Genomic DNA, 288,358 nt, shown 5'->3' on the forward strand with positions numbered 1-288,358 from the left:
GATGCGTCTCATGCCAATCCACCTGATGGGTACTAAAGTGTAATGGATTTTCTAATTTTGTTGATGGGTGAAAATGGAATAGGTTGCCCTTTAGAGGGTGAGAGTCATTTGTTAAGTTTTATTTCAAGAAAGAAAAAGGAATCTGTTAATTGTATGAGCTTAGGTTTGGCATTGACAAGTGAGAGGCATTTACTGTAAAATTACTTGTGAATATATAGTGACATTTATCGGTACTGGTGGTGGGTTGTGGAGTTAGGAGATATACATTTGTAATACCTCACTTCCTGAATAAATCCAAAACTAACTGAAGACTGACTTCCAGTCTCATCCTTCACCAACTGGCTGTAAAAAGTCTATCAAATGCAATACAATATTCAAATCTCCAACAGGCAGATAATTATTTGGTAGATTTTATGCCTTGGGCTACAAAGTAATCAGATTTAATAAGCAGTAAAATTAAACAGAAGCAGGAGTAACTTATTAAATTTCAAATCTAAAAGTATGGAATGTTGATCAAACTTGATATTCCACATATGCTGCCTTTAAACTGTCCCTTAAATTTACAACCATCAAAATCAAATTAAAATGTTTATGTACTCTGTATATTAAATACTGTGCACTGACATTGCTGAGTGAGCAATTGACTTAATACTCTCTGCTTACAAAGAAGAGGCTTTCAGATAATCTCCATGAGAATCGCATCTTTTTTTATTATTCATTCATGGGACATGGGCGTTGTTGGCTGGTCGGCATTTATTGCTCATCCCTAGTTGCTCTTGGAGTGCAGTTGAGAGTCGACTACATTGCTCCGGGCACAATCTTACCGGCCATTCATGCCACGCTCCTGCTGCAGCAAGGTCGGAGAATTTGGCACCCAGCCAAATCTCTGCTCATCGCAGCGGGATAGGAAAGTCCTGTCAGCATGAATGGTCATAACATTCCAGCCTCCATGTTTGAAGAATTCACCTTGGAATTCTCTCTGAACCATTGCTCCCACTGAGACAGCTTCAACAAGAATCCAGCTCCAGGGTTTCAATCTCACCTTCCAAAACTCCTTAGCCAGCTCTGTGTGTTAAAGTAAAGTTTATTTATTAGTCACAGGTATGCTTACAGTCACACTGCAATGAAGTTACTGTGAAAATCCCCTAGTCACCACACTCTGGCGCCTGTTTGGGTACACTGAGGGAGAATTTAGCATGGCCAATGCACCTAACCTGTACTTTGTCTGTGGGAGGAAACTGGAGCAACCAAAGGAGACCCACGCAGACACAGGGAGAATATGCACACTCCACACAGACAGTGACACAATCTGGAAATTGAACCCGGGTCCCTGACACTGTGAGGCAGCAGTGCTAACCACTGTGCCACCGTGCCATGCCTTGTGCCACAGTGCTGCCCCTAGTGTGTGAGTGCTGGAGTGCGTTCATTCAAGCTTCACGTTCCAAGCAAAATTTCAGATCTTTGGCCTTGTCAAGCAGAACACCTGGTGCTCTAAAAGGGTACTTCTACCCCTATAGCCTGCAAGAACAAGTTATCAACCTTTAGTTGCCCTCTTCAGTCTTCAGGGCTTCTCTTGAGCCCATTAGCTTCAAGTTTGCTCCCCACAGCTCTCTCTCTTTAAGGTGGAGTGTATTGCTCTGCTCCTTTTCTCAACTTTGCTTAACAGGATGTGTTTCTGATCTCTGTCCTTGTCCCTCACTGAGATTGGCTTCTGGGACCTCTTTCTGTCCCACTCTGGTTTCGGACCTTCTTCTTCATTTGGAACCTCTGCCTGTCCCCCTCCCCATGTCCTGATTACCTGGGACACTTGTTCTGCAAAGGTGTTCCTCTTCAGCTCACCTTATCTCCAGTTTCATTTCTTTTTTAAAATCTTCTGCATATGTGCACGGTACAGCCCGAAGATGTGAAAATGAATGAACTGTGCATGTGTGGCCCTCTCCCCGCCCGCAATTGCACAGAGATGCGGAGGCTCACCGGTAGTTCCTAAATTTCCATCTCCTGATCATAAACTCAAGGGTTTATTGGGGTTTCTCAAATGGAGTTTGTTCCAGTTCTCATTTGATGGAGGAACCATTCCTCAATGGACTCAATGTGACCTTCTCGTTGGATGTTCCCCATTCACCTGAGTGTGAGAAGATTCTGAGGGGGTTTGATAGGGTCGATGCCCAGAGGGTGTCACCCCTCATGGGGAAATCTAGAATTAGGTAACAGAGTTTAAGGTGTGCGTGAGGAAAAATTTCTTCTTCCTGAAATTTCAGCTTCTTTGGGATTCTGTGGAGAACAGTAGAGGCTCACCGGATGTATTTGAGGCTGAGATAAACAGAGGTTTGACCTACAAGAGAGTCAAGGGTCATGGGACAAGTGGGAAAATGAAAGTGAGGTCACAATCAGCTTCGCCATGATTGTATTGAATGGCAGAGTAGGTTCGAGGGGTGGAATAGCCTATTTCGTATGTTCCCTTAGAACAGGAATGATTCGTCCATCAATCTTTGTTCCTCCCAATGTGATGAGAAGATTTCACCCTTCTGAGTGGCGTGTTTGGAATCAGAAATCATCATGTGAGGGGATCAAGATTTCCTGAAAGCTGCTCACCTCATGAGGCGATAGTCGACACAGTGGGGCATCAGCTGGGAAACTTCTGCTCAAAGCTCCACCCTCCAACCTGAAAAAATAGAGATAGCATACAACAACAACTTGCATTTATATGACATCTTTACCATAGTGAAACCTTCAAAGGCAGCCTCACAATCAGAGTGAAGGGACTGCAGCATACGTCACTTCCCAGCTTTCTAATCAGTTTGAGACACATCTCACATTCTCTTCACTCTAGACGTAGGAATTTGCTTACACTGTGGGACCAAAATGTGGAAATCTACACTGACTGACTATTCAAAAGATCTTTGTTTTTACAGGTGAAAGTAAAGATCAGGATCATATTCTGCAGGAAAAATGGAAAACAGATGCTGGCAATGACAGGGCTGCACTGGTATGTAACGCTATTGTCTAATCTCCCCATCTTCACTGATAGATCATTATCTTCCACTTTTAACATTACAGCACAGAAATCGGTGGGAATGGGGCTTTGAACAGTCACATCTCTTTACTCTTCATCCCTTAAAGACATCAGTAATTGAAGTTGGGCATAGGAATCAAATGGATACAGGTGATCTTATGTTTCTGACGGTGTTCTGACCAGAAAGGACCTGTCCGTCACACTCCCTCGGAATGTTCCCAAGCCCTTAAGAAACAGCCCCAAACTTACTTGCAGCATACTAATCCTTGAGCAGCTCCAGAGCTTCTTATCCAGAGCTTACATGGATTAAGAGATATATGAAATGCTGAGGGATTTTAATAAGTATAACTGGAGATGAACTGTTTCCAGTGGAGGTAGTCAGAGGAAGCAACTCGAAGTATTTGGAAAAAGGGCCAAAGGTGAGATGATGAGAAGTTTGGTGATACGGTGGCACAGTGGTTGGCACTGCTGCCTTCACAGCGCCAGGGATCCGAATTCAATTCCCGGCTTGGGACACTCTCTGTGTGAGGTTTGTACATTCTCCCCATGTCTGTGTGGGTTTCCTCCGGGTGATCCGGTTTCCTCCCACACTCCAATGATGTGTAGGTTAGGTGGATTAACCATACTAAATTGCACCTTAGTGTTTAAATGTGTAGGTATTTAGCCATGCTAAATATGTGGGGTTACAGAGATAGGGCAGGAGGAAGGAACTACATGGGATGCTTTTTTTGGAGAGGGTGCAGATTCAATAGGCCAGGTGGTCTCTTTCTGCACTGTAGGGAATCTATGATTAATTGATTCTATGAACCTTTCCTCACAAGATAATTTGCTTGATAACCTGCTTATTCCAGGTATTAATCTGATAAACCTCTTCTGAACCATCCCCAATGCATTTACATCCTTCCTTAAATAAGGAGAACAAAACTGCACACAGTATTCAAGATGTGGTTTCACCAATGCCCTGCATAACTGAAGCATGACATCAAAAAGTCATGAATCTGTGGAATTCGCTACCCCAGAGTGCAGTGGATGCCAGAACTCAAAACAAACTGAAGGAGGAGATAGATAGGATTTTAATTAGTAGAGGGGTGAAGGGTTATGGGGAATGGGAAGGAATGTGGAAATGAGGCCGAGATGAGATCAGCCATGATCCTATTGAATGGCGGAGCAGGCTCGAGAGGCTGAATTGCCGAGAGTAATAGAGTCATGGAGTTGTACAATGCGGAAAAGGCCCTTTGGCCCATCATGTCTGCACTGACAATAACTACCACTAAAGTCACGCTCCTACTTCTGCACCTGGTTCTCATGGTCTTATCATTAATATTATGTTCAGTTCCTCTTGTAAGGAAGAATTGCATTCCATTAGTTTTCTTAATTACTTGCTGTACCTGCAAACTAACCTTTTCTGACTCATGCACTAGAACACCTAGATCCCACTGCACTTTGAAAAGAGAATTAGACCTCTAATTGAAGAGGATACATAGATGCAAATATGGTGGAAGAGCAGGGGAAATTGGATAGTTTTCAAAGAGCCAGCATTGGCGTGAAGGACCAATGGTCACACTTTTATATTTTTTATTCTTTCATGGGATGTGGGCATCACTGCCAAGGCCAGCATTTGTTGCCCATCCCTAATTACCCTTGAACTGAATGGCTTTCTAGGACATTTCAGGGAATATTTAAAGGTGAACCACATTGCTGAAGGTCTGGAGTCACATATAGGCCAGATCTAATGGGCGTTTGTGAATCAGACGGGTTTACACAATGATAGTTTAATGGTTGCCATGACAGAAACTACCTTTAAATACCAGATTTATTTATTAAATTCAAATTTCAGCAGCTGCCATGGTGGGATTTGAATCCCTGTCCCCAGAGCATTAGCCTGGGATCTGGATGACTAGTCCAGTTACATCACCACTACATCACTATCTCCCATTGTAGGGGCTGGAGAAGGTTATAGTCATAGAACGCGCTGCAATTATTGCTAACGGTGACAGGGTGAGAGAATGGGGGGGTTGAGGAGGTTACAGAGAAAGGGATTTCGGAGTTGGATAAGGTTAAAAAGCTAAGGAGCATTGTAGGGACTGGAGGAGGTTACAGAGATTGAGAGCACTTTAAGGGTTGAAGGATGTTACAGAGTTTGGGAGGATTATAGGGAATGGAGGACGTTCCAGAGATAGGAAGGATTATAGGAAATAGAGGAGGTTACAAAGAGAGGGGGGGTTGTCGGGGCTGGAGAAGATTACAGAGAGTGGGAGGGTTGTAGGGCTGGAGGAGGTTGCAGAGAGTGGGAGGGTTGTAGGGCTGGAGGAGGTTGCAGTGGGCAGCAAGTTTTTCGGGGTTGTAGGAGCTTACAGAGAGAGAGGAAAGGTTGTCGGGCATGAGAAGGTTACAGAATGTGGGAGGTTATTAGGGCAGTTGGAGTTTGCAGAGATAATGAGGACTGTAGAGCCTGGATGAGGTTATAGAGATTGGGAGAACTGTAGGGCTGGAAGAGGTTTACAGACCTGGGAGAGTTATTGGGGCTGGAGGAGGTTATAGAGAGTGGGAGGGTTGTAGGGGCTGGGGGAAGTTACAGAGATGGAGAGGTGAAATATTCTGTGTGGAATGTTAACTGTAATTTTAACCCCCATTATATGCTGTGAGCTGTGCAATTTCCATTTATTTTAGCAGTGGAGATAAAAAATTTATTTATTAGTCACAAGTAAGTGACTAATACTAATACATTAATACTGCAATGATGTTATAGACATAGAACATAGAACAGTACAGCACAGAACAGGCCCTTCGGCCCACGATGTTGTGCCGAGCTTTATCTGAAACCAAGATCAAGCTATCCCACTCCCTATCATCCTGGTGTGCTCCATGTGCCTATCCAATAACCACTTAAATGTTCCTAAAGTGTCTGACTCCACTATTACTGCAGGCAGTCCATTCCACACCCCAACCACTCGCTGCGTAAAGAACCTACCTCTGATATCCTTCCTGTATCTCCCACCATGAACTCGATAGTTATGCCCCCTTGTAATAGCTCCATCCACCCGAGGAAATAGTCTTTGAATGTTCACTCTATCTATCCCCTTCATCATTTTATAAACCTCTATTAAGTCTCCCCTCAGCCTCCTCCGCTCCAGAGAGAACAGCCCTAGCTCCCGCAACCTTTCCTCATAAGACCTACCCTCCAAACCAGGCAGCATCCTGGTAAATCTCCTCTGCACTCTTTCCAGCACTTCCACATCCTTCTTATAGTGAGGTGACCAGAACTGCACACAATATTCCAAATGTGGTCTCACCAACGTCCTGTACAGTTGCAGCATAACCCCACGGCTCTTAAACTCAAACCCCCTGTTAATAAAAGCTAACACACTATAGGCCTTCTTCACAGCTCTCTCCACTTGAGTGGCAACCTTCAGAGATCTGTGGATATGGACCCCAAGATCTCTCTGTTCCTCCACAGTCTTCAGAACCCTACCTTTGACCCTGTAATCCACATTTAAATTAGTCCTACCAAAATGAATCACCTCACATTTATCAGGGTTAAACTCCATTTGCCATTTTTCAGCCCAGCTTTGCATCCTATTTATGTCTCTTTGCAGCCTGCAACAGACCTCCACCTCATCCACTACTCCACCAATCTTGGTGTCATCAGCAAATTTACTGATCCACCCTTCAGCCCCCTCCTCTAAGTCATTAATAAAAATCACAAAGAGCAGAGGACCAAGCACTGATCCCTGTGGCACTCTGCTAGCAACCTGCCTCCAATCCGAAAATTTTCCATCCACCACCACCTTCTGTCTTCGATCAGACAGCCAGTTACCTATCCAATCGGCCAACTTTCCCTCTATCCCACACCTCCTCACTTTCATCATAAGCCGACCATGGGGGACCTTATCAAACGCCTTACTAAAATCCATGTATATGACATCAACTGCCCTACCTTCATCAACACACTTAGTTACCTCCTCAAAAAATTCAATCAAATTTGTGAGGCAAGACTTGCCCTTCACGAATCCGTGCTGACTATCCCGGATTAATCCGCATCTTTCTAAATGGTCGTAAATCCCATCCCTAAGGACCTTTTCCATCAATTTACCAACCACCGTGGTAAGACCAACCAGTCTATAATTACCAGGGTCATTTCTATTCCCTTTCTTAAACAGAGGAACAACATTCTCCATTCTCCAGTCCTCTGGCACCATCCCCGTGGACAGCGAGGACCCAAAGATCAAAGCCAAAGGCTCTGCAATCTCATCCCTTGCCTCCCAAAGAATCCTAGGATATATTTCATCAGGCCCAGGAGACATATCGACCTTCAGTTTATTCAAAACTGCCAGGACATCCTCCCTTCGAACATCTATTTCCTCCAGCCTATTAGCCTGTAACACCTTCTCTTCCTCAAAAACATGGCCCCTCTCCTTGGTGAACACTGAAGAAAAGTATTCATTCATCACCTCGCCTATCTCTACTGACTCCATACACAAGTTCCCACTACTGTCCTTGACCGGCCCTAACCTCACCCTGGTCATTCTTTTATTCCTCACATAAGAGTAAAAAGCCTTGGGGTTTTCCTTGATCCGACCCGCCAAGGACTTCTCATGTCCCCTTCTAGCTCGCCTGAGCCCCTTTTTCAGCTCGTTCCTTGCTAACTTGTAACCCTCAATCGAGCCATCTGAACCTTGTTTCCTCATCCCTACATAAGCTTCCCTCTTCCTTTTCACAAGACATTCCACCTCTTTCGTGAACCATGGTTCCCTCACTCGGCCATTTCCTCCCTGCCTGACAGGGACATACCTATCTAGGACACCCAGTATTTGTTCCTTGAAAAAGTTCCACTTTTCATTGGTGCCTTTCCCTGACAGTTTCATGTTACTGTGAAAATCTCCTAGTTGCCGCACTCCAGCACCTGTTTGGGTCAATGCACCTAACCAGCACGTCTTTCGGACTGTGGGAGGAAACTGAGCACCCGGAGGAAACGCACGCAGATACAGGGAGAATGTGCAAACTCCACACAGACAGTGACCCAAGCTGGGAATTGAACCTGGCGTTGTGAGGCAGCAGTGCTAACCACAGTGCCACCCCATGTGAAGCATATTGTTGGGATCTGCTCCTTCACCCTGGCAACTCCACTGTTCCCTGGCATCTGAGGTCATTGTTAGGTTGAGGATGATGTTAGCTGATCCTGCCAAACCAGTTAAGTGGCAGAGTGAACCGATAGCAGCATCCTGTTTATAGCAGGGATTGAGACCTGAATCTTCCTCGTCCATCCAGCAGTCTGCAGCTCAGTGGTAACACTCAGGTCTTTGATTCAGGCATTCAAATCCCTCCCCAGGCAGTACCAATGAGTGGGGATTGGAGCTTGGATCTGAATACTGGGCTGACATTGCAGCAACTAGTGGGTGTGGGTGATTCCTTCATCCTCTCATTGTCTTTGTTGCGTGAGCTTATCAAACCTCCCACTGCCCAAGACTAAGTCTGTCTTGATGCTCTCTCCACTCACATTGTTTTGTTTCTTAAAGACTTGATTAGTTGTAAGTATTCGCATTCCAACCATTATTCATGTAAATTGAGTCTGTGTCTTTATATGCTCTGTTTGTGAACAGAATTCCCACTCACCTGAAGAAGGGGCTTAGAGCTCCGAAAGCTTGTGTGGCTTTTGCTATCAAATAAACCTGTTGGACTTTAACCTGGTGTTGTTAAACTTCTTACTGTGTTTACCCCAGTCCAACGCCGGCATCTCCACATCAAGACTAAGTAGGCATGGCCTGTCGGTGAGGAGTCTTTACAGCGTGAAAGGAGAGTTCACGTTCTGGCCTGTCAGAAGTTCCCATTCACACCATCCCCAGGGAAGCGTGTGAACAGTTATTTATTCATTTCCTTTAGTGAGGTAGATGTCTAATGTGTGCGCTTTGCAGGAATGCTGTTTAGACTGAGTTCCAATGGGATTGCCCCTGTCTTTGTTCAGCATCGTGGGTAAGGGTTATAGAAGCTGTCTATGCTAATGTAACATACAACCAATGAAATGAGATCTTTAATGTTGTCAGGGTCAGCTGATCCCCTTCCCGCCCAACCCTACACCCCCACCCTCCACCTCTGCTGTGATTGGTCTGCAGACGAGGAAATGGCTGTGAAGAGATGGCATTGGAGTCTCTATCTGCAGGATCTCAACCCCATTTTCCTGCCTAAGCTCCAAATCCTTTGATACTGGCTTTCCGTAAGATTTCCGTTGCTTTCCTCCTGAATGGCCTGGGTCGGATTTTAAGATCACATTACTTTGTTCTAGATTGGGAAATATTTTTTCCTTATCCACTCCACCAAAACTTTTTAACATTTTATACCCCTCTATTTGATCATCCCTGGATCTTCTAAACTCTAGCGAATACTTGCCTAGAAATACAAAGGGACTTGGGAGTCATTGTTCAAGATTATCTTAAGATTAACATGCAGGTTCAGTTGGCAGTTAGGAAGGCAAATGCAATGTTAGCATTCATGTCAAGAGAGCTAGAATACAAGAGCTGGGATGTACTTCTGAGGCTGTATAAGGCTCTGGTCATACCCCATTTGGAGTATTGTGAGCAGTTTTGGGCCCCATATCTAAGGAAGGATGTGCTGGCCTTGGAAAGAGTCCAGAGAAGGTTCACAAGAATGATCCATGAAACGAAGAGCTTGTATATGAGGAACGGTTGAGGACTCTGGATCTGAACTCGTTGGAATTTAGAAGGATGAGGGGGGATCTCATAGAAACTTACAGGATACTGCAAGGCCTGGATAGAGTGGGTGTGGAGAGGAGGTTTCCACTAGGAGGAAAAACTAGAACCAGAGGGCACAATCTCAGGCCGAAGGGACGAACCTTTAAAACAGAGATGAGGAAAACAAAGATCATGGGCGGCACGGTAGCACAGTGGTTAGCACTGCTGATTCACAGCTCCAGGGACCTGGGTTCGAATCCTGGCTCGGGTCATTGTCTGTGTGGAGTTTGCACATTCTCCCTGTGTGTACGTGGGTTTCCTCCGGGTACTCTGGTTTCCTCCCACTGTCCAAAGATGTGCGGGCTAGGTTGATTGGCCATTCTACAAATTGCCCCTTAGTGTCCCGGGATGCATAGGCTAGAGGGATTAGTGGGTAAATATGTAGGGATATGGGGATAGCGCCTGGGTGGGATTGTGGTTGGTGCAGACTCGATGGGCCGAATGGCCAATTTCTGCACTGTAGGATTCTATGATTCTATGAGGAGGAATTTCTTCAGCCAGAGAGTGGTGAATCTGTGGAACTCTTTGCTGCAGAAGGCTGTGGAAGCCTGGTCATTGAGTGTCTTTAAGACAGAGATAGATAGATTCTTGATTAATACGGGGATCAGGGGTTATGGGGAAAAGGCAGGAGAATGGGGATGAGAAAAATAGCAGCCATGATTGAATGGCAGAGCAAACTCGATTGGTCAAGTGGCCTAATTCTGCTCCTATGTCTTATGGTCTTAAGTCTATGCACCCTGATGAATCTGTGCTGCACCAGACTCCTGATGTTCTGTGTCCAGAACTGAATACAGATTTTCACAAGAGGGTCTAAACAATCCCGACTGTAAATCAGCAACAGAATGTCCTTGCCTTTATATTCCAGTTCTTGAGACACAGGAAACATTCCACTGGGCTGATCTGCTGGAGGAACCCTGGAGAAAAGAATTGTTCTTTTCCTTTATTTCCACCATTTTCTTTAGACGGTGCAGTGAGGATCATCTTTATTCTACGTTCTGGGGCAGGTGAAGCAGCAAACTATATGCCACCCCACGCCGCCCTGTTTTTTTGTGGCCTGTTAGATATGCCTCATTGGTATCTAAACTCTGAGACTGATCCCCATTCTCAACCCTTGCACCCCCATTCTACCCCTGAGCCCCTCTTCTCACATTCTCACCCCCTACATCTTACCCTCCAGCTGCCCCGACCCCTCCCCATCAACGGGACCCTTTCTCGTCCCAGCATTCTCATCCTTCAGGAACATAGAAGAATCATATAATCATAGAATCCCTACAGTACAGAAGGGGGTCATTCGGCCCATCGAGTCTGTACCGGACACAATCCCACCCAGGCCCTATTCCTGTAACCCCACACATTTACCCTGCTAGTCCCCCTGACACTAAGAGGTAATTTAGCATGACCAATCCACCTAACCCGCACATCTTTGGAATGTGGGAGGAAACTGAAGCAACCGGAGGAAACCCACACAGACACGGGGAGAATGTGCAAACTCCACACAGACAGTGACCCGAGCCAGGAATTGAACCCGGGTCCCTGGCGCTGTAAGGCCAGGGGGGAGATTGGGGGTGAGAATGGGGTAGGTTGGGGGTGAGAATCTGGGTAATCAGTTGTGAGAATGGGGGAGATTGGGAGTGAGAATCTGGGTAATCGGTTGTGAGAATGGGGGGATTGGGGGTTAGAATGGGGGGGAATCTGGGGTAAGAATGGGGGAATTAGAGGTTAGCATGGTGAGACATCGGGGTGAGAATACGATCGTGCCACCCAATTCTCACCAATCTCCCCCCCCCCACCCTCTCCTACTTCCCCCACCCACCCCGTTCTCAACTGCCCAGGTCTCCCATTCTCAACCCTGTGGACACACCCCACCTAACACCCTCATCCCCGATCACCACCATCCTCACCCCCAGCCCCAACCATCCTCACCCCTGATCCCCACCATCCTCACCCCTAATCCCCCCATTCTCACGCCTAACCCCCACCATCTTCACCCCCAATCCTCACCATCCTCACCCCCGATCCCCTTATTCTCACCCCCTAGCCCCCACCATTCTCACCCCCAGCATCCTCACTCCCGATCCTCACCCCCGATACCCCTATTCTCACCCCCAGCCCTCACCATCCTCACACCCGATTTCCACATCCTCACCCTCACAGCCCTACCATTCTCACCCTGAGCTTCCCACCCTCACCATTGATATCCCTCCATTCTCACAACCGATCTCCCCAATCTTACCCTAGATCTCCCCTATTCTCACCCCAATGTCTCACCATTCTAACCTCTAATTCCCCCATTCGTACCCCAGATTCCCCCCCATTCTAACCCCCAATCCCCCCCATTCTCACAACCGATTACCCAGATTCTCACTCCCAATCTCCCCCATTCTCACAACCGATTACCCAGATTCTCACCCCCAATCTCCCCCATTCTCATTCCTGATCCCCCTCATTCTCACCTCCCATTCCCCCCATTCTCACCCACGATCACTCCCCCATTCTCTCCCCGATGTCCCTCATTTTCATCCTCATTCTCACCCCCAATCCTTCCCAATAGAACCATAGAACCATAGGAAAGTTACAGCACAGAAGGAGGTCATTCAGCCCATCGCTCATGCCAGCCTGAGGACACCAAGGCGCCCTTTCTACATTCCTTCCTGCACCCGGCCCATAGCCCTGTAGCTTACAGCACTTAAGGTGCAGATCCAGATACTTTTTAAAAGATTTTAGGTCTGCCTCCACCACCAACCCAGACAGCGAATTCCAGACACCCAACACCCTCTGCATAAAAGCAGTTTTTCCTCATGTTCCCTCTACACCTACTGCCCTGATCCCCCACTATTCTCATCCCCAATCTCCCCCACTCTCACCCCTGTCCTCTCCCTCTCTGAGTAATTGAGGCTGAAGCAGGATGGAGGCCATTCAGCCCATTGTCTATGCTAGCTCTTTAATGAACTTCCTGCTCCTTTCCCATCAGCTCCATTCTTTTTCTCATTAAGTAGGGGTCTAAATCTTTTTCTTAAAGTTTTTTGTTGAATCAGTTTCTACCCTCATTTCAGGCTGCACATTCCAGATCATAACACAGGAAGTCTGATGGTTAGATTAGAAATGGTCTGTCGAATGTTTCCTCTGATACTCTCCACCCAGTCTGACATTAAAATTTAATCTCAGTCTCATTTGTGTGTTAGGAAATCTCAATACTCACTCCCCGTGGGTATCAGACTTTCTAGTGAACTCGAATATTGCTGTAGTCCCCAAAGCAGGGGGATTTTACACAGCACATTGCACGTTCCAAAGTCCAAAATTGAATAAAGTCCGACTTACTTTCTGATCATTTCCAGTTGCCCCACTGGTTGATTTGACTGACTTAGTTTATTGATTAGTGTCACAAATAGGCTTACATTAACACTGTAATGAAGTTACTGTGAAAATCCCCCCACACTCCGGCACCTGTTCAGGTACACTGTGGGAGAATTTAGCATGGCCAATACACTTAACCAGCACATCTTTCGGAGGAAGCCGGAGCACCCGGAGGAAACCCACGCAGACACGGGATAATGTGCAGACTCCGCACAGTCACCCAAACTGGGAATCGAACCCGGGCTCCTGGTGCTGTGAGATAGCAGTGCTAACCACTGTGCCACCGTGCTGCCCTAAACTAATCTGGGGTACAGTTAAAGGTATTGTTTAAAGTTAAAGGCAGCAAACTACTACTTTCCTGAGGGCAATTAGGGATGGGCAATAAACGCTGGCCTAGCCAGCGATGCCCACATCCCATGAATGAATGAAAAACAAACTCCCAAAATAAAGGTTGGTGGGTCGTAATCGTGTAAACTACCAACAGTGTCATCATGAGATTGGGTCTGTCCCTCAGGTTCTGGCAAACATTTAAGACGACGTGATTGTATGTGAAGACGAACAAGGTGTTCTCTCAGTGTCACTGAGTCAAGACCACCAAACTAATTTCTTTTCCTAGTGCTTCTTGTGGGATCTTGCCATGCATGAGTTGGCAGCCAGTGAGTACATTTCAGAAGTACCTTGAGCAATGCGCTGAGCTGTTCCTCAGCGATGGGATGAGGGGTTTCATTGATGCAAGTTTCGTATCCAGTGTCATGCCATCATGTCTTCCACAGCTGTAGGCCCAATACTGATTCTCTGCACCATTTGGGCCTGATAATTGTCCCAGATGGAAAGGGAAGTGTGTAATTTTCAGGACATTTTGAAAATGTCAAGCTGTTTCACTTATCCTTACTTTGCCATCTTCAAATTATGCTTTCTGTTTCAGCTCGTTCCATCAGAGTCTGTAGTTTCATCACCATAGAACATAGAACATAGAACAGTACAGCACAGAACAGGCCCTTCGGCCCACGATGTTGTGCCGAGCTTTATCTGAAACCAAGATCAAGCTATCCCACTCCCTATCATCCTGGTGTGCTCCATGTGCCTATCCAATAACCGCTTAAATGTTTCTAAAGTGTCTGACTCCACTATCACTGCAGGCAGTCCATTCCACACCCCAACCACTCTCTGCGTAAAGAACCTACCTCTGATATCCGTCCTGTATCTCCCACCACGAACCCTATAGTTATGCCCCCTTGTAATAGCTCCATCCACCCGAGGAAATAGTCTTTGAACGTTCACTCTATCTATCCCCTTCATCATTTTATACACCTCTATTAAGTCTCCCCTCAGCCTCCTCCGCTCCAGAGAGAACAGCCCTAGCTCCCTCAACCTTTCCTCATATGACCTACCCTCCAAACCAGGCAGCATCCTGGTAAATCTCCTCTGCACTCTTTCCAGCGCTTCCACATCCTTCTTATAGTGAGGTGACCAGAACTGCACACAATATTCCAAATGTGGTCTCACCAAGGTCCTGTACAGTTGCAGCATAACCCCACGGCTCTTAAACTCCAGCCCCCTGTTAATAAAAGCTAACACACTATAGGCCTTCTTCACAGCTCTATCCACTTGAGTGGCAACCTTTAGAGATCTGTGGATATGGACCGCAAGATCTCTCTGTTCCTCCACAGTCTTCAGAACCCTACCTTTGACCCTGTAATCCACATTTAAATTTGTCCTACCAAAATGAATCACCTCACATTTATCAGGGTTAAACTCCATTTGCCATTTTTCAGCCCAGCTTTGCATCCTATCTATGTCTCTTTGCAGCCTACAACAGCCCTCCACCTCATCCACTACTCCACCAATCTTGGTGTCATCAGCAAATTTACTGATCCACCCTTCAGCCCCCTCCTCTAAGTCATTCATAAAAATCACAAAGAGCAGAGGACCAAGCACTGATCCCTGCGGCACACCGCTAGCAACCTGCCTCCAATCCGAAAATTTTCCATCGACCACCACCCTCTGTCTTCGGTCAGACAGCCAGTTACCTATCCAATCGGCCAACTTTCCCTCTATCCCACACCTCCTCACTTTCATCATAAGCCGACCATGGGGGACCTTATCAAACGCCTTACTAAAATCCATGTATATGATATCAACTGCCCTACCTTCATCAACACACTTAGTTACCTCCTCAAAAAATTCTATCAAATTTGTGAGGCACGACTTGCCCTTCACGAATCCGTGCTGACTATCTCGGATTAATCCGCATCTTTCTAAATGGTCGTAAATCCCATCCCTAAGGACCCTTTCCATCAATTTACCAACCACCGAAGTAAGACTAACCGGTCTATAATTACCAGGGTCATTTCTATTCCCTTTCTTAAACAGAGGAACAACATTCGCCATTCTCCAGTCCTCTGGCACCATCCCCGTGGACAGCGAGGACCCAAAGATCAACGCCAAAGGCTCTGCAATCTCATCCCTTGCCTCCCACAGAATCCTAGGATACATTTCATCAGGCCCAGGGGACTTATCGACCTTCAGTTTATTCAAAACTGCCAAGACATCCTCCCTCCGAACATCTATTTCCTCCAGCCTATTAGCCTGTAACACCTTCTCTTCCTCAAAAACATGGCCCCTCTCCTTGGTGAACACTGAAGAAAAGTATTCATTCATCACCTCGCCTATCTCTACTGACTCCATACACAAGTTCCCACTACTGTCCTTGACCGGCCCTAACCTCACCCTGGTCATTCTTTTATTCCTCACATAAGAGTAAAAAGCCTTGGGGTTTTCCTTGATCCGACCCGCCAAGGACTTCTCATGTCCCCTCCTAGCTCTCCTAAGCCCCTTTTTCAGCTCATTCCTTGCTAACTTGTAACCCTCAATCGAGCCATCTGAACCTTGTTTCCTCATCCCTACATAAGCTTCCCTCTTCCTTTTCACAAGACATTCCACCTCTTTTGTGAACCATGGTTCCCTCACTCGGCCATTTCCTCCCTGCCTGACAGGAACATACCTATCAAGGACATCCAGTATTTGTTCCTTGAAAAAGTTCCACTTTTCATTAGTTCCTTTCTCTGACAGTTTCTGTTCCCAACTTATGCCCCCTAATTCTTGCCTAATCGCATCATAATTACCCCTCCCCCAATTGTAAACCTTGCCCTGCCGTACGGCCCTATTCCTCTCCATTGCAATAACAAAAGACACCGAATTGTGGTCACTATCTCCAAATTGCTCTCCCACAACCAAATCTAACACTTGGCCCGGTTCATTTCCCAGTACCAAATCCAATGTGGCCTCACCTCTAGTCGGCCCATCCACATATTGTGTCAGGAAACCCTCCCGCACACACTGCACAAAAACTGCCCCATCCAAACTATTTGACCTACAAAGGTTCCAATCAATATTTGGAAAGTTAAAGTCCCCCATGACAACTACCCTGTGACCCCCACACATATCCATAATCTGCTTAGCAATTTCTTCCTCCACATCTCTATTACTATTTGGGGGCCTATAGTAAACTCCTAGCAACGTGACCGCTCCTTTCCTATTTCTAACTTCAGCCCATATTACCTCAGTGTGCAGATCCCCCACGAAGTGCCTTTCCGCAGCCGTTAAACTATCCTTGATTAACAATGCCACTCCTCTACCTCTTTTACCAGCTTCCCTACACTTAGTGAAACATCTATACCCCGGAACGTCCAACAACCATTCCTGTCCTTGTTCTACCCACGTCTCCGTAATGGCCACAACATCGTAGTCCCAAGTACCAATCCACGCCCCAAGTTCATCTACCTTGTTCCGGATGCTCCTTGCATTGAAGTAGACACACTTCAACCCACCTTCCTGTCTACCAGTACCCACCCTTGACCCTGATACCTTCCCCAATACCTCACCACCCTCACTGACTTCTGGACTACAACTCCCTTTCCCACTCCCCTGACAAATTAGTTTAAACCCCCCTGAAGAGCCGTAACAAATTTCCCTCCGAGGATATTGGTGCCCCTCTGGTTCAGGTGCACCCCGTCCTGTTTGTACAGGTCCCACCTTCCCCAGAACGTGTTCCAATTATCCACGTATCTGAAACCCTCCCTCCTACACCATCCCTGCAACCACATATTTAACTGCACTCTCTCCCTGTTCCTCAACTCGCTATCACGTGGTACCGGCAACGTACCAGAGATGACCACATGTTTCGTCTTGGCTCTCAGCTTCCAGCCCAGCTCCAGAAATTCCTGCTTTAAATCCCCGTCCCTTCTCTTACCTGTGTCATTGGTACCAATGTGCACCACGACTTGTGACTGTTTCCCCTCCCCCTTCAGAATCTGGAAAACACGGTCTGAGACATCACGGACCTTGGCATCCGGTAGGCAACATACCATCCGTGAGTCTCTTTTGCTGCCACAGAACCTCCTATCTATCCCTCTAACTAACGAGTACCCAATAACTATCGCCCTCCCGCTCTCCCCCTTTCCCTCCCGAGCCACAGAGACGGACACAGTGCTGGAGATCCTCTCACTGCGGCTCCCCACTGGTATGTCATCCCCCTCAACCGTATCCAAAGCGGAATACTTGTTGCTAAGGGGAACGACCACCGGGGATCCCTGCACGGACTGCTTCCTCCCAGCCCCTCTCACCGTCACCCATCTGTTTTCAATCCTCGGAGTAACTGTATTCCTAAAGCTTGTGTCTATGGCCATCTCTGCATCCCTGATGATCCTAAGTTCATCCAACTCCAGCTCCAGTTCCCTAACACGGTTTTGGAGGAGCTGCAGATGGGTGCACTTCCCACAGGTGTAATCAGTAGGGACACTGTCGTCGTCCCTCACCTCAAACATAGTGCAAGAGGAACATTGCACTGCCTGCACACCCATCCCCTCTAGATACCTTGCCAGTACCAGGTAGAAAGTGCAAAAATGAATTCAACTCACCCCTACTCGCCCTTTCAGCCTAAGCCCTGTGAGCCAAAGTCTTATAGCTCACACTCTGCTTCCCACACACTACACTGACCGCTCCCGACGCTGCCCGCTGTATACTGCAGCCTACCTTTTATACTTCACGCGCTTAAAAAACCCTTCCCAGACTCCTTTGCTGCCCACTTCTAGTTTTCACTTTAAACTTGAAAAACTGCTGTTAAAGTAAAGGCCAAAAAAATACACACACTAGCTGACTAATTAAATAAATAAACAATTCAATTAATCTCTCACCAGCACTGCTGCCTTCAATCACCCCTCTCAGCTTGCTCCAGTGGATCAATAACAGAATGAAAATCCAAAACAGTTACTGATCAAATTTGGTTTGCCCACTTCTCTGAAGAATAGTCACCACTTGGAACTGTTTACTGATAACCTATCTGTTGATGAAGGTGTTGTCCATTTGCAAAAATTGGTTTTGGAGTTAGATAAGAGATTCCAGTCAATGTGAATCTCTGTCACCAGATCAGACAAGGTCTTCTGCTTCGAGAAATGACTCCTCCAACAATGCAGCACTCCAACAGTAATGCACTGTGTATTAATTTACACATATCAGTTACTGCATGGACAGCACTCATGTCTCGGAGTCACACTCCAGGCCTTGAACAAAGAAATCCAGGCCAATAGCAGAGTGCACAGTACCAAGGGAGTATTGTACTATCGGCTGTCTTTCAGATGAGACATTAAAGAGGAGATCCCTCTTGCCTGCTTGGGTAGATCTAAAAGATCCCAACAAACTATTTAGAAGAACAGGGGGTGTTCTTCATGGTGTCCTGGTCAATATTTACTCCATACCAACATCACAAAAACAGATTATTTGGGCATATCACATTGCACAGTAGCACAGTGGTTAGCACTGCTGCTTCGCTGTGCCAGGGACCTGGGTTCAATTCCTGTGTTGGGTCACTGTCTGTGTAGAGTCTGCACGTTCTCCCTGTGTCTGCGTGGGTTTCCTCCAGGTGCCCCGGTTTCCTCCCACATTCTGAAAGACGTGCTGGTTAGGTGCATTGACCCGAACAGGCGCTGGACTGTGGCAACTAGAAGAATTTCACAGTAACTTCATTGCAGTGTTAATGTATGCCTTACTTGTGACTAATAAATAAACTTTTATTTTTTCTGTTTGTGGGATCTTGCTATGCACAGATGTGCTGTCATTTTTCTCACATCACAACAGTGACTTAATTGACTCTGGGACATCCAGTGATTGTGAAAGATGTTATCTGATTGGGCCAACAGCTCTCGGGGGTGGGGTAGGGCTCTGTATCTGGTTGGAAACTCCAGCAATGATTGGCTCTTCATCTTTACTCTATCAAAATCATAGAACCCCGACAGTGCAGAAGGAGGCCATTTGGCCCATTGGATCTGCACCAACTCACCAAAAGAGCATCTTACCCAGGCCCACGCCATCACGTAACCCCACATCCTGGGATACTAAGGGGCTATTTAGCATGGCTGATCCACCTAACCTGCACATCTTTGGAAACCGGAGCACCCGGAGGAAACCCATAAAGACACAAGGGAGAACGTGCAAACTGTACACAGTCATCCAAGACCAGAATTGAACCCGGGTCCCTGGCGCTGTAAGGTAGCAATGCTAACCACTGTGCCACTGTGCTGGTTAATCTTTCACAAATGAACAAAGAACAAAGAACAGTACAGCACAGGAAACAGGCCCTTCGGCCCTCCAAGCCTGTGCCGCTCCTTGGTCCAACTAGACCAATCGTTTGTAGCCCTCCATTCCCAGGCTGCTCATGTGACTATCCAGGTAAGTCTTAAACGATGTCAGCGTGCCTGCCTCCACCACCCTACTTGGCAGCGCATTCCAGGCCCCCAACACCCTCTGTGTAAAAAACGTCCCTCTGATGTCTGAGTTATACTTCGCCCCTCTCACCTTGAGCCCGTGACCCCTCGTGATCGTCACCTCCGACCTGGGAAAAAGCTTCCCACTGTTCACCCTATCTATACCCTTCATAATCTTGTATACCTCTATTAGATCTCCCCTCATTCTCCGTCTTTCCAAGGAGAACAACCCCAGTCTACCCAATCTCTCCTCATAGCTAAGACCCTCCATACCAGGCAACATCCTGGTAAACCTTCTCTGCACTCTCTCCAATGCCTCCATGTCCTTCTGGTAGTGCGGCGACCAGAACTGGACGCAGTACTCCAAATGTGGCCTAACCAGCGTTCTATACAGCTGCATCATCAGACTCCAGCTTTTATACTCTATACCCCGTCCTATAAAGGCAAGCATACCATATGCCTTCTTCACCACTTTCTCCACCTGTGTTGCCACCTTCAAGGATTTGTGGACTTGCACACCTAGGTCCCTCTGTGTTTCTATACTCCTGATGACTCTGCCATTTATTGTATAACTGCTCCCTACATTATTTCTTCCAAAATGCATCACTTCACATTTATCCGGATTAAATTCCATCTGCCACCTCTCCGCCCAATTTTCCAGCCTATCTATATCCTGCTGTATTGCCCGACAATGCTCTTCGCTATCCGCAATTCCAGCCATCTTCGTGTCATCCGCAAACTTGCTGATTACACCAGTTACACCTTCTTCCAAATCATTTATATATATCACAAATAGCAGAGGTCCCAGTACAGAGCCCTGCGGAACACCACTGGTCACAGACCTCCAGCCGGAAAAAGACCCTTCGACCACTACCCTCTGTCTCCTATGGCCAAGCCAGTTCTCCACCCATCGAGCCACTTCTCCTTGTATCCCATGAGCCTTAACCTTCTTAACCAACCTGCCATGTGGGACTTTGTCAAATGCCTTACTGAAATCCATATAGACGACATCCACGGCCCTTCCTTCATTAACCGTTTTTGTCACTTCCTCAAAAAACTCCACCAAATTTGTAAGGCACGACCTCCCTCTTACAAAACCATGCTGTCTGTCACTAATGAGATTGTTCCGTTCTAAATACACATACATCCTGTCTCTAAGAATGTAAAGACCTCTAAAGTCCAAAAATGTGCGGGTTAGGTTGATTGGTGCTAAACAGCTCTTTAGTGTTAGGGGGATGGCAGGGAGATTAGCAGGGTAAATATGTGGGGTTATGGAGAAAGAGCCTGGGGGAGATTGTTGTCGGTGCAGGCTCAATGGGCCAAATGGTCTCCTTCTGCACTGTGAGGATTCCCTGGTTCTATGTTTCTATGATTAGGTCACCCCTCAGCCTTCGCTTTTCCAGAAAAGGGACTCAGACTGTTTACCTTTTCCTGATATGTATAAACTTAACATCTGATATCATCCTGGTGGATATTTTTTGCATTCTCTCTAGTGCCTCTCTGTCCTTTTACTAATATGGTGATTAGAACTGCAGACAGTGCTCCATGTATGTTCTAATCAAGGTGAGATGCAAAATTAGTCACTATAAACTTTAATTATTAAACTGTGTCATAGCTTTTAGAGATTTGTGTATTTGTATTCCTAGTCCTTGTACTCCATTTAGATTTCCATTTTCCAAGTAATACATGATCTCATTTTTCTTATTGAAACATATGTCAAAATGCAGAACGAGAGAAAGTTAGAGATGTAACAATCAGGTCGAGAAACACAGGAAGGGAGGGAAAAGTTGAGTGGAAGGAAGGGTGGATGAAGCGAAAGGTGAGAGTGGTGCTTAACAAAATGGGGTGGCAATGGGACAAGAAATAAAGAGGAGGCTTAATTGGGCAGAACTATTGCTAACAGCTAACATGGACACACCACCAGTAATGGACACCAGGGGCTGGATTTCCCTAACCACACTGTGGGCGTGCCTACACCACATGGACTTCAGCGGTTCGAGAAGGCAGATCACCACCTTCACAAGGGCAGTGGTGGCAACAATTGTTGGTTTAAGCAGTGATGTCCACATCCTGATAATGAATTTTTTTTTAATTCTAAAGTTTAACATCATTGTAAACTTTTGGTAAATCCATACGACACTTAACTAAGGTAGCCATTAAGGCACGGTGGCACAGTGGTTGGCACGGCTGCCTCACAGCGCCAGGGACCCGGATTCGATTCCACTTATGGGTGATTGACTGTGTGGAATTTGCACATTCTCCCCATGTCTGCATGGGTTTCCTCCGGGTGCTCCGGTTTTCTCTCACGATCCAAAAATGTGTGGGTTAGGTGGATTGGCTATGCTAAATTGCCCTTTAGTGTCAGCGGGGTTAAGGGAATAGGGCCTGGGTGGGATTCTTGACGGTATAGGCTGATTGGGCTGAATGGCCTCCTTCTGCATTGTAGGGATTCTATGATTTACATGAAATTATTTTGCATATTTGAAACAGTTTCAATTAAAGGAAGATTGTGTGTTTATCTCTCTGTTCTCAATATATTTTTTTGCCCAACATTCAGCCACCTCCAGCCCTTCCATCTGATGTGGTTAAAATATAAATATCGTATTTCGTGAGGCTACGATTGCAGCATGCGTCTCTCCATTTGCATTTGATGCCATAAGTTAATATTACCATGCATGGTCTTGTCAGGTCTATAAATAGCTGACATGAAACCTGTGGCTATCTATAACTGATACGTGTCTGCTGCAAATGGCAGATGGCAAATGCTAGGAGTCTCACTTGAGTTAGTTTTAAGGGGGTGAACTTTGCAAGACTCTTTATCCTGTGCCTTCGATTGTCCAATTGACAACACCCTCTGATATTCCAATTTCCACCTCATGCTACTTAGTTACTCTGCTCACCCTCCACATTCGCCATGTCAGGGTTAGGTAATGATAAGTGGGAACACTGACCCAGCAGGCGGTGAGTTCTGTCAGTGGCAGCTGTTGCTCGATGGGTAAGCCCGAGTCAGAAGATCGTGGAGTTAAATCCCATTCCAGAAACTTGAGCATTCAATCTAGGCTGGCAGTCCAGATTCAGTACTGAGGGATTGCTACACTGTTGGAGGTAGTGTCTTTTGGGTAAGACATTAAGACATTAGGGTGGAACGGTGGCACAGTGGTTAGCACTGCTGCCTCACAGTGCCAGGGACCCGGGTTCAATTCCCGGCTTGGATCACTGTCTGTGCGGAGTCTGCACATTCTCCCCATGTCTGTGTGGGTTTCCTCCGGGTTCCAACCACAGTCCGAAAGATGTGCTGGTTAGGTGCATTGGCCATTCTAAATTCTCCCTCAGTGTAGCCGAACAGGCGCCAGAGTGTGGCGACGCGGGGATTTTCAGTGACTTCATTGCAGTGTTAATGTAAGCCGACTTGTGACATTAATAAATAAACTAAAAAGGTGCTCTCAGTCTTCATTGGTGGGTTTAAAAGATTCCAAAACATTATTTCGAAGAAGAGCTGGCAAGTTACCCGTGATATCAGGGCCAATAATCCACAATTAGCATTGCTTAAAGATAGATTACCTGGTCCTTACTATTGTGGGATAGTGCTGTCACAAATCTTATAACCCAATCGAGACTGAACTTCAGAAGTACTTGGCTCTGAAGCACTTTAGGGAATACTGAGGTTAGGAAAGGTGTGATAGAAATGCAAATCTTTCCTTTTGAACAAGCTCCCATCGTTGTATCAACAGACTCTCAGTAATGTGCCACGGTTGCTTTTCCAATTACAACTTGCCATGTTGTGGACCAGTGCCCACCAGGAAAATGCTTGGGTCTGTAGCAGAGAGAGGGTGAAATCCTTTATCCGGGCAGTTTGCTCAGCTTTCTAGTCTGAAATACAGCACAGGGAGGCCACTCTGTCATCATTGCCTCCTCTTCTTGCTTCTCCCCTCTGCCCAATCCTGAAAGCATTGCCTCTTGCTTCATTCACTTCCAAGATCTTCAGCTTGGAATTCCTCATCCAATTGGAAACCTTGTTGGTGACTTAATGGATGTTTCTCATTTTTTAAGTTCCTCCACATATTACACTAACTCCTGATTAAGCAACGCCTTCACACAAAAAAAAGCTTGCATTTTAAAAGCATCTTTCATGAATCACAGGACATTCCAACGTGCTTTAAACCCAATGAAGTAATTTTTAAATGTAGTCACTGTTGTTCTATAGGAAATAAGACCGCCAATTTGTATATATAAACTCCCACAAAATCCTACATGACAATATCGAAAATATTTGTTTTTGGTGATTTGGGTTAAAGGATGAATATTGGCCAGGACACCATGGGGAACTCCCCTGATCTTCTCTGAATAGTGCCACAGGATTTTTATATCCACCTCACAGGGCAGAAAGGATCTTGGTTTAATTTTGCATGCACTCTTGCAGTACTGCACAAATTATTTTCTAAGAGTCTGCAGTTGGATTTAACTGCACAACCTTCTGACTCCAAGATCGGATTGCCACATGTCCCACATCATACGCAATGTTGTTCTTCAATCAGCATTAACAGCAATGTCCACCTCAGTCAACATTTTCCTTTTCCCATCTAAAGACCCGGTTGTCTTTCACCCTAATCCCTCTGGGTATGTCTGAGGATTCATCACACACACAACTGGTTCGAGTTTATTGCCCTGTTCACTTTAAATAACTATATCGCACTGAGCTAAAGTCCAAATGCTGCTTACAGCTGCAGCTCTGATCTGCACTAAGACTGGATAAGTCAAACAAATTCAATTAATAAAAATTTTAACACAGTATGTAACGCCAAGAGAAACTTGTCATGAAACATGATACAAATGAACTGAAGAGATTCAGCTAGTTCAGAACTGACGACAGTGGAAGAAATTCATTTGACCCGAGTGTCAATGTTGAAAGGACAGAGCAGCATTTAGTCAGTTAAACGTTACAGATCAAAATGAGTTAGTCCAGCCTCAGCAAAGCCAAGTTACCAAACATGCACTGCAACATGTGCTGAGATTGGGTGAAAAGGAAAAGGCACAAATATTGTTACAGCCAGGATATGTGAGCCCACCCAGTCCATAATCAGAATGACTCAAGAAGTTTCTTCCCTGCTGCCATCAGACTTTTGAATGGACCTACCATATATTAAGCTGATCTATCTCCACACCCTAGCTATGACTGTAACACTACATTCTGCACCCTCCCCTTTCCCCCTCCCCTATGTACTCTATGAACGGTATGCTTTCTCTGTAATGCACGCAAGAAACAATACTTTTCACTGTACACCATTGTATGTGACAATAATAAATCAAATCAATCAAATGTTTGTGTGTAAGCTTTGTGTATTTCTTTACCCTCTGACTGATTTTTCCTAATTTAAGTTAAATTCCAATAGCAGGCTTTTGATGATTTAAAAATAAAGATTATTTATCATCACATATTTACTCCGATGTCTGAAACACAACAGCTAAAATCTCCTGTCCTTGTTTATGGCTGGCATTTTCCGGTTCCGCTGAGACTGAATGGAGTTTTGGCTGGAACGCCAAATTTTCCGTTCTCTCTTGCAACGGGTCACGCCACGGAGGAGAGCAGAGAATCCCACCCTGCCACTCGATCATTCACCTCACTCACATTATAACACACACAAAGATCGGATGCAAATAAAGTGAAAGCTGTAATTATAAAAAAATATAATTTAGAACTCAGTGTTCATGTCGGTGCAGACCTCATGACTTCTTGGTCGAGTTGATACTTTAGTTGGAGCGAAGGCCTTTTAGAAATAATGGATTCTCGTGTAGCCATGAAGCCTCGTGTAGACAAATAGCCAGGAGACTGGTTCTCAGGCGGTCTTAGAAGCCGGACGAAGTACAGTACTTTGGCTACAATTGAAGACTTGCAGCTATAATGGTTCAGCTGTTTTTGGTGTTTCTCTGGATTTGCTTTGTTCAATTATCTTAAGCTGCAGTCCCTGAAAGCTAGTTTCAGCCACAATACAATGACAGCTGACAATTGTCATTGTTAAATATCTGAGCACTGAGGGATCTCCTCAATAACTACTCCACAGCCAGGCAGAGGGGAACACAGATCTTTACTCAGTCTCCACACTCCAAACATTCTCGGCCCACTCAAGGCAGATCCCAAAAGCTCACCCCACATCCCAGGTCACCTGACCCATTCCCTTAAAGGGGCTTTGCCCCAACATGCATAAAACCCCTCCCCTCTAAATAACAATCACACATAACAACAACATACTAAAATTATTTACATACAATTGTACATTTTTTTCTATTTACATAATACAGGCACTCAGTGAAGAACCCACAGTATATCTATGGTACAGTCCATAGATAGTTCCCCATCCTGACATCCATCTAATGTCATCAGGGGGACGATGATCCTGTGGGCGTTGTTTCCTAGGAACTGGAACCGGCCTTAGGTTCCTCTCTGGCGAGTGTAGTCTTGATGAAACCACCTATGGTGGTTCCTCTTCCCGCACAGTGTCGACTTCCCTGTTCCCTCAGTGAATGGAGGAGTTGTCGAATCCAGGCCCCCCTCTCCTGGTACCTCTGCTTACACCGTTCAAAAGGCCTCCGTACTTGTAGGTGGAGTCCCTGACCCTTGGTGTGGGGCTACCAACAATTGATCTGCATGTTGGTGCCACACCAACTCATCCTGAGCTTCCACTGTGTGATACAAGGCCCTGTCTTGGCTACAATTGCAGTCGGAACCCACTTTTCCCCTGAAGCCTAGTACCAGGTCTCCCTTCTGAAACGCCCTCATCTGGGCATGTTGAGCTCGACACTCTATCTGCGCCTCCTGGTTCCTCTCCGCCACTCATCTCGTCTCATCAGGCCTCATTCGATCAAACATTGTCCGCAATTGTCTCCCAAACATCAGCGCCACTGGGAAGCATTTTGTTGTTGCATGCGGGAGTGTTCTTGTAAACGTTCAAGAAATGATTCGATCTTTCCACCAATGACTCCTCCCCCCATGAAGCCTCCAAGGAGTGTTTAACAGATTGTACAAAAAGCTCCGCTGACCCATTCATCTCTGGGTGGCAGGGCACAGACTTCACATGGCGAATGCCGCACAGTGCTGCAAAGTCCCCTGACATGAACTGTGGCCCATTGTCACTGACAACCTGGTTTGGATATCCAAATCTGGCAAACATGTCACTAAGCTTGGCCACGGTCGCTTCTGTGGTTGTTGATTTCACTTCTGGCCACTTCAAATGTGCATCAACAGCCATCAGCAGCATCTGGCCTTCTACAGGTCGCACTAAATCTATGTGGACACACTCTCAAGGCCCTTTGGTCATTCCCATGTATGCAATGATGACGCAGGAGGTGCCTTTCGAATCTTGGCACATGAATCGTACGAACCTGCTGTTTCCTCAATGCAGGCCTCGACTTTTGGCCACCATACATAACTGTGGGCTGCCTCTTTCATCCGCACCCTCCTGGGTGCCCTTGCTGCAATTGCCCCAACACTTTATTCCTCAAGGACTGGGGAATGATGACCCGCATGCCCCACAACAAACAACCGTCCCACACTGACAGTTCCCACTGCTGACTTAAATATGATCTCAGTTCTGGATCCTTCAGTCGATCTTTCTGCCCCTCGCAGATCAGATTGACTACTTGACTCAATATGGGATCCCTCCTTGTAGCTTGTTTAACCTTAGCAGCTGTAATGGGTACCTTATCCTCCTGTGAGAAGTACATGCTCTGGATAACTTTGTCTGGAACCTCTCCTTGACATGGCAATGATAATCTGGATAACACATCCACATTAGTATGTTGTTCTAACTGTTGATAATGGATATTATACGAGTGGCCCGACAATATCAATGCCCACCTCTGCAACAGAGCTGGGGCTATAGATGGAATCCCCGAGTGAGGTCCCAAAATATCGGTCAGCGTCTATGGTCTTTCAGCAAAACAAACTTCCTGCCGTACAGGTAGTGGTGAAACTTGGAAATGCCAAAAATGATGTCTCATGCCTTCCTTCTTCCGCTTTAGTGGGTAACCCAGATGCGAATGCAAAGGGCCTCTCTTCTCCATTGGGCATCACATGGGGATATCACCACTCCAACACCATGCGGCAACACATCACAGGTCAGCTGCAGAGGTAACTTGGGATTGAAATGGATTAGGAGCCCGGACCCCTTCAATGCCTTCTTCGCTGCTTGGTCCTCTCACACTCCGGCACCACTGCCACACCATTCCCTTCACCAACAACCAATGCAGGGGTTTCAACATTGTCATCAAGTCAGGCACAAGCTTGCCATAATAGTTTATGAGTCCCAGAAAAGACCTCAGCTGGGACACCTTTTCCCATCTTGGCACCTTCACTATGGCTCCCAGCTTCTCTGGTGCTTTATGTAACCCTTCACCATCGATAACATGACCTAAGTGTTCGAACATGTCCTTAAAAAGCTCACACTTGTCTTTCCTAATCTGAAACCTACATTTCTACAGTCTCTTCCATGTCTCTTCTAAATTCTGCCAATGCTCCTCATTGGTGGAACCCGTCACCAGGATGTCACCCAAGTAACTCTGGACTCCTGGAAGACCATTCAAAATCTGGTCCATTGCTCTGTGAAAAATGGCCGGGACCAATGTGATCCCAAAAGACAGTCATTTCTAATGGGTGATAATGGGTAAAATGGTGGCTGAGAGTCTTCAGCCATCCCCACCTGCAAATACACTTGTGAAAAATCTATTTTGATAAATCTCTGACCACCAGCAAGGCCAATAAACAGGTCTTCAGTAATGGGGAAACGGATATTGATCGGCACATAAATCAGGGTTCACTGTAACTTTAAAATTCCAACATAGCCTCACTGAGCCTTCGGTCTTCATTACAGGAATGATGGGTATGACTCACTCACTCATGGCCACTGGCTCCAATACCCCCAACATTACTAATCTCTCGAGTTTGGCCTCCACTTTGGGTTTAATTGCATACGGCACAGGACAAGCCTTCGTACCCTTCCCTGTCTCCAGTCGTAAACTCACTTTAACTCTTTTCATCTCCCCCAGGGTTCCATTAGATGAGTGGAAAGGAACTTAAGAGGGGAATTAGAAGAGCAAGAAGGGGTCATGAGAAGGCCTTGGCAGACAGGATAAAGGAAAACCCCAAGGCATTCTACAATTATGTTAAGAGCAAGAAGATAAGATCTGAAGGAGTAGGACCTATCAAATGTGACGGTGGGAAAGTCTGTATAGAACCGGTAAAAATAGCAGAGGTACTCAATGAATATTTTACTTCAGTATTCACAGTGGAAAAGGATCTTGGTAGTTGCAGTGCAGACTTGCAGTGGACTGAGAAGATTGAGCATGTGTGGACATTAAGGGAGAGGATGTGTTGGAGCTTTTGAAAAGCATCAAGTTAGTTGTACCCCAGGTTACTGTGGGAGGCGAGGGAAGAGATTGCTGAGCCTCTGGCAATGACCTTTGCGTCATCAATGGAGATGGGAGAGTTTCCGGAGGATTGGAGGATTGCGGATGTGGTTCCGTTATTCAAGAAAGGGAGAAGAGATAGCCTGGGAAATTATAGACCAGTGAGTCTAACCTCAGTGGTTGGTAAGTTGATGGAGAAGATCCTGAGAGGCAGGATTTATGAACAGCTGGAGAGGAATAGTATGATCAGAAATAGCCAGCACGGCTTTGTCCAAGGCAGATCATGCCTTACGAGCCTAATTGAATTTTTTGAAGATGTAACTAGACAGGAAGAGTGGTAGATGTAGTTTATATGGATTTCAGCAAGGCGTTTGATAAAGTGCCCCATGCAAGCCTTATTGAGAAAGTGAAGGGGCATGGGATACAAGGGGACAGTGCCTTGTGGATTCAGAACTGGCTTGCCCACAAGAAGGCAAAGAGTGGTTGTAGATGGGTCTTTTTCAGAGTGGAGGTCGGTCACCAGTGGAGTGCCCCAGGGATCTGTTCTGGGACCCTTGCTCTTTGTGATTTTTATAAATGGCCTGGATGAGGAAGTGGAAGGATGAGTTGGCAAGTTTGCTGATGACACAAAGGTTGGTGGTGTTGTGGATAGTGTAGAGGGATGTCAGCAGTTGCAATGAGACATAGATAAGATGCAAGACTGGACGGAGAAGTGGTAGATGGACTTCAACCCAGATAAGTGTGTGGTGGTTCATTTTGGCAGGTCGAATAGGATGAAAGAATATAATATTAAGGGTAAGACGCTTGGCAGTGTGGAAGATCAGAAGGATCTTGAGGTCCGGGTTCATAGGACGCTCAAAGCAGCGTTGCAGGTAGAGGCTGTGGTTAAGAAGGCGTATTGAATACTGGCCTTCATCAATAGAGGAATTGAGTTTAGAAATCGGGAGATAATGCTGCACCTGGAGTACCTGTGCCCAATTCTGGTCGCCTCATTACAGAAAGCCATAGAAAGGGTGCAAAGGAGATTTACAAGGATGTTGCCTGGATTAGGTGGCATGCCTTATGAGGATAGGTTGAGAGAGCTAGGTCTTTTCTCCTTGGAGAGGCGAAGGATGAGAGGTGACCTGATAGAGGTGTATAAGATGCTGAGAGGTATTGATAGAGTGGATTCTCAGAGGCTTTTACCCAGGGCTGAAATGGTTGCCACAAGAGGTCACAGGTTTAGGGTGCTGGGGAGTAGGTACAGAGGAGATGTCAGGGATAAGTTTTTCACTCAGAGGGTGGTGGGTGCGTGGAATCGGCTGCCGGTAGTGGTGGTGGAGACAGATTCGATAGGGTCTTTTAAGAGACTTTTGGATAAGTTCATGGAAGTTAGTAAGATAGAGGGTTATAGGTAAGCCTAGTAAGTAGGGACATGTTCGGCGCATCTTGTGGGCCGAAGGGCCTGTTTGTGCTGTAGCATTTCTATGTTCTATGTTCTATGATCTATGTTCTATGTTCTATTAACCTTGGGTAGAATTTTACGGTTTCAGGATGAGCGAGGCCGTAAAATCCCGCATCTTCTTACATTTCTCCAAAATATCATTCAGACTCGAACAAGACTCCATGAGTCGATTCACCACTTCCCAGTTCAATTCCGATTGCTTCAACCAAGATCATCCAAACAATGCGGGATTATCACCCTTCGCACATACAGAGGCAGCCACGCACACTGGTCCCTCAGCTATACCTTGGCTGAGACATAGCCCTTCGGGGACACTAACTGTTCTATATATATCCTGAGAATAGTGTTTTTAGGCTCCAAGGGAAGACGATTTAACTTTGCATTGGATATTGACTCTGGGATCAATGACATTGCCGCCCCCGTGTCCACTTACACCTTCACCAGCTTGCCCACAACTCGCCCAGAACCTCATATTGACAGGATATTTAACTTCAACTGTGTCTTCTCAGTCTGCTCCGTTCCATTTGCAGACTCCTTGTCCTCATCTATATTGGCCACTTGTCACTTCCTCCTGCGTTTGAACCCTGACCTCTGGAAGTTGGGTTCTCAATCGCCTTTTCATTAACACCTCTGATGGTGAGAAAGCATTTTGTAGCAGTGAGTTTCAGGAATTCAGAAGAACTGAATTTAGATCTTCATTCTTCTTCATCGAGATGGTTTGTATACCTCTCTCAGTTTCTCCATTTGTTTGAGCTGGTTACACAAATGAATCCATATTTCATTGCAAAATTTTGAAATTATTGACAAATTGTGGACCATTGTCTGCCACCATAATGTCCGTAATGCCATGTGTTATATTAAATCTTTTCAATGCTTGTGTGACTGCTTCCGCGGTGATGCTGTGCAATCTGTTCACATCAATGCACCTTGAGTGGTAAGCAGTGAGTGACTAATGACTTATGGTCTGTTCCAGTTCGAACCTCAATCTCATCACATCATCCAAAAATTTCTCACACGCCCATGTTGCTGCCAATATTTCCTTCTCAATTGTTGCAAATCTTTTCTCTTCGTCTGTGGATGACTGAGGTATAGTAAACTGGTCTACTGTCTCTCTCTGTACCTGAAATAATACTGCACCCAGACCTGTTTGTAACCCTGAGTGTTAATGTGCTAAAATTTCACAGGAAATTAAAAGATTTTTAAGTTTCTTGAAAACATTTTACTGGTCCACATTTCAGCAGCACGGTTGACTCTGTCTGAAAGGTTTATTCAGCATCCTGAGTAATCTCTGAAGTTCAGTAATGTTGAATACAGGATTGTCTCTCATCACCTTTCTTATGGGTCCACATTATTTCACAGATTGTGACCTACAAATTTAACCATGAGTTCGGCAAACTTATATTTTTCATTCAATGTTCGGCCTGCATCCTGACAGACTCTCAGGACTGTTCTGCGATCATGCTCCTCTCTGGGGGAGCCTTGTGTAAATATGTTGCCCACATGGCATATTGCTCCGTCCATGCCTTCTTAGAGTGTGAGACATTGTTCTCTGGAAAATTTCAGAAGTAAGCTGCCACAATTCCAAATGATAATCTATTTCAGTAATAACAACTGAGTGATGTTATAAAAGTAAACAGCAATGTGGATTCCTTGTCCAGAGGGAACTACCAAAATCCACCGTTTGCATCTAATTTGGATTCTATGATTTCGTGAACTGAGCACTCTTGGCCAGTTTGGAAAGACTCTCATGCACTGAGTCCATGGAGTCGACCTCACATTCCACTGATTTGTTTTGTTGAGTTAAATCCACACCGATTCTTATTGAGCCATTTGGTTTTGGAATGTGACCATCCCTGAACAATACTTCTGTTGATAAGGTTACTGATGATAAAATCCCTTGCTATAGCATATTCTTAATTTCATCCTTGACTTTGTCCAAGTGTAGGTGAGGGAATTCCCTTGGTGTAAAGGGGAAAATAGGTTCAGCATTAGCTCATACAGTGATCCGGTACATGGCTTCAGTCTTCCCAAGCCTGCAAATTATCTCGGAAATACATTCAAAGAACAAAGAACAAAGAACAGTACAGCACAGGAAACAGGCCCTTCGGCCCTCCAAGCCTGTGCCGCTCCTTGGTCCAACTAGACCAATCGTTTGTATCCCTCCATTCCCAGGCTGCTCATGTGACTATCCAGGTAAGTCTTAAACGATGTCAGCGTGCCTGCCTCCACCACCCTACTTGGCAGCGCATTCCAGGCCCCCACCACCCTCTGTGTAAAAAACGTCCCTCTGATGTCTGAGTTATACTTCGCCCCTCTCAGCTTGAGCCCGTGACCCCACGTGATCGTCACCTCCGACCTGGGAAAAAGCTTCCCACTGTTCACCCTATCTATACCCTTCATAATCTTGTACACCTCTATTAGATCTCCCCTCATTCTCCGTCTTTCCAAGGAGAACAACCCCAGTCTACCCAATCTCTCCTCATAGCTAAGACCCTCCATACCAGGCAACATCCTGGTAAACCTTCTCTGCACTCTCTCCAATGCCTCCACGTCCTTCTGGTAGTGCGGCGACCAGAACTGGACGCAGTACTCCAAATGTGGCCTAACCAGCGTTCTATACAGCTGCATCATCAGACTCCAGCTTTTATACTCTATACCCCGTCCTATAAAGGCAAGCATACCATATGCCTTCTTCACCACCTTCTCCACCTGTGTTGCCACCTTCAAGGATTTGTGGACTTGCACACCTAGGTCCCTCTGTGTTTCTATACTCCTGATGACTCTGCCATTTATTGTATAACTCCTCCCTACATTATTTCTTCCAAAATGCATCACTTCGCATTTATCCGGATTAAATTCCATCTGCCACCTCTCCGCCCAATTTTCCAGCCTATCTATATCCTGCTGTATTGCCCGACAATGCTCTTCGCTATCCGCAATTCCAGCCATCTTCGTGTCATCCGCAAACTTGCTGATTACACCAGTTACACCTTCTTCCAAATCATTTATATATATCACAAATAGCAGAGGTCCCAGTACAGAGCCCTGCGGAACACCACTGGTCACAGACCTCCAGCCGGAAAAAGACCCTTCGACCACTATCCTCTGTCTCCTATGGCCAAGCCAGTTCTCCACCCATTGAGCCACTTCTCCTTGTATCCCATGAGCCTTAACCTTCTTAACCAACCTGCCATGTGGGACTTTGTCAAATGCCTTACTGAAATCCATATAGACGACATCCACGGCCCTTCCTTCATCAACTGTTTTTGTCACTTCCTCAAAAAACTCCACCAAATTTGTAAGGCACGACCTCCCTCTTACAAAACCATGCTGTCTGTCACTAATGAGATTGTTCCGTTCTAAATGCACATACATCCTGTCTCTAAGAATCCTCTCCAACAACTTCCCTACCACGGACGTCAAGCTCACCGGCCTATAATTTCCTGGGTTATCCCTGCTACCCTTCTTAAACAACGGGACCACATTCGCTATCCTCCAATCCTCAGGGACCTCACCCGTGTCCAAAGAAGCGACAAAGATTTCCGTCAGAGGCCCAGCAATTTCACCTCTCATCTCCCTGAGCAGTCGAGGATAGATGCCATCAGGCCCTGGGGCTTTGTCAGTTTTAATGTTCCCTAAAAAACCTAACACTTCCTCTCTTGTAATGGAGATTTTCTCTAACGGGTCAACACCTCCCTCCGAGACACTCCCGGTTAACACGCCCCTCTCCTTCGTGAATTCCTTAATTTACTGCTGTGTTTTCAGCACCTTCATAGAAAAACTTCAATTTTAAGCATGCTTTCCTGCTTTTGTAAAGAAGATTCTTGAATCTGGATGACATACAGTGCTTCAATGATTTCTCTATCTCTGTACTACAACTTTGCCATGTGTTGGTCTATGACTTTCAGTGTGGTCCAGCCTAGACCCCATCATTTGACAGATAAAGCCTGTAGTGTGATGTGTTTAAACCGTTTTACTTTGTTGGATAAGGCAGAAACTCCTGCCGCTGTGTCTAATTTAAACTCTATGGAGTGTCCATCCACTTAAAATTTAATGCTCAAGTATTTATTTTTCATGTCATTTACTTTCCCGAGGAAAAATATTTCCATTTTCTATGATTCGTCCACTTCTTGTATGTGGTTTCATGTTTTCCCTTTTTTTCAGGCTGTATTGTAGATCAGCAGACAATTTTAAAATGTACTATTTTTCCATTGTAGTGGTTCCCCTTGTTGGGCATTCTTCCTGCTTGTGCAGCTTTTTCCCACCACATTAAGAGCATTTCAAGATGGTTGTTGGCATGCTTTTCCACCTTTATGTGGGCTTCTGTTTTGGTGCACGTTCCCTCTCCTAGTCTACATACTAAATGGCCTCACTCATTCTTTCCCATAGGACCTCATCTATCTCGCTAAAAACAGGGTTGGTTACCCATGCAAAATTGCCCCCTAGTGTCAGGGGTATTAGCAGAATAAATACATGGGATTACGGGGATAGGGCCTGGGTGGAATTGTTGTTCAATGCAGGCTCAATGGGCTGAATGGCCTCCTTCTGCACTGTAGGGATTCTATAAATAAATTGAATAGTTGGATAAAAGAAAAGGCTCTGATGGTATATAGGATCAGGGAGGATAGTTGCGATTAGAATGATCTAAATGCCAAGATGGATGAGTTGGCTAGTTCATGTGTTGTAACTGCTTTGTATAAAACTCTGCTTTTTTTAATAGCTTTTATTGGTTTAGCAAAATAGTTTTCACATTCTGTAAAATTTCAAAATGAGACCAATTTAATACAATCTTGGCCAATGGTTAAGGTTAGTCCATACCAAGAACCACTAAAAAAACACAGCACTCATTTTTGTGGTCAGCTGTACAATATTTGCTGAAACTATCTGAGAAACATCCAGTTCAGTTTCCTATCTGGAAAATGTAGCACCATAAATTATTTTTATTACTCCTTTTCAGGATGTGATCGTCACTGGCACAGTTCCAATTACTTTATCCAACGGCCTTTGAGAATATGGTGGCGAACTATTTCGGCAGTCCGTATGGTAAATGCTGACCTAGGTAGATTGTAGGTAGCACAGTGGCACAGCGGTTAGCACTGCTGCCTCATAGTGCCAGGGACCAGGATTCAATTCTGGCCTTGGATGACTGTCTGTGTGGAATTTGTATGTTCCCCCTGTGTCTGCGTGGGTTTCCTCCGGGTGCTCCGGTTTCCTCCCACAATCCAAAGATTTGCAGGGTAGATGGATTGGCCATACTAAATTGCCCCTTAGTGTCAGAGGAATTAGCAGCGTAAGTACGGGGATAAGGCTTGGGTGGGATTGTTGTCGGTGCAAACTCGACAGGATGAATGGCCTCCTTCTGCACTATAGGAATTCCATGTCACTAGAGGTGACAATGAAGATGGTGGTACTCCAATGTGTCCTTCCAAGTTTCAGAAAATGTGGGAATTGCAGATGGTGGCAAAATCCGGAGGCTAACTGTGGTGGCAGGCTGGCATCACAGTGCATTTCCTTGTGAGTGGGAAATCACACCCAGGCCGGAATTCTCCCAGTCCGTCTGCCACTGGAATTCCAGCGGGCGGTGGGGCAGACGATGTAAAGTTCCATTGAAGTCGAGCGGAATCTCCGGTTTTCAGGTGAGCGCGGTGAGAAAATCCCACCCCGATTTCACACTGAGAAGCTCATTAATATTGACATCAAGGCTGCGTTTGACTGAGTGTGGCATCAAAGAACCCTAGCAAAGCTGGAGTCAATGGGAATCAGGGGGAAAGCTCTCCGCTGGTTGAAGTCATACCTGATGAAGGAGCAGCGCTCCGAAAGCTCATGTTTCCAAATAAATCTGTTGGACTTTACCCTGGTGTTGTGAGACTTCTTACTGTGCCCACCCCAGTCCAACGTCAGCATCTCCACATCATGGAGTCATACCTGGCACAAAGGAAGATGGTTGTGGTGATTGGAGGTCAATCATCTCAGCTCCAGGGCATCACTGCAGGAGTTTCTCAGTATAGTGTCCTAGGCCCAAACATCTTCAGCTGCTTCATCAATGACCTTCCTTCCACAAAATCACAGAAACATTACAGTGCAGAAGGAGGCCATTCAGACCATCAAGTCTACACTGGCTCTCTGAAAAAGCCTTCTACCCAGTCCCACTCTCCTGCCTTACCCCCGTAACCTTGCACATTCTTTCTTTTCAGACAACAATCTCATTCCATTCTGAATACCTCAATTGAACTTGCCTCCACCACCCTCTCAGGAAGCTCATTCCAGACTCCAACCACCCTCTGGGTGAAAACAATCTCACTCACTTCATTTTTTAAAGTTTATTAATATCACAAGTAGGCTTACAGTAACGCTGCAATGAAGTTTCTATTCCTCTCGCTCATCATTTTCAATCTGTCAAGGTCAGAAGTTCGCTGATGACTGCATAATGTTCAGCACTATTCATGACTCCTCAGATACTGAAACAGTCCATAACAATGCAACAAGACCTGGATAATATCCAGGTTTGGGCTGACAAGTGGCAAGTAACATTCACGCCACATAAATGCCAGCAATTACCATCTCCATTCAATGGATTTACCAATGCTGAATCCCCCACTAAATCATCATAGGGTGTTACCATTGACCAGAAATTGAACAGAAGCCATAATACTGTGACTACAAGAGCAGCTCAAAGGCTGGGAATCCTGCGGTAAGTAACTCATCTCCTCACTCCCTAAAGCCTGTCCACCATCCACAAGGTACAAGTCAAGAGTGTGATGGAATACTCTCCACTTGCCTGGATGGGTGCAGCTCCAACAACACTCAAAAAGTTCAACACCATCCAAGACAAAGCAGCCCCACTTGATTGGCACCACAGCCACAAACATTCAATCCTTCCACTACTGATGAACAGTGGCAGCAGTGTGCACCATCTACAAGATGCACTGCAGTAACTCACCAAGGCTTCATAGACAGCATCTTCCAATATCATGACTGCTACAATCTAGAAGGATATGGGCAGCAGATAATTGGGAACATCACCACCGTAGGCCCCCCTCCAAGATCGAGAGTAGAATGATGGGGTGGTAATTGGCTGGGTTAGATTTGTCCTGTTTCTTGTGTACAGGAAATAGCTGGGCAACGTTCCACATTGCTGGCTGGATGCCAGTGTTGTAGCTGTACTGGAACAGCTTGGCTAGGGGAATGGCAAATTCTGCAGCACAAGTCTTCAGTACTACCGGGCGGCATGGTGGCACAGTGGTTAGCACTGCTGCTGCGCAGTGCCAGGGACCCGGTTTCAACTCCGGCTTGGGTCACGGTCTGTGTGGAGTTTGCACATTCTCTCCATGTCTGCGCGGGTTTCCACCAGATGCTCCGGCTTACTCCCACTGTCCAAAGATGTGTGGGTTAGGTTGATTGGCCATGCTGAATTGTCCCTTAGTGTCAGGGAGATTAGCAGGGTAAATATGTGGGTGTTACCGGGATAGTGCCTGGGTGGGATTGTGGTCGGTGCAGACTCGATGGGCCAAATGGACTCCTTCCGCACTGTAGGGATTCTATGATTCTCTATGGTTCTATGACTATTGCTAGAATATTGTCAGGGCCCATAGCCTTTGCAGTATCCAGTGCTTTCAGCCATTTCTTGATATCACGCAGAGTGAATCGAATTAGCTGAAGACTGACATCTGTAATGCTGGGGACCTCCGGACGAGGCTGAGATGGATCATCCACTCGGCACTTCTGGCTGAAGATTGTTGCAAATGATGCAGCCTTATCTTTTGCGCTTTGGGAGGGGTATATATTGGGTGGGGTGTATTTAGTGGGTCTTCGTTGGCCACCTATGAGGTACCAGAGGGATTGGAGGATAGCCAATGTTATTCCATTATTTAAGAAGGGTAGCAAGAATAACCTGGGTAATTATAGGCCAGTGAGCTTGATGTCAGTGATAGTGAAATTGTTGGAGAAGATTCTTAGGAATAGGATCTATACACATTTGTTACTGAATGGTCTTATTAGCGACAGACAGCATGGTTTTGTACATGGGAGGTCATGTCTCACTAATTTAATTGGGTTTTTTGAGGAGGTGACGTAAATGATTGATGAGGGAAGGGCTGTAAATGTTATCTACATGGACTTTAGTAAAGCATTTGACAAGATCCTTCATGGCAGGCTGGTGCAAAAGATTAAATCTCACGGGATCAGTAGTGAACTAGCTAGATGGACTCAAAACTGGCTTGGCCATAGAAGACAGAGGGTAGTAGTGAAAGGGTGTTTTTCTGAATGGAGGTCTCTAACTAGTGGTGTTCCGCAGGGATCAGTGCTGGGACCTTTGCTGTCTGTAATATATATAAATGCTTGGAAGAAACCGTAGCTGGTCTGATTAGCAAGTTTGCAGATGGTACTAAGATTGGCGGAGTTGTGGATAGTGATGAAAATTGTCAGAGAATACAGCAGGATATAGATAGGCTGGAAAATTGGGTGGAGAAATGGCAGATGGAATTTAATCTGGACAAACACAAGGTGATGCATTTTGGTAGATCCAATTCAGGTGGGAGCTATAAAATAAATGGCAGAACCAACAAGAGCGTAGACACACAGAGAGATCTGGGAGTACAGGTCCACAGATCCTTAAAAGTGGCAGCATAGGTGGAAAAGGTGGTGAAGAAAGCATATGGCATGTTTGCCTTCATCGGACAGGGCATTGAGTATAAAAGTTGGCAAATTATGTTACAGTTGTATAAAGCGCTGGTTCAGCCACATTTGGAATACTGCGTCCAATTCTGGTCGCCACACTGCCAGAAGGAAGTGGAAGCTTTGGAGAGAGTGCAGAAAAGGTTTACCAGGATGCTATGAGGAGAAATTGAATAAACTGGAATTGTTCTCCCTGGAAAGACGGAGGTTGAGGGGGCGACCTGATAGAAGTTTATAAAATTATGAGAGATATAGATAGGGTGAACAGTTGGAAACTTTTTCCCAGGGCAGAAATGACAATCAAAGGGGGCACAAGTTCAAGATAAGGGAGGAAAGGTTCAATGGTAATGTGCGGGGAAGTTTTTTACACAGAGAGTGGGAGGAATGCCAAGTTGAGGTAGTTGCGTTAGCCACATTTAAGACTTATCTTGATAGGCATATGAACAGAGGGATATAAGCGGTTGGTTTAGATAGGTAAGCGTGATCGGCACAGGCTTGGAGGGCCGAAGGGCCTGTTCCTGTGCTCTACTGTTCATTGTTCTTTGTTCTTTGAAGTAGGTGGGGTGTAAATTAGGCAGCCGGGTCCAATGACACCCCCCCCCCCCCCCCCCCCCCCCGACCACATTCTTGCAGAGCACAATCCGAACACTGCCTTTGAACATATTTAAACAGTAGCTGCAGACAATGCCTAATGTCCTAATAATCCTAACTGCTCTGTGCCAGAATGCACACATTGCTGATATCCTGGATGTGTTAAATTCCTCTGTTATACTGCAATCGACATTCAACCTGGCACAGCTAGTAGTGGCTCTGTATTGGCATCACTTTAATAGGCACATCATTACACATATCCCTGTGATACGTGCTATGGATTTATTGCAGCCTTTTTAATGAGAGAGGTGTTTCAACTTGTTTTACTTGGCCCGTGCCAGGATTTCAGTTCATTTTGTGTCAGTTTCCTTGTCTCATATTAACACAATTTCTGTAGCATCTTTCGCAACCACAGGATGTCCTAAAGCACTTTAGAGTTAATAAGACCATAAGATGGAGGAGCAGAATTAGATTATTTCGCCCATCTTTTGGCTCCGCCATTCGATCATAGCTGATAAGTTTCTCAACCCCATTCTCCCCCCATTTCCCCATAAACTTGATCCCCTTACCAATCAAGAACCTATCTATCTCTGTCTTAAATACACTCAATGACCCGGCCTCCACAGCCTTCTGTGACAACGAATTCCATAGATTCACCACCCTGCGGCTGAAGGAATTCCTCTTCATCTCGGTTCTGAAGGGTCATTCCTTTACTCTGTGGCTGTGCCCTTGGATCCTAGTCTCTTCTACAAATGGAAACATCTTTGATTTGATTTGATTGAGGTCTGAGGTCTGAGGTCACGTGCCAACCGACTCAAGAACAGCTTCTTCCCTGCTGCCATCAGGCTTTTGAATGGATCTTTCTCTACACTCTAGCTAAGACTGTAACATTACATTCTGCACCCTCTCATTTCCTTCTCTATGAACAGTATGCTTTGTCTGCATACTGTGCAAGAAACAATACCTTACACTGTATACTAATAGATGTGACAATAACTAATCAAATTGAATCAAAGATTTTGTGATGTTGATTGAAGGTATTGGCACAGGGGATAACACCACTGATCTTCTTTGAATGACGGATCTTTTACATCCATTTCAGAGGGCAGACGGAGGCTGTGGAGGATGGTTCCTCTGACTGACTCCAATCCTTGTTTAGAGAGTGAGAAAATGGCCTCATGATTTTGAAAGGCTGCGACCTGTGGGTAAGAAGGCAGCAATAGAAATCATAGAAACCCTACAGTGTAGAAGGAGGCCATTTGGCCCATCGAGTCTGCACCGACCACAATCCCACCCAGGCCCTACCCCCACATATTTACCCACTAATCCCTCTAACCTACACATTTCAGGACTCTAAGGGGCAATTTTTTTTTTTAACCTGGCCAATCAACCTAACCCACACATCTTTGGACTGTGGGAGGAAACCGGAGCACCCGGAGGAAACCCATGCAGACACGAGGAGAATGTGCAAACTCCACACAGACAGTGACCCGAGCCGGGAATCGAACCCAGGACCACTGGAGCTGTGAAGCAGCAGTGCTAACCACTGTGCTACCGTGCCGCCCATGATCTTTGGACATTGCTCTCACAACTTAAAAAGATCAAAGAGATACTGATAAGCAAAGAATGACTGGTTGAAAGAATTATGCAAACCTCTCTCAACGAACAGATAGTAGGACAGCTGCTCTTGAGCTGCCTCAGAGATAGACTCTAAATATGTATATCGTAATCATTTAACATGTTCATTCACGTTTTTGAGCTCAAGCCTCACTCCAATGGTTTGAGCATACAATCTGGGCTGACCCATCCAGTTCTGTACCGAGGGAGTGATGTCCACTCTCAGATGTGATATTAAACCAGGGCCTCTCCATCCTGTCGGTTGGATGTAATTGATCCCATGATTCACAGAAAACAAGGACATCCTCTGGGCATCCTGGCCAATATTTATCCTTCAAGCAACATCACACTACTGTTACTGGGAGCCTGCTGTGCACAAACTTTCTGCTGAGTTTCCTACATTCCATCAGTGACTACATTTCAAAAGTGCTTCATTGATCATAAAGCACTTTGGGACACCCTAAGTCTGTGAAAGGCAGTATAAGAATGCAAGAATTTATTTAGAATCATAGAATCCCTAGTGCAGAAGGAGGTCATTTGACCCATCAAGTCTGCACCAGCCACACAATCCCACCCAGGTCCTATCCCCTTAACCCCACATAATTACCCTGCTAATCCCCCTGGCACTAAGGGACAATTTAGCATGGCCAATCAACCTAACCCGCACATCTTTGGAGTGTGGGAGGAAACCGGAGCACAGGAGGAAACCCACACAGACATGGGGAGAACATGCAGACTCCGCACATGCAGTGACCCGATGCCGGAATTGAACCCGGATCCCTGGCACTATGAGGCAGTAGTGTTAGCCACTGTGCTACCCTGTTTCAAATGAAACAGAGTTAGTATACTAGTCTAGTTTTCATAGAGAAATTCCAGGATTCCGGGAGCTGGAGCAGCTCCCGGCTTCAGCTAACAGAAATTCCATCTTACAGTTTGTCTTGTTGAAACAGTGCCCTTTCTGATGGAATTCTCTCTAATTTTCCCACTGAAACCAATCCATAAAGTTGACAAAGTAAGAAAAGCTGTCTAAACGTTAAGCTCTATGGTAACCAGGTGATTTGACTCTGTGCTCCTATTCAATGCATTTCACTGGGCCATGCTGGAGAGACGGGAAATTTCACCTTTACATAGAATCATAGAATCAAATGGCAAAAGGAAGCCATTTGGCCCATCGAGTCTGCACCAACTACAATCCCAACCAGGCCCTATCCCTGTAACACGACTTATTTACCCTGCTAATGCTTTGACACTGTGGTCAATTTAGCATGGCCAATCAACCTAACCCACGCATCTTTGGACTGTGGGAGGAAACCAGAGCACCCGGAGGAAACCCACACAGACATGGGGAGAACATGCAAACTCCACACCGACAGTGACCCAAGCAAGGAATCGAACTTGAGTCCTTGGTGCTGAGAGGCAACAGTGCTAACCACTTTGCCACCACGCTGCCCTGTTCTAGGGATTTCCAAAAGTGCTTCAAACCAAATGAATTATGTTTGAATTATACTGTCATTATCTGGAGAACCACGAGAGTCAATTTGCACACAGCACCAACAAACCACAATGCAATATTTAACCAGAAAAACTGTTTTTTTAAAATGATGTTGATTGAAGGATAAATATTGGCCAGGATGCCCAGAGGATGTCCTTGTTTTCTGTGAATCATGGGATCAATTACATCCAACCGACAGGACGGAGAGGCCCTGGTTTAATATCACATCTGAGAGTGGACATCACTCCCTCGGTACAGAACTGGATGGGTCAGCCCAGATTGTATGCTCAAACCATCGGAGTGAGGCTTGAGCTCAAAAACGTGAATGAACATGTTAAATGATTACGATATACATATTTAGAGTCTATCTCTGAGGCAGCTCAAGAGCAGCTGTCCTACTATCTGTTCGTTGAGAGAGGTTTGCATAATTCTTTCAACCAGTCATTCTTTGTTTATCAGTATCTCTTTGATCTTTTTAAGTTGTGAGAGCAATGTTCATGTTTTGAACTTGCTCTTGAACTAAGATAGATCAAAAGAACTAATTCCATCTACACAAGCTGCAACAAGGGAGAGTCTGACCATTTCCCTTGAGCATCGCTGAATTCCCCACATCCTGGGGGGTTACCATTGATCAGAAATTGATCTGGACTCGCCATATATAAACTGTGGCTACAAGAGCAGGTCAGAGACTGGAAATCCTGTGGCCAGTAACTCACTTTCCAAAGCATGTCATACAAGCATACAGATTATGAGCAGGAGGAGGCCATTCAGCCCCTCACGCCTGCTCCATCATTCAGTAAGATCGTGGCTGATCTGACTGTGGTCTCAACAATCAGATCAGCCATTCAAACAATCAATTGATCAAATAACCAATTGCCTATCCCTGGGTAACCTTTGACTCCTTTATTAGTCAGGCATCTTTGCCTTAAATATATTCAATGACCCTGCCTCTACCACTTCCTGGGGGAAGAGAGTCCCAAAGATTCACAATCCCTTGAGAGAAAAAAACTCTTCTCATCTCCGGATTAAATGGGAGATCCTATATTTCTAAGCTGTGTCCCATCATTCTAGTCTCTCCCACAGGGGGAAACACCCTCTCAGCATCCACACTGTCAAGTCTCCATCAGGATCTTATAAGTTTCAATAAGATCACCTCTCATTCTTCTAAACTCCAATGGATTCAGGCCCAGCCTGCCTAACCTTTCCTCATAAGATAACCCCCTCATTCTAGGTATCAGTTGAGTGAACATTTTCTGAGCCACTTCCAATGCTTTAATATCCTTTCTCAAATAACAGGACCAAAACTGTATACAGTACCCAAGATGCTATCTCACCAACACTCTGTACAACTGTAGCAAAACATCCCTATTTTTATATTCCATTCCCCTTGCAATTAATATCTGCCAGACACAAATCATGAATGTGATACTCCACCTGCCTGGAGAGTGTAGCTCCAACAACACTCACCATCCAGGACAAAGCAGCCCACCTGATTGGCACCCCCGATCCCACACACAAACATTCAATCCCTCCACCACCCATGTACAGTGGCATCCGTGTGTACCATCTACAAGATGCACTGCAGGCACTCACCAAGGCTCCTTCGACAGCCTTCCAAAATCACAGCTACCATTTAGAAGGACATGAGAACACCTGGAGGTTCCCCTCCAAGCCACTGACCATCCTGACTTGGGAACACATTGGCCGTTCTTCACCGCCGCTGGGTATAAATCCTGGAACTCCCTCCCTAACAGCACTGTGGTTGTACCTACACCACCCGGACTGCAGCAATTCAGGAAGGCAGCTCACCACCACCTTCTCAAGGGGCAATTAGGAATGGGCAAGAAATGTTGGCCCAGCCAGTGACACCCACATCTCAAGAATGAATATGAGAGAAAAGCAGATCTTGGGCATGCTTAGTTGTGAAGCTGACATTTGCTGGCTGCATAATCTGATATATTTATAGCTCTGTTCTTTTCAATTAGTTGTCGGTCCAAAGACTTGATAAAAGGGCTAATCAAAAGGAACTCAATTGAAACAAAAACAGAAAATGCTGGAAAACTCATCAGGTCTGGCATTTTCTGCTTTGATTTCAGATTTCCAGCATCCGCAGCATTTTATTTTTAGTTTTGAAGCAATTTGAATCCCGCACACTCATTCAAATTCTGCTCTCCAAGGAAAATAAAAATTCTTCCATTTTTATCGTGTTTTTCATCATCTCAGGATTTCTCAAAGAGCATTACAGCGAATGAAATGCTTCACTGAAGTGCGTTCAATGTTGTCATTGAGGAAATTCTGCAGCTAATTTGTGCACAGCAAGCTCCCACAAGCGGCCATGTGATCATGATCAAATCACTTGTAGTTGAAGCGTAAAATATTTACATCTATCTGATAAAGCGGATGATTGAAGGTCTCATCTGAAAGGCTAAACCACAAGTCAGAAATGTTTTTCATTTAAGGAATGACAACTGAGTGAAAATAAGATAAAAACTTTGAAAATAAAAAGTAGATCCAGGTGATTTTATTTGGATCGAGTTTTGGACTGGGGATGTGAGCGCCGAACCCTTAAATTGCATCAGTGATCAGATGGGCCGCACGGTGACACAGTGCTTAGCACTGCTGCCTCACAGCACCAGAGACCCGGGTTCAATTCCCAGCTTGGGTCACTGTCTGTGTGGAGTCTGCACATTCTCCCCGTGTCTGTGTGGGTTTCCTCCGGGTGCTCCGGTTTCCTCCCACAGTCCAAAGATGTGCAGGTTAGGTGGATTGGCCATGCTAAATTACCCCTTAGTGTCAGGGGGACTAGCTAGGGTAAATGCATGGGGTTATGGGGATAGGGTGGGATTGTGGTTGGTGCAGGCTTGATGAGCTGAATGGCCTCCTTCTGCACTGTAGGGGTTCTATGATTCTATGACGGCACTGGTGCCAGCCTAGATTTGGACTCCAGCCTTTGGACTGGGACTTTAACCATAATTGAACCACTCCTGATTTCACCTCCTTGATCACCAAGTACACCTAGTACCAGCGTGAGCTGGTCATGGGACATTCACAATCATGAAGAGGAGATGAGGTTTTGGTAATAATTCCTTCTTCTCAGGCAATCCCTTAGAATCAAGGGTGACTCGCTCCTGCACTCAGGTGGCTGAGGAGTCCAATGCACGGCGTACAGTCTCTGTCACAGATGGGGCTGAGAGTGGTTGGAGGAGCGAGTTGACACGTGTCCCTTTACGCTCCTTTTCCACCACAGCAGCGAGCCCCAGGAGGGCGGAGGAAATGTTTCAAGGACACCTGCAAAGCGTCCTTGAAAAAGTGCAACATTCCCACTAGCACCTGGGGATCCCTGGCCCAAGACTGTCTGAAGCGGAGGAGAAGCTTCTGGAGTAGGAAGGAGTTGCATTGCTAAGAGCAAGCTGAAGCCAAGCGTCAACAGCAGAAGAAGCGCCTTCATATTTCCAACAGGTGAAACGATCATCCAGTCACTTACTCCACTGCTGTTTGTGGGAGCTTGCTGTGCACATTGCATTACAATGACTACAATTCAAAAGTATTTTGTGGCTGTAAAACTATTTGGAATGTCCTGTGATCATGGAAGATGAATAGAATAGAGTCCCTACAGTGCAGAAGGAGGCCATTCGGCCATCAAGTCTGCACCGACAACAATTCCACCCAGGCCCTATCCCTGTAACCCCACATATTTACCCTGCTGATCCCTCTAACCTACACATCATGGGACACTAAAGGGCAATTTAGCATGGCCAATACACCTAACTCACACATCTTTGGACGTGGGAGGAAACCGGAGCACCCGGAGGAAAACCACGCAGACACGGGAAGAATGTGCAAACTCCAGACAGACAGTGACCCAAGCTGGGAATCGAACCCAGGTCCCTAGAGATGTGAGGCAGCAGTGCTGACCACTGTGCCGCCCTGATGTGACAGAAATATGAACCTTACACCATAGAAGCAGATTGGTCCAACCCCATTTCCACCCACTCGAAACTCTGGAACTCAGGCCCCATTCATGGCAGCTTCTTTGTGTCTGAAGATTGAGTATAACCAATCAGCTTTGAGTTTCTTAGTTTCTGTGGGAACTCTGTCACCACAATAACCAATCAACACTCAAGAAAAGCAACTCCCTGGGACAAGGAAAGCTGAAAATGCTGGAAATTTAAGTAAGGACAAAAAATAATTTTTAAAAAGACAGATTTTGAAATTCATGTTCCATAAACTGAGCATCTCACGGCGAGAATGTATTTTGGGAATTTAAAGGCAGAATCAGGCGTCCCATATCATTTTCCAGGTGGTACTGAGTTGAACCTGATGCCCCAGCATCACTTTCCTCTTGGCATTACATTTTGAGAATAACCTATCAGGCAGAGGGCTGATTTATTATTGATATAAGAATATCATATTGTCAATCACTTCACACAGCACAGCCTGCTAACCACATCACTAGGATGCTGGGTAATTATCTCAAGGCTACACATGTTATACCCTGCCAATGTTATCCTGCCATTCAGAGCATTCGGACTGTGTGAGTTATGTTTAGAATGGGCACACACTCGGGTTCCAGTTTGAATCATCTGTATATTACAGCTTTCTAAAGTTATTTCAGTGGGCATGGCTCCACAGTGGCCTGGTATTTAGCACAACCTGGCACTCTGCCAGTCATCATTCAGTAACAAAGAGTGTACAGATTCACACTAGGATGGAAATCCTATCCAAATGCACCAAGCAAGCTAACTGAAGGCTAAGACAGATGGGCGTGTTGGCCACTGCCACATGTGTGTACTTTCACTGAGGAAAGCCTTGGTTATAATGACCTGGGAACTGATTCCTGGCACTCAGACTGTTTGGATCTGTACCTTTGGGGAATTATCAGTTAGCTTTCCTTCAGAGAAAGAAATAAGTGACAAAGACAATTGGATAATTGGCTTGGGGGAAAGACCAGCCTTATCTCTGCCCCTTTTATTATAATAAAGGTGACAACTGAGTGAACAGTGACTCAGTAACCACATCGACATTGTCAAAGCCAAAACTCTCAACAAATTTTGCTATCCTGGCATCACCTTGGCAGTTATGTGATTGGAGTTACAGAGACTGCGAAATTCCACGGGCACAGTCCCAGTGACATTCTGCGCCCAATAGGGACCTCCAGTGCTGACCCTGCCAGAGATTGCAGGGGCACTGGGAGGTCACTCCATGAACACTGGGCTGATGTGCACGTCACCAAACAGAATCTTGACTCTTCATATATATTCCTCAGTCGGTAGAAATGAGGTCAGTTTCCACATAGACATAAAAAATTTAAACCCCTCGAACTTGCTCTGCCACTCAATCTGTTCAAAGCCAATCTTCTGTCTCAACTCCACTTTTTTACCCACTCCAGAGATATCCAGATTCCCTGAAAGGCCGGATCTATTTCAGCCTTAATATATTCCACCATGCAACATCTACAGTACTCTGGGATAGATAATTCCAAAAATTAACAACCTTCTGAGTGAGGAGATTTCTCCTAAATGATTAGCCAAATGCTGTGTCCTGTGATCGGGATTCCCCAGCCAAGGGAAACAACCTCTGTGCCCATCCTGTAAATACCCTTCAGAATCATGTATGTTCCAATGAGATCTCCTCTCATTTTTCTAAACTCCAGAGAGTATCGGCCCCATTTACTCAGCCTCTCGACCTTTCATTCCAGGGACCAATCAAGTGAACCAGTTTTTGCTGCCTCCAATGCAAGTATTTGTTTCCTTAAATATGGAGATCAAACTGTGCACAATATTTCATCTCTGCTCTCACCAAAGCAAGATATCATTCCTGTACTCCAGCCCATTGTAATAAAGGCCAACATGCCACCTGCCTTTGTACATTGCTGCATGTGTTCCTTGTACAAGTACACCCAACTCTCTCTCAACATCAATATTTAAAAGTTTAATGCCTTTAAGAAGTTTTCTCCTTTTCTATCCTTACAAGCAAAGTGAATAACGTCACTCTCCCCTACATCATACTCCAACTTATGACTCTTCTTTAGAGATCTGTAAAAGGCCTTTCAGCCCATTGAGTCTGCACTGTCTAGCTGAAAGAGCATTCTACCAATCCCCGCTCCCTGTCTTCTCCCCATAACTTTACATGTTCTTTCTTTTCAGTTAGTAAAGCAACTCCCTTTTGGATACCTTGATCGAACCTGCCTCCACCACCCTCTCAGAAAGTTTGTTCCAGACTCCAGCCACCCTCTGGGTGAAAACATTTCCTTCACATCACTTCTAACCCTTCTGCCAATTATTTTAAATCTGTGTCCTCTGGTTCCTGATGCTTGCTTAAGTGGGACCAGTATCTCAGTCTTTACCCTATCCATACTCCTCAGCATTATGAATATCTCCATTAAGTCTCTGCTCAGCCTTCAGCCTTCTCTTCTCCAAAGGGCGGCAGCAAGATTCGATTCCGGCCTTGAGTGACTGTCTGTGTAGTTTGCACATTCGACCAGTGACTGCGTGGGTTTCCTCTGGGTGCTCCAGTTTCCTCCCACACTTGGAAAGATGTGCTGGTTAGGTGGATTGGCCGTGCTAAATTGCCCCTTAATGTCCAAAGGTGCGTAGGTTAGAGGGATTAGCAGGATAAGTACATGGGGTTATGGGGATATGGTATGGGTAAGATGCCCTCTGAGAGTCGGTGCAAACTTGATGGGCTGAAAGGCCTCCTTCTGCACTGTAGCCATTCTATGATTCTTTCCCCTTCAAGGGAACATACCTTGACATTTTCTGCAATATTATCACTTTGAAGATGACCCATTGTTCAGTTACCATCTATTCTGCCAACATTTGATTCCAACTCCAAAGAACAAAGAACAGTACAGCACAGGAAACAGGCCCTTCGGCCCTCCAAGCCTGCGCCGCTCCTTGGTCCAACTAGACCAATCGTTTGTATCCCTCCATTCCCAGGCTGCTCATGTGACTATCCAGGTACGTCTTAAACGATGTCAGCGTGCCTGCCTCCACCACCCTACTTGGCAGCGCATTCCAGGCCCCCACCACCCTCTGTGTAAAACACGTCCCTCTGATATCTGAGTTATACTTCGCCCCTCTCACCTTGAGCCCGTGACCCCTCGTCATCGTCACCTCCGACCTGGGAAAAAGCTTCCCACTGTTCACCCTATCTATACCCTTCATAATCTTGTACACCTCTATTAGATCTCCCCTCATTCTCCGTCTTTCCAGGGAGAACAACCCCAGTTTACCCAATCTCTCCTCATAGCTAAGACCCTCCATACCAGGCAACATCCTGGTAAACCTTCTCTGCACTCTCTCTAACGCCTCCACGTCCTTCTGGTAGTGCGGCGACCAGAACTGGACGCAGTACGCCAAATGTGGTCTAACCAGCGTTCTATACAGCTGCATCATCAGACTCCAGCTTTTATACTCTATACCCCGTCCTATAAAGGCAAGCATACCATATGCCTTCTTCACCACCTTCTCCACCTGTGTTGCCACCTTCAAGGATTTGTGGACTTGCACACCTAGGTCCCTCTGTGTTTCTATACTCCTGATGACTCTGCCATTTATTGTATAACTCCTCCCTACATTATTTCTTCCAAAATGCATCACTTCGCATTTATCCGGATTAAACTCCATCTGCCACCTCTCTGCCCAATTTTCCAGCCTATCTATATCCTGCTGTATTGCCCGACAATGCTCTTCGCTATCCGCAATTCCAGCCATCTTCGTGTCATCCGCAAACTTGCTGATTACACCAGTTACACCTTCTTCCAAATCATTTATATATATCACAAATAGCAGAGGTTCCAGTACAGAGCCCTGCGGAACACCACTGGTCACAGACTTCCAGCCGGAAAAAGACCCTTCGACCACTACCCTCTGTCTCCTATGGCCAAGCCAGTTCTCCACCCATCGAGCCACTTCTCCTTGTATCCCATGAGCCTTAACCTTCTTAACCAACCTGCCATGTGGGACTTTGTCAAATGCCTTACTGAAATCCATATAGACGACATCCACGGCCCTTCCTTCGTCAACCGTTTTTGTCCCTCGATTCTGATGCATTCTCATCCCATTGAAGTTGGCTTTCCCCTAATTAATTATCCCTGCTCTGGATTGTTCCTTGTCCTTTTCCATGGCCAACCTAAGCTCATGATACAATGGTCACTGTCCCAGAAATGCTCTCCCAGTGCTATTTGATTCACTGGGCTGTCTCAATCCCCGAGGTTCATTTGGTAGTAATGTGTGGCTTTTGCTACCAAGTAAACCTGTTGGACTTTAACCTGGTGTTGTTAAACTTCTTACTGTGTTTACCCCAGTCCAACGCCGGCATCTCCACATCATCAATCCCCAGAACCAGGTCCAACAGTACCTGCCCTCTCATTGGACCAGAAACATATTGCTGCAGAAAATTATGTGTCCTTCTCACAGTTTACATTCCCAACCAGCTTTGGATCAGCAGAACACCTAGATACATTCCTGACAATATCCGATTTCACCTCTCCATTACCTCTCTCCAGTGCCTCCGTCAGACTGCTGCTCCAATAGAATCATAGAATCATACAGCGCAGAGGAGGCCCATCGAGTCCGCATCGACACATTAGAAACTCCCACCTAATCCCATCTGCCAGCACTTGGCCCATAGCCCTGAATGTTATGATGTGCCAAGTGCTCATCCAGATACTTTTTAAAGGAGGTGAGGCAACCCGTCTCTACCACCCTCCCAGGCAGCGCATAATCCTCTCTGTCCATGTCCCTCATAATCTTGTACACCGCAGGTCGCCCTTTGTCTTCTCTGCTCCAATGAAAACAATCCAAGCCTACCCAATCTCTCTTCATAACTTAAATGTTCCATCCCAGGCAACATCCTGGTGAATCTCCTCTGCACTCCTTCCAGTGCAATCACATCCTTCCTATAAAGTGGCGACCAGAACGGCACACAATACTCTAGCTGTGGCCTCGCCAAAGTTCGATACAACTCCAATATGAGGTGTCTTTTTTTGTAATCTATGCCTCGATTGATAAACATGGTGTGGAGATGCCGGCGTTGGACTGGGGTGAACACAGTAAGAAGTCTCACAACACCAGGTTAAAGTCCAACAGGTTTATTTGGTAGAAAATACCGTAAGCTTTCGGAGCGCTGCTCCTTCGTCTGTTTGAGAGCACATTTCCACTCCATCTGACGAAGGAGCAGCGCTCTGAAAGCTTATGGTATTTGCTACCAAGTAAACCTGTTGGACTTTAACCTGGTGTTGTGAGACTTCTTACTCGATTGATAAACACAGTAAGAAGTCTCACAACAACAGGTTAAAGTCCAACAGGTTTATTTGGTAGCACAAGCCACTAGCTTTCGGAGCGCTGCCCCTTCATCAGGTGAGTGGGAGTTCTGTTCACAAACAGGGCAGAGAAAGACACAAACTCAATTTACAAAATAATGGTTGGAATGCGAGTCTTTACAGGTAACCAAGTCTTCAAGGTACAGACAATGTGAACGGAGAGAGGGTTAAGTACAGGTTAAAGAGATGTGTATTGTCTCCAGCCAGGACAGTTTCCACTCGTAGGAGAGACTAGAACTCAAGGGCACAACCTCGGAGTGAAGAAACTCTCCTTCAAAACTGAGATGAGGAGGAATTTCTTCAGCCAGAGGGTGGTGAATCAGTGGAACTCCTTGCCACAGAGGGCTGTGGAAGCCAGATCATTGAGTGTCTTCAAGACAGAGATAGATAGGTTCTAGATCAATAAGGGGATCAAGGGTTAGGGGGAGAAGGCAAGAGAATGGGGATGAGAATCATATCAGCCATGGCAGAGCAGACTAATGAATCATGAATGGTGGAAGATCATGAATGGCGGAGCAGACTCGATGGCCTAATTCTGCTTCGATATCTTTTGTATGTGTGTGTGCAAAAACGTGTGTGTGTGTGTACAAAAGAGTGTATATGTGTGTGTGCAAGAAAGTGTATGTTTGTGTGTGTGCAAGAGAGTATGTGCAAGATATGTGCAAGAGTGTGTGCAAGAGAGTATGCGCATTTAGAAAGGAATAAACTCATTAACGATAGTCAGCATGGTTTTGTGAGAGGGAGGTCATGCCTCACTAACCTGGTGGAGTTTTTTGAAGAAGTGACTAGAATGGTTGACGAGGGAAGGGCCATGGATGTCGTCTATATGGACTTTAGTAAAGCGTTTGACAAAGTCCCTCATGGTAGGCTGGTGAAAAAGGTTGGATCTCATGGGATAAAGGGGGAGGAGGCTAGATGGGTGGAGAACTGGCTTGGTCACAGAAGACAGAGGGTGGTAGTGGAGGGGTCTTTTTCCGGCTGGAGGCCTGTGACTAGTGGTGTTCATGATGTGGAGATGCCGGCGTTGGACTGGGGTAAACACAGTAAGAAGTTTAACAATACCAGGTTAACGATAGTCAGCATGGTTTTAGCATGGTATGCTAAGTTATGCTAAGTATTTAAGTTATGAAGAGAGATTTTAGCATGGTATGTGTATCTGGAGACAATACACATCTTTTTAGCCTGTCTTGATGCTCTCTCCACTCACGTTGTTTTGTTTCTTAAAGACTTGATTAGTTGTAAGTATTCGCATTCCAACCATTATTCATGTAAATTGAGTTTGTGTCTTTATATGCTCTGTTTGTGAACAGAATTCCCACTCACCTGAAGAAGGGGCTTGCAGCTCCGAAAGCTTGTGTGGCTTTTGTTACCAAATAAACCTGTTGGACTTTAACCTGGTGTTGTTAAACTTCTTACTAGTGGTGTTCCGCAGGGCTCTGTATTGGGACCTCTGCTGTTTGTGATTTATATAAACGATCTGGAAGAAGGTGTAACTGGGGTGATCAGTAAGTTTGCGGCCGACACAAAATTGGCAGGACTTGCAGATAGTGAGGAGCATTGTCAGAAGCTACAGAATGATATAGATAGGCTGGAAATTTGGGCAAAGAAATGGCAGATGGAGTTCAATGCTGATAAATGCGAAGTGATGCATTTTGGTAGAAATAATGTAGGGAGGAGCTATACGATAAATGGCAGAACCATAAAGGGTGTCGATACGCAGAGGGACCTGGGTGTGCAAGTCCACAGATCCTTGAAGGTGACGTCACAGGTGGAGAAGGTGGTGAAGAAGGCATATGGCATGCTTGCCTTTATAGGACGGGGCATAGAGTATAAAAGTTGGGGTCTGATGTTGCAGATGTATAGAACGTTGGTTTGGCTGCATTTGGAATACTGCGTCCAGTTCTGGTCGCCACACTACCAGAAGGACGTGGAGGCTTTGGAGAGAGTACAGAGGAGGTTTACCAGGATGTTGCCTGGTATGGAGGGGCTTAGTTATGAGGAGAGATTGGGTAAACTGGGGTTGTTCTCCCTGGAAAGACGGAGAATGAGGGGAGACTTAATAGAGGTGTATAAAATTATGAAAGGCATAGATAGGGTGAACGGTGGGAAGCTTTTTCCCAGGTCGGTGGTGACGTTCACGAGGGGTCATAGGTTCAAGGTGAAGGGGGGGGGAGGTTTAACACAGATATCAGAAGGACATATTTTACACAGAGGGTGGTGGGGGCCTGGAATGCGCTGCCAGGCAAGGTGGTGGAGGCGGACACACTGGGAACGTTTAAGACTTATCTAGACAGCCATATGAACGGAGTGGGAATGGAGGGATACAAAAGAATGGTCTAGTTTGGACCAGGGAGCGGCATGGGCTTGGAGGGCCGAAGGGCCTGTTCCTGTGCTGTATTGTTCTTTGTTCTATGTGTGTGTGTGAATGTGTGTGTGTGTGCAAGAGAGTCTATGTGCGTGTGTGCAAGAGAGTGTGTCTGTGTGTGTGTGCAAGAGAGTGTATGTGGGTGTGTGAGTGGGTGCAAGAGAGTGTGTGTGTGTGTATATGCATGCAAGAGTGAGTGTGTATGTGTACAAAGAGTGTGTGACTGTGTAAATGAGTGGAAATATGTGTGTATGTGTGCAAAGAGTGTGTGATTGTATATATGTGTGCAAATGTGTATGTATATATATATATATATATATATATATATATATATGTGTGTGTGTGTGTGTGTTATGAAACTCCACTGATGTTATGTGTGAGAATGTTCCAACTGGTTTGGTGTTGTATTATTTTCGGATATTAGTGAGAAATACTTACGGAAACAGTGAGAACAGGGAGGATGTACTGGCAGTTTTGAATAAACTGAAGGTCGATAAGTCCCCTGGGCCTGATGAAATATATCCTAGGATTCTTTGGGAGGCAAGGGATGAGATTGCAGAGCCTTTCGCTTTGATCTTTGGGTCCTCACTGTCCACGGGGATGGTGCCAGAGGACTGGAGAGTGGCGAATGTTGTTCCTCTGTTTAAGAAAGGGAATAGAAATGACCCTGGTAATTATAGACCGGTTAGTCTTACTTCGGTGGTTGGTAAATTGATGGAAAAGGTCCTTAGGGATGGGATTTACGACCATTTAGAACGATGAGGATTAATCCGGGATAGTCAGCACGGATTCGTGAAGGGCAAGTCGTGCTTCACAAATTTGATTGAATTTTTTGAGGAGGTAACTAAATGTGTTGATGAAGGTAGGGCAGTTGATGTCATATACATGGATTTTAGAAAGTCGTTTGATAAGGTCCCCCATGGTCAGCTTATGATGAAAGTAAGGAGGTGTGGGATAGAGGGAAAGTTGGCCGATTGGAAAAGTAATTGGCTATTTGATCGAAGACAGAGGGTGGTGGTGGATGGAAAATTTTCTGACTGGAGGCAGGTTGCTAGCGGAGTGCCACAGGGATCAGTGCTTGGTCCTCTGCTATTTGTAATTTTTATTAATGACTTAGAGGAGGGGGCTGAAGGGTGGATCAGTAAATTTGCAGATGACACCAAGATTGGTGGAGTAGTGGATGAGGTGGAGGGCCGTTGTAGCCTGCAAAGAGACATAGATAGGATGCAAAGCTGGGCTGAAAAATGGCAAATGGAGTTTAACCCTGATAAATGTGAGGTGATTCATTTTGGTAGGACTAATTTAAATGTGGATTACAGGGTGAAAGGTAGGGTTCTGAAGACTGTGGAGGAACAGAGAGATCTTGGGGTCCATATCCACAGATCTCTAAAGGTTGCCACTCAAGTGGATAGAGCTGTGAAGAAGGCCTATAGTGTGTTAGCTTTTATTAACAGGGGGTTAGAGTTTAAGAGCCGTGGGGTTATGCTGCAACTGTACAGGACCTTGGTGAGACCACATTTGGAATATTGTGTGCAGTTCTGGTCACCTCACTATAAGAAGGATGTGGAAGCGCTGGAAAGAGTGCAGAGGAGCTTTACCAGGATTCTGCCCGGTTTGGAGGGTAGGTCTTATGAGGAAAGGTTGAGGGAGCTAGGGCTGTTCTCTCTGGAGCGGAGGAGGCTGAGGGGAGACTTAATAGAGGTTTATAAAATGATGAAGGGGATAGATAGAGTGAACGTTCAAAGACTATTTCCTCGGGTGGATGGAGCTATTACAAGTGTGCATAACTATAGGGTTCATGGTGGGAGATATAGGAAGTGGTAGGTTCTTTACGCAGAGAGTGGTTGGGGTGTGGAATGGACTGCCTGCAGTGATAGTGGAGTCAGACACTTTAGGAACATTTAAGCGGTTATTGGATAGGCACATGGAGCACACCAGGATGATAGGGAGTGGGATAGCTTGATCTTGGTTTCAGATAAAGCTCGGCACAACATCGTGGGTCGAAGGGCCTGTTCTGTGCTGTACTGTTCTATGTTCTATGTTCTAACTTAGACCTCTCTTTCATTAAGCAACAAATAAAGAGTATTTATTAAAAGAGAAAAAAGATAATAAAACACCACAAAGAACAACCTTACACTTCGGAAAATTAACAGTAAATACTTAATCCCTCAAAGACTGAACCCAAAAGTATCTGCTTTCCCTGTAATTCTAAACTCTGCTGAGACGCCCATTTCCAAACAACAACCATAAACCTGTTGGTCAAATCTAGCCAATGATTACCACACCGTAAAGGTTAACTGATAAGGACTTGGGAATGGTCTTTGGTTCAGCAAAGAAAAAATCTTTTGCACAAACTGGCTTTTTCCTTTCGCAATTCATCTTTCGCTGAGCTGTTTCCTGAAGATGGCTGCCTCTCTCCCTTTCTTGCTGCTGTTTCTTCAACACCTCATCTATGACTAAACTGCTTCCTAGATCACAGCACTCTTGACTGTGAATTGTATCAATTGCAAAGAACACCCTGCGCAAAGAACAAAGAAAATTACAGCACAGGAACAGGCCCTTCGGCCCTCCAAGCCTGCACCGACCATGCTGCCTGTCTGAACTAAAACCCCTCCCCTTCCGGGGACCATGTCCCTCTATTCCCATCCTATTCATGTATTTGTCAAGACGCCCCTTAAAAGTCACTACCGCATCCGCTTCCACTCCCTCCCCCGGCAGTGAGTTCCAGGCACCCACCACCCTCTGTGTAAAACATCTGCCTCGTACATCTCCTTTAAACCTTGCTCCTCGCACTTTAAACCTATGGCCCCTAGTGATTGACTCTTCCATCCTGGGAAAAAGCTTCTGACTATCCACTCTGTCCATGCCTCTCATAATCTTGCAGACTTTTATCAGGTCGCCCCTCAATCTTCATCGTTCCAGCGAGAAGAAACCAAGTTTCTCCAACCTCTCCTCATAGCTAATGCCCTCCATACCAGGCAACATCCTGGTAAATCTTTTCTGTCCCCTCTCCAAAGCCTCCACATCCTTCTGGTAGTGTGGCGACCAGAATTGAACACTATATTCCAAGTGCAGCCTAACTAAGGGTCTATAAAGCTGCAACATGACTTGCCAATTTTTAAACTCAATGCCCTAGCCAATGAAGGCAAGCATGCCGTACGTCTTCTTGACTATCTTCTCCACTTGCATTGCCACTGTCAGTGACCTGTGTACCTGTACACCCAGACCCCTTTGCCTATCAATACTCTTAAGGTTTCTGCCATCTACTGTATATTTCCTATCTGTATTAGACCTTCCAAAATGCATTACCTCACATTTGTCCAGATTAAACTCCATCTGCCATCTCTCCGCCCAAGTCTCCAACCGATCTGTATCCTGCTGTATCCTCTGATGGTCCTCATCGCTATCTGCAAACCCACCAACCTTTGTGTCGTCCGCAAACTCACTGTTCCCATATTATTTCCTTTCTCTTAGGTGCTGTCCAGACATGGTTTACAAAAAACATGACAGTTTGCTTTCACTTGTGATGATAGCAGTTGCCATAGATATAAATATTTATATTGTTTTTTGTTGTTGAAGGGGAACATTTTAAAGTTCAGTTTGTTCTACAGGTAGTTGGTATGCCTGGAGAGAATGCAACTCATATGCTGGGAAAGCAGGATAATTACTTATTTTTAGCCATGTAATATTTACTTAGGAGAGAGCTAATGGACTTTTGTTTACAAAAAGAAAAGGTCCCCTGAGATTTCAATTAAAGGAATGGAAAGTGGGTATATGTATACAGGGTTGTGTGATACTGTGGTTAATGGAAGGCGTTAATGTGTAGTAGAGAAAAAAACAGTTTTTGAGTTCTGGCTGGTGTTTGTTTAAAGACAGAGGTCTGTAAGCTGTGCTTTCCACAAAACCTCTCTGAAAGCTTCAAGGCTGATTACATTCATTATAATAAGTTTGTTTATGGTTGCTAACTGTGGTGGTTTTCGAGTCGTGAAGAAGAATGTTGTTTATTTGGAACTGAAACAGTGATAAGTTAGAAATTAGAGTTGTTTCTTTTCATCTTTAAACATTGTTCAACAGGTAATAGTTACACTGCTTCATTTGTTAAAATTGTAGGTAAACTGTGTTATTAAATAAAGTTTGTTTTATGGTAAAGATCCCTAATTTGTCGGTGGAATTACTCCTGGAATGAAGCATCCTCTCCTCACATTTATGCTAAAATAGAAAAATTGTTGGGGTCTAGCCTGGTTTCATAATGTAGTTTTGGATTCTGGTCCAGGGCCCCAACATTGTGCAAAATAAAACTATCTTTATTTTAACAATGTGTGTGTGTGTGTGTATACACGCATGTGTGTGCACGCATGTGTGTGCACACATGTGTGTGCTTATGTGTTTGTGAGTGCAGGAGGGTGTGTATGTGTGCAAGAGTGTGTGTGCGTGTCTATGTGAATGTGTATGTGTGCGTGTGTGAGGGGAATGTATGTGTGCGTGTGTGTGAGTGTATGTATGTGTGTGTGAGAAAGTGTTTGTGTGTTTGCACGTATGTGTGAGGGTGCGGGTGTGAATGTGTGTGTGAATGCGCGCGTGTGTGTGTGTGCGTGTGTGTGTGTGTGCGTGTGTGTATGTGTGTGTGTGTATGTTTGCCTTAAATGTGTGTACACAATAATACCTACGCTTGTATCTATGTGTCTATGCTCAAGTGAAATCTGTCAGGTCTGAACAATTGGACATCAGTCACCATTTGCCATCAATCATTGAGTACAGATAGGGAGTAATCTGTTGGACACAGGCTCTGGGAGTATTTAACAATCACTGAATTCCCTTTGCCCTCTCTGGGTGTTTCAGCTTTCACTGTTATGTAGCTCCGAGCTAGGAGTTATTGTTGGACACGCATGCTTCAAACATTCTTCTGGCATTCTGTTCTCCAGTATTTTAATGGAGGTGTTAACCCATTTAAGCCAAATGCCTTGTTGGAACAGTGGACCGGGGAATGTCATCTGGTCATATTAATCATTCATTGACTAATGTCATCAGCTGTGTTTCGAGGCCCAGTTTCCTTTGTCAGGTCCAAGAATCACGTCGTTACTTTTAGAGTCAGGTTTCAAGCTTTGTACAGATGATGCTGGTGGCATGCAGAAAGTGGCTCCCCGACACTGCGCTCTGGCAGGCTGTATAGTGCACAGGACGATCCCATCACCAACAATGACAGAACTCACCAAAACAAAGACAGATAAAGGATATTTGAATTCATCATATGAGCCTCTTTTACCCTCACGGAGAATATAAAACTCACTATTGGTTTTTACCTCACTGAATTCTGACCATTCCCAGAGCTACTGTCAGGGCAGAATCTGACTCCCCTCTCCAGGAACAACCTTGGAGGCAGAGCAGGGGGTAGAACAGGGTGGGAAGGCTCGGGATGGAGAGCCGGTCACCTTTCTGCCTCCCCTTGCTAAGTCCGGGCATAAATGATTGAGAACGTCCTTCCCACCTGGAGACCAATTGAGGACATTAGGTGGTCACTGAAGGACCTCATCCTGTTGCCTCTGGTGTACCACTGGTTGGAGAGGGGATACACCATGTGTGGTATGGCCGACTGAGCATGTCTGCAGTCTGCTGTGAGGGGATTCCTCTTATTCAGGAACGCTGACCAAAGGACTGACCAGTTGGCAGAAAGAGCTGCCCTTGGAGGAAGACACTCACCCCTCCAACCCTACCCTTTAGTCATTCCTCCGTTTCCTCCTAGCCTGAGGTGCCTGACTGGCTCCAGTGAGCCCACCTAATCTACCCATCGTCCATTTCTCCTGTGATGATGCCTCCTTTTGGGCCTGTTGCATTACCAGATGCCGCCACCACTCTCAGTGGTGCTGTTGGTACTGGACAGCTGCTGGCCCCGATCGGCTTGGAAATGGGATCTCCATGCTATAGGATCCCCAACGGCAACCAGCTTGATTGGAATTGGGTCCAGAAATGCCCACAGTGGGTTAGCCACAGTCCCTCATCCAGTAGCCCATTAAATTCTGCCCTCACAACTGACCACAGGCTCACTCTTACCCTGCCCCACATTCACACTCACATACATATACACATACACAGTCCACACACACACACACACACACACAGCCCACACGCACTCGCGCACACACTGTCCACACAGACACTGTCCACACACACACACACATGCATGTGCACACACACTCGCACACACACTGCCCACACACTGTCCACATGTACTTGCACACACACTGTCCACACACACTCACACACATTGTCCACATGCACGGACATACTGACACACACATATACACACACTGTCCACATATACACTGTCCACGCGCGCACACACAAACACTGTCCATACACACACACACACATACACACAGCATCCACAGGCACTCGCGCACATACTGTCCACATGCAGACACGCTCACACACAGACACACACACAGTCCACACGCACGCGTGCACACACTGTCCACACAGGCACTATCCACACGCACACACACACACACACAGTCCACACACACTGTCCACATGCACACACACACACTGTCCACACAAACTCACACACACACTGTCCACACAAACTCACACACACACTGTCCATACACTCACTGCCCACACACACTCGCACACATTGTCCACACGCACACACACGCAGACACACACACACACATATACACACACTGTCCACACATACACTGTCCGCACACACACACACATACACACAGCATCCACATCCATCGCGCACACACTTTCCACATGCAGACACACTCACACACAGACACACACACACACAGTCCACACGCACACGTGCACACACTGTCTACACAGGCACTGTCCACACACATTCACACACACTGCCCACACACACTCACACACATTGTCCACACGCACACACACGCAGACACACACACACATATACACACACTGTCCACACGCGCACACACAAACACTGTCCACACACACACACACATACACACAGCATCCACATCCATCGCGCACACACTTTCCACATGCAGACACACTCACACACAGACACACACACACACAGTCCACACACACTGTCCACATGCACACACATACACACTGTCCACACACACATACACATACACACTGTCCACACACACTGTCCACATGCACACTGTCCACACACACACACACTCTCCACACACACTCTACACACATTCACACACACTGTCCACACACACTCGTGCACACACACTGTCCACACACTTGCACACACACTGTCCACATGCACTTGCACACACTGTCCACATGCAGTCGTACACACTGTCTACACACACTTGCACACACACTGTCCACACGCACACAGATTATCCACACGCACTCGTGTGCACGCTGTCCACATACACTCACGCACACACTGTCCACATGCACACACACACTGTCCACGTGCATTCGCATGCACACTGTCCACACGCACCCACACAAACACTGTCCACGTGCACACACACACACACACACACACACGCACATACTGTCCACACACACACGCACACACACAGTCCACACGCACATGCACAGACTGTCCACACACACACGCACACATATTCTCATCCTCTCCAAATGCTGCCTCTCCTTACACGTATTTCACTCTTATAAGTCAGTTCACAGTTCCGCCCACAACACACACCCAGCGTACATTCACATCCCACCCATCTCCGCACTCACCCATACACACGTAAACTGGCGAAACCCTCTTTCCAGTCGAATGGAATGGTACAAACATTCTGTGAGCACAATGGGCCGGGAGCTGTATGAAATACACCATCGATAACAGAGTGAGTGTAATGATGACCCAGGGGAATCACAGGCCTTCAATCTTAGAACAAATAAACAAGGCTAGTTAATGTCCTCTAATCATTGGCCCTCCTTAACCAGTGTAATTTCTTCCTGCTATTCCGGGCAGATTTTTGTTCTCAGACATGAGGGTGGAAAATGTTTATTGACATTGTGCAAGAGCATTTTGATGCCAGTATTCTGAGCTCCTAATATACGATCACGTTATCTGTGTTGGTCAGTTTGACTGTGCATTTTCTCTGCTATGTTTACAAGTCACTGAGCTAAACAATAGATAAATTCACCAATGCGCAGGTGCTGTTTGCTGAATGTGTAGTTTGCTGTCACTCCTCACAAACCCAGACAATAACTAACACAGACAGAGCAAATGTTAAAGGGGCAAATTCACCCAAACTGTGCACAAAACACAGAACCTGCACTTCTGTAACACCTTTCCCAATCTCAGGACGTCTCAATGCACTTTTCAACCAATAAAATACTCGTTAAGTGCTGTGACTATTGTTATGTAGGATAACGTGGCATTCAATTTGTGCACAGCAAGATTCCACAAACAACAAGGAACACATTTTGGTAGTTTTGTTTAAGGTCTAATTATTTGTCAGGTTACCACAGACCCTGGTACATCCTCTCCCGTGGATTCACAAAACTTTCGAACTTTAGAACAAAGAACAGTTCAGCACAAGTACAGGCCCTTTGGCCCACCAAGTCTGTGCCGACACAGATGCCTCTCTAATCCAATATTTTCTTGCCTCTACATGGTCCATATCCCTCTATTCCCTGCCTATTCATGTATCTATCCAAATGCCTCTTGAACGTTGTTATAGAATCTGCTTCCACCACTCCTCCGGCAGCGCGTTCCAGGCATTCACCACCCTCTGTGTGAAAAACCAGCCCCTTACATCTCTTTTAAACATTTCCGCTCTCACTCTCAACCTGTGCCCCCGAGGAATTGACCCTTCGACCCTGGGAAAAAGACTGACTAACCACTCTATCCAAGCCTGTCATAATCTTGTAAACCTCTATCAGGTCCCCTCTCATCCTCCAACACCCTAATGAAAACAATTCAAGTTTGTTCAACCTTTCTTCATAGTCCATATCCTCCAAACCAGGCAACATCCTGGTAAATCTCTTCTGCATGCTTTCCAGTGCATCAACATCCTTCTGGTAGTGGGCAACCAGGATTGTACACAATACTCCAAATGCGGCCTAACTAAAGTGTTATACTGCTGCAACATGATTTTCCAATTCCTACATTCAACGCCCCCACTGATGAAGGCGAGCATGCCATAAGCCTTCTTGACCACCTTATCCACCTGAGTTGCCACCTTCAGGGAACTGTGGATCTGCACTCCTAGATCCTTCTGTATGCTAATATTTCTAAGGGCTCTACCATTTACTGTAAACTTTCCTTCTGCAGTAGACCTTCCAAATCGCAACACCTCACATTTGTCCGGGTTAAATTCCATCTGCCATCTTTCGGCCCAGGTCTCCAGCCAATTTTTATCCTGCTGTATCCTCTGACAATCCTCCTCACTATCCGCTACTCCCCCAACTTTTGTGTCATCTGCAAATTTACTAATCAGACTACCTACATTTTCCTCCAAATCATTTATATCATATTTTAAACAGCAGAGGCCCCAGCACTGATCCTTGTGGAACACTGCTTGTCACAGACCTCCAGTTAGAAAAGTATCCTTCCACTGCTACTCTCAGCTTTCTATGCCCAAGATGTGGAGATGCCAGCGTTGGACTGGGGTAAACACAGTAAGAATTCTCACAACACCAGGTTAAAGTCCAACAGGTTTATTTGTAGCAAACGCCACTAGCTTTCGGAACTGGCTGTTCCTTCGTCAGGTGGGTGGGAGTTCTGATCACAAACAGAGCACACAAAGGCACAAACTCAATTTACATAAATGATGATTGGAATGTGAGTCTTTACTCACGTGAGAACACCATCCACCAGATACACGGTACATACTCTTGCAACTCGGCCAATGTTGTCTACCTGATACGCTGCAGGAAAGGATGTCCCGAGGCATGGTACATCGGGGAGACCATGCAGACGCTACGACAACGGATGAATGAACATTGCTCGACAATCACCATGCAAGACTGTTCTCTTCCTGTTGGGGAACACTTCAACGGTCACGGGCATTCGGCCTCTGATCTTCAGGTAAGCGTTCTCCAAGGCGGCCTTCACGACACACAATAGCGCAGTCGCTGAGCAGAGTCTGATAGCCAGGTTCCGCACACATGAGGACGGCCTCAACCGGGATCTTGGGTTCATGTCACACTATCTGTAACCCCCACAACTTGCCTGGACTTGCAAAATCTCACTAACTTTCCTGTCTGGAAACAATACACATCTCTTTAACCTGTGCTTAATGTTCTCTCGACTCACATTGTCTGTACCTTTAAGACTTGATTAGCTGTAAAGATCACATTCCAATCATTATTCTTGTAAATTGAGTTTGTGTCTTTGTATGCCCTGTTTGTGATCAGAACTCCCACCCACCTGATGAAGGAACAGCCAGTTCCGAAAGCTAGTGGCGTTTGCTACAAATAAGCCTGTTGGACTCTAACCTGATGTTGTGAGAATTCTTACTGTGTTCTATGCCCAAGCCAGTTTTGTATCCATCTTACCAGCTCACCTCGGATCCCATATGGTCTCCTGTATCAGACTGCCATGAGAAACCTTATCGAAGGCTTTACTAAAATCCATGTATGCAATATCCACTGCCCTGACCTGGTCAATTTTTCTCGTCACGTCCTTAAAGAACTCAATCAGGTTTGTGAGACACGACCTCCCCTTCACAAAACCATGCTGCCTATCGCTAATAAGCTATTCTCTTCCAGATGTGAATACATCCCGTTCCTAAGAATCTTTTCCAATAATTTCCCCACCGCTGACGTAAGGCTCACAGGCCTGTAATTCCCCGGATTGTCTCTTCTGCCCTTCTTAAACAGAGAAAGGTCTTGTCTGAAATGTTAAAAGCCCTTGGTACTGAACTGGAAGTGTCAGCATTTCCTTGTGCTTTCAGAACTTTTCCTATATTTTGGCACCTTCTGATTCAAGCTGCTTGCAGCATTTGATGTTTTCACCTCTTCTCAAACCTCTCCTTAACTGTTGAAACACTGAGATAGAATCTTTCAAAAATGTGACCAAGTGTGTGGATGAGGGAAGTTCAGTTGATGTAGTTTATATGAATTTTAGCAAAGCCTTTGACAAGGGTCCCACATGGGAGACTAATTGAGAACATTGAAGTACATGGATTTCAGGGAAACCTGGCGAGATGGATCCGAAACTGGCTCAGTAATAGGACACAGAGGGTGGTGGTAGAAGGCTGTTTGAATGTCTGAAGGCTTGTGTCCGGTGACATACCACAAGGTTCAGTGCTAGGACCCTTATTGTTATATACAGAAAATGATGTAGATGATAATGTAGGGGGAATGATAAGCAAGTTTGTAGATGACACCAAGATTAATAGGGCGGTTAATATTGAAGAAGAAGGTTGTAGATTATAGTAAAATCCAGATGGGTTGGTCAGATGGACAGAGAAGCGGCAGATGGTATTTAACCCTGATAAGTGTGAGGTGATGTATTTTGGAGAAGGTAACAAGACAAGGGAGTATTTAATGAATGGCGGAACAGAGGAATAGATGGATCTTGGAGTATTCATTCACAGATCCCTGAAGGCAGCAGAGCAAGTGAATAGGGTAGTGAAGAAGGCATTTGGGACACTTGCTTTTATCAGTGGCAGAGAGTATAAGAGCAAGGAGGTAATGTTGGAGCTGTACAGAACATTGGTTAGGCCACAGCTGGAGTACTGTGTGCAGATCTACTCACCTCATTATAGGAAGGATGTGATTGCACTGGAGAGGGTACAGAGGAGATTCACCAAGATTTTGCCTGGGATGGAGCATTTGAGCTATAAGGCGAGACTGGATAGGCTTGGATTGTTTTCTTTAGAGCAGAAAAGGCTGAGGGAGAAAATGATTGCGGTGTATAAGATTATGAGGAGTATGGACAGGATGAGTAGGTAGCAGCTGTTCCCCTTGGTTGAAGAGTCAATCACGAGGGGGCATAGTTTTAGGATAAAGGGCAGTAGATTCAGAGGGGATTTGAGCAACTCTTTTTCACCCAGAGGATGGTGGCAGTCTGGAATGCACTGCCTGGGAAGGTAGTGAAGGCTGGAAATCTTACAATCTTTAAAAAGTATTTGGATGAGCACTTGAAACATCATAACATTCAAAGACATGGAACAAGTGCTGGAAAATGGGATTAGCGCGACTCTAGTAGTTATTATTGTCGGTGCAGGCTCGATGGGCCGAAGGGCCTTTTCTGCGCTGTACAACTCTATGATTCATAGAAATTCTTACTGTCTTGTTTCTCAGCTATGTGCTTTCCCATGTCTCTCTCTCTGTTCCTGATCAACCAATGAATGTATTCCCAGATGTTAAAAGCAAAATACTGTGGATGCTGGAATCTGAAACAGAAACCCCTGAAAATGCTGGAAAATCTCAGCAGGTCTGACAGCATCTCTGGAGAGAGAATAGAGCCAACGTTTTGAGTCTGGATGAGCCTTCATCAGAGCTAAGAGCAAAGAGAATCAGATAATATTTATACTATGAGAGTGGGGGGGCTGTAATTGGACAAAGGGAATGTAAATGAGGATGAAAAAGGTGCTAATAGTGTCCATTCAGTGATCAGAATGTGTAAATGGCAGAACAGAGGTACAGATGGTTAAGGCAGTTGCCCTGAAGGGGGTGGGGGTGGGGGTGGGGAGGGGTGGGGGGGGGGGGGGGGCAAGACGGAGAGCGGGAATGGAGATGTGGAAAAATGCAAGTGAGAGTGAAGGATGATAAAAATGGATGAATAAGATGAAAAGAAGAAACAAAATGAAATAAAATGAATGGAAGTGGGGTGAATGTGGGGGAGTGAGGACTTAGAACTTCAGAGCTTGAACTCTCTCCCCCACCTTAACCCCATTTCCATCAATTGTATTTCATTTTGTTTCTTCTTTTCATCTCATTCATCCCTTTTGCATGCACTGGGGTGGGGGTGGGGGGCCGGAGACTGTGAAGAGTATGGGGACAGAGCTAGTGACCGGGAGTGGGGGAGGTGCCAATGGTGCGGGGGGCTATGCTAGTGAGGGAGAGGGGGATGCCCTAATGCTGGGGGATGGGGGTTAGGTCACCATCAGCATCAGGGCGTTGTGGATTGGGGCTACCCCAATATTTGCATCTGGGTATCATAGAATCATAGAATCTCTAGAGTGCGGAAGGAAGCCATTCAGCCTTTCGAGTCTGCATTTTCTCTGTCAGAGCATCCCACGCAGGCCCTCTCTCCCACCTTATCCCCGTAACTCCACACATTTTATCATGGTTAACTCATCTAACCTGCACATCTTGGGACACTAAGGGGCAATTTAGCATGGCCAATCTACCTAACCTACACATCTTTGGAGTGTGGGAGGAAACTGGAGCACCTGAAGGAAACCCACGCAGACAGGGGGAGAACATGCAAACTGTACACAGCCACCCAAGGCTGGAATTATACCCGGGGCAGCAGTGCGAAACTGCCATTGTGCCACTCATCTGGATGTCCCATTGGCTGTGGGAGAGGGGTCCTAATCTCCATGGCGAATGGGGAGGGGCGGGAGGCGATCTCTGTAGGGGTAGTTCACATCTCCGTGGTGGGGGTTTCCCGATCTCAGTGGAGGGTCCCACTCTTCGTGGTGTTGGGGTTCGGGGTCCCTTGGTGGTGGGGGCTGGGAAGGGAGCTATTAATTTAACTTTGCCAGCATGTTTAAAACCTCACTCTCCAGCTGGCTGTGTAATCCTCAATGTGGAGATGCCAGTGTTGGACTAGGGTAAGCACAGTAAGAAGTCTCACAATACTATAGCCCTATTTGTGAACACAGTTCCCACTCACCTGATGAAGGGGCAGCGCTCCGAAAGCTTGTGGGCTTGTGCTGCCAAATAAACCTGTTGGACTTTAACCTGGTGTTGTGAGACTTCTTACTGTGTGATCCTCACCAGCACTTGGGAAATGCACTGAACGCTATTAAATCAGGTGACTTTCACAGCTTTCTTCACCTGATCTGCGCAACTGATGAAAATTACACCCAATGTTTCGAGTCCATATCAATCTTTTTCAGAATGTTTGTTCCCCAATCTTAGCTGCTCTTCATTTCTATGAGACCAATTCTTTTGATGTTAGATGGTTGTCACCCAATCATGGTATTGTATACATTCAGTGTAAGGAAATACTTGCTGTGCTTTGTCCCAGTTCTTAAACAATTCCCCTCTGGATGTGCCTGTTCTGGCGAGGCCACAGTTATTGGGCATCCTGAGTTTCTCGGGTAAGTGATGTGGACTTTTAACTCCCGCACTCCATGTGGTGATATGGCTTCGACATTAAATGGAAAATTCCCGAATTTTGACAATGAAGGAATGTGGCAAATACCCAAGTTTGGATACTGTGTAACTGTATGGGGCATTTTCAGGAGAAATTATCTCTTTTGTCTTTCCTTTTGGTGGTGTTAAGAATTTGAATTTTGGATTAACATGGACAATGGCTTCAGTCCTGCCTGAATTCCAAGGATGAATTCTTAGACATGGAGTCAAATAGCTGCTGTTTATTAAGGATTAAATGCTGCACACTCATGACCAAATAAAGGATGCCTTTCCACAGAAGATACACACATTACACCCCATTGAACATAAACCTCAGAGTGTCGCGTCTTCAACACCACAACTCCGTGCTATGATTTTATAATCTTTTACTGCTCCATACTCTCTGCATCTGTTGCTATCGTGAACTCCTGAGGCCTGTTAAACCTGTTTGGGTTAACAGGAAAATTGAGTCTCCGGTTGTTGCGATAAAGTGAATCTCAATGTAAACATTGTGTGACCCAGCCTAGAATCATTTTGCAACAACCACTGAACAGACACATCTTCAGCACTTGCACAATCTTTCCATTTTAGGTTTTATGTAAATACAGCAATTATCTAAAAATGGAATAGAATGTAGGAATCATTTGGAGTAAACTGGTTTATTTGACTATTTCTCTTGGCCTATAGAACAAAGAACAAAGAACAATACAGCACAGGAACAGACCCTTCGGCCCTCCAAGCCCGCGCCGCTCCCCGGTCCAGGATTGAATCCTGAATCCAGGATCCCCGCCCAATTTTCCAGCCTATCTACATACCAATATCCTATCCACCGAGCTGTCCCTCACAGCTACGATGCTTTGTTCATTACAACCTATTAACTCACCCCCACTCCCCCATTCCAGACCATGTGATCTCCAGGGAGAGGCGAAAACCCAGAGTGAAAAACCCCAGGGCCAATATGGGGAAAAAAAAAATCTGGGAAATTCCTCTCCGACCCCCTGAGGCGATCGAAACGAGTCCAGGAGATCACAATGGCCCTGATCGGAAAATGCTTCCCAACCCTAGTCATTTCCACTTCCACAAACACCATATGAATTCCCTGCCCCTGAGACAGGTTCCCAACTATCCGCAGTCTCGCTCTGTATTGGCACCAGCAAGATGATCATAGAATGAAGCCTTGAAACGAGAAACAAGGAACAATTAGCCCGCGCCGCTCCCTGGTCCAAACTAGACCACTCTTTTGTATCCCTCCATTCCCACTCCGGTCATATAGCTGTCTAGATAAGTCTTAAACGTTCCCAGTGTGTCTGCCTCCACCACCTTGCCCGGCAACACATTCCAGGCCCCCACGACCCTCTGTGTGAAATATGTCCTTCTGATATCTGTGTTAAACCTCCCCCCCTTCACCTTGAACCTATGACCCCTCGTGAACGTCACCACCGACCCGGGGAAAAGCTTCCCACCGTTCACCCTATCCATGCCTTTCATAATTTTATACACCTCTATTAAGTCTCCCCTCATCCTCCGTCTTTCCAAGGAGAACAACCCCAGTTTCCCCAATCTCTCCTCATAACCAAGCCCCTCCATACCAGGCAACATCCTGGTAAACCTCCTCTGTACTCTCTCCAAAGCCTCCACATCCTTCTGGTAGTGTGGCGACCAGAACTGGACGCAGTATTCCAAATGCGGCCGAACCAACGTTCTATACATCTGCAACATCAGACCCCAACTTTTATACTCTATGCCCCGTCCTATAAAGGCAAGCATGCCATATGCCTTCTTCACCACCTTCTCCACCTGTGACGTCACCTTCAAGGATCTGTGGACTTGCACACCCAGGTCCCTCTGCGTCTCTACACCCTTTATGGTTCTTCCATTTATCGTGTAGCTCCTCCCTACATTATTCCCACCAAAATGCATCACTTCGCATTTATCAGGATTGAACTCCATCTGCCATTTCCTTGCCCAAATTTCCAGCCTATCTATATCTTTCTGTAGCCTCTGACTATGTTCCTCACTGTCTGCAAGTCCTGCCAGTTTTGTGTCATCCGCAAACTTACTGATCACCCCAGTTACTCCTTCTTCCAGATCATTTATATAAATCACAAACAGCAGAGGTCCCAATACAGAGCCCTGCGGTACACCACTAGTCACAGGCCTCCAGCCGGAAAAAGACCCTTCCACTACCACCCTCTGTCTTCTATGACCAAGCCAGTTCTCCACCCATCTAGCCAACTCCCCCTTTATCCCATGGGATCCAACCTTTTTCACTAGCCTACCATGAGGGACTTTGTCAAACGCTTTACTAAAGTCCATATAGACCATATAGGAGTGATGGTTGCAGGGGAGGGAGTTGCTCCTGAGATTAAAAGGAATAAAAGCAGGAGTCACTCATTCAGCTCATTGAGTTTACTCTGCCATTCGATAAGATCATTGCTAATCTGATTGTGGCGTGTATTCAAGAGGCGGCTGGATATAGCACTTGGGGCGAATGGGATCAAAGGTTATGGGGAGAAAGCAGGATTAGGCTATTGAGTTGGACAATCAACCATGACCGTGATGAATGGTGGAGCAGGCTCGAAGGGCCAAATGGCCTCCTCCTGCTCCTATCTCCTATGTTTCTATGTAACTCCACTTTCCTGCCTGCTCCAGTAATCCTGGACTCCCTTGTCAATCAAATGATCTGTCTAACTCAGCCTTACATATATTCAGTGACTTTCTTGGGAGAGGCTGGAACATGGGCACACAGTTTCGGAATAGTGTGCCCATTTAAGGTGGGAATGAGGTGGAATTTCTTCTCTCGGAGAATTCTCACCCCCAGTGAGCTGTGGAGACTGGCTCACTGGATGTACTTGAGGGGGAAAGAGAGGTGCATGGGGGGAGGGGGTAATTGGAAGAGGGGGTGATCAGGGAAATGGCTATGGGGAGGCGGAGGGAGAAATTGGGAGAGGGTGTGATGGAGAAAATGGTTGCTCAGGGTTGATCAGCGAGGGCGGGGGGGTGGTGACTGGGGAGCGTGTGATCCAGAGGAGGATGATCCGGATGAGAGTGATCGGAGTGGGAGTCCTCAGGTGGGGCTGATCGCAGGGGGTTATTGGGGTGGGGGTAGGGGATCATTGGGAGAGGGGTATAATCACAGAGGATAAATGGAGGGGGGTGATCGGGATGGGGGGTGATTGGGATGGGGGGGTGATCGGGATGGGGAGGTGATCGGGATGGGGGTGATCGGGATGGGGGGCTGATCGAGATGGGGGGGTGATCGGGATGGGGGCCAATCAGGATGGGGGGTGATCGGGATGGGGGGGTGATCAGGATGGGGGGGGTGATCGGGAGGGGCAGTGATCGGGATGGGGGGTGATCGGGATGGGCGGGTGATCGGGATGGGGGGTGATCGGGATGGGGACCAATCGGGATGGGGGGTGATCGGGATGGGGGGTGATCAGGATGGGGGGTGATCGGGAGGGGGAGTGATCGGGATGGTGTGATCGGAATGGGGGGGTGATCCGGATGGGGGGTGATCGGGATGGGGGGTGATCGGAGTGGGGGTGATCGGGATGGGGGGTGATCGGGATGGGGGAGTGATCGGGATGGGGGGTGATCGGGATGGGGGAGTGATCGGGATGGGGGGGTGATCGGGATGGGGGGTGATCGGAATGGGGGAGTGATCGGGATGGGGTGATCGGGATGGGGGGGTGATCGGGATGGGGGGGTGATCGGGATGGGGGGTGATCGGGATGGGGGGTGATCGGAGTGGGGGTGATCAGGATGGGGGGTGATCGGGATGGGGGGTGATCGGGATGGGGTGATCGGGATGGGGGAGTGATCGGGATGGGGGGTGATCGGGATGGGGGGTGATCGGGATGGGGGGGTGATCGGGATGGGGGGGTGATCGGAATGGGGGAGTGATCGGGATGGGGTGATCGGGATGGGGGGGTGATCGGGATGGGGGGGTGATCGGGATGGGGGGGTGATCGGGATGGGGGCCGATCGGGATGGGGGGTGATCGGGATGGGGGGTGATCGGGATGGGGGGGTGATCGGGATGGGGGGGTGATCGGGATGGGGGGGTGATCGGGATGGGGGGGTGATCAGGATGGGGAGGTGATCGGGAGGGGGAGTGATCGGGATGGTATGATCGGGATGGGGGGGTGATCGGGATGGGGTAATCGGGATGGGGTGATTGGCATGGGGTGATCAGGGGGATTATCGGGATGTGGGGGGTGAGTTTGCTGACGACACCACCGTAGTGGGTCAGATCTCAAACAATGACGAGACAGAGTACAGGAATGAGATAGAGAATCTGGTGAACTGGTGCGGCAACAATAATCTCTCCCTCAATGTCAGTAAAACGAAGGAGATTGTCATCGACTTCAGGAAGCGTAAGGAGAACATGCCCCTGTCTACATCAACGGGAATGAAGTAGAAAGGGTCGAGAGCTTCATGTTTTTAGCTGTCCAGATCACCAACAACCTGCCCTGGTTCCCCGCCCCACCCGCCCCATGCCGACACTACAGTTAAGAAAGCCCACCAATGCCTCTACTTTCTCAAAAGACGAAGGAAATTTGGCATGTCAGCTACGACTCTCACCAACTTTTACAGATGCACCTTAGAAAGCATTCTTTCTGGTTGTATCACAGCTTGGTATGGCTCCTGCTCTGCCCAAGACCTCAAGAAACTACAAAAGATCGTGAATGTAGCCCAATCCATCATGCAAACCAGCCTCCCATCCATTGACTCTGTCTACACTGCCTCGGAAAAGCAGCCAGCATAATTAAGGACCCCACGCACCCCAGACATTCTCTCTTCCACCTTCTTCCGTCGGGAAAAAGATACAAAAGTCTGAGGTCACATACCAGCCGACTCAAAAACAGCTTCTTCCCTACTGCTGTCAGACTTCTGAATGGACCTACCTTGCATTAAGTTGATCTTTCTCTACACCCTAGCTATGACTGGAGCACTATGTTGTGCACTCTCTCGTTTCCTTCTCTATGAACGGTATGCTTTGTCTGTATAGCGTGCAAGAAACAATACTTTTCACTGTAAATTAATACATTGACAATAATAAATCAAATCAAATTAGACGTGGGTGATTGGGAGGGTGTAATCGGGAGGGGGGATGATTGGGAGGGAGGTAACTGGGACTGGGTGTTCAGGAGTGGTGATCATGAGGAGCGAGGGTCAGGAGCGAGGATGATCATGAGGGTGTTAATTGGGGGGCTGGTCAGGCGGGTGGGTGATCGGGAGGGGGGTGATCGGGAGGGGGGTAATCGGGAGGGGGTGTGATGATTGGGGGGTCTAATCAGGAGGGGGTGATCGGTAGGGGGGTAATTGGGAGAAGGTTTGATGAAGGAAGGTGGACCTTCTGAAGGGGGGTAATTGGGAGGTGGGAAGGGATTGGTAAACAGATAGTCAGTTGTGGCTTGTGGATTTAATGAGGGGGTTTTTCCTATACCTCCCAGATACACATTCAGATTTATTTTCATAAATCTTTTTGGTAATGGATGGGGAGGCTCATTTTCTGACCCTTTGACTGTCTGCATGGAGACCTGGTCCTTTCTGTTCCTTTCTTGTCAGATTCTATTCCCATATTTTCGCTTCCAACTTTTCATACCTATGACCAGTTCCAATATCTTTTTTAATATTCATTATGGGATGTGGGCCTCAGTGGCCCTAATTGCCCCTTGGGAAGATGGTAGTGAGCCGCCTTCTTGAATGGCTGCAATCCCTGAGGAGCGCTTTTAGGGAGTTGGTCATTATTTTACTCCACAAAAATTAGATTTAGAAATTGTTTCTATTGCATTATGACAGTAATGACAAATCTTTAAACAATACTCAGTGACAACTAGAATATGAATGAGGGAGCTCTCAATCACCAAGAGAATGTTCATATGGTGCCTTTGAAATTCTTCCTCTCCAATCTGATAGGAGTGATGAGTGATGAGGTTGAGGGAGCTAGGGCTGTTCTCTCTGGAGCGGAGGAGGCTGAGGGGAGACTTACTAGAGGTTTATAAAATGATGAAGGGGATAGATAGAGTGAACGTTCAAAGACTATTTCCTCAGGTGGATGGAGCTATTACAAGGGGGCATAACTATAGGGTTCGTGGTGGGAGATATAGGAAGGATATCAGAGGTAGGTTCTTTACGCAGAGAGTGGTTGGGGTGTGGAATGGACTGCCTGCAGTGATAGTGGAGTCAGACACTTTAGGAACATTTAAGCGGTTATTGGATAGGCACATGGAGCACACCAGGATGATAGGGAGTGAGATAGCTTGATCTTGGTTTCAGATAAAGCTCGGCACAACATCGTGGGCCGAAGGGTCTGTTCTGTGCTGTACTGTTCTATGTTCTATGTTCTAATCTCTGATCTATGGGATGTGCAGCTGTCTCTGCAAAAGGCCTTAGAGTCGTCACAGAAATACGAACACAACAAATTGAATTGTGTATATGATCTCGACCTGATGAAGGACTGAGTGTTTCCTGAAAGATCAAGGAGTGAATTCTTTGCATTTTTCTGTGCTGGAAAGAATTTGGTTGCTATTGTTGATTCAGTTGGGTAGATTTTTATCAGCTGGTTCTCTGCTTGGGAAGTTTCACCTGATGAGAATGAATATTTTCTTTCAGGTTGAATAAACCTAGGATAGGATCGGAGGAAGCACAGATCTGACAGGGCAGGTGCATCCAAATGTCCAAGCAGTGAAAGGACTAAATTTAATACACAGTACGTATGCCGAGGAAATAAGCCCAACACAGTTACTCCTTGTTGAAATAGAACCAGAGAATGCTGGACAAACTCAGCAGCTCTGGCAGCGTCTGTGGACAGGGAAAGAGAGTTCACGTTTTGAGTCCATATGATTCTTCTTCAGAATTGGAATAAAGCTTATGAGGTTTGATGCCTTTTGATAAATGTGGATAGTAAACTTTGGCAGGAAGAATAGGTAAATCATTTTTTATTTGGAAGTTGCAAGGTGGGGTAGAGGAACAAAAGGATCTCGGAGTACAAATATATCAATTATTAAAAGTTACTGCACAGATTAGAAACACCATAAAAACAGACTAAGCACTGGGCTTAATTTCTAGAGGGATAGAATTGAGAAAGTGAAGTTATGCTGAACCTGTATCAAACCTGCTTTAGACCACACTCAGTGCAGCACACAGTTCCATATTACAACAAAGATTCGGAGACACTGGAGAGGCCGCAGAGAGGATTTACATGATGATACCAGAAATGTGTGGGTTTACATATCAAGAATCATATTTGGATCCATTGGGATAAAGGGGGAGGTGGCTAGATGGGTGGAGAACTGGCTTGGTCACAGAAGACAGAGGGTGGTAGTGGAAGGGTCTTTTTCCGGCTGGATGCCTGTGACTAGTGGTGTTCCGCAGGGCTCTGTATTGGGACCTCTGCTGTTTGTGATTTATATAAACGATCTGGAAGAAGGTGTAACTGGGGTGATCAGTAAGTTTGCGGACAACACGAAAATGGCTGGACTTGCAGATAGTGAGGAACATTGTCAGAGGCTACAGAAGGATATAGATAGGCTGGAAATTTGGGCAAAGAAATGGCAGATGGAGTTCAATCCAGATCAATGCGAAGTGATGCATTTTGGTAGAACTAACGTAGGGGGGAGCTATACGATAAATGGCAGAACCATAAAGGGTGTAGATACGCAGAGGGACCTGGGTGTGCAAGTCCACAGATCCTTGAAGGTGACGTCACAGGTGGAGAAGGTAGTGAATAAGGCATATGGCATGCTTGCCTTTATAGGACGGGGCATAGAGTATAAAAGTTGGGGTTTGATGTTGCAGTTGTATAGAACGTTGGTTCGGCCGCATTTGGAATACTGCGCCCAGTTCTGGTCGCCACACTACCAGAAGGATGTAGAGGCTTTCGAGAGTGCAGAGGGGGTTTACCAGGATGTTGCCTGGTATGGAAGGGCTTAGTTATGAGGAAAGATTGGGTAAACTGGGGTTGTTCTCACTGGAAAGACAGAGGATGAGGGGTGACCTAATAGAGGTGTATAAAATTATGAAAGGCACAGATAGGGTGAACGGTGGGAAGCTTTTTCCCAGGTCGGTGGTGACGTTCACGAGGGGTCATAGGTTCAAGGTGAGGGGGGGAGGTTTAACACGGATATCAGAAGGACATATTTTACACAGAGGGTGGTGGGGGCCTGGAATGCGCTGCCGGGCAAGGTGGTGGAGGCGGACACACTGGGAACATTTAAGACTTATCTAGATAGCCACATGAACAGAGTGGGAATGGAGGGATACAAAAGAATGGTCTAGTTTGGACCAGGGAGCAGCGTGGGCTTGGAGGGCCGAAGGGCCTGTTCCCGTGCTGTATTGTTCTTTGTTCTTTGTTCTTTAAGACCGAGCTGACAGTCTGGGTCACTTTTCTTTTCAAAAAGGTTGAGAGATATTCTAATAGAGGCCTTTCCATGAAAATTAATTGTGAAAGGTTTTGACAGAGAATGTTTCCTTTTGTGAGCAAGAAGAGATCATCAATATAAGATAGTCATCAAACATTAAAAATAGGAGCAGAAGTAAGCCATTCGGCCCTTCAAACCTGCTCCACTATTCATTATGATCATAGCTGATCATCCAACTCAATAGCCTGATCCCACCTTCCCCCCATATCCTTTGATCCCCTTCACCCCAAATGCTATATCAAACTCCTTCTTGACAACATACAATGTTTTGGCCTCAACTGCTTTCTCTAGTAGAGAATTCCACAGGCTCACCACTCTCTACGTGAAGAAATTTCTCCTCACCTCAGTCCTAAAAAGTAGTCACCAAGAAATCCAACCAGAAATGCAAGTGAAACAATCAGCGTAAAGCAAGCTCCTACAAAAGGCAATGGAACAGATGAGCAGATAACTCCTTTTAGTGAGTTTGGGTTGAGGAATACATAATGGCACTAGAGAAAATTCCCTGCTCTTTGCAACACAATGGGGCCTTTTACATCCACCTGGAAGAGCAGAGGGGTCTCATTTTAACATTTCACCTAAAACGCAGCACCCCTGACAGAGCAGCACTCACTCAGTACTGCACACGAGTGTCAAGACAGTTTAGTGCCAGGACCCTCACATGGCCCTAATGCCAGAGACCCAAAACCTAAGCCCAGAGTCATGGTAATGGACAAACTAAGGGCAAATATCAGAAACTTGCCCTTTGCACAAATCAGCACATGAATTGGAGTCCCAGATGGAGTATAGGAAACAAAGATACTGAAATATTTAAGAAACAAGCTGATAAGAACAAAAGAACTAGGAACAGAAATAGGCCATCTGGCCCCTCGAGCCTGCTCCATCATTCAATAAGATCATGGCTGATCTTCTCGTGGATTCAGATCCACTTACCCGCCCGCTCACCATAACCCTTAATTCCTTTATTGATCAAAAATCTGTCTATTTTTGCCTTAAAAACATTCAATGAAGTAGCCCCAACTGTTTCACTGGGCAGGGAATTCCATAGATTCATAACCCTTTGGGTGAAGAAGTTCCTCCTTAACTCAGTCCTAAATCTGCTCCCCCTTATTTTGATGCCCCCTCGTCCCGGTTTCACCCGCCAGTGGAAACAACCTTCCTGCTTCTATCTTATCTGTTCCCCTCATAATTTTATATGTTTCTATAGGAAGCCTCCTCATTCTTCTAAATTCCAATGAATATAGTCCCAGTCTACTCAGTCTTTCCTCATAAGCCAACCCTCTCAACTCCGGAATCAATCTAGAATCTCATCTGCACCCCCTCCAGTGCCAGTATATCCTTTCTCAAGTAAGGAGACCAAAACTGTACATAGCATTCCAGGTGTGGTCTCACCAGCACCTTATACAGGTGCAACATAACCTCGCTGTTTTTAAACTCCATCCCTCTAGCAATGAAGAACAAAATTCCATTTGCCTTCTTAATCACCTGCAGCACCTGCAAACCAACTTTTTGCGATTCATGCACAAGGACACCCGGGTTCCTCTGCACAGATGCAGCAAAACAGAATACATTGGATTGTTCTGGATGAATAAAGATGGATTGAATGATCTCCCGCTCCACCTCATGGTCTCTTCTGAGGCTGGGAATAGTGGCTCAGCTGAGAAGATACCGCAGACCAAATACAGAGTCGATTTGTAGAAAACTGGGCTGAACACAAGAACACAATACAAGAATAGCAGCAGGAGTGGCCACCAGGCCCTTCAAGCCTGCCCCACTACTCAATACCATCATGGCTGATCTATGCCGGCCTCAACTCCTTTTCTGTGCCATTCCCCCACAGTCCTCTATTCCTCGATCGATCAAATATTTATCCACCTCCACTTTTAATACTTCCAAAGATCCAGCCTGAAATTAGACATTTAAAGATCAAGAAAACTGAACGTGCGATTAATGAAAATCTGTTTGGATAATTTGTCAATACTCAGGCTGGGCACTAAGGTGAGATCGCACAGTGACAGGCCAGGGAAAGAGGCTCTTCCTATACAACCTCAATACCCAAATCAGTAGCTTCTGTTCATTCTCCTCCCAACCTTTCAAATCACGCTCCTCCGGTTTCCTCCCACAGTCCAAAGGTATGTAGGTTAGGTGAATTGGCAATGCTAAATTGTCCCTTAGTGTCCTAAGAAGTGTAGGTTAGGTGGATTAGCCATGCTAAATTGCCCCTTAGTATTCCAAGATGCGTAGGTTAGGTGGATTGGCCATGCTAAATTGTCCCTTCGTGTCCCAAGAAGTGTAGGTTAGGTGGATTAGCCACGCTAGATTGCCCCTTAGTGTCGCAAGATGTGTAGGTTATGGGGATTAGTGGGGCAAATGCATGGCTTTGCAGGGATGGGACATGAGGTGGACCTGGATTTCGGACAGTTGGAGCAGACTCAATGGGCTGAATGGCCTCCTTCTATGATTCTATGATACATAACAGGCAGTATTATCACCCAATTTCACACTATCACACCAGGTCAAGTCTAACCGCTCGTTACAAGTAGGTGATGTATGGAGTTGTTTATAAAGTTACATTGTGATTACAACACAGAAACAGGCAATCAGTCCAACATGTCATACGTCAATACTTCATCTCACTGCATTACCACATTGTTCAATTCCTGTCTCCTTCGTGTTTATCTAGCTTTCCTTTAACTGTATCTATTCACCTCAACTCCATATGGAGGTAAATTCCGCATTCTAACTACACTCTAAATGATTTTAAACTTTTTTTGTGGGGTAGTTACAGTGTGCTCAGTTTGTGTTCAGCACTGCTTGATGCCGTGAAAAAGGTGAAGTTCTTAAGGATGCGTTGGATAAAGTGAGTCATCTTGTTGGCAGAACACCTTTTAGAATCAGGGAACATGATGTATAAACAGTCCACATTCTCAGAAACATAAATTAATCAGAATAAATCATAATGTATGACTTTAATAGGGATCATGGCCTTCCTCAGTATATGTGCATCTCTGCGGAGTTGGCAACAGATCTGCTTTTATTGCAGACATACAGGGATTAGAAGTGAAGAGATTTCCAGTCTTAGTTTAATATCCCAGTGGATCAGGTCCCAGAGGATGTGCTATCCAACTGGAACCCACAGCGACTCCTGATACACTGAAGAAGCCAGTTGGATGGCAATTTGAGTTCTAATGTTGGAAATAGTAATAAATATTTTAGAGAGCGTCAACTTCATAGTCTTTTGAAGACCTCAATGAGAGACAGCATAATTATCCAATCATGAAATTGAATCATAGAATGGTTACAGTGTAAAAACTGGCCATTCAGCCCTCTGGGAGTGTACCAATTCGTCGCAAGAGAAACTTTGCTAGCCCCCATCCTTATTCCCCATAACCCGTCAATGTTTTTCTCTTCAGATAATTATTACTCTTTTGAAGACCACGATTGAATCTACCTCCACCACACTCTCAGAGAGTACATTCCAGATCCTAACCACTCACTGTGTGAATCTGTCTCCACCGCACTCTCAGACAGTGCATTCCAGATCCTAACCACTCACTGTATGAATCTACCTCCACCACACTCTCAGAGAGTACATTCCAGATCCTAACCACTCACTGTGTGAATCTGTCTCCACCGCACTCTCAGACAGTGCATTCCAGATCCTAACCACTCACTGTATGAATCTACCTCCACCACACTCTCAGAGAGTACATTCCAGATCCTAACCACTCGCTGTGTGAATCTACCTCCACCACACTCTCAGAGAGTACATTCCAGATCCTAACCACTCACTGTGTGAATCTACCTCCACCACACTCTCAGAGAGTACATTCCAGATCCAAACCACTCGCTGTGTGAATCTGTCTCCACCACACTCTCAAGCAGTGCATTCCAGATCCTAACCACTCGCTGTATGAATCTACCTCCACCACACTCTCAGAGAGTACATTCCAGATCCTAACCACTCGCTGTGTGAATCTACCTCCGCCACACTCTCAGACAGTACATTCCAGATCCGAACCACTCACTGTGTGAATCTGTCTCCACCACACTCTCAGACAGTGCATTCCAGATCCTAACCACTCACTGTATGAATCTGTCTCCACCACACTCTCAGACAGTGCATTCCAGATCCTAACCACTCGCTGTGTGAATCTACCTCCACCACACTCTCAGAGAGTGCATTCCTGATCCCAGCCACTCACTGTATGAATCTGTCTCCACCACACTCTCAGACAGTGCATTCCAGATCCTAACCACTCACTGTGTGAATCTGTCTCCACCGCACTCTCAGACAGTGCATTCCAGATCCTAACCACTCACTGTGTGAATCTGTCTCCACCACACTCTCAGACAGTGCATTCCAGATCCTAACCACTCGCTGTATGAATCTACCTCCACCACACTCTCAGAGAGTACATTCCAGATCCTAACCACTCGCTGTGTGAATCTACCTCCGCCACACTCTCAGACAGTACATTCCAGATCCGAACCACTCACTGTGTGAATCTGTCTCCACCACACTCTCAGACAGTGCATTCCAGATCCTAACCACTCACTGTATGAATCTGTCTCCACCACACTCTCAGACAGTGCATTCCAGATCCTAACCACTCACTGTGTGAATCTGTCTCCACCGCACTCTCAGACAGTGCATTCCAGATCCTAACCACTCACTGTGTGAATCTGTCTCCACCACACTCTCAGACAGTGCATTCCAGATCCTAACCACTCACTGTATGAATCTGTCTCCACCACACTCTCAGACAGTGCATTCCAAATCCTAACCACTCACTGTGTGAATCTGTCTCCACCGCACTCTCAGACAGTGCATTCCAGATCCTAACCACTCACTGTATGAATCTGTCTTCACCACACTCTCAGACAGTGCATTCCAGATCCTAACCACTCGCTGTGTGAATCTACCTCCACCACACTCTCAGAGAGTGCATTCCTGATCCCAGCCACTCACTGTATGAATCTGTCTCCACCACACTCTCAGACAGTGCATTCCAGATCCTAACCACTCACTGTGTGAATCTGTCTCCACCGCACTCTCAGACAGTGCATTCCAGATCCTAACCACTCACTGTGTGAATCTGTCTCCACCACACTCTCAGACAGTGCATTCCAGATCCTAACCACTCACTGTATGAATCTGTCTCCACCACACTCTCAGACAGTGCATTCCAGATCCTAACCACTCACTGTGTGAATCTGTCTCCACCGCACTCTCAGACAGTGCATTCCAGATCCTAACCACTCACTGTGTGAATCTGTCTCCACCACACTCTCAGACAGTGCATTCCAGATCCTAACCACTCACTGTATGAATCTGTCTCCACCACACTCTCAGACAGTGCATTCCAGATCCTAACCACTCGCTGTGTGAATCTACCTCCACCACACTCTCAGAGAGTACATTCCAGATCCTAACCACTCGCTGTGTGAATCTACCTCCGCCACACTCTCAGACAGTACATTCCAGATCCGAACCACTCACTGTGTGAATCTGTCTCCACCACACTCTCAGACAGTGCATTCCAGATCCTAACCACTCACTGTATGAATCTGTCTCCACCACACTCTCAGACAGTGCATTCCAGATCCTAACCACTCACTGTGTGAATCTGTCTCCACCGCACTCTCAGACAGTGCATTCCAGATCCTAACCACTCACTGTGTGAATCTGTCTCCACCACACTCTCAGACAGTGCATTCCAGATCCTAACCACTCACTGTATGAATCTGTCTCCACCACACTCTCAGACAGTGCATTCCAAATCCTAACCACTCACTGTGTGAATCTGTCTCCACCGCACTCTCAGACAGTGCATTCCAGATCCTAACCACTCACTGTATGAATCTGTCTTCACCACACTCTCAGACAGTGCATTCCAGATCCTAACCACTCGCTGTGTGAATCTACCTCCACCACACTCTCAGAGAGTGCATTCCTGATCCCAGCCACTCACTGTATGAATCTGTCTCCACCACACTCTCAGACAGTGCATTCCAGATCCTAACCACTCACTGTGTGAATCTGTCTCCACCGCACTCTCAGACAGTGCATTCCAGATCCTAACCACTCACTGTGTGAATCTGTCTCCACCACACTCTCAGACAGTGCATTCCAGATCCTAACCACTCACTGTATGAATCTGTCTCCACCACACTCTCAGACAGTGCATTCCAGATCCTAACCACTCACTGTGTGAATCTGTCTCCACCGCACTCTCAGACAGTGCATTCCAGATCCTAACCACTCACTGTGTGAATCTGTCTCCACCACACTCTCAGACAGTGCATTCCAGATCCTAACCACTCACTGTATGAATCTGTCTCCACCACACTCTCAGACAGTGCATTCCAGATCCTAACCACTCGCTGTGTGAATCTACCTCCACCACACTCTCAGAGAGTGCATTCCTGATCCCAGCCACTCACTGCGTGAAAAGGTTTCTTGTTATGTTGCTGTTTGATTCTTTGTCAATCACCTTAAATCTGTGCCTCTGGTTCTCGATCCTCCCACCAATGGGAACAGTTTTGCCCTATCCACCCTGTCCAGACCCCTCACAATCTTGAACACGTCGATCAAATCTTCTCTCAACCTTCTCTTCTCCAGGGAAAATGACTTCAGCTTCTCCAATCTATCCATGTAACTGAAGCTCCACATCCCAAGAACCAATTTGGGAAATCTTTTCTGTGCTCTCTCCATAAAGCATTCACATCCTTCCTCAGAATTGGACACCTCCAGTTGGGGCTGAACCAATGATTTATAAAGGTGCACCATAGAAACTAGAAGCAGGAGTAGGCCATCCAGCCCTTCGAGACTACTCTGTCATTCATTATGATCATGGCTGATCATCAAATTCAGTCTCCTGATCCCCCTCTTCCCCCCATAGCCCTTGATTCTTTTAGCCAAGAGCTATGTCTAATTTCCTCTTGAACTCACACAATGTTTTGGCACCAACTACTTTCTGTAGGAGTGAATTCCACACATACACCACTCCCTGGGTGAAGAAATTTCTCCTCACCTCAGTCCTAAAAGGTCTATCCCTGATCCTCAAACTATGACCCGCTAGTTCTGGACTCCCCCCAATGAATCGGGAACATTCATTCATCATACTTTATGCCTCTGTTTATAAAACCTAGAATCTCATATGCTTTATTAACCAATTTCACAACCAGATTTGTGTACAGACACAGCCAGATCACTCTGCTCCTGCACCCCTTTAGGGTTCTAACCATTATTTTATAGCGACCTGTAACTTCCTCGCAGTGTCAATAAGTGGTAGTTTGCCACTCCGTATGACTTACTCACACTCAAATTCCAAAACACCTGTCTCGTCCGACTTTCTTCATTCAGGGAGTGTGTCCCTGGCTCCAGTGGTGAAGTGTGAAAAGAACGGCATGAAGAAGGACATGCCCGCTTTTACAGCACCAGCTGCCATTAAGGAGGTGAGTTCAAAAGGTAAGTTTCAAAGGCAAGTGCATGGGGAAAAGCTGGAGTTCAGATATCAGGGGTGTCCGGATATCAGTGGGAGAGGGTGTAGTGTAGGGCGGCAGGAATTGTCCGGAGATCGGCTGGGGGGCGGGGGGGGGAGTGCGGAAACAGGACAGTGTAGCATGTAGCCACACTACCGGAAGGACGTGGAAGCTTTAGAGAGAGTGCAGAGGAGGTTTACCAGGATGTTGCCTGGTATGGAAGGACTTAGTTATGAGGAGAGATTGGGTAAACTGGGGTTGTTCTCACTGGAAAGACGGAGGATGAGGGGTGACCTAATAGAGGTGTATAAAATTATGAAAGGCATAAATAGGGTGAACGGTGGGAAGCTTTTTCCCAGATCGGTGGCGACGTTCACGAAGGGTCATAGGTTCAAGGTGAGGGGGGGGAGGTTTAACACAGATATCAGAAGGATGTATTTTACACAGAGGGTGGTGGGAGCCTGGAATGCACTGTCGGGCAAGGTGGTGGAGGCGGACACACTGGGAATGTTTAAGACTTATCTAGATAGCCACATGAACGGAGTGGGAATGGAGGGATACAAAAGAATGGTCTAGGGAGCGGCGTGGGCTTGGAGGGCCGAAGGGCTTGTTCCTGTGCTGTATTGTTCTTTGTTCTTTGTTCTTTGGGTCAGGGAGTATCGGGTGGGGTCCAGGCATGGGGTTGGGTGCCAGGTGGGGAGTATTCCATGTGGTTTGCGAATACCATGGGGGTGGAGTGTTTGATTGGGACATGTGGGGAATATACTGTGCAGAGCTCAGTCTGGGTCTTATGAATGGTTGGTCTGACATCAGATGTGCTTTTTCTCCTTCTAACTATGAGAGTAGATAAAGAAACAAAGAAAATAGGAGCAGGTGGAGGCCATTCGGCCCTTTGAGCCTGCTCCACCAATTTTATGCTTATGGCTGATCATCCAATAACCTGATCCTGCCTTTCCCCCAATATCGTATAATCCCAAGTGCTGTATCGAACTGCTTCTTGAAAATATTCAATGTTTTGGCCTCAACTATTTTCTGTGGTAGCAAATTCCACAGGCTGACCACTCTCTGGGTGAAGGAATTTCTCCTCATTTCTGTCCTAACAGTCTACCTTGTATCCTCAGACTGTGACCCCTGGTTCTGCTGGACTGCTCCACCAACAGGAACATCCTTCCTGCATCTACCCTGTCTATTCTTATTAGAGTTTCATAAGTTTCTCTGAGATCCCTCCTCATTCTTCTCAATTCCAGCGAATATAAGTCAAGCTGACGCAATCCCTCCTCATACATCAGTCCCGCCATCCCAGGAACAGCCTGGTAAACCTTCTGTGCACTCCCTCTAGAGCAAAAACATTCTTCCTCAGATAAGGAGACTAAAACTGCACACAATACTCCAGGATAGCCTCACCAAGGCCCTGTATAATTAACTGTAGCAAAACATCCCTGCTCCTGTATTCGAATCCTCTTGCTATGAAGGCCAACATACCATTTGACATCTTTACCGCCTGCTGCACTTGCATGCTCACCTTCAGTGACTGGTGTACAAGGACACCCAGGTCTCTTTGCACATTCTATCACTTTATAGCTATTCAGATAAATATCTGCCTTCCTGTGTTTGCTACCAAAGTGGATAACCTCACATTTACCTACATTATACTGCATCTGCCATGTATTTGCCCGCTCACTCAACTTGTTCAAATCACAGTGAAGGATCTCTGCATCCTCCTCACAGCTCACCTTCCCACCCAGCTTTGTGTTATCTGCAAATTTGGAGATATTACATTTAGTTCCCTTATCTAAGTCATTAATGTGTGTCATGAATAGCTGGGGTCCCAGCACTGATCCCTGAGCTACCCCATTAGTCACTGCCTGCCATTTGGAAAAAGACCCGTTTATTCCTACTCTTTGTTCTTGTCTGCCAGCCTGTTTTCTATCGATGTCAAGACACTACCGCCAATCCCATACGCTTTAATTTTACATGCTAATCTTTTATTTGGATCTTATCAAAAGTCTTCTGAAAATCCAAATAAACCACATCCACTGACTGGCTCCCCCTCATCAACTCTACTAGTTACATCCTTAAATAATTCCAGTAGATTTGTCAAGCATGATTTCCCTTTCATAAATCCGTTCTAATTCTGTCCAATTCTGCCACTGTTTTCCAAGTGACTTGCTATTAAATCTTTGGATTCTAACATTTTCCCCAAAACAGGCGTCAGGCCATCTGATCTAAAATTCCCCGTTTTCTCTCTACCTCCCTTTTTAAATAGTGGCATTACATTAGCTACCCTCCAATCTGTAGGAACTGTTCCAGAGTCTATAGAATCTTGGAAGATGACCACCAATGCAGCCACTATTTCTAGGGCCGCTTCCTTAAATATTCTGCGTTGTAGATTATCAGGTCCTGGGGACTTATGGGCCTTGAATCCCTTCAGTTTCCCCAACACGCTTTCTTTACTAATTCTGATCTCCTTCAGTTTCTCCCTCTCACTGAACCCTATGTACATTTCTGGTATGTTATTTATGTCCTCCTTTGAGGGACAGAACCAAAGTATGAACTTAGTTGGTCAGCCATTTATTTGTTCCCCATTATAAATTCCCCTATTTCTGACTGTAAGGGACCTACACTTGTCTTCACCAATGTTTTTCTCTTCACAGACCTATAGAAACTTTTACAGTCCGTTTTTATGTTCCCTCCAAGCTTACTCTCATACTTCTTTTCCCCTTCTTAATCTGTCCCTTTGTCCTCCTTTGCTAAATTCTAAACTGCTCCCAATCCTTAGCTCTGTTGTTTTTTCTGGCCAATTTGTATGCCTCTTCCTTGGATGTAATACTATTGCCAATTTCCCTTGTAAGCCATTGTTGGGCCGCCTTTCCTGTTTCACTTTTGTGCCAGACAGAAATAAACAAATGTTGCAGTTCACCCATGCATTCCTTGAATGTTTGCCATTGCCTATCCACCGTCATCCCTTTAAGTAACATTTCCCGTTCTATCATAGCCAAGTTGCATCTCATACCATTGTAGCTTCGTTTATTAAGATTCAGGACCCTAATCTCAGAATCAGCTACGTCACTCTCCATCATGTTATGGTCGTTCATCCCAAGGGATCTCGCACAGCTAGATTGCCAGTTATTCGTTGGCTCTATTCTCTCCCCACAGATGCTATCAGACCTGCTGAGATTTTCAAGCATTTTCTGTTTTTGTGCCAGCTATTCCTTTCACATTTCACAATACCCAGTCTGAGATGGCCTGCTCTCTAGTTGTCTCCTCAATGTATTGCTCCAGAAAACCGTCCATTACACTCCAGGAATTCCTCCTCCACGGTATTTTGACTACTTTGATTTGTCCAATCTATATGCAGATAAAAGTCACCCAAAAGTGCTGCTCGGGCTGCAGTGGAGAGTGACAGTTGGGGAAGTGTGGGGAAGTTTTTTGTTTTCTTTTTTTCTTGCTGGTAATGGCTTCAGGGATGGCAGTTCAGGCAGTATGCTGCATCTCCTGTGGGATGTATGTGGTGAGGAAATCCAGTAGTGTTTCAGGAGATTTTAGTTGTAAGAAGTGCATTAGATTGCAGCTTCTGGAGGAGCGTGTAAAGGAGCTGGAGGGGGAGGTAGAGGAACTCCGCATAATTCGGGAGGCGGAGGTGGAAGTTGATAGGAGTTATAGAGAAATAGTAACTCCTAGAAATGAGGCTTGGGTCAATGCCAGGAGGAGGGGTAAGAAGCAATCGGGAAGACAATCCCCTGGGGCGGTTCCCCTCCATAATAGGTTTTCGGTGCTGGAGGCTACAGTTGAGGAGGAATCAACTGAGCATAGAGAGCAGATCTCTGGGGGTGAGCCGAGTGAGAAAGCTCAGGTGGTTAGGGGCTGTAAAAGACTGGGCCTTGTGATTGGGGACTCCACAATTAAGGAGACAGATAGGAGGGTCGGAACTAAAGGTAGGGACTCAGGGTTGGTGTGTTGCCTACCAGGGGCTGGGGTCCGGGATGTGTCTGACAGGGTATTCAGGACTCTTAGGGGGGAGGGAGATAAACCACAAGTTATTGTACATGTGGGGACACACGACATAGGGAGGATAGGGGAAGGGGATATTAGGCAGGGATTTATGGAGTTGGGGTGGAAACTAAAGGCCAAGACTGACAGAGTGGTTATCTCTGGACTCTTGCCTGTACCACGGGATAGTTTAGAGAGGAATAGGGAGAGGGAAGGTTTGAATTCATGGCTGAGGGGATGGTGCAGGAGGGAGGGGTTCAGGTACTTAAGCAATTGGGGCTCGTACTGGGGAAGGTGTGACCTCTATGAGAAGGATGGTCTACACCTTAATCAGAAGGGGACCAATATCCTGGGGGGTAAATTTGCTAAGGCCATGCAGGGAGGTTTAAACTGATTCGGGGGGGGGGAGGGATCCTGAGTAGTGGGGCTGAAAGTGAGGGATGCATGGATGGGGACTGCAATGCACGGCATTGCAGAGGTGGGGTGGAGCAGGGTTTGAAATGTGTATACTTCAATGCCAGGAGTATTCGCAATAAAGTGGGTGAACTTGCAGCGTGGATCAGTACCTGGGACTTCGATGTTGTGGCTATTTCAGAGACATGGATAGAGCAGGGGCAGGAATGGATGCTGCAGGTCCCGGGGTTCAAATGTTTTAGTCGAAGTAGGGAAGGAGGTAGAAGAGGGGGAGGGGTAGCATTATTGGTCAGAGATTGTATCACAGTGTCAGAGAGGAGGTTTGATGAGGACTTATCTGTTGAGGTAGTATGGGCGGAGATTAGAAATAGGAGAGGAGAGGTCACCCTGTTGGGAGTCTTTTATAGACCTCCTAAAAGTTCTAGAGAGGTTGAGGAAAGGATTGCGGAGTCAATCCTGCTTAGGAGTGAAAGTAATAGGGCAATTGTTATGGGGGATTTTAACTTGACTAATATTGACTGGAATTGTTATAGCTCTAGCTCGTTAGAGGGGTCAGTTTTTGTTCAAAGCGTGCAGGAAGGTTTTTTGACTCAGTATGTAGACAGGCCAACTAGAGGTGAGGCTATATTGGATCTGGTGCTGGGAAATGAGCCAGACCAGGTGCTAGACTTGGAAGTTGGTGTGCATTTTGGTGATAGTGACCACAATTCGGTTACGTTCACCTTAGTGATGGAAAGGGATAGGCATGAACCTCGGGCCAATGGTTTTAGCTGGGGGAAGGGTAATTATGAGGCTATTAGGAGAGAATTAGGAAACATAGGTTGGACTAGGAGATTACAGGGACTGGGAACGTCCGACATGTGGAGTTTTTTCAAGGAGCAGCTACTGCGAGTCTGTGATAGGTATGTCCCTGTCAGGCAAGGAGGAATTGGTAGGGCTAGGGAACCGTGGTGCACCAAAAAAGTTTCTTTGTTGGTTAAAAAGAAAAAGGAGGCTTATGTTCGGATGAGGGTATAGTTGGGTGGATTAGCAAATTTGCTGATGACACCAAAGTCGGTGGTGTGGTAGACAGTGAGGAAGGGTGTCGTAGTTTGCAGGAAGACTTAGACAGGTTGCAAAGTTGGGCCGAGAGGTGGCGGATGGAGTTTAATGCGGAGAAGTGTGAGGTAATTCACTTTGGTAGGAATAACAGATGTGTTGAGTATAGGGCTAACGGGAGGACTTTGAATAGTGTGGAGGAGCAGAGGGATCTAGGTGTATGTGTGCATAGATCCCTGAAAGTTGGGAATCAAGTAGATAAGGTTGTTAAGAAGGCATATGGTGTCTTGGCGTTTATTGGTAGGGGGATTGAATTTAGGAGTCGTAGCGTTATGTTGCAACTGTACACAACTCTGGTGCGGCCGCACTTGGAGTACTGTGTGCAGTTCTGGTCCCCACATTACAGGAAGGATGTGGAGGCTTTGGAGAGGGTGCAGAGGAGGTTTACCAGGATGTTGCCTGGTATGGAGGGGAGATCCTATGAGGAGAGGCTGAGGGATTTGGGATTGTTTTCGCTGGAAAGGCGGCGGCTAAGAGGGGATCTTATTGAAACATATAAGATGATTAGAGGTTTAGATAGGGTGGATAGTGATAGCCTTTTTCCTCTGATGGAGAAATCCAGCACGAGGGGGCATGGCTTTAAATTGAGGGGGGGTAGTTATAGAACCGATGTCAGGGGTAGGTTCTTTACCCAGAGGGTGGTGAGGGATTGGAATGCCCTGCCAGCATCAGTAGTAAATGCGCCTAGTTTGGGGGCGTTTAAGAGATCCGTAGATAGGTTCATGGATGAAAAGAAATTGGTTTAGGTTGGAGGGTCACAGTTTTTTTTTTTAACTGGTCGGTGCAACATCGTGGGCCGAAGGGCCTGTTCTGCGCTGTAATGTTCTATGTTCTATGTTCTATGAGACGTGAGCACTCGGGTAGTGCACTAGAAAGCTTTAGATTGGCTAAGAGGGAGTTGAAGAGCGAGCTTAGAAGGGCTAAAAGGGGACATGAGAAGACTTTGGCGGATAGGGTTAAAGAGAATCCTAAGGCGTTCTATAGGTATGTCAAGAACAGAAGGTTGGTTAGGGCAAGTTTAGGGCCAGTTATAGATGGCAGAGGGAAGTTATGTGTGGAACCGGAGGAGATTGGTGAAGCATTGAACCAATATTTCTCTTCGGTGTTCACGCAAGGGGACATGAATATAGCTGAGGAGGACACTGGGTTGCAAGGGAGTAGAATAGACAGTATTACAGTTGATAAGGAGGATGTGCAGGATATTCTGGAGGGTCTGAAAATAGATAAATCCCCTGGTCCGGATGGGATTTATCCAAGGATTCTCTGGGAGGCAAGAGAAGTGATTGCAGAGCCTCTGGCTCTGATCTTCAGGTCGTCGTTGGCCTCTGGTATAGTACCAGAAGATTGGAGGTTAGCGAATGTTGTCCCATTGTTTAAGAAGGGGAACAGAGACTTCCCCGGGAATTATAGACCGGTGAGTCTCACTTCTGTTGTCGGCAAGATGTTGGAAAAAATTATAAGGGATAGGATTTATAGTTATTTGGAGAGTAATGAATTGATAGGTGATAGTCAGCATGGTTTTGTGGCAGGTAGGTCGTGCCTTACTAACCTTATTGAGTTTTTTGAGAAAGTGACCAAGGAGGTGGATGGGGGCAAGGCAGTGGACGTGGTATATATGGATTTTAGTAAGGCGTTTGATAAGGTTCACCATGGTAGGCTTCTGCAGAAAATGCAGATGTATGGGATTGGGGGTGATCTAGGAAATTGGATCAGGAATTGGCTAGCGGATAGGAAACAGAGGGTGGTGGTTGATAGTAAATATTCATCATGGAGTGCGGTTACAAGTGGTGTACCTCAGGGATCTGTTTTGGGGCCACTGCTGTTTGTAATATTTATTAATGATCTGGATGAGGGTATAGTTGGGTGGATTAGCAAATTTGCTGATGACACCAAAGTCGGTGGTGTGGTAGACAGTGAGGAAGGGTGTCGTAGTTTGCAGGAAGACTTAGACAGGTTGCAAAGTTGGGCCGAGAGGTGGCGGATGGAGTTTAATGCGGAGAAGTGTGAGGTAATTCACTTTGGTAGGAATAACAGATGTGTTGAGTATAGGGCTAACGGGAGGACTTTGAATAGTGTGGAGGAGCAGAGGGATCTAGGTGTATGTGTGCATAGATCCCTGAAAGTTGGGAATCAAGTAGATAAGGTTGTTAAGAAGGCATATGGTGTCTTGGCGTTTATTGGTAGGGGGATTGAATTTAGGAGTCGTAGCGTTATGTTGCAACTGTACACAACTCTGGTGCGGCCGCACTTGGAGTACTGTGTGCAGTTCTGGTCCCCACATTACAGGAAGGATGTGGAGGCTTTGGAGAGGGTGCAGAGGAGGTTTACCAGGATGTTGCCTGGTATGGAGGGGAGATCCTATGAGGAGAGGCTGAGGGATTTGGGATTGTTTTCGCTGGAAAGGCGGCGGCTAAGAGGGGATCTTATTGAAACATATAAGATGATTAGAGGTTTAGATAGGGTGGATAGTGATAGCCTTTTTCCTCTGATGGAGAAATCCAGCACGAGGGGGCATGGCTTTAAATTGAGGGGGGGTAGTTATAGAACCGATGTCAGGGGTAGGTTCTTTACCCAGAGGGTGGTGAGGGATTGGAATGCCTTGCCAGCATCAGTAGTAAATGCGCCTAGTTTGGGGGCGTTTAAGAGATCCGTAGATAGGTTCATGGACGAAAAGAAATTGGTTTAGGTTGGAGGGTCACAGTTTTTTTTTTTTTTAACTGGTCGGTGCAACATCGTGGGCCGAAGGGCCTGTTCTGCGCTGTAATGTTCTATGTTCTATGTTCTATGTTCTATAATTATAAATGTTCCTTTATCACGTGCACCTCTAATTTCCTGTTTAAAGCCATTTCCAACAGCGCCACTACAGGTTTGGAGTCTAATATTTTTTGTCCCTTAGTGCTTCTCAGCTTCACCCATGTAGATTCCACATCATCAGAGCTAATATCTTTTCTCACTATTGCGTTAATTTCCTCTTTAACCAGCAATGCAGCTCCATCACCTTTTCCTTTTTGTCTCATCCTTTCTAAATACTGAAGACCCCTGGATGTTCAGTTCCCATCCTGGTCACCCTGCAGTCATGTCTCCATAATCCCGACTGTATCATACCCATTTTCATCTATTTGCGCGACTAATTCATCCACTTTATTGCGAATGCTATGCGTGGCCTCATTTGATTCTGGTCCTTGGTTTCTCTGCCTATCACTTTTCTTGTTCTCCTTATTATTTTTTGTTCTTGTCCTTGATTCCACCTCCTCTGACTCCTTGCATAGGTTCCCATCCCCCTGCCATTTTAGTTTAAACCCTCCCCAATCACTCCAGCAATACTCCTCCTAGGATATCAGTCCTGGTCCTGCCCAGGTATAACACATCTTGTTTGTACCAGTCCCACCTCCCCCAGAACCAGTCCCAATGTCCCAGGAATCTGAAACCCTCCCCATGACACCTTCTCTTCAGCCATGTATTCATCCGATATATCCTGCTGTTTCTACTCTGACTAGCACATGGCACTGGTAGTAATCCTGAGATCGCTACCTTTGAGGTCCGACTTTTCAACTTACTGCTCAACTCCCATATACTGCTTTTAGGACTTCATTTATTTTTTACCTATGTCATTGGCACCAATGTGTACCACAATCACTAGCTGTTCACCCTCCCCCTCCAGAAAGTCCTGTAACTGCTCCGAGACATCCTTGACCCTACCACCAAGGAGGCAAGTTACCATCGTAGATTCTTATTTGTGGCCACAGAAATGCCTATCTATCCCCCTATATAACTAACGTATTCTCTCACCTTTTACTCCTCCCCTGTGCAGCAGAGCCAACCATGGTGCAACGAATTGGGCTGCTACTGCTTTCCCCTGCTAGCCATTCCCCCCTAACAGTATCCAAAACGGTCTGTCTGTTTTGTAGGGGAATAGCCATAGGAGATTCCTGCACTGCCTGCTTCGTCCTCTTGCTCTGTCTGGTGGTCACCAATTCCAGAATCATTTGAAATTAGAAATTTGAATCGCTTTGTCAGATGGTTCCCAGCCCAGCGCAATTGCCCAGGTGAAGTTAACACTGCTGGACAATTGTTAGATAAACCCTGATGTGGGAACTTGTAGGAATTTCCCAGCACATCTTTGGGGTACACCCCCAAATCCTTTGTTGGGGAGCCACAAAATTATGGCCCATTGCCTCTCTGTCTGTTGACAACTCTGTGTCAGCCAATGACTTGAAGGTAGAGCGGGGGAGTGGGGGGGACATAGGGAAGAACTCACATCAAACAGTCCAAAGATGTGCAAGGTAGGTGGATTAGCCATGGTAAATACGCAGGGTTACGGGGATAGGGCAGAGGGGAGGGCCTAGGTGGGATGAGTTAGTGCAAACTTGATGGGCTGAATGGCCTCTTTCTGCACTGTAGGGACTCTATGGTTCTATCATAAAAAACAAAAGATATTTATTCAGTAAACATGACTTCTATAAACAGCAAACAGTATACAGAGTCTACTTTTTAAGAAGTCTTTACAACCTAGGGTAACAGAACTTGTGATGGAAACTACAGCAGAGTCCCCTGATAAAAGCAGAATTAGTTCCCCAGAAAAATGCAGTTAGTGGAGGATAGTTACATACAAATGATTTACCTAAAATCAATCCCAATTATTTACAGCAGTGTAGTCTGCAGCATTGATGGTGGAATTAACCAACCAGCTCCATCCTGGACAGGAATAATGGTGGCTTTGTATACAACTCATTGCAGCTTTATCCCTCCTCTTCCCAACCCAATGGGAAACTGGCAGGCTCAGGCTATTTTACACCCTGCCTGGTTTTTAAAGTTAGGTGACACTTTAGGCATTTGATCGTTACTACTGACAACAGTATAGTCAAATTTGCTATGTTTAAACCTGCTGTCTCTTGGTGATATCAAAATTTGTTTTTTCCATTGTATTTAAGAATGAGTTTTCCTCAGGTTCCGCTGAAGTGGCATTTAACAGCACAACCTGCTTCACATTGGTTTTGCTAGCCTGCAATAGTGAGCTAGATTGAGAGGCTGGCAGGAAGGTACGCTTTTGGAACCAGGCCAGAGATGGAGAATGGAGAGCAGTGAGAACAAAGAACAAAGAACAATACAGCACAGGAACAGGCCCTTCGGCCCTCCAAGCCTGTGCCGCACATGTGCCCAACTAGACCATTCATTTGTATCCCTCTATTCCCAGTCTGTTCATGTGGCTATCTAGATAAGTCTTAAACGATCCCAGCGTGTCCGCCTCAATCATCTTGCTTGGCAGCGCATTCCAGGCCCCCACCACCCTCTGTGTAAAATACGTCCCCCTGACATCTGTGTTGAACCTTGCCCCCCTCACCTTGAACCCGTGACCCCTTGTGTTCATCACCTCCGACTTGGGAAAAAGCTTCCCACTGTTCACCCTATCTATGCCATTCATAATTTATATGCCTCTATTAGGTCACCCTTCATCCTCCGTCTTTCCAGGGAGAACAACCCCAGTTTACCCAATCTCTCCTCATAGCTAAGACCCTTCATACCAGGCAACATCCTGGTAAACCTTTTCTGTACTCTCCCCAAAGCCTCCACGTCCTTCTGGCTGTGTGGCGACCAGAACTGGACGCAGTATTCCAAATGTGGCCTAACCAACGTTCTATACATCCGCAACATCATATGCCAACTTTTATATTCTATGCCCCGTCCAATAAAGGCAAGCATGCCATATGCCTTCTTAACCACCCTCTCCACCTGTGCTGCCATTAAGGATCTGTGGACTTGTACACCCAGGTCCCTCTGTGTGTCTATACTCCTGATGGTTCTGCCATTTATTGTATGGCTCCCCTTTACATTAGATCCACTGAAATGCATCACTTCGCATTTATCTGGATTAAATTCCATCTGCCATTTCTCCGCCCAATGTTCCAGCCTATCTATATCCTGCTGTATTCTCTGACAATGTTCAGCACTATCCGCAACTCCAGCAATCTTTGTGTCGTCCGCAAACTTACTGATCACACCAGCTACATCTTCCTCCAAATCATTTATATATATCACAAACAGCAGAGGTCCCAGTACAGAGCCCTGCGGAACACCACTAGTCACAGACCTCCAACCGGAAAAAGACCCCTCCACTGTTACCCTCTGTCTTCTATGGCTAACACAGTAAGAGTTTTAACAACACCAGGTTAAAGTCCAACAGGTTTATTTGGTAGCAAATGCCATAAGCTTTCGGAGCGCTGCTCCTTCGTCAGATGGAGTGGAAATGTGCTCTCCCTCGACGAAGGAGCAGCGCTCCGAAAGCTTATAGTATTTGCTACTAAATAAACCTGTTGGACTTTAACCTGGTGTTGATAAAACTCTTACTGTGTTCACCCCAGTCCAACGCCGGCATCTCCACATCATGACTTCTATGGCTAAGCCAGTTCTCCACCCATCTAGCTAGCTCACCTTTTATCCCATGAGATTTAACCTTTTGCACCAGCCTGCCATGAGGGACCTTGTCAAACGCTTTACTAAAATCTATATAGGTGACATCCATGGCCCTTCCCTCGTCAATCGTTTTTGTCACCTCCTCAAAAAACTCAACCAAATTTTTGAGGTATGACCTCCCTCATACAAAACCGTGCTGTCTATTGCGAATGAGATTATTCAGTTCTAAATGCACATATATCCTATCTCTAAGAATCTTCTCCAACAATTTCCCTACCATGGACGTCAAGCTCACCGGCCTATAATTACCCAGGTTATCCTTGCTACCCTTCTTAAATAACGGGACCACATTTGCTATCCTCCAATCCTCTGGGACCTCACCTGTGTCCAGTGAAGAGACAAAGATTTCTGTTAGAGGCCCAGCAATTTCATCTCTTGCCTCCCTGAGGAGTCTAGGATAGATGCCATCTGGGCCTGGGGATTTGTCTGTCTTAATGTTTCCTAAAAAACCTAACCCTTCCTCCCTTGTAATTGAGATTTTTTCTGACGGGTCAACACATCTCTCTGAGACACTACCAGTCAACATGTCCCTCTCCTTTGTGAATACTGATGCAAAGTATTCGTTTAGGATCTCTCCTACTTCCTTTGGTTCTAAGCATAATTTCCCTCCTTTGTCCCTGAGAGGTCCGATTCTTTCCCTAACAACCCTCTTGTTCCTAACGTATGTATAAAATGCCTTAGGATTCTCCTTAATCCTGTCTGCCAAGGACATTTTGTGACCCATTTTTGCCCTTCTAACTCCCTGTTTGAGTTCTTTTCTACTTTCTCTGTATTCCTACTGTGCTCCATCTGTTTTTAGCTGCCTGGACCTCATGTATGCCTCTTTTCCTTTTTGATTAGACCCACAATTTCACTGGTTATCCACGGCTCTCGAATCCTACCTTTCCTATCCTTCCTCTTTACAGGCACATGCCTGTCCTGCAGTCCTATCAACTGCTCCTTAAAAGATTCCCACATGCCAGATGTGGATTTACCCTCGAACAGCCTCTCCCAATCAACAGCCACCAAATCCTGCCTAACCCGGCTGTAGTTAGCCTTCCCCCAATTCAGCACCTTACCCATAGGGGAAACACTCATCTTTTTCCATCACTATCCTAAAGTTTACAGAATTGTGGTCACTATTTGCCACATGTTCCCCTACTGAAACTTTGATGACCTGACCGAGCTCATTCCCCAGTACTAGGTCCAGAATAGCCCCCTCTCTAGTTGGACTGTCAACATATTGTTCCAAAGAACCTTCCTGTACGCATTTTATAAATTCTTCCCCGTTCAGGCCCCCAGCCCTAAGCGATTTCCAGTCTATACAAGGGAAATTAAAGTCTCCCACTACAACAACCCTATTTTTTCTGCACCTGTCCAGAGTCTCCTTACATATCCGTTCCTCAACTTCCTGTGGGCTGTTGGGAGGCCTGTAGTATACCCCCAGCATAGTGACTGCGCCCTTCCTGTTTCCGAGCTCCACCCACAGTGACTCGTTACCTGACCCTTCTAAATTGTCCACCCTCCGTACTACTGTAATATGCTCTCTAACCAGCATTGCGACTCCCCGACCACTCCTAGCCCCTCCTCTGTCTCGCCTAAAACACTTATACCCCGGAATATTCAGCTGCCAGTCCTGTCCTTCTTTTAACCAAGTCTCCGTCACTGCAACCACATCTAAGTTCCGTGCAAGCATTAAGGCTCTAAGCTCGCCTGTCTTGCCCGTGACGCTCCTTGCATTGAAGCAGATGCACTCCAGACCTCCAGGCCCACTGAGGTCATCCTCCCCAGAATGCTCTTCCTCTTAGATAGCCTTGTCTTGGCCCCAACCTCGTCCCCAACCTCTATGCTTATTGACCTATTGTTCTGATCCCCACCCCCCTGCCACATTAGTTTAAACCCACCCGAATCACACTAGCAATACTCCCAGCTAGGATATTTGTGCCCCTCCAGTTTAGGTGTAACCCGTCCTTCTTGTACAGGTGCAATCCTCTCTTGAAGACTTCCCAGTGATCCACGAATTTGAAACCCTCCCTCCTGCACCAGTCCTTTAGCCACGCGTTCAGCTGTACAATCTCCCTGTTCCTAGCCTCACTAACACGTGGCACTGGGAGTAGTCCAGAGATCGCTACCCTAGAGGGAGGGTTCAGAAGGGTTGGGTGATGGGAGGAGTGATGGAAAGGTTGATGGTGGAGGATTCTGGCCAGAGGAAGATCAGAATGAAGAGAGCAGGTCTGACCACAGGGATTGGTTTAGATGGCAAACTGGACACAGCAGGTGAGAGGACCCTGGTGGTAACAATTCTCTCTCTCTCTCACCTCATCCCCACCCTCACTTCCCCCGATCCTCCATTAGACAATTGCGTCTAATAGCTTAAAGAACAAAGAAAGACCAGAAAAATTACAGCACAGTAACAGGATCTTCGGCTTCCAACCCTGCACCGACCATGCTGCCCGACTGAACTAGAACCGTCTACCCTTCCAGGGAGTGCACCCATCTTTTCCCATCCTATTCATGTATTTGTCAAGACGCCCCTTAAAAGTCACTATCGTTTCTGCTTCCACTACCTCCCCCAGCAGCGAGTTCCAGACATCCACCACCCTTTGTGTAAAAAAACTTGCCTTGTACATCTCCTTTAAACCTTGTCCCTCAGGAGTGGAGCCAGAAGTTGCTGATCCATGTGTTTCAGGGTCAGAGACCCGCCCATTGCAACTAAACAAAAAGAATTCAGCCCAGTGACTGAATAGTCTGTTTCAGTGATGTTGATTAAGGGTTGAATATTGGCTAGGACACTGGGAGACTGCCCTGTGTTTCTCTGAATTGACCCATGGGATATTTTCCATCTATCTGAGAGGGAGGACAGTGTTTCTTTGGAAAGATGTCAACTCCCACAATGCAGGAGTGTCAGCCTAGATAATGTGATCAAACCTCTGGAGTGAGGCTTGAATGCACCATCTTACATCCCAGAGGTGAATGCTCTATCCACTGACACTCAGTTCAATAGCAAGAACTGAACTGATAAGATCAGACAACAATAAATAAGATTGTACCCAGATTTCCCAATGAGTAAAACGCAATTTACAACTAACAGGATCGATTGAAAAATATTGATTAAGAGGTAGGACTTGGCTTAGATTGTCCAACAATATTATAGTTCAATTGGCATATTTGAAGTACTGAACTTGTGTCTCTGTTGTCTCAGTTAACTTAAATAAAAAAATAGCAGTGCCAGGCTGCCAAAGAGGTTCTCTCTGGTTAAGTTTATTTTGGTAAGTTCTTTTTTCTGGATGACTCAGATTTTCCGGAATGCTTGCCTGGGACAAGGCTCCATTTCAGCATTGTGAAAGAGAGGAGTTTTTGTGAAATCTGTATTGCGATGGCAAGTTTAGAAAGGGGTTGATTTGGTGTCCCTCTAACCCATACCATGGGACTTCAAAAAGATGACTTCATTTATTTGAACATTTTTCAAACTCGCTGGTATAAAAACAAATCGGGTCGATTGCTAACCACATCTGACAGCAACTTGATCAGAGGCTCCAAGCAGTTCTGCTGACTACTAGTTCCCTCCTTTCACTTTATATATCTATCCAGTGGGTCAGAGGCAGTTTCAGAGCCAGGACATATGCAGCCTGTGTAAAGAACTGACTCTTAAAGCTCCTGTTCAGATTATTACACCCAAGAGAGCCCTGTACACGGAGTCAAATACCCTCCAAGAAGTATCCTGTATCCACTCTCTCTGCATAAGATGGAAACTCACTTGTAGACCATGGAGATTGCCTCTCAGTTAATATTACGAGATGTGTTGATGTCGTTCTGTGTCAGTACCAGCTCACAGGGGAAGTCAAACAGCTTGAAAGTACTTGAGAAATGCATTAAGCAATGAAAAGGTCATTGCAGTCTCAGTACACCCAACAACATTGATACAACGCATTGCTAAAATTCAACTTGGTCATTTGGTCGCTGTGAACTATATATTCTACATGGATGTGTGTGTTATAAGACATGGAACTGTTGCTGAAATTATGTTTATTTCAGAAACTTTACCATAGTGCACAAGGGGTTCAGTCTGTACCTGGGGCACAGAGGGTTCGGTCTGTACCGGAGACACACAGGGTCCAGTCTGTACTCAGGGCACAGAGTGATCTGTATGTACTCAGGGCACAGAGGGATCTGTCTGTATTCGGGGCACAGAGGGATCTGTCTGTACTCAGGGCACAGAGGGATCTGTCCGTACTTGAGGCACAGAGTGATCTGTCTGTACTCAGGGCACAGAGGGATCTGTCCGTACTTGAGGCACAGAGTGATCTGTCTGTACTCAGGGCACAGAGGGATCTGTCCGTACTTGAGGCACAGAGGGATCTGTCTGTATTCGGGGCACAGAAGAATCTGTCTGTACTTAGGGCACAGAGGGATCTGTCTGTACTCGGGGCACAGAGGGATCTGTCCGTACTTGAGGCACAGAGGGATCTGTCTGTATTCGGGGCACAGAAGAATCTGTCTGTACTTAGGGCACAGAGGGATCTGTCTGTACTCGGGGCACAGAGGGATCTGTCCGTACTTGAGGCACAGAGGGATCGGTCTATATTTGGGGCACAGAGGGATCTGTGTGTACTTGGGGCACAGAGTGATCTGTCTGTATTCGGGGCACAGAGGAATCTGTCTGTACTTAGGGCACAGAGGGATCTGTCTGCACTCGGGGCACAGAGTGATCTGTCTGTATTCGGGGCACAGAGGGATCTGTCTGTACTCGGGGCACAGAGGGATCTGTCCGTACTTGAGGCACAGAGTGATCTGTCTGTATTTGGGCACAGAGGGATCTGTCTGTACTTAGGGCACAGTGGATTGAGTCTGTACCAGGGACACAGAGTGTCTATTCTGTAAACAGAGCAGAGAGGGTCCAGTCTGTTCCTTTGGGTAGAGGAGATACAGTCTGTTCCCCCGAATAGATGGGGTGCAGTCTGTACCCTCGAGTAGAGGGGATGAGGCAACCGGTGCCCAAGGCTGAACAGACACTTCCTGTAACTTGTGGGCTAGTGGGCACAGACAGCACAGTGATGGGTGGGGGGAGAGTTTTTTTGCTGCTTTACTGGGATGTGGGGACTGCAATGGCCCTGGGGAGTGATTGAGGTTCTGGGCACTAAAATCCATTTTATATACCATTGGGAGAGGGTAATTGGGGTGAGTGTGAGTTACGTCCAATTTTGAGATGCGAGGCTCCTGGGTATGGAGCAGGGAGGGGCTGGGGTGGCAAGAGGTGACTCAGTGGTGTTGGGAAATGGGGGTGGGGATGGGCATTGGGTTTCAGGGCACATGAGATGATATTGGGGATGGGGGTAGTGAGATGGGTTGGGTGATGGAACTGATGGGAATAATTGGGGTGCCTCGGAAAAACAGCCAGCATAATCAAAAGTCCCACGCACCCCGGACATTCTCTCTTCAACCTTCTTCCATCGGGAAAAAGAAACAAAAGTCTGAGGACACACACCAACTGACTCAAGAACAGCTTCTTCCCTGCTGCCATCAGACTTTTGAATGGATCTATCTTATATTAAGTTGATCTTTCTCTACACCCTGGCTATGACTGTAACACTACATTCTGCACTTTCTCCTTTCCTTCTCCTAAATGTACTCTATGAACAGTATGTTTTGTCTGTATAGCGCACAAGAAACAATACTTTTCACTGTACACTTGTGATAATAATAATTAAAAGTCAAATCAAATCAAATAGGTGGGTAATGTGGTGGACGTTGGGGGTGATGGAGGTATTGGAAAGGGGAATTGGGGTGATGGAAGGGTATTGGGGAGCGGTATTGGGGAGAGGTATTGGGGAGATATATTGGGGAAGGGTAACAGGGAGGGGTATTGGGGAGAGATATTGTGGAGGGGTATTGGGGAGGGGTATCAGGGATGGGTATTGGGGAAGGGTATCAGGGAGGGATATTGGGGAGGGGTATCAGGAAGGGTTATTGTGGAGGGGTGTCAGGGTATTGGGGAGGGTGGCAGTGGGGGCCTGGCTGTCTTTGCTCTCTCTATGTCTGGGGTGAAGTTGGGAGGGTGATCGGGCTGATGGGGTGGGTGTTGGAGGTTTTGGGTGGGTGTTGGGAAGGGTGCTGTGTTGGGTGCTGCGGTGGGTGTTGGGGAGGGTGTTGGGGTGGGTGCTGGGGTGGGTTTGGGGTGGATGTTGGGGAGGGTGTTGGAGTGGATGTTGGGGAGGGTGTTGGGGTGGGTGTCGGGGGTGGGGGTTGGGTTGGATGTTGGGGTCGGTGTTGTGGTGGATGTGGGATGGGTGTTGGGGTAGGAGTTGGGGTGGGTGTCAGGGTGGGTGTTAGGGTGAGTATTGGAATGGGTGCTGGGGTGGGTGTTGGGGTGGGTGCTGGGGTGGGTGCTAGGTTGGGTGGTGGGGAGGGTATTGGGGAGGGTGTTGGGGTGGGTGTTGGGGTGGGTGTTGGGGAGGGTGTTGGGGAAGGTGTTGAGGTGGGTGTTAAGGTGGATGCTGGGGTGGATGTTGTGGAGGGTGCTGAGGTGGGTGCTGGTTGGGTGTTGAGGAAGGTGTTGGGGAGGGTGTGGGGTGGGTGCTTGGTTGGGTGCTGGGGAGGGTGTTGGGGTCGGTATTGGGTGGGTGCTGAGGTGGGTATTGGGATGGGTGCTGGTGTGGGTGCTGGGGTGGGTATTGGGGTGGGTGTTGGGGTGGGTGCTCTGCAGGGTGCTGTGGTGGGTGTTTTGGTGGTTGTTGGGGTGAGTGTTGGGGAGGGTGTTGGGTTGGGTGTTGGGAGGGTGTTGGGGTGGGTGTTAGGGTGGATGTTGGGGTGGATGTTGGGGTGGGTGCTGGATGGGTGCTTGGTTGGGTGTTGAGGAAGGTGTTGGGGAGGGTGTGGGGCGGGTGCTTGGTTGGGTGCTGGGGAAGGTGCTGGGGAGGGTGTTGGGTGGGTGCTGGGGTGGGTGTAGGGATGGGTGCTGGGGTGGGTGTTGGGGAGGGTGTTGGGGAGGGTTTTGGGGAGGGTGTTGGGGTGGGTATTGGGGTGGGTGTTGGGGAGGGTTTTGGGGTGGTTTTTGGGGTGGGTGTTGGGGAGGGTGTTGGGGAGGGTGTTGGGGAGGGTTTTGTAGAGGGTGTTGGGGAGGGTGCTGGGGAGGGTATTGGGGTGGGTGTTGGGTTGGGTGTTGGGAGGGTATTGGGGAGGGTGTTAGGGGTGGGTGTTAGAACATAGAACATAGAACATTACAGCGCAGTACAGTCCCTTCAGCCCTCGATGTTGCGCCGACCAATGAAACCGATCTAAAGCCCCTCTAATCTACACTATTCCAATATCATCCATATGTTTATCCAATAACCATTTGAATGTTCTTAATGTTGACGAGTTCACTACTGCTGCAGGCAGGGCATTCCACGCCCTTACTACTCTCTGAGTAAAGAATCTACCTCTAACATCTGTCCTATATCTCTCACCCCTCAATTTAAAGCTATGTCCCCTCGTGTTAGCCATCACCATCCGAGGAAAAAGGCTCTCACTATTCACCCTATCTAATCCTCTGATCATCTTGTATGCCTCTATTAAGTCACCTCTTAACCTTCTTCTCTCTAACGAAAACAACCTCAAGCCCCTCAGCCTTTCCTCATACGATTTTCCCACCATACCAGGCAACATCCTGGTAAATCTCCTCTGCACCCTTTCCAACAGTTCCACATCTTTCCTATAATATGGCGACCAGAACTGTACGCAATACTCCAAGTGCGGCCGCACCAGAGTTTTGTACAGTTGCAGCATGACCTCCTGGCTCCGAAACTCAATCCCTCTACCAATAAAAGCTAACACACCCTACGCCTTCTTAACAATCCTATCAACCTGGGTGCCAACTTTCAGGGATCTATGCACATGGACACCCAGATTCCTCTGTTCATCCACACTACCAAGTATCTTACCATTAGCCCAGTACTTTGTATTCCTGTTACTCCTTCCAAAGTGAATCACCTCACACTTTTCCACATTAAACTCCATTTGCCACCTCTCAGCCCAGCTCTGCAGCTTATCTATGTCCCTCTGTAACCTACCACTTCCCTCCGCACTGTCTTCAACTCCACCGACTTTAGTGTCATCCGCAAATTTACTAACCCATCCTTCTACACCCTCATCCAGGTCATTAATAAAAATGACAAACAGCAGTGGCCCCAAAACAGATCCTTGCGGTACACCACTAGTAACTGAACTCCAGGATGAATATTTCCCATCAACCACCACCCTCTGTTTTCTTACAGCTAGCCAATTCCTGATCCAAACCACTAAATCACCCTCAATCCCATGTGTCCGTATTTTCTGCAAAAGCTTACCATGGGGAACGTTATCAAACGTTTTGCTGAAATCCATATACACCACATCAACCGCGTTACCCTCATCCACCTCTTTGGTCACCTTCTCAAAGCACTCGATAAGGTTTGTCAGGCACGACCTACCCTTCACAAAACCGTGCTGACTATCCCTAATCAAATTATTCCTTTCTCGTAAAATCCTTTCCAAAATTTGCCCACAACAAAAGTAAGGCTCACCGGTCTATAATTACCAGGGTTGTCCCTACTCCCCTTCTTGAACAAGGGGACAACGTTTGCTATCCTCCAGTCTCCTGGCACTGTTCCTGTGGCGGCCTTCGCGACACACGACAGCGCAGAGTCGCTGAGCAGAAACTGATAGCCAAGTTCCGCACACACGCAGACGGCCTCAACCGGGATATTGGGTTCATGTCACACTATTTGTAACGCCCACAGTTGCGTGGACCTGCAGAGTTTCACTGGCTGTCTTGTCTGGAGACAATACACATCTTTTTAGCCTGTCTTGATGCTCTCTCCACTCCCATTGTTTTGTTTCTTAAAGACTTGATTAGTTGTAAGTATTCGCATTTCAACCATTATTCATGTAAATTGAGTCTGTGTCTTTATAAACTCTGTTTGTGAACAGAATTCCCACTCACCTGAAGAAGGGGCTTAGAGCTTCAAAAGCTTGTGCGGCTTTTGCTACCAAATAAACCTGTTGGACTTTAACCTGGTGTTGTTAAACTTCTTACTGTGTTTACCCCAGTCCAACGCCGGCATCTCCACATCATGACTGTTCCTGTGGACAATGACGACACAAAGATCAAAGCCAAAGGCTCGGCAATCTCCATGTTGGCATGGGTGTTGGGATGGGTGTTTTGGTGGGTGCTGGGGTGGGTGTTTTGGTGGGTGCTGGGGTGGGTGTTGGGATGGGTGTTGGGATGGGTGAAAAGGTGGGTGTTGGGGTGAGTGCTGGGGTGGGTGTTTTGGTGGGTGTTGGGGTGGGTAGTGGGGTGGGTGTTGGGTGGGTTCTGGGGTGGGTTTTGGGGAGGGTGTTGGGGAGGGTGTTGGGCTGGGTGCTGGGGTGGTTGTTGGAGTGGGTATTGGGGAGGGTGTTGGGGGTGGGTGCTGGGTGGGTGTTGGTGTGGGTGCTGGCATGGGTGCCAGTGTAGGTGTTGGGGTGGGTGTTAGGATGAGTTTGGTGTGGGTGTTGGGTTGGATGTTGAGGTGGGTGTTGGGGAGGGTGTTGAGAAGGATGTTGGGATGGGTGTTGGGGAGGGTGTTGGGCTGGGTGTTTTGGAGGGTGTTGGGGTGTATGTTGGGAGGTGTTGGGGTGGGTGTTGGGTTGGGTGCTGGGGTGGGTATTGGACAGGGTGTTGGGTGGGTGGTTTGGTGGGTGTTGGGGTGGGTGTTGGGAAGGGTGTTGGGGTGAGTGCTGGGGAGGATGTTGGGGTGGGCGTTGGGGTGTGTGTTGGGATGGATGCTGGGATGGGTGCTGAGGTGGGTGCTGGTGTGGGTGTTGGTGTGGGTGCCGGGGTGGGTGTTGGGGTGGGTTTTGGGGCGGGTGTTGGAGAGGGTGTTGGGTTGTGTGTTAGGGTGGGTTTGGGGTGGGTGTTGGGGTGGATGTTGGGGTGGGTGTTGGGAAGGGTGTTGTGGTGGGTGCTCGGGAGGGTATTGGGGTGGTTGTTGGGATGGGTGTTGGGGTGGGTGTTGGGGTGGGTGTTGCGGTGGATGTCGTGGTTTTATGTTTGGGAGGGTGTTGGGGTGGGTGCTTGGGTGGATGTTGAGGTGGGTGCTGTGTTCGGTGCTGGGGTTGGTGTTCGGGTGTGCTTTTTTACACAGAGGATGGTGGGGGCCTGGAATGCGCTGCCAAGTAGGGTGGTGGAGGCAGGCACGCTGACATCGTTTAAGACTTACCTGGATAGTCACATGAGCAGCCTGGGAATGGAGGGATACAAACGATTGGTCTAGTTGGACCAAGGAGCGGCACAGGCTTGGAGGGCCAAAGGGCCTGTTTCCTATGCTGTACTGTTCTTTGTTCTTTCAGTGTGCTGGGGAGGGTGTTGGGCTGGGTGCCTGGGTGGTTGTTGGGGTGGGTGTTTTGGTGGGTGTTTAGGTGGGTGCTGGGTTTTATGTTGGGTTGGTGCTGGGGTGGGTGTTGGGATGGGTGCTGGGGTCGGTGTTGGGGTGGATGTTGCGATGGGTGTTGGGGTGGGTGCTGGGGTGGGTGTTGGGGTGGGTGCTGGGGTGGGTGCTGGGGTGGATGTTGGTGTGGGTGCCGGGGTGGGTGCTGGGGTGGGTGTTGGGGTTGGTGTTGGGAAGGCTGTTGGGGTGGGTGATGGGGTGGGTGTTGGGGTGGGTGATGGGGTGGGTGCTGGGGTGGGTGTTGGACTGGGTGCTGGGGTGGGTGTTGGGGTGGGTATTGGCGAAGGTGTTGGGGTGGGTGTTGGGGTAGGTGTTGGGGTGGGTGTTGGGGTGGGTGTTGGGGTGGGTGTTGGGCTGGGTGCTGGGGTGGGTATTGGCGAAGGTGTTGAGGATGGGTGTTGGGGAGGTTGTTGGGGTGGGTGCTGGGGTGGGTGTTGGAGTGGGTGTTGGGGAGGGTGTTGGAGTGGGTGTTGGTTGGGTGTTGGGGAGGGTGTTGGGGAGGTTGTTGGGGTGGGTGCTGGGGTGGGTGTTGGGGTGGGTGCTGTGTTGGGTGCTGGAATGGGTGTTGGAGTGGGTGTTGGGGAGGGTGTTGGGGTGGGTGTTGGGGAGGGTGTTGGGGAGGGTGTTGGGGTGGGTGTTGGGGAGGTTGTTGGGGTGGGTGTTGGGGTGAGTCTTGGAGTGGATGCTGGGGACGGTGTTGGTGTGGGTTTTGGGATGGGCGCTGGGCTGGGTGCTGGTGTGGGAGCTGGGGAGGGTGCTGTGTTGGATGCTGGGGTGGGTGTTGTGTTGTGTGCTGGGGTGGGTGCTGTGTTGGGTGCTGGGGTGGGTGTTTGGGTGGGTGCTATGTTGGGTGCTGTGTTGGGTGCTGGGGTGGGTGTTTGGGTGGGTGCTGTGTTGAGTGCTGGGGAGGGTGTTGGGGTGTGTGCCGGGAGGGTGTTGGGGTGGGTGCTGTGTTGGTGTGGGGTGGGTTCTGTGTTGGGTGCTGTGTTGGGTGCTGGGGAGGATGTTGGGGTGTGTGCCGGGAGGGTGTTGGGGTGGGTGCTGTGTTGGTGTGGGGTGGGTTATCTCTCTCTCTGTCCCGGGTGAAGCTGCTCCGCACACTGAAAGCTGATGGAATTGTGCTGACGGATGAACGTGTCCGCACTAACTCCCCATATACGGTGATGCTGCAAGTCAAATGTTCCCCAGCAACGAATCAAAGGGCTGATGCAGGAGCAAGATTGGCCATAGGGTAGGGAGAAACTCCGACTGCTTCCAAAAAAGTATTAAATGTCCCAAGGAATTCAATCTGCCCTGAGAGGAACATATTTCTCAGGCCGGGACTCGATTCGGTGCACTTCAGCTTAACTCCTGGATCAGCTCGGTCTCTCTCCCTCCTCGCAGCCTTTCCGCACTCCCTCTCTCCTCACTTTTGATATATATTTTGTCTTAGCCCTCTGCAAACAAAGCAGCAGCCATGGACGCCATCAAGAAGAAGATGCAGATGTTGAAGCTGGACAAGGAGAATGCCTTGGACCGAGCTGAACAAGCTGAGGCGGATAAGAAAGCGGCGGAGGACCGGAGCAAACAGGTTGGCCACTTCAACCCCCATCCCCCCCGCCTCAAAACCAGTCCCCCTGAGCCGGCTCCGCTCCCTGCCAGGGAGCCGGCTCCTGTACCAGGAGCACAGGCTCCAGATGTTCCTACCTCACTGGAACAGGCTGTAAATGTACAACAGTTAATGAGTAGAAATTGAAACTCTGCTTTTAGAAAGGGGCTGCTTTGTAGATATTTCCCTGTTTGGGATTCCAGCAATGTTAAATTCTTCCTTATCAATTTCGAGAATCAAACACTGTGGGGATAATTTGAACACAGCGTTTTGGAGTTTAAAATATGTTTTAATACATTTTACAATCTCTGATAGTTTGAGGATGATGCTTTGCAATTGGAAAAGAAGCTGCGTGCGGTGGAGGATGAGAGGGATAAATTCCTGGAAGATTTTAACAAGGCTGAGGAGAGACAGCTGCTCGCGGAGGAGAATGCTGCGAAGGTATTTGTGCCCAGTGAATGGATCTCTCTTAACTTCTTCTGCTTTCTTTTCTCTTTCTCTCCATCTCTCTCTCAAACACTCGACTCCCGATCTGCGCCGAGCACGCCGTCTCTCTCTGCTCTCTCTCTCTCTCTCTGTCTCTGCGCTACCTGCCAACGCCTTGGTGCTGTGCACAACCCCACACACTGTAGTTGGAGGATGAGCTGGTGACCTTACAGAAAAAGCTAAAAGGCACAGAGGACGAACTCGACAAATATTCTGAAGCTCTGAAAGATGCGCAGGAGAAGCTGGAACTGGCTGAGAAGAAAGCTACTGATGTGAGTATAGTGCACAGCTTCATATCTGCAGAAACTGAACTTACACTTCAGTCTTGTCTGATTTCCCTTCACAAATCTCGGTGCATGACAAAGCTCAAAAGTCACAGCGGCTAACCGCACTGTACACTTTGTTTTCTATTGTTTGTGAAGATTTTTCCTCCACTTGTGTAGACAGCGAAACCCCCAAGTTTGCACCTAAAAATACCCCTTGGAGATTTAAGACAAGCTGAGATGTATGTGCATACTATCCTGAGTGGGGTGTGTGTGTATTAATAGCCCAGTACTTTATATGGCATTGAGCTATCTATGTAGGCTAGGGACCTGCCCCCGTGGAGAGGTGAGAGTTGTCCGACAAGGATGTTTAATGTGTTTAACAAACAGGAAAGCTCACTTGTCCCTCACTATTAGCCCACAACTATGCAAATGAGTGGGAATAAAACTGCCTTAGACAGCGAGCACATCACAGAGCTGTCGCCTCCAATGGACGGCCACAAAGATCCGTCCCCCCTAACCTCCCCCCCCCCTCATCTATTTTGAATACGAGTTGAGATTACGTTAGTGAGGGATATTCCTTAAAAGGAAAAGTATGCGGAGTATTCCGAATAGCACTTATATCTCTGGCATTCTGTACAACAAATAACTCGGTTTAACCAGATCACCGCAGCTTTGACACAGCCAAGTTAAATCATTCGAGGGAGCTGTATTAACAAGTGCCACGTGTTAATCCCACTCTAAGTTAGAAGTTATTTACACTATTTTATGTGCTGCCCATGTCCCGAGTATTTCTCAGTTACTCTCCGGTTGGACAGAATGTACAGCAAGATCCCAGCCACTTTATCGCTCTGCCAAGTCCGAGCTGCGGTGGAAATCCTATTTCACACCATCCGGAATCTTTAAAATGTTACAGATTATTTTCAACTCGAGGAGATTGTAGTCAGAAAAATATTTTATTTTAATGTAAGTTCCAAATTGTTGAAATTCGTGTAACAAGGGGAACTCTCTGCTCCTCTCCCAACCACTGTCCACTGTGCCAAGAGTGTGAGCAGACTGTGTGAGATAGGGGAATAGTCTAGATTGGGATGGGAATAAATGTATTGATGGCTGGATGCTGGGATTTTCTGGACGATATCAATCCCTCAATGAAAAAGTCATCAAATGAAGAGGTGGAAAGAAGGCCTTTTTCTCCCATTCTCTTTCACTGGTAATGTTGGCTTCTCTGTTGAAGGATTTAACTCCTTGCTGGTTTGGGACTGAGTGGATCCCAAAACTCCAGCCAAGTGCCCCTTATTCATGTCTTAATCTTGGCTGCAGGCAGCATCAGCCGGACAGGATCATCCCCATCCTTCCCTCACCCATGTGTACGGTTTCAGAACAAGTGGATAAGTTTGTAGCTACCAATTAGTAATTAGAACGGGGGTTGATTCACCCCTCCCCAATTCAGATGGATTATGTTGCTCTCTTGTTTCCTCCTCTCCTAAAGGGAAGAATGGAATGCGGCACGGCATGGTAGCACAGTGGTAGCACTGCTGCTTCACAGCTCCAGGGACCTGGGTTCGATTCCCGGCTTGGGTCACTGTCTGTGTGGAGTTTGCACATTCTTCTCGTGTCTGCGTGGGTTTCCTCCGGGTGCTCCGGTTTCCTCCCACAGTCCAAAGATGTGCGGGTTAGGTTGATTGGCCATGCTAAAAATTGCCCTTAGTGTCCTGAGATGCGTAGGTTAGAGGGATTAGTAGGTACATATGTAGGGATATGGGGGTAAGGCCTGGGTGGGATTGTGGTCGGTGCAGACTCGATGGGCCGAATGGCCTCTTTCTGTACTGTAGGGTTTCTATGACTTCTATGAATGGAATGTTGGTGTTTATTGCAAAGGGAATAGATTACAAAACTGGGAAGTTTTACTCCAGCTGTACAGGACTTTGGCAGGACTACTTGTGGAAGGAATACTGTGCATCTTTTTGCTCTCCTTATTTGGAAAGGGATATAAATGTGACTTATTCCTGAGATGAAGGTGATATCTTATGAAGAAAGATTGAACAAGTTGGGCCTATACCAATTGGAGTTTAGAAGAATGAGAGATGATCTTACTGAAACATATAGGATCCTGAGGGGACTTGTTAGGATTAAGGAGGCTGGTTCCTTTTTCAGGAGGAAGTTAGAAGTGGGGTTTAATAAGAGGTCTCCTTTTTAAGACCGAGATGAGGTTTTTTTTTCTCAGCAGGTCCTTTGTCTATGAAATTCTCTTCCCAGAAAGCAGTGGGGGCTGTGTCATTGAATATATTCAAGGCTGAGTTACACACATTTTTGAGGGTTCAATGGTGATGGGGGGTGGCACAGACAGGAAAGTGAAGTTGAGACCACAACCAGATCTTTAGAGCGAGTACAGCGAAGGTTTACCAGGTTGATTCCTGGGATGGCAGGTCTGTCATATCAGGAGAGACTCAGTTGGTTAGGATTATATTCACTGGAGTTTAGAAGAGTGAGAGGGGATCTCATACAAACTTATAAAATTCTAACAAGCTTAGACAGGGTAGATTCAGAAAGAATGTTCCAAATGGTGGGCAGTCCAGGTGGGTTATAGTTTGAGGATGAGGGGTAAACATTTTAGGACTGAGGTGAGGAGAAATTTCTTCACCCAGAGAGTGGTGAATGTGTGGAACTCACTACCATAGAAAGTAGTTGAGTGATTTCAAGAAGAAATTAGATATAGCTCTTGGGGCTGAAGGAATCAAGGGATATGGGGAAGGGGGAATCAGGATATTGAATTTGGTGCTGAGCCATAATGAATGGGCAGAAGGGTCGAATGGCCTACTCCTGTTTCTAGTTTCTAAGCTTCTATGTTTATTGAATGATGGAGCAGGCTTGAAGGGCCAGTTGGCCTGTTCCTATTCATGTTCTATGTCTTACTTGTGGAGCAATAACTGAATCAGATGGGGGTCTCATTCAAATTGTCACTGTTCATGGGCAGCTAGCATTGGGGCTTATCAAACATAACTGCTTCCAGACCATAACCATAACCAATATTGCAGAAAGGAGTAAGCTGGAAAGTAATCAAGAGTCCTGGCTAATTCGACCCCCAACCCTTCCTTTTCTCACTCTCCTGTTCTCATACTTGGAGTCACTGTGTACTGAATCCATGCAGATTTTCATAAACATTTGTGTCTGTCTAGTTGCCAGATGTCAATTTGATGATGAAACATGCCTTGCATGGTATGTGCTCAATGCCATCTGTCAGCCCTTGTGGGAACAAGTTAAATGTGCTTGTTTCAAAGCACGTTACAGTAAATCACTTCTGAAGCACTGTTGAAATGTCGAAAGCACGGCAAAAAATTTTCACGCAGCAAAATCCCACAAATAGCAATCCAATTATGACCAGATAACATGTTTTGTGACATTTAAGGGATAATTATTGGCCAGGACACAAGACAGAACTCCCCGGCCCCTCTTCACAATAGTGTGATATCCAGCTGAGAGCAGACTGGGTTTCACATCTCATCTGAAAGATGGCATCTCTGACAGTGTAGTACTCCCTCAGTACCACAGTGTAAGTGTTAGTTGAGAATTGTTGCAGAGTGCTACTGCTCCTTCATCAGGTGAAGTCAAAATTTCACCTCTCCAGTCAAGACTTCACCTGATGAAGGAGCAGCGCTCTGAAAGCTTGTGATTTCCAATAAACATGTTGGACTATAATCTGGTATCGTGTGACCTCTCATCTTGTCCACCCCAGTCCAACACCAGCATCTCCACATCCTGAGCTAAAGGCAGTTTAAGGAAGTTACCAATGAGATTGGAATATATGTACCTTATTGAAAGATGGTGCAAGCTTCCTTACAATCCAGGGAGAGAGCATTCACTGCACCATTCCAGGCTACATTCAAACTAAAGGCCTAGATTTGAGAAGACAATTTCCTCACCAGTATATTTCCTTTATTAAATAGTTCATTAAATTATGTTTATAAATAAGAGGCAATGGCAAATCACAGGTATTCCCATCCCTCAAACTTGGCACCACTGGGACTGAGGCTCCCCAAGTGTAATTCAATGCATCCAAAAATTGGCTCCATGCTACAAGTTTACATGTGATGTGGAGATACCGGCATTGGACTGGGGTGGGCTCAGTAAGAAGTTTCACAACACCAGGTTAAAGTCCAACAGGTTTATTTGGTAGCACGAGCTTTTGGAGCGCTGCCCCTTCATCAGGACTCATCTGATGAAGGGACAGCGCTCTGAAAGCTGGTGCTACCAAATAAACCTGCTGGACTTTAACCTGGTGTTACAAGTTTAGTAAGAGTTTTAACAACACCAGGTTAAAGTCCAAGAGTTAAAAGGTTAAAACTCTTACTGTGTTTACCCCAGTCCAACGCCGGCATCTCCACATTGTTACAAGTTTACCCAGAAGAGGTGAGATTGTAAAATTACCCGTTATGAATGAGGCTGAGATTCATCCTACAGAAACAAAATTGGTCATTCTACCACATTGCTCATTGTAGGATCTTGCTGTGCACGATTCGCTTACTGCGCAAAGATGTGCGGGTTAGGTGGATTGTGCATGATAAATTGTCCATTAGTGTCAAGGGGATTAGCGGGGTAAATATATGGGGATACAGGGATAGGGCCTGGATGGGATTGTTGTCGGTGCAGGCTCGATGGGCCTAATGGCCTCCTTCTGCATTGCAGGGATTCTATGATTCGGCTCCCACGTTCCCTACATTACAACAGCATTTCAGAAGTACTTCTGCGTAAGGCGTTATATACATTTCAAATGCTTTGCTTTTTCATTTACCAAAGGATTAATGCTCGGACGGATCTTCCCCCAAGAGATAGTGCAGACACAACAGGCTTTGAGTGTGTCCGAATATTTGCAGCATTTGCTGACCCGCTCTTCAGCAGAGAAATGTCTTCCTCAGGTTGTTGGCAGTGTTTGAATTTGATCAGATCCCATCCTGTACTCCTGTAGGTGGCGCGTTCCGGTGTGAAACACCTTGGAATGTGAAACCTCCCAGAATGTTAATTTCAAGGTGTGGCGTCTGCAACCAAAAATCTACAGCAAGGACAAAAATCCAATACATCAATGCAGAGAGGTTCTAATCCGAATTTGCTATGCAAGAATTTGTACATTTCCCCTCCCCCATGTGCGGTTAATTTTCAGTCTGGGCAGGAGAGGGTTAAAAGCTGGGTTACTTCCGGTGCTAAGTGCATTCGAAGCCGGGAGAGTAGTGATTTTTTTCTCTAAAGGGATTTTTCCCCCCCCACGTTCCTGGAGGTTCAGCTTGATATTTTTCTCTTTGGGAGGAGGGAGAGGAAGAGTGAAAGGGGGGCAGGTGAAGAAGAATAGGATGGCCAGCGCGATGTCGGTGGATGCAGTGAGGAGGAAAATTAAGAGTTTACAGGACCAGGCAGATGTGGCGGAGGAGAAAGCGGAGAGACTGCAGAGAGAAGTGGATACAGAGCGACAGTGCCGAGAGCAAGTGAGAGCCAGTAACCTTGAAAGGCTGGGGACTGGGAGCAGGCGGCGGTAACAATGTGATCCTGGCGGGTGGGGATATTGTAACCAGCCTCCTTCCCTGTCCTTCCTCTCTTCGCCCCCCCCCCCCCCTTGCCCTCCTGCGGGGGGGGGGGGGGGTGGGGGCAAGGGGTGGAGGAGAGAGAGAGAGGGAGGGTTGCCATTGAAGATTAAAGAGCAGGCACAAAGATGTCCATTTCTTAAACGTGGATAAGCCAGTCTGGAAATGCAAGTTTCAAAGCAGCTTTTCTCCTAATTACAGATTGGCATTTAATTGTAGGTTTCTTTTCCCCCCGCTCGACTAAATGTTTACTGTGCCTTGTGCCCTAGTTTCCTGGGTTTTGAAGATTGCATTTAGTTCAGGAAATTCGTTTTCGGGTTCCTGTGTGCCATGGATGCATCATTTAGTCGCACTAATGAGTTCATTCAAAGGTTAAACCTTTTTTTTATTTAAGCTGTGCATTCAGTTATGGTTCTGAACTTGGGTATGAAATGAATTGGGAGATGAATCCGTACTAAACTTCTGGTAAGTCTTTGCTTCCCTCCCTTTGATGTGGTTTGTACTGTCCGGCATTTGGCAGGCTGGCTTGATTTAATCAACCGCCTTACTTGAAGCTGATTTTCCGGTTTTGTCGGTGGACAGAACAAAGGAGAGGCTGCCGCAGGGTTTAATCAGCTCAATCCAGGGCTGTCTGTTTAAAGATTTCGAATCGAAGAGTTTATCGAGAACATCTCTCCTTGGGCAGTCCCTCGAGATTTGAGGGTGACTGCTTCCATGCTGCTGTGATGGGTTCTGAGATGGCTGATAAAAACCAATGTGCAATCTGGACTCTGCCACATGTTGGGCAGGTGGTGTTTGAAGGGTTGGGTAGACAGGCTGTGCATTCCCTCTAAACATTCCCCACAAAGTCTCTGGATGTGTTGGGCACCTTTCTGCAGTTCAATCAGTCACAAGTCAGCGTTCCCCATGAGTCGGGGGGGATATGTTTGACCTCTTAAGGGATGTCCTCAAATGCACCCTGACGTGTTTCCCTGTCCTCCTGGGAGTCTCTGCTGTGATTCAGAGAAGAGGGGTTGCTTAAGGAGTCTGATGTTAGGCATGTGAGCCACATGTCTGATCCAGCAGAACTGGTTTTGAGTGATTAGCATCTCATTGCTGGGTAAATTGGCTTGGGAGAAGATGCTGCTGTTGGATTGCCTTTCTTACCCCTGGATTTGGAGCATCTTGTGAAGGCACTACCGTTGCTACTATTTTAGTGCTTTGAGGTGCCTGCTGTAGGTCTAAGTCCCCAAAGTGTTAGGATTATTGCTGCCCATTGACCTTCGTCTTTGGTTTGAGATCCTCCTGTTCTCAGTTGGCCAATGACTGTGCTGGCACATTGGAGGCAATGATAAATGTAATCATCTGTCTGCCTTTGTTGAGGAGCGTCACAAATTTTCACAGGGCAGCACAGTGGATAGCACTGCTGCCTCACAGCACCAGGGACCTGGGTTTGATTCCAAACGTGGGTCACTCTATGGAGTTTGCACATTCTCCCCATGTCTGCGTGGGTTTCCTTCAGTTTTCTCCCACAGTCCAAAGATGTGTGGGTTAGGTTGATTGGACATGGTAAATTGACTCTTAGTGTCCCGGGATGTAATAGAGGGATTAGCAGGGTAACTAGGTGGGGATAGGGCTTGGGTGGGATTGTGGTCAGTGCAGGCTCAATGGGCCAAATGGCCTCCTTCTGCACTGTAGGGTTTCTATGGTTCTAAAACAAGGAAAATAGTCCAGGATCTAGTGGGTGGGGTAGATGTTGTGCTTTGGGAGCTGGTTGGATGAGGATCTTGGTTTTCTGGGTGTCTAGTGAAACTCCCTTTTCCCCATTTGCTTCAGAGGCATCAACTTCTGTGTGAGCGCAGACAGTGTCCCTCGATGCCCCATCTCTCTCGGCCTCAGCACTCCAATCCAAAGCAAAGTTGAGAAAAGTCAATCGGTAAACATTAGCAAAGCCCCTGAGGAAGGTGGAATCCTGCTGAAATTCGGAAACACAGCTAACATGGCGGCACAACCTCCTATCCCTCATTTGGGAAGAGAGCATGCTGGGGGACACTGACTGAGACAATATTTGGGAAGCAAGATATGGCTACAGAGGAGCCTGTCTGCTGTCTGTCACAAGAAGGATCCAGATCTTCCTCAACCACCACCTCCCAGTGACTGAGGAACTTAGAATCATAGAATAGAATCACTACAGTACAGAAAGAGGCCATTCGGCCCATCGAGTCTGCACCGACCATAATCCCACCCAGGCCCCACGCCCATATCCCTACATATTTACCCACTAATCCCTCTAACCTACGCATCTCAGGACACTAAGGGCAATTTTTAGCATGGCCAATCAACCTAACCTGCACATCTTTGGACTGTGGGAGGAAACCGGAGCACCCGGAGGAAACCCACGCAGACACAAGGAGAATGTGCAAACTCCACACAGACAGTGACCCAAGCCGGGAATCAAACCCAGGTCCCTTCCAGAGTCTTCCCTTCTTCCAGAGTCACAGTCTATGCTCATTAGGATGATCTTCACTGCGCAACGAGTTCAAGAAAAGTACAAGGACCTGTAAATGGTCTTTTGTTTTGACCTCATGAGAGCCATTTATTCTGTTGACCACAAAAGTTTATAGAGTATCCTCAAATTTGGCTGCCCTCAGGAATTTGTAGCCATTCTCCACCCACGCCATGATGACATGCAAGCCATGATCCTCACCAATGGAACCACTACAAGATCTAACACTCTGAACTAAGGCTGTGTCATTGCAACAGGTCTTCATTTTCTTCACTGTATAGCATCTATCTCCACTTGGAGAGGCAAGACTTGATCAGGGATAGTCAGCATGGCTTTGTCAGAGGGAGGTCATGCCTAACATTTGATTGAATTTTTTTGAGGAAATTACCAGGTGTGGAGACGAGGGTAGTGCAGTCGATGTGGTTTATATGGATTTCAGCAAAGCCTTTGACAAGGTCCCACATGGGAGACTTGTAAAGAAGATAAATGCACATGGGATACGTGGTAATTTGATAAAGTGGATTCAAAATTGGCTCAGTTGTAGGAGACACTGGGTGATGACAGAAGGCTGCTTTATCGGCTGGAAGCCAGTGTCCAGTGACGTATCACAGGGAACATAGAACATTACAGCGCAGTACAGGCCCTTTGGCCCACGATGTTGCGCCGACCAGTGGTTCCAATCTAAAGCCCCTCTAATCTACACTATTCCAATATCATCCATATGTTTATCCAATAACCACTTGAACGCTCTCAACGTTGACGAGTCCACCACTGCTGCAGGCAGGGCATTCCACGCCCTTGCTACTCTGAGTAAAGAACCTACCTCTAACATCTGTCCTATTTCTCTCACCCCTCAATTTAAAGCTATGTCCCCTCGTGCTAGCCAACACCATCCGAGGAAAAAGGCTCTCACTATCCACCCTATCTAATCCTCTGATCATCTTGTATGCCTCTATTAAGTCACCTCTTAACCTTCTCTCTAACGAAAACAACCTCAAGCCCCTCAGCCTTTCCTCGTACGATTTTCCCACCATACCAGGCAACATCCTGGTAAATCTCCTCTGCACCCTTTCCAACAGTTCCACATCTTTCCTATAATACGGCGACCAGAACTGTACGCAATGCTCCAAATGCGGCCGCACCAGAGTTTTGTACAGTTGCAGCATGACCTCCTGGCTCTGAAGCTCAATCCCTCTCCCAATAAAAGCTAACACACCGTACGCCTTCTTAACAACCCTATCAACCTGGGTGCCAACTTTCAGGGATCTATGCACATGGACACCCAGATCCCTCTGTTCATCCACACTACCAAGTATCTTACCATTAGCCCAGTACTCTGTATTCCTGTTACTCCTTCCAAAGTGAATCACCTCACATTTTTCCGCATTAAACTCCATTTGCCACCTCTCAGCCCAGCTCTGCAGCTTATCTATGTCCCTCTGTAACCTGCCACTTCCCTCCGCACTGTCTACAACTCCACTGACTTGAATGTCATCCGCAAATTTACTAATCCATCCTTCCACGCCCTCATCCAGGTCATTAATAAAAATGGCAAACAGCAGTGGCCCCAAAACAGATCCTTACGGTACACCACTAGTAGCTGAACTCCAGGATGAATATTTCCCATCAACCACCACCCTTTTTTCTTACCGCTAGCCAATTCCTGATCCAAACCACTAAATCACCCTCAATCCCATGTGTCCGTGCTAGGTCCCCTATTATTCTGCAATTGTATAAACAATATAGATGACTATGTGGGAGGTAGGGTTAGCAAGTTTGCAGATTACATAAAGAATGGCCGGGTGGTTAATAGTGAGGTGGAGTGTCTGGGGCTACAGGAAGATATAGACGGAATGGTCAAGTGGCAGATGGAATTTAATCCTGAAAAGTGAGAGGTGATGCACTTTGGAAGGAATAATTTGACAAGGAAACATTCAATGAATGGCATGACACTAGGAAGTTCTGTTGAACAAAGGGACCTTGCTGTTTGTCCATAAATCTCAAAGTGGAAGGGTGTGTTAGTAGATAGTGAAAAAGGCATTTGGGACACTTGCCTTTATCAATCAAGGCATAGATTACCAAAGCATGGAAGTCAAGTAATTTGGTGAGGCCACAGCTAGAGATCTGTGTATAGTTCTGGTCGCCACGGAAGGATGTGATTGCACTGGAGGGGGTGCAGAGGAGATTCACCAGGATGCTGCCTGGGTGGAACATTTAAGTTATAAAAGAGAGGTTGGATGGGCTTAGGTTGTTTTCATTGGAGCAAAAGAGATTGAGGGGCATGGACAGAGTGGATAAGAAGCAGCTGTTCCCCTTAGTTGAAGGGTAAGTCACAAAGGGACATGGGTTCAGGTTGAGGGGGGGGGGGATGTAAAAAAAAAAACTTTTTATCCAGAGGGTGGTGATGGTCTGGAATGCACTGCCTGGGAGGGTGGTGGAGGTGGGTCGCCTCGCATCCTTTTATAAAGTACGTGGATGAGCACTTGGCAAATAACATTCAGGGCGATGGACTGGTAGATGGGATTGGGTGGGAGGTCAGATGTTTCTTGTGTTTCAGTGCAGACTCGATGGGCTGAAGGGCCTCTTCTGCACTCTGATTCTAATATGGCACCTCACTTCCAGCAAATTGCCCATGGTACATGGAGGCAATCTATAGAACAGACGGGACAGTTCTGATTTTTTGCAACAGGGTTACTTTGAGTACAATAGTACCCTGCCTTTTGTGAACAGCCAATGGGAAGTGCTGCTTGATACAATCCACTGGTCATTGGGGCATACAGCCGATGAACTTGGCAGCATAATGTCTAACATTAGGTCTGATTCTGTGAATGGGCAGCATTTGTTGAACAATCCTAAATTTGCTAGGAATTATGCTAGCAACCATTTTAAGATTATCATTTGGGCTCATAATGGAGCTCACTTGTGCTTTCTGCAAGCTACATCTGTCAATGAGCATGGACCCATCCTCTGCTTTTTTTTGGGAACAGTAACTCACTGATACATTCACCATGGCAACATCTTGACCAATTGGAGCTGACTCACAAACCAATTAGTGCCCCTTTTCAAGCAAAATAAATTGTTTATTTATTTGAAATTTGACGTTCTTGCCTGTTCTGATGAGTCTTTTGACAGCATGGCCAGAACTTACTGGACATGCACATTCAGTGGGTCGAGAAGTTGGCATGAAATGTGCTTCCGGCACTGGAATGTCATTTCATGCTTGCTAGCCAATTAATGGCAGCCAACAGGCTGGGAAAGGTGTTGCAGGGGAGGGTGGGCACTGTGAGGGAGGGTGTGAGCTATTGCTTCTAATGTGCTCTATCTGGGACAGTTGCTGCAGAGCTGTCTCAAGGAACTGCAGATCCATGAAAAGTAAAGAGCCACCAGAAAAACTAAGCAGAATGTCGAGGCAGTGCATTCAAACAAACCTCAGTCCCTAGACACCTGTTAATTTTATTTCAGCCCTGACAATTCATCCCACCCTGGATCGAGGTTTAAGCTAAAATACAAAGGCCTGGTCTATTGGCCCATCCACCAACTGTAAATGCAGATGGGCCACATAGAATTACATTCACGTGGCCCCTTGACGGGCTAAATTGTCTGCTTGATTGTTGGAGGGCGCACTTCCAGCTCCCGTGTGCCCCTGCCTACCAAAATATTGCTCAAGTGGGAGATGATTTTGGGTTGTGCACCCAATGTCGTCTTGAACAATTTTGCATGTTTCCAGGTTGGCGTGCACAACGTAAATTTAATGGCCCATCTTTTCCGCCCCCCCCCCCCCAGCAGTAGTCAAGTACTGTGCTACCAAGCAGCTAAAGGAGACATATTTATGTAATATTTGTGAAACAGCTTGGCCTTTTAAGTGAAAATTTGAAAGATAATTGGATCCCATTTATTATTCCCATTCAGTGATCTTGCAGAATGGCAGTTATGTAATGGTAACAATATACAGTTAACAATTCATCTGTTGACACTTTGCCACATGGGGAGGTGCTGAGCAGAATTCTTATGGCGCAGGAGGAGGCCATTCGGCCCATTGTGTCTGGATTAGCTCTCCGAATGAGGATTATAACTCAGTGCCCCTGTCTTTCCCCCTAGCCCTGCACGTTGAACCTTTCTTCACCTGACTTGCAGGCGGTGCATTCCAGACCTGAACACCTGTTGTGTGAAGACATTTTTTTCTATCACATTTGCTTCTTTTGCAAATTGTTTGAATCTCTCATGCCCGCTTGTTCTTGATGTTTTATGAGTGGGAATAGCTTCCCCTCCAACCCCCCCTCCCCCTCCCCTACTCTGTCTAGCCCCCTCATGATTTTGAATATCTCTATCAAATCTCCTCTTCCCTCCAATACGAGCATTGCTGGTATTAGGGAACTTTCCACTATGGGTATTGTAAATGCTGACAGAAACTATAACCTTTAGCCCCTCAGAATGATAAACTTCCAAGAATCAGAGTAGAATAGGGTGTGGTCTCGGTGTTGAACCTTGTCTGATTCACCTTTGTGTGAAATAGAATCTAAATGTATCTTGGATTGGAGTTTTCTAGGTGTGTATTGAGCTTTTTATTGTTCTGTAAAATAAAAGGACTCTAGCTTGCTGAACAAGATGGATTTTTACGTTCTGACTTAAAGGGTCAGCTGTTTCATTCAGTGATTTTTGTAACGTAATGATAGGCGAATACAAATTAAAGGACCCAGGAAAAAGTTAGTTATTTTAAAAAAAACATATGGGCCTTTATAAATAGGCCTGAGCTAGGGTATTGTCTGATTGTGGGCACCACACTTTAGGAAGGTTGTCACGGCGTTGCAAAGGGAGATTTCTTAAAATTTTACCGGGGATAAAGTGCTGGCGAAACATCTTGAAGCAGAGATCAAAAGATCATACAGAACAGGCATAGGCCACCATTCAGCCCAACTTTTAATAAGATTATGGCTGATCTGATTGTGATCTGAACTCCCTCTTTTCTGCCTGTTCCCTAAAATCCTTCATTCCTGAGTCTAACTCCGCTTTGCATTTATTCAATGATCCAGCCTCCACTACTGCATGTGGAAGAGAATTCCAAAGACTAGCCACCCTTTTGGGAGCAGAGATTCCTCCTCTGTCTTAAATGGGAGGTCCTTTGACTGTCTCCTAGTTCTTGATTTCTTCACCAATGGAAACATTTGCCCAGCATCTGCCCTGTTGAGCCTCCTCAGAATTCAATAAGATTGCGCCTCAATCTTTTAAACTTCAATGAATATAGGCCCAACCTACTTAATCTTTCCTCAGGAATCTCCTGTGAACTGCTTTCAACGCTAGTGTATCCCTCCTTAGGCAAGGAGACCAAAACTGTATGCCATACTCTAGCTGTGGTCTCACCAATGCCCTCCACAGACTTCCCTACTCCATCTCCCTTGCAATAAAGGCCAACACTTTAATTGCTGTACTTGCATGCTAACTTTCTATGATTCATATATAAGGATCCTCAGATTCCTCTGTACCACAGCATTCTACAATCTCTCTTGATTGAAATAATATTCTATTCTTCCTGTCAAAGTGGACGTTTTCACAATTTCCCACATTATGCCCCATCTGCCATTTTTCTTCGACCACTTACTTATCCCTTTACAGACTGTCCTCTTCACAACTTGTTTTCCTTCCTATCTTTGTATCCTTGGCAAATTTGGCTGCAAGAACATTTTGGCCAATTAAATAGAGAAGCTGTTTCTGCCAGCAGGATAACTGCTGAATGAATCTGAGGAGATGAGAATTTTTACAGAACAATCTGTGACCTGGAACGCGCTGCCTGAGTGAGTGGTGAAAGTAAATTTGATAAATAAATTGGGTAAATATTTGAAGGAGAAAATATACAGAGGTATGGAGAAAGAATGGTGTGAAGTGGAACTCTTACAAAGGCCCTATTCGTGCATGATGGGCCAAATGGTCACCATCATGCTATAATTTCTTTTATTGGAGAATATGGGAATTGCAAATACATCAAATCAATTCCTTATGTCAGGCAGGATAAGGGCTGATTGTTTAGGATTGAGATAAGGTAAGATTTCTCCACTAAGGGTTGTGAATCTTTGGAAATATCTGCTCTGTCATTTTAAGGTCCTGAGGGCCATTGTCAGTGGATGTGGAGAGGGTGTTTCCTTTTGTCGGAGAATCTAGAATTAGTGGTCAAACTTTAAAAATAAGGGATCACTCATTTAAGACAAGATGAGTAGAAATTTTTCCTCTTGAGTATCATGAGTCTCCTGAAGTCCCTCAAAAGGCAGTGGAAGCAGTCTTTGAATGTTTTTAAGGTAGAGCTAGATAGATTCTTGATTAACAAGGGGAGAGATGGGCGGGAATGTGGGGTTGAGGTTACAATCAGATCACCATGATCTTACTGAAAGGTGGAGCAGGCCCCAGGGGACGAGTGGCCTCCTCTTGCCCCTAATTCATATGTATGTATGGGATAGACCGATTTTTAAATCTCTCAGGGAATGGAGTGCATGGGAGAGTAGAGTTGGAAACTGATCTGCCATATGGTCTACTGCTCCTATTTCTTGTCATCCCTTGTTTCTTGGTTCAGTCTTTCCAAATGAAGACTGACTCAGAATCATAGTGAGATTGAAATGTGGGTGATGCTGCTGTGAATTGTTCTAATGTGCTGATTTAATAAAAATCACACTCATCAGGGAGTGCTGTTCCCCCACACCAAGTGCAATGAATCAGGAGGCATGGGTCTCTAAACCACTGAACCCCAAAAGTAGGGGAAGTTCAGAACAGATGGAGGAATGTTCGTAGAATCCCTACAGTGCAGAAGGAGGCCATTCATCCCATCGAGTCTGCACCGACTACAATCCCACCAGGCCCTATTCCCGTAACCCCACATATTTACCCTGCTAATCCCCCAGACACTAAGGGTCGATTGAGCATGGCCAATCAACCTAACCTGCACATCTTTGGACTGTGGGAGGAAACCAGAGCACCGGAGGGAACCCACGCAGACATGGGGAGAATGTGCAGACTCTGCCCAGACAGTGACCCGAGGCCGGAATTGAACCCGGGTTCCTGTTGCTGTGAGGCAGCAGTGCTAAGCACTGTGTTGCCCCTAATTTATTCTGGAATCTTTTTTTTTCTCTGAGAATCTTGTACAATTTTCCATTCAGTTAATTGAGGTTGGGTGGAGCAGAAAATGGAACTGTTGTCTGCACAGCTAGTCCATCTGCTGCTAAGAACTCTCAGCCATGCTTTTGCGACCCTCAGGGTTGACAATTCCATTGCTTTCCATGTGACCTTCCTCCTCATCAGTTTGATGTTTGTAATTTTACCCACATCAGCCGGTGCCCACACACTGACATTGTCCTGTAGTCTGGCAGCACCTCCGATTGAAAATTCTCATCTGTGTTTTCAAGTTCCTCCCATGACCTGGCCCAGCTCTGATGTCTCAACTGTCTGAGATATTTCCACTCCCCTAATTCTGGCTGTCTGAGTGTCTCCAACTTTGACCATCGTGCTTTGAATTGCCAATAGCCCAAGCTCTAGAATTCCCTCCCAACCCCTAGCTGCCTCTTTACATTGCTTTCCTCTTTTGAGATGCTCCTCAGAGCCTACCTTTTAGTCACCTTGCCTAATTGTCAAATGCATGCACACTTGTAGAGCCCTCTGGGATGTTTTACTGCTTCCTGGGGCTATATAAATGAGTTGTCCATGTTCTCATAAGGAAAAGGATTACAGCTTTGATCACATGATCTACATCCAGCTGTCGAGTCCAAAGGGTCACCTTGACTCCTGCACTAATTGGAAAGCAAGCAAACTCTTAGTTGCCTGAAAGTGTTCTTAACCAGCTCAGATTTAGTTTTCTTTGTGCCCTAATGATTTTTCTCTCAGCTTCTTGAGGCTGATCTTTAATTCATAGAATCCCTACGGTGTAGAAGAGGCCACTTGGCCATCAAGTCTGCACCAACACAGTATTTTACCCAGGTCTGATCCCCTGCCATATCCTGATAACCAATTGGCTAATCCATCTAACCTACACATCTTGGGACTGAGAGGAAACCGGAGCACCCGGAGGAAACCCACGCCAACATGGGGAGAATGTGCAAACTGCACACAGACAATCACCAAGGCCAGAATTGAACCTGGGTCTCTGGTGCTAAGAGGCAGCAGTGCTCACCACTGCTGCCCCAGTGCCACCACAACTGGGCAGAATGATTGGAGAAGGATGGCTAGCCCTGGAAGGAGGTTAAGGTGTAATTAGTGATGGGGCAGATTGTTCATGGGCCGTGGTTAGAGATTGAATGGGGGCTAAGGTTGGGCTGGGGTTAGTGTGTGTAGACTTTCCATGTCTTTATTCATACTGATTTACAATGAACCTGACCTCATTATATTTGGGGCAGTTTGTAACATTAGGTTTGTAGTTTATTTTAAAGTAATGCTTGAACAAGAGGTTTCCTCCTGCTCAAGTACAGCATTGTTTGTATGCTCTTCAAGAATGTGTAATCTTTCAGATCCCAGACCACCAAAAATCAACCGGGTTTTCTCTGGAATGTCTGCTCATTCACGTTCTTCCCCCTGTGGGTGAGAACTGAGGTTCAATTTCTGGTGTTCTTTACTGAATGCAGAAAGAAAAAGTTCATTGCCAATAGGGCCTTTTAATATATGTTAGAAACATAGAAATACTACAGCACAAAACAGGCCCTTCGGCCCCACAAGTTGTGCTGAAAATATCCCTACCTTCTAGGCCTACCTATAACCCTCCATCCTATTAAGTCCCATGTACTCATCCAGGAGTCTCTTAAAAGACCCTATTGAGTTTGCCTCCACCACCACTGACTGCAGCCGATTCCACTCGCCCACCACCCTCTGTGTGAAAAACTTCCCCTTAACATTTAGCCACTAATAAATTCAATCAAAAACTCCAAAGGGTGTCCTACATGTGCAGTGAGTCCCACATTCTCACCACTCCGGGTAGTTGTGGCAAAGAGCATAGATGAGTTTAAGAGGATGAGTTTGAATAAAGACGAGGGTTAAAAAATGTGGTAATTGGGCAAAATAAAGTCAATGTGAGGCGGCGTTAAATAAAGACATTAACCTTTTATGTCGGCTGGCCTGTTCCTGTGTACAAACTGACAACTAGCTTAGAAATTGGGGTGGCAAGTTAGCACTGCTGCTTCACAGCGCCAGGGACCCGGGTTCGACTCCTGGCTTGGATCACTGCCTGTGTGGAGTTTGCACGTTCTCCCCGTGTCTGCGTGGGTTTCCTCCCACAGTCTGAAAGACGTGCTGGTTAGGTGCATTGACCCGAACAGGTGCTGGAGTGTGGCGACTAGGGGGAATTTCACAGTAACTTCACTGCCATGTTAATGTAAGCCTTACTTGTGACTAACAAATAAATAAACTTTAAATTTTGAGAGTTAATGATTACAAGCAGTTTCCTGTGAATTTCCTCTGCAGAGACTGATCTGCTATTACTTTTTATGGTCTGCTTTTCATTTTATGCAAAACTCCAGAAGTGTACCACACTGGGATAGTGTGACCTTTATCTAAATGGCCCCTTTAGTTCAGATGATCTTGGCATGTAATAACTAGAAGTGACTGATCAAAAGGTTGTTCAGTTGGGTCAGCTCTAAATCTATCTTGAGGCATCATGTTTGGAAACCTCTTGCGTGTGTAGTGCTTCCCATTGAGTTAACTTCTTGCTGAAGTGTTTCTTTGATAAATAAGTTGCAAATCCAATTGTTTGTAGAATAATTTCTCTATTCTAGTAACTGCAGATAATTTAAAGGGAACTTGAAGGGCAGGGTTACTGTGGGCTGTGCTAAATATATACTTTATTTTTCCATTCCGAGCAAGTGCATGGGAAGATCCCAGTAAAACATTTAGGACAGAAAGGATGTTGCAGCAACCAGTAAAGGTGAACCATGTCTGTGAGCAGCTCAACTTGTCGAAGTCGACTCATTCTGGTGTGGTTGTGCCACCTTGTGTTTGTCATGGAGTTTGAGTGTGTGTTGTTCTGTCCCAGGCTGAAGCAGATGTCGCCTCGCTGAACAGACGCATCCAGCTGGTTGAGGAAGAGTTGGACAGGGCCCAAGAACGTCTGGCTACTGCTCTCCAGAAACTGGAGGAGGCTGAGAAGGCTGCTGATGAGAGTGAAAGGTGAGGAACCTTGCTGCTGATTAAAGCATTTGATCCCTTTGCTAGTCCAGATTTTGTCTCCAGGTTATTAATACCTTGTATAGATCTCTTCCCTCAATATTTTAAAGCTGAATGTTTAATGACAAACCTTATTCTTTTTAGAACTCTGGCGGTAAGAATCAATGAAAACTGAAACTAATTGTTTTGATATGAAAGCATACTTGTATTTAACATAGTAAAGCATCCTCGGATGCTGCACTGGAGTGTTATCAAGTATCGCCTCCAGCAAGTAGTTAGTGTTAATATTTTAAATCCAATTCTGTTCTTTTACTAAGTAATCCAGTGCTCCAAGTAGAATAGATATAATTTGTTCCAATTCTTCCCCCTGCTATTGAATTGCAATTCGACACCCAGCTGGGCACTGACATTCTCTGGCTGATGGACATTGATGTTTTGCTGAGTTGCTCGAGATGGGATGGAGAGGGACCATCTTATTCCAATGCAGACGGATGACCTGGAAATCAGAAGATGTCCAGGAAATTTGATCCTGTTTTACAATTCCTCAAAAGAAGGTTATTGGGGGTGGAAATGGGCACAGGATTGAGATGTCTTCCTGTATGTTGTGGTCACATGCTCACAGTTGTTGGATATCATCTCTGGCTTCTAATATGAAGACCCATCCATTTCCCCCCACAGATAGTCGGGCCTGGATGCCTGCTCATGCTAGAAGTTGCATGGATGTTGTAACAACAGGATTGGGCTGGGTTGGAATTCCCCATTGTTTTTTTATGCAAGCTTAAAACCAAGAATGATCAATCTGGTATCAGTCCAGCTTTTGGAAGTGGGTGTAATGTTGAAGGAGTGGGAAGGATGGTGTATTGTAATTGTATTACTCAGTGTGCTTAGAAATGGAACTTGATCTACAAATGCGATACTCAAAGATAGCATTGTTGACTAAATCATTGGAAATGATCTTTTATTCATTCCAATCCTTCCCAACTCAATTTGTCTCAGAACATAGCACCTACTAGTCTTGGCAGCTGAGGCCATTTTCAAATCAAGATATTTACTTTCTCCCCTGTTCTATCCTTGCTTAAGTAAAGATGCACAATCTGGGATGCAGGACTATGATTTTCATTCAAACACATCAGCATAGTTCACCTTGTCTAATCATTGTTATTTCCAAGGGATTAATTACATTTTAAAGAGAAACCACTTTGTTCTGTAGAGGTCCTTGGGACAATGAAGTGTTGCCCCTGTCTCCTGGTGGCATTACTGCGGAGACCTGGCGTGAATGAAGTCTCCGCTCCACTCTGAAAACTGATTTTTAAATTTGACTTGTTGCTGAACGAGGAAATAGCTTGAGTAGAAAATATTGTTGACTTGGACCTTTCTTCTCCTTTAATAGAATGTCATTGGTGGGTGAAGTGTGAAGGGAAGGGGAGAACCAGGGAAAGAGTAGGGACCAAAAGGGCATCTGTGGGTTGAGCCAGAGGACATTGGTAAGGTGCTGACCGTATACTTCACATCTATTTTCACCCAAGAGAATGAGGACGATGGTATGGAATTCAGGGAGAGAGACTGGGGGGTTCTTGACCCAGTTGACATAGGAAAGGACATGGTATTGGAGGTTTGGGCAGACTTAAAAGTGGACAAATCTCCAGGTCCAGATAAGTTGTGTTCCAGACTGCTGGGAGGCAAGGGAGGAGATTACAGTGGCTCTAACCCAAATTTTAATTCCTCTTGCCAGAGACCTGGAGAAAAGCTAGCATGATTCTGCTATTTAAGGGTTGTAGAGATAAGCCAGGGAACTACAGACCAATAAGTCTCCTGTCAGTGGTAGGGAAACTATTGGAGAAAGTTCTGAAGCAGAATGTCTATTTCCACTTGGAGAGGCAAAGTTTGATCAGGGAACATCAGTGTGGCTTCATTAGAGGGAGGTTCTGCTTAACAAACTTCACTGAGTATTTTGAGGAGGTGATCAGGTGTGTAGATGAGGGTAATGCAGTTGGGTGTAATTTACATGGATCTCAGCAAGGTCCCACATGGGAGACTGAAGGCAAATGCACATGAGATGCCAGGTATGTTTCATAAAGTGGATTCAAAATTGGCTCAGTTTTAGGAGACAGAGGGTGATGACAGAAGGCTGCTTTAGTGACTGGAAGCCAGTGTCCAATGCTGTACCACAGAGATGTGTGCTATTATTCTTTATTGATATAAACAATATAGATGGCTATGGGTGGGGGGGAAAATAGGATTAGTAAGTTTGCGGATGACACAAAGATTGGCCAAATGGTTAACAGTGAGGTTGAGTGCTTTGAGTTATAAAAAGATATAGACTGGATGGATAAGTGGCAGATGGAATTCAACCCTGAAAAGTGTGAGGTGAGACACTTTGGAAGGAGTAATTTAAAAATGAATGGCATGACACTAGGAGGTTCTGTGGAACAGAGACCTTTGTGTGAATGTCTATAGATCTCTGAAGGTGGAAGGAGATGTTAGGGTGGTGAAAAAGCCATATGGGACTTTGTAAATCTATGCCCCAATTAACAAAAGCAGGGAAGTCACGTTGGAGTTGTCTAGAACTTTGGTGAGGCCATAGCTAGAGTACTGTGTGCAGTTCTGCCCACCACATTATCGGAAAGATGATTCCACTAGAGAGGGTGCAGAGGAGATTCACCAGGATGTTGCCTGGGATGGAACATTTAAGTTATAAAGAGGTTGGATTGGCTTGGATTGTTTTCATTGGAGCAGAGAAGACAATAAGGGGCGACATAATCATGGTGCAGAAGATTGAGGGGCATGGACAGAGTGGATAAAGAGCAGCTGAATCGAAAGATCAGTCACGAGGGGACACCAGTTCAAGGTGAGGGGCAGGAGGTTTAAGGGGGAAATGTGAGGAAACCCAGAGGGTGGTGACGGTCTGGAATGCGCTGTCTGGGAGGTTGATAGAGGTGGATTGCCTCTCATCCTTTAAAAAGTACCTGGAGCACTTAGCCCTAAATGTTATGCCATGCCGTGTGTCATGTGCTGGTAAATGGAATTAGGTGGGAGGTCAGGTGTTTTTCGTGTCAGTACAGGCTTGATGGGCTGACTGGTCTCTTCTGCACTCTGTTGCCAATCATATCATAGGCCTGATCCCTTTATGGTTCTATGTTTCACTAACTATGCATGCCAGGGACCAGGTTAGGGAATGCTCATATCCCTGGTCCAAAGGCCAAGCCAGGAATCTCTCAGGGCTGTGCAGGTGAAATCAAAAGGGTGGTAATGAGAGGTCCTGGGAATGAAATGGAGGCAGTCTTCCAAAGCCACATTGGCAAGATGATGGGGCAGGGGGTTGTTATGACCTGCTAGTGACTTGTCTCTGCATGATTGTGGCTTTGTGCTCATCTCTTTGCTTTCCTTTCTCAGAGGCATGAAGGTGATTGAGAACAGAGCCCAGAAGGATGAGGAGAAGATGGAGCTGCAGGAGATCCAGCTTAAGGAGGCCAAGCACATTGCAGAGGAGGCTGACCGCAAATATGAAGAGGTTGGTCCTTCATGTGACACAAATTTTGTCTGAAAGATAGGTCGAAAGCTTCATAAGTTTTCAATTTTCTTAATTTTAGGGTTTTTTTTAGTTTGTCCTCAAGATGTGAAAATTACGGGAAGGCCAACATTTATTGCCCATCCCCAAATCCAGCAGGAAGGACATATTTCCATTTCCCACATCAGATCTTGTGCAGAGATTGATTTGTGGTGAATTGTGGATTGTCGGGGAGGGGGGTTGGTGGTGGCAGCTTTGAGTTCTGGGTTGATACACTAAGTTCTGGCTGTTCAAACTGCATTTCACTCCATTACCTTTTAACAGTAAGCAGACAGGTGGAAATTTCATCCTAATAATCTGCTTTAGAAATTAACCCTAGTCCCAGAGTTAGAACGCCTGGTGGCGGACTTGTTAATCCTTTTCACATTTTGTGTAGCCAATGTGCTTTTGGTTATGCTGTGTGACTTGTATTTTGTGTATCTAGTAGATGCAAGTGAGTGAGCAGTTAGCAAAATACGCATCTACCTTTTCAGAAAGAACCAATGGGAAGATGAGATTTTCCTGTAGTGAGTTTTTGTGATCTGGAATGTGCTGCCTGAAAGGGTAATTCAATAGGAACTTTCTGAAGGGTAATGGATAGATTTTTCAGAGTTACGGAAAATGAGATGGGTTAGATAGCCCTTTCAATGAACCAGCATGGGCCTGTTGGGCCAGATGGCTGCCTCCTGTGCTTTTATATTTCTATAGATAATCGTGGGGAGGCAGTGGCATAGGGCTATTGTACTAGTAATCCAGAGGCCCAGGGTAATGCTCTGGGCACCTGGGTTCGAATCCCACCATAGCAGATGGTGAAATTTGATAAAACTCTGGAATTAAAAGTCTAATGATGACCATTAAACCATTATCAATTGTCATTAGTGAACCAGATGAAGGTTTTATTAATGTCCTTTAGGAAAATAAATCTGTCATCCTTACCTGGTCTAGCTACATGTGACACCAGAGCCACAGCAATGTGGTTGACTCTTAAATGTCCTCCGGGATGGACAATAAATGCTGGCACAGCCAGCAATGCCTACATCCCATGAATTCATTAATTAAAATGTGCAGGCATCTATATAAGCTTTTGTTTCACAAAAGCTGTGTATCCTGTCACCAAGGAGGGAAATACATCTCTGAATGTCTTGTGACCTAGGCTGAAGCTGAGTTGCCTTCGGAAAGGTCTCTGAAGCCTTTGGATCACTCTTGTATTGTTTCTTCAGGTAGCACGTAAACTGGTGATCATTGAAAGTGACCTGGAGAGGACTGAGGAGCGAGCAGAACTCTCTGAATCGTATGTATTGTATTTATGGCTGTGCATTGTCTGTCAGCTAAAGCCAACCTGCTTATAAATGTGAAATGCAAAGCAACTTGGAAAAAAATTAAGTCTTTGAGTACAATGATTGTAAATCTTAGCTTGCTTTTATTAAAAAAAACTAATTTTTAATGATGTAACTTGTTGGCTATGAAAATGATCAATTATTGGAAAACTTGATTGTATTCCACTGAATCCTGTACTCAAAGAATTAAGGCACTAGTGAAACTCATCCAGATATGAAATGTCTTGGCTACATCTAATTTGGTTTTTTTTTAACGTGTTATCTCTTCTTCACTGCATGCTTTCATTGCACACTGTTTTGTGGCCATGTGCATTTCTCGTGATCTGTTAGTCGAGCTCGTCGAGTGGAAGAGGAGGTTAGAATAATGGACCAAACCTTGAAATCTTTAGAGGCAGCAGAAGGCAAGGTACTGGAACTAATACACACTCTGGCCTCGCTCATATCACAATGTGCTGTCATGCGCTATCTAAACACTCTCTGGCGGCTGGGGGGAGGCTTTGTGCGGAATGAGAAGTGCCATTGGTGTTTAGGAAGGATTAGCTCATTCCCCTCCTTGCTGCCTACTCTGCATTCTGCAACTTTTTGGTGTTGGACTTTCAGTCTTGATGTTTTATTTCCTTCAGCAGTGGCCTAAAAGCAGTTGATTCTTTCCATTTTGAAAGAGAATTTACAAACTAATTTTCCTTGATTCCGGGATTCTTAATTTGTTTCCTAATTGAGATCTCATTGATTTAAACTGGATGTGATTCTGAAGGAGTTAGCTGCTTCAAGGCTACTTTTTGTGCTCTTAGAGCTATTTCGTTAAATCGCCTCTATTTTTCTTTCTTGCTTTCTCTTTCACTCTGTCTTGCTCTCTTCATTCTCTTGCTTGTTCTTGTGCTCTCTGTCTCATGTTTTCTCTTTTTCTGCCCCCTCTATCCCTTTATCTTTCTGCTCCCCTCACTGTGCCCCTCCCTTTATTTATCTCTTGTTCTCTACCTCCCTCACTCTGTCCCATGCACACACCACACTTTTTTTTTTGTCTTTGCTTTCCCCTCTTTTCTGCTCTGACTTAAAACAGTAAATCTGCTGAGCTTGAAGAAGAGTTGAAAACTGTGACCAACAACCTGAAGTCACTGGAGGCTCAGGCTGAGAAGGTAGGAGAGAGCAGAACCTCTGCTTTGATATTGTCCATGTTAAATATTATAAAAAATGATGATTATAGATTGCTTAGTTGCAAATATTCACACTTTCCTCTGCTTAAAGCAAAGTGAAGGAATCAAACAAAGAACAAGACAGGAACAGGCCCTTCAGCCCTCCAAGCCTGCGCCCATCACGTTTACCTATTTAGACCAACCACTTATATCCCTCTATTCCTTGTTTGTTCATATGCCTATCAAGATAAGTCTTAAATGTGGCTAACGTAACTGCCTCAACCACCTCACTTGGCAGCGCATTCCAGGACCCCCCCCCCTCCTCCCCAATCCTCTGTGTGTATAAGAAAAAAACTTCGCCCGCACATCTCTGCTGAACCTGCCCCCCCCATCTTGAACTTGTGCCCCATTGTAATTGTGATTTCTGCCCTGCCCCCTTGTAACTGTCATTTCTGCCCTGGGAAGAAGCTTCCACTGTTCACCCTATCTATACCACTCATAATTTTATAAACTTCTATCAGGTCCCCCCTCAGCCTCCGTCTATCCAGGGAGAACAATCCCAGTTTATTCAATCTCTCCTCATAGCTAATGCCCACCATACCAGGCAACATCCTGGTCAACCTTTTCTGTACTCCCTCCAAAGCCTCCATGTCCTTCTGGTAGTGTGGCGACCAGAATTGGACACAGTATTCCAAATGTGGCCTAACCAACATTTTATACAACTGTAACATAATTTGCCAACTTTTATACTCGATGCCCGTCCGATGAAGGCAAGCATGTCATATGCTTTCTTCACCACTTTTGCCACCTGTGCAGCCACTTTTCAGGATCTGAGATTTTGAGAATCAATTAATGTGGTTAATCTAATTTTTAAATAGTCCACAATACAACCTAGTGCCACTTTTATAATCCAGTAATTTCTGGCTAATTGTACGTAGATTCTACGCTCTGATAGATTGAAGGAATTGAACAACAAGAACAAAGGCAATAAATGCTGATGAATTATGAATAATACTTTTCGGGTTGGAGAAAGAAACAATTTTTGAATTGTTCCATGGTGAACAATTTTAAAATAAATATTGACAAATGATGCTTTAGATTACCAATAGCCTTTCCAAATAATACAAGGTATTTAAGAATATTGTATGTATATGTGCCTATATATAAATAAATTCTTCCTGTTCCAGCTGAGAAGGGAAGGGGTGGGGGGAGGTAACGAGAAACCTCTGATTTGAGATGTTGATTTGGGTATTCTTCTCACTCCCCCACACTTCTCACAGTACTCACAAAAGGAAGACAAGTATGAGGAGGAAATCAAAATTCTGACTGACAGACTGAAGGAGGTGAGTGGCACTTTTCTATTGGATTTTGTGATTTCAATGTTGTCCTTGATCTTCTGGTTCCAAAACTCTGAAATCTTTGTTGATGTTTTCAGGCTGAAACTCGTGCTGAGTTTGCAGAGAGATCTGTTACCAAGTTGGAAAAATCCATTGATGATCTGGAAGGTATGATTGTAAATCACTCCTCCCATATCCCCTGGCTACTGATGTCCGTTTGTACTGTTAGTTATGATCAGAAGCATACATGAAAGGCAGGTGATGTTCTGTGTTCCAAGTAGCCTGGAGTAGAAACGTTATTGTGTAGGTAACCTGTGTGTGTCTCTCTCTCTCCTTTTTCCATCCACTGTGATCCAAGTGGCCTGGTGTAGAAACGTTATTGTGTCAGTAACTTGTGATCAGTTCTGTGTCTCTCCCGCTCTCTCACTTTTTCCATATTAACGTAACTGAATGATTAAAAACTAGTGAGAGCAAAAAGGGGACATGAGATGGTAGATAAGGCAAAAGAGAATCCAAAGTGCTTCTACAAATACTTAGGGCAAAAGAGTAACTCAAAAGAATAGGACCTCCTGAGGATCAACAAGGTCATCTTTGTGTGCATTTACAAGAGATGGGTGAGATCCTAAATGAATATTTCTCATCAGTATTCACTGTTGAGAAAGACATGGATGTTAGGAAACTTGGGGAAATAAATAGTGATGTCTTGAGGAGTGTACATATTACAGAGAAGGAAGTACTGGAAGTCTTAAAAGTGCATCAAGGTAGTTAAATCCCTGGGACCTGATGAAGTGTATCTCAGGACATTGTGGGAGGCTGGGGAGGAAATTGTGGATCCCCAGGAGAGATTTTTGAATCATCAAGAGCCACAGGTGAGGTGACTGAAGATAGGAGGGTAGCAAATGGCATGCCCTTCTTTAAGAAGGGCTGCAGGGAAAAGCCTGGCAACTACAGGTTGGTGAGACTAACGTCTGTGGTGGGTAAGTTGTTAGAAGGTATTCAGAGAGACAGGATCTACAGGCATTTAGAGACACAAGTACTGATTAGGGACAGTCAGCATGGCTTTGAGAGTGGAAAATCATGCCTTACAAATTTGATTGAGTGTTTTGAAGGGGTAACCAAGAAAGTAGATGAGGGCAATGCAGTCGGCATTGTCTACATGGACCTTAGCAAGGTCTTTGACAAGGTACCGCATGGTAGGTGGTTGCATAAGGTTAAATTTCTCGGGATCCAGGGTGAAGTAGCAGCCAATTGGATACAAAATTGGTTTGATGACAGAAGACAGGGTGGTTGTAGAGGGTTGTTTTTCAAACTGAGGGTCTGTGACCAGCAGTGTGCCTCAGTGATTGGTGCTGGGTCCACTGTTACTTGTCATTTATATTAATGATTTGGATGAGAATTTAGGAGGCATGGTTAGTAAGTTTACAGATGACACCAAAATTTGTGCCATAGTAAACAGTGAAGATGGTTATTTCAGATTGTAACAGGATCTTGTTCAATTGGGCCAGTGGGCTGACGAATGGCAGATGGAGTTTAATTTAGATAAATGTGAGGTGATGCATTTTGGTAGATCGAACCAGAGCCGGACATACTCAGTTAATGGTAGGGCGTTGGAAAGAGATCTAGTGGTACAGGTTCATAGCTCTTTGAAAGTGAAGTCACAGATGGACAGGGTGGTGAAGAAGACATTCCGCATGCTTGGTTTCATTGGTCAGAACATTGAATACAGGAGTTGGGATGTCTTGTTGAAGATGTACAAGACATTGGTAAGGCCACACTTGGAATACTATGTACAATTCTAGTCACCCTATTATAGAAAGGATATTATTAAACTACATAAGAGTGCAGAAAAGATTAACCAGGATCTCGCTGGGACTTGATGGTTTGAATTATAAGGAGAGGCTGGATAGACTGGGACTTTTTTCCCTGTGGCATAGGAGACTTGGGGGTGACCGAATAGAGGTCTTTAAAATAATGAGGGGCATAAATCAGCTAGACAGTCAACATCCTATCCCAACGGTAAGGGAGTCTAAAATTAGAGGGCACAGGTTTACGGTGAGAGGGAAGAGATGCAAAAGGGCCAGAGGGGCAATTTTTTCACACTGAGGCTGGTGATTGTCTGGAACGAGTTGCCAGAGGTAGTAGTAGAGGCAGGTACAACTTTTGTCTTTTAAAAAGCATTTAGATAGTTACATAAGATTGGTGTAGAGATATGGGCCAAACGCAGGCAATTGGAACTAGCTTAATGGTAAAAACTGGGCAGCATGAACAACTTGGACTGAAGGGCCTGGTTCCATGCTGTAAACCTCTGACTCTATTTAGTGAAGATCATTTAATTTGAAAATTGGTGGAATTAAAATAATTCTGGTTATTCTAGTTGCCTATCATAACTTTGATTCTTCATGTCAGCAACAATTCTTATACTGTTTAGATGTTAACGTAGTACTTGGTGAACTGCAAGGAGGTTGTTACCTTCCTCTTGGATGGCAGGAATGCGTGAGATTTTTATTTAAATTGTAGATTTACATATGAAAGGAGGACATCTTTAAACTGTTGACTTGTTCACAAAGGACAGGGTGTTTGCATGAAATAGCAGATTGGCTCATTTCCCTCTTGTTTGTTTTTCCTCCCATTTTGTTTTTTGTACCTGGCTCTCTTTTTTGCTCTCCTCTGTACTGGATGCTTTGGCCTTTCATCATTCTCGCAACTATCATCACATCATCATACTCTCTTCTTCCTATGTCCTTGTAGATGAGTTGTATGCTCAGAAGTTGAAGTATAAGGCGATCAGTGAGGAATTGGACCATGCTCTCAACGATATGACATCAATGTAAATCTTTTCCTTTGTGCCTGCTCTCTTGTACTTACTGCATCTCTTTTCTTTTCTGTCCATGTAACTGATTCTGACTCCTTTCTTTATTTCTTTTGCACTATTGTTTACATATTTAATGCACTGATTTAACATCTCGTTCTTTGAACGAGAATGGCTATGCTTAAACATGGAAGTACAACGGTGTAGTTCCTGCATAATAATACCTGTTTAAATCAGGATTCCAGCATAACACGAGTGTGCTGTGTTTGAATTTTCAATTCCGTTTTTCTAACTCTGTTTAATTCCTGGAGTTCATTTGTTTTGTTTGGGAGAAAAGAAAGGATTGAATCTTGCCCAAAACAAATGTTCAGACTTACCAAAACAGGAATGCAAACCTGCAGCCCTGAAACTTTTTGGTTCGTTCTACCTGTGTGCCTCAATGGACTAACTGCTGTTTCAATACCCGAGATTCATTTACTTTGGAAGAGATGTGTGTTCTCACCCAGAGCTAATGAGTCCTGGACGTAATTAACCTTGTGTCGGATGTGGGCATCTCTTGTATTCTTACGATTTTGGTCACATCTGTACACTGGCGTGCAGGTGTGTATGTGCATAAAGTAACTTGTAACTTCAGCGGATTTCCATCTCTTAAACTAATCAATAAGTGATTAGAAACTTTGTCCCTTTTTACTATTCTCATCCCACTGACTGCACCTCCATGCCCTTGCGTGCCTTTAATTTCCTATCCTTCAAGTTATTAATGCATCTTTCTTGCACGAACAGTTGTATTGCAAATGTTGACATCCGATTCATTTTTCTCACTGGTGTACACCTGGAATTCGGGGCAGAATTTCCAGTTGATTTTCTTCCAACATCCTTGCACTTTTCATTTTTTTGAAAAGTACTCTGGCTCCATTTGCTAACATTAATGTTGGTTATCTAGCTAATTTGAAATGAAGCACATTGTCTGGCTGGTTTCATTACAGTTTGAATGTTCAGTAGGTCGTAGATTTTTATTTTTAGTCCATTTTCACTGATGGGAAAGTATGGTATTGATATCGCTGATTTCTTACGAGCTAATCACAGGAGACTAGATTATGATTTTTCGAGCATATTCAGAGGGGTTACTAGTCACTCAAAGATCCTGAAGTCAAATCCCATGTTGATAGGTTCATAGAATCATAGATTTCCTGCAGAAAGAGGCCACTCAGCCCATCAAGGCTGCACTGATTCTCCAACAGAGCGTCTGACCCAGGCCCAATCCACACAACCCCATGTATTTATCCTAGTCCCCTAGCCTACCCTTCTTTGGACACTAAGGCAATTTAGCATGGCCAATCCACCCAACCTGCACAAAGAATCAATAAGTGCAGAAGAGGCCCTTTGGCCCATCGAGTCCGCACCAACACATTAGAAACACCTGAACTCCCACCTAATTCCATCTACTAGCACTTGGCCCATAGCCCTGAATGTTATGATGTGCCAAGTGCTCATCCAGGTACTTTTTAAAGGACGCAAGGCAACCCGTCTCTACCACCCTCCCAGGCAGTGCATTCCAGATGTCACCACCCTCTGGGTAAAAAAAGTATTTCCTCACATCTCCCCGAAACCTCCTGCCCCTCACCTTGGAGCTATGTCCCCTTGTGACTAACCCTTTGACTAAAGGGAATAGCTGTTCCTTATTCACTCTGTCCATATCACTCATAATCTTGTACACCTTGATCCAGTCGCCTCTCGAGTCTTCTCTGCAACAACAAAAACAACCCAAGCCGACCTAACTTGAGTGTTCCATCCCAGGCAGCATCCTGGTGAATCTCCTCTGCACCCTCTCCAAAGAACAGTACAGCACAGGAAACAGGCCCTTCGGCCCTCCAAGCCTGTGCCGCTCATTGGTCCAACTAGACCATTCGTTTGTATCCCTCCATTCCCAGACTGCTCATGTGACTATCCATAATGCCAGCGTGTCTGCCTCCACCACCCTACTTGGCATCGCATTCCAGGCCCCCACCACCCTCTCTGTAAAAAAAAAAGTCCCTCTGATATCTGAGTTATACCTTGCCCCTCTCGCCTTGAACCCGTGACCCCTCATGATTGTCACCTCCGACCTGGGAAAAAGCTTCTCACTGTTCACCCTATCTATACCCTTCATAATTTTGTACACCTCTATTAGGTCTCCCCTCATTCTCCGTCTTTCCAGGGAGAACAAGCCCAGTTTACCCAATCTCTCCTCATAGCTAAGACCCTCCATACCAGGCAACATCCTGGTAAACCACCTCTGCACTCTAACGCCTCCATGTCCTTCTGTAGTGCGGCGACCAGAACTGGACACAGTACTCCAAATGTGGCCTAACCAGCGTTCTATACAGCTGCAACATCAGACTCCAGCTTTTATACTCTATACCCCATCCTATAAAGGCAAGCATACCATATGCCGTCTTCACCACCTTCTCCACCTGTGCTGCCACCTTCAAGGATTTGTGGACTTGCACACCTAGGTCCCTCTGTGTTTCTATACTCTTGATGGCTCTGCCATTTATTGTATAACCCCCCCTATATAATTTCTTCCAAAATGCATCACTTCGCATTTATCTGGATTAAATTCCATCTGACATTTCTCCGCCTAATTTTCTAGCCTATCTATATCCTGCTGTATTGTCCGACAATGTTCATCGCTATCCGCAAGTCCAGCCATCTTCGTGTCATCCGCAAACTTGCTGATAAGACCAGTTACACCACCTCAAAAAAACTCCACCAAATTTGTAAGGCACGACCTCCCTCTTACAAAACCATGCTTCTGTCACGAATGAGATTGTTCCGTTCTAAATGCGCGTACATCCTGTCTCTAAGAATCCTCTCCAACAACTTCCCTACCATGGACGTCAAGCTCACTGGCCTATAATTACCCGGGTTATCTCCAGTATAATGTGGTGACTAGAACTGCACACAGTACTCTGTGGCCTCACCAAAGTTCTATTTAACTCCAACATGACTTCCTACTTTTGTAATCTATGCTTCGATTGATGAAGGCAAGTGTCCCATGTACCTTTTTCACCACCCTACTGACCTGCCCTTCAGCTTTCAAAGATCTGTGGACAAACATGCCACGGTCCCTTTGTTCCACAGAACTTCCTCGTGTCCTACCATTCATTGAGTATTTCCTTGTCAATCTTTGGGAAAAAACCGAGCAAACACAGGGCAAATGTGAAAACTCGGACAGTCACCCAAGACTATCATTGAACCCGGGTCACTGGTGCTGTGCTGCCCATGTGGACAAAGAATTCCACAAATCTGGACAAATTGATACCAAGGAAAATTATGATGATGGTTGTAAAGGAGGTCCATACCATTTTGGAGTGCCCAGTAATGGACCCAAATTGAGGCCTTGCAGCACCCACACCTTGAACAAAACAGATGGTGGATGGTTTAAACTATTTGCTTTTGTTCGGAGACGCTTGTTCTTGACAATCCAAGTTGGTGATGCAGCTTATAAACACGAGCAGTCAACCTTGGCCTTTCCAGTGATTACAAGGAGAATGAGTATAGTATCCAATACGAGACAGAAACATAAAGGCCAGTGAATCCTGCACCACCTTGGTCCACCACCTTCACGCACAGCATCAAGTGAAGCAGAGAATGCTATTGCAGGATGAGCTCCTGAGCCACACCAAACAATGTTTAACAGAGTTGTCTCCAAAGATGGAAGGCTGCCTTAAAGAGAAGAGACTATTCCTAGAACAGCTCAGTGCTCCTTCCATCAGCCCAACATGCCTTTACTAGCTTATTGAAAGAGCTATCCAATTAGTCCCACTCCTCTACGCTGAGTAACATTGAAAGAAGAGTAACCTTTTCAGCTTGAAGAACAAGGCAAACATTTGGCCTATTGTGCCATGCTAGTTTTTCAACTGGAGCAACTTTTCTATTTATTCTACTTTCAGTTGTAGTGTTCGTGAATTTTAAAATTTATTTTTTAGTGTCACAAGTAGGCTTACATTAACACTGCAATGAAGTTACTCTGTGCTTGTTCGGGTACACTGAGGGAGAATTTAGCATGGCCAATGCACCTAACCAGCATGTCTTTCGGACTGTGGGAGGAAACCGGAGCATCCGGAGGAAACCCACACAGACACTGGGAGAACGTGCAGATTCCGCACAGACAGTGACCCAAGCTGAGAATCGAATCCAGTCCCTGGTGCTGTAAGGCAGCAGTGCTAACCACTACACCGTGCTGCCATTAATCATAGAATCCCTACAGTGCAGAAGGAGGCCATTCAGACCATTGAGTCTGCACTAACAGCAATCCCACCCAGGCCCCATCCCTGTAACCTGACGCATTTACCCTGCTAATTCCCTGATGCTAAGGGGCAATTTTAGTATGGCCAATCAACCCGACCTGCTCATCTTTGGATGAAGGTATTTGGTGAACGATCATATGGGACTGCTAGTATTTTATTTTTCAGCCTGTCTTTAGTCAGAGCTGTAGTATAAGGTTCTACAATGGATTACTGCTGTTCCAAGTTGGCATTGATGAACAACTGAATTATACAAAAACGGATAATGCTGGAAAATCTCAGCAGGTCTGACAGCATCTGTGACGAGAGAACAGAGCCGATGTTTCAAGTCTGGATGATTCTTCATCAGAACTCTGAATCATACCTCTATTTGCAGTTTACACTGTAGGAATGATGCAACTCTAATATGTGGCAAAACTTGCACTGTTTGAAAGCCTGTTAGAGAGAACAAATTGATCTATGGATGAGGAATGGCTCTCCCTTTGGTTTTCCTACTCATTCTGCAACTCTCGGAGGAAGGTTAGTGGGAAACATAAGGAGGGACAGGGAATGTGTGAAGGTGAGGGAAAGTGATGGAATTAGTAAGTCTGATTTGTTTCTTCTTTGTCTGTTTCATTATGGAACGGTCTATAATGAAGAGATTTTGTTAAAGTTAAAAGTTTGAGTCACAAGTAAGGCTTACATTAACACTGCAATGAAGTTACTGTGAAATTCCCCTAGTCGTCACAGTCCAGCGCCTGATCATGTCAATGCACCTAACCAGCGCGTCTTTCAGAATGTGTGAGGAAAGCGGAGCACCTGGAAGAAACCCACGCGGACACGGGGCGAATGTGCGAACTCCACACAGTGACTCAAGCCGGGAATCGAACCTGGGTCCCTGGCGCTGTGAGGCAGCAGTGTTGGCTGCCGTGCTGTGTATTCTTAGACCATATTGAGCTGAGAATGAGCCTTGTGGAAATACTTAATTAGATGCTACAAGTAGCTCAATTAGTTAGCAACAACTGACGGGCAGTAATTCCAAACTCATGCAAAATGAGATCCAGCTAATTCACTCTTCATCTGGTTAACATTTTTTCAAAAACCCTTCAGTTTGGTATGATTTTTGCACTGGACTTCAAACTGGAAACCAGCCAAAGTTGTTCAAATTCTTTGTTCATTTGTTTTTTTTAAATTCTCCTTCAGCTTTCATCCATTTCTGTCATTCATTTTTGTTCTGTACCTTTTTTCGCGCAGATAAACTGCTTCACTGCAATGCCAAAGACATCTCCAATCCGCTGGCTTTTGTTTCTGAATTCTTCACTCAAGTTCTAAATGGGCTGAATCTCTTGCTCTACCTATCATAGCAGCTAATTCAGGCTTTCAGTAACATCAGTCACTCTCCTTATTGTACAGTGTCTCTTCATAGCCTAAATGTAAAATAAACACCGTTCTAGATGAACTGCATCCTTCTGCTATTTCTTTAATTTATTACTGAACAGCAACTTGAACAATAAAGCCAAGGTTATGCTTCACACTGGAACAAAATGCTTTTGTGGCAGTTGCTTTATTTCTCTCTCCGTGCGTGTGCGTGATCAGATATAGACAGTACTGTACGGAGTTGCCTGAGTTGGTACAATGTTAGCTTCAGTTGATGACCATTGTCTGTTTTATGAGCATTCTACCCGAGTTGCCCACAATTGGAAGGTTAAGCTGTGACCTTTGTAAGATGAAGGTATAAAGAGTAGTGGACTAAATTTGGAAATGTTGCTTCAAATGAGAGAAGTGTGAATAACAGCCTGAAGAAATGGACTTCCCACGACAAAACAACTGCAGCTGCAACTAAATGCAAACCTGTATTTAACAAAAAACATCTTAATAGACATATCTGTGGAAAGTTTCAAGCTAGACTATTTCCACTGAACGTTCTGAATGAAGTTAGTCTTTTTCAAATGTATAATTTTTTTTCAGAATATGAAGAAAATTCCTCCTTTTTAACGAAGCTTTCAAAGTAGTAGAATTACCTGAATTGTAATCCTTGGAGTCAAAATGCTGGGTCCATAGAATTTATATGCCATTAATGTACTATCCAGATCTGTGTACTTGTTGGATTCTATTCCTACCTCCAGTTTTAACTGCCCAATCAGAATGGCATTTGCTTTTATAAATTGCATAATAGATGTTTTGAGCTGCTCAGAAACTGGCAGCTGAATGTTGGAAGACAAACCAACTGAATCTTCTCTTTTGGCTCATGTGGGTAGGACTGTGGTTTAACCCCTGATGTTCTTCACCGCACACCAACAGAAAAACTTAATTGCCAGTTGCATAGTTCAGGTGAACATTTATTCTGTAATCTAAACTGAGTTTTGAAAGACCAAAACAGTAGGCCATGGATATGATAGTTACCCAGCAATTCCAATAAGGAGTTCAAGAGAAATGTAATTACCCAGAGAGTTAAAGGAAAGTTTTCATTTATTAGTCACAATTAGGCTTACATTAACACTGCAATGACGTTTGAAAGACCCCTAATCACCACACTCTGGCGCCTGTTCGGGTACACTGATGGAAAATTTAGCATGGCCAATTCACCGAACCTACACATCTTTGGACTGGGGGGGGGGACCGATCCTCACACTTTCAGTAAGTTACCAGCAGATCCGGTTTGCAACATATTGAGTATTTGTGGAATGGTAATAAGGTGCTTTTCTGCCAATCATGGCAGCTTGCACACAGGATGTTTCTTGGAGTGATTAACCCTCTAGGATTGTCCTAGAGTCTCCAGGAATAAAAGATTAATATCCTGGAAACCACTAAGCAATAGCCTGTCGGAAAATCGCAAGGGAATTCCAAATACATTTTATCATTTTAATTGAACACCCATTCGGAAAGTTTATGTTTGGAGAAACATTATTTGACTGGATGGGGTAGTTATGGAATGTGGGTGCCCCTGGAAAAGCCCATTTGTTTCCCATCCCTCATTGTCCCTTAACTGAATAGACTGCTAGGCCACTTCAGAGGGTAGTTAAGAGTCAACCGTATTGTGGGTCTGGAGTTGCATGTAGGCCAGACCAAGTAAGGATGACATATTTCCTTCCCTGAAGGACATTGATGAACCAAACAGGTTTTACAACAAACAACAATGATTTTCCTGGTCACCATTACTTGCACAACTTTGAAAGTTGCTGTTTTCCTTCCGTCTGAACAGGCCTTATTCCCCTTGTGTGTCAGCATTCATCCAGAGTAAATGGAGAAATGATAGATTCCTTTGCATCCACTATAGTTCTCTCGCCCTTGCATGCTTCTCTCCCACCCTCCCTCTGCACCAAATGAATGCTTACACTATTGTTTCAGATAGCAATTTGTTAATGACTAGGGATGCAGGGGCTGCTTTCAGATGTTAAGAATCATTCACGAAGGAAATAAATAAATCGTCACAGAATCGTTACAGCGCAGGAGGAGTCTATTTGATCCATTGTCTGCACTGGCTTACTGAGCAATTCACCTGATACCATTTTCCCATCTTTTGCCTGTTAGCCTGCACATTCTATGCATCTATACCATCTGCCTCAATTACGCCAATTTCAGGTTAGATGGTTATTAACTGAACCCTCAACTTGGCCTTCAATAATTTGTGCAAATATAGATCCAGGTCCCTCTGTTCCTGCACCCCTTTGGAATTATGCCCTTCATTATATATTGTCTTTCCATTTTTTCTTCCAAATGAATCACTTGACATTTCTCCACATTCCGCTTCATCTGCAGTTGTTTGCCCATTCATTCCATCAAATTGTCTTTATTCTTTTATGCAATGTCGCTGGCAAAGCCAACATTTGTTGCCTAATTGCCCTTGAACTGAATGGCTTGGTAGGGCCATTTTGGAAGGCCCAACCACATTGCTGTGGCTCTGGAGTCACATGAAGGCCAGACCAGGAAAGGACAGCAGATTTCCCTCCCTAAAGGACATTAGTGAACCAGATGGGTTTTTACAATGCCTTTGCTTGCAGGGTTCCCACCGCTGGTGTGGCCGCAGGAGGCCTCAATGTTGTCAGTTTCAAACTAAACTAGTTTTCATAAAGAGTTAATCAAAGTGGAGAGTAAATAATGTCCTCTGGCCCTGTTTAACCTCTTGGACCTGTGTGTGGGCATGTGTTATTTACGGTTTCCTTCACAAAAATGATTCTTCCCCTCCTGTGTCCCAGCTTCTCTCTACAATGATGGTGTATGGTATAGTGTCACTCTATATAGAACTCCTATCACACACCAGCTCATTGACTGCTCACTTGTTGCAGTGAGTTCACTGATTAAAATGTTATGAAAGGCGTTTGTCTTTTTTAAGTTCCAAGAAATTTATGTTTCATAACTCAAAAGTAATATGCTAAAACTCCCACGTTTCAGATAGACTACTGAACTGGTTAATAATTAAAAATGCATGTGCCATCTATTAAAGTTATTGAAACTCATTGTGGATGAGTTGGTATCTATGAGGGAGTAAATACAATACGTATTTCAATTCTCCACCTGCATCACTGTTCTGATGAAGGAAATCCAACACGAAGTCTTTTATTACTGATATTGACTTTCCTTGTGCATTGAGTATTTTTTTTGGAATATTTGTTGGAACTTTTTGTGCTGATTTTCAGTTTGTGCACTAGTCCAGGGCCCAGACATGCTGATGTCTCCGAGTTAGTGTGGTTTTAAAAGTGCCAGATGACCTTCTAGTTGACTGGTTTGACTATTTGAAAAGTTTTGCTGTGAATCATTTACTTTTGCTTCATATGTACATATCTCATTCAGCTAAAGCTAGGAAGGGAACAAATGGGATTGAATGAGTTATTGAAATTCCATAGCCCCATCATGCTGGGGAGGAAACTAACTCGGGTCAGAGATGGGGCGGCACAGTTGCAGCTGCTATTCTCCTAAACCCCTCACCTTGTGGCTGAGGTGCTCTCTCAATTCAAGATGATTGAATTAACCCCCCAAGTTACAAACTTGTACACCATTCACTTCAAACCTTCAAATTTATTGTGAATAATTTAGCTCTGTTAGGCAAAGCCCAATTAATTTATACAGACAAATAGTGAAAGGCTACTCCATCTGTCCTAGTGCTTTGGATGTTGCATATCCTGATACGTCATCATAGAAGAATCCCTACCGTGCAGAAGGAGGCCATTCAGCCCACCGAGTCTGCACCAACTCTCAATCAGGCACATCTCCCCCCGCCCTATCTCCATATCCCACATTTATGCTAATTCCCCTAATTTACACATTTTGGGACAATTTATCATGCCCAATCCACCTAACCTGCACATCTTAGGACTGTAGGAGGAAACCCATGCAGACATGGGGAGAACGTGCAAACTCACATAGACAGACACTCAAGGCAGGAAATCCGGGTCTTTGTCACAGTAAGGGAGCAGTGCTAACCACTGTGCCACCCTGCTGCCAGTGTTTGGAAAAGTCCCAGTATTTCTACCTCTTATTGTTTGCCAGATCTTTCTAAGTATCACTTTCAGCATGAAATCTATTGTAATATCTCAGCTTTTCTAGTTATCTCTGTATTTTAACTGAATTCCATGCTAAAGAATTCCAACATGGGAGACTATTCATCCCATATTGTCTGCTAACTTGGGAGCAACCCAAAACAAATCCCACTGCCTCGCTCTTCCTCTATATTCCCACATCTTCCTCTGTTTAAAAGATGCATTATTCTCTGCCTCAAACATTGTCTCTTTTAAATCACCATCTATTTAGACTTTAAAGCTTGAGTTTCTCATAATTCACCTTTTTATACTTGTTCAACCATTATTGCTCTCTTGCTATCCAAATTGGATCCAATTCACATGTGAAGATAATTTGACCATAGTTAAACTGGAACACTTGCTTTTGGAGGTGCTTTGACTCTGTAGAGACTGAATGTTAATTGGCATGCACACTCAACTCATTTATTACTTGTACTGGGATAACAAAATTGCAGCATTAAAAGTTGCAGAATTGTCAGGAACTGCTTAGCTGTTACCCTTTCTTGCCTATTTCATAGGACATTTAACCTGTCCAATTTGTTCTGTCAGATCTGCAATCTAACTCCATATACCCAGTTACCTTGGTTTTAAAAATTACATTTGAGCATCAATTGCCATTTGTGGTCCAACTTTGTGTGAATAATTGTCTCTTAATTTCAGTTGAAAAGGACTCTGCCCCTGGTCCTAGACTCCCAAACCAGTGGGAATAGTATTTTACTCAAATGTTTATCCTAGCATATTGAAAACTTGGATTAATTTGTCCCTTAACCATTTAAATTCCTGGGAACCATAATTTTGGCAATAAATGCTGGCCCAGCCAGTGATGCTCACATCCCATAAATGAATAAAATAAACACAAAATGCTGCCAGTATTCAGCAGGTTTGGCAGCATCTGTGGGAGAGAAAGGGTTAACATTTCAGTTTGCTGACAGGGTGGTCTGCCCTTGTGTTATGGACAGGAAGGTGGGGGAGGGGGGATTGGCGGTAGTGTCAATTTAAACCACCCTGACTTCTCCACACAATACCCCTCTGTAAATAGAGGTTTTTTGATGCTGATTTCCCCCCCCCCCTCCTTTTTTTAAATAGTTGTGTATTTTCCCGAACCCTTAAACTTGGGAATATTTCAATCTTGTGTGAATAACTTCCAGAACAGATTCAGGTAAGATAAAATAGAAAGGGTTGGTTTATTTTTATGCACGAGGGAATTTTGCAACATTCACTCCTTTTGCACTTTGATAAGGAAAATGGAAGAGGATTCAGGGCACAACCATAAATTAGGCTTTTACATGTGTCCAAAGTCCAGAATCATAAGTCTGATGGGGCGGGTGGGGGGGAGGTGAAAGAGGGTGCCTGATTATAGGATGATCCATCTTTCCAGCAGCAAGACTTCCACAATGGGAGAAGGCACAAAGTGAGTTAGTCTTGGAGGCATGAGTTGCAAAGTTCCTGTAGTTTTGATGAGGGACACTGTTATTTCTGCTGCCACCTGCTTGATGGTAGACAGCACAGGCTGTTGCCTGCAGTCCTGTCAAACTAACTATAAGGTCCAAAGACTGTATAGTTAAAGCAATTCTGCCAGCCCAAGTCTGTCATGTGATACTAGTTTTGGGTTGTTAAACAAGGCCCTCTTAGAATCATAGAATCTCTACAGTGCAGAAAGAGGCCATGCGGCCGATCAGGTCTGCACCAACTCCAACAGAGCATCCCACCAAGGCTCTGTCCCTGGACGCCCATGTATTTACCCCGCTAATCCCCCTAACCACATCTTGGGAACACCTAAGGAGCAATTTAGCCTGGCCAATCTATCCAACTCGCACAACTTTGGACTGTGGGAGGTAACTAGGGCACCTGGAGGAAACCCACACAGACACTGGGAGAACATGCAAACTCCACACAGTCGCTCAAGGCTGGAATCAAACCCAGGTCCCTGGTGTTATGAGGCAGCAGTGCTAACCACTGTGCCATCCTTTTTTTTAAGACATTTTTTTCCTAAACCAATCATCACTTCTTATAACCTCCTCAGAAGGACTTTGATGCCAGATCTGTGCTGCGTGCTGGATAGATAATTTAAAGGTATCCATGATCAACATATTCTTCACAGGAGTAACTACCAGAGCTTTGTCCTGCTGGACATCTTTAATTCTTTGCTAGTTTCTCTTCCATTGCTCTTGCTTCCTTTTTTATTCATTTGTGGGACATGGGCATTGCTGGCTGGCCAGCATTTATTGCCCATCCCCCATTGCCCTTGCTCAGAAGGCAGTTGAGAGTCAACCACATTGTTGTGGCTCTAGAGTCACATGTGGGCCAGACCAGGTAAGGACAGCAGAATTCAAAGAACAAAGAAAATTACAGCACAGGAACAGGCCCTTTGACCCTCCAAGCCTGCAGCAACCATGCTGCCCGACTGAACTAAAGCCCCCTACCCTTCTGGGGACCATACCCCTCTATTCCCATCCTATTCATGTATTTGTCAAGACTCCCCTTAAAAGTCACTCCCCCCAGCAGCAAGTTCCAGGCACCCACCATCCCCTGTGTTAAAAAAAAACTTGCCTCGTCCATCTCCTTTAAACATTGCCCCTCGCACCTTAAACCTGTGCCCGCTAGTAATTGACTCTTCCACCCTGGGAAAAAGCTTCTGACTATCCACTCTGTCCATGCCCCTCAATCTTGTAGACTTCTATCAGGTCGCCCCTTAACCTCTGTCGTTCCAGTGAGAACAAACCAAGTTTCTCCAATCTCTCCTTATAGTTAATGCTTTCCATGCCAGGCAACATCATGGTAAATCTTTTCTGTACCCTCTCCAAAGCCCCCACATCCTTCTGATAGTGTGGCGACCAGAATTGAACACTATTCCAAGTGCTGCCTAACTAAGGTTCTATAAAGCTGCAACATGATTTGCCAATTTTTAAACTCAACGCCTGGCCGATGAAGGCAAGCATGCCATATGCCACCTTGACTACCTTCTCCACCTGCATTGCCACTTTCAGTGACCTGTACACCCTCTGCCTATCAATACTCTTAAGGATTCTGCCATTTACTGTATACTTCCTCTCTCTATTAGACCATCCAAAATGCATTACCTCACATTTGTCCAGATTCAACTCCATCTGCCATCTCTCCGCCCAAGTCTCCAACCAATCTACATCCTGCTGTATCCACTGATGGTCCTCATCGTTATCTGCAAATCCACCAACCTTTGTGTCGTCTGCAAACTTACTAATCAAACCAGAATTTCTTCCTTGACGGACGTTCATGAGCCAGATGGGTTTTTCTAACAATTGACAATGGTTTCATGGTCATCAGTAGATTTTTAATTCCAGATATTTTTTATTGGATTCAAATTCCACCATCTGCCATGGTGGGATTCAAACCCAGGTCCCCGGAACATTAGCTGAGTTTCTGGATTAATAGTTTAGCGATAATACCACTTGGCCATTGCCTCCCCTCTTCTGGATCCTCTTCTTCCTGTGGAAGAGCTCTCCTGCTGCCCACGACCTCAGCCCTTTCCACGACCTCTGCCTCGCCCTCCCCTGTTAGTTACAGACGTACTGCTTTCATCAGAGTTTGCAGCTTTTTCAGAAATATCCATGTTGCCATCACTAAGCAATGATGAAACTTTAGCAATATCCATTCTGAAAAGCACAAATCAAATGACATAAAGTACTAGCTGACACTGTCTTGCTCATGACACGTGTAAGTTAACCCCTGGAGTCCAGGTATCTTTTTGGCAAACCATTGCTGCCATGTCACATTTTTCCTGCTCAGGTGTAGTCTTGTCTGGCTGAAGCTTGTCTTCTACCCCATTGTATTCTAGTTCTGTATGTTTAAGGCTACCCTTCCACTAGTCTTTTTGTTTACTTTCTGTACTTGTGACTTCTTAAGTCCTAACCTATATGGTTAACCTTTAGGGCTACTAAAGATTGGCAATTAACACCACCCAAGTGAGTGGGATAATGAACGCAAGTATGTAAATCTCTTTAATATATCGAATCTAAACCGATCCTCTTTGTTCTTTAGATTGTGAAATACAGACCAAATGACACAATTCCACTGTGGTATTATTTTGTACGGTCATGAAAGTGCTTGCTTCAGTTATTGTTCCACAAGCAAGGTCTAGAGGAGGTTTCTTTTTGCAAGGTTGGGGGTACTTGAATCTTCAACTCTTGGAACTATTGTCCAACAGAAAAAGGTTTGACCGTGTGTTGAACTTTAACTTGCAACAAAGCCCAAAATGCGTTTGCGTCTCTGGAATTTTGTAGATGTTTAATGCATTGTAGTTTGTGTTAGGGCATGTGTAATAATGGATATAATTTCTCAACACTGCACGGGTTGGATTTGTGTATTAAGGAGAATTGCTTGGATTTGTGTATTAAGGAGAATTGCTTGGATTTAGTTTTGACATTGAGCTTTGCTAGTTTTCTATCTCTGCTCTCTTGCCTAACCTCAAACTCTTCTGCTTTTGTTTCCTTCTAACCTGACTGTGGATCCTGAAGATCGCCTGTATCATCAACTAGAGCAAAACCGTCTTCTTGCTAATGAGCTTAAGCTGGCATTGAATGACCTGAGTGCCTGATTTTGAGGGGTGGTATCTAGCCTGGTTTCTAACCTTTTAATCTGCTGATTGCTTTATCTTCTCCTCTGACTAGTTTTGGATTGCCTGTCAACTGAGATTAATTTCCTAACCATTGGTGTAATGTAACTTGGTCAGTTTGCTAATTCATTCAAACTCTCAATTTTAGATTTTCCGGTAAGTAAACTAGTCTACAGGAGAACCTCTGTTTCAGCGCAAATGCTATAAGCCATCGTTGTACTGTATACAAGTTTTGACTAGTTACCAGATATGCTTGCAGTATTAGATGTGTAATGGTCGAACCAGCTGTGCGTAGTGTGCATTTGTAAATGCAATTTCCTTGCATCTTTGCTATTCCAAGTCACTTTGTAGGTACTAGTAGCTCTGAAATAATTTGTATTTATACAGTACAATTCACAATCTCAAGATGTCCCAAATGCTTTAGAGTCAATTAAAGTATAATCAGTGATGTATTGTATAAAAAGTTGTCCCATACAGTTTGTGGCTTAGGATTATCATCTTTTAACAAGGAAATAATTGATTCCAAGTTGTATCTACACAATGCACACGAGCAGGTGGCTTGACCTGGCTAGCAGGACTCTAATGTGCATGCCTTGAATGTGAAACAAGCTTTCTTTGTTATATTTATTTATGTCTTTTAATCTTGTAACAGAGAAACTGGCACAAGCCAAAGAAGAAAACCTCAGCATGCACCAGATGCTCGATCAAACTCTACTGGAGCTTAATAATTTGTGAGCTGTACTGATTTGCTGCAAACTGGTTGCCCCCTCAGTTGTCAAAGGCCCTCCTTGAGAACAAGTGCCCCCTTGATTTTGCGCAGATGTTTGGCAGTGTGGCAGGCAGCCAGGAGTTAGACCAACTTGATCAGTAATGGCCCATTTGAAGATAACAATAAGCAATTGAACATATTACAAATTGAAAATCTGCAGTGTCCCATAATTGCTACAATTTTGTTTTGATACTCTCCCTCCCAACAGTTTTCAAAAGTACTGGAAATTACAGACTGTCCATATTCCAGAAAACTTCCTTTTTAAAAGGTGCCCCCTTTCCCAATTTAGTTCTTGACATTTGCCAAAATTATTTTTGAAACTTTGCCAAATATGTTCACCTTTGCATTTTTTCCCACCCTTGTTTTGAGTTTTTTCTAATGGAAGAATGCACTGGCAACCAGATAATGGGGAAATTTGGGGACAATACTTTAGGCCCACTTTTCTTTTGTAAAACACTGGGTTTTTAAACACTTGCAAATTATTATTTTTTTGAAGGAAGGGATAAAATATAGGAAAGTTTTGAGAAGGTCTGGATGCTGCAGTCTATAATATTACCTGCTTTTGTAACAAATGTGCATTTTTTGTGTTCCTTGCGTTTGAACTGGTCAGTCTGAAGTCTGACCTGTAATTCTCCTTCCATTCCTTGATGTGATTTGAAAAATCATGTTTTAAATGTAATAAAAGGCACTAATAGTGACCCACCAACTCAAAATGTGATCATCTAGCTCTTGGCAAAATAATCACTGTCAAATGAAGCTCATCAAAGTGACAATTTTAATTGAAATATAGATGGTAGTGTCACATAGTGAATAATGAGGAGATTCTAGAATGTACCTGTTAAATCCACCCTCCCAGTTCTGAGTCTGGGTGTGTGGTGGGTCAATCCAGAATCTTGTATTAACATAGTAATTATTAATGGGGTCTCCGTGCCAACAGGGTTAACTTGCCTGATGAGTTGTTAAAACCATAAACATGAGTACACCAATGTGACTGAAAAATTAATTTCCTTTTTCCCCTTTTTGTGTACTGCTGAATATTGTACAAAATGTATGAATGACTTAAAATCTGAAGACTATTTTATTTGTTGCAAAAGGCAATAATGAGCAGAACATTCTGGTAATGCTTCCCTGTGCACGCTTAATCGTGAATTGTTTTAACAATATGCTTGTCTGTAAACTTTATTATGGTAATAAACACACACTCATGAGATTTTGTAAATCAGCCCTTTGAATTTTTTAATGAGCTTCATAATTCTCTTTCTGGTGGCCAAAGGGCAGATTAGCATTTATTCAGAGTATTCCAAAGCACTACATACTTTGGCTGTAGTCACTGTTGTACTGTAGGAAACTTTGCTAATTTGCACCCAGCAAGCTCCCATAAATAACATTGAGATAAATGAATAATAATTTGTGGTTTTGGTTGGGGGAATAAACATTGGCACTTGCCAAACTTCCCTAATTTTTATCTAAATGCTTTAATGCCCTCTTGAGGGGGCAGGAGAGGAGCCTCAATTTAATGTCTTCAGAAAGAAGGCATCTCCAACAGTACAGGACTCCGTACCACACTGGAATGGGACCTATGACTAACTTCCAAGGTAAATGAGTTGGCTGCTAAGACAGGGCTGACATCTCTTCGAAAGCCTCACCTTTTAGAATGTGACCCAATGCTGCACGCTGCCCCTTTTTACTTGTGAAGTTGAGCACTCATTAGCACTAACCACAGGGGATGATCTTACCTGAGTGAAATTAGCGTGGGCACAAGGCTGATGCAAGCTGCAGTTCCTTGTTGGATGAAAGGATTCCTTGTCACTAATTCTGTATTTCATTTTATCGACTGTGAGAATTGCTCGTAATCACTTTAACCTAGTAACTGCTCAGAATGTGGCTCATCACTATGCAATTCTGGATAACGTTAAGCTCCCTACCTCTTTCCTTGCTTTATTTCAAGGACACTGAGTACAGTCACAAGTACAGGAGACGGATATTACAACAGCCAAACAAATTCAACCATTTCCATAGTAATAAGACCCAATATCAGTCATTGCCAAAATCCTACCAATCATTATAGGGGTGGATGGGAGATAGTTTTATCTTCTGGATGAGATGAATGAAGCCATAAAAATATTGGTTCATTCACTGTCATGATCAAGTGGAACCATCGGAGTTCAAAAAAATTGTGATTAATAATCTTCCTGGATTTGTTCCATTTGGCAAGTGGAATCTGATTTATCCTATGCTTGATAAATTTCAATAAATAAATCAGTCATGCAAATTGTGATGCCTCATTATCTACCTTTAGCATCTTTTAAAATAATTCCAAAGATGCTTCACAAAGATATAACGAAACACCAGTGGAAGCAAGCCAGAGAAGATATGGGGAGAGGGACCTAAATGTTGGTCATGGGGGTTGATGTGTGGGTTCAAGAATGGGAGAGTGGAGATATGTTTTCATGTGATGTGGTGCAGATGGCTGCAGGGGAGGTGATGGCCCAGTGGTATTATCGCTAGACTATTAATCCAGAAACTCAGCTAATGACCTGGGTTTGAATCCCACCATGGCAGATGGTGGAATTTGAATTCAATTTTTGAATTCTTTTAGGGGATCAAAGATGGCGCTGGTGTGAGAGGAAGCATGATCCACAGGTGGCAAGATCCTCCTTGAAATCCAGCTGTTTGCTGAGGTCTGGAGAGAGGTTAACGTACATCAAGCAAGCTTTAAACATACCTGGAGTGCAGTTGCAAAGAGAGAACTTCAAAAGTCTAGCTGGAAAGGGTTATTTTTAGATTCCTTCCTGCCGGGGAATTTACGGTGTGTGCTCAGCAGGGGAGGGGCTGGGAATTTCAGCTCCGTCTGCAAACTGTTCTTTTTTCACCCAAGAAAGGGTGAATTCAAGCGGGAAGCAGGAGCCACTGAGGTTCTGCAAATTGCAAGCTGCTATTTCGACTTTTGGATTGCCTTGTTTTTGCAGCAAGAGCCCAATGAGGGCCATGTTGGGACTTGCAGTTTAGCCTGGAACCATCTTGTAGTTTTTTTCACTCAGTCAAGTGTAAATTGATTTAAAGTGAAAGGCAGCCCAGGGAAGAACTCCTGTGTCAAAAACTGCAACTGCCAGATCAACCTGGGTACACTTTCTTTTTTCACACAACCAAGGGTGAATTAAAGTGAGGGAGAAGAGTTGCAACTTGCAGCTTGGCTGGGAACCCTTTGCTGCTTCTGTTCACCCAGTTAAGGGTGAAGTAAGGTGAAAAGCAATCCATGTAAGAACTCTGGTAGATCGAACATTGAGACAGCTTGATACATGGATCAAGAAATAGCACTCCAGGCTGGAGGAAATGGGTAAGCGCACCGGCACTGGCAAAATGGCAGGAAGCAAACCAAAACCAGAGTGGGACCACACCGGGGGGTGGGTGGGTCCCACCACGCTCTCCTGGAGGGATCCCTGAACAGAGCATGCTGAGCGAAAGGGCGAGGGAAGCTATTATGGAAGCCTTGCAAAGATTGGACAGAAGTCTACAAGATTGAGAGGCGTGGATAGTCAGAAGCCTTTTCCTAGAGTGGAAGAGTCGATTACTAGGAGGCACAGCTTTAAGAGGTGAGGGGCAAGGTTTAAAGATGTGCGAGGCAGATCTTTTACATAAAGGGTGGTGGTGGGTGCCTGGAACTCGTTGCCGGGGGAGGTAGTGGAAGTGGATATGGTAGTAACTTTTAAGGGGCGTCTTGACAAATACATGAATAAGATGGGAATAGAGGGATATGGTCCCCGGAAGGGTAGGGGGTTTTAGTTAAGTCGGGCAGCATAGTCGGTGCAGGCTTGGAGGGCCGAAGGGCCTGATCCTGTGCTGTAATTATTTTTGTTCTTAAGTTGGACCGGTGGGTCACTGAGTTGCAGGCCAAAATAGACGAGCTGAGAGAGGAGCTCGGATCATCTGTTAAATCTCTCCAAGGTGTCACCATCACCCATGAGAACCGCTTGAAGGAGCTTGAGGACTCTGAGGCATTTAGTGGAAACACTATCTCCAAGCTAAAGAGCCAAGTTACTCATTTGACATCGGAGGTTAAGTACCTAAAGGAGAAATGTGATGATGGAAGGATGCCAAAGACGAAATAACATGTCTGATAGGCCTTCCGGAGGGAATTGGGGGCCCAAATATCACAGACTTTGTCACCCGCCTATTGAATGTGCAGGAACTTGAGGATGAGCCGCTTCTGGATCGCGCAAACAGTGTTACGGGCAAAGCCCAGACCGGGAGAAGCTCCTAAGCCCATTGCACAAGCACATTACACCTCAGCATGAGATAGAATCCTGCGGCAAGCAGCACAGGTTACCACTCTGAGGTACCAGGAAAATAAGCTGTTGACATTTCCAAATTTTATCCCGGTGGTGGCAAGGAGAAGGGCGGCCTTTGCTGATGTCAAACTACTGTGTGACAGTCTTGGGGTCAGGTTTGGGCTTCGCTTTCCAGCCTGCTTGAGGATTACTCTCAACAATAGAACCGAGCACAAGTTCACGGATCTGGCGGCGGCGATGAAAATCAGATGTGAATCACGCTGGAAGCTGAAAAAGTATGTGATCGGGTGGAATGGATTATTTATTTTATACTCCCGGGAGGTTTGGGTTTGGCTAAAAGACCCTATTGAGTTTGCCTCCACCACCACTGACGGCAGCCGATTTCCACTCGCCCACCACCCTCTGTGTGAAAAACTTCCCCCTAACATTTCCCCTGTACCTACACCCCAGCACCTTAAACCTGTGTCCTCTCGTAGCAGCCATTTCCACCCTGGGGAAAAAGCCTCCGAGTCCACCATCTATGCCTCTCAACATCTTGTACACCTCTATTAGGTCTCCTCTCATCCTATGTCTCTCCAAGTAGAAAAGACCGAACTCCCTCAGCCTATCCTCATAAGGCATGCCACTCAATCCAGGCAACATCCTTGTAAATCTCCTCTGCACCCTTTCAATCTTTTCCACATCCTTCCTGTAATGAGGCGACCAGAACTGAGCACAGTACTCCAAGTGGGGTCTGACGAGGGTCTTGTAAAGCTGCATCATTATCCCCGGACTGCTAAACTCAATCCCTCGATTGATAAAGGCCAGCACACCATACGCCTTCTTAACCACCTCCTCCACCTGCGGGGCCGATTTCAGAGTCCTATGGACCTGGAGCCCAAGGTCCTTCTGATCCTCTACCGTATTAAGAGTCCCTTTTATATTGTACTCCTTCATCCCATTTGACCTGCCAAAATGGACCACTATGCATTTATCTGGGTTGAAGTCCATCTGCCACTTCTCCGCCCAGTCTTGCATCCTATCTATGTCCCTCTGTAACTTCTGACATTCCTCCAGACTATCCACAACCCCACCAACCTTCGTGTCGTCGGCAAACTACCAACCCATCCCTCCACTTCCTCATCCAGGTCATTTATGAAAATGACAAACAGCAAGGGTCCCAGAACAGATCCCTGGGGCACACCACTGGTGACCGACCTCCAATTAGAAAAAGACCCATCTATACACACTCTCTGCCTCCTTTGGGCAAGCCAGTTCTGGATCCACAGGGCAGCAGCCCCTTGGATCCCATGCCCTCTCACTTTTTCGAGAAGCCTTGCATGGTGGACCTTATCGAATGCCTTGCTAAAATCCATATAAACCACATCTACCGCTTTCCCTTCGTCAATGTGTTTAGTCACATTTTCGAAGAACTCCACCAGGCTCGTAAGGCACGATCTGCCTTTGACAAAGCTATGCTGAGTATTCTTGAGCATACTAAACCTCTCTAAACGCTCATAAATCTTGTCCCTCAGGATCTTCTCCATCAGTTTACCAACTACTGAGGTTAGACTCACCGGTCAGTAATTTCCTGGGCTATCCCTATTCCCCTTCTTGAAAATAGGAACCACATCCGCAATCCTCCAATCCTCTGGAACCTCTCCCATCTCCATCGATGACGCAAAGATCATCGCCAGAGGCTCTGCAATCTCTTCCCTCGCCTCCCACAGTAACCTGGGGTACATCCCATCTGGACCCGGTGACTTATCTATCTTGATGCCATTCAAAGATTCCAGCACAACCTCTTTGTTAAAGTCCACATACTCAATCTTTTCAGTCCACCGCAAGCCCACAGTACATCCACTCATGTCCTTCTCCTCTGTGAAAACCAAGGCAAAATACTCATTCAGTACCTCTGCCATTTCTACTGGTTCCATACTGATTTTCCCGCCTTCACCTTTTATAGGCCCTATTCCTTCACGTCTCATCCTTTTACTCTTCACATATTTATAGAACGCCTTAGGGTTTTCCTTAATTCTACTTGTCAAGGCCTTGGTAGGGTACGGGAACCGTGGTGCACGAAGGTTGTGATGAACCTGGTGAATAAGAAAAGAGAGGCGTACAGAAGGTTCAGAGAGCTAGGAGGTGTTAAGGATTTAGAGGAGTATACGGGATGTAGGAAGGAGCTTAAGAAGGAAATTAGGAGAGCGAGAAGGGGTCATGAGAAGGCCTTGGCGGGTAAGATTAAGGAGAATCCCAAGGCTTTCTACAAATATGTCAAGAGTAAAAGGATGAGATGTGAAGGCATAGGACCCTTAAAAGGTGAAGGGAGAAAAGTTTGTGCGGAACCGTTAGAAATGGCGGAGCTGCTTAATGAATACTTTACCTCGGTATTCACGGTGGAAAGGGATCTGGGTGGTTGTACTGCTGGTTTGCGGTGGACAGAAAGGATCGAGCATGTGGACATAAAGAAAGATGATGTGTTGGAACTATTGAATGGCATCAAGGTTGGTAAGTCGCCGGGACCGGATGGGATGTACCCCAGGTTACTGTGGGAGGCGAGGGAGGAGATTGCGGAGCCTTTGGCGATGATCTTTGCATCGTCGATGGAGATGGGAGAGGTTCCGGAGGATTGGAGGATTGCAGATGTGGTCCCTATATTCAAGAAAGGGAACAGGGACAGCCCGGGAAATTACCGACCGGTGAGTCTAACCTCAGTGGTTGGTAAGTTGATGGAGAGGATCCTGAGAGACAGGATTTATGATCATCTAGAGAAGTTTAGTATGATCAAAAGTAGTCAGCACGGCTTTGTCAAGGGCAGGTCGTGCCTTACGAGCCTGGTTGAGTTCTTTGAAAATGTGACCAAACACATTGACGAAGGAAGAGCGGTGGATGTGGTCTATATGGACTTCAGCAAGGCGTTCGATAAGGTCCCCCATGCAAGACTTCTTGAGAAAGTGAGAGGGCATGGGATCCAAGGGGCTGTTGCCTTGTGGATCCAGAACTGGCTTGCCTGCAGAAGGCAGAGAGTGGCTGTGGAGGGGTCTTTCTCTGCATGGAGGTCAGTGACCAGTGGAGTGCCCCAGGGATCTGTTCTGGGACCCTTGCTGTTTGTCATTTTCATAAATGACCTGGATGAGGAAGTGGAGGGATGGGTTGGTAAGTTTGCTGACGACACCAAGGTAGGTGGTGTTGTGGATAGTTTGGAGGGATGTCAGAAGTTGCAGCGAGACATAGATAGAATGCAAGACTGGGCGGAGAAGTGGCAGATGGACTTCAACCCGGATAAGTGTGTGGTGATCCATTTTGGCAGATCCAATGGGATGAAGCAGCAGTATAATATGAAGGGTACCATTCTTAGCAGTGTAGAGGATCAGAAGGACCTTGGGGTCCGGGTCCATAGGACTCTTAAATCGGCCTCGCAGGTGGAGGATGCGGTCAAGAAGGCGTACGGCGTACTGGCCTTCATTAATCGAGGGATTGAGTTTAGGAGTCGGGAGATAATGCTGCAGCTTTATAGGACCCTGATTAGACCCCACTTGGAGTACTGCGCGCAGTTCTGGTCACCTCATTACAGGAAAGATGTTGAAGCCATTGAAAGGGTGCAGAGGAGATTTACAAGGATGTTGCCTGGATTGGGGGGCATGCCTTATGAGGATAGGTTGAGGGAGCTTGGTCTCTTCTCCCTGGAGAGACGAAGGATGAGAGGTGACCTGATAGAGGTTTACAAGATGTTGAGAGGTCTGGATAGGGTAGACTCTCAGAGGCTATTTCCAAGGGCTGAAATGGTTGCTACGAGAGGACACAGGTTTAAGGTGCTGGGGGGTAGGTACAGAGGAGATGTCAGGGGTAAGTTTTTCACTCAGAGGGTGGTGGGTGAGTGGAATCGGCTGACGTCGGTGGTGGTGGAGGCAAACTCGTTGGGGTCTTTTAAGAGACTTCTGGATGAGTACATGGGATTTAATGGGATTGAGGGCTATAGATAGGCCTAGAGGTGGGGATGTGATCGGCGCAACTTGTGGGCCGAAGGGCCTGTTTGTGCTGTGGCTTTCTATGTTCTATGTTCTATGTTCTCGTGACCCCTTCAGGCTCTCCTAATTTCCTCCTTTAGTCCCTTCCTACAAGCCGTATACTCATCTAGATCCCTATCTTCACCAAGCTCTCTGAACCTTTTGTACGCTTTCCTTTTCTTCTCGACTAGGTCCCGCACAGCTTTCGTGCACCATGGTTCCTTTAACCTACCAACTCCTCCCTGTCTGCTCAGACCATTGTCCTGTAGAACGCTAGACAGACATTCCTTGAAAAACTGCCACCTCTCTTCAGTAGATTTCCTCGAGAATACCTCCTTCCAATTTACTACTCTAATTTGCTGCCTTATGTCTTCATATTTCCCCTTACTCCATATAAACACTTTCCTAGCTTGCCTGATCCTCTCTTTTTCCAATACAAGCATAAAGGAGATAGAGTTATGATCGCTATCCCCAAGATGCTCTCCCACTGAGAGATCTGACACCTGTCCAGGCTCATTCGTCAGTATCAGATCAAGTACAGCCTCTCCTCTTGAAGGCTTGTCCAGATGCTGTGTCAGGAAACCCTCCTGAACACACCTAACGAACTCCTCCCCATCCAATCCCCTTACCCTAGGGATATTCCAATCTATGTTTGGGAAATTAAAGTCTCCCATCACAACAACTCTGCTTATTATTGCAACTCTCCAGGATCTGTTTCCCTATCTGCTCCTCCACCTCCCTGTCACTATTGGGTGGCCTATAGAAAACTCCCAGCAAAGTGATCGACCCCTTCCCACTCCGAACTTCCACCCACAGAGACTCTGTAGACAATCCCTCCACAGCATACACCTTCTCTACAGCTGTGACACTATTCCTGATCAGCAGTGCCACTCCACCCCCTCTCTAGCCTCTCTCCCTGTTCTTCCTGAAACATCTGAATCCCGGCACCTGTGGTATCCAGTCCTGTCCCTGAGACATCCAAGTCTCCGTAATGGCCACCACATCACACTTCCAGGCATCGATCCACGCTCTGAGCTCATCCCCTTTATTCACTATACTCCTGGCATTAAAGTAAACACATCTCAATCCTTTGGTCTGAGCTCTCCCCTTCTCTATCCCCCGTCCATCCTCCCTCTTGCACTGTCTATAACCCTTCTCTGTTTGCGAGCTAAGTTCCTCGCTCCCAGTCACCTCGTCTCGATCCCCTCCCCCAACCTATCTAGTTTAAACTCTCCCCAGTAGCCTTAGCCAACCTTCCCGCCAGGATATTGGTCCCCCTGGGATTCAAGTGCCACCCGTTTTTTGTGTACAGGTCACACCTGCCCCTAAAGAGGTCCCAATGGTCCAGGAACCTGAATCCCTGCCCCCTGCACCAGTCCCTCAGCCACACATTCATCCTCCACCTCACTCCATTCCTGCCTTCACCCTCCCGTGGCACAGGCAGCAATCCTGATATTACTACCTTTGCTTTCCTCCTCCTCAGCTGTCTCCCTAATTCCCTATACTCTCTTTTCATGACCCCTTCCTTCCCACATCAACGGTACCAATATGTACCGCTACCTCCGGCTCCTCTCCCTCTTCCCCCCCCCCCCCAGGATTTCCGGGAGTCAACCAGCGACGTCCTGGATCCCGGCCCCAGGGAAGCAGACCACCATCCGAGACTCCTGCCTGCCTCTGCAAAAACGCCTGTCCAACCCCCTTACTGTCGAGTCCCTGATTAACACTGCCTTCCTCCCCTTTTCCTTAGTCCTCTGAGTTCCAGGGCCGGACTCCACTCCGGAGACACTGCCACTGCTGCTTCCCCCAGGCGGGCTGTCCCCCCCAGCAGTACTCAGGCAGGAGTACTTGTTGTGTAGGGGCACATCCACCGGGGTGCTCTCAATCACCCGCGCTTTTACCCTTCCTGGCCGTCACCCACTTGGCCTCTACCAGTGGCCCTGGTGTGACCACCTGATGATAGCTCTTGTCTATCACCTCCTCATTCTCCCTTAACAGCCTAAGATCCTTGAGCTGCACTTCCAGCTCCTTAACACGGTCCCTCAGGAACCGCTGCTCGACACACCCCTCACAGATGTGGATGTCCGGGAGGCCAGGTGCCTCCAGGACCTCCCACATCCTACACTGGGGACAACATGCTGGCTTCACACTCATATTTGCTCCTTTAAACCAAGGCACACAGAGAAAAGTAAACAAGAATGAAAAAACTCTCCCCTGCTCGCCCTGTCCCCCGAAGCCCTGTGAGCCAAAGCCCTTATAGCTCACACTCTGCTTCCCACACACTCCGCTGCCCGCTCCCGACACTGCCCGCTGTATACTGCAGCCTACCTTTTATACTTCGCTTTGATCTCCTGGATCAAAATACTGTACTCTGCCCCTCTAGCCTCCGTCCAGACAAACAATGTGCATTCAGCTTTTTTCCCTTTGTCCCGGGGCACTAGGCAAGGATGCTCCCTCTCCCCCATTATTTGCCATTGCTATTGAACTTCTTGCTGCGGCTTTTCGCAACAGCAAACGAGTGGTGGGGATTGGTCAGGAAGGAATCGAGCGGAGAGTATCGCTGTATGCGGACGACCTACGATTGTATGTCGGTGACCAGTCCAACTCGATTCCCGAAGTCTTATCTATAGTAGAGAGGTTTGGTCGCATTTCGGGGTACAAGCTTAACTTGAATAGGAGTGAGCTCCTAATTTTGAATGCAGCGGCTCGTAACCTCCCGCTCCACACCCTGCCTTCCAAGATTGTCACTAGGCAGCTTACTTACTTGGGAGTGCAAGTGACGAGCAAATTTAGTGGGCTCTTTGGAGCTAACTTCGCTCCACTCATTGGGCGGACGGAACAGGACCTCAAATGTTGGTTCATCCTCCCGTTATTGTTAGCAGGCCGTATCAATGCGGTGAAGATGAACGCAATACCGGCACGGTAGCACAGTGGTTCGCACTGCTGCTTCACAGCTCCAGGGTCCCGGGTTCGATTCCCGGCTTGGGTCACTGTCTGTGTGGAGTTTGCACATTCTCCTCGTGTCTGCGTGGGTTTCCCCCGGGTACTCCGGTTTCCTCCCACAGTCCAAAGATGTGCGGGTTAGGTTGATTGGCCAGGTTAAAAAATGTCCCTTAGAGTCCTGGGATGCGTAGGTTAGAGGGATTAGCGGGTAAAATATGTGGGGGTAGGGCCTGGGTGGGATTGTGGTCGGTGCAGACTCGATGGGCCGAATGGCCTCCTTCTGCACTGTAGGGTTTCTATGTTTCTATGTTTCTAATACCAAAGTTTTTATGTCTCTTTCAGTGCATCCCGGTGTTCATCCCCAAATCCTTTTTCACAGACTTGACCGACTCATTTCAAGCTTTGTCTGGAAGAGGAAAAACTCAAGAATGCAGAGAACAGTCTTGCAAAGCCCTAAACGGGAGGGGGATATGGGATTGCTCAATTTTCAATATTATTGGGCAGCCAATATGAGAGCGGTAGTGTGTTGGGTGCAGAGAGAGAGAGAGGCAACAGGAGGTTCCTTGTTGGCTGCAGTTAAAATCCTCCTCCTGTGCTCTGTCTTCCCTGGTTGCTTTGATATGATCCCCAGTAAATTTTCTGTCCTCTCAGTATACAGGAATGCACTTGTCAAGTCAACTCTTAAAATTTTGACGCAATTTAGGCGCCACTTTGGGTGGGGGGGGGTTTGGGCCTGAAACCCAAAGTGTCGGCTAACCATTTTTCTTCCTCCGTCTGTTTTGGATGGTGCCTTCAACATATGGGTCAAGCACGGGATCAGAGCATTCCAGGACTTGTAAGTGGATGGCGTGTTTGTGTCATTCCAGCAGGTGATGGATAAGTTTGCTTTACCTGCAACGCACTTTTTCAGATATTTGCAAATCGAGACTTTGTGCCTAGGGCTGACCCCCAATTTCCAACGCTCCCACCTCGTGCTTCCATTGACATCTTCTTAGTGCCTTCGATTACGATGTGTGGTACCATTTCTGTTCTTCATTCTCAAATTCCGTCCCAACAAAACTCTCTATCAGTGGTTAAATCTTTATGGGAATGAGATCTGGGGGAGGAGATCGCGAAGGAGGATTGGGACATGGTGCTGTATCGAGTACACTCCTCAATAGGTGCCAAGCTGGGTGTGATTCAATGTAAACTCCTTCACAAAGCATATGTACCCGGGCACAAGCCCCATTTGTGAACGGTGCCAACAAGCTCCCACCACCCTCTTACCTATATTCTGGGCTTGCCCATCACTTATAACTACTAGACATCAATATTTGAGACGATTGCGGCAACACTAGATCGGGACATAAGTGCATCCCCCAGGCTGCCCTGGTTGGGGTCTTGCCTTTAAATCCGCTTCTGCCGAAATTCCAAGCGGATTTTGTAGCTTTCAGTACACTCCTGGCAAGACGACTAATCCTGTTTAGGTGGAAATCAGGTGCAAACCCCCCCCCCCGCCATACTCACAGTGGGTGAAGGAGGTGGTAGATACCATTAAGCTAGAGAAGATGAGGTGTATGCTACACCGGTCCACTGCGAGATTCTATAAGACCTGGCAACCATTTATAGCCATGATGTGGAGATGCTGGCGTTGGACTGGGGTGAACACAGTAAGAAGTCTCACAACACCAGGTTAAAGTCCAACAGGTTTATTTGGTAGCAAATAATTGGCACCATTTATAGTGCATGTTGGAGTTGGGTGAATAGAAACCCGATGGCCCCAGGATCCCGGGTGCTCCCATAGAACCCTCCCTCCCCCGATTGGTGGACGTGCCCTGGCCCTTTACCTGAGTACACCCGCCCGCCCTGCTGAAGTGTGAGGAGCGACGGGAGAACTTTTCTCTTTTCCCTCTCACTCTCTTTCTTCTCTCTCCTTCGCTGTCTCTCTTTCCTTCCTCCGCTCGCTAGTTTATAGCCTGGGTTGCTTGGGCGCTCAGTTCGTTCTCCAGCCTTTGCCTTTTTGTTTTTATATTATTACTGTCTTTACCAGTGCAATTAGACGGGACTTGGACGCCGGGGTTACCGGGGGGTTGTCCCCTGGCTACGGAGAGCCCTGTGCCCAGTCGCATTAGAATGTACACGTGAGCACTGTGTGGATCTGTATCTGTGTTTGTTTGCTATGTAAAAAAAGAAATTTTTCAATAAACCTATCAAAAAAAATAGGATTCGGGAATTTATGTTATGAACTGGTTAGGGAACTTCTGTTTAAATTAGATAAAGTTTTAAATCCCAGGTTCTTGCGATGACAAAGCAAGAAGATTCCACAATTTTAAAATAGACTTTGGATATTAAATTAAAATAACTAAAACAATTTATACCTATATTAGGCAAACTATGGTGGAAGACATGGCTGAACACATGGCTGAAGCGATGGCGTAAGGGTTTCAGGTTCCTGGGACATTGGGACCAGTTCTGGGGAAGTGGGACCAGTACAAAATGGACAGGTTACACCTGGGCAGGACTGGGACTAAAGTCCGAGGGAGAGTGTTTGCTAGAATGGTTGGGGAAGGTTTAAACTAAAATAACAGGGAAATAGTAATCTATGCAAGGAGTCAGAAAAGGGGGAATCAAGGACAAAAACTAAAGACAGAAAGGAGAATAAGAAAAGTAATTGGCAGAGGAACAAAGGGTCACATTCAAACAGGGCCTCAGTGAAAAATAGTGGGAATGACACCAGTAATGTTAAAAGGATGAGCCTTAACGCGTGGAGCATTCACAAAGTGGGTGAATTAATCACGCAAATGGATGTAAACAGGTATGGTATAGTCAGGATTATGGAGACCTGGCTGCAGGGTGACCAGGGATGGGAATTGAACATCCAGACATATTCAAGTAAAGGTGGTGGAGTTGCGTTGCTGGTTAAAGAGGAAATTAACACCATACTGAGGAAGGATATTAGCTCCAACAATGTGGAATCTAGAGCTAAGAAACACCAAGGGACAAAAAACATTAGTGGGGATTGTATATAGACCCCCAAACTGCAGTGGCGATGTTGATAACATTAAACAGGAAATTGGAGATGCATACGATAAAGGAACATCTGCAATCATGGGTGATTTTAATCTGCATATAGATTGGGCAAATCAAATTAGTCACAATACCGTAGAGAAGGAATTCCTGGAGTGTATACTGGATGTCCAATACGTTGAGGAATGAACTGGAGAGGACATTCTAGACCGGATCTTCTGCAATGAGAAAGGAACAATTGGAAATCTATTTACGCGAGACCCCTTGGGGATGACCATAACATGATAGGATTTTTCATCAAGATGGAGAGTGACGTAATTGATTCTTAGAACCTTAATAAAGTAAACTACGATGATACGTGGAACGAGTTTGCAATGACAGATTGGGAAAAGTTAATAAAAGGGATGATGGTGGATAGGCAGTGGTAAACATGCGAGCTTATGGGTGAACTGAAACAATTGTTTATTCCTGCCTGGCGCAGAAGTAAAACTGGAAAGATAGCCAAACTGTGCCTGACAAGGGAAATTAGAGAGAGAATAATATCCAAGGGAGAGGCATACAAATGGCCAGAAAAGACAAGATGTGAGGCTTGGGAGCAGTTTAGAATTCAGTGAAGGGACTGATTAAGAAGGGGAAAATAGAATATCAGAGTAAGCTTGCGGGGAACATAAAACCTGACTGTAAAAGTTTCTAAAGGTACATGAGGAGAAAAAGATTGAAGACAAATGTGGGTCCCTTACAGTCAGAAACATGGAAATTTATAATGGGGAACAAAGAAATGGCTGACCAACTGAATACAAATTTTGGTTCTGTCTTCACAAAGGAAGACAAATAGATACCAGAAATGTTGCAGAACACAGCGTTTAGTGAGAGAGAGGAACTGAAGGAGATCAGTTTTAGTAGAGAAATGGTGTTGGGGAAACTGATGGGATTGAAGGATGATCCCCAGGGTCTGATAATTTACATCCCAGAGTACCTAAGGCCCAAGAAATACTGGATGCATTGGTGGTCATCTTCAGACGATTCTTTGGACTGGCTCCTACAGATTGGAACGTAGCCACATTGTTTAAAAAGGGAGGTAGAGAGAAAACTGGGAACTACAGACCAGTAAGCCTGATGTCAATAGTGTGGAAAATTCTCGAACCCATTATCAAAGATTTAATAGCAATGAGTGGTTAGTCTATGAAATTCACTACTACAGAGAGTAGTTGGGGCCAAAACATTGAATGTTTTCAAGAAACAGTCAGATATAACATTTGCGGTGAAGGGAATCAAAGGATATGGGGAGGCGGGAAGGTAGGGGCAGGGGGGAGGCTGGATCAGTCTATTGAGCTGGATGATCAGAATGAATAGTGGAGCAGGCTTGAAGGGCTGAATGGCCTCCTCCTGCTATTATTTTCTTTATTTCAATGTTTAACACACAAGGCTGCATAATAAATGGCACAAGTGAAGAAGAAGATCGCATTGATTTTCTTAGTAATCCACCCAGATAGCATTCACTGAGTTACGCAATCTCATTAAAACTTTGTCTCCCTCACAAAGGATTACAAGTCTTAATTTTCAAAGATCCAGCTTCTGAATTCCCTGAAAGTCATGCCGACTCAGACTTCACTGCCTGATGGTTTAATCTGTTCTCCTGAGACTTTTCCACTGATTTTCTGGGGCTACACTCCAGCACCCACTCGCAAACGCAAACTCCTGCTCTTCAGCTATGCTGAGCAGAACACAACTGCTCCAAAGGGTTACCTTTGTCCCAATAGGCTGCAGCACAGAGATACTGACCTTCTGCTACCTTTTCAGCTCTCCAAAGCTTCCCCTGAGCACTCACTACTGACAGCCTTTGTACTTTTGCTGCTTGGAGCCTCTTTGTTTGGCTCCTTTCTCCCTGGGTTCCACCTCTCTGCCTCATGGGACTCTTTGTTACAGTGCCAGACCTGGATCATGATCCCAACAACTTGCTGCATAAGAACAACTCTCAGCTTCCCTCTGGTTCTTTCTGTCTTCCTGCATTTTCACATCATGCAGGCTTACTCCCAATTCCCGGATAGCTGAGCCCTTTAATGAAAGAACCAAACTTTGTACAGAGTATGCTTGGCTTCTCTGCCTGCCACACACTGTGAATGCTCAGATCTGTTGGACCTGCTGGGAAATTGATTCCTTGGCCTTGGCCCAGAACCAGGTAAGTTCCTATCTTTTAACAGGATGCAATCAATCCAATTTTGGATGCAACAACACTTGAGCAAAACAATATACTCTGGATGCAAGAGAACAGACAATCCTTTGGCGAGAAAGGGGTAGTTGAGATGTTGCTGCTGCTAGTAAGGTCAGAGAGGTTAAGGATGAGTTTTTAACTGATATAATTTAAAAGGGACTGCGAGAGTACTCAAAGGGAACCTACTAAAATGCTGCGTGTAACGAGTAACTTCCCATTCTCCAATGCAGCATTGGTGAACAACTGAAGATGGATAAGGATGTGCACATTTCTTGCTTATCATGACATTTTCACAAGCCATCATATTTCTTTATAAGCAAACTACAGTCATTTTCAGATACATTAGTACCTGATCAGATCAAACGACATCAAATATGGAAATCATAAATACTAATCAGAAATGGTTACCAATAACTTCATAAAATAACATAGCACAGGAGGAGGCCATATGGCCCATTTTTGAAACAGCAATCTGAACCATTGTGTCTCAAATCTTCCTTTTCAAGTGAATTAGATGAATATTGAATCTCCCTTTTGAATTTTAGTATTGTACCTTTGACAAGGTACCACATGGTAGGTTGGTGCATAAGGTTAAATCTCACAGGATCCAAGGTGAGGTATCTAAATGGATACAAAATTGGCTTCTTGACAGAAGCCAGAGGGTTGTTTATCAAACTGGAGGCCTGTGACCAGCGGTGTACCTCAGGGATCAGTGCTGGGTCCACTGTTATTTGTCATTTATATTAATGATTTGGATGAGAATATAGGAGGTATGGTTAGTAAGTTTGTAGATGATACCAAGATTGGTGGCATAGTGGACAGTGAAGAAAGTTATCTCCGATTACAAAGGGATCTTGATCAATTGGGCCAGTGGGCTGATGAATGGCAGATGGAGTTTAATTTAGATAAATGCGAGGTGATGCGTTTTGGTAGATTGAACCAGGGCAGGACTTACTCGGTTAATGGTAGGGCGTTGGGGAGAGTTACAGAACAAAGAGATCGAGGGGTACATGTTCATAGCTCCTTGAAAGTGGAGTCACAGGTGGACAGAGTGGTGAAGAAGGCATTCGGCTTGCTTGGTTTCATCGGTCAGAACATTGAATACAGGAGTTGGGACGTCTTGTTGAAGTTGTACAAGACCTTGGTAAGGCCACACTTGGAATACTGTGTGCAGTTCTGGTCACTCTATTATAGAAAGGATATTATTAAATTGGAAAGAGTGCAGAAAAGATTTACTAGGATGCTACCGGGACTTGATGGTTTGGGTTATAAGGAGAGGCTGGATAGACTGGGACTTTTTTCTCTGGAGCGTAGGAGGCTGAGGAGTGATCTTATAGAGGTCTACAAAATAATGGGGGCATAGATCAGCGAGACAGTCAATATCTTTTCCCAAAGGTAGGGGAGTCTAAAACTAGAGGGCATAGGTTTAAGGTGAGAGGGGAGAGATACAAAAGTGTCCAGAGGGGCAATTTTTTCACACAGAGGGTGGTGAGTGTCTGGAACAAGCTGCCAGAGGTAGTAGTAGAGGCAGGTACAATTTTGTCTTTTATAAAGCATTTAGATGGTTGCATGGGTAAGATGGGTATAGAGGGAAATGGGCCAAATGCGGGCAATTGGGATTAGCTTAGGGGTTTAAAAAAAAAGGGCAGCATGGACAAGTTGGGCCGAAGGGCCTGTTTCCATGCTGTAAACCTCTATGACTCTATGAAGATACTTCTGTCACTCAGGCAGTGTATTCCAGATCCCAACAACTTGCTGCATAAGAACAACTCTCAGCTTCCCTCTGGTTCTTTCTGTCTTCCCTTTTTAAAATTTCTGTCCTCTAATTATCAAACCCTTTTGCCAATGAAAACGATTTCTGTATATTTTTTCAAACCTCATGATTTTGAACACTTTCTTTGCTCTAAGGAGAACAATCCTGGCTTTTCCAGTCTCCAATTAACTAAAGTCCTTCAACTGGGAACATGGAGCAAAGGGAGAAATATAGGGTTTTGGCCTTAAGTCAGCTAAGATCTCTGCGCAATAGCTGATTTTTAAAAAATCAATTGGTAAAATAAGATTAGATTAAATATTCTATTTTCCAGTTGCCTTGGATGAAAGGTTGTTCCTCAGGGCAAACTTAAAACAAAATTTTACTTTCAATGATTTCCATTTCTACTGCATTTTATGTAGAAGAATGTCCTGCGGCACCTCACAAAATCATAATTCAATTTTAAAATAGCAATATTAAACCAAAGAATAAGATAGGAGGAGGAGGAGTAAGTAAAAGCTTGGTCAAAGGTGAATTTTACAGATGATTTTAAAGTCAAGAAAGATGGAGAGGTGAACTTAGTTTTCCTTAGTTGGTAGGAATAACAGCAAAATAGACTATTATTTAAATGGTAAAAAATTGCAGCATGCAATGGGTGTCCTCGTGCATGAATCACAAAACGTTGGTTTGCAGGTTCAGCAGGTAATTAAGAAGGGAAATGGAATTTTGTCCTTCATTGCTAGAGGGATGGATTTTAAAAACAGCGAGGTTAAGTTGCAGCTGTATAAGGTGCTGGTGAGGCCACACCTAGAATACTGTGTACTGTTTTGGTCTCCTTACTTGAGAAAGGATATACTGGCACTGGAGGGGGTGCAGAGGAGATTCATGAGTTTGATTCCGGAGTTGAGAGGGTTGGCTTATGAGGAGAGACTCATTGGAATTCAGAAGAACAAGGGGAGATCTTATAGAAACATATAAGATTATGAAGGGAATAGATAAGATAGAAACAGGGAAGTTGTTTCCACTGGCAGGTGAAACTAGAACTAGGGGGGCATGGCCTCAAAATAAGGGGGAGCAGGTTTAGGACTGAGTTGAGGAGGAACTTCTTCACACAAAGGGTTGTGAATCTGTGGAATTCCCTGCCCAGTGATGCAGTTGAGGCTACCTCATTGAATGTTTTTAAGGCAAGGATAAATTTTTGAACAGCAAAGGAATTAAGGGTTATGGTGAACGGGCAAGTAAGTCCACGAAAACATCAGCCATGATCTTATCGAATGGCGGAGCAGGCTCGAGGGGCCACATGGCCTATTCCTGCTCCTAGTTCTTATATTCTTATGTTCTTATATAAACTAATATACCCTCATTACAAAGACCACCTCTAAAAAACTGCTCATCTACATATCTGCCTCATTCCATCTGCTGGTAAAATCCTCATCCACGTTTATCACCTCCAGAGTCAATCATTCCAATGCTCTCTTCACCTCCCATCCTCAATTCTCCATTAACCATACTCATTCAAAATGCTGCTGTCCGCAACCTAATACATCATTCCCAAGTCATGTTCTGTCATAATGTGTGCTGGGAAAACTTAACCAGTCTGGCAGCATCTGCGGAGAGAGAAACAAAGCTAACGTTTCAAGTCCAATATGGCTCTTTGTCAGAGCTGCCTCCCACCTCGCCTGGCCTCATTCCCAAGAATTAACTCCTACTCCTGGTAGGAATGATTTGATAGCTGGTGGATAGTTGGGAAGGAGAAATTGCACATCAGCTGCAGGACCAAGGAAATGCTAGCCTGCAGGTTGAGTGACGAGCAGAAAGGTAGGAGGACCACAGTGGTTAGCTAGCACTGCTGCCTCACAGCTCGAGGGACCTGGGTTCAATTCTTGGCTTGGGTCACCTTCTGTGTGGAGTCTGCACGTTCTCCCCGTGTCTGCTTGGGTTTCCTCCAGGTGCTCTGGTTTCCTCCCACAGTCCAAAGATGCGGGTTAGGTACATTGGCCATGCTAAATTGCCCCTTAGTGTCCTGGGATGCATAGGTTAGAGGGAACTGAATATACAGGGTTATCAGGCATTTAGGAAGGATAGACAGGTAGAAAAAGGAGGTGGGGTAGCTTTGTTAATAAAGGATAATATCAGGACGGTAGTGAGAGACGACATAGGCTCTAAGGAGCAAAACGTGGAATCGTTGTGGGTGGAGATAAGGAATAGTAGGGGGAGAAAGACACTGGTAGGCGTGGTCTATAGGCCCCCAAATAATAACTTAGAGGTGGGGAGGGCTATAAACAAGCAAATAATGGATGCGTGCAAAAGTGGAACGGCAATAATCATGGGGGATTTTAACCTACATATTGATTGGTCGACTCAAATTGGACGTGGAGGGCTTGAGGAAGAGTTCTTGGAATGCTGTCGGGATTGTTTCATTGAACAGTATGTTACAGAACCTACGAGAGAGCAAGCTATCTTGGATCTGGTTCTGTGCAATGAGACAGGTAGGATTAAGGATCTTCTTGTGAAGGATCCTCTTGGGATGAGTGATCATAATATGGTGGAATTTCTGATACAGATGGATGGTGAGAAAGTAGGGTCCCAAACCAGTGTCCTCTGCTTGAACAGAGGGGAGTACGATAGGATGAGGGTGGAATTGGCTAATATAGACAGGGCGAGCAGACTGGTAGGTAGGACAGCTGAGGAACAGTGGAGGATTTTTAAGGAGATTTTTTTAAGTACTCAGCAAAAATATATTCCGGTGATAAAGAAGGACTGTAAGAAAAAGGATAACCGGACGTGGATAACGAAGGAAATAAAGGAGAGTATTAAAATAAAATCAGATGCATACAGAGTGGCCAAAAATAGTGGAGAATTAGTGGATTGGGAAAGCTTTAAAGAAAAACAAAGAACGACTAAGAAAGCGATTAAGAAAGGAAAGATAGATTATGAAACTAAACTCGCTCAAAATATAAAAAATGATAGTAAAAGTTTTTACAAGTATATAAAAAGGAATAGAGTGGCTAGAGTGAATGTTGGACCCTTGGAAGATGAGAGGGGGGATTTAATAGTAGAAAACGAGGAAATGGCTGAGACTTTAAATAAGTTCTTTGTGTCGGTCTTCACGGTGGAAGACACAAATAGTTTGCCGAATATTAGAGATCGAGAGTTGGTGGGAGGGGAGGTCCTTAATACAATTACTGTTACTAAGGAGGTGGTGCTTGGTAGACTAATAGGACTGAAGGTAGACAAGTCCCCGGGCCCGGATGGAATGCATCCCAGGGTACTGAAAGAAATGGCTGAGGTAATAGCAGATGCGTTAGTAGTAATTTATCAAAATTCGCTGGACTCTGGGGTAGTGCCGGCTGACTGGAAAAAAGCTACTGTTACGCCGCTGTTTAAAAAAGGAAGTAGACAAAAGGCGGGTAACTACAGGCCGGTTAGCTTAATGTCCGTAGTTGGGAAGATGCTAGAGTCCATTATTAAAGAGGAAATAACAGAGCACCTGAATAAGAATGGTTCGATCAAGCAGACGCAGCATGGATTCATGAAGGGAAAGTCGTGTTTGACGAATCTACTGGACTTTTATGAAGATGTCACGAGTGCGGTTGACAGAGGGGAACCGGTGAATGTGGTGTTTTTAGATTTCCAGAAGGCGTTCGATAAGGTGCCTCACAAAAGGTTGCTGCAGAAGATTGGGGTACACGGAGTTAGGGGTAAGGTGTTGGCGTGGATTGGGGATTGGCTATCTAACAGGAAGCAGAGAGTTGGGATAAATGGGTGCTTTTCTGGTTGGCACTTGGTGACCAGTGGCGTGCCGCAGGGATCGGTGCTGGGGCCTCAATTGTTTACCATTTACATAGATGATCTGGAGGAGGGGACTGAATGTAGGGTATTCAAGTTTGCTGATGACACGAAGGTGAGTGGGAAAGCGAATTGCGTGGAGGACGCGGAAAGTCTGCAGAGAGATTTGGATAGGCTGAGCGAGTGGGCGAGGATCTGGCAGATGGAATATAACGTTAGCAAATGTGAGGTTATCCACTTTGGAAGAAATAATAGTAAATTGGAATATTATTTAAATGGAGAAAAATTACATCGTGCGACTGTGCAGAGGGACCTGGGGGTCCTTGTGCACGAATCGCAAAAACTCAGTCTGCAGGTGCAGCAGGTGATCAAGAAGGCGAATGGAATGTTGGCCTTTATCGCGAGGGGGATAGAATATAAAAGCAGGGAGGTCTTGCTGCAACTGTACAAGGCACTGGTGAGGCCGCAACTGGAGTACTGTGTGCAGTTTTGGTCCCCTTATTTGCGAAAGGATATATTGGCCTTGGAGGGAGTGCAGAGAAGGTTCACCAGGTTGATACCGGAGCTGAGGGGTGTAGCTTATGAGGAGAGATTAAACAGATTGGGTCTGTACTCGTTGGAGTTTAGAAGGATGAGGGGTGATCTTATAGAGACATATAAGATAATGAAGGGGCTGGATAGGGTAGAGGTGGAGAGATTCTTTCCACTTAGAAGGGAAACCAGAACTAGAGGGCACAGCCTCAAAATAAGGGGGGGCCGGTTCAGAACAGAGTTGAGGGGGAACTTCTTCTCTCAGAGGGTAGTGAATCTCTGGAATTCTCTGCCCATTGAAGTGGTGGAGGCTTCCTCGTTGAATATGTTTAAATCACGGGTAGATAGTTTTCTGATCGATAAGGGAATTAGGGGATATGGGGAGCAGGCGGGTAAGTGGAACTGATTCGCTTCAGATCAGCCATGATCTTGTTGAATGGCGGGGCAGGCCCGAAGGGCCAGATGGCCTACTCCTGCTCCTATTTCTTATGTTCTTATGATTAGTGGGTAAATATATGGGGTTACAGGGATAGGGTGGCATTGTTGCGGGTGCAGACTTGATGGGCCAAATGGCTTCCTTCTGCATTGTAGGGTTTCTATGATTGACTCCAAGCCACCCTAGCCAATAAAGAAACCTTTGCTAAACCTAATGAAGTTGTACCTTTGTTTAAAAAGGGCTGCAGGAAAAAGCCTGGGAACTACAGGCCAGTGAGCCTCACATCTGTGGTGGGTAAATTGTTGGAAGGTATTTTGAGAGACAGGATCTACAGGCATTTAGAGACACAAGTACTGATTAGGGACAGTCAGCATGGCTTTGTGAGTGGAAAATCATGTCTCACAAATTTGATTGAGTTGTTTTTTGAAGGGGTAACCAAGAAGGTAGATGAGGTCAGTGCAGTTGATGTTGTCTACATGGACTTTAGCAAGGCCTTTGACAAGGTACCGCATGGTAGGTTGTTGCATAAGGTTAAATCTCATGGGATCCACGGTGAGGTATCTAAATGGATACAAAATTGGCTTCTTGACAGAATAAGAGTTTTAACAACACCAGGTTAAAGTCCAACAGGTTTATTTGGTAGCCATTAGCTTTCGGAGGGCTCCGAAAGCTAATGGCATTTGCTACCAAATAAAACTGGTGGGCTTTAACCTGGTGTTGTTAAAACTCTTACTGTGTTTACCCCAGTCCAACGCCGGCATCTCCACTTCTTGACAGAAGTCAGAGGGTGGTTGTAGAGAGTTGTTTTTCAAACTGGAGGCCTGTGACCAGCGGTGTGCCTCAGGGATCAGTGCTGGGTCCACTGTTATTTGTCATTTATATTAATGATTTGGATGAGAATCTGGAGGCATGGTTAGTAAGTTTGCAGATGACACTAAGATTGGTGGTATAGTGGACAATGAAGAAAGTTATCTCCAATTGCAACGGGATCTTGATCAATTGGGCCAGTGGGCTGACGAATGGCAGATGGAGTTTAATTTAGACAAATGTGAGGTGATGCATTTTGGTAGATTGAACCAGGGCAGGACTGACTCAGTTAATGGTAGGGCGTTGGGGAGAGTTACAGAACAAAGACATCGAGGGGTACATATTCATAGCTCCTTGAAAGTGGAGTCACAGGTGGACAGAGTGGTGAAGAAGCCATTCGACATGTTTGGTTTCATCGGTCAGAACATTGAATACAGGAGTTGGCATGTCTTGTTGAAATTGTACAAGACATTGGTAAGGCCACACTTGGAATATTGTGTGCAGTTCTGGTCACCCTATTATAGAAAGGATATTATTAAACTAGAAAGAGTGCAGAAAAGATTTACTAGGATGCTACCAGGACTTGATGGTTTGAGTTATAAGGAGAGGCTGGATAGACTGGGACTTTTTTCTCTGGAGCGTAGGAGGCTGAGGGGTGCTCTTATAGAGGTCTATAAAATAATGAGGGGCACAGATCAGCTACACAGTCAATATCTTTTCCCAAAGGTAGGGGAGTCTAAAACTAGAGGGCATAGGTTTAAGGTAAGAGGGGAGAGATACAGAAGTGCCCAGAGGGGCAATGTTTTCACACAGAGGGTGGTGAGTGTCTGGAACAAGCTGCCAGAGGTAGTAGTAGAGGTGGGTACAATTTTGTCTTTTAAAAATCATTTAAATAGTTACATGGGTACGATGGGTAGAGAGGGATATGGGCCAAATGCGGGCAATTGGGAGTAGCTATGGGGTTTTAAAAAAAGAACGGCATGGACAAGTTGGGCCGAAGGGCCTGTTTCCATGCTGCAGTCCTCTATGACTCTAAGTACTTACCTGGACCTTTCTGGTCCTGGGTATAATCTACTGCAGGTCTCCCAGGGCTGGTTGACACTGAGGGTGGAATTTTCCCATCCCGCCCACCATGAGAATCTTGGCAGGTGGGGGGGCAGACCATGCAAAGGTCTGTTGACCTCAGGTGGGATTTTCCGGTGTTGAGGTAAGCATGGCTGGAAAATCCCATCCTGAGAGTCTCTCAGAGACCAGGAATGAAATGGCACCATGGTTCAAATGATGGCATGAGGCCCCAATATTTGAACATTCATGTCTCCTGAAACCCAGCAGAAAATGTTGGCAGGTGGCAGGGTGGCACAAATCCCTTGTAAGGGTGCTGCCACAATGCATATACCACTCTCAGCAGATGCATGGGTGGAGGGCAGGAGTTGTGGGGAAGGGGAGGGGAAGGGAACCCTAAAGGGGTCATTCTCCATCTGTCTTTACCTCTGAGCCAAATGATCATGGGTTGAAGTCTCACTCCAGAAAATTAAACACATAACTCAGACTGACACTCCAATCCAGTACGGAGGGAGCACCGCATTGTTGGAGATGTTGCTGTCTTTCACATGACGTATTAAATCAAGGTCACATCTGACCTCTCAGGTGGACAGAAAAGCTCGCATGATACTATTGTGGAGTTCTCCCTGCTGTCCTGGCTGACACCCATCCCCTGATTAATATCACTAATGATCTGGTCATTAAGCAAAACAGATTATATAATTGCCATTGTGAAGCCTCGTGCTGCCATGTTCCTCCACTGTGACTACACTTAAAGACTATTTCATTGGTTGTAAAGCACCTTGGAACATCCTAAGATTGTGAAAGGTGCTATATAAATGCAAATCTTTCTTCTAGTGTCACAAGGTTCATAGAATTCTACAGTGCAGAAGGAGACCATTTAGCCCATCGAGTCTGCAACGATCACAATCCCACCCAGCCCCTATCCCCATACATTTACCCCGGCAAGTCCCCCTGACAATAAGGTGCAATTTAGCATGGCCAATGCACCTAACCTGCACATCTTCTATGTTTCTATCTTTGGACTGTGGGAGGAAACCACCTCAGTCAACATCTCTCTCCCACCGAGTGCCAGTTCACAGGAACCTCTCTATGAATTTTAAACAAGGTAGCATCTGACTAATTTAGAAGCACAAAGGTGGGAGAATGGATCTAAGCAATACCAATTGGGTAGGACTAAGGATGGCCAATTTCTGGGAATCAATACCCCAGCAATATGTTGAAGAGGGGAGCAAGCTGTGAGGGGGTGGTTCAATCAAATCCTAAATATGTTAAACCAGCTTCTCGTTGATCAAATATTTCATAGAATCATACAGCGCAGAAGAGGCCCGTAGGCCCATCGTGTCTGCACCGACACATTAGAAACACCTGCTCCCAGTCAAGGTTGCTAACCATATTAGGCAAATTCCTAGAGGTACACAATCTTCACCTGCCTGTGCCCAGCCTCTGCCAGGGGTTGCCCAACATGCCCCATCCTCATGGCTCACTGTGCTCCCTCACCAAATACAACCCATCCTATTGGCTCACCATGTTCCTTCACCAAATACAACCCATCCTATTGGCTCGCCATGTTCCCTCACCAAATACAACCCATCCTCATGGCTCACTGTGCTCCCTCAGCAAATACAACCCATCCTCATGGCTCACCGTGTTCCCTCACCAAATACAACCCATCCTCATGGGTCACCGTGTTCCCTCACCAAATACGACCTATCCTCATGGGTCATCTGGACTCCAAACTCAGCTCTTTTCTCTCCTTACAGATGCTGCCAGACCTGCTGAGATTTTCCAGCATTTTCTCTTTTGGTTTCAGATTCCAGCATCCTCAGTAATTTGCTTTTATCTTCTGGCTCACCATGTTCCCTCACCAAATACAAAGCAGAAAGGTTCTCTATTGACTGCTTTAGAGTCTGCAGTTACATCATTTTTTCCTATTATAAATAACGTGTCGAAAGGAAACGTTTGTTGAGTTGTTGGGATTGACCTATAAATTTTTCTCTGGGTTTTTATGTTCAGAGCGTTGTGCTGGTGTTTAGTGTTGGAGACTCCCGGGCAGTCCGGGAGGGTTGGCAGCTGCTGTCTGACATTAGGGAACTGGGCTCCGAGTCTTGCCGGACAATGTTCCGCTGCCCCGGCCGCTTCTGCAAACTGCTGCCCGCCTGGGGGACCAGCGCGGCCGCTTGGCGTTCGCAGTCAGCACCGCTCCGGATCCTCAGCAAGGCCAGGACCACCTGGGGCTGGAGCCGGAGCTCGGGCTCAGGTTGGGCCTGGAGCCGGGGCCTCGGGCTCGGGCTCGGGTTAACTCTCACTGTGGGGCTAGGGCTCTGGGTGCCGCAATCGGAATGTCAGTCGGAGAGGGAAGAGGAGCAACGAGAAAGCAGCGAGGAACTGGCAGCGGCGAAAAAGAGAGGGCGCGACTTACTGCAGAGAGTCAAGGTGAGCAACTCAAACCACACAACACCACCCCCCCCCCCCCAAACGCTACATCCTAAACTCAACCCCAAACCCAACAGCCCAAACTCAACCCCAAACCCAACAGCCCAAACTCAACTCCAAACTCAACTCCAAACCCAATAAATAAAAATTGATAAAACTGAAGTCATGGAAATAACTTCCCTGAGGATAGGCTGAGGGAGCTCTGTCTTTTCTCCTTGGAGAGACGTAGGATGAGAGGAGACCTAATAGAGGTGTGTAAGATGTTGAGAGGCATAGATCGGGTGGACTCTCAGAGGCTTTTTCCCAGGGTGGAAATGGCTGCTACGAGAGGACACAGGTTTAGGGTGCTGGGGGGTAGGTACAGGGGAAATGTTAGGGGGAAGTTTTTCACACAGAGGGTGGTGGGCGAGTGGAATCGGCTGCCGTCAGTGGTGGTGGAGGCGAACTCAATAGGGTCTTTTAAGAGACTCCTGGATGAGTACATGGAGCTTAATAGGATGGAGGGTTATAGGTAGGTCTAGAAGGTAGGGATGTGTTCGGCACAACTTGTGGGCCGAAGGGCCTGTTTGTGCTGTAGTTTTTCTATGTTCTATGTTCTAATAACTCAGCCCCAAACCCAACAGCCCAAACTCAACCCCCAACCCAAAAACTCAACATCTGAAACCCAACCACGCAACCCCAAATCTAATCCCCAAACTCATCAACCCAACCCAACTACCCAACCCCTAATGTGAGAACTCAAACCCAACCTCAAACTCATCAACTCAACTCAACATCCCAAACTGAACAACCTGCAGAGAACTGAGGTGAGCAGTGGCTCAATCCCTAAACCCAACAACTCAAACGCAACATCCCAAACCCAACCGAAAGCATTCAACCTCGATCACTCAAACCAAAAAACTCAAAATCCCAAATCCGACAACCAACCCCAAGTCTGACAACCCAAACCCAACTCCAAATCCAATAACTCAAACCCAAACCCGACAACCAAACCCCAAGCCCGACGACTCGACCCCAGGCCCGATGATACAACAACACAACCCCAAGCAGGTGACCCGATCCCATCCCGGGACCGGCAACCTGATCCGACAACTCAACTCGACTCCAAGCCCGATGATACAACAACACAACCCCAAGCGGGTGACCTGATCCCATCCCGGGACCGGCAACCTGATCTGACAACTCAACTCGAGCCCAAACCCGAGAACTCAACTCTCAACCCAATCCAGCCAAATCCACAACTGTATCTCCAACTCTCAATACAACCAAGCCCTTAACAACTCAATCCAAATTAATTCAATTCAATCCTCAATCCAACACCCAACCTTACCCAGTTTAATGTAACCCAACTCAACCATTGGGTCAATCCTTCCACCTAATAGTTGCTGACAGTGCCGGGGATTGTCAGAGGATACAACAGAGTATAGATAGATTGGAAACTTGGGCACAGAAATGGCAGATGGAGTTTAATCCGGAGTTTAATGTGAGGTGATGCATTTTGGAGGATCAAATTTAGGCGTGAATTATACTGTAAATGGCAAAACCCTTAGGAACATTAACCTACAGAGGGATCTGGGCATGCAGGTCCACAGTTCCCTAAAAGTGGCAACACAGGTAGCCGAGGTGATTAAGAAGGCATATGGCATGCTTGCCATTATTGACCAGGGCATTGAAACAAGAGTTGGCAAATCATGTTGCAGCTATATAAAACCTTGCTTAGGCCGCATTTGGAGTATTGTGTGCTGTCCTGGTCGCCACAATACCAGAAGGACATGAAATCTTTGGAGGGAGTGCAAAGAACATTCACCATGATGTTGCCTGTCTCAAGAGTGTTGACTATGAGGAGAGGCTGAATAAACTAGGATTGTTTTCACTGGAAATATGGAGGCTGATGGAGACCAGATAGAGGTCGACAAAATTATGAGAGGCATAGACAGGGTGGATACTCAGAGGTTTTTTCCAAGGGTGGAAGTGTCAATTACAAGGAGGCACAGGTTCAAGGTGAGAGGGGGAAAGTTTAAGGGAGATGTGCGGGGGAAGTTTTTCACAGAGAATGGTGGGTGCCTGTGACGCGTTGCAGAGGAGATGGTGGAAGCAGGCACATTAGCAACATTTAAGAGGCATCTGGATGGGTACATGAATAGGGAGGAAATAGAGGGATACAGTAAGGACTGAAGGTTTTTTTTAGCTTGGGCATCACGATCGGCACAGGTTTGGAGGGCCAAAGGGTCTGTTCCTGTACTATACTTTTCTTTGTTCTGTAAATTTGGCCAGATTTAATTGCATGATTCTTTTGCAATTATCAGCATTCCAGCAAAACTTTCCAAAGTAAAACATTTTCCAGATTTATAATTTGCTTATATAGAATGTTATGATGTGGAGATGCCGGCGTTGGACTGGGGTGGGCACAGTAAGATGTCTCACAAGACCAGTTTAAAGTCCCAACAGGTTTATTTGGAATCATGAGCTTTCAGAGTGCTGCTCCTTCATCAGGTGGTTCATTCACTTTGTGATTCGAGATAAACCTGTTGGACTTTAACGTGGTGTTGAGAGACTTCTTACATAGAATGTTATGGTCCAGGATCTGAAATTAGACTCGGCCTCAACAATTTTTATACTTTGGCATAAATTTGAGGATAGGATGCTTCACTCCAGGAGTAATTTCACTGACAAATTAGGGATCTAATTCCCTATGGCTAATTTCCGATGGCTAATCCAACTAACCAACACATCTTTGGACCGTGGGAAGAAACTGGAGCACCTGGAGGAAACCCTCGCAGACACAGGGAGAATGTGCAAACTCCACACAGACAGTGACCCAAGGCTGGAATCAAACCTGGGTCCTTGGCACTGTGAGATAGGAGTGTTAACCACTGTGCCACCGTGCAACTTCTGACTTTAAACAATCCGAGCCACAAACTGAACTGAAATGAGAGAGGTGTGGAGGGATATGGTCCAAGTGCAGGTCAGTGGGACTAGGCAAAAAATGGTTCGGCACAGACAAGAAGGGCCAAAAGGCCTGTTTCTGAGCTGTAATTTTCTATGGTTCTATGAAAGCTGTTTCCCTCTCTCTGATACATGTCTAGCTCCTCCCATTAACTAAATGAGCACATGCCCCTGTATACCTAAACCCACCTTCCATTCCTTTAATCGAAAAAAGGGGAAATCTTTTGTAAACAAGTGTCCATCATCTTCTCCTAAGTAAACACTACATGGCTAAAATGAATAATGATAATGTTTTCCCAGCATCTGAGTTGTGTTCCGCCCAGACATACCGACTACCTATAGAAAAACTGAACTTTAAACATTTTACAGAAACATAAAATATATCAATAGCCCAGTATCATCACACCTTCCCCCTTAATTGGCAGTGGTTAGCACTGTTGCCTCACAGCGCCAGGGACCTGGTTTCGATTTGCAGCTTGGATCACTGTGTGGAGTTTGCACGTTCTCCCTGTGCCTGCGTAGGTTTCCTCCCACAGTCCAAAAGACGTGCTGGTTAGGTGCATTGGCCATACTAAATTCTCCCTCCGTGTACCCGAACAGGTGCCGGAATGTGGCGACTGGGGGGTTTTCACAGTAACTTCATTGCAATGTTAATGTAAGTCTCCTTGTGACACTAATAAATAAACTTTAAAAAATGAACCAATAATATGAAAAGATGGCTTCATTTTTCGAAAGCCTCTATTTTTCACTCTATAAGATATATTATACCTTATTACTTCCAAGCATGCATATTTAACAGTAATATAGTCCAGTTCAGTCTTTCCTTTCCAATGTTGAGCATTTCATCCTGTTGCATCAAAGTCATGATAAACCATCTGCAATCATGTTCTCTCTTCCTGCCACGTGTATAATCTTCAAATTAAATAATGATCAACTCAATCTGAACAATCTTGCACTTTAATCTCTAAACTTCTCCAGAAACCTCAATGGATTATGGTAAGTGTAAACAATTGTGTCTGATGAATTGCTGGCAACATGAGTGTTAAAATGTTGCAATGCCAAAGCCAAACTCAAAGGCCGGAATTTCACGGGCGTGCCCGCCACAGGAATTGGAGCGGGCGAGGGGTGGAGCCTGGCAAGGTCCTTTGACCTCGGACGGGATATTATGGTTTTGGGACGAGCGAGGCTGCAAAATCCGGCCTAATGTCTCCTTCTTGATAGTTGAATATTTACTTTGATGAATATTTAATTTTCTGGAAAAGTAACCAATAGGTCTTTCTATCCCTTTGTCATCGCCCACATCACTAGCATCAATGGCCATCTTGAATTGCTTTGCATAATTTGGTGTCACCAAAACTGGTGCGGTGGTTAACACAGTTTTCAGATTGTCAAATATCTTCTGACATTCAGATGTCCACTGAAACTTTTCAGCAGCTCAGTCAGTGGAGCAACCTCACTGCTAAAATTTGGCATGAAAGTCCTGTTGGAACCATTCATGCCCAAGAATCTCAGCACTTCTCTCCACATTGAGAATGTTCCAATAACTTTTGTTTTCGCAGTTTGTGGGGCTATTTGTCCATGTCCAATTGTATGGTCTAAGAACGTAACTTGGGCTTTTGCAAATTCACTCTTAGCCAAGTTTACCACCAAGCCCACCTCTTGTAGTCGAGCGAACAATTGCTTTAAATGTCCTAAATGTGCCTTCCACATCTGACTGAAAACCACCAGATTGTCTACAACTGCACAGTTATTTAGTCCAGAAATGACCTTGTTAGTTAGCTTTTGGAATGTTACTAGTGCATTCTTCATTCCAAGCGGATGGCACTGCTGCCTCACAGCGCCAGGGACCCGGGTTCAATTCCAGCCTCGGGTCACTGTCTGTGTGGAGTTTGCACATTCTCCCCGTGTCTGCTCTGGGTGCTCCAGTTTCCCCTCTCAGTCCAAAGATGTACAGGTTAGGTTGATTGACTATGCTGAACTGCTCCTTCGTGTCAACGGGAACTGGTCGGGTAAATAGGTGGGGTTACGGGGATAGGGTCTGGGTGAGATTGTTGTCGGTGCAGACCATTTGGTGTCACAAAAGCCGAAACCTCCTGCGTCCTTTCTGATAAAGGTACTTGCCAGTATCCTTTAAGAAAATTCAATTTGATAATAAAACTTGCTTGTCCCACCTTTTCCATAGTCTTCCAATTGAGAAATAGGATATGAATTTGACTTTGAAACCACATTGACTTTTCTATAGTCCACACATAATTGTTATGTACCATCTGCTTTGGTACCATCACTATAGGTGAGTTCCAATCGCTGCAACTCACTTCAATGACATCATTCTTAAATATGCTTTCAATCTCCTTTTGAAACTGTGCCAACTTTAGTGAGTTGAGTCTATATAATGTTGCTTAATTGAAATAACATCATGGACAATTACTTTGGTACTTCCCACTTTGTTCCTACATATAGCTCTATGTGATTGTAATAATTCTTTCAGGTCATTTTGATATTCCTCCGGAAGTTAACTTAGTAATTTATCCTAATTTCTGACTACTTCTTCATTGTCCAATCTGATTTGAGGAGGGTCAAATTCAGAATCATCTAGATTTGTTTCTTAACTCTGAGTGGTAACAACCAGCACATCATACTTCTGCTTTCCTTTCCTATCAAAATACCATTTGAGAGTTTTCCTTCTATCGGGCATTCTTATCTAATAATTCACCTCGCTTAATTGATAAGGCTGGCTAAAGCTTGCTTCAATGGCTCACCTACCATGATAATTGTGCTCATACATTCTCCTCACTAACAAAACTTTAATTTTTGATCTCTTTTTTCATCACATGCTGTGCCTCTTTTAAATGTTGTCTAGCCAACTCACCAGGCCTTGTTAATCTCTCCCTAAAGTTTGACATATATTCCAACAATGTAGTCTCAGAACGCTGACTCACCAATTCCTCCCTGATCAATTTAAGTGGTCCTCTTACCTCATGACCAAAAATTAATTAGAATGGTCTGAATTTAATTGATTAATTAGATACATCCTTAATTGCAGAAAGTACAAATGGAATTCCTTTATCTCGATCCTCTGGATAATTCTGACTATAGGTCGTCAACATGGTCTTTAAAGTTTGATGCCAGCATTCTAGCACTCCTTGCAATTCTGGATGCGATGCAGTTGATTTAAATTGCTTTACTCTTAAGCTTTCCATAACTTCCCTGAATAACTTCAATGTAAAATTGGATCTCTGATCTGACTGTTACAGTTGTATAAGTCACTGTGAGATAACATTTGGAGTATTGTGTATAGGTTAGGTCACCCTGTTATAGGAAAGACATTGATAAATTGGAAAGAGTGCAGAGAAGATTTACGAGAATGTTGCCAGGACTTATAGGGAGCGGTTGGCCAGGCTAGGGCTTTATTCCTTGGAACATAGGAGAATGAGGGGTAACCTTATTGAGGTGCATAAAATCATGAGGGGCATCGATAGAATGAATGCACATAGTCTTTGTCCCAGGGTAGGAAAATTGAAAACTAGAGGTCATAGGTTTAAGGTGAGAGGGGAAAGATTCAAAAGGGACCCGAGGGGCAACTTCTTCATGCAGTGGGTGGTGTATATATAGAACATAGAACATAGAACATTACAGCGCAGTACAGGCCCTTCGGCCCTCGATGTTGCGCCGACCAGTGGAACCAATCTAAAGCCCCTCTAATCTACACTATTCCAATATCATCCATATGTTTATCCAATAACCATTTGAATGCTCTTAATGTTGACGAGTCCACTACTGCTGCAGGCAGGGCATTCCACGCCCTTACTACTCTCTGAGTAAAGAACCTACCTCTAACATCTGTCCTATATCTCTCACCCCTCAATTTAAAGCTATGCTAGCCATCACCATCCGAGGAAAAAGGCTCTCACTATCCACCCTATCTAATCCTCTGATCATCTTGTATGCCTCTATTACGTCACCTCTTAACCTTCTTCTCTCTAACGAAAACAGCCTCAAGCCGCTCAGCCTTTCCTCATACAATTTTCCCACCATACCAGGCAACATCCTGGTAAATCTCCTCTGCACCCTTTCCAACACTTCCACATCTTTCCTGTAATACGGCGACCAGAACTGTACGCAATACTCCAAATGCGGCCGCACCAGAGTTTTGTACAGTTGCAGCATGACCTCCTGGCTCCGAAACTCAATCCCTCTACCAATAAAAGCTAACACACCGTACGCCTTCTTAACAACCCTATCAACCTGGGTGCCAACTTTCAGGGATCTATGCACATGGACACCCAGATCCCTCTGTTCATCCACACGACCAAGTATCTTACCATTAGCCCAGTACTCTGTATTCCTGTTACGCCTTCCAAAGTGAATCACCTCACACTTTTCCGCATTAAACTCCATTTGCCACTTCTCAGCCCAGCTCTGCAGCTTATCTATGTCCCTCTGTAACCTGCCACTTCCCTCCGCACTGTCTACAACTCCACCGACTTGTGTCATCCGCAAATTTAATAATCCATCCTTCCACGCCCTCATCCAGGTCATTAATAAAAATGACAAACAGCAGTGGCCCCAAAACAGATCCTTGCGGTACACCACTAGGAACTGAACTCCAGGAGGAATATTTCCCATCAACCACCACCCTTTGTTTTCTTACAGCTAGCCAATTCCTGATCCAAACCACTAAATCACCCTCAATCCCATGTGTTCGTATTTTCTGCAAAAGCTTACCATGGGGAACCTTATCAAACGCTTTGCTGAAATCCATATACACCACATCAACTGCTTTACCCTCATCCACCTCTTTGGTCACCTTCTCAAAGAACTTAATAAGGTTTGTGAGGCATATGGAATGAGGTGCCAGAGAAAGTGGTTGAGGCAGGTTCAATTGGAACAATTAAAAAGCATTTGGATAAGTAAATGGATGGGAAAGGATTAATGGGGTATGGGCCAAATGCGGGCAATTGGGACTAGCTCGGAGGCCATCATGATTGGCATGGACCGGCTGGGACGAGGGGCCTGTTTCCGTGCTGTATTGTTCTATGGCTGGATTTCTGTTTCTGGTAAAAAAAAAATTCAAGTGACTCCTCTGTAGTCCTCTTAGCTGTAATATTATGTAATTGAATGGCCTCTGGAAACCTAGTAGATGGTTTCCATTATGGTCAAAAAGCTAGAAACAGTAATAAATCAACCTTATAGAAAATAGGAGCAGGATAGGTCATTCGGCCATTCAAGGCTGTTCCACCATTCAATATAATCATGGCTGATCCTCTATCTCAACACCATACTCCTGTTCCCTCCCCATACCCCTTGACACCTTTATAGTCGAGAAATCTAACCATTTCCTCCTTAAATACGTTGTGACTTGGCCTCCAAAGCTTTCTGTGGTAGAGAATTCCACAGGTTCACCACCCTCTGTATGAAGAGATTTCTCCTCATCTCAGTCCAAAATGGCCAACCCTGTATCCTGAGACTGTGACCCCTTGTTCCAGACTCCCCCATCCGCTAACGGAAACAACATTCCTGCATCCAGTCTGTCTGGCCCTGTCAGAAATTTATTGGTTTCAATTCTTCTAAATCCCAGTGAATACAGACCCCGCAACCCGACCTCTCCTCTTACAACAATCCTGTCATCCCAGGAATCAGTCTGGTGAACCTTTGCTGTGCTCCTTCTTTAGCAAGTATCTCCTTTCTTAGATAAGGAGAGCAGAACTGCACACAATACTCCAGCTGTGTTCTCACCAATGCCCCGTACAGCTACAGTAAGACACCTTTGCTCCTGTGCTCGAGTCCTCTTGCATTGAAGACCGACATACAATTTGCCAAACTGCTTGCTGGGGTTACATTTGCCACTCTCCAATCTGCCAGGACTGTTCCAGAATCTACAGAATTTTGGAAGATGACAACCAATGCATCCACTATTTTCATGGCCACTCTGGGATGTAAATTAGTACCCTGCGGTAAATTATCAGGCCCTGGAGAATTACTGGCTCTCTGTCCCATTAATTTCTCCAGATAGCAATACTAATTTCCTTCTATTCCTTGATTCCCTAGCATTTCTGGGAAGTTATTCTGGGAAGTCTTCCTCCATGAAGACAGTACTAAAGTAGCTGTTTAATTGCTCTGCCATTTCCTTGTTCTCTTATTATAAATTCTCCTGTTTAGGACAGTAAAGGACCTGTATTTGTCTTCACTGATGTTTGTCTTTTTGTGTACCACTTTAATGTTACTTGGAAGTTTGCTCTCACTCTATTTTTCTCCTCTTAATCTTTTTGTCCTCCTTTGCTGCATACTGAACTTCTCCCAATCCTCAGGCTTGCTACTTTTCGAGCAACTTTATGACTCCTCTTTGGATCTAATACTATCCTTAATTTCTTTTGTAAGCCATGGTTGGGCCGCTGGAAAAATAATGCTGGAGAAATTATTGCGACTGAAAGCTGATAAATCTAGAAAACTACATTTGCCTTCACCAATCTTTTTTATACTTGTAGAAGCAGTCACAGTCCACTTTTATTTTACTTGTAAATTTACAGTACAGTGCATACTGTTCTCAAAGTATTTCACAGCAACTTCATTGCAGTGTTAATGTAAGCCTACTTGTGATTAATAAGTAAACTTTAAGTTTTAAAACTTTAGTATTATGAGCATTGCTGGTCCAAAGCTGTTCATGGCATCTTGCCTTGAAATGGTGTTTTAGAAAGTACAAACTTCCATTATCCTATTGTTGCTGAGGTTAACTTTATTGCCCTTAGGCCATCAAACATATTTTGCTAAAGGCATCGTGTCTTGGTTAATGTCCTGTCACATTGATTAAGGTTTCATTCTTCTGCAACCTTTGCTCATTTTTGCTCCTTTGAACTATAGAGTATAAGAGCAAGGAGGTTTATGTGGGAGCTATAGAAAACTTTGGTTAGATCACAGCTGGAGTACTGTGCCGTTTTGGTCACCTGACTACAGGAAGGATGTGATTGCACTAGAGGGGGTACAAAGGAGCTTCACCAGGATGTTGCCTGGGATGGAACATTTAAATTACAAGAAGGGACTGGATAGGCTTGGATTGTTTTCTCTAGAGCAGAGAAGGCTGAGGGGGGACATGAATAAGGGATATAAGATTACATTTTGGGAGGTCTAATACAGATGGGAAATGTACAGTAAATGGCAGAACCCTTAAGAGTATTGATAGGCAGAGGGATCTGGGTGTACAGGTACACAGATCACTGAAAGTGGCAACGCAGGTGGAGAAGGTAGTCAAGAAGGCATATGGCATGCTTGCCTTCATCGGCCAGGGCATTGAGTTTAAAAATTGGCAAGTCATGTTGCAGCTTTATGGAACCTTAGATAGGCCGCACTTGAATTAGTGTTCAATTCTGGTCGCCACATTATCAGAAGGATGTGGAGGCTTTGGAGAGGGTACAGAAAAGATTTATCAGGATGTTGCCTGGTATGGAGGGTGTTTGCTATGAGGAGAGTTTGGAGAAACTTGGTTTATTCTCACTGGAACGACAGAGATTGAGGGGCGACCTGATAGAAGTCTACAAGATTATGAGGGGCATGAACAGAGTGGATAGTCAGAAGCTTTTTCCCAGGGTGGAAGAGTCAATTACTAGGGAGCATAGGTTTAAGGTGCGAGGGGCAAGGTTTAAAGGAGATGCTCGAGGCAATTGTTTTTACACAGAGGGTAGTGGGTGCCTGGAACTCGCTGCGGAGGGAGGTAGTGGAAGCAGATACGATAGTGACTTTTAAGGGGCATCTTGACAAACACACGGATAGGATGGGAATAGAGGGATATGGTCCCCAGAAGGATAGGGGGTTTTAGTTCAGTCAGGCAGCATGGTCAGTGCCGGCTTGGAGGGTCGAAGGGCCTGTTCCTGTACTATAATTTGTTCTTTGTTCTCTTGAGGGGTGAATAGGAAGCAGCTGTTCCCCTTGGTTGAGGGGTCAATCACGAGGGGGCATAGGTTTTGGGTGAGGGGCAGGAGATTCAGTCATTCTTTGAGAAAACAAAAAGCACTCAAAAATGTGGTGAGAATCAGGAATGCACTGCCTGGGAAGGTAGTGGAGGCAGGAAACCTTACAACCTTTAAAAGGTATTTGGATGAGCACTTGAAATATAACATTCAAGGATATGGGACAAGTGCTGGAAAATGGGATTAGTGCAACTTTGGTGGTGGTTATTGTTTGTGCAGCCATGATGGGCCAAAGGGCCTTTTCTGCATTATACAACTCTATGGCTTTTATCCTGGGGTGTTACTAGATCAAAAGCTAGGATCTGGCAATATACAGTTTACACCAATTCTGGCTTTCTCGTGTGGTAGAGCCATAAATTAAAGGAATGTAAAAAATACATTTATATTTTGAAACATAACAGAGAAGATGAAGCTGGACTTATGGAGAGTTCATTCCAACGGGAACCCCCAACATGGAGGAGTTTTGGAAGAAATGTTTGATTAGCCAGGGGTAGCAGAATAGAGGGTGCAGCCTATAGTGAAGTATAAATTGTCTGAAGGTAGTTAAAAGGGAATAATCTTACCTCTGTTGAGGAGGTGACCTTGTCTACCGTGTCTCTGACATCCCGCTACCAAATGCCTTTGGACTTGAGGAGATTATGCCAGGTTATTAAAAGAAATAACAGACCAAGAGGAATTTTGAGGAAATCGCAAAGCTCTTCTTTCTACCTTGATATCTGTAACAAGCAGGATGTGTAGGATAGGGTTAGCTGAGAGATTGTAATTATTCTGATTTGATTTTGATTTGATTTATTATTGTCACATGTATTAGTATACAGTGAAAAGTATTGTTTCTTGTACGCTATTCAAACAAAGCATACCGTTCATGGAGAAGGAAACGAGAGAGTGCAGAATGTAGTGTTACAGTCATAGCTAGGGTGTGGAGAAAAATCAACTTAATGTGAGGGAAGTCCATTCAAAAGTCAGTGGGGAAGAAGCTGTTCTTGAATCGGTTGGTACGTGACCTCAGACTTTTATATCTTTTTCCCGATGGAAGAAGGTGGAAGAGAGAATGTCCGGGGTGCGTGGAGTCCTTGATTATGCTGGCTGCTTTGCTGAGGCAGCGGGAAATGTAGATAGAGTCAATGGATGGGAGGCTGGTTTGAGTGATGGACTGGGCTTCGTTCATGACGCTTTGTAGTTTCTTGCGGTCTTGGGCAGAGCAAGAGCTATCCCAAGCTGTGATACAACCAGAAAGAATTCTGCATCTGTAAAAGTTGATGAGAGTCGTAGCTGACATGCCAAATTTCCTTAGTCGTCTGAGAAAGTGGAGGCATTGATGGGCTTTCTTAACTATAGTGTCGGCATGGGGGGACCAGGACAGGTTGTTGGTGATGTGGACACCTAAAAACTTGAAGCTTTCAATCATTTCTACTTTGTCCCTGTTGATGTAGACGTTGATGTTGATCTAGCCATTGGTCAGTGGGGATTTAACTGATTCTGTATCAGAATTCCTGGGAAATTTCATGTTTCAAATCCTCATCTAATTCCCTTAGCTGTGCCAGAGGGCCAGTGATCAAAAGAATCTGTCAGAAGAGTTGTGGAAACCCCAGAATAGTATTGTTGGCACTCCTGCAAAGATGAGAGGTGAGCAGGAACCGCCTTTGATTGTAGTGGGCGGGGTTTGATGCGTGGAAGCGGGGTCAGTCTAACGGTTGTCCGTTGGAAAGGCTGCGGGCTCAGTGGCTCAGAAGGATTTGTAGCCGGAGGGCGAGGCCTGTCTGCAATGGGCGGGGCTCACTCCAGCGGCTGTCCGGCGTGACGCTCGCGGGCTAAGTCGGTTTGGGGCCGGGACCGGTATGCGGGGGGCGGGGTCTATATCCAGGGGGTGGGACCCGTCTCCAATGGGCTCGGCTCACGAACGGCTGTCCGGTGTAACGGTCGCGGGCTCAGTGGGTTTGAGTTCGGGAGGCGGGGCTGGTATCCAAGGGGCAGGGCTTGTATCCAGGGGACGCGGCCTGTCTCCAATGGGCGGGGCTCACTTTAACGACTGTCCAGTGTGACGGCCGTGTGCTCAGCGGGTTTGAGTCCAGGGGGCGGGGCTAGTATCCAAGGGGCGCGGTCTGTATCTAGGGGGCGGGGCTCACTTTAACGACTCCTTTGTGACGGCCGCGTGCTCAGCGGGTTTGAGTCCAGGGGGCGGGGCTAGTATCCAGGGGCGCGGTCTGTATCCCGGGGGTGGGGACTCCAACGGCTGTCCGGTGTATCGGGCTCAGTGGGTGCGAGCCGGGGGGAGCCTGTATCCAGGGGGCGGGGCGTGCACCTCGAGGGCGGGGCGTGTATCTAGGGGGCGGGGCTCACTCCAACGGCTGGTGTAACGGCTGCGGGCTCAGTGGGTGTGAGCCGGGGGCCTGTATCCAAGGGGCGGGGCCTGTATCCAGGGGGCGGGGCTCACTAACGGCTGGTGTAACGGCTGCGGGCTCAGTGGGTTTGACTCCGGGGGCGGGACGTGACGTGTATCCAGGGGGCGGGGCTTGTATCCAGGGGACGCGGTGTGTATCCAGGGGGGGCGGGGCTCACTCTAACGGCTGTCCGGTGTAACGGCCGCGGGCTCAGTGGGTTCGAGCCCCCGGACGCAGCAGGATGTTTTCTTGCTCTCGGACCGCGTCGCCCGTGCCGGCGCCGTCGACGAACCAGTGCCAGGAGCGGCAGACTGAGGTGGCGACCTGCGATGCCGCCGAGAAGGACCTTCAGGAGGGGATGCAGGAGGGCAAGGAGCAGATTAAAGAGCTGAATGAGCGCTTCGCCAAATACATCAACAACACGGTGCTGAACCTGCAGCGCAAGAACAAGGAGCTGCTGGCAGAGCTCAAGAAGCTGGAGAAAGACGAGTTCATCGCGGTGGAGAAAGCCTACCAGAAGGATTACCAGGATTTCCAGGCGCGGGTGGATGAGATGCAGAATGAGCTGGTGCTGCTGAAGCTGGAGAAGGACAAGCTCAAGTTGCGGCTGGAGAGGGAGTGCCAGATGAAGCGGGAGTTTGAGCGCGAATTCCAGGACCTGAAGAAGAGGTACGAGGACGCGATGGCGGGCCTGGAGAAGCTGCAGTGCCAGTTCAAGCTGCTGGAGGCCCAGCTGGCCCAGCTCAAGCTGGTGCGGGACCAGGAGCGCATCTACTGGCAGCAGAAGGTGGACAACCTGCAGAACCTGGACCAGGCGGAGAGCAGCACCCTGGACCTGGAGCAGGCGCTCCGCAACATGCGCCAGGAGTACGACCAGATGGCCCGCCGCAACAAGGAGGAGCTGCAGCGCTACCGCCACAAGTTCGAGGAGAACAGCGTGCCCCTGCAGAAGATCAAGAGGGAGACCGAGGGCTACCGCAGCGCAGTGACGGACCTGCGGCTGCGGGACGAGATGCACAAGAACCACCTCCAGGAGAAGGAGCGGGAGATCTCCCGCATCAAGGAGTACAACAAGTCGCTGGAGAAGAAGATTGAGGCGCAGACAGCCGACTTCCAGACTCTGCTGGGGGTGAAGACCGGCCTGGAACAGGAGCTGTCCGGGTACAAGAGCCTCCTGAACCAAGTGGAGAAGAAATCCAGGGACTATAACGCTCCAGCTTGCATTACCGCTCCCCCTCCCAAAGCCGCGGATGACATGAACAAGATGTGGTGTTAGTGCACTTAAGGACAGTTACAACATATGGAGCATGCTTTTGTACACTGAATTTATTTTGAACTTTATAGACAAATACTTAAAACACCCTTCAATTAGACGACAGCAAGCTGAATGTTTTATCCCTCATTGCCAAATCTGTTGTCAGGCACAGCAATTTGATGTGCTAATTATTTTTCGAAAATTCACCAGAAGCTTTTGCTTTTAGTCATTTCTCCTCAGTAAAGGTGCAGTGAGATGACCCCATTTTATGGTACAAAAGATTCTTAGAATGTCTGCATGGAACAGACTTTGTTTTCGTTCAAAACAGTCAGAATTCAAACTGGAGAGATGAACCTATTGGTCACGGTTTTATATAGTCAGATTCTTAGCTCACAAGTTTCAAATAGCTTTCCTGGTTGTCATGTCATCAAGTTAGTTGGTGTAATTTATTCAGGTTTTTTTTCTGAGAGTATTTGGCATGCACATTTTTTTGACAATCAGAGAGAGGTCTATAATGTAATGGTTTGCAAATACATAATGATACCATTTTAGGTTATCAGGTATCTTTTTCATTCAAGGCAGTGTGGAAAAAGTAACGTTTGATCATTAAATATGTGTAACAGATGTTACCTTTAGTCCTATTTTCCTCATTAAACCACATCGTAAACGATATTGAGTGATATCTTTGTGCTAAGTTCCAAAATGTGTCACTATGTAAAAAATGTTTGACATCAGTTTAAATCCACACAATGAGCAAAACTATGTATTGGGGTATTTTAAGAAAATCTTCCTTTTCCAGATTCCACATTAGTGCGTCTGTTAGAACTTGCCCCTTAAGCAGAGTATGGCTTCTGTTTCGAAGAGGAGACTCTTGAGTCACTTATCAGGGAAGAGAAGTTCACATTGCCTTGCAGATTTAATCTTCAGAGCCCTTCTGCTAGGTGGGTTCAACCAAGGCTAAGGAATCCAACCTATTCTTCATGATAGAAGTAGGAGGAACACCCATCCATACAAGTATCCCACTGATTGTCAACCCAGGCTTCTTAGCTGGTGTTCATCAGGGCTATCTGGAGTGTGATCCAAACTCAATCCAAACTTTCTGACTCAGACTGGAATATTACCACTCAATCACTCTGCCATTTGTCTTAGTAAAACCTTGGAAATGTCTCTGCTACCTACCTCATTGTACCAGTCCTGCAGGGCTGTATTTTTGTACAGATACAGTATTTGTGTGAGTGGCGAAACTTCTGTTTATCTCTACAGCAAGCTCTAAGGTTGTAGAAAATCATGTAGGTGAAAGCACAGAGATTTATAAAATGCCACCAAATAAATTAAAGGCCTTAAGGTTTAGTCTTTTTTTCCTGTAAACCAATAAATCTTAAAAGGCTTCAGCCCGATATTTCTAAAGGTCCCCACCAATTTAAGCACGGGAAACATGTGCTTGGGCTTTCTTTGGACTTCCTTTATCCAGTAGTGTTCATTTGACTCCAACAGATACAACTTGAAACTATGTAGTGTTCAGATAGAATCACTAAAAAAACCCATGAACTAAAGTTGTTAAACTGGTGTTTGAAATAGAAGGTGAAATTTGTGTGGTGGTAGGAAGTGGGGTGTAATCAAATCTTTGAGTTTTAGATACACTGTTTTCCTTTCATTCACATTTCATACTTTGCATGCAACTTTTTATTTTTATTGTGTAAGTTGCAGTGTTGCCAGTTTTGCTCTGGTTCTGATGATAGAAAGCTAAGAGTAGTGATTAAGAAGAGAATTGTTGGAGAGCTCTTTGACACTTACTAACAGAAGCTGCAAATAGCTTTTTAATAAAGACTCATTTAATTTCATCCATGACACAATAAAATTAATCAATGGAAAAAGGGTAAGCTGAGGAAAGGTGAAAGTTTTAAACCACATGGTAAAGACGGGTCATCAAGTTCTGAAAGTGGTAGAGATAAATTGAAAGAATATTAAATTTATTTCAAATATTGAAAAAAATAATTTCTATACTTTATAGCTCAATACGCCTGAGCAATTTTGGGCCCCATATCTAAGGAAGAATGATGCTAGCCTTGGAGAGGGTCCATAGGAGGTTAAAGAACAAAGAAAATTACAGCACAGGAACTGGCCCTTCGGCCCTCCAACCCTGCACCGACCATGCTGCCTGACTTAACTAAAACCCCCTACCCTTCCGGGGACCATATCCCTCTATTCCCATCCTATTCATGTATTTGTCCAGACGCACCTTAAAAGTTCATGAGAATGATTATGGGAATGAAAAGCTTGACGTATGAGGAGCATTTGAGGAATTTTGAAGGATGAGGGGGGATATCACTGAAACTCACAGAATACTGAAAGGCCTGGATAGAGTGGACATGGGGAAGATGTTTCCATTAGTAGGAGAGACTAGGATCCGAGGGGCACAGCCTCAGAGTAAAGGGAAGACACTTTAGAACTGAGATGAGGAGGAATTTCTTCAGCCAGAGGGTGGTGAATCTGTGGAATTCATTGCCACAGAAGGCTGTGGAGGCCAAGTCATTGAGTGTGTTTAAGACAGAGATAGATAGGTTCTTGATTGGTAAGGGGATCAAAGGTTATGGGGAAAAGGTGAGAGAATGGGGTTGAGAAACTTATCAGCCATGATTGAATGGCGGAGCAGATTCGATGGGCCAAATGGCCTAATTCTGCTCCTATATCTTATGGTCTTATTCCTGAACTTTGCAAATATTGAGCCACGTTACCTGACAAATTATTTCAAATGTTTATCTTCCAAATTCACTACAATTAGATAGAAGGCTGGATTAGTTAGAATTTAGAGTAGAGATTGAATGGTCTTGATGCTTAGCTGTTGCTGCTGCAACAAAAAAGTTTATGTATTTATATGACACTTTCTAAGACCTCCAGACTTCCCAAAGTGCTTTACAGCCAATGAAGTTTTGAAATGCGATCACTGCTGTAATGTGTAGGAAACAAGATAATCAAACACCACAATCTAAACACCCCAAAGCAATGATGAGCTTAGCTTTAGTAACATTAGCTAAGGAATATGTATTGACCTGAATACCAGGCAGAAATGTCCTGCTCTTCAGAGGGCCGCCAAGGCCTTGGTTTAACACCTCATCTGAAAGAAGGTGCATGCATGTATTTATTTTCAGTCCAAGCAGATGCATAGCTCACCACCTAATATTTAAACTTTCAGCATGCAGAATGCAAGCCAATCATTTACTGATGAACGACGGAATGTAGTTCTAGCCTTATTGCTGTACCACTGCTCAAATGACATATCATTGACGCACCTTTGTTCAGTGTAATTGATACAGTTATACAGGAATTACAAAGAAATGAAGTTTGGCTTGGACTAATACAGTCTTTCAATGCTTTGGTATAATATTTATAAGAATATTCTATTGATTGAGTTGTTTCTATAATCACTGCTCCTGGAAAACATCAGTGAGGTGCAACAGCAGACTGAAACGCTGCCATCTTTCCACTTTGTCACACTGAAGTTTGAGTAGTCATGCACCTACATGTTATTGCTCAGGTTCTCTTCCATATTTCTGGGCTTACTAAAAGTTTTCTGATTATGTTAAGACCATAAGAAAGGAACAGGAATAGCCTGTTCAGTCCTCCAGCCTGCTCTGCATGTCAATAGTTTGATCTGACAAGGGAGTCCTCTTCCAGCCCTTTTCCTGTAACCCTTGATTTCCTCACTGATCAAGAATCTATCTCAGCCTTCAATATACACAAGGACCCTGCCCCCCACAATTCTCTGAATCCACTGAACAGGTTTCTTCACTGTGACTGGATTTGGTGTTTGTTGACTTGTTGCTGAGATTAAGGATGTCCAATCTTTTGGATTTGAGACAGCGTAAGTAAGACCATAAGATGTAAGAGCAGAAGGAGGCCATTCGGCCCATTGAGTCTGCTCCGCCATTCGATAAGATCATGACTAATCTGATATAATCCTCAACTCCATTTTCTCGCATTATTACCCATAACTGTTGATTTCTTACTGATCAACAATCTGCCTATCTCAGCGTTGAACATATTTAACGATTCGGCCTCTGCGGTAAAGAATTCCACAGATTCACTCCCTCCGAGAGAAGAAATTCTGAGTCTGAAACTCTCCCACAAGGGGAAACAACTTCTCAGCATCTACTCTCTCAAGCCCCCTGAGAATCCTATTAGTCTCAATAAGGTTGCCTCTAATTCTTCTAAAGGCCAATGAGTTCAGTCCCAACCCTACTCTACCTCATAAGAAAATCCCTCCAGACCCAGGATCAACCTTGTGAACCTTCTCTGGCCTGCATCCAATGTCAGTATACCCTTTCTTTGATAAGTGGACCAAAACTGTTCACAGTATTCCAGGTGTGGTCTAACTAGTTCCTTGTTTAGATTTAACAAGACTTCCTTATTTTTATAATCCATTCCCTTTGAAATAAAGGCCAACGTTTCATTTGCCTTCCCAATTACCTGCTGAACTTGTATGATTTTTGTGATTTGTTGGCAAAATGTAAACACAAAAAAAACAAGAATCAGGTATTGTCAAAAATTGAGACACCCTTCCTGACAAGAACTGAAATCTCGACAACTTGTGTTTTGCCATTAAAAAATATTCCAGGGTACTTCACAGTAGGAATTCTCACAACACTAGGTTAAAGTCCAGCAAGTTTATTTGGAATACGAGCTTTCAGAGTGCTGCTCCTTCCTCAGGTGAAGGAACAGCGCTCTGAAAGCTCATGATCCAAATAAACCTGTTGGACTTTAACCTGGTGTTGTGAGACTTCCTACTGTGCCCAACCCAGTCCAACGCCGGCATCTCCACATCAAGGTACTTCACAGAATTGGAATCAAAAAATAATGCTGATCCAAAGAAAGAAAACGAAGGTAACTAAAAAGTAAGCAAAGTCGATGGGTTTTAATGGTGGAGAGGGATGAGGTAGGGGGAATTCCACCATGTGGGCCTAAAATGTGGTGAGCAAGACAATTTGGACTTGGATATTCAGCTTGGAGTCAGTTGGAATACTGAGATTGGAAACAGATTTGTTCAGGCTCAAACAATGGCCAAGGAGGAAATGGAATAGGTAGCAAAGGTATGAAGATCGTGTGGGTTAAAGATGGTTGGTTTTCCCAGTGTTTAGCTGGAGAAAACTGCAGCTCATCCAAGACTTGCTTCCTTGCTCCGAGGCAGTGGAGGGATAGCAGAAAGGTGACGGAGATGTCAAAACTGGCTGCTTGTTTGTGGATGATATTGGCAAAGGGCAGCATGTAAATGAAAAAATGACAAAAGATTGATTCATGAGGCACCATATTGGTAACTTTACATACTTGATGAGCTTAAGTTCTGGAGTGGCATTTGAACTGACAACTTTCTGACTCTGGGAAGAGCCAAGCTGTTCTAGCAATTGGAATAGAAATCCCAGCTGAATTTGCCATCTATAACTCCATCATGTCGATATTCATGATAAAGATCTTTCATTTCCTCCAGATATCCTGAAATGCATCATTGAATGTAGGCAAATGCTGGTAAAGGAATCCAGATCAATGTTAAAGTTAGAAAAAGACCATTGAGCAATGAAATCAGCTGGCAATTTTTGGCACACAGGATTATGGAAAGCTGGATCTAGTTCTTCCAGGTGGTTGAAGATGCTGGGTTGTTTTAAGACAATGATCAATAAATTTTATGCAAATAAAGCAAAGCCAGATAAATGGAGTTGAAGTACGGCTCAGCTATGATCTAGTTGAATGGCAGAGGCAGTTCATGGGGTCCTCTGTTCTGGACCGATGTTCCACCTGAACAGACCTTTGCTTTCACACACTTCCAAATATATTTTTGCACAGAAGCTTTAGCCTAGACTGTTTTCAAATCTCTGGAGTAAGACTTGAATACATGATCCACTGACTGAAGAGGAGAAAGCTTCCATGGGACCAGGATGACACTCAGTTGATTCCCTGGATGAGAAGGTCTAGTTTGGCATAGATCACCAATACAACCTGGCATCTCATGGCCTGTGTGACTTGGTGCTTTAAGACCACCAGGCTTTTCCCACGATGCCACTCTATTCATCTTTCTGAGAAAGATACATTTTTGGGACTTTTATTTAAACAACTTCACATCTGATGGGGCTACCTTGGTAATGGGTTTAAGTGATGAAATTAACTTTAATTTTCACATTCGTTGATTAACAGTGGCGCCAATCTTGCTGCTATTTATAGCCACAAACTTGGGTGGGCATTTTCTCAATGACAGCTGATTTTGTGTTTTTTCCCTTGTAGGATGAAGTGGGTGCCCCTGGGATAGTAGTTGGTGTTGCTGTGGATGGAAAGGAAGTTTGGTCAGAAGGTTTGTATTGCCAGCTGATTGTCACATGTCTAATTATCGATCACCCTCAAATGTTTTCAATGAAGAGGCAAGAATCCTTGTGAATTATAAATCTGCTGTGGCTCAATCTGGTTAAAATCCATTTTTTAAAGAACAAAACCTGCATTTGTATAATAGTTTTCACAACTATACAATTTAATTACTATTTTAAAGTGGGGAGATGCAGCAGCTGTGATCCTACCCCTAAACAGCAAGGAGATAAAATAGCAGATATCTAATTTTGTTTGTATTGGTCAAGGGATTAGCATGGCCCCAGGATGCTCGAGAGAATTCCCCTGCTCTTTGAATTGTGTCATGGGATACTTTATCTCAACCTGAGACTTCGACAGTGCTGTTAGGAAGTTAGTTCCAGGATTTTGACTCCGCAACAGGGAAAGGACAGTGATACATTTCCAATGGTGTGTAGCTTAGAGGGTATCTTGCAAATGGTAGTGTTCCCTTTGCTTTTCACTTTATGTAAAAATAATTTATTTCTGAATCAGTCAACTGTAATAACTCAGAAAGCCCGTCTGTAAAAGAACATAGTTTATTTACAGAATGCAAAATAAAACCATTACTGTGGTGTACACTGCCTGGGACAAGTAGTTCTGTAGGCTCAGTCCTGGGCCTCCCTTATAAAAGGCTTAGGTAATGAGTTCCAGCTAGGCAAGCCATTGCCTGTTACCCAGGGAACTCATACTCAACTAGCGCCAGAGGGAGATAATCAGTGATTTCCCCATGAATCTCGTGGGGGTTATTACACCCCTTCCCCTCCAAGTCAGAGTGTTCCCCCTCGCCTCCATGACGATGAGGCCTTATCGGTCTCTTCACCCGTAGCCACATCTCCAGTGCTTGTGGGGTCTGGTTGGGGGGCGTATAGCAGGCTAGTGAATACCTCTTTCATACAAAGTGCTGCAGAACCACTGCAGGAGACTCGTCCTCGGTGGCGACCTCTGGCTGGGTTTCTGCTGCCTCTGTCTCCATTTCTGAATCAGAATCATCAGTGTCCTAAGGACTGGCTCTTGAGGTTTTAGTTGGTCGAATGTCCCATTCAAAGGCCGGTGTGAAGGATGCCGATGGTGGAATGTCCGTATAACCCGTTGCCTCCATGGAGGGATTCTCTGTGACGGAGGTGATCGATGTGTTTTTATAAGTTCTTCTCCTTAGTTTGCACCTTATTCAGCAGTGGTCCTGTTTTTTCAAGAGTGTGTCCCAGAGTCTGCAGAGAGCCATTGCCGAAGTTCCTCACGTGGACCATATCTCCCAGCTTGAAGACTCTATCTGGTCTCTGATCATCAGAGAATAAAGAACAAAGAAAGTACAGCACAGGAACAGGCCCTTTGGCCCTCCAAGCCTGCGCCGATCATGATGCCTACCTAAACTAAAACTGTATGCACTTCCGTAGTCCGTAACCTTCCATTCCCATCCTATTCATGTATTCGTCTAGTTGCCCCTTAATACCACTATCGTACCTGCTCCCACCACCTCCCCAGTCAGCGCTTTCCAGACATTCACCACCCTCTGTAAAAAAAACTTGTCTCTCACATCTCCTCTAAACCTTTCCCCACAAACCTTAAACCTGAGTCCCTTAATACTTGATTTCTCTACCCTAGGAAAGAGCATCTGACTATCCACTCTGTCCATGCCACTCATAATCTTGTAAACCTCCATCAGGTCACCCCTCAAACTCCGTTGTTCCAGTGAGAAAAAAGCAGGTTTATCCAACCTCTCCTCATAGCTAAAAGCCTCCAGACCAGGCAACATCCTGGTAAACCGCTTCTGTACCCTCTCCAAAGCATCCACATCCTTCTGGTAATGTGGCAACCAAAATTGTACACAATATTCTAAATGAGGCCTAACTAAGGTTCTGTACAGCTGCAGCATGACCCAGCTCCACACAGACAGAGTGTTTTTATACTCAACACTCGACCGATGAAGGCAAGCATGCCGTATGTCTTCTTGACTACCTTATCCACCTGCGTTGCCACTTTCAGTGATCAGCGGACATGTACGCCCAGATCTTTCTGCCTGTCAATAGTCCTAAGAGTTTTACCACTTATTGTATAATTTCTACATGCATTGGACCTTCCAAAATATATTATCTCACACTTGTCTGGATTAAACTCCATCGAAGAAGTCTCACAACACCAGGTTAAAGTCCAACAGGTTTATTTGTAGCACAAGCCACAAGCTTTTGGAGCACTGCCCCTTCATCAGGTGAGTGGGAGTTGTGTTCACAAACAGGGTATATATAGACCCAAACTCAATTTACAAGACAATGGTTGGAATGTGCGTCTTTACAGGTAATCAAGTCTTTACAGGTGCAGACAATGTGAGTGGAGAGAGGGTTAAGCACAGGTTAAAGAGATGTGTATTGTCTCCACCAGGACAGTTAATGAGATTTTGCAAGCCCAGGCAAGTCGTGGGGATTACAGATAGTGAGACATGAACCCAAGATCCTGGTTGAGGCCGTCCTCATGTGTGCGGAACTTGGCTATCAGTTTCTGCTCAGCGATTCTGCGTTGTCGTGTGTCGTGAAGGCCGCCTTGGAGGACGCTTACCCGAAGATCAGAGGCTGAATGCCCGTGACTGCTGAAGTGTTCCCCATCAGGAAGAGAACACTCCTGCCTGGTGATTGTCGAGTGGTGTTCATTCATCCATTGTTGTAGCGTCCCCATGGTCTCCCCAATGTACCATGCCTCGGGACATCCTTTCCTGCAGCGTATTGGCCGAATTCCAAGAGTATGTACCGTGTACCTAGTGGATGATGTTCTCACGTGAGATGATGGCATCCGTGTAGATGATCCGGCACGTCTTGCAGAGGTTGCTGTGGCAGGGTTGTGTGGTGTCGTGGTCACTGTTCGTCTGAAGGTTAGGTAGTTTGCTGCAGACAAAGGTCTGTTTGAGGTTGTTGCGGTTGTTTGAAGGCAAGAAGGTTGAAGACAACAGTTCTTCATCCAGACACACGGAACAGCCATGGGGACCAAATTCGCACCTCAATACGCCAACATCTTCATGCACAGGTTCGAAAAAGACCTCTTCACCACACAGGACCTTCACCCGATGCTATACACCAGATACATCGATGACATTTTCTCCCTTTGGATTCATGGCGAACAGTCACTGAAACAACTATATGATGACATTAACAAGTTCCATCCCACCATCAGACTCACCATGGACTACTCTCCGGAATCAGTTGCATTCTTGGACACACGCATCTCCATTAAGGACAGTCACCTCAGCACTTCACTGTACCGCAAGCCCACGGATAACCTCACGATGCTCCACTTCTTCAGCTTCCACCCTAAACACGTTAAAGAAGCCATCCCCTACGGACAAGCCCTCCGAATACACAGGATCTGCTCGGATGAGGAGGACCGCAACAGACACCTCCAGACGCTGAAAGATGCCCTCATAATAACAGGATATGGTGCTCAACTCATTGATCGACAGTTCCGACGCACCACAGTGAAAAACCGCACCGACCTCCTCAGAAGATAAACACAGAACAACGGGTCAGAGTACCCTTCATCGTCCAGTACTTCCCCAGAGCGGAGAAGCTACTATATCTTCTCCAGCGCCTTCAACATATCATTGATGAAGATGAACATCTCGCCAAGGCTGTCCCCACACCCCCACTTCTTGACTTCAAACAACCGCACAACCTCAAACAGACCATTGTCCACAGCAAACTACCCAGCCTTCAGGAGAACAGTGACCACGACACCACACAACCCTGCCACAGCAACCTCTGCATGATGTGCCGGATCATCGACACGGATGCCATCATCTCACGTGAGAACACCATCCACCAGGTACACAATACATACTCTTGCACTTGGCCAACGTTGTCTGCCTGATACGCTGCAGGAAAGGATGTACCGAGGCATGGTACATTGGGGAGACCATGCAGATGCTACAACAACGGATGAATGAACACCGCTCGACAATCACCAGGCAGGAGTGTTCTCTTCCTGTTGGGGAACACTTCAACAGTCACGGGCATTCAGCCTCTGATCTTCGGGTAAGCGTCCTCCAAGACGACCTTCACGACACACGACAATGCAGAATCGCTGAGCGGAAACTGATAGCCAAGTTCTGCACACATGAGGACGGCCTCAACTGGGATCTTGGGTTCATGTCACACTATCTGTAACCCCCACGACTTGCCTGGGTTTGCAAAATCTCTCTAACTGTCCTGGCTTGAGACAATACACATCTCTTTAACCTGTGCTTAACCCTCTCTCCACTCACATTGTCTGTACCTTTTAAGTCTTGATTACCTGTAAAGATTCTAAATTACCTGTAAAAAATTGTAAGTTTTCTACAATTTATAAACATAGAAACAATACAAAATGCTACACTTTCCCACGTGGAATAGGAGAAAAGGACCAAAAGGGAATCTGCCTGTGAGAGAATGGCATTGCGATTTGACACCCTGAAGCTATCAATGCTCTTTGCCATGTTCTTGCGCTTGAGTGAGCAGATAAGATTTTTTTTAAATGCCTTATCACAGCCTTACTGTCAGTAGAATGTTTCCAGCTGAACTGAGACAGAACTAGACAAAGAGTCATACTATGCTGATTATGGCTAAGGAGAACATTGACCATTGAAAGCATGAGGATATTCTCTCTTTCTGTTACCCAAAGAATGGCGCACAGAGGCATAAAGGATGTGAAAATGGGAGAGAGAGGACGAGCAAGGGCAGGGAAAGCATAGTACAAAGCTTGAAATATGAATGTAATCTTTCTTGATGTTGTAGAAATTTTCCTTTAACGATGTTTCTCGCTCCTGAAGTTTATCACATATTCCCTTTCCCAGGAGTTTTGAAACATTTACAAGTAAAATTGGTCTGAAGCCTCCACATTGGCAGTTAAAATTGCAAATTATTTCCTTAATTTTCGATTCGTGTTTTTGTAAAAATTGCGATGGTGTGTAATCAGATAACAATGAGAAAAGTTGGGGTGTGGAAAGATACACCTTTAAAATAAGAGGAATGAACATCCACTGGACATGAAGAGATCAAAAGAATTATTCTCTCTCCATGTTCTTTGTTAAATAATATATAATTGATCCTGGAATCAAATACAAAGAGCAACACAGAACATTATTCTGAAAATTCACAGGATTACATTTAATCCTGGAGTCTGGAATAACAGGGTGTCACACAAGAGGCTGGATGGACTGGGACTTTTTTCTCTGGAGCGTAGGAGGCTGAGGGGTGATCTTATTGAGGTCTATAAAATAATGAGGGGCACAGAGCAGCGAGATAGTCAATATCTTTTCCGAAAGGTAGCGGAGTCTAAAACTAGAGGGCATAGGTTTAAGGTGAGAGGGGAGAGATACAAAAGTGTCCAGAGGGGGCAATTTTTTTACACAGAGGGTGGTGCGTGTCTGGAACAAGCTGCCAGAGGTAGTAGTAGAGGCGGGTACAATGTTGTCTTTTAAAAAGCATTTAGATAGTTAGATGGGAAAGATGGGTATAGAGGGATATGGGCCAAATACAGGCAATTGGGAATGGCTTAGGGGTTTTTAAAAAAAGGGCGGCTTGGACAAGTTGGGCCGAAGGGCCTGTTTCCATGCTGTAAATCTCTATGACTCTATGGCTCTATGACTCGCATTCCAACCATTATCTTGTAAATTGAGTTTGTGTCTTTATATGCCCTGTTTGTGAACACAACTCCCACTCACCTGATGAAGGAGCAGTGACCTGGATGAGGAAGTGGAGGGATGGGTTGGTAAGTTTGCTGACGACACCAAGGTAGGTGGTGTTGTGGATAGTTTGGAGGGATGTCAGAAGTTGCAGCGAGACATAGATAGAATGCAAGACTGGGCGGAGAAGTGGCAGATGGACTTCAACCCGGATAAGTGTGTGGTGATCCATTTTGGCAGATCCAATGGGATGAAGCAGCAGTATAATATGAAGGGTACCATTCTTAGCAGTGTAGAGGATCAGAAGGACCTTGGGGTCCGGGTCCATAGGACTCTTAAATCGGCCTCGCAGGTGGAGGATGCGGTCAAGAAGGCGTACGGCGTACTGGCCTTCATTAATCGAGGGATTGAGTTTAGGAGTCGGGAGATAATGCTGCAGCTTTATAGGACCCTGGTTAGACCCCACTTGGAGTACTGCGCGCAGTTCTGGTCACCTCATTACAGGAAAGATGTTGAAGCCATTGAAAGGGTGCAGAGGAGATTTACAAGGATGTTGCCTGGATTGGGGGGCATGCCTTATGAGGATAGGTTGAGGGAGCTTGGTCTCTTCTCCCTGGAGAGACGAAGGATGAGAGGTGACCTGATAGAGGTTTACAAGATGTTGAGAGGTCTGGATAGGGTAGACTCTCAGAGGCTATTTCCAAGGGCTGAAATGGTTGCTACGAGAGGACACAGGTTTAAGGTGCTGGGGGGTAGGTACAGAGGAGATGTCAGGGGTAAGTTTTTCACTCAGAGGGTGGTGGCTGAGTGGAATCGGCTGACGTCGGTGGTGGTGGAGGCAAACTCGTTGGGGTCTTTTAAGAGACTTCTGGATGAGTACATGGGATTTAATGGGATTGAGGGCTATAGATAGGCCTAGAGGTGGGGATGTGATCGGCGCAACTTGTGGGCCGAAAGGCCTGTTTGTGCTGTGGCTTTCTATGTTCTATGTTCTATGCTCCAAAAGCTTGTGGCTTGTGCTACAAATAAACCTGTTGGACTTTGACCTGGTGTTGTGAGACTTCTTACTGTGCTTACCCCAGTCCAACACCGGCATCTCCACATCATTTAAACTCCATCTGCCATTTCTCCACCAAGATTCCATCCAGTCTATATCTTGCTGAATCCTCTGACAATCCTCTTTATAGAATCATAGAATCCCTACAGTGCAGAAAGAGGTCATTCAGCCCATCGAGTCTGCACCGACAACAATCCCACCCAGGCCCTATCCTCGTAACCCCACATATTTACCCTGCTAATCCCCCTGACACTAAGGGGCAATTTTGCTTGGCCAATCAAGCTAACCCGCACATTTTTGGACAGTGGGAGGAAACCAGAGCACCCGGAAGAAACCCACGCAGACACGTGGAGAATGGGCAAACTCCACACAGACAGTAACCCAAGCCGGGAATTGAACCCGGGTCCCTGGCGCTGTGAGGCAGCAGTGCTAACCACTGTGCCACCCTATCCACAATTCCACCAATTTTTGTGTCGTCTGCGAACTTACTAATCAGACCAGCTAAATTTTCCTCCAAATCATTTATATATACTACAAACAACAAAGGTCCCAGAACTGATCCCTGTGGAACACCGCGAGTCACAGCCTTCCATTCAGAAAAGCACCCCTCTACTGCTACCCTCTGACTTCTATGGTCACAGTAAGAAGTCTCACAACACCAGGTTAAAGTCCAACAGGTTTATTTGGTAGCAAAAGCCACTAGCTTTCGGAGCACTGCTCCTTCGTCAGGTAAGAGGAAGTTCTGTTCACAAACAGGGCATATAAAGACACAAACTCAATTTCCAAAATAATGGTTGGAATGCGAGTCTTTACGGGTAATCGAGTCTTAAAGGTACAGACAATGTGCGTGGAGAGAGCGTTAAGCACACGTTAAAGAGATGTGTATTGTCTCCAGACAGGACAGTTAGTGAGATTCTGCAAGCCCAGGCAAGTCGTGGGGGTTACAGATAGTGTCACATGAACCCAAGATCCCGGTTGAGGCCGTCCTCATGTGTGCGGAACTTGGCTATTAGTCTCTGCTCAGCGACTCTGCGTTGTCATGTGTCGTGAAGGCCGCCTTGGAGAACGCTTACCTGAAGATCAGAGGCCGAATGCCCGTGACCGCTGAAGTGTTCCCCAACAGGAAGAGAACAGTCTTGCCTGGTGATTGTCGAGCGGTGTTCATTCATCCGTTGTCGTAGCGTCTGCATGGTCTCCCCGATGTACCACGCCTCGGGACATCCTTTCCTGCAGCGTATCAGGTAGACAACGTTGGTCGAGTTGCAAGAGTATGTACCATGTACCTGGTGGATGGTGTTCTCACGTGAGATGATGGCATCCGTATCGATGATCCGGCATGTCTTGCAGAGGTTGTTGTGGCAGGGTTGTATGGTGTCGTGGTCACTGTTCTCCTGAAAGCTGGTAGTTTGCTGCGGACAATAGTCTGTTTGAGGTTGTGTGGCTGTTTGAAGGCAAGAAGTGGGGGTGTGGGGCTGGCCTTGGCGAGATGTTCGTCTTCATCAATAACATGTTAAAGGCTCTGGAGAAGATGTCGTAGCTTCTCTGCTCCAGGGAAGTACTGGACGACGAAGGGTTCTCTGTCCGCCATGTGCTGTGTTTGTCTTCTGAGGAGATCGGTGCGGTTTTTCGCTGTGGCACGTTGGAACTATCGATCGATGAGTCAAGCGCCATATCCTGTTATTATGAGGGCATCTTTCAGCGCCTGGAGGTGTCTGTTGCGATCTTCCTCATCTGAGCAGATCCTGTGTATACGGAGAGCTTGTTCTTAGGGGATGGCTTCTTTAACGTGTTTAGGGTGGAAGCTGGAGAAGTGGAGCATCGTGAGGTTATCTGTGGGCTTGCGGTACAGTGAAGTGCTGAGATGACTGTCCTTGATGGAGATGCATGTGTCCAAGAATGCAACCGATTCCAGAGAGTAGTCCATGGTGAGTCTGATAGTGGGATAAAACTTGTTGATGTCGTCATATAGTTGTTTCAGTGATTGTTCACCATGAGTCCAAAGGAAGAAAATGCCATCGATGTATCTAGTGTATAGCATCGGTGAAGAGGTCTTGTTCGAATGGTCTAGTTTGGACCAGGGAGCGGCGCGGGCTTGGAGGGCCGAAGGGCCTGTTCCTGTGCTGTATTGTTCTTTGTTCTTTGAACCTGTGCATGAAGATGTTAGCGTATTGAGGTGCGAATTTGGTCCCCATGGCTGTTCCGTGTGTCTGAATGAAGAACTGGTTGTTGAAGGTGAAGACATTGTGGTCCAGGATGAAGTGGATGAGTTGTAAAATTGCATCTAGAAACTGGCAGTTGTCGGCGTTGAGTACTGAGGCAGTTGCAGCAATGCCATCGTCGTGGGGGATGCTGGTGTAGAGTGCCAAGACATCCATTGTGATGAGGAGTGCTCCTGGTTCAACTGCTCCATGTGTGTTGAGTTTCTGTAGGAAGTCCGTAGTGTCATTTCTATGGCCACGCCAGTTCTTGCCAGCTCTCCTCTGATCTCGTGTGACTTCATCTTTCGTACCAGTCTACCATGAAGTACCTCGTGGTGCTTTTTCTAGGCTTCTTGTTCGAACACAACCTTGCCACCCAAATTTGGGAACATCAGGCTAATCCTCATCCGATGGTGTCGGCCCATAGTCAGATAGTTGAAAAGAGAATGTGTGAGCTTTAATTCCAGTGAACCCGTGGTTTGTTTCTTCATGTCACTTTTGAATATCTGGATTGCCCCCTCAATAAGAGTTTTAACAACACCAGGTTAAAGTCCAACAGGTTTATTTGGTAGCAAATACCATAAGCTTTCGGAGCACTGCTCCTTCGTCAGATGGAGTGGAAATGTGCTCTCAAACAGTGCACAGAGACACAAAATCAAGTTACAGAATACTGATTAGAATGCGAATCCCTACAGCCAGCCAGATCTTAAAGATACAGACAATGTGGGTGGAGGGAGCATTAAGCACAGGTTAAAGAGATGTGTATTGTCTCCAGACAGGACAGCCCGCAAGTCCAGGAGGCAAGCTGTGGGGGTTACTGATAATGTGACATAAATCCAACATCCCGGTTTAGGCCGTCCTCATGTGTGCGGAATTTGGACACCTCCAGACACTGAAAGATGCCCTCATAAGAACAGGATATGGCACTCGACTCATCGATCAACAGTTCCGACACGCCACAGCGAAAAACCGCACCGATCTCCTCAGAAGACAAACACGGGACACGGTGGACAGAGTACCCTTCGTCGTCCAGTACTTCCCCGGAGCGGAGAAGCTACGGCATCTCCTCCGGAGCCTTCAACATGTCATTGATGAAGACGAACATCTCGCCAAGGCCATCCCCACACCCCCACTTCTTGCCTTCAAACAACCGCACAACCTCAAACAGACCATTGTCCGCAACAAACTACCCAGCCTTCAGGAGAACAGTGACCACAACACCACACAACCCTGCCACAGCAACCTCTGCAAGACGTGCCGGATCATCAACACGGATGCCATCATGTCACGTGAGAACACCATCTACCAGGTACACGGTACCTACTCTTGCAACTCGGCCAATGTTGTCTACCTGATACGCTGCAGGAAAGGATGTCCCGAGGCATGGTACATTGGGGAAACCATGCAAACGTTATGACAACGGATGAATGAACACCACTCGACAATCACCAGGCAAGACTGTTCTCTTCCTGTGGGGGAGCTCTTCAGCAGTCACGGGCATTCGGCCTCTGATCTTCAGGTAAGCGTTCTCCAAGGCGGCCTTCACGACACACGACAGCGCAGAGTCGCTGAGCAGAAACTGATAGCCAAGTTCTGCACACATGAGGACGGCCTAAACCGGGATGTTGGATTTATGTCACATTATCAGTAACCCCCACAGCTTGCCTCCTGGACTTGCAGGCTGTCCTGTCTGGAGACAATACACATCTCTTTAACCTGTGCTTAATGCTCCCTCCACCCACATTGTCTGTACCTTTAAGACCTGGCTGGCTGTAGAGATTCGCATTCTAATTAGTATTCTGTAACTTGATTTTGTGTCTCTGTGCACTGTTTGAGAGCACATTTCCACTCCATCTGACGAAGGAGCAGCGCTCCGAAAGCTTATGGTATTTGCTACCAAATAAACCTGTTGGACTTTAACCTGGTGTTGTGAGACCTCTTACTGTGTTCACCCAGTCCAACGCCGGCATCTTCACATCATTGCCCCCTCAGCCAGGCTGTTTGAGGATGGCTGGTAGGGTACCGTGTTGATGTGCCTTACTCCGTTCATACTCACAAAGTTCTGAAATTCCCCACTGGTAAGTGCGTCCTGTTGTCTGTTATGAGAATCTTGGGTATGCCATGCATACTGATGGATTGACAGAGATTGACAGTGTTGTTAAAACTCTTACTGTACTGATGGATTGACAGAGTTTCTCTATTGTATTCTAAGAGGTTGTAGAGGCCATTCAGTGCTGCTTCATCCATTTTGAATGGGCATCAATGAGGATTAAAAACATGGAGCCCATAAATGGCCTGCAAAGTTTGCATATACTTGCACCTTCAGGTTTTGCACCACTTGACCAGGTTTTCGATATCCGTGTCTATAGAACATAGAACATAGAACATTACAGCGCAGAACAGGCCCTTCGGCCCACGATGTTGCACCGACCAGTTAAAAAAAAACTGTGACCCTCCAACCTAAACCAATTTCTTTTCGTCCATGAACCTATCTACGGATCTCTTAAACGCCCCCAAACTAGGCGCATTTACTACTGATGCTGGCAGGGCATTCCAATCCCTCACCACCCTCTGGGTAAAGAACCTACCCCTGACATCGGTTCTATAACTACCCCCCCTCAATTTAAAGCCATGCCCCCTCGTGCTGGATTTCTCCATCAGAGGAAAAAGGCTATCACTATCCACCCTATCTAAACCTCTAATCATCTTATATGTTTCAATAAGATCCCCTCTTAGCCGCCGCCTTTCCAGCGAAAACAATATGTCTATGGCACGCCACCCGACATAGCTCCTTTGCAATGGCCTGCGCCAGTAGTCTCAGTTTTAATATCTGACAATTTGGTCTGTCTCGTGGGGATTATAAGTTGATGGTCAATGGAGCCTTCCACTTAGAAAGATACCCTATGCCACACATGGAAGCCTTGTAAAGCTGGCTGGGGTGGGGGTCACATATTTTCCAAATTGGACATGTGTCACACTTAACTCCAACTGGAGCTTGAGGTGTTATCCAGAAAGTATGTCACAATAAATACCCCTAAAGGACTGAATGTGTATACTCGCTTGCCCTTTGGGGTGCCAAAGCTTGCTTCATTTTTAAAGGATGATGGAGAACATCCTTCAAGGGGTGCCTGGAGTGGCAGTCTACCTGGATGATGTTTTAACCTCAGGAGCTACTGCAAAGGAACATTTGGAGGGGTTGGAGGAGATCTTACCAAGTTTTCCTGATGCTGGTGTTCAACTGAAAAACGTGTGTTCCAGGTAAACAAGGTGACATATCTCGGGTACAGAATTGACAAGGATGGATTACATCTTGTCGAAGAGAAGGTGAAGGCCATTAAACGGAACTCCAACTCCAAGGAACACAGTTGAAGTTGAAGTCTTTCCTAGGTCTCTGGGAAATTCAAAACCAACTTGGCGAACCTGCTGGCAGCCCTCCATGTACTGTTAAAAACATCAGAAATGGTCATGGCAAATGCCACAAGAGAGAGCCTTTGCAAACAGCAAACAACATTTGCTGTCAACAAATATATATCATGACTCTCTGAGACTCCCTACTCATTGCAACCTGCAGTGCCTCCCCCTATGGGGCAGGAGTGGTATTGTCGCACCGTAGGGATGATGGGTCAAAATGTTCAATTGTTTACGCATTATGACCCCTGGCGGAATCAGAAAGGAAGTATGCCCAGATCGAAATAGAAGACTTTGCCATGGTGTCTGTGGTGAAAAAGTTCCACCAGTATATCTGTGGTCAGCATTTCACCAGGGCAACCAATCACAAACCTCTGCTGGGCCGCTTCAAGGAAAACAGGTGATTCTTCACATTGCATCAGCCCAGATTCAGTGCTGGGCATTGATATTAGGTGCTGATGAATATACTTCAGAACACTGTCCATGAAAATATATAGCTTCTCACAGTACCTACGTTCTGACCAACTCCCAGGTGCCACTGGCTTTTGAAGAGCCTCGGCAATTTCAGGGCTGAAATAACCCAAAAAAGCTGGTTGCTGACAGCAGTTCACCTTCCTCAGAGTGTTGCTGAGGAGATCTGCCTTCAACAGGTCCATGATTGAACAGATGATAAGCCCCGGAAGATGAATTTGGATGTTTGGACCCGTCAGGTGGGGCTCTTCAATACTCACCACAGAGTGTGTTCCGGATCTTTCAAAGGGCAGGGGGATGTCTTGGCTGAGGGAATCACGGAGGACTGAGATGTCTCCTCTGACAGTGAGGACAGTGAAGGGGATGGAGCTGATGAGGGCCAGGATGTTGCCAACTCACACTGAGAACCCATTGCAAGGGGCTCTCAGTGTGAGTTGGCAACATCAGAGAGATGTTGACAATGGTACTCTGACCTGCTCTTGTAGTTACTGTGTTTATATGGTGAGTCCAGTTGAGTTTCTAGTCTGGCACCCCTCCATGTATTGGTAAAAACATCAGTTACACCATTGAATGTCAAGAGGCGGTGGTTAGAGTGTCTCTTATTGGTGATGGTCATTGCCTGACATTTGTGTGGCACGGATGTTATTTACCACTTGTCAGCCCAAACCTGCATATTGTCCAAATCTTGTTGCATTTGAACATGGACTGCTTCAATTCCTGAGGAGTCGCGAATAGTGCTGAACATTGTGCAATCATTGGCGAACATCCCCACTTCTGACCTTATGATGGAGGGAAGGTCATTGATGAAGCAGCTGAAGATTGTTGGGCCTCGGACACGACCCTGAGGGATGTTCTAGAGCTGAGATGACTGACTCTCCATAACCACAACCATCTTCCTATGTACCAGGTATGACTCCAACCAGCGGAGAGTTTACCCCCTGATACCCATTGATTCCAGTTTCACTAAGGCTCCTTGATGCCACACTCGGTCAAATGCGGCCTTGATATCAAGGGCTGTCACTCTCACCTCACCTCTAGAATTCAGCTCTTCTGTCCATGTTTGAACCAAGGCTGCAATGGGTTAAAGAGCTGGCAAAACCCAAACTGGGCGTCACTGAGCAGGTTATTGCTGAACAAGTGCTGCTTGATAGCACTGTTGATGACCCCTTCCATCACTTCACTGATGATCGAGAGTAGACTGATTGGGCAGTAATTGGCTAGGTTGGATTTGTCCTGCTTTTCATGTACAGGACATACCTGGGCAATTTTCCACATTGTCAGAGAGATGTCAGTGTTGTAACTCTCCTGGAAGAGCTTGGCTAGGGGAGCAGCAGGTTCTAGAGCACAAGTCTTCAGTACTATTGCCGGAATGTTATCAGGGCCCTTTGCCTTTGCCTCCAACCGTTTCTTGATATCACGTGGAGTGAATCAAATTGGCTGGAGACTGGCATCTGTGATGTTGGGGACCACTGGAGGAGGCTAAGATGGATCATCCACTCTGATTGAAGATTACTGCGAATACTTCAGCCTTATTTTTTGCACTGATGTGCTGGGCTCCTCCATCATTGAGGATGGGGATATTTGTGGAGCCTCCTCCTCCAGTGAGTTGTTTAATTGTCCACCGCCATTCATGACTGGATGTGGCAGGACTGCAGAGCTTAGATCTGATCCGTTGGTTGTGGGATCACTTAGCTCTGTCTATCACTAGCTGTTTTTGCCGGTTGGCAAGCAAGTAGTCCTGTTTGGTAGCTTCACCAGGTTGACACCTCATTTTTAGGTATGCCTGGTGCTGCTCCTGGCATGCCCTCCTGCACTCTCCATTGAACCAGGGTTGATCCCCTGGCCTGATGGTAATGGTTGAGTGGGGGATATGCCAGGCTATGAAGTTGCAGATTGTGCTGAAGTGCAGTTCCACTGCTGTTGATGGCCCACAGCGTCTCATGGATGCCCAGTCTTGAGTTGCTGGATCGGTTCGAAGTCTGTCCCATTTAGCACAGTGATAGTGCCACACAACACAATATTCTGAATGTGAAGGCGGGACTTCGTCTTCACAAGGACTGTGCGGTGCGCACTCTTACTGATACTGTCATGGACAGATGCATCTGCAGACAGCAGATTGGTAAGGATGAGGTCAAGTATGTTATTTCCTCTTGTTGGTTCCTTCATCACCTGCTGCGGATCCAGGCTAGCAGTTATATCCTTTAGGACCCGACCAGAATGCTGCTGCCCAGCCACTCTTGATGGTGGACATTGAAATCCCCCACCCAGAGTACATTTTGCGCCCTTGCCACCCCCAGTGCTTCTTCCAAGTGTTGTTCAACATGGAGGAATACTAATTCATCAGCCGGAGGAGGACGGTATGTGATACCAGTAAGAGGTTTCCTTGTCCTTGTTTAACCTGAAGCCATGAGACTTCATGGGGTCCGACGTCAATGTTAAGGACTCCCAGGACAACTGTATACCACTGTGCCGCCACCTCTGCTGGGTCTGCCCTGCCATTGGGACAGGACATATCCTGGGATGGTAATGGTGGTGTCTCGGGTGTTATCTGTAAGGTATGATTCCGTGAGAAAGACTATATCAGGCTATTGCTTGACTAGTCTGTGAGACAGCTCTCCCAAATTTGGCACTAGCCCCCAGATGTTAGTAAGGAGGACTCTGCAGGGTTGATACGGCTGTTTTTTCCGGTGCCTAGATTAATGCCAAATGGTCCATCCGGTTTCATTTCTTTGTTGAGACTTTGTGGCGCTTGATACAACTGAGTGGCTTGCTAGGCCATTTCAGAGGGCAGTTGAGAGTCAACCACATTGCTGTGGCTCTGGAGTCACATGTAGGCCAGTCCAGGTAAGGACGGCAGATTTCCTTCCCTAAAGAACATTAGTGAACCAGATGGGTTTTTCTGACAATAGGCAATGGTTTCATGGTCATCAGTGGACTCTTAATTCGAGATATTTTGTATTGAATTCAAATTCCACCATCTGCCATGGGTCCCCAGAACTTTAGCTTGGGTTTCTAGATTAATAGTCGAGCGATAATACCACTAGACCATTGCCCCTTAGTTTCCCGGGATGCACAGGTAAGAGGGATTAGCGGGGTAAATATGTGAGGTTATGGGGTTAAGGCTTAGGTGGGATTGTTGTTGGTGTAGACTAGATGAGCAGAACGGCCTCCATCTGCACTGTATGGTTTCTGTGTTTCACTGCTTAATGTCTGGCCTGCTGGGTGTTTGATCCTTTGCATGCACCAAACAATGCTAGTATACAAAGTCCTGGTGCTAAATGCGTGCATTACAACCTGCACAGCACTCTGTTCTCCCATGACCTCAGTAAGTGGAATTGTCTTCTTTCCCATGCCCTCACAAAGTCTGTCTGCATTGCAACGCGGAAGCTATATCAAATGTAGTCTTAGCAGGGATGAAGCGTCTTGCTGCTGTTCCTCTTCCCTGTGGGTGGCCAATGGAACCTCCATAACTCTGAGAAGAAGGGGCACCTGGAGGGAGATTGGGGTGCCCTGACCCCGTCAACCGGGCTCTTGGGTTCATGTCACACTATCTGTAACCCCTACGACTTGCCTGGGCTTGCAAAATCTCACTAACTGTCCTGGCTGGAGACAATTCACATCTCTTTAACCTGTGCTTAACGCTCTCTCCACTCACATTGTCTGTACCTTTAAGACTTGATTACCTGTAAAGACTCGCATTCCAACCATTATTTTGTAAATTGAGTTTGTGTCTTTATATGCCCTGTTTGTGAATAAAACTCCCACTCACCTGACGAAGGGGCAGCGCTCTGAAAGCTTGTGGCTTTTGCTACCAAATAAACCTGTTGGACTTTAACCTGGTGTTGTGAGACGTCTTACTGTGTTTACCCCAGTCCAACGCCGGCATCTCCACACCCAATGTGCTGAACCACGGCTGCGGTTAGATCAATGGAGCACTAGTTGGGCACTTACCCAGCAGCCACTGTTCATTCTGATGGAACTGGAAGTTGGTCACTACCCTTCCCATGGAGGAACCGAAACTCTCGTGAACCAGAGCCCCAACAGCAGACAGAACGTGGACATCCTCCTCCAGCCTTTGATCCAGTCTGCGCATGGCCTCTGGCAACTCTGTCTGATGTTCCCCTGCCTGTCTCTGCATCTTCAACAGGTCTCTTAGGGCCAAGTCCAGAGGCTTGTCACCTGCACGAGGCTAAACAGGAGCCTGGTCTCCAATAGTCTCCTGAGTGTCAGACACCTTGGCTGTCACTGCCTTCACCAGCTGTGGGCTCGTGTCAGTGATGTGCTCACCAGATTGTAAACCTGAGACTATTCTGAAACGTGGACCCACTGAGGTGACTGTATCTGCACCAGTGGTGAATGTAAGTGAACGCTGTGACAGTGCATCCGGTGCTGTATCATCCTCAGGGATGTGTCTGGATATGGAGCTGTGGGTTCCCTGGGTTCCTTCCCTCCCTGTTTTCTTGCTGGTACTTAGAAAGAAGAAAAAATGATGTTGTGGTTGCCTGAGCAGGCTCCTTAATTAGACCAATGTGTTACTTTGTGGATGCAGCTGATAACTGCAGACTGGAGCTATCCTGGTTTCCTGGGGGTATCCTATCTCGCCTTCAGCACAGTCCTGCTCCTCCCCGACTCTATCTCTGTGGCTTGTTCCTCTTAAGGGACAAGGACTCTATGTCTGGAATGCTGCCTCCATGCTTGACCCACCCCCAATTATTGTGGGCACTTCTGTCCTGCAAAAAGACAGAAGGATTGATTGTCACTCCAATAGTTGCATGAGCAGTTCAGGATTATGCATGCCTATGATCCTTCCCTTGTAAGTGAGGCAGCACGGTGGCACAATGGTTAGCACTGCTGCCTCACAGCAAGAAGTTTAACAACACCAGGTTAAAGTCCAACAGGTTTATTTGGTAGCAAAAGCCACACAAGCTTTCGAAGCTCTAAGCCCCTTCTTCAGGTGAGTGGGAATTCTGTTCACAAACAGAGTTTATAAAGACACAGACTCAATTTACATGAATAATGGTTGGAATGCGAATACTTACAACTAATCAAGTCTTTAAGAAACAAAACAATGGGAGTGGAGAGAGCATCAAGACAGGCTAAAAAGATGTGTATTGTCTCCAGACAAGACAGCCTCACAGCGCCAGGAACCCGGGTTCAGTTCCGGCCTCGGGTCACTGTCTGTGTGGCGTTTGCATGTTCTCCCCGTGTCTGCATGGGTTTCCTCCAGGTGCTCTGGTTTCCTCCCACACTCCAAAGATGTACAGGTTAGGTGGATTGGCCATGTTAAATTGCCCCTTAGTGTCAGGGAGATTAGAAGGGTAAATACGTGGGGTTACGGGGATAGGGCCTGGGTGGGATTGTGGTTGGTGCAGACTCGATGGGCCAAATGGCCTCCTTCTGCACTGTAGGGATTCTAAGTGATTAACAGGCACAATAACCTGCAACTGAGTGAAGATTGAGAGCATGAAATGTCCACCACACATTCAGTGCGCATGTCCCATCTGCTGCTGCTGAGTCCTGCAACCTAAACTCCTGTCACATTCCTGTGCACTTACACATTTGCATGGCTTGATCCCCTTCTGAGTGTCACTTTGCAGTGAGGCTGGACAGTGCACTCATCCCGTGGTCTGACTGGAGGGCCCCATCCTAGGCCAACAGCACCTCCCGCCTTTCCTGGAGAGGAGAATCTCCAGGGAGTGTTTGCGGAACCATGCCTGCTCTGGCACTTTCTGGTCCCAGCAGAGCCTTGAGCAGCAACCAGACTAGTGCTCCTGGCCTGCAGTGAGCGAGTGGCTGCCCTGCTGTCTTTCAAATACTGTGCTCAGACCTTCAACTCCATGAATTAACATTGGGGACAGCAACCAGCGATGTGTGGCTTGGAGGGGAATTTGTAGGTGGGGATATTCCCATGAGTCTACTACCATTGTTCCAGATAGTAGAGGCTACAGGTTTGGAAGGTGCTATCAAAGGGGACTTAGTGAATTGATGCAGTGCACCCTGTATGTGTTGCATGCGGCAAGTGAATGTTTAAGGTGGTGATTGGGGTGTCAATCAAAAGAGCTATTTTCTTCTGGGCAGTGTTGAGCTTTTGAAGTCTTGTTAGAACTTGCCTTATCCAGGCAAGTGCAGAGCATCACATTCTTTACTTGTGACTTATAGAGAGCAAGCAGGCTTTGGGGGTCAGGATTGGAGTTACACACCACTGGAGTCCCAGACTCTGACCTAGTCTTGCAGCCTCAGTATTTTTATGGCTGGTCCAGATCAGTTTCTGAATGGTAACTCCCCAGAATGTTAATGATGGGGAAGTCAATGATGATAATGCTGTTGAGGGAGATGGTTAGATTCTGTCTTACTGGAGATGGTTGTTGGCTTGAATGTTACTTGCCATTTATCAGTCCAAGCCTGAATGTTGTCGGGACCTTTGATCTGCGGTATTCCTGAAGAATCTCTTTCATTCTGATTTGCTTCAAGGGCTGGGATATGCAGATGTGGAAAACCGGGTCTTGTGTAATGCCGAGACAGTCGTGCGCATTGGCAGTATCAGCAAACCCTTCACCATGGCCGCCATCGCCAAGCTGTGGGAAGATGGAAAACTGGATTTCGATGTCCCCGTGCAGAAATACGTGCCAGAATTTCCGGAAAAAGAACACGAAGGAGTGAAAGTAAGAATGTTTTACAGTATCTTTTGCAAGTTGCTGCAAGCAACCTCATGTTTGACAGTCAGTTACATGATATAGTTTGTGTTGATCTTAAAGGAGTTTCAGTTTCGCAAAGCGCCATGCCGTATCACTCAGGAGTGAAGTCACTCGAACCAAACTTAAAGCAGGACAGGAGCAAAACACTGGATGCTGGGATCTGAAACAAAAACAGAAAATGCTGGGAAATCTCAGCAAATCTGACAGCGTCTGTGGAGAAAGAATAGAACCGACGTTTTGAGTCAGGATTTCGGGTTAGTACAACCTGATAACCATTACAGAGACATGGCTGTAGGGTGAAGTAGATTGGGATCTGAATATTGAAGGTTACATGATATTTAAGAGGGACATTATGGATGGCATGGTGGCTCAGCAATTAGCACTAAGAACAAAGAACAATACAGCACAGGAACAGGCCCTTCAGCCCTCCAAGCCCGCGCCGCTCCCTGGTCCAAACTAGACCATTCTTTTGTATCCCTCCATTCCCACTCCGTTCATATGGCTGTCTAGGTAAGTCTTAAACGTTCCCAGTGTGTCCGCCTCCACCACCCTGCCTGGCAGCGCATTCCAGGCCCCCACCACCCTCTGTGTAAAATATGTCCGTCTCATATCTGTGTTAAACCTCCCCCCTCTTTACCTTGAACCTATGACCCCTCGTGAATGTCACCACCGACCTGGGGAAAAGCTTCCCACCGTTCACCCTATCTATGCCTTTCATAATTTTATACACATCTATTAAGTCTCCCCTCATCCTCCGTCTTTCCAGGGAGAACAACCCCAGTTTACCCAATCTCTCCTCATAACTAAGCCCCTCCATACCAGGTAACATCCTGGTAAACCTCCTCTGTACTCTCTCCAAAGCCTCCACGTCCTTCTGGTAGTGTGGCGACCAGAACTGGACGCAGTATTCCAGATGCGGCCGAACCAACGTTCTATACATCTGCAACATCAGACCCCAACTTTTATACTCTACTACTGGCTCACAGTGCCAGGGATCTGGGTTCAATTCTGGCCTTGGGTGACTGTGGAGTTTGCATGTTCTCCCCATGTCTGCAGGGGTTTCCTCTGGGTGCTCCGGTTTCCTCCCACACTCCGAAGATGTGCAGATTAAGTTGATTGGCCATGCTAAATTCCCCTTAGTGTCCAAAGAGTTTGGGGGGTTAGCGGGGTAAATATGTGGGGTTGCGGGGATAGTCTCTGGGTGGAATGCTCTGTCATAGAGCTGGTGCAGATTTGATGGGCCGAAAGGCCTCCTTCTGCATTGTAGAGATTATATGATTCTATGACAGGAAGCTAGGAATAGGTGGAGGGTTGGCTTTGTTAATTAATGATTGTATTTGCATAATATAGACTGACGACCTAAATTCAGAAAACCAAGATGTAGAAGTGGTTTGAGTAGAGATGAGAAATGATAAAGGCAAAATGTCACTTGTGGGAGTGGGGTGCAGGCCCTCTAACATTAACCACACAATAGGATGGGACAGATTGGAAGAAATGAAGTGAACTTGTTGGAAATGTGGTGCTAATCATGGGAGATTTTAATCTACATATAGATTGGAAAATCAGGTATGAACATACGAATTAGGAGCAGGAGTAGGTCACTTTGGCCCCTCAAGCCTGCTCCTCCATTCATTAACATTATAGATAATCTGAATCTAACCTCAACCCCGCATTCCTGCCTACTCTCAATAACCTTTCACCCCCTTGTTAAACAAGAATCTATCGAGCTCTGCCCTAAAAATATTCAAAAATTCTGCTTCACTGTGTTTTGAGGAAGAGATTCCCAGAGACTCTCAACCCTCTGAGAAAAAAAAATCTGCTCATCAGGACATGTTAGTGGGTTTGTGAAAAAGGCCTTTATCAATTCTAGAAAGGACATCAATTGCGTCACATTCGTCAAACGTGATGCTTCTAAAATAACATTCATCTTTTTAGGTGCTTAATGTAGGCCTTTGCTAATAATAATGTGACCCAATACTAGTCTGGAAAAAGTCACGCTTTCCTTTCTTGATACGCAGACGCAGATGTTCCAATGTTGCTTCTAAATTATTCAAATGTTCCTGTTCACTAGATCTTGTAATTAGAATATCATCCAATTAACATTGTACACCACAGAGACCACTTAAAATCTGATCCATTGATCTTTGGAATAGGGCTGGTGTGGATGTTATTCCAAAAGGCAATCTTTTATCATGAAAAAGACCTTTATGATTAATGATGGTAAACAATGGGTGCAATTCAGTGACTACGTACATCTGTAAACATGCTTGTGAAAGATCAATCTTGCTGAATTTCTGCTCACCTGATAACCCAGCAATGAGATCTTCAATTAAAGGAAGCAGATATTGATTAGCACACAACACTGGATTTATGGTTGTTTTAAAATCACCACAAATATGACCTGAACGGAACCATCTGGTTTCATGACAGGTACAGTGGGGGTAGCCCAGTCACTCATTGTAACCATCTCTAACACAAGTCATACTAATTCTTCTTTGACCGTGGGACGAATTGCATATGACACTACTTGGGACTTTGTGGTTGACTATTGGGTTTTATCTTGAGTTTCACATGAACTCCCTTTGTTGAGCCAAGTTCTCTTCGAAAACACTCTTGTATTTAGCCAGAAGGTGCTGTGGGTCTCTTGGTATTTACCAGTCTGTTGACAGCAATCCAGTTCAACTTTACCTTCTCCAACCATGATCTTCCAAATAGAGCTGGAAAATTACCACGGGCCACATGGGGAGGCAACTCCGCTGTTTGTCCACTCAACTCTACATTGACCATGATCTGGCCTTTTAACAGCATGATTTCTTCTGTGCATTTCCTTCAAATCACTGGTTTTAAAGGAAGATGCTTCAGCTTTTGTCATTATGTAGTTTCAGAAAGTACAGCAGTACCAGTATCAAAGAACAAAGAAAAGTATAGCACAGGAACAAGCCCTTCGGACCTCCAAGCCTGTGCCGATCATGATGGCTTAACTAAACTAAAAACAAAACCTTCTGCCCTTACTCGGTCTGCATCCCTTTATTCCCTCCCTTTTCATGTACCCATCCGGATGCAACTTCCCTTCACGGGAAGATGAGGAAAGGAATGGAGTGAGGTGGAGGATGAATGTGTGGCTGAGGGAATGGTGCAGGGGGCAGGGATTCAGGTTCCTGGACCATTGGGACCTCTTTAGGGGCAGGTGTGACCTGTATACTAAAAACGGGTGGCACTTGAATCCCAGGGGGACCAATATCCTGGCAGGAAGGTTGGCTAAGGCTACTGGGGAGAGTTTAAACTAGATAGGTTGGGGGGAGGGGATCAAAGTGACGTGACTGAGAGTGAGGAAGGTAGCTCGCAAACAGAGAAGGGTTATAGGCAGTGCAAGAGGGCAGGTGGACTGGGAACAGAGAAGGGGAGAGGTCAGACCATAGGATTGAGATGTGTCTACTCTAATGCCAGGAGTATAGTGAATAAACAACTAGCTAAAGGAGGAGAGGGGTGGGGAGATGTTAGTAGCGCTTCAACAAACCGGGTCCAGATAAAGGCTGGCATAAAGACACTTTGCCTGAATGCACGAAGCATTCGAAACAAAGTAAATGAGTTGATGGCACAAATCCATACAAATGAATATGATCTAGTGTCCATCACAGAAACGTGGTTGCAGGGTGACCGGGACTGGGAACTGAATATACCGGGTTATCAGGCATTTAGGAAGGATAGACAGGTAGAAAAAGGAGGTGGGGTAGCTTTGTTAATAAAGGATAATATCAGGACGGTAGTGAGAGACGACATAGGCTCTAAGGAGCAAAACGTGGAATCGTTGTGGGTGGAGATAAGGAATAGTAGGGGGAGAAAGACTGGTAGGCGTGGTCTATAGGCCCCCAAATAATAACTTAGAGGTGGGGAGGGCTATAAACAAGCAAATAATGGATGCGTGCAAAAGTGGAACGGCAATAATCATGGGGGATTTTAACCTACATATTGATTGGTCGACTCAAATTGGGCGTGGAGGGCTTGAGGAAGAGTTCTTGGAATGCTGACGGGATTGTTTCATTGAACAGTATGTTACAGAACCTACGAGAGAGCGAGCTATCTTGGATCTGGTTCTGTGCAATGAGACAGGTAGGATTAAGGATCTTCTTGTGAAGGATCCTCTTGGGATGAGTGATCATAATATGGTGGAATTTCTGATACAGATGGAGGGTGAGAAAGTAGGGTCCCAAACCAGTGTCCTCTGCTTGAACAGAGGGGAGTACGATAGGATGAGGGTGGAATTGGCTAATGTAGACTGGGCGAGCAGACTGGTAGGTAGGACAGCTGAGGAACAGTGGAGGATTTTTAAGGAGATTTTTTAAAGTACTCAGCAAAAATATATTCCGGTGATAAAGAAGGACTGTAAGAAAAAGGATAACCGGACGTGGATAACGAAGGAAATAAAGGAGAGTATTAAAATAAAATCAGATGCGTACAGAGTGGCCAAAAATAGTGGAGAATTAGTGGATTGGGAAAGCTTTAAAGAAAAACAAAGAACGACTAAGAAAGCGATTAAGAAAGGAAAGATAGATTATGAAACTAAACTAGCTCAAAATATAAAAAATGATAGTAAAAGTTTTTACAAGTATATAAAAAAGAATAGAGTAGCTAGAGTGAATGTTGGACCCTTGGAAGATGAGAGGGGGGATTTAATAGTGGAAAACGAGGAAATGGCTGAGACTTTAAATAAGTTCTTTGTGTCGGTCTTCACGGTGGAAGACACAAATAGTTTACCGAATATTAGAGATCGAGAGTTGGTGGGAGGGGAGGTCCTTAATACAATTACTGTTACTAAGGAGGTGGTGCTTGGTAGACTAATAGGACTGAAGGTAGACAAGTCCCCGGGCCCGGATGGAATGCATCCCAGGGTACTGAAAGAAATGGCTGAGGTAATAGCAGATGCGTTAGTAGTAATTTATCAAAATTCGCTGGACTCTGGGGTAGTGCCGGCTGACTGGAAAACAGCTACTGTTACGCCGCTGTTTAAAAAAGGAAGTAGACAAAAGGCGGGTAACTACAGGCCGGTTAGCTTAACGTCCGTAGTTGGGAAGATGCTAGAGTCCATTATTAAAGAGGAAATAACAGAGCACCTGAATAAGAATGGTTCGATCAAGCAGACGCAGCATGGATTCATGAAGGGAAAGTCGTGTTTGACGAATCTACTGGACTTTTATGAAGATGTCACTAGTGCGGTTGACAGAGGGGAACCGGTGGATGTGGTGTTTTTAGATTTCCAGAAGGCGTTCGATAAGGTGCCTCACAAAAGGTTGCTGCAGATGATTGGGGTACACGGAGTTAGGGGTAAGGTGTTGGCGTGGATTGGGGATTGGCTATCTAACAGGAAGCAGAGAGTTGGGATAAATGGGTGCTTTTCTGGTTGGCACTTGGTGACCAGTGGCGTGCCGCAGGGATCGGTGCTGGGGCCTCAATTGTTTACCATTTACATAGATGATCTGGAGGAGGGGACTGAATGTAGGGTATTCATGTTTGCTGATGACACGAAGGTGAGTGGGAAGGCGAATTGCGTGGAGGACGCGGAAAGTCTGCAGAGAGATTTGGATAGGCTGAGCGAGTGGGCGAGGATCTGGCAGATGGAATATAACGTTAGCAAATGTGAGGTTATCCACTTTGGAAGAAATAATAGTAAATTGGAATATTATTTAAATGGAGAAAAATTACATCGTGCGACTGTGCAGAGGGACCTGGGGGTCCTTGTGCACGAATCGCAAAAACTCAGTCTGCAGGTGCAGCAGGTGATCAAGAAGGCGAATGGAATGTTGGCCTTTATCGCGAGGGGGATAGAATATAAAAGCAGGGAGGTCTTGCTGCAACTGTACAGGGCACTGGTGAGGCCGCAACTGGAGTACTGTGTGCAGTTTTGGTCCCCTTATTTGCGAAAGGATATATTGGCCTTGGAGGGAGTACAGAGAAGGTTCACCAGGTTGATACCGGAGATGAGGGGGTGTGGCTTATGAGGAGAGATTGAACAGATTGGGTCTGTACTCGTTGGAGTTTAGAAGGATGAGGGGTGATCTTATAGAGACATATAAGATAATGAAGGGGCTGGATAGGGTAGAGGTGGAGAGATTCTTTCCACTTAGAAGGGAAACCAGAACTAGAGGGCACAGCCTCAAAATAAGGGGGGGCCGGTTCAGAACAGAGTTGAGGGGGAACTTCTTCTCTCAGAGGGTAGTGAATCTCTGGAATTCTCTGCCCATTGAAGTGTTGGAGGCTTCCTCGTTGAATATGTTTAAATCACGGGTAGATAGTTTTCTGATCGATAAGGGAATTAGGGGGTATGGGGAGCAGGCGGGTAAGCGGAACTGATTCGCTTCAGATCAGCCATGATCTTGTTGAATGGCGGGGCAGGCTCGAAGGGCCAGATGGCCTACTCCTGCTCCTATTTCTTATGTTCTTATGTTCTTAAATGTTGCTAATGTGCCTGCTTCCACCACCTCCTCTGGCAGCACAGTCCAGACGCGCACCACTCTTTGTGTGAAAAACTTCTCCTGCTCATCTCCCTTAAACTTTCCCCCTTTCACCTTGATCTTGTGCCCCCTTGTAACTGACACTTCCATCCTGGGAAAAAGTATGCTTCCTTTTTCCTTTTAACTAAGCTTAGAATTTCCCTTGTCATCTATGGTTCCCGAATGCTGCCATTTCTATCCTTCACTTTTGTGAGGCCATGTCTGTCCTGCACTTCAATCAACCGGCCTTTAAAAGCCTCCCACGTGCCAGACGTGGATTTGCCCTCAAATAGCCGCTCCTAATCCACATTCCCCAGTTCCTGTCTAATTTGGATGTATTTGGCCCTCGCCCGAGGCCCACTCTTGTCCTTATCCATGACTATCTGAAATCTTGTGGAATTATTTTTGCTAAGCTCAAAATGCTCCCCCAACTGAAACACCAATCACCTGGCCTGGCTCATCCCCCAATGCCAAGTCTGCTATGGCCCCCTCCCTGGTTGGATTGTCAACATACTGTATCAAAAAGCTCCCCTTTCACATCTAACAAATTGCTCTCCATCCGAACCTCTGGCTGTAAGGGAGTCCCAGTCGATATGGGAAAGTTAAAGTCATCCACCACAACTACCCTACTTTTTTCACACCTTTCCAATATCTGACTACACATCTGCTCCTTTCTAATAGGTTGTCCACTTAACTTCGGAATCACCCATAATCTTTGTGATAGAAACAGAGAAAATAGGATCAGGAAGAGGCTATTTGGCCCTTCGAGCCTGCTCCATCATTCATTATGATCATGGCTAGTCATCCAACACAATACCCTGATCCCAACTTCTCCCCATATCTTCAAGTTCTTTTCTAACTGCTTCTTGAAAATATTCAATGTTTTGGCCTCAACTACTTTCCATGGTAGTGAATTCCACAGGCTGACTACTTTCTGGGTGAAGAAATTTCTCCTCATCTCAGTTGTAAAAGGTCTACCCTGTATCCTCAGACTGTTCTGGACTCCCCCACCATCGGGAACATCCTTCCTGCATCTACCCTGTCTAGTCCTGTTAGAATTTTATAAGTTTTTATGAGATTTCCTCATTCTTCTGAACTCCAGCGAATATAATCCTAATCAACTCAATCTCTGCTCATACATCAGTCCCAGGAATCAGCCTGGTTAACCTTTGCTGCACTCCCTCGAGAGTAAGAAGGTCTGGATTGTGGGCAACACAAATGAGGCAGTATTCATCACTCATCCCTCATTGCCCTGAAGGTGGTTAAGGCTGGAGGCACGGGTCAGCCTGACTTTGTACGGGTGACAGATTCCGTTCATGGTTCATTAATGCTTGGTGAAATGTCCAGCCCAAAAATGACCAAATTTATAGAATTCAGTTATAAATTCAGCCATGGCACAATCTCTCAGTCCCTAATCCAGTACACGCCAAATTCAAATTAGCTTTCATATATCACATGGTACAGTGTCCTAAGGTGCTTCACTCGAGCAGAATTTGACACCAAGCCACCTAAGGAAATAATAGGACGGGTGATTGAGTGCTTGGTCAGAAAGGAAGGTTTTAATGAATCTCTTAAAGAGCAAAAATAGGTGGAGAGGTTGAGATGATTACAAACAAACGTACAAACATATGAATTATGAGCAGCCATGATCTTATTGAATGGCAGATCAAACGTTTTAGAATCATAGAATCTCTACAGTGCAGAAGAGGCCATTCAGCCCATCAAGTCTGCACCTACTCTCTGACAGAGTATCTTACCCAGGTCCTCTGCCCTACCTATCGCTGTAACCCCACACATTTACTGTGGCTAATCCATCTAAGCTACACATCTTGAGACACGAAGGGGGAATTTAGCATGGCCAATCCACCTAATCTGCACATCTTTGGAGTGTAGGAGAAAACCAGCGCACCCGGAGGAAAAACACACAGACACAGGGAGAATGTGCAAACTCCACACAGTCACCCAAGGCCAGAATTGAACCCGGGTTCCTGTAGCTGTGAGGCAGCAGTGCTAACCTCTGGGCCACCGTGCCTTCTGGTTTTAATCTCAACATCACATTTTTCTTCAAGCATTTGATGTGGGTGTGGCTGGCGAGGCCAGCATTTATTGACCATCCCTTGTTGTCCTTGAGAAAGTGGTAGTGAACTGCCTTCTTGAACCACCGCAGTCCCAAGGTATACATACACCACAGTGCTGTTAGGAAGGGAGTTCCAGGATTTTGACCCAACAACTGTGAAGGAACAGTAATATATTTCCACGTCAAGCTGTAGCCTGCATCTGCTGTCTTTGTCCTTCTGAGATGATAACGGTTGTGGGGTTGGAAGGTACTGACTGAGGAGCCTTGCTGAGTTCCTGCAGTGAATCTTGTAGATGGTACCACGGCTGCCACAGTTCATCGGTGATGCAGGGATTGACTTCAGGTATCACAACCCCACACAGGCCCTATTCCCGCAACCCCACAGATCCATCCTGCTAATCCCCTGACACTAGGGTCAATTTTGCATGGCCAATCAACCTAACCCACACATCTTTGGAATGTGAGAGGAAACCAGAGCACGCGGAGGAAACCCACGCAGACACGGGGAGAATGTGCAAACTCCACATGGACAGTCACCCAAGGCCGGAATTGAACCCGGATCCCTGGCGCTGTGAGGCAGCAGTGCTAACCACTGTGCCACCGTGCTGCCCTTTATAAGACCATAAGATTATCATCCATCAACCAATGGATTGGCTGAAAGATTCATACAATCCTTGAAACATCCTCCAAAAGCTTCAAAAGAACAGGTTTGCTATCACATCTTGTGTGTAGCTTTTTGGCATCTATTCATATGACTACCTAAAGTTCACCTGCATTACTGAGAAAGTTGAGAACTATATTTGATTTGTTATTACCTCCAGAAACTTCAGAGATAGGAGAACATTTGCAAGAATCTCAAGTTGCCAGGTGAGAAATGGGGCAAAACAATGCTCATTTCAATAAGAAGATTGAGTGTTAGCATGTCATTATGCCAGGAGTAAGAAATGGAAACCAGTCATTGTTTTAACAAAAGCTGGTCCAATTCCTTACATGGTTCAAACTGAAGACAACGCCATGCGGACCAATTGTTGTCATCTTGAAATGATTTCTCAGAATCATCTCCAAAAGTACCAACTAGTCCCTAGTGTTGTGAATACTACTACAGAAGACTAAGTTGAATTTGAGTTGCCTGATGATTGTGTCTTTGCTACTATGTGAGAATGATGCAGAATTAAGTTCCAGGAGAAGAAGCGTCTACTGAGGTGCCAAATCATATTTCTAGGGTCAAGGACAGCCAAATTCCAGTACGCCATATCCCACCAATGATGAATAGACATCCTCCTGATCAACTTTCTCATTAACTGTGTATATTGACGAATGATGCATGGTACTGTGCCTCGGGTATTATTGGTCCAATGTAGCATCGTAGTAATTTGTTGTCATGACCATAGAGTAAAGGGGGGAGAGATGTTATATATTTAACAGGTTGCAGGTTGCTTTAAGGGCTGATCATATGATTTGATGGTGATGTCATTAGGGTGTTTGCACAGGCTGCTGTTTTAACTTGTTTGTATTCTGCAGTGCAGAGAACATCTAGAATAAACCTGTTGTTACTTTGAATCCACGTGTGCAAACCACGTTCTTTTCTTTTTGTTAAAACCCACAACCCTAACATAGTTAGAACATTACAGACCACACCTCGTGTACTTCGTATAGTTTTGATCTCCTTTATTGAAGGAGGAATATATTTGCATTGGAAGCATTTTGGAGAAGGTTGATCCCTGGGATGTCTTGTGAGGAAAGATTGAGCACGTTGGGTCTATATTCAATATTGAAATATCTTATTGAAATGTATAAAATTCTGAGGGAGTTTGACATGGTAGAAGTTTAGAGAATGCTTCCACTCATGGAATCCAGAACTGGGGTCACAGTTTAAAAAATAAGATGAAGATGAGGAATTTGTTCTCTCAAAGAGTCGGTAGTCTTTGGAATTCTCTTCCACAAAGTAGTGGAGGCTGGCACATTGAATATATTCAAGGCCTGAGTTATATAGAATCTTTCATCGACAAGGGAATTAACACTTATAGGGGACAGGCAGGAAAGAAGAGTTGAGGCCACAATCAAACAGCCATGGTCTTATCGAATGGCAGAACTGACTAGAAGCACCTGCTACTCCTATTTTGTATGATATGATGGAACAATGGGACTCAATCGAACCATTAAAAAGTACAACGGGAGCAAATCAGTGGAGGCTTTAGTGAGGTATAGAAATTGTAGAGTGAGTTTAAGAAAGCAAAGAGGGGATACGAGAAAGCTCTGGCTAGTATAAGTTGGGAAAATCCCAAGATATTCTATAAACATATCCATGGGAAGGGGATAATCAGGGAAAGAGTAGGGTCCATTCGGGATCAAGGGGGCAATCTGTGGGTGGAGCCAGAGGACATTGGTAGAGTGTGAATGAATACTTAGCATCCGTCTTCACCCAAGAGAATGAGGGCAATTGTATGGAATTCAGGGAGAGGGACTGAAGTTCTTGCGCAAATTGACATAGGGAAGGACAAGGTATTGGAGGTGCTGGCAGCCTTAAAAGTGGATAAATCTCCAGGTCCAAATGAATTGTGCCCTAGGCTGCTGTGGGAGACAAGGGAGGAAATTGCAGAGGCTCTGACAAATGTTCAATTCCTCTCAGGCCACAGGGGAGGTGCCAGATGACTGGAGAACAGCTAATGTGGTTACGCTATTTAAGAAGGGTTGTAGAGATAAACCAGGGAACTACAGACCAGTGAGTCTCATGTCAGTGATAGGGAAACTATTAGAGAAACTTCTGAAGGAGAGCATCTGTCTCCACTTGGAGAGGCAAAGCTTGATCAGGAATGGTCAGTATGGCTTCATCAGAGGGAGGTCACGCCTAATAAATTTGATTGAACTTTTTGAGAAGGTGACCAGGTGTGTAGACGAGGGCAGTGCAGTCGATGTAGTTTATCTGGATTTCAGCAAAGCCATTGACCAGGTCCCACATTCGAGACTTGTAAAGAAGATAAATTCACATGGGATACAGGGTAATTTGATGAAGTGGATTCAAAATTGGCTCAGTTGTAGGAGACAGAAGGTGATGAAAGAAGGCTGCTTTAGTGGTTGGAAGCCAGTGTCCAGTGGCGTACCACAGAGATCTGTGCTGGGCCCCCTATTCGTCATTTATATAAATGACATTGATGACTATGTGGGGATAGGATTAGCAAATTTGCTGATGACACAAAGATTGGACGGGTGGTTAACAATGAGGTGGAGTGTCTTGGGCTACAAGAAGATATAGACGGAATGGTCAAATGGGCAGAGATGTGGCAGATGGTGTTTAACCCTGAAAAGTGTGAGGTGATACACTTTGGAAGGAGTAATTTGACAAGAAAGTACTCAATGAATGATAGGACACTAGGAATCATAGAATCATAGAAACCCTATAGTGCAGAAGGAGGCCGTTCAGTCCATCAAATCTGCACTGACTATAATCCCACCCAGGCCCTATTCCCGTAACCACACATATTTACCCTGTTAATCCCCTGACACAAGGGTCAATTTAGCGTGGCCAATCAACCTAACCCGCACATCTTTGGACTGTGGGAGGAAACTGCACCCAGAGGAAACTCTCACAGACACGGGGAGAATGTGCAAATTCCACACAGACCTCATCTGAGGCTGGAATCGATCATGGGTCCCTGGCAGTGTGAGGCAGCAGTGCTAACCAACTGTGCCACCATGCTGTCCTTTATGCCACTGTGCCACCCCTTCTGTGGAACAAAGGGATCTTGGCATGTTTGTCCACAGATCTCTGAAGGTGGAAGGGCATGTTAGTAGGGTGGTGGAAAAGGCACATGGGACACTTGCCTTTATCAATCAAGGCATAAATTACAAAAGCAGGGAAGTCATGTTGGAGTTGTATGGAACACAACATGTTCCATGTTGGTGAGGCCACAGCTGGAGCACTGTGTGCAGTTCTGGTCGCCACATTATAGGAAGGATGTGATTGCACTGGAAGGGGTGCAGAGGAGATTCACCAGGATGCTGCCTGGGATGGAACATTTAAGTTATGAAGAGAGATTGGGTAGGCTTGGTTATTTTCGTTGGAGCAGAGAAGTCTGAAGGGCGACCTGATCGAGGTGTACAAGATTATGAGAGACATGGACAAATGGGCAGAGATTTGACAGAGTGGATAAGGAGCAGCTGTTGCCCTTAAAGCGTCAGTCATGAGGGGACACGGGTTCAAGGTGAGGGACAGGAGGATTAGGGGGGATGTGAGGGAAAAATATTTTATCCAGAGGGTGGTGACGGTCTGGAATGCACTGCCTGGGAGGGTGGTAGAGGCGGGTTGTCTCACATCCTTTAAAAAGTATCTGGATGAGCACTTGGCACATCATAACATTCAGGGCAATGGGCCAAGTGCTGGCAGGTGGGATTAGGTGGGAGTTCAGGTGTTTCTAATGTGTCAGCGTGGACTTGATGGGCTGAAGGACATCTTCTGTGTTGTATGATTCTATGATTCATCTGCAATAGAATAGAGAGAAAGACTTGCACCAGTCACACTCTCAGAACACCTCAAAGTCCTTCCCAGCCAATTAAATAATTCCATTGTAATGTAGGATATATAGTAGCCAATTTACACACAGCATGCTCCCACAAACAGTATTGAGATAATCTCTTATTTCAGTGATGTTGGTGATGGGATAAATATTGGTCAGGACATCAGGACAACTCACCTTTTCTTGATATTGTGCCAAGAGACCATTTACGTCCACGTGAGAGGTCAGACGTGGTACCCCTGGCAGCACAGCACCCCTTTAGTACTGCACTGAAACGTCAGCCTAGAGTTTGTGTGCAAGTTTTGTGCAAGAGTTTTGGCGGCATGGTAGCACAGTGGTTAGCACTGCTGCTTCACAGCTCCAGGGACCTGGGTTCGATTCCCGGCTTGGGTCACTGTCTGTGTGGAGTTTGCACATTCTCCTCGTGTCTGCGTGGGTTTCCTCCAGGTACTCCGGTTTCCTCCCACAGTCCAAAGATGTGCGGGTTAGGTTGATTGGCCATTCTAAATTGCCCTTAGTGTCCTGAGATTTGTAGGTTAGAGGGATTAGTGGGTAAATATGTAAGGATATGGGGCTAGGGCCTGGGTGGGATTGTGATCGGTGCAGACTCGATGGGCCGAATGGCCTCTTTCTGTACTGTAGGGTTTCTATGATTTCTATGAAGACTCTGGAGTGGGACATGATTCGAGGTGAGAGTGGTACCAGCTGGTACACAAGAGGAGCAGGCATGGACCACATGGCTCACCGAGCAGAGTCCCCATTCAGAATAATCATGGCTGAAGATCATGGGGGCTTTTGTAGAGATTCGAGCAGAGGCCGCTTTGTGGACTCCCCGCAGGGCGCCAAGGCCTCCGCAAGTCTCCGAGCGCCAGAAATCAGTACGGAGCTGCATAATGTATTCAAAGTCAAATTTAAATTCTATTAGTGGGCCCGGAACTCAAATCTCCAGGCCTGCTAGTGTCTCCCCACCTCTGCTAAGAGTGTTTCACTCCAGTAGGGTTTACATTGGTGGGGAGCGAGTGGCCTGACCCTGTTGGAGTGAAGGGGGAGAGCCATTTAGGTCCCCCAGAGGGTTGGGCGCCGGGGGTGTGCCTCCTGGACATTGCTACTTTGGCAGTGCCAGCCTAGGCCCCCTGCCACTGCCCAAGGGGCAATGTGCCAATGCCCAGGGGGCACCTTGGCACTGCCCTTAGGGCATGGGGCAGTGCCAAGTGGGTGAGGCCGAATGTGGCGTGGGGCCTGATGGGGGCAGGGTCTCTGGGGGGCAGTTGGTGGGGATGGGGGTCCCGCTGCCACTCATTTGGACTGAATGACAGAGGAAGATAGGGAGGCCTGTATCGGGGCTGGCCATTGTTGTGAGGGGGGGGGGTCAGCCTGCTAGTGGGGTATCGGGAAATCGGGACTGCTGAGGTGTAGGGGGATCATTGAGGCAGGCTGGGGGTTGAGGTAGGTGGGGGAGATTAAGGCTGGCCTGGACATGTTCGGGAGACCAGCAATCAGGCTGTGGAGGGGGGGTGGGCCGCACGGCCAGCGATGCAGGGGTTGCGGGGCGATTGAGCTGGCCAGCAATCGGAAGGCCAGCAGTACGGGACCAGTGGTCCGCTCAGTGCTATGCTGCCAACCTCTCCAGCAGCAACAGATCAGCATCCACTGGATTTTGGAGTTATTCAAATAATTCATTTTGAAACTCTCAGAAAAAACGAACGGGATTTACTCCGGTTTTTACACAAGTTCGACACTTTGAATTTTTTGGGGAGAATCCCTTTTCCCTCCTGCTCCCCATATCCCATAATTCCCTGAGCCCAAACATCTGTCTATCACATCCTTGAATTAATTCAACAACGTCCCTTTGGAGTAGAGAATTCCAAAGGTGGAATGTGAGTGAAATAATTTCTCTCCATCTCAGATGGAAGAAATCCTAAATGATTTCCCCAATCTCCCAGTCTCTATCCTATCATGCCCTTTAAGAATTTGCATCTCTTCCTTCTAAACTCCAGAGAACACTCGGCCGTGGCTTACACTCATCAGTCTCCCATCTGATTGTTTATAGTTAATGCCAAATATAGACTTATTCTGAAGTGGATTTGATAAAGGGTGGTAACTGTGTCAGGAATTCCTGTTGCTCTGTATGTACCCAAAGATAATTGGATACTGTTTGCTTTTAAAGGGCAAAGCCGATGGCAGTTTGGGAAGTCGTGTTGGTTGGATGATAGGAGTTCTAGCTGAGTTGCAATAGCCATGCTAGTCTGAAAACGCCCGACCTTGTCTGATCTTGGAAGCTAGGCAGACTCAGGCCTGTTCAGTATTTGGATGGGAGACCATCTGGGAATACCAGGTGCAATAGGCTTATGGGTGGCATGGTGACACAGTAGTTAGCACTGCTGCCTCACAGCTCCAAGGACTTGGGTTCGATTCCTGGCTTGCGTCCCTGTCTGTGTGGAGTTTGCACATTCTCCCCGTGTCTGCGTGGATTTCCTCCGGGTGCTCCGGTTTCCTCCCACAGTCCAAAGATGTGCGGGTTAGGTGCATTGGCCATGCTCAATTGTCCCTTAGTGTCCTGGGATGCGTAGGTTAGAGGGATTAGAGGGGTAAATATGTGGCACTATGGGGATAGGGCCCGGGTGGGATTGTTGTCAGTGCAGACTCGATGGGCCAAATGGCCTCCTTCTGCACTGTAGGGTTTCTATGATTACCACATGTTATTACCGCATGACAGATTTAAAAGACAATTTCCATTATAGCATAGAACATAGAACAGTACAGCACAGTACAGGCCCTTCGGCCCATGATGTTGTGCCGAACCTTTTCCGAAAGTGTGGTCATTGAAATTTAATAAACCTTGTGGCTTTAAAAACATGACAACAGCAAGCGCACCTAAATGTAAGATATTTTTGTGTTATCATAGTTTTAAAACTTACCATTCTATATCTTGCAATAGGTGACAATAACTCCAAGACAGTTAATGTCTCATCTGAGTGGCATTCGGCATTATGAGAAGGACGTTAAGAAGGTACAGGAACAAAAACAAAAAGACAAGAGGCTGGTTAAAGATGAGGTGGAGTCCAAAGCTTCTGGTCAAAGTGGCAAAGATAAGAAACCTGCAGAAAAACAGAAAGAGACTTCAGAAAACTCAGAAATGGGAAGGGAGAGAGACAGCAGGAAACAAGACAAACACCCAAAATCAGAAAAGGGCGGCAATGAGGACTCAGGGAAGAACAAAAAAGCTCCACAAATCAAGAGCGAGTTTAACCACGAGGAATACTACATTAAGGAGAAGTTTCAGAGTGTTTCAACATCACTGCAGCTCTTTGAGAATGACCCCTTGATATTCAAACCTGGTAAAAAAAAATTCTCTACTGATTATAGAACAGAATTCTAGATTTTAATTGTAATTTTAATGTTGTTAAAATTAAAAATACAATCCTTAAGATGTTCACTGCAGACAATACTGGGATAGAATTGCAGGGTTGGACACTGGTGAAGGCATTCCAATTGCCTTGGAAACAGGAAATGATTAGGTTTATAACCTTGATGGAGTTTTCGTCCTGCTGACCAGCTGCAACTTTAAGATTATGTCCTGGTATCTATCATTATAAGAACATAAGAACATAAGAAATAGGAGCAGGAGTAGGCCATCTAGCCCCTCGAGCCTGCCCCGCCATTCAATAAGATCATGGCTGATCTGAAGTGAATCAGTTCCACTTACCCGCCTGATCCCCATAACCCTTAATTTCCCTTCCGATCAGAAATCCATCTATCTGTGACTTAAACATATTCAACGAGGTAGCCTCCACCACTTCAATGGGCAGAGAATTCCAGAGATTCACTACCCTCTGAGAGAAGAAGTTCCCCCTCAACTCTGTTCTGAACCGGCCCCCCCTTATTTTGAGGCTGTGCCCTCTAGTTCTGGTTTCCTTTCTAAGTGGAAAGAATCTCTCCACCTCTACCCTATCCAGCCCCTTCATTATCTTATATGCCTCTATAAGATCACCCCTCAGCCTTCTAAACTCCAACGAGTACAAACCTAATCTGCTCAATCTCTCCTCATAATCTACACCCCTCATCTCCGGTATCAACCTGGTGAACCTTCTCTGTACTACCTCCAAGGCCAATATATCCTCCCACAAGTAAGGGGACCAAAACTGCACACAGTATTCCAGCTGCGGCCTCACCAATGCCTTGTACAGATGCAGCAAGACTTCTCTGCTTTTATATTCTATCCTCCTCGCGATATAGGCCAACATCCCATTTGCCTTCTTGATCACCTGTTGTACTTGCAGACTGAGTTTTTGCGACTCATGCACAAGGACCCCCAGGTCCCTTTGCACAGTGGCATGTTGTAATTTTTTTCCATTTAAATAATAATCCAATTTGCTATTATTTCTTCTAAAGTGAATAACCTCGCATTTGCCAACGTTATACTCCATCTGCCAGATCCTCGCCCACTCACTCAGCCTATTCAAATCTCTCTGCAGACCTTCCGCTTCCTCCACGCAATTCACTTTCCCACTTATCTTCGTGTCGTCAGCAAACGTTGTTACCTTACACTCAGTCCCCTCCTCCAGATCATCTACGTAAATAGTAAACAGTTGAGGCCCCAGTACCGATCCCTGCAACACGCCACTAGTCACCATCTGCCAACCAGAAAAGCACCCATTTATTCCAACTCTCTGCTTCCTACTGGATAGCCAATCCCCAATCCACGCTAACACCCTACCCCCAACTCCGTGTGCCCCAATCTTCTGCAGCAACCTTTTGTGAGGCACCTTATCGAATGCCTTTTGGAAATCCAAAAACACCACATCTACCGGTTCCCCTCTGTCAACCGCACTCGTCACATCTTCATAAAAATCCAGTAAGTTCGTCAAACAAGACTTTCCTCTCATGAATCCATGCTGCATCTGCTTAATCGAACCATTCTTATCCAGATGGCCTGCTATTTCTTCTTTAATGATGGATTCCAGCATTTTCCCAACTACAGACGTTAAGCTAACCGGCCTGTAGTTACTTGCCTTTAGTCTACTTCCTTTTTTAAACAGCGGCGTAACAGTAGCCGTTTTCCAATCAGCTGGCACTACCCCAGAGTCCAGTGAATTTTGATAAATAACCACTAACGCATCCGCTATTACCTCTGACATTTCTTTCAGTACACTGGGATGCATTCCATCCGGGCCCGGGGACTTGTCCACCTTCAGTCCCGTTAGTCTACCAAGCACTGCCTCTCTAGTAACAATAATTGTATTGAGTACCTCTCCTCCTACCAATACTCGATCGTTAATATTCGGTAAACTATTTGTGTCTTCCACCGTGAAGACAGACACAAAAAACCTATTTAAAGTCTCAGCCATTTCCTCGTTTTCCACTATTAAATCCCCCCTCTCGTCCTCCAAGGGTCCAACATTCACTCTAGCAACTTTATTCCTTTTTATATATTTGTAAAAACTTTTACCATTATTTTTTATGTTAGAGCTAGTTTAGTTTCATAATCTATCTTTCCTTTCTTTATCGCTTTCTTAGTCATTTGTTGTTTTTTAAAGCTTTCCCAATCTTCCAAGTCTCCACTATTTTTGGCCACTCTGTATGCATCGGTTTTTAATTTAATACTCTCCTTTATTTCCTTCGTTATCCACGGCTGGCTATCCCTTTTCTTACAGTCCTCCTTTATCACCGGAATATATTTTTGCTGAGTACTGAAAAAGATCTCCTTAAAAATCCTCCACTGTTCCTCAGCTGTCCTACCTACCAGTCTGCTCTCCCAGTCCACCCTAGCCAATTCAGCCCTCATCCTATTGTACTCCCCTCTGTTCAAGCAGAGGACATTGGTTTGGGACCCTACTTTCCCCCCCTCCATCTGCACCAGAAATTCAACCATATTGTGATCACTCGACCCAAGAGGGTCCTTCACAAGAAGATCCTTCATTCTACCTGTCTCGTTACACATTACCAGATCTAAGATAACTCGTTCCCTCGTAGGTTCTGTAACATACTGTTCAAGGAAACTATCCCGACAGCATTCTAAGAACTCTTCCTCCATCCCACCACGTCCAACTTGAGTCAGCCAATCAATATGCAGGTTAAAATCCCCCATGATTATTGCCGTTCTGTTTTTGCACGCATCCATTATTTGTTTGTTTATAGCCCTTTCCCCACCAATCTTTCCCAAAAGCAGTGACTTTTTGGGTTACAGGTTCAACAGACATCAGCAGTATTGTTCAAATTGCCATTCCTCATGTGTGAACTAAAAAACGTGAGTGTGGAAAGCTATTCAGCTGTGGAAGACATTACATCTAATGCCAGTTATGATATATATCCATCAAAGGGGCAGCAGGTGGCATTGTGCTTAGCAATGCTGCCTCACAGTATCAGGGACCCGGGTTCCATTCTGGCCTCAGGTGATGTCTGTGTGGAGTTTGCACATTCTCCCCGTGTCTTTGTTGCTTTCCTCCGAGTGCTCCGGTTTCCTCTCACAGTCCAAAGATGTGTGGGTTAGGTTGATTGGCCATGATAAATTGCCCCTTAGTGTTAAGGGGATTAGGTGGGTAAATATGTGGATTGCAGGGATGGGACCTGGGTGGGATTGTTGTTGGTGCAGGCTCGATGGACCGAATGGCCTCCTTCTGCACTGTAGATTCTATGAAAGCCACTTGATGATACAGCAAGCTCAGCTGGCATATCTTTTCCCTTCTTTCTTACTCAGACACTGTGACTGATTGAAAAAGAAACTGGATTTTTATAGTATCTTTAACAACTCGGGACACCCTGAAACTTTTTAAAGTCAGTGAAGAACTTTTGAAGTGTAGGGCGGCACGGTAGCACAGTGGTTAGCACTGCTGCTTCACAGCTCCAGGGACCTGGGTTCGATTCCCGGCTTGGGTCACTGTCTGTGTGGAGTTTGCACATTCTCCTTGTGTCTGCGTGGGTTTCCTGCGGATGCTCCGGTTTCCTCCCACAGTCCAAAGATGTGTGGGTTAGGTTGATTGGCCATGCTAAAATTGCCCTTAGTGTCCTGAGATGTGTAGGTTAGAGGGATTAGTGGGTAAATATGTAGGGATATGGGGGTAGGGCCTGGGTGGGATTGTGGTCGGTGCAGACTCAATGGGCCGAATGGCCTCTTTCTGTACTGTAGGGATTCTATGATTCTATGAGTTATTGTTGTAATTTAGGAAACATGGCAGCCGATTTGAGCACAGCAACCTGCACTGGACTGTCAGTCTAGACCTTACGCTCAAAACTCTGGAGTGAGACTTGAACCCACAACCTTTTGATCAGAATGCTACCACTGAACCATGGCTGGCACTCCATCTCAGCTCACTCAATGCAGGCTAGGATTCAGCCAGGCTTAGCACTGAATGCAAAACCATTCAATGAGGCTCCTTATAGTGAACAGCAAAAGTATTGATGTCACTTATATTCCGAAGACAGGAAGGACGTGCCCAGGCCATCACTCAAGGTTCTCGACAGATGCTCAGGTTCAATATCCTGATTTTGTCTGTTCGGGTGTTTATAAAATTAAATGTCGCACCCACATTGTGTGGCTGAGGCTGGAGTCTGGCCGTGTGAGGAATTACGTGCATTAGCAGGGCAGTCCCGAGTATTCTTTGTGACCACTGAACTCTTACTGAAAAGGGTGAACAGTAACAATGTCACTACCAGGATGTATTAAAGAGTAATCAGTGACTGACCACATAGTATTTCAGTGAAACATCCAGTAGTAATTTATTATTGTCTCAAATTGACTGGTGAAACTGGTCAGTTATAATCCACCATATATCCTTGTTTCCAAATCCATGGATGGCTTTGCTCCTGTCCGTCTTTGTAATCTCCTCCAGCCCCACACTAGATTTCTATCTGAGCTGCACCAGTTCTGACTCCTTGAGCATCCCTAGTCTTAATCTCTTGAGCATTATTGGCTGTGTCTTCAGCTACCTGGACCCTAAGCTCTGGAATCCCCTCCCCAAATCTCTCTGGCTCTCCACCTCTCTTCCCTCCTTTAAGTTGCTCTGTAAAAGGTACCTCATTGACTAGACTTTTAGCCAATGCTTTATGTGACTCATTAGCATAGTAGGAGTGTAATGAAATAACATTTTACAAAGGTGCTATATAAATGTAGGTTGTTATTGCATTGTTTTCCTAGGTGGACTTAAATAGATTTGGGGAACTGGGTAAGTTCATGAGATATAGGAGCAGAATTAGACCATTCAGCCCATCGAGTCTGCTCCACTATTTGATCATGGCTGATATTTCCCCCCCCCCCCCCCAATAACCTTTTAATCCATTCCAATTAAAAATCTGTTTAACTCTTCCTTAAATTTACTCACTGTGCCAGCATCTACTGCACTTTGGGGCAGCGAATTCCACAGATTCACAACCCTACAGGATCCACTTTGCTTGTTACATCTTTGAAGAACTCTAACAAATTAGCCAAACATGATTTGCCCTTCATAAAACCATGCTGACTCTGTTGGGTAGCGTTTTGACTCTCCAAATGTCCTGATATTGCTTCCTTGATAATTGATTCTAACACTTTCCCAACAACAGATGTTAAACTAACTGGTCTGTAATTTCCCACCTTTTGCCTCCCTCCCTGTTTGAATAAGGGCGTTACACAGGAAGAACTCTTCCTGTGTCTGGGAATTTTGGAATATTATAACCAATGGATCACCGCTGCCACTTCCTTTAATACCCTAGGATGTAGGCTATCAGGCCTGGGGGACTTGTCTGCCCTCAATCCTAATAGTTTGCTGAGTACCTCAGCGGCACGGTAGCACAGTGGTTAGCACTGCTGCTTCACAGCTCCAGGGACCTGGGTTCGATTCCCGGCTTGGGTGGAGTTTGCACATTCTCCTCGTGTCTGCATGGGTTTCCTCCGGGTGCTCCGGTTTCCTCCCACAGTCCAAAGATGTGCGGGTTAGGTTGATTGGCCATGCTAAAATTGCCCCTTAGTGTCCTGAGATGCGTAGGTTAGAGGGATTGGCGGGTGAATGTGTGAGGATGGGGGGGTGGGACCTGGGTGGGATTGTGGTCGGTGCAGACTCGATGGGCCAAATGGCCTCTTTCTGCACTGTAGGGTTTTTATGATTCTATAACTTTTCCCTATCGATATTGATTGTTCTAAGTTCTACCCTTTCTATTACCTCTGACTTGTCCGTTCCTATACGAATGGCACTAGTGTCCTTCACCATGAAAACTGAGACAAAGTATTGATTTAGCATATCTGCCATTTCAGTGTTCCCCACTATTAACGCTCTGGTTTCATCTTCTAAGGGACCAATGTTCAACTTAGCGACTCTCTTCCCTTTTATATAATTATAGAAGCTTTTGCTATCCTTTTGCACTAGTTTTCTTTCGTAATTTACCTCAGCTCTTTTTATTTCGTTTTTAGTATCCCTTTGTTTATGTTTGAAAGTTTCCCAGTCTTCCAGCTTATCTCTGGCCTTTGCAATATGGTATACTTTAGCTTTTATCTTTATATTGTCCTTGACCTCCTTGTTTAGCCATTGGTGTTTTTTGCCCTCCCTTACCATCTTTCTTCCTCACTGGGATATACTTTAGTTGTGAGGATTTGAGTATCTCCTTAAACAACTGCCACTGCTCATCCACTGTCCTACCTTTTAGCCTTCCTGTCCACTCTACTCGGGCCAAATCTGCCCTCATGCCGATGTAATCTCCTTTGTTTAATTCCAGAACGCTGGTGTGGGACTCCACTTTCTCACCCCCAAACTCCCTAGAGGATCCTTAACTATGAGGTCATCAATCAATCTCTCCTCATTACACAATACCAAATCCAGTGTAGCCTGCTCCCTGGTTGGTTCCACAACATACTGTTCCAAGAAACAATTTCTGATAACCAGGAGATGTACATTTAGTAATTTGGATAAATTTTACAACTGAAAACAGCACTGGAATCTGTGTGCAGAGAAATCTCTTTGTAATTGTCAAATTCACAAGTGTTGGGAGTGTTTTCAGAAGCTGATGATGTTGCTTTTATCACAATTTCCTACAAAATCTAATGCCACTGTCCTCTCTTGTGTTTTCAAGGAAGTCAGTTCTTGTATTCTACACATGCTTGGACTCTTCTCAGTGCTGTGGTGGAAGGGGCTTCTGAGCAGAATTTCTTACAAGTAATGAAGAAGATGTTCAGGGATCTTGACATGCTCAGCACTGTGCCAGATGAATATGAGCCAATCATATACAACCGATCAAGGTAGTGTTCCCTAGTGGAGGCGGCACAGTTAGCACTGCTGCCTCACAGTGCCAGGGACCCGGGTTCGATTCTCGACTTGGGGGTGACTGTCTGTGTGGAGTTTGTACGTTCTGCCCGTGTCTGCGTGGGTTTCCTCCGGGTGCTCCGTTTTCCTCCCACAGAGGGAATAAGGAATCAAAATGGTTACCAATTACTTGGGTATAAAACTTTCAGGAAGAAAAGGTAGTGGCATTAATTAGAGATAATATCACTGTGCCAGAGAGTAAAGTTTAACCAAATGTGTGTTCCAATCCATTGGATTGCTCTGAGGAATAGCAATTTCCCCAAAGGGAAGAGAATAGGGTAAGGAATGTTCCACAAGAATCATCTTGGAAGTCCTACATTGTAGAAGAGGCCATTCGGTCTATCGAGTCTGCACTGACTCTCTGACTGGAGTATCTTATCCAGGCCCTCCATGCCCTATCCATAGCTAATTCCACTAACCTACACATCTTGAAGCAATTTAGTGTGGCCAATCCACCTAACCTGCACATCTTTGAAATGTGGGAGGAAACCAGAGCACCCGGAAGAAACCCAGGCGGATATGAGGAGAACATGCAAACTCCATACAGACAGTAACCCAAGGCTGGTATTGAACCCGGGTCCTTGGCGCTGAACGGAAGACTCTCTCTGGACTTCCTGGTGATAGCTGCAGGTACAAGCTGCAGACATCGTTTCGCTGCTGGAGTGTAAGGACTTGGCCCTTTCCCCGACTGAATATTTTCAGTTGCAGGCCCTAATTTTCCAGTGTTGCTTTCTCCTGGCTTGAGTATGTCACCCTTTGTTGCAGTCTTTCCATCATCAACCTTTCCTTGAAAGTTCTGATGGATTGGTATGCAGATAGGTTGGACCAAATCCGAAAGAGACTTGATCCACAATAACTTTTATTTCCAAAACTTGTCATTGTCTTCACTGTAGCAAGAATGTGTCAGAAGGTTTAAGTTTATTTATTAGTCACAAGTTAGGCTTAACTCTGCAATGAAGTTACTGTGAAATTCCCCCAGTCGCCACATTCCGGCACCTGTTTTTGTCAATGCACCTAATCAGCACGTCTTTCAGACCGTGGGAGGAAACCGGAGCACCTGGAGGAAACCCACAGAGACACAGGGAGAACATGCAAACTCCACACAGATAGTGACCCAAGCTGGGAATCGAACCTGGGTCCCTGGTGCTGTGAGGCAGCAGTGCTAACCACTGTGCCGCCGTTAGGGTGCACTGAGGGAGAATTTAGCATGGCCAATGCACCTAACCCACACATCTATTATCTTTTCTGTAAATTCTGAATTGTTCCACAGCTAATGTGCTGAATTGTATACTTAAATTACTTGAGAACTCCACAACTCTTGACAAGAGCACATTGCACTAAACAGTGGAAAATTATAATGGTCACCAGCACAATAAATAGAATGTGCCAATCACTTAAAACAATGTCCTTCTGATGTAGCAACAACTTAAAATTAAACTGATACTTCAAAGAACAGTCCAGCCCAGGAACAGGCACTTCGGCCCAGCAAGCCTGCATATGACGCATTTCTAAACTTTTGCCTCTACGTAGTCCATGTCCCTCTATTCCTTGCCTATTCATGTATCTGTCAAGATGCTGTTTAAGAGGCATCTTGACAGATACGTGAATCGGCAGGGAATAGAAGGATATAATAACAAGTGTATTTGTCTCTGCTTCTACCACCTCCCCTGGTAGCGTAATCCAGGCACTTACGACCATGTGTGTAAAAAATGGCACGGTGGCACAGTGCCAGGGACCCGGGTTCGATTCCCGGTTGGGTCACTGTCTGTGTGGAGTCTGCACGTTCTCTCCTTGTCGGCATGGGTTTCCTCCGGGTGCTCTGTTCCTACCACAGTCCGAAAGTTGTGCTGGTTAAGTGCATTGGCCATACTAAATTCTCCCTCAGTATATCTGAACAGGTGCCAGATTGTGGCAACTAGAGGATTTTCACATTAACTTCATTGCAGTGGTAATGTAAGCTTATTTGTGACAATAATAAACAAACTTAAACTTGCCTCTCAACCTCCTTTAAACTTTCCCCCTTTCACCTTAAACCTATGTCCCCTAGTAATTGACATTTCTGCTTTGAAAAATGACTCTGACTATCCATGCCTCTCATAATTCTGTAAAGTTGTATCAGGTCGCCCCTCAGCCTCTGGTATTCACGTGAAAACAAACCAAGTTTGTCCAATCTCTCCTCATACTAATACCCTCCAAACCAGGCAACATCTTGGTAAACCTTTTCTGTATCCTCTCCTCTAGGTTGCAATTCAGTAAAGGAGACACGGATTCTGCTTCTTCATAAACTACCTTTATTTCTTTAATCCAACTCCACATGCAATTCTCCATCAACACCCAGTGCCACCTGTAGCTCCTTTATATATCAATGACTTCTGTTGAATAATTGACATCAAATTAGGACTTAAATGGAAGGTCTGTGAACCCATTTCTAACACTCCAAAGCCTGCCATATCATGGTAGTATGGCAACCAGAACTCTGTGCAATATTCTAAATGTGGCCTAACTAAGTTTCTATACAGCTGTAACATGACTTTGCCAATTTTTATACTCACCAACCAATGAAGGCAAACATGCCATACGCCTTCTTAACCACCTTATCCCCTTTTGTTGCCACTTTCAGGGAACTCTGGACCTGTACGCCTAGATCCCTCTGAATGTTAATGCAATTGTTAATGTTAATTTCAAAGGTCATATGGCTGCTGAAGCCCTGTCTCCTTGCACTTGAATTCCAGGATACAGATTAGCCCAAAGTCAATGGGGGCAATTCTCTCATCCCACTGCATTAATTGTTTAGCATAGCGTAAGCCAATTTGCGGGATTCCTGCGAGCGTTCGCACCGCACTTGTGTGGCGCCGGGAATCGGCTCGGAGGCAGGACTAGCATTTAAACAGACTATTTAAATACTGTTAGTGGCCCTGGGACTGAATTCTCCCAGTTCACTAGCATCTCCCACTCCGCCAGGAGTATTTCACTCCAGCAGGGTTCAGACTAGCTCCCCACTGTCAGGGAACTAGTGGCCTGACCCCCGCTGCAGTAAAGGGGGGGGGGCAATCAGGGACTCCCAGGGGGTAAAGCGCAGGGGGCTAGTGCCCCCTGGGCTTGGACACCCTGGCAGTGCCAGCTTGTGCCCATGCCCAAGGAGCACCTTGGCACTGCTCATCAGGCATGGGGCAGTGCCAAGGAGGGGGAAGGGGGGGCCTGATGGGGGCGTGGCTTAGGGAGTGATTGGTGGGGGGGGTTCCCGCTGCCACTCGACATTGAGATCCGGTCGGGGCAGGAGTGAGGCCAGTGATTGGGGCGGGGGGGGGCGTCTACCTCTGTCGGGGGGGGGGGGGGGGGTTGGGAGGATCGTCACTGCTGGGAGGGGGTGGGATGGAGATTGGGCGGTCCGGAATAGGGGTCGTTTGGGGCTGGTCCGCAAATGGACAGGGGGCCGCGATCGGGCTGTGGGGTGGGTTGGGGGGCAGCACTGCGAGGGTCCCTGGTTGGCTAGTGATCGAGCTGGCCAGAAAACTGCAGGCTGACAGTTCGGGGCCACTGCACATGTGCAGAGGCTGCTGGTTTCAGCCTCTCCAGTGTGAATAAGCCCCGGCCCCTGAAATTTAATGATAATCACGCTGGTGGCCTGTGAATCATAGAATCCCTACATTGCAGAAGGAGGCCATTCAGCCCATCGAGCCTGCACCGAACACACCCACCATGCTGCCCCATTGCACAGAGTGTGGGAGATTCTAGTGTGAACTCCCACTGAAAAAACAGCGTGATTTACTAATCCCAGCCAATATCTTCCATCAGCTTCCCAACAGCAGTGTGTACCCAACAGCAGTGTGTAGTCTCTACTGCTCGAGGTAGATTGGGCGGCACGGTAGCACAGTGGTTAGCACTGCTGCTTCACAGCTCCAGGGTCCCGGGTTCGATGCCCGGCTCAGGTCACTGTCTGTGTGGAGTTTGCACATTCTCCTCGTGTCTGCATGGGTTTCCTCCGGGTGCTCCGGTTTCCTCCCACAGTCCAAAGATGTGCGGGTTAGGTTGATTGGCCAGGTTAAAAAAAAAATTGCCCCTTAGAGTCCTGAGGTGTGTAGGTCAGAGGGATTAGTGGGTAAATATGTCGGGGTAGGGCCTGGGTGGGATTGTGGTCGGTGCAGACTCGATGGGCCGAATGGCCTCCTTCTGCACTGTAGGGTTTCTATGATTTCTATGAGAAGGCATGGAGTTTGTAAAAAGCTCATTTGTTGCAGGTGAAATTAATGATGACTTACTATGAGTCCCTACGTAATATACAGTGTCCTTGGCAACATTCCCCCTACCACACCAAATCAGAGTATAGTTAATTGATCAATTAGCTCTTCTGTCTTTTGCAAATTACTTTCTTGCATAATAAAAGTGACTAAGGAGAGGTGCATTCACTAAGGAGGGATGTGCATTTATATAATGCCTTACATGAACTCAGGACATCCAAAGAACAAAGAACAGAACAGCACAGGAAACAGGCCCTTTGGCCCTCCAAGCCTGTGCCGCTCCTTGGTCCAACTAGACCAATCGTTTGTATCCCTCCATTCCCAGGCTGCTCATGTGACTATCCAGGTAAGTCTTAAACGATGTCAGCGTGCCTGCCTCCACCACCCTACTTGGCAGCGCATTCCAGGCCCCCACCACCCTCTGTGTAAAAAACGTCCCTCTGATGTCTGAGTTATACTTCGCCCCTCTCAGCTTGAGCCCGTGACCCCTCGTGATCGTCACCTCCGACCTGGGAAAAAGCTTCCCACGGTTCACCCTATCTATACCCTTCATAATCTTGTATACCTCTATTAGATCTCCCCTCATTCTCTGTCTTTCCAAGGAGAACAACCCCAGTCTACCCAATCTCTCCTCATAGCTAAGACCCTCCATACCAGGCAACATCCTGGTAAACCTTCTCTGCACTCTCTCCAATGCCTCCACGTCCTTCTGGTAGTGCGGCGACCAGAACTGGACACAGTACTCCAAATGTGGCCTAACCAGCGTTCTATACAGCTGCATCATCAGACTCCAGCTTTTATACTCTATACCCCGTCCTATAAAGGCAAGCATACCATATGCCTTCTTCACCACCTTCTCCACCTGTGTTGCCACCTTCAAGGATTTGTGGACTTGCACACCTAGGTCCCTCTGTGTTTCTATACTCCTGATGACTCTGCCATTTATTGTATAACTCCTCCCTACATTATTTCTTCCAAAATGCATCACTTCGCATTTATCCGGATTAAACTCCATCTGCTACCTCTCCGCCCAATTTTCCAGCCTATCTATATCCTGCTGTATTGCCCGACAATGCTCTTCGCTATCCGCAATTCCAGCCATCTTCGTGTCATCCGCAAACTTGCTGATTACACCAGTTACACCTTCTTCCAAATCATTTATATATATCACAAATAGCAGAGGTCCCAGTACAGAGCCCTGCGGAACACCACTGGTCACAGACCTCCAGCCGGAAAAAGACCCTTCGACCACTACCCTCTGTCTCCTATGGCCAAGCCAGTTCTCCACCCATCTAGCCACTTCCCCTTGTATCCCATGAGCCTTAACCTTCTTACCCAACCTGCCATGTGGGACTTTGTCAAATGCCTTACTGAAATCCATATAGACAACATCCACGGCCCTTCCTTCATCAACCGTTTTTGTCACTTCCTCAAAAAACTCCACCAAATTTGTAAGGCACGATCTCCCTCTTACAAAACCATGCTGTCTGCCACTAATGAGATTGTTCCGTTCTAAATGCACATACATCCTGTCTCTAAGAATCCTCTCCAACAACTTCCCTACCACGGACGTCAAGCTCACCGGCCTATAATTTCCTGGGTTATCCCTGCTACCCTTCTTAAACAACGGGACCACATTCGCGATCCTCCAATCCTCAGGGACCTCACCCGTGTCCAAAGAAGCGACAAAGATTTCCGTCAGAGGCCCAGCAATTTCATCTCTCGTCTCCCTGAGCAGTCGAGGATAGATGCCATCAGGCCCTGGGGCTTTGTCAGTTTTAATGTTCCCTAAAAAACCTAACACTTCCTCTCTTGTAATGGAGATTTTCTCTAACGGGTCAACACCTCCCTCCGAGACACTCCCGGTTAACATGCCCCTCTCCTTCGTGAATACCGATGCAAAGTATTCATTTAAGATCTCCCCTATTCCCTTGGGTTCTAAGCATAATTCCCCTCCTTTGTCCCTGAGAGGTCCGATTTTCTCCCTGACAACTCTTTTGTTCCTAACGTATGAATAGAATGCCTTAGGATTCTCCTTAATTCTGCCTGCCAAGAACATCTCGTGACCTCTTTTTGCCCTTCTAACTCCCCGTTTGAGTTTTTTCCTACTCTCTCTGTATTCCTCCAGAGCTCCATCTGTTTTCAGTTGCCTGGACTTAACGTACGCCTCCCTTTTCATTTTAATCAGATCCTCAATTTCCCTGGTTATCCACGGCTCTCGAATCCTACCTTTCCTATCTTTCCTTTTTACAGGCACATGCCTACCCTGCAGCCTCCCAAAGCACTTTGCAGCTAGTCAGTTACTTTCTAAAGTGTTGTCATTGTAAAGTAGATGTCACAAGTAATTAATTAGTGAAACACCTTGGAAAGGGTGTGATAAAGATCTGTATTTGTGCCAGTTCTTTCAAGATTATGGATAGGTGTGGAGGTCACAGGGTAGTTGTCATGGGTGACTTTAACTTTCCAAACATTAATTGGAACCTTTATAGGTCGAATAGTTCGGATGGGGCAGTTTTTGTACAGTGTGTGCAGGAGGGTTTCCTGACACAATATGTGGATAGGCCGACAAGAGGTGGGGCCGCATTGGATTGGTACTGGAAAATGAACCGGGCCAAGTGTTAGATTTGGCTGTGACGGAGCACTTTGGAGATAGTGACCATGATTCAGTGTCTTTCATTATTGCAATGGAGAGGGATAGGGCCATACGGCAGGGCAAGGTTTATAATTGGGGGAGGGGTAATTATGATGCGATTAGGCAAGAATTAGGGAGCATAAGATGGGAACAGAAACTGTCAGGGGAAGACACAAATGAAAAGTGGAGCTTGTTAAAGGAACAAATACTGAGTGTCCTTGATAGGTATGTTCCTGTCAGGCAGGGAGGAAATGGCCGAGTGAGGGAACCATGGTTCACAAAAGAGGTTGAATGTCTTGTCAAGAGGAAAAAGGAAGCGTATGTAAGGATGAGAAAACAAGGTTCAGTTGGGTCGCTTGAGGGTTACAAGGTAGCAAGGAATGAGCTAAAAAAAGGGCTTGGGAGAGCTAGGAGGGGGCATGAGAAGTTCTTGGCAGGTCGGATCGAGGAAAACCCCAAGGCTTTTTACTCTTATGTGAGAAATAAAAGAATGACCAGGGTGAGGTTAGGTCCGGTCAAGGATAGTAGTGGGAACTTGTGCATGGAGTCAGAAGAGATAGGAGAGGCGATGAATGAATACTTTTCTTCAGTGTTCACCAAGGAGAGGGACCATGTTTTTGCGGATGAGAATGAGATACAGGCTGATAGGCTGGAGGAGGTAGATGTTTTGAGGGAAGGTGTATTAGCAATTTTGAAAAACCTGAGGGTCGATAAGTCCCCTGGGCCAGATGGGATATATCGTAGGATTCTTTGGGAGGCAAGGGATGAGATTGCAGAGCCTTTGGCTTTGATCTTTGGGTCCTCACTGTCCACGGGGATAGTGCCAGAGGACTGGAGAGTGGCGAATGTTGTTCCTCTGTTCAAGAAAGGAAATAGGAATGACCCTGGTAATTATAGGCCGGTTAGTCTTACTTCGGTGGTCGGTAAGTTAATGGAAAAGGTCCTGAGGGATAGGATTTATGACCATTTGGAAAGATGCAGCTTAATCCGTGATAGTCAGCATGGATTTGTGAAGGGTAAGTCTTGTCTCACAAATTTGATTGAATTCTTTGAGGAGGTAACTAAGTGTGTAGATGAAGGTAGAGCAGTTGATGGCGTATACATGGATTTTAGTAAGGCGTTTGATAAGGTTCCCCATAGTAGGCTCATGAAGAAAATAAGGAGGTGTGGGATAGAGGGTAATTTGGCCGATTGGATAAGTAACTGGCTATCTCATAGAACAGTAAGAAGTCTCACAACACCAGGTTAAAGTCCAACAGGTTTTACCTGTTGGACTTTAACCTGGTGTTGTGAGACTTCTTACTGTGCTTACCCCAGTCCAACGCCGGCATCTCCACATCATATCTCATAGAAGACAGAGGGTGGTGGTGGATGGAAAATTTTCAGACTGGAGACCAGTTACCAGCAGTGTACCACAGGGATCAGTGCTGGGTACTCTGCTCTTTGTGATTTTTATCAATGACTTGGAGGAGGGGGCTGAAGGGTGGGTCAGTAAATTTGCTGGTGACACCAAGATTGATGGAGTAGTGGATGAGGTGGAGGGCTGTTGTAGGCTGCAAAGATACATTGATAGGATGCAGAGCTGGGCCGAAAAATGGCAGATGGGGTTTAACACTGATAAGTGCGAGGTGATTCATTTTGGTCGGACAAATTTGAATGCGATTTCAGGGTCAACGTCAGGGTTCTGAGGAATGTGGAGGAACAGAGAGATCTTGGGGTTCATACCACAGATCTCTGAAGGTTGCCACTCAAGTGGATAGAGCCGTGAAGAAGGCCTATAGTGTGTTAGCGTTTATTAACAGGGGGTTTGAGTTTAAGAGCCGTAGGGCTATGCTGCAACTATACAGGACCTTGGTGAGACCACATTTGGAATATTGTGTGCAGTTCTGGTCACCTCACTATAAGAACGTTGTCGAAGCATTGGAAAAAGTGCAGATGAGATTTACCAGGATGCTGCCTGGTTTGGAGGGTAGATCTTATGAGGAAAGGTTGAGGGAGCTAGGGCTTTTCTCTTTAGAGCGAGGAGGATGAGAGGCGACGTAATAGAGGTTAATAAGATGATGAGGGGGATAGATAGAGTGGACGTTCAAAGACTATTTCCTCGGGTGGATGTAGCTGTTACTAGGGGGCATAACTATAAGGTTCATGGTGGGAGATATAGGAGGGATGTCCGAGGTAGGTTCTTTACTCAGAGAATGGTTGAGGTGTGGAATGGACTGCCTGCTGTGATAGTGGAGTCGAACACTTTAGGAACTTTCAAGCGGTTATTGGATAGGCACATGGAGCACACCAGAATGACAGGGAGTGGGATAGCTTGATCTTGGTTTCGGACAAAGCTCGGCACAACATCGAGGGCCGAGGGCCCTGTACTGTGCTGTGCTGTACTGTTCTGTGAGGAACAGTGGAGGATTTTTAAGGAGATCCTTTTCAGTTCTCAGCAAAAATATATTCCAGCAAAAAACAAGGATTGTAAGAAAAGGGAGAACCGGCCGTGGATAACGAAGGAAATAAAGGAGAGTATTACAATAAAAACAGCTGCGTACAGAGTGGCCAAAAATAGTGGAGAAACAAGTGATTGGGAAAAATTTAAGAAACAACAAAGAGAGACTAAGAAAGCCATAAAGAAAGGAAGGATAGACTATGAAGCTAGGCTAGCAATTAATATAAAAAATGATAGTAAAAGTTTTTATAAATATATAAAAAGGAATAGAGTGGCTAGAGTGAATGTTGGACCCTTGGAGGACGAGAGGGGGGAGTTAATAGTGGGAAATGAGGATATGGCTGAGTCTTTAAATAAGTTTTTTGTGTCGGTCTTCACGGTGGAGGACACAAATAGTTTGCCAAATATTAACGATAGAGGGTTGGCAGCAGGAGAAATACTTAATACAATTAATGTTACCAGAGAGGCAGTGCTGGGTAGACTAATGGGACTGAAGGTGGACAAGTCCCCGGGTCCGGATGGAATGCATCCCAGGGTATTGAAAGAAATGTCAGAGGTAATAGTGGATGCGTTAGTGATTATTTATCAAAACTCGTTGCATTCTGGGGTAGTGCCGGTTGATTGGAAAACGGCTAATGTTACGCCGCTGTTTAAAAAAGGAAGGAGACAAAAGGCGGGTAACTATAGGCCGGTCAGCTTAACGTCTGTAGTAGGGAAAATGCTGGAATCCATTATTAAAGAGGAGATAGCAGGGCATCTGGATAGAAATGGTTCGATCAATCAGACGCAGCATGGATTCATGAGGGGAAAGTCGTGCTTGACGAACATGTTGGATTTTTATGAAGATGTGACTAGGGCGGTTGATGGAGGAGAACCGGTGGATGCGGTGTTTTTGGATTTCCAAAAGGCGTTTGATAAGGTGCCCCATAAAAGGCTGCTGAAGAAGATTAGGGCACACGGAGTTGGGGGTAGTGTGTTAAAGTGGATTGGGGACTGGCTATCCGACAGGAAGCAAAGAGTCGGAATAAATGGGTGTTTTTCCGGTTGGAGGAAGGTAACTAGTGGCGTGCCGCAGGGATCGGTACTCGGGCCGCAACTGTTTACCATTTATATAGATGATCTGGAGGAGGGGACGGAGTGTAGGGTAACGAAGTTTGCAGACAACACAAAGATAAGTGGAAAAGTGAATCGTGTGGAGGACGGAGAAGATCTGCAGAGAGATTTGGACAGGCTGAGTGAGTGGGCGAGGATATGGCAAATGGAGTATAACGTTGAGAAATGCGAGGTTATACACTTTGGAGGAAATAATAACAAATGGGATTACTATCTCAATGGAAACAAATTAAAACATGCTACCGTGCAAAGGGACCTGGGGGTCCTTGTGCATGAGACGCAAAAGCCCAGTCTGCAGGTACAACAGGTGATCAAGAAGGCAAATGGGATGTTGGCCTATATTGCGAGGGGGATAGAATATAAAAGCAGGGATGTCTTGATGCACCTGTACAGGGCATTGGTGAGGCCGCAGCTGGAATACTGTGTGCAGTATTGGTCCCCTTATATGAGGAAGGATATATTGGCATTGGAGGGAATGCAGAGAAGGTTCACCAGGTTGATACCGGAGATGAGGGGTTTGGATTATGAGGAGAGGCTGAGGAGATTGGGTTTGTACTCGTTGGAGTTTAGAAGGATGAGGGGGGATCTTATGGAGACTTATAAGATAATGCGGGGGCTGGATAGGGTGGAGGCGGAGAGATTCTTTCCACTTAGTAAGGAAGTTAAAACTAGAGGACACAGCCTCAAAATAAAGGGGGGTCGGTTTAAGACAGAGTTGAGGAGGAACTTCTTCTCCCAGAGGGTGGTGAATCTCTGGAATTCTCTGCCCACTGAGGTGGTGGAGGCTACCTCGCTGAATATGTTTAAAGCGCGGATGGATGGATTCCTGATCGGTAAGGGAATTAAGGGTTATGGGGATCAGGCGGGTAAGTGGTACTGATCCACGTCAGATCAGCCATGATCTTATTGAATGGCGGGGCAGGCTCGAGGGGCTAGATGGCCTACTCCTGCTCCTATTTCTTATGTGTTCTATGTTCAATGCTGCTGCCAGGATACAGCAAGGTTGCATTCCTGAAAATTGTCACTTTATGTGAAACCCCTTTAAATGATGTATGGTTTCCCATTGAAATCGATGTTAAAGCCAGAGGTAGGTGCCTGAGGACATTTCTTTCCTCAGAAATGTCAATGTAAAAATTGAAACACTGTACCATACAGTCTGGAATACTGTAATGTACAGTTAGTGACTTCAAATTGCTGCCCTGTCTGCAGGCTGCATCCTAGCAGAGGCCTCTTTAAAACACCAAGACTGACATTGTTCAGCTGTTCCTGCCGGCAGGATGTTCTGGTCTTACCGATGGCAGCCCTGTGAACAGCAGCGGGATTGGAATATCCCACTGCTAGCCAATGGCTGGCCGCCTCTGCAAAGCAACACTGTAGGGCAGGAGGGGGTGTAAATGATGGAAAATCCCACCCCCATGTTTATGACAGGTGCCTCAAACACAGGTATTGTCCAGTGCAGAGCCATAGCATTGTATAGCAAAGAGTTCTTTGAAAAATACAAAAATACAACACTTCCTCAGCTAGAGTCATAGAGGTTTACAGCATGGAAACAGGCCCTTCAGCCCAACTTGTCCATGCCGCCCCTTTTTCTTACCCCTAAGCTAGTCCCCATTGCTATGTTCTGTTGCAGCAGCAAAGAAATGTGAAAAACAATGTTCAATGTAGATCCAGTAGAGCGGAGAATTCTTCCAAAGCACAAAGTTCACAGGATTTCTCAACCATTACAAGGTACAGTAAAAAAAAACAATTTGAACATGAAGTTTAGATTCAGTTTAGGGGACTGATCCGCAAATATAAAGAAAGGACAAAATGGCACTAATTACAAGCCAGACTCGGGATGTGACAATGTCATTACACTGCTCACACACTTTAAAACAGGGAATACCACACTGTAAATGGAACACAGACATAAGAGATAAAGCCCCTTAAGATGAAACCACTTTAAAAGGGAACACTTAAAACGGGGATTTGCTGTATTTTTAAAGGCAAGTGGCTCTGAAGAGACTGGCTGAAATTAACACCTTACTTGAGATGCAAGTTGATGGTAAGAGACAAAGCATTTCTTTGAGGTTCTGCTGCTTCCTCCTTTGAGAGGGGTTAGCTGTCATTCCCCCTTCCCCAGGTTTTAATCAGAATTCATTGTGTGCAGTCAGACAGAATGGAGTGTGTGAAAAGACTGATATGTGAGCTTGCTGCTGTATGCAAAAAATGCTTATAACACAATGTCCCTTTTCATCAGTATAATTGAACATGTGCAAGGTGCTTGAAGGTGAGGTTCTTTGCCTCACTGCCCTTTAATGAATGCTTCAAATAGAGTGAGCAAAATGGGGAAAAACAAATTAAACTCGGATGGATTGGAACCATGCCATGCCATGTCTGACATTGAAGTATAGTGATTACTGATTAGTCAAAAACAAGAAGAAACAAAGCACCTTTCATGACTTCGGGTCATCCCAATGCCAATGAGGTACTTTGAATATTGTAGTGTTGGAAATGGGGTAGCCAGTTTGGTTACTGACGTGTTGTTATTCTTTGATCTGTCAGTTTCTGACTGTCCTTTCATCCATCTCTCCTGCTTGTCTCGTTGTTATAATTTTGTCCATTCATTTCTTTCCTCCTCTTGCTCTTCCAGGTAATTGCAAATGAATCTGAGGTGACACCAAGGGAAAAGGAAAGTTGTCTGGTTTGGAATGCACTGCCTGTGAGGGAGGTAGAAACTGATTCAGTTGCAGAGAGCAATTGGATAAATTGCAGTGAAAACATTCATCGAGGTATAGGATATCAGCAGAGAGGATTGTGACCAATTGGATAGCTTTTTGAAAGAGCCAGCACAGAATCGCCTGCTCTTGTTTGGTGCTCTAAGCTTCGGTAACTCGGGTCGAATGATATTGCAAATGTGGATAGGGGCTGCGATAAGGTTGTTAAAAAAATGTTACCCGGGTGTGGGCGCCACTGGCTAGACCAGCATTTGTTGTCCATCCCTAATTGCCCTTGAGAAGGTGGTGGTGAGCTGCCTTCTTGAATCACAGCAGCCCAAGTGGTGCAAGTCCACCCACAATGCTGTTAGGGAGGGAGGTCCAGGATTTGCAGGACCAGGAATGGCGATATATTTCCAAGTCAGGATGGTGAGTGGCTTGGAGGTGGTCATGTTCCCAGGTTCCCAAACTACCCTTGTCCAGGCTGATAGACGTTGTGTGTTTCGAAGGTGCTGTTGAAGGTGCCTTGGTGAGTTGCTGCAGTGCATCTTGTACTTGGTACACACTGCTGCCATTGTATGTTGGTATTGGAGGAAGTGAATGTTTAAGTTGGTGGAAGGAATGCCAAGCAAGCAGATTGCTTTGTTCTGGATAGTGTTGAATTTCTTGAATGGTGTTGGAGATGCAGCCTTCAAGACAAGTAGAGAGTGTTCTATCACAATCCTTACTTGTGTATGAGGCCGAGCAATGAGCAGGTCCACAGTCATGGACCAGAGACCAGTGTCGTTCACCAGTCACACCTTGGTGCCTCTCAGTTGTGTAAATTGTGATTGGGAATATCACAAAAGTGACCACTCCAATATGTGTTTATATCAGGGAAGATTGAACAGGCTGGGGCTCTCCAGAAAAGTGAGGGTGAAATTGACATGGCTGAGGATTAAAAATGATGAGGGTGCTTATTAGGGAAGATGTAGAAAAGATGTTTCCACTTGTGGAGGGAGCCCACAACATCGAGGCAAAAATATAATTCACTAACTAATCCAATAAGCAATACCAGAGAACCACCATTCCCCAAGTACTGATCATGTGGATAGAGCACAGAGAATGGTTACGGTGAATGGTACAGGCCAGGCTTGGCCAACATTCCCACTCGGAATGGGAGCGGCACATCTCCATTTTTTTTCTCACTCAAGGGCCGATGAACAAATTTCCGAAAAATATGGTTTGCGACAAGAATTGGCTAAATTTCAAAAACAAAGTTGAGTTATTCAGAAAATAAATAATTATTTACTTTTGCTCAGCACTTCTGCTCAGCAATGTCAAGTGAATTTTTTATTAATTATCTTTTATAGCTGAATAATGTCCGGAGGGTCTGTGTGTACGCATGTGTGTGTGTGCGTACGTGTTGGTGAGAGTGACCCTCTCACACCCGCCCCGCCCCCCCTCGCGCCACCCCCACCCTCTTCTCCCCCCCCACCCCCTCTCTCCCCCACCCAATCTCCCCCCACCCAATCTCCCCCCACCCTCTCTCCCCCCACCCTCTCTCCCCCCACCCTCTCTCCCCCCACCCCTCTCCCCCCTCTCTCCCCCCCACCCAATCTCCCCCACCCAATCTCCCCCCACCCACCCAAATCTCCCCACCCATTCCCCCCACCCAATCTCCCCCCACCCAATCTCCCCCCACCCAATCTCCCCCCACCCAATCTCCCCCCACCCAATCTCCCCCCACCCAACCCATCCCCCACCCAATCTCCCCCCACCCAATCTCCCCCACCCAATTTCCCCCCACCCAATCTCCACCCCCACCCAATCTCCCCCCACCCAATCTCCCCCCACCCAATCTCCCCCCACCCAATCTCCCCCCACCCAATCTCCCCCCACCCAATCTCCCCCCACCCAATCTCCCCCCACCCAATCTCCCCCCACCCAATCTCCCCCACCCAATCTACCACCCAATCTACCCCCACCCTCGCTCCCCCCACCCTCTCTCCCCCCCACCCTCTCTCCCCCCACCCTCTCTGCCCCCCACCCTCTGCCCCCCACCCTCTCTCCCCCCCACCCTCTCTCCCCCCCACCCTCTCTCCCCCCCACCCTCTCTCCCCCCCACCCTCTCTCCCCCCCACCCTCTCTCCCCCCCACCCTCTCTCCCCCCCACCCTCTCTCCCCCCCACCCTCTCTCCCCCCACCCTCTCTCCCCCCCACCCTCTCTCCCCCCCACCCTCTCTCCCCCCCACCCTCTCTCCCCCCCACCCTCTCTCCCCCACCCTCTCTCCCCCCCACCCTCTCTCCCCCCCACCCTCTCTCCCCCCCACCCTCTCTCCGCCCCACCCTCTCTCCCCCCCACCCTCTCACCCCCCCACCCTCTTTCCCCCCCACCCTCTTTCCCCCCCACCCTCTTTCCCCCCACCCAATCTCCCCCCCACCCAATCTCCCCCCCCACCCAATCTCCCCCCCCCACCCTCTCTCCCCCCCACCCTCTCTCCCCCCCACCCTCTCTCCCCCCCACCCTCTCTCCCCCCCACCCTCTCTCCCCCCCACCCTCTCTCCCCCCCACCCTCTCCCCCCCCCACCCTCTCTCCCCCCCCCCACCCTCTCCCCCCCCCACCCTCTCTCCCCCCCCACCCTCTCTCCCCCCCACCCTCTCTCCCCCCCACCCTCTCTCCCCCCCCACCCTCTCTCCCCCCCCACCCTCTCTCCCCCCCCACCCTCTCTCCCCCCCCACCCTCTCTCCCCCCCACCCTCTCTCCCCCCCACCCTCTCTCCCCCCCACCCTCTCTCCCCCCCACCCTCTCTCCCCCCACCCTCTCTCCCCCCACCTTCTCTCCCCCCCACCCTCTCTCCCCCCACCCTCTCTCCCCCCACCCTCTCTCCCCCCACCCTCTCTCCCCCCCACCCTCTCCCCCCACCCTCTCTCCCCCCCACCCTCTCTCCCCCCCACCCTCTCTCCCCCCCCACCCTCTCTCCCCCCACCCTCTCCGCCCCCCCACCCTCTCCGCCCCCCCCCCACCCTCTCCGCCCCCCCACCCTCTCCGCCCCCCCACCCTCTCCGCCCCCCCACCCTCTCCGCCCCCCCACCCTCTCCGCCCCCCCACCCTCTCCGCCCCCCCACCCTCTCCGCCCCCCCACCCTCTCCGCCCCCCCACCCTCTCCGCCCCCCCACCCTCTCCGCCCCCCACCCTCTCCGCCCCCCCACCCTCTCCGCCCCCCCACCCTCTCCGCCCCCCCACCCTCTCCGCCCCCCCCACCCTCTCCGCCCCCCCCCCTCTCCGCCCCCCCACCCTCTCCGCCCCCCTCACCCTCTCCGCCCCCCCCACCCTCTCCGCCCCCCCACCCTCTCCGCCCCCCACCCTCTCCGCCCCCCCACCCTCTCCGCCCCCCCACCCTCTCGCCCCCCCACCCTCTCCGCCCCCCCACCCTCTCCCGCCCCCCCACCCTCTCCGCCCCCCACCCTCTCCGCCCCCCCACCCTCTCCGCCCCCCACCCTCTCCGCCCCCCCACCCTCTCCGCCCCCCCACCCTCTCCGCCCCCCCACCCTCTCCGCCCCCCCACCCTCTCCGCCCCCCCACCCTCTCCGCCCCCCCCACCCTCTCCGCCCCCCCACCCTCTCCGCCCCCCACCCTCTCCGCCCCCCCACCCTCTCCGCCCCCCACCCTCTCCGCCCCCCCACCCTCTCCGCCCCCCCACCCTCTCCGCCCCCCACCCTCTCCGCCCCCCCCCCCACCCTCTCCGCCCCCCCACCCTCTCCGCCCCCCACCCTCTCCGCCCCCCCACCCTCTCCGCCCCCCCACCCTTCCCCCTCTCGCCCCCCCACCCTCTCCGCCCCCCCACCCTCTCCGCCCCCCCACCCTCTCCGCCCTCTCCCCCCCACCCTCTCCGCCCCCCCACCCTCTCCGCCCCCCACCCTCTCCGCCCCCCCACCCTCTCCGCCCCCCCACCCTCTCCGCCCCCCCACCCTCTCCGCCCCCCCACCCTCTCCGCCCCCCCACCCTCTCCGCGCCCCCCACCCTCTCTGCCCCCCCACCCTCTCTGCCCCCCCACCCTCTCTGCCCCCCCACCCTCTCTGCCCCCCCACCCTCTCTGCCCCCCCACCCTCGCTGCCCCCCCACCCTCGCTGCCCCCCCACCCTCGCTGCCCCCCCACCCTCGCTGCCCCCCCACCCTCGCTGCCCCCCCACCCTCGCTGCCCCCCACCCTCGCTGCCCCCCACCCTCGCTGCCCCCCACCCTCGCTGCCCCCCACCCTCGCTGCCCCCCACCCTCGCTGCCCTCCCCCCACCCTCCCTCGACCCCCAACCTCGCTCACCTTCTCCCACCCCACCTACTTGCAGCACGATGGCACAGTGGTTAGCACTACTGCCCCACAGCACCAGGGATACAGATTCAATTCCAGCCTCGAGGTATTGTCTGTGTGGAGTTTGCACACACTCCCCGTGTCTGCGTGGGTTTCCTCTGAGCACTCCGGTTTCCTCCCACGGTCCAAAGATGTGTGGGTTATGTGGATCGATGGGAATTGTGTGGGGTTATGGGGATAGCATGGGGTAGTGGGCTTGGTTAAGATGCTTTGTCAGAGAATATGCGCAGATTCGATTGGGCCAAATGGCCTCTTCTGCACTGTAGGGATTCTATGATTCTTCTTTCTTCCCATGCCTCCACCTTCACCCCCCACCCCCACCTTCTTCCGCCACACTCACCCCCGACCTTCTCTCCACCCCCACCACGTTCTCCACCCGACCCCACGCTCTTCCCCACACTCTCCATCCAGTCATCTGCTGTGCAGTTGTGACTATGCCAATGTCTCCCAGAATTTCTCTCAGTTATGTCGGGTGAGGGAGTGCTGGAAAAGATTGCTTGAATTTTGAATTCTGATTGCTGGGAGATGAACATGTGGAGGGATTTGAGGATGGATAGAAATGCAGGTTATGTGGAGTTGGTGTGAAGTGAATTCCTGCTGCTATTTACAAAGAGGTGGATGAGATCTTTAGTGAGAGTAGGGTCAGGTCAGAGTGATGGTGACAGAGCTGTACTCAGTGTCACAGTTTGAATTCCGCCTCAACCAGCAGCCCGGGAAGGATCAGAGTGGGTGGGGAATGAGGTGAGGTCAAGGGAGGGACCAGGAGTTAGGGAAGAGAGTAAGACAGGGAATGAGGGTGGGGAAAGTAGCAGGGAGACAGGGAGAAACTCTGATGATCTTCACATTCAGCAGGTGAACCTTGTGAATGTGATATCCTCACACAAAGCCCCAGAGGTTCCACCTGGAAAGCTCGCCCCAGCATTGCGAGTGGATACATCTGGAACATTCTATTGCTCAGTGGTAGCATTCTCTCAGTTCAAGGGCCAGAGACTTGAGCATTTTGTCCAGGCTGACACTCCAGCGCAGTACTGAGGGAGTGCTGACAGATAGCACCTCCTGCTGCTGGTTAGACATCACGACAACATCAACATTCTTTCAAAAACAAACCCAACATTTACTCCTAATCTACTGGTGCCTTTTTTCCAAAGTTATGAATGTTATGGAATGAAGAAGACTATTCTTCAGCCATTGAACCTTTTTCTAAGAGCTATCCAGTTAATCCCATTCCCCTCCTCCTCCCTCCCTGTAAATTTCTCCAATCCTTTTGAAATTTCTTGTTGATTCTGCTTCCTTACACTTTCAGGCAATGCATTCCAGATCATAACAAAAACAATTCTCCTTGTCTCCCCAAATTTTCTTAAGTCTGCATCCTCTGGTCACTGACTGTCCTGTTTCTCAAACAAAACCATTCACAAATTTTAAACATCTTTATCCAACCTCCTTCTCACCTTCTTTGTTTAACAAGCTCAGCTTGTCCATTCTCTTTCCTTCAACAGGGTCCCTTGTACCTGGCTCATTCTAATAAATCTCTCTCCAAGGCTTTAACATCCTTTATCAAGTGAGGAACGGAGAACTGGATACAGTATTCCAGCTAAGGCCTAACTAAGTCATTGTATTTGGTTTTTCTTTGTCATCTGTGGCAGGGAGTCACAACTACAGACTGTTAAAAAGCCTGTAAAGAAATAGTTACTCTCCTAAAACAAATGTCTTCAATTGACAATGCCCCCAGTAGTGTCGACCTTAAGTGTCTCCACACTATCCTCCTGACATCTACTCTACATCTCAGTGCCAAGCCCTGTTCTAAACTCTCTATGTATCTCAGGTTTGGCCCAAACATTTTTAAATGATTCATAGAATTCCTACAGTACAGAAGGAGACCATTTGGCCCATCGAGTCTGTACCGACTACAATCCCACCCAGGTCCTATTCCCGTAACCCCACGCATTTATCCTAGCTAATCCCCCTGACACTAGGGTCGATTTAGCATGGCCAATCAACCTAACCCACACATCTTTGGAGTGTGGGAGGAAACTGGAGCACCCGGAGGAAACCCACACAGACACGGGGAGAAAGTGCAAATTCCACACAGAGAGTGACCCAAGGCCGGAGTTGAACTTGGACCCTGGCGCTGTGAGGCAGCAGTGCTAACCACTGCGCCACCGTGATCCCTAATGCTGTAACGATTCAATGCCGTGTAAAATAATTAACTGGTCCCCCCGAGGCACTGCTCCCAAATGGTCGCGAATTTGGAACATTCTCGTTTTCAGTTGCTAAGATGGGACTACATTTCTGTGGTCTGTCTCTTTAAGGCCTCAATACTAACACTTGCCGTAGAGAATCAGCCTAAATCATTACTAGTGGAAGTCAATTATGGGCTGATTATTGAGGGATGTTTCTGTAGTTTGCCCAAGTGCATCTAATTTCATCTCTGTGACATTGCCCGAATCTGCCCCATGTCTCAGCTCATCCACTGCTAAACCCCTTATCCGTATCTTTGTTACCATCAGACTGGACTATTCCAATGCAAGGCTGCTCTTCCATATTCCACCCAACATGAACTCATCTGTGTTATGTTGTCTGTGGCTGGGCTGGGTGTGTGGGTGCAGGGATCAGTTCCATTCAGGAGGTCCACGTGAGGTTTTATAAGAACAGCAGGAGGTTTTATTTTTAGGTGTGAATTGTACCCTAACTCAACCCCCAATTGCCCGCAGCCTGTGGTGAGCCCGGTGATGTCACGGAGTGATCACATGACCATCCTCTTAAAGGGGCCACACCACACAGTAATTCCCCAAATACACAACATCCCTCCCCCTTTATTTCTAAGCCCCCCCCCCCCCCAGATCAATGACAGAGGGGTTTACACATAGCACCACCTAACTGAGTACATGTTAAGCTATGCAATTGGACTAAATGCAATACAACCAATAGGAAAGTCAATCAGGAGGCCGTCGTATCCTCGCTGGCTGTGTCTGTCGCTCGGGCACGTCGCTATATGTTTCTTCCCTTGGAGGGGATACTCTATCATTCCCAATGAGGGAATTGGCAGCAATGATAAAATCACTCATCCTTTCGGGCTGGTCTGCCACTCCAGTAGCAGCAGGTCCAACGACATGAACTAAAGAGGTTGGTTCGTCCCAAGATGGTTCTGACGAGCCACTGTGGGCAGCCAGCAACTGGTCTGCATGGCATCTCCAAACCAGCTCATCCGTGGTTTGGATTGTGTATGAAACGGGGCCAGTCTGAGCCAAGGCAATTGCAGGTACCCACTTCTGCTGGGTAGTACGGCTAGGTGCCAACACTCACTCCCCTTGGTGAAAGAAGCATTGTTAGGCACTCACTAGTCTCCTGGCTATTTGTAACTGTCTGTTACACTCTATTATCGGCACGGTAGCACAGTGGTTAGCACTGCCGCTTCACAGCTCCAGGGTCCCGGGTTCGATTCCCGGCTCGGGTCACTGTCTGTGTGGAGTTTGCACATTCTCCTTGTGTCTGCGTGGGTTTCCTCCGGGTGCTCCGGTTTCCTCCAACAGTCCAAAGATGTGCGGGTTAGGTTGATTGGCCAGGTTAAAAAAAAATTGCCCCTTAGAGTCCTGGTTAGAGGGATTAGCGGGTAAAATATGTGGGGGTAGGGCCTGGGTGGGATTGTGGTCGGTGCAGACTCGATGGGCCGAATGGCCTCCTTCTGCACTGTAGGGTTTCTATGATTTCTATTATCACCGATATCTCTAGCGGCGTTAACAGATCAAATGTCATTCGCAGCTTTCTCTTCACGAGTAGCAATGTGGGTGAACTCTGTGTGGTTGCGTGTGCAGTATTCCTGTAGGATGCCAAAAAAAACTATTGAGACATTGGGTTAACAATCCTTGGTCTTAGACATTTTCAGTGCGTGTTGCAGGGATTGCACCAATCGTTCAGCTAACCCATTAGTAACTGGGTGATAGGGTGCTGATTTGATATGTTGGATACCATTCCCCTTGAGGTAATTTTCAAATTCTTGAAACGTAAATTGTGGCCCATTGTCACTGACAACTTGTTCCAGCTTGTCAAACCTTGCAAAGATCTCCTCCAGTTTCTCAATGGTTTTCTCCGTGTTGGTGGATTTCACCGCGACTATTCCCGGCCACTTAGAGTGTGCGTCGACCATGACCAAGAGCATTTATCCCTCTACTGGACTGGTGAAATCGATATGTAGACGTTGCCATGGCATTTTGGGCCATTCCTACGGGTGCATCATCATCATTCCTCATCTGACTACATGACTGGCATTGTCCCACTTTTTCTTCTATTTGGATGTCCAGACCTGGCCACCAAAAGTAACTCCAAGCAAGTTCTCTTATCCGGACCATGCCAGGTTGCCCTTTGTGGAATTGCTCCAGCAGTTTATGTCGTAAATTTGGGGGGATTATTGCTCTGATTCCCCATAACAAGAACCACTGTTAACTCTAGCTTCTGTGCCATATATGGTTTTAGATCCAGATGCATTCCTGCTATCCTCTCTTTCAACACCATATCTAGTACTTTCCCCATTGCAGGAGCATTCCTGGTATGTTGCCGGACTTGGAATGCTGTCACTGGTGCTCATCTATTTGGGAAATGTAGAAAATGTTGGGAATGCTGCTTGATGGTATGTGGTCAACAGGCAAGGTCAACCGCAATAATGCATCTGCGTTAAAATGGCTCTTTGATTGTCGATACTGTATGTCGTATGAATGTGCTGACAAGATGAGGGACCATCATTGCAATCTACTAACGTGAGTGAAGGTATCCCTTTATGTGGTCCAAAGGTCGTCAATGGTCTGTGATCTATTAATAGGATGAAGTGTCAGTCATACAGGTACTGATGGAACTTCCAGTCTCCAAAGATGACACTCAATGCTTCCTTCTCCAATTGGACATAGTTAGATTTTCCATTTGCGAGAAGCAAAAGCTATTGGTCTGTCCTCTTCAGAAGGTAAAGTGTGTGAGATGACTGCTTGTACTTTCCAGGGGAAGCCTCACAATCGAGTTGCAGTGGCAGTTTTGGGTTAAAATATATACATAAATGATGTAGATGAAAATGTGGGGGGAATGTTTAAGCAAGTTTGCAGATGACACCAAGATTGGTAGAGTGGTTAATAATGAAGAAGATGGTCGTAGGTTACAGGAAGATCTAGATGGGCTGGGCAGATGGTATTTAACCCTGGTAAGTGGGAGGCGATGGACTTTGGAAGAAGAAACAAGACGAGTATTTAATGAATGGCAGGACACTGGGCAGCTCAGGATTGACGGATCTTGGGGCAATTATTCACAGAACCCCGAAGTCGGCAGAGCACGTGAATTGGATAGTTAAGAAGACATGGGACACTTGCTTTTATCAGTCATGGCATAGAGTATAAGAGCAAGGAGGTAATGTTGGAATTGTACAGAAAGTTGGTTAGGCCACAACTGGAGTACTGTGTGCAGTTCTGGTCACCTCACTATCGTAAGGATATGATAGCACTAGATGGGATACAGTGGAGATTCACCAGGATGTTGCCTGGGATGGAGCATTTGAATTATAAGGAGAGGTTAGATAGTCTTGGGTTGTTTTCTTTAGAGCAGAGAAGGCTGAGGGAGGACATGATTGAGGTGTGTCAGATTATGAGGGGTCTGGACAGAGTAGGGAACAGCCGTTCACCTTGGTTGAGGGGTCAGTCACAAGGGGGCATAATTTTAGGGTAAGGGGCAGGAGATTCATAGAATCATAGAAACCCTACAGTACAGAAAGAGGCCATTTGGCCCATCGAGTCTGCACCGACCACAATCCCACCCAGGCCCTATCCCCATATCCGCACATATTTTACCCGCTAATCCCTCTCACCTATGCATCCCAGGACACTAAGGGGCAATTTTAACATGGCCAATCAACCTAACCCGCACATCTTTGGACTGTGGGAGGAAACCGGAGCATTCGGGGGAAACCCACGCAGACACGAGGAGAATGTGCAAACTCCACACAGACAGTGACCCGAGCTGGGAATTGAACCCAGGTCCCTGGAGCTGTGAAGCAGCAGTGCTAACCACTGTGCTACCGTGCCGCCCTTGTTCAGAGGGGATTTGAGAAGAAAAATCACTCAGAGGGTGGTGGGAATCTGAAATGCACTGCCTGGGAAGGTAGCGGAGGCAGGAAACCTTGCAGACTTTAAACAATATTTGGATGAACACCTGAAATATCATAACATTCAAGGATATGGGACAAGTGCAGGAACATGGGATTGGTGTGCCTTTAGTGGTAGTTATTGCTACTGCAGACTCGATGAGCCAAAGGGCCTTTTCTGCACAGTATGACTCTATGGGTGGGATTTTCCAGCTGCACTCGCCCCAAAGCTGTAAAATCCCACCCGAGGTCAACAGACCTTCACATGGTCCCTGCCCCGCCAGCTATGAATCCCATGGCAGGCGAGATAGGGAAATTCCACCCAATGACTCTAAGACTTTGGACTTGCAAAGTATTCTTCACCACCTGATTTGGCTCCTTGCATTTGGGTGTCCAACACCAAGACTGTTTAACACACAATAGATTATGTAGTGATTTCAACAAGGTAGCTAAATTGGAGATGGATTTCCCATAGTAGAATCATAGAATAACTACAATGCAGAAGGAGGCCATTCAGCCCTTTGAGAGTGCACTGAATCTATCACAGAGTATCTTACCCAGGCCCTCTCCCCCACCCTATCCCCATAACCCCAAACACTTACCATGGCCAATCCATCTAATGTACACATCTTGGGACACTAAGGGGCAATTGTTTTTAGCCATGGCCAATCCATCTGACCCGCACATCTTTAGACTGTGGGGGGAAACCAGAGCGTCCAGAGGAAACCCACACAGACATGGGGAAAACGTGCAAACTCCACACAGACTGTTACCCAAGGTCGCAATTGATCCCTGGTCCACTGTGAGGCAACAGTGCTAACCACTGTGCCACCGTGCTGCCAATATCACCTCCACCCCATCAACCCTAGTTTTATGCTCTTATTCAAAAAGGGAGGGGGACACAATATAGGAGACTATAGGCCAACTAGTAATTGTTAGAAACCATTATAAAAGAAGTAATAACCGAACATTTAGAAGGTCAAAGTACAAGCCATCAGAGTCAGCATGGTTTTATGAAGGGTAAATTATGTTTGAATTATAGAATCATACAGCGCAGAAGATGCCCTTCAGCCCATCGAATCCGCACTGACATGTGAGAAACACCTGACCTTCCACTTAACCCCTAATTTTCTTTGACTAATTTGACCAATTTTCTTGACTTCTTTGAAGATGCAACAAGCAAGGTGGATAATGGTGATCCTGTAGTTGTAGTATATCTGGACCTCTAGAAGGCCTTTGATAATGTGCCACGCAAAAGGTTAATACACAAGGCTAATTCACATGGGATTAGGGGCAATTTATTAGTTTGGGTTGGCTAACCAACAGAAAGTAGAGAGTCGGGATAAATGAGCCTTTTCCTGGTTGGTAAAATGTAACTAGTGGGGTGCTACAGGGTTCAGTCTTCGGGCCCCAACTATTTACAATCTATATCTCCAGCCTCACATCCCTCTGAAATCCCTGCACTCCTTTCTGAACCTTCTTAACCTGGTGTTGTTAGACTCCTTACTCCTTTCTGAACTACACACTAGGGTTTTAATAGAAGTGGCTGCAGAGATGGTGGACCCATTGGTTGAAATTTTTGTAACTCGCTAAGTTCTGGGAGGGTACCAGAAGATTGGAAAACAGCCAATGTGATCCCCTTATTCAAAAAGGAAGAAAGACAGAAAGCAGGAAACTATAGGCCAGTTAGTTTAACATCTATCATTGGCAAGATGCTGGAGTCAATAATCAAAGAGGAAATAGCTAATCATTTAGGAATACTGAATAGAATCAAACCTCGTCAACATGGTTTTATGGAAGGTAAATCATGTTTGACAAATTTGCTTGAATTCTTTGAGGATGTAACAGGGACGTAGATAGAGGGGAACTTGTAGATGTAGCGTATTTAGATTTCATTTCAAAGGCATTTGACAAGGTGTTGCATAAGAGGCTGGTACATAAAGTAAAAGCCCGTGGAATTAGAGGAAGTGCACTAGCATGGATTGAAAACTGGCTGTCACATAGAAAACAGAAAGTTGGAATAAATGGGTAATTTTCAAAGTGGAAAGATGTAACTAGTGGAGTACCGGCAGGGATCAGTTCCTGGCCCACAATTGTTCACTCTTTACATTAATGACCTAGAGGAAGGAACAGAATGAAAGATTTCCAAATTTTCCAATGATACAAAGATAGGTGGAAGGGCAGGTTGTGATGAGGATATTGTGATTCTGCAGTGGGATAGAGATAGATGGGGTGACTGGGCAAAAACTTGGCAAATGGAGTTTAATGTGGGGAAGTGTGAGGTTATGAACTTTGGTAGGAGAAATCAAGAGGCAGATTATTATCGAAATGGAGAGAGACTGCAGGTGAGTGAAGTGCAGAGGAATCTAGGTGTTCTAGTGCATGAATCATAAAAAGCTAGCAAGCAGGTCCAATAAGTAGTTAGGAAGGCAAACGGCATTTTGACTTTTATTGCAAAGAAGGGGTTGGAGTTTAAAAATAGGGAGGTTTTGTTGCAATTGTACAGGGTGTTGATAAATATAGAACATAGAACAGTACAGCACAGAACAGGCCCTTCGGCCCATGATGTTGTGCCGAGCTTTATCTGAAACCAAGATCAAGCTATCCCACTCCCTATCATCCTGGTGTGCTCCATGTGCCTATCCAATAACTGCTTAAATGTTCCTAAAGTGTCTGACTCCACTATCACTGCAGGCAGTCCATTCCACACCTCAACCACTCTCTGCATAAAGAACCTACCTCTGATATCCTTCCTATATCTCCCACCACGAACCCTATAGTTATGCCCCCTTGTAATAGCTCCATCCACCCGAGGAAATAGTCTTTGAACGTTCACTCTCTCTATCCCCTTCATCATTTTATAAACCTCTATTAAGTCTCCCCTCAGCCTCCTCCGCTCCAGAGAGAACAGCCCTAGCTCCCTCAACCTTTCCTCATAAGACCTACCCTCCAAACCAGGCAGCATCCTGGTAAATCTCCTCTGCACTCTTTCCAGCGCTTCCACATCCTTCTTATAGTGAGGTGACCAGAACTGCACACAATATTCCAAATATGGTCTCACCAAGGTCCTGTACAGTTGCAGCATAACCCCACGGCTCTTAAACTCCAACCCCCTGTTAATAAAAGCTAAGTAAGAAGTTTAACAACACCAGGTTAAAGTCCAACAGGTTTATTTGGTAGCAAAAGCCACACAAGCTTTTGGAGCTCCAAGCCCCTTCTTCAGGTGAGTGGGAATTCTGTTCACAAACAGGGCATATAAAGACACAGACTCAATTTACATGAATAATGGTTGGAATGCGAATACTTACAGCTAATCAAGTCTTTAAGATACAAAGAACGTGAGTGGAGAGAGCATCAAGACAGGCTAAAAAGATGCGTATTGTCTCCAGACAAGACAGCCAGTGAAACTTTGCAGGTCCAGGCAAGCTGTGGGGGTTACAAATAGTGTGACATGAACCCAATATCCCGGTTGAGGCCATCCTCGTGTGTGCGGAACTTGGCTATCAGTTTCTGCTCAGCGACTCTGCGCTGTCGTTGGACCCCAGTCCAATGCCGGCATCTCCACATCAATAAAAGCTAACACACTATAGGCCTTCTTCACAGCTCTATCCACTTGACTGGCAACCTTTAGAGATCTGTGGATATGGACCCCCAAGATCTCTCTGTTCCTCCACAGTCTTCAGAACCCTACCTTTGACCCTGTAATCCACATTTAAATTAGTCCTACCAAAATGAATCACCTCACATTTATCAGGGTTAAACTCCATTTGCCATTTTTCAGCCCAGCTTTGCATCCTATCTATGTCTCTTTGCAGCCTACAACAGCCCTCCACCTCATCCACTACTCCAGCAAATTTACTGATCCACCCTTCAGCCCCCTCCTCCAAGTCATTAATAAAAATCACAAAGAGCAGAGGACCAAGCAGATCCCTGCGGCACTCCGCTAGCAACCTGCCTCCAATCCGAAAATTTTCCATCCACCACCACCCTCTGTCTTCGATCAGACAGCCAGTTACCTATCCAATCGGCCAACTTTCCCTCTATCCCACACCTCCTCACTTTCATCATAAGCCGACCATGGGGGACCTTATCAAACGCCTTACTAAAATCCATGTATATGACATCAACTGCCCTACCTTTATCAACACACTTAGTTACCTCCTCAAAAAATTCAATCAAATTTGTGAGGCACGACTTGCCCTTCACGAATCCGTGCTGACTATCCCGGATTAATCCGCATCTTTCTAAATGGTCGTAAATCCCATCTCTAAGGACCTTTTCCATCAATTTACCAACCACCGAAGTAAGACTAACCGGTCTATAATTACCAGGGTCATTTCTATTCCCTTTCTTAAACAGAGGAACAACATTCGCCATTCTCCAGTCCTCTGGCACTATCCCCGTGGACAGCGAGGACCCAAAGATCAAAGCCAAAGGCTCTGCAATCTCATCCCTTGCCTCCCAAAGAATCCTAGGATACATTTCATCAGGCCCAGGGGACTTATCGACCTTCAGTTTATTCAAAACTGCCAGGACATCCTCCCTCCGAACATCTATTTCCTCCAGCCTATTAGCCTGTAACACCTTCTCTTCCTCAAAAACATGGCCCCTCTCCTTGGTGAACACTGAAGAAAAGTATTCATTCATCACCTCGCCTATCTCTACTGACTCCATACACAAGTTCCCACTCCTGTCCTTGACCGGCCCTAACCTCACCCTGGTCATTCTTTTATTCCTCACATAAGAGTAAAAAGCCTTGGGGTTTTCCTTGATTCGACCCGCCAAGGACTTCTCATGTCCCCTCCTAGCTCTCCTCAGCCCCTTTTTCAGCTCATTCCTTGCTAACTTGTAACCCTCAATCGAGCCATCTGAACCTTGTTTCCTCATCCCTACATAAGCTTCCCTCTTCCTTTTCACAAGACATTCCACCTCTTTCGTGAACCATGGTTCCCTCATTCAGCCATTTCCTGCCCGACTGACAGGGACATACTTATCAAGGACACTCAGTATTTGTTCCTTGAAAAAGTTCCACTTTTCATTAGTTCCTTTCCCTGACAGTTTCTGTTCCCAACTTATGACCCCTAATTCTTGCCTAACCGCATCATAATTATGGGGGAAGGGCCTGGGTGGGATTGTGGTCGGTGCAGACTCGATGGGCCGAATGGCCTCTTTCTGTACTGTAGGGTTTCTATGATTTCTATGAAGATAAAGGGCCAGTCATTTAAAACTGAGGTGCATAGAAATTTCTTCTCGCTGTGTGGTGAATCTCCTGAATTCTCTGTCCCAAAAGGTGGTGGAGGGTGAGTCATTAGGAGTATTTAAAGTGGAGGGGGATAAATATTTGCTAGATTAAAGAATAGAGGGCGACGGTGGAAATGTCACAGAAAAGGAGTTGAGGCCAGTGTAGATCAGCCATGATTGTGTTGAATGGTGGGGCAGGCTTGAAGGGCCTGGTGGCCCAGTTCTGTTTCTATTTCTTGTGTTGTGTGTTCTTGTGGGCATCCCTGATTTTAATTGCCCCCACCATTGACCACCAGCCTTCAGATGTTAAGGCCATTAGTTCTGGAATTCTATCCCTAAACCACTGGGCCTCTCATCTTCAATTTTCTCCTTTAATATCCTCATTATCTCTATGACCAAGCTTTTAACGTCGGACCCTGAGATGGTTCAGTGTCATATTTGTTTGCACCTGTGAAGTATCTTGGGTTATTCCACTACATTAAGGTTGCTAGATAAATACAAGGTGTTGCTGTTGTTGGGACATCCTAGACTTGTCAAATGCCTTTCTTTCCCTCATCTCCATTTTCCTGTCACATGACAACAATGCCACTGTCTCAGCCGTTTGAATGCTGAGAGAAACTTCACACACGCATAAACTGACCTTAAAGTAAATTTGTTTTAGGACTGTTATGGGATGTGTGGAGGTCTTGTGGTATAGTGGGCACCATCACTGCCTCTGAGCCAGAAGCAGGAATCGATGGCCAAGGAAGGCTTGTTCGTAATGTATCCAAACAGATCGAGTATCAACTTGTAATTCTTTCCAACATACGAGTAACCAAGATTAATGATCATGTGATGGAAAGAATTCTGAGCCTCTGCTATCACTATCCAGACTGCAACAGGCATGTAACCATGTATGTTGCCTTAGCAACTCAGCGAGCGAGGGTTTGTCGATAGCTGTTGAGGACCAGCTTACTGACAACAAAATGGGGTTTGAGCCCCATTCTGACTGGGGTGGAGATGATTTGGAACCTGGCTCCTTGCCCTGCTCATGGTGTGAAAATAGCACAGTGGCTCGGAGCAGTGAAGTGAGGGCGAAGAAAAATGTCACTGTTACTGATTCCAAGACTGGTTTAGGTCCTCATGGTTTATGTATCCTCAGCTGTCTTCGGATTGTGTAATGCTTCCAGCCCCAACATTATTCTAGCTATTTAGCAGAAATGTTCTGGTCAGTTCTCAGGGAGAATCTAGGGAGTACACATTGGTTCTGGGATCTCTCGGACTGTAATTTACTTGTGCTGAGATTGTTGCTGCCTCTCACGTGTACAAAGAACAAAGAAAATTACAGCACAGGAACAGGCCCTTCGGCCCTCCAAGCCGCACTGACCATGCTGCCCGTATGAACTAAAAACCCCTACACTTCCGGGGACCATATCCCTCTATTCCCATCCTATTCATGCATTTATCAAGACGCCCCTTAAACGTCATTATCGTATCTACTTCCACTCCCTCCCCCGGCAGCGAGTTCCAGGCACTCGCCACCCTCTGTGTTTAAAAAAAACTTGCCTCATATATCACCTTTAAATCTTGCCCCTCGCAACTTAAACCTATGTCCCCTAGCAATTGACTCTTCCACCATGGGAAAAAGCTTCTGACTATCCATTCTGTCCATGCCCCTCATAATCTTGTAGACTTCTATCAGACCTCAACCTCCGTCGTTCCAGTGAGAACAAACCAAGTTTCTCCAACCTCTCCTCATAGCTAATGCCTTCCATACCAGGCAACATCCTGGTAAATCTTTTCTGTACCCTCTCCAAAGCCTCCACATCCTTCTGGTAGTGTGGCGACCAGTATTGAACACTCTATTCCAAGTACGGCCTAACTAAGATTCTATAAAGCTGCAACATGACTTGCCAATTTTTAAACTCAATGCCCCGGCCGATGAAGGCAAGCATGCCATAAGCCTTCTTGACTACCTTCTCCATCTGCATTGCCACTTTCAGTGACCTGTGTACCTGTACACCCAGATCCCTCAATACATTTAAAGGTTCTGCCATTTATGTATAAGGGTTCTGCCATTTACGTTTCTTGGGATTCACTGTGATTCGTGATGCTAACCAGAGACCAGGGTGTCTGCTGCTCCCGGTTCAAATTAACACTGCAAAAGGTAACAACATTGCCATTAAACAATATTTTCATTTTGATTTACTGGATACAAGTTGTTAATTGAATTGTGAGAAGATTGGAAAGGCTTTGTGCAGCAAGTGCCTCCAAAACGCGTGAACTCTTAACTTGCTAAGTTTTCAAGAAGCAGTTAGATATAGCACTTGAGGTGAAGGGGATCAAAGGATATGAGGGGAGAAGACGGGATCAGGCTATTGAGTTGGATGAGCAGCCATGGTCACAATGAATGGTGGAGCAGGCTCGAAGGGCCAAACACTCCTGCTTATATTTTCTATGTTTCTGTGTGTTAAGCAGCTGTTCCCCTTGGCTGAGGGGCCAATCACGAGGGGGCAGAGTTTTAGGGTGAGGGGCAGGTGATTCAGAGGGAATTTGAGAAAAATAAATTCACTCAGAGGATGGTGGGAATCTGGAATGCACTGCCTGGGATGGTAGTGGAGGCCGGAAATCTTACAGTTAAAAAGTATTTGGATGAACACTTAAATATCATAACATTCAAGGATATGGGAACAAGTGCTGGAAAATGGGATTAGCGCAACTTTAGTGGTGTAGTTATTGCCGGTGCAGACTCGATGGGCCGAAGGGCTTTCCTGCACTCTATAACTCTGGTAGGTAATTAATCACAGGGCCACCCCACATTGGATGATATATTATTTTCTTAAATACTTTATTCTGAAAAATATTTTAGTCATTTTTTGTGAAGTGTTCTTGAACCAAGTATTACAATCAATTCTGCACAGCCTGAGTTGAGTGCAATTTGGGGATCTCATTTGCTCAAATTTCCTGATCTCTTCAACATTACTGATTAATCAGAAGCATGTTTTACAGAGGGAGCAGACAAGGGGGGGGGTGATACAAGAACTTACAATTAAGGACTGCACTGACCTCAGCTTTATTGCAGGACACTGCCTCTGGACATGTCTGCTCCCCCTAGTGTTGCAGAATCAAACCACAAACATTATTCATATTGCGGAGAATTGGAACTTCACACAGTTGGGTCCAGAACATACATAGCCTGTGGCTCAGTTCTGTAAAGCTAGGGCCCAAATACAAGGTCAAAGTGGGAGCTCCTTCTTGGCATTGACATTTTCTATTTGATCTTTACCATTTTATTTATACACACTCAAGGCTGACTCTCGCAGCATAACAACTTTTTGGATTTGTCAAGATGATGCCAAGAATGTGAACTTCAGTTTCGGAGAGTTTCAAAATGCAGCAAATATGTCCACTGGGGCTGAAGGAGGCTCAGTTAGGATTCCTAAGCTTATTTAGAATCTTAGTGGGAATCTGGTTGGGAAGACAGTGATGAGAGGTCATCAGTTTAAAATGATTACCAAGGGATTGAGGAGTGAGATATTAGGAGAGAGTTCTTCAGACAGAGAGTTACTGGAGCCTGAATGTTTTGCTGCAGGGAATGGTTGAGATGGACATGAACCTGTTGAGGGTAATTTGGATAAATAATTGAAGCAGAGGAAGATTCATTGAAGGGGAGGCGAGATAATTTCATGAAGGAGAAAGGAATCGAATACCGATGGAGCAAGATGAAGAGCGATGGGAGGAGGCTTAACAGAGGGTGGTGGTCGATGGAAAATTTTCGGATTGGAGGCAGGTTGCTAGCGGTGTGCCGCAGGGATCGGTGCTTGGTCCTCTGCTCTTTGTGATTTTTATTAATGACTTAGAGGAGGGGGCTGAAGGGTGGATCAGTAAATTTGCTGATGACACCAAGATTGGTGGAGTAGTGGATGAGGTGGAGGGCTGTTGTAGGCTGCAAAGAGACATAGATAGGATGCAAAGCTGGGCTGAAAAATGGCAAATGGAGTTTAACCCTGATAAATGTGAGGTGATTCATTTTGGTAGGACAAATTTAAATGTGGATTACAGGGTCAAAGGTAGGGTTCTGAAGACTGTGGAGGAACAGAGATCTTGGGGTCCATATCCACAGATCTCTAAAGGTTGCCAGTCAAGTGGATAGAGCTGTGAAGAAGGCCTATAGTGTGTTAGCTTTTATTAACAGGGGGTTGGAGTTTAAGAGCCGTGGGGTTATGCTGCAACTGTACAGGACCTTGGTGAAACCACATTTGGAATATTGTGTGCAGTTCTGGTCACCTCACTATAGGAAGGATGTGGAAGCGCTGGAAGGAGTGCAGAGGAGATTTACCAGGATGCTGCCTGGTTTGGAGGGTAGGTCATATGAGGAAAGGTTGAGGGAGCTAGGGCTGTTCTCTCTGGAGCGGAGGAGGCTGAGGGGAGACTTAATAGAGGTGTATAAAATGATGAAGGGGATAGATAGAGTGAACGTTCAAAGACTATTTCCTCGGGTGGATGGAGCTATTACAAGGGGGCATAACTATAGGGTTCGTGGTGGGAGATACAGGACGGATATCAGAGGTAGGTTCTTTACGCAGAGAGTGGTTGGGGTGTGGAATGGACTGCCTGCAGTGATAGTGGAGTCAGACACTTTAGATACATTTAAGCGGTTATTGGATAGGCACATGGAGCACACCAGGATGATAGGGAGTGGGATAGCTTGATCTTGGTTTCAGATAAAGCTCGGCACAACATCGTGGGCCGAAGGGCCTGTTCTGTGCTGTACTGTTCTATGTTCTATAACATTGGGCTAGACTAGTTAGTCTATTTCTCTGCTATGCATGAATTGCAATGGGGCTGTTGGATGAGGGTAGTACAGCACTCCCTCAGTACTGACCCTCAGTGCAGCACTCCCTCAGTACTGACCCTCTGACAGTGTAGCACTCCCTCAGTACTGACCGTCTGACAGTGCGGCACTCCCTCAGGACTGACCCCCTGACAGTGCAGCACTCCCCCAGTACTGACCCTCTGACAGCGCAGCACTCCCTCAGTACAGACCCTCTGACAGTGTAGCACTCCCTCAGTACTGACCCTCTGACAGTGCAGCACTCCCTCAGTACTGATCCTCAGTGTAGCACTCCCTCAGTACTGACCCTCTGACAGTGCGACACTCCCTCATTACTGACCCTCTGACAGTGCGACACTCCCTCAGTACTGACCCTCTGACAGTGCAGCACTCCCTCAGTACTGACCCTCAGTGTAGCACTCTCTCAGTACTGACCCTCAGTGTAGCACTCCCTCAGTACTGACCCTCTGACAATGCGGCACTGCCTCAGTACTGACCCTCTGACAGTGCAGCACTCCCTCAGTACTGACCCTCTGACAGTGCAGCACTCCCTCAGCACTGACCCTCTGACAGTGCGGCACTCCCTCAGCACTGACCCTCTGACAGTGCGGCACTCCCTCAGTACTGACCCTCTGACAGTGCGGCACTCCCTCAGGACTGACCCCCTGACAGTGCAGCACTCCCTCAGTACTGACCCTCTGACAGTGCGGCACTCCCTCAGGACTGACCCCCTGACAGTGCAGCACTCCCCCAGTACTGACCCTCTGACAGTGCAGCACTCCCTCAGTACAGACCCTCTGACAGTGCGGCACTCCCTCAGGACTGACCCCCTGACATTGTGGCACTCCCTCAGTACTGACCCTCTGACAGTGCGGCACTCCCTCAGCACTGACCCTCTGACAGTGCGGCACTCCCTCAGTACTGACCCTCTGACAGTGCGGCACTCCCTCAGGACTGACCCCCTGACAGTGCAGCACTCCCCCAGTACTGACCCTCTGACAGTGCAGCACTCCCTCAGTACTGACCCTCTGACAGTGCGGCACTCCCTCAGAACTGACTCTCTGACAGTGCAGCACTCCCTCAGGACTGTACTGGGTGTGTCAGTTGGGTTTTTGTGCTGAAGTCTCTGGGTGGGACTTGAACCCACAACCTTCTGACTCAAAGGTGAGATTCAAATCAACTGAGACACAAAGTCAGCCATTTCTAATGTTGCCATGTGCTGAGGTGTTTGTCGAAATGGCAGTTGTTCCTGAGCAGGGTGAGGATAAGTGGCCCACAATTGAAATCATAGAAACCCTACAGCACAGAAAGAGGCCATTCGGCCCATCGAGTCTGCACCGACCACAATCCCACCCAGGCCTTACCCCCATATCCCTACATATTTTACCCACCAATCCCTCTAACCTACACATCTCAGGACACTAAGGGCAATTTTAGCATGGCCAATCAAAATAACCTGCACATCTTTGGACTGTGGGAGGAAACCGGAGCACCCGGAGGAAACCCACGCAGACACGAGGAGAATGTGCAAACTCCACACAGACAGTGACCCAAGCCGGGAATTGAACCCAGGTCCCTGGAGCTGTGAAGCAGCAGTGCTAACCACTGTGCTACCATGCCGCCCTATATTGTGAATGTCTTGTGAAAAGGAAGAGGGAAGCTTATGTAGGGATGAGGAAACAAGGTTCAGATGGCTCGATTGAGGGTTACACGTTAGCAAGGAATGAGCTGAAAAAGGGGCTGAGGAGAGCTAGGAGGGGACATGAGAAGTCCTTGGCGGGTCGGATCAAGGAAAACCCCAAGGCTTTTTACTCTTATGTGAGGAATAAAAGAATAGCCAGGGTGAGGTTAGGGCCGGTCAAGGACAGTGGTGGGAACTTGGGTATGGAATCAGTAGAGATAGGCGAGGTGATGAATGAATACTTTTCTTCAGTGTTCACCAAGGAGAGGGGCCATGTTTTTCAGGAAGAGAAGATGTTATAGGCTAATAGGCTGGAGGAAATAGATGTTCGGAGGGAGGATGTATTGGCAGTTTTGAATAAACTGAAGGTCGATAAGTCCCCTGGGCCTGATGAAATGTATCCTAGGATTCTTTGGGAGGCGAGGGATGAGATTGCAGAGCCTTTGGCTTTGATCTTTGGGTCCTCACTGTCCACGGGGATGGTGCCAGAGGACTGGAGAGTGGCGAATATTGTTCCTCTGTTTAAGAAAGGGAATAGAAATGACCCTGGTAATTATAGACCGGTTAGTCTGACTTCGGTGGTTGGTAAATTGATGGAAAAGGTCCTTAGGGATGGGATTTACGACCATTTAGAAAGATGCGGATTAATCCGGGATAGTCAGCACGGATTTGTGAAGGGCAAATCGTGCCTCACAAATTTGATAGAATTTTTTGAGGAGGCAACTAGGTGTGTTGATGAAGGTAGGGCGGTTGATGTCATATACATGGATTTTAGTAAGGTGTTTGATAAGGTCCCCCATGGTCGGCTTATGATGAAAGTAAGGAGGTGTGGGATAGAGGGAAAGTTGGCCGATTGGATAGGTAACTGGCTATCTGATCGAAGACAGAGGGTGGTGGTGGATGGAAAATTTTCGGACTGGAGGCAGGTTGCTAGCGGAGTGCCGCAGGGATCGGTGCTTGGTCCTCTGCTCTTTGTGATTTTTATTAATGACTTAGAGGAGGGGGCTGAAGGGTGGATCAGTAAATTTGCTGATGACACCAAGATTGGTGGAGTAGTGGATGAGGTGGAGGGCTGTTGTAGGCTGCAAAGAGACATAGATAGGATGCAAAGCTGGGCTGAAAAATGGCAAATGGAGTTTAACCCTGATAAATGTGAGGTGATTCATTTTGGTAGGACAAATTTAAATGTGGATTACAGGGTCAAAGGTAGGGTTCTGAAGACTGTGGAGGAATAGAGAGATCTTGGGGTCCATATCCACAGATCTCTAAAGGTTGCCACTCAAGTGGATAGAGCTGTGAAGAAGGCATATAGTGTGTTAGCTTTTATTAACAGGGGGTTGGAGTTTAAGAGCCGTGGGGTTATGCTGCAACTGTACAGGACCTTGGTGAGACCGCATTTGGAATATTGCGTGCAGTTCTGGTCACCTCACTATAAGAAGGATGTGGAAGCGCTGGAAAGAGTGCAGAGGAGATTTACCAGGATGCTGCCTGGTTTGGAGTGTCGGTCTTATGAGGAAAGGTTGAGGGAGCTGGGCTGTTCTCTCTGGAGCGGAGGAGATTGAGGGGAGACTTAATAGAGGTTTATAAAATGATGAAGGGGATAGATCGAGTGAACGTTCAAAGACTATTTCCTCGGGTGGATGGAGCTATTACAAGGGGGCATAACTATAGGGTTCATGGTGGGAGATATAGGAAGGATATCAGAGGTAGGTTCTTCACGCAGAGAGTGGTTGGGGTGTGGAATGGACTGCCTGCAGTGATAGTGGAGTCAGACACTTTAGGAACATTTAAGCAGTTATTGGATAGGCACATGGAGCACACCAGGATGGTAGGGAGTGGGATAGCTTGATCTTGGTTTCAGATGAAGGTCGGCACAACATCGTGGGCCGAAGGGCCTGTTCTGTGCTGTACTGTTCTATGTTCTATGATTGAATTGAATTGTGATATGATTGAACCTTCATCCATTTCTGTTTTGTGATAGGTACTACGTTTATAGTAAGAAGGGGCGTCTGGTGAACTGTCCGTACGTGGACCTCTCCTACAAATGGGCTGGAGGTGGATTCCTGTCCACGGTGTGTGATCTCTTACGATTTGGCAACGCCATGTTGTACAGCTACCAGGCTGAGTGGCTGAAGAATGGGCACCGGACTCTGCTGCCAGGCTACCTCAGACTAGCCACCATGGGAATGATTTGGAACCCAGTGGACAGAACTGAATTGAGCTGGGATAGAGAGGGCAGGTACGCCATGGGCTGGGGCGTTGTGGAGCAAGGCCAGGAGTGTGGACAATGCCGGCGTCGGCGACACTACCTCACCCACACGGGCGGGGCAGTGGGGGCCAGCAGTGTCCTGCTGATCCTTCCCGTAGACGCCCAGGACCCTCCCGCTGGAATCGCAGAGGCTGGGATCCCTCCCCGGGGTGTGGTTGTGGCTATCCTCTGCAATTTGCAGTCTGTTGGCCTCAATTCCACTGCACTGAAAATCGCCTTAGAGTTTGACAAGATGAGGTCAGCTAAACCTTCCTTTTCTACCTCTGACCCTGACTGCCCAAACCCAGCCGGCTGACCAAGATAAGGCTCCGAATCACTGGGAAAAGGTCTACCTCCAGGTGGGATTGGACTGCTCTGAGCTGCTCTGCTCTATCCAGTTACTGGACTCATTCCTGGAAGCTTAACTTCACAATCGCTCACCTGCGACCAACCTTTTAACCCCACATCATCAATGTTTTATAGCTAATAAATCCGCAAATGATTTTTAAGATCTTTTTCCTCTGCAAATAGCTGGCAAGGGTGTATGGGAGATTAATCCTTAATGCCTGGAGATTCTGGGGCGTGCCTCCAACTCCTTTTGTCCCAGAATCATCTCTGTAACCAAACAGTGAGAATTGTTTTTGTAACTGTATTTCTACCCTAGCAGGTTGAGGAATTTTACACAGCATTGTTTTTTCTTTTCCGAAATAATATGTAAAAATGTCTTTTTAGCACTTTTCAACATTTTTGTAAAAAGTGTGGTGTATTTTTTCAAACAAAGTGACATTAAACCCAGGCACTGGAAAATCACTCAGCTCCAGGATAGCGGCTTCTCTCCTGATTCTGTTCTGCTGCCTCCCATTCCCAGCGGGAAATCTGTTCACTTTTTTCTGTGTAAACTAACATTTACTTTCACAACTCATTCAAGCTCTGAACTTTTTGCCATAGACTGTTGTTAAATGGAAAGTGTCTTGTACAATATGATCACTGTAATGTCATGATAGTGACACTGGACTAGTAATTCAGAGGCCCAGGCTAAGGTCACAATGACAGCTAAATTCAATTCGTTAATAAACCTGGAATTAAAAACTGGTCTATGGAGTTTACATTGATTGTTATAAAAACACACCAGGTTCACTCATCCACTTTGGGAAGGAGATCTGCTGGCCTTTATTTAGTTTGGACTGCATGTGACTCTTAGCTGCCCCCTGAAATGGCCTGGCAAGGCACTCAGTTCACTAGGGCCGATCTTGTCCGTGATACTCACACACTAGATACTTGTTTGTCACCTAGTGTCTTAACCTAACTCAGTTAGTGCCCGTACCTTCGATTACCACGCCCTGCCCTCAGTTACCATGCAGTCCCCTCGGTTACTGAGCTGTCCTCTCGGTTACCACGCCGTCTCTTTGGTTACTGTGCTGTCCCCTCTGTTACCACCGCATTCCTTTGGTTACCTCACTGTGCCCTCTGTTATTGCACCATCCCCTTGGTTACTGTGCCATCCCCTTGATTATTGCGCCATCCCCTTGGTTACTGCGCCGTCCCCTTGATTATTGCGCCATCCCCTTGGTTACTGCGCCGTCCCCTCTCTTACCACACTGTGCCCTCGGTTACCACACTGTCCCCTCGGTTACCGCACCATCCCCTTAGTTACTGCGCCATCCCCTTGCTTACTGCGCCATCCCCTTGGTTACTGCGCCATGCCCTTGGTTACTGCGCCGTCTCCTCTCTTACCACACTATGCCCTCGGTTACCACACTGTGCCCTCGGTTACCACACTGTCCCCTCGGTTACTGAACTGTCCCCTCGGTTACTGTGCCGTGCGATTGGTAACTGCGCCGTCCCCTCGGTTACTGCACCGTCCCCTTGGCTACTGCGCCACCCCCTTGGTTACTGCGCCACCCCCTTGGTTACTGCGCCACCCCCTTGGTTACTGCGCCACCCCCTTGGTTACTGTGCCATCCCCTTGGTTACTGCGCCATCCCCTTGGTTACTACGCCGTCCCCTTGGTTACTGCACCATCCCCTTGGTTACTGCACCATCCACTTGGTTACTGCGCCACCCCCTTGGTTACTGCGCCACCCCCTTGGTTACTGCACCATCCCCTTGGTTACTACGCCGTGCCCTTGGTTACTGCACCATCCCCTTGGTTACTGCACCATCCCCTTGGTTACTGCGCCATCCCCTTGGTTACTGCGCCACCCCCTTGGTTACTACGCCGTCCCCTTGGTTACTGCACCATCCCCTTGGTTACTACACTGTCCCCTTGCACCATCCCCTTGGTTACTGCGCTGTCCCCTCTCTTACCACACTGTGCCCTCGGTTACTGCGCCGTCCCATCGGTAACCACCGTGCCATCGGTTACTGTGCCGTGCCATCAGTTATTGCGCTGTGACATCGGTTACTGCTCTGTGCCATTGATACTGCGCTGTGCCATCGGTTACTGCTCTGTGCCATTGATACTGCGCTGTGCCATCGGTTACTGCTCTGTGCCATTGATACTGCGCTGTGCCATCGGTTACCGTGCTGCGCTGTTGATACCGCGCTGTGCCATTGGTTACCGCGCTGTGCCATCGGTTACCGCGCTGTGCCATCGGTTACCGTGCTGTGCCATCGGTTACCGTGCTGTGCCATCGGTTACCGCGCTGTGCCATCGGTTACCGTGCTGTGCCATCGGTTACCGTGCTGTGCCATCGGTTACCGCGCTGTGCAATTGATACTGCGCTGTGCCGTTGGTTACCGCACTGTGCCGTTGGTTACCGCACTGTGCCATCGGTTACCGTGCTGTGCCATCGGTTACCGCACTGTGCCATTGATACTGCGCTGTGCCGTTGGTTACCGCACTGTGCCATCGGTTACCGTGCTGTGCCATCGGTTACCGCACTGTGCCATTGATACTGCGCTGTGCCATTGGTTACCGCACTGTGCCATTGGTTACCGCACTGTGCCATCGGTTACCGCACTGTGCCATCGGTTACCGCGCTGTGCCATTGATACCGCGCTGTGCCATTGATACCGCGCTGTGCCGTTGATACCGCGCTGTGCCGTTGATACCGCGCTGTGCCGTTGATACCGCGCTGTGCCATTGATACCGCGCTGTGCCGTTGATACCGCGCTGTGCCATTGATACCGCGCTGTGCCGTTGATACCGCGCTGTGCCATTGATACCGCGCTGTGCCGTTGGTTACCGCACTGTGCCATCGGTTACCGTGCTGTGCCATCGGTTACCGTGCTGTGCCATCGGTTACCGCACTGTGCCATTGATACTGCGCTGTGCCATTGGTTACCGCACTGTGCCATCGGTTACCGCACCGTGCCATTGATACCGCGCTGTGCCGTTGATACCGCGCTGTGCCGTTGATACCGCGCTGTGCCATTGATACCGCGCTGTGCCATTGATACCGCGCTGTGCCGTTGATACCGCGCTGTGCCGTTGATACCGTGCTGTGCCGTTGATACCGCGCTGTGCCGTTGATACCGCGCTGTGCCGTTGATACCGCGCTGTGCCGTTGATACCGCGCTCTGCCGTTGATACCGCGCTCTGCCGTTGATACCGCGCTGTGCTGTTGATACTGCGCTGTGCCGTTGGTTACCGTGCTGCGCCATCAGTTACCGCGCTGTGCCATCAGTTACCGTGCTGTGCCATTGATACCGCGCTGTGCCTTCGGTTACCATACCGCCCTCATTGTTTTTTGTGCCATCAGTTAACAAGCTGTCCCCTCAGTTAACGAGTTATCCCCTCGGTTACTGCGTCATGCATTTAGATAAATTTTGAAGCAATCAGGAGTAAGCATTTTATGATGATTTTTTACTTCATAGAATCCCTACAGTGCAGAAGGAGGCCATTCGGCCCATGTCTGCACTGACCACAATCCCTCCCAGGCCCTATCCCCATAACCCTATGCATTTACTCTAGCTAGTCCCCTAACATTAATAAGAACATAAGAAATAGGAGCAGGAGTAGGCCATCTAGCCCCTCGAGCCTGCCCCACCATTCAATAAGATCATGGCTGATCTGAAGTGGATCAGTTCCACTTACCCGCCTGATCCCCATAACCCTTAATTCCCTTACCGATCAGGAACCCATCTATCTGTGATTTAAACATATTCAACGAGGTAGCCTCCACCATTTCAGTGGGCAAAGAATTCCAGAGATTCACCACCCTCTGAGAGAAGAAGTTCCTCCTCAACTCTGTCCTAAACTGACCCCCCTTTATTTTGAGGCTGTGCCCTCTAGTTCTAGCTTCCTTTCTAAGTGGAAAGAATCTCTCCACCTCTACCCTATCCAGCCCCTTCATTATCTTATAGGTCTCTATAAGATCCCCCCTCAGCCTTCTAAATTCCAACGGGTACAACCCAATCTGCTCAGTCCTCATAATCAACACCCCTCATCTCTGGTATCAACCTGGTGAACCTTCTCTGCACTCCCTCCAAGGCCAATATATCCTTCCGCAAATAAGGGGACCAATACTGCACACAGTATTCCAGCTGCGGCCTCACCAATGCCCTGTACAGATGCAGCAAGACATCTCTGCTTTTATATTCTATCCCCCTTGCGATATAGGCCAACATCCCATTTGCCTTCTTGATCACCTGTTGCACCTGCAGACTGGGTTTTTGCGTCTCATGCACAAGGACCCCCAGGTCCCTTTGCACAGTGGCATGTTGTAATTTTTTTCCATTTAGTTAATAATCCAATTTGCTATTATTTCCTCCAAAGTGAATAACCTCGCATTTGTCAACATTATACTCCATCTGCCAGATCCTCGCCCACTCACTCAGGCTGTCCAAGTCTCTCTGCAGACCTTCTACGCCCTCCACACGGTTCACTTTTCCAGTTATCTTTGTGTCATCTGCAAACGTTGTTACCCTACACTCAGTCCCCTCCTCCAGATCGTCTATATAAATGGTAAATAGTTGAGGCCCCAGTACCGATCCCTGCGGCACGCCACTAGTCACCATCTGCCAACTAGTAAAGCACCCATTTATTCTGACTCTCTGCTTCCTGTCGGATAGCCAATCCCCAATCCACGCTAACACCCTACCCCCAACTCCGTGTGACTCAATCTTCTTCAGCAACCTTTTGTGAGGCACCTTATCAAACGCCTTTTGGAAATCCAAAAACACCGCATCCACCGGTTCCCCTCCGTCAACCGCACTAGTGACATCTTCATAAAAGTCCAACAAGTTCGTCAAGCACGACTTTCCCCTCATGAATCCATGCTGTGTCTGCTTAATCGAATGGGCAATTTAGCTCCAAGTTCTCCAATTCTAAGCAAGGATTTGATATTTTCTGTTTAAAATGTTTTTCCTCATTAAACATGGACATTTTAAACACTTTTATAAACACAAAATTACATCAGGAGGTTAAACCCACCATTTGGGTTGGATTTTTGCAGTTTGTATTGACAGCTGCGACCTCAATCTCAGGACATTCAGGGCATTGAGGTTTTGAACTTGATTCTTGGTCTGCTGTTCTTGTTGCTGGCAGCAGATTGTAATGGGGTAGAATTGATTGACTCATGGGACCCCATTAAAAGAAGCCATTGCATAGTCTTTATCCAGAGGCAGAACTAATATTCTGGAGAAAGGGGTTCACATTCCACCAAGAAGGGTTGGAGAATTTAAATTCAGTTTAAAAATCTGGGGGGAAAAAATCAGTCATGGTGACCATGAAATGATTGTTGTAAAAACCCATCTGGTTCACTAATGTCCTTTAGGGAAGGAAATCTGCCGTCCTTACCCGGTCTGGCCTACATGTGACTCCAGAGCCACAGCAATGTGGTTGGCTCTGAAATGGCCTGGCAAGGCACTCAGTTCACTGGGAGCCACCTTACACCAATCCCAGGTACCAAAAACGACAACAGCATACCCTGTAATTCTCAGATACTTTCCACCAGTTTACTTACTCAGAAGTTTTACCCTGATGCAAGATGGACAAAGGACAAACACAGGTAAAGGTTCAATAAGTTTATTAATAATAATACTATTAACCCTTAAATTACCCACATAAAACAAGAGGATACCCCAGATTCAAGTATACTACCCGTAAAGATGGTTTGGTTAAACTGCAGCCCTGATTCTCTGAGTCCCTCTGGTCCGTTGTCACGAAGGTGAGTCTCGATGGCAGCTTCTTCCTTCCTTCCTTCCTTCTCTGGTCAGTCTTCCGAATGGTCACGGCCGCCTCCCTCGTCGAGTCTTCGCTGCTGGTGTGTCTCAAATGTGTACCTTTATCCCCCTGTCTGCCTGCCTTTCCAGAAACTTCCCTGACTTTCGACCAATGAGGTCCCAGGAGGGGGTTCCAATACCCAGTGGGCTTCTTGATGTCTGCCTGACAGGAGACCAGGGTCCACCCCCGGTGTCCATCTCCGTGCTGTTGCTGACATGTAACTGTTGCCAGATAAGGTAATTGCAGGAACTCTCGGTCACAGAAAGTCTGGCCCGATCTGGGCTTCTAATAATAGGCCGGTGCATTTCAATGGGGTGCAATGATCTCCTGCTGGGTGTCAGTAGAGTGTAATGATCCTTGACGGTGATTGATGCGCCAGGCCCAGACATGTTTCTGTGTCTTTGTATATTTGACTTTCGTCAAGTCTGGCCTGCCCAAGGTTTGACTGTGTTTCATTTTAATATGTCCAATTCTTTAATTTAGGATATCCAATTTAATCAGCCTTAAAACTAGGCC

General features: G+C 46.3%; 3 protein-coding genes, 2 long non-coding RNA genes and 1 pseudogene across 6 annotated transcripts; 5 read left to right on the forward strand and 1 right to left on the reverse strand.

Moving 5' to 3' along the window:
* Positions 1–779: 779 nt before the first annotated feature.
* LOC144480593 (uncharacterized) lies at positions 780–105,930 on the reverse strand. 2 transcript variants are annotated; one of them, XR_013495695.1, is made up of 3 exons: positions 105,822–105,930; positions 2,593–2,662; positions 780–1,065 (listed from the first exon to the last, which is right to left on the reverse strand). It is a non-coding gene; the product is annotated as an uncharacterized LOC144480593 (long non-coding RNA). The 2 variants fall into 2 exon arrangements; XR_013495694.1 differs by lacking the exon at positions 105,822–105,930 and adding an exon at positions 25,595–26,001.
* Positions 105,931–108,322: 2,392 nt separating this feature from the next.
* Positions 108,323–143,719, forward strand: LOC144480590 (tropomyosin alpha-1 chain). The gene is made up of 10 exons (XM_078200219.1): positions 108,323–108,877; positions 109,528–109,653; positions 127,694–127,827; positions 131,218–131,335; positions 132,592–132,662; positions 133,769–133,844; positions 135,122–135,184; positions 135,277–135,346; positions 137,927–138,005; positions 143,510–143,719. Exons 1-10 carry the CDS (start codon positions 108,764–108,766, stop codon positions 143,511–143,513), a joined length of 855 nt encoding a protein of 284 aa, XP_078056345.1. The 5' UTR covers positions 108,323–108,763; the 3' UTR covers positions 143,514–143,719.
* Positions 143,720–149,135: 5,416 nt separating this feature from the next.
* Positions 149,136–154,341, forward strand: LOC144480594 (uncharacterized). The gene is made up of 2 exons (XR_013495696.1): positions 149,136–151,960; positions 153,015–154,341. It is a non-coding gene; the product is annotated as an uncharacterized LOC144480594 (long non-coding RNA).
* Positions 154,342–179,930: 25,589 nt separating this feature from the next.
* Positions 179,931–282,749, forward strand: LOC144480589 (serine beta-lactamase-like protein LACTB, mitochondrial). The gene is given in 7 exon segments (XM_078200217.1): positions 179,931–180,378; positions 201,192–201,258; positions 220,537–220,727; positions 236,778–237,177; positions 243,878–244,043; positions 281,407–281,965; positions 281,967–282,749. Coding segments are annotated over 7 exon segments (1,833 nt in total). The 5' UTR covers positions 179,931–180,060; the 3' UTR covers positions 282,099–282,749.
* Positions 193,880–195,585, forward strand: LOC144480466 (vimentin-like). The gene has a single exon (XM_078199917.1). It carries the CDS (start codon positions 193,908–193,910, stop codon positions 194,940–194,942), a length of 1,035 nt encoding a protein of 344 aa, XP_078056043.1. The 5' UTR covers positions 193,880–193,907; the 3' UTR covers positions 194,943–195,585.
* LOC144480607 (5S ribosomal RNA) lies at positions 236,068–236,186 on the forward strand (annotated as a pseudogene).
* Positions 282,750–288,358: the final 5,609 nt, after the last annotated feature.

This window comes from Mustelus asterias, chromosome 29 (assembly GCF_964213995.1).
Source record: "Mustelus asterias chromosome 29, sMusAst1.hap1.1, whole genome shotgun sequence".
Classification (NCBI taxonomy): Eukaryota; Metazoa; Chordata; class Chondrichthyes; order Carcharhiniformes; family Triakidae; genus Mustelus; species Mustelus asterias.

Coding starts and splice junctions, on each gene's coding strand:
- LOC144480590 (XM_078200219.1), top strand. CDS start 108,764: ATGGACGCCATCAAGAAGAAGATGCAGATGTTGAAGCTGGACAAGGAG. Junction 127,828..131,217: donor GCTGCTGATGAGAGTGAAAG/GTGAGGAACCTT, acceptor TTCCTTTCTCAG/AGGCATGAAGGTGATTGAGA. Junction 133,845..135,121: donor TGGAGGCTCAGGCTGAGAAG/GTAGGAGAGAGC, acceptor CACTTCTCACAG/TACTCACAAAAGGAAGACAA.
- LOC144480466 (XM_078199917.1), top strand. CDS start 193,908: ATGTTTTCTTGCTCTCGGACCGCGTCGCCCGTGCCGGCGCCGTCGACG.